Here is a 288,358-nt window from a genome sequence, read left to right as displayed (position 1 = left end):
ATTTTCCCTATATTACTAAGCAATTGCAAGAGTACTGAAAAAAAAATTTATTCTCTGCAAATTGAACTAAATTTTAAAAAAAGTAAAGTTGAAGTAAAATCTTATTTTTTATATAGAAACCCCTTATATCTGAGCTTTTTTTAGGAGATAGGACCGTTTGATCAACGTTTTGAATGCGTCAGGACGTCAGGTATATAGATTTCGATCATTATACAACAGGCAAATTGATTTCAGGGTTTCGACTGTTCTTAGATTTTCTTTATCGCACACGTTCACCAATATAAAAGAAAAATTATTTATACACAGCGTAACATATTTACACTTTCCCTTTTCTTCATTTCTTTTTGAATTTCCACTTGCATAATTTAGAAATACATTTTATATTCATTATCGAACCCTTTAAATTCTCCTTCTATCTACATTTTTAAGAATTTATTTGACTAAAGTTTCCTATAACCATTGCTTACCTAATATCAGCGCCGGATCAACCATATATGCAAAGTAAGCATACGCAAGCAACACCGGAAAACCGAGTCACGATCTGCAATGTTTATTGTCTATTGTTCATTGCTTTGAAAACGGGAGGGCGTACTTTTTGGAAATCGCGTGGGGTACTGAACAAATCAGAACCTGGCCTGCTTAAAGTTGTGCATTATAATACCTTAGTTTGTTTTCCAAATAAAATAAGTGTTGGTTTTCTTAGAGCTTCATTTTACCATCTAAATATAAAAAAAGCATCTGAAATAAAATTGTCTTTGAAGTGAAAATTTTAGGTTGAACCATTAGAAAATTTACAATCTAAAATCGATAACGTATGACTTAAATATTCTAATCCAATGTCTAAATTGTATCGCTGCTGTACTAGCATAATTTTTCTTATTAATTATTTTAGCATACTGCAAAATATATAGAATATATACATATACAATTGCTATAAGAAGTTTTGCTATTATAGTTTGGTCTTAATTTTGATTCGCCTATTGTAACCAACATGAACTTTTACATGAGTAACAAAGAACAACGAATTTCTCAAAACGCTTTCTTTAATAGAATATGAGCTATACAATTTGGAGTTTTTAAAGGGATTTTTAATTTACTGAACCTTGGGTATAAAGCAAATCTACTAAGTTATTCTACTTCTTAAACCCCAATACCATCACGTAACATTTCTTAAAATAAAAATTCTTTTAAAAACCATAACGCAGATAAGTTAAACTCAAAAGCAAATTCAGATAATCCAACATAAGATAACAAAAATTAAATTTTTTTAAAGTCTACAACCAAGAAAAAATTTTTTCTTGGAAAATAAAAAATCATGCCTTATCTTTACACAATTTTCTAATAATAAATGCAAAAAAGAAACAAAATTTTCTCAGCTTCTCGCACCTACAACAATTCAAAATTTTTTGTTTCCTTTTTTTTTGTTGCTGTTTTTCCCCTGGTTTCAAAAGAAAACTTCAAATATTAATTATCTTATATCCTTATCCATAACAATGGCAGATAGAAAAACCAAAAAGTTTTTTAACTTTTGGTTCTTATCAAATTCCCTGTTAGTTACCGTCAATGTTCACCCACCATACAGTTATGAGTCTGAATAATTTCCTATATATACGCAGAAAAACAAAAATTGCAAAAGAAAAAAATAAAACCAGAACACGTAAATAAGAAGCACCATCGTCGTATTCTCTTTAAATTATTCATTGATGCTGGAAATGTCGTTTTGAATATAATGCTTAGAGAGATGTAGGTACACGTAATTTAACTTTCAAAGTATCAAACAGGTGTAAGGATAATATATGGAGACGCTAAAAACAGAAAAGGAAAACCAAAAAAATACGAAAAGTAGATACTTGTATTTGGCAAAAAAAAAAATCACAAATTTTATTCTCATAGGTCCTTGAAAAATACAATTTAAGCGAAAAGATAGATATCAAAAGGCAGGCATCAGAATAGTGCTATGAAACAGACAAACAATAAAAGAACATAATATTATATAGAAAGTCAAAACTCTGTTTCACCGGATAAATAACATTTGTCACGTATAAATTTAATTATATCATGTTGCAAAATAATCCGGTGATAAATGTACGTGCGTTCATATACAGTCCTTAAAATAGAACGAATGAATGTGTTTTTGTTATCCTTTCTATGACGTTTCAACCAGATAAAAAATCTATACCCTATATACATTTTCGCATTCTATAAGTGTAAGAGTGTCCATGTGTATTGAATGTAAAATTCATTACGTAATGGCTTTTGGTAAGGTAGGTAAAGAACACAAATTTTATAAATAATTTAATTTGAAGGCCAGTTTTCGCATGGATAATAAGACCTTTATATCTTTGTTAATAAATTTTCTTAATTTTTATTTTTTCATTTTGTCAGTTACTAAAACGATTTCATGTTTAAAGGACAGACGGATATTTAAGATAGAATATTGTATATCCCTTTTATTACATAGGGAAAAGCAATTATGCTATATTTAGATGAAAAATGTTTATAGAAATCAGAGGTTTTTCGTCTTTTTGTAAAAAATTACTGAAATTTGTAGAAAAAATATTGTTTAATGGGATTTATTCTATCACTGCTTTAATAATCAACAAAATTTTCTCTTTGAATTTTATATTTTGACTGGCTATTGCTTTTGGTAAAGAGTTAACTGTTTCAAAAAATTCTCCTTCAAATTAAAGCGATATTAAAGCAAGTAATTGCTGCATATTGGAGTAAACTTAAAATAACTTGGTTTATAGCCATTCAATTACTTTGGTACACTAAAGGACAATTGCAACAGCTGTGTGGCCGCTCAATATAAACGATCACCAAATCATAATGCTTCAAACATCAAAGTTCTAATATTTTTCTAAGAAGAATTAAAATTTTCATTTAACTCCATAAAATTTAGAACCTCCTCATTTTCCATTTTTTTAAGCAATTTTTAGGAAAATGTAAAAATTCACAATATCAGCCCATTTGTCTGTCAAGTAGCTCTTTATTAGAAGCTTATTCCTCTAGGACAAGTTAGAAGTCTGAAGCTTAAACAGCTTTTAGACATTAATAGATGATTTATTTCATTCATTAGACGAAAATTCCAAAGTTTACCAAATTTTTCATATATTTCAAGCATTGCAATATTTTTAGCTTAAATCCTATAAAAGACTCAATTAATACCATAAAAGTACTGATAGTTACATTGAAAAATTATTAAAAAAGTGAATTACCAAATTTATATTATTGTTATATAAAATAAATATTAGTATATTACAATTGAACTCGTATATTATAATGTACACACAATTTCAAATATTCAAAATTCCAATTAAAAGCAATAACTCAAATCGGATAATATAATAAATTTCTGAAATAAGGAGAATGGATATAGTTGATGTGTCAACTCTAAGATACCTGTACGAATAAATTATTTTAAAGGTCGAAGATAATTGAACAACCTTCTGCTTTTTACATGTCTAGTACTATTTTATTTACATATATGATAATTACCACATAAATCCATACAATCTACAAGTTTTACTGAGCTATAATGCCAAACAACTTTTGGAATTGTATGGCAGAGCTATCAAGCGCTAATGAAATTTCATTTCACCATATTTGACCTTGCCAAATTTCAGTAGTGTAGGTTGAACAGTTTTCAAGATATTGACAAATAACCTTTGAAGTTGTGTGGCAGCTATCCGAACCAGTACCTCATATCCAGTAGATCATATCCAATTTAAATAAGGTTTTGGAATTTACTATAGTAAATTATTTATGAAAATTTGGTGAGCCTAACTCAATTAGTTTTTAAGTAATCGTTGGAACGAATGGACGGGTAGTCGAACAGAGATGATTAAATCGACTCAGAATTCGACGCTGATCAAACTGTAACGTTAAGAAATAATGATCTGACATATACTTGTGTTCATATCTCAGACCATTATTTCTTAACGTTACAAACGGCAAGACAAATTTATTATATCAGTGCGAACGTATGTTCGAATAAAGTTGAATTATTATTTATCTCGTAAATAAATTAAATATTTCGTGGAAACATTGTAAAATTCCACTATGATAAAACCGTGAATAAAAAATTTAAAACTAAATTAAAATTTTCCAGGAAATTTGATTATTGAAAAAAATGCTTTAATTTTTGAATAATTATTAATAAAATTCTTGGTAATATTCATCAAAAATTGCAATTGATGTAGCATAAAGTAATTTAGCGTTTTAAAATATTAAAATTGCTTTTTAAAATATTAAAAAGCAGATCGAGTTCACACGAAATAAATCCAACTACAATAAAAATAGATAAGCTAGAGAAAGTTTTTAAAAGGCTTCTTGGGGTTTGAATTTACGCAAACATTATTGATTCAAGTTATAATATAATTTAGTTACTAATATTCAACGTATTACAAGAAAATAAATAACGCGCTATGAATTTTCGTATATGGCTCATTATTGCCCTTTAATTAGTTCTAAAATTTTACTTATAAACTTTATTACTAAACTTATTAAACTTAACTTATTAAGTTCAGCTATTGACAATTTTCTTTATAACTTAAAATTTTTTATTTTTCCTTAATATATATGAAGTTAGAATATGCAAAATACGCCCAATATGCAAGTACGCCCTTTTATATGCAAAATTTTAATATTCTAATATTATCACTTCCTTCCTAATCAATACGATCCCAAGTTTGATTTCAATTCTTTAAATTTAAGTATATTTTATTTGCTTTATTAAACTTTAAGTAAATACAAAACTACCGTTCCAGTATATGATAGAACTGTATGCGAAATTCCAACCATTTTCAACTTGAAATAATTTTTTCAACAAATTTTTTTTATAAATTGGAATAAATCACGAAAAAAAAACCTTTTTTCCTTAAAAAAAAATGTTCGTATTTACTTCCTGTAAATATACGAAATATTTTGTATGAAGAGCATTTTTAGGTCAAGGATAAGGAAAATTCAACTGCTTCACTGTATTTTTTTTTTTTAAATGGGGAAAATAAAAAATGAAAATTTAAATAAATAAATAGTTCACTACATACATAGCTACATAATTAAAGATAATAAAACACAATCTCATAGCAAATTAAATTTAACTGAAGTATTTATAAAAGCATTTTTATTTTTAAATAATGTTGTAAAAAAAAAAAATTCTGACTCAAATATTTACTTTAATTTTCAATTTTTTTTTTTAAACTTGTTAGCCTGCATAATATTACTTTTGATAAACCTTAAATTGCATTTCAAAAGCCTCTTAATTTGTAAATAATTTGTAAAGAAAAAAAATGCATTTAAATTGTACTTTGAGAAAAATTTAATAAAAAAAGAAAATCTGAGAAGTTTTATCCTTAAAATATTGAAAAATTAAATAATCATTGAAAAGAATGGGTGCGAGAAAGTGTAGCAAGATCAAGTATTCAACACAGTATTCAAAATGTAGTGTAAAATTTAAATAATGCAAAGTATTTTCAAGGTTTTCAAAGTTGCAAAGAATTTTCAATGAATATTTTGGAAAATGAACATTAATCTTGGTATGAATGTTATTAATAGTCTTCAAAATAGAGAGTGTTATTTGTATGGATAAGTTAAATTATATACATTGACTTCACATTTGCAAATTAAAAAGTTTAATTTGAAGTTTTCTTATATCACTGAAATGAAGTAAAAACTGAAGATAAAATCAAATTAGTGTTTACACTCCAAGTATATCTATGTTCCAGACTGGAGATTTCAATTAGGGAATCAAACCTGATTAAGAGAATAATTTTCCCAGGAAAAACATAGCCATTTGCCACTTATTGTATTGTACATCTTCTATCCACTCTCCACAGTATCCAGGATTTCTGAATGCTAAAGAAACTCAATCCGAAACAATGGCATCGTCGGACAGCCAGCACCATATTTTCCAATTTATTGTCATTTTCATTAATATTCTTAGATAATTATTATTTTTGTTTCATAGTTTGCTTAAATTAAAATATTTTATCTCGATGCTGTTACAAACAAAAAATAAATAAATTTAAAAAAATTTGTGAAAAGCACCTTATAATTTTCTTGTGTTGGGTAAGGTTTTGGTACCGAGTGTATTCATTGTCATATTCCGTATTTTAAAATATTAAAATTTCAAAGAAGGGTCACAATATTTTAAAACGAAAACTGCTTATATTAAATGCCGCTAATATTGAAAAGTATTGAAGATGAACTACATACTTAAAATCACATTTTATAGAACAACTGAAATTTAAAATAAAGAAAATTATAAGCCCTACACATTGTGAATCTTTCAAAAAATCACTACTGTTAAAATGAGGGGATCTCGAATAATGTAATTCATATAGTTTTACTGTTAGAAAATATTAGTTCCTGAAACAAAGAACTAAAAAAGTCCTTATTAATTTAAATTTATTTATTTCCTTAATAGTTTTTATGGGTAAATTCAAAAATTCGGTTTAATAATATTAAAATTTTTATTTCTTTTCTAAAAACGGAACCAAATTACAAGAACCACAAAATATATATACATGTATATATATAGAATTAACCATAAATATACAATAATATCCAAATTCAATATAATCAATTGACCCAATTAAAAACCTATAAATTTAACAATTCTTAAACACAAACATACATACATGCATAGGTATGTACTTATTAAGTCCGACATTGTATGAATCAATTGATTTTTTGTTGTTTTTATTAAATATTTATTGCATAAATAAACAAATATTTTTATTAATAGTTTACGTAATAAATAAATAAAAACATTTATATTAAGAAATATTTTGTAAATTTTGTATTGTAATCACAAACAGATTACAAATTAATAAATTATGATTTCAATAAATGCAAAAATCGTAAATAGCATTTAACGAGTATTTATATACACGTTTATAATACTGGAAATTTCAAGGGCTAAATTTTTGAATAAGGTTGAATTTAGCTCGCAATTATCTATTTATAAAGCTCGTAGTATTAAAATTTAGAGAAAAGTATTCAAGTAATTGGGCCACTATTCTGATTTTAGCTATTCAAGATCTCACAATGGCTGCCATACAACTTCAAAATTAATTTTACCATATATGAGAAATTAAAGTTTTGCAATACTTAAATTTTTAATGAACGAATTTTTTATTATCGGTTACAGTTGCACTTACAATAGCTACTAAAATCCAAAAGCAATTTTGGATTAAATCGAAAATTTTAAAGATTAAGGCATAATCAGATTAAGATTAATAATAAAGCTTACATTCGACTGAAATATTAACAATAACCATATAGAAAACATTCAAATACATAGCGTATTCGTATCATAGAGTTGACATGATCAAGCCTATTTTTACTCGTTTTGTTTTATAAAAAACAACACTTTATAGTATTTTAAAATAAAAATAAAGAATTAATTGATTTTGTGTTATATATAAAGTATTACAATAAATTTCTTGCAATTATTGTGCTATCAATAAATTTTAATTAGATTGTATAATAGTACATAGAATTTTAATGTATGGGCATTAAATAATTTTGTTTCCCCATTATAATGTAATAATGATAAGTTCTCCATCCTTTAATTTTAGTTAAATTCTTATAATTTATTTATGTAATAAATTCATAGAGAAAATTTTCAATTTTATAGCAAAGTTTTGTTATATATTTTTAAAATTAAGAAAAATTAATAATTTATGGGTATTATTCTGCATTTAAAATATATTCCATTTAAGAAAATTTGCAGCATTACCTATATAATATTGTTTGAACGGAAAATTTTGAAGTTTTGGATTTTGTAATTTGAGCTTGTATATTGTTACCCAACATCGTCTTTAATTCTAACAAATAGCTACAGAAGAGTTTATTTTTTTCGAAATGGGATAAACTAAACATAAATAATCACAACATGATGTAGATAGATAAAGTAAGTACATCATTAATATCCGTCAAACTCACCGTGAACAATCTTTTGCCAAATTAAGAACAACTAAAAATAATAAATTGTTGACTGTGATAATTATCTAAGCCCATTTCTGATAAAAGTTTTTAGCGGATCCTAATTAAAATTAATTGATCTTATCTGCTCATTTAATTTTAAACAGAATCAACTAAATCAAATCCCGTTACAATAAATTTATTGTTTTCGTTTTACAATTTAATCATCAGCATATTGCCAACCAAACTGATTACTTATTTTAGTTTTCAATAACGCCGAATGTATGGCAACAAAGCCTTTTCTATTGGCAATACTGAACTTTAGATGCTCTTCATATTATTGAAAGATTGACAATGAAAATTTGATTTGCCTAAAAGTATGCAATATTTTATTTTTTATCATTAATTTTAGATTAGATTATCACATCGCTCTTATTATGAAAATATCAATTTTAATTATTAATAATAACAATTTACTTTATATATAAAAAAAATTAATGTTTTTTAATAAAAAAGTAAAAAAAAAAATATTCTTAGAACAAAAAATTTTACCGTTTTATCCTTTCGTCTTTCACCCCAAAAGTGATCAATAAACAAACATTTGTGCATCGTATTTTTGTTATTATGTTATCAATATTGCCATTTTGTAATCGAAAAACAAACACAAAATCATTTTATTCGTTTTGTTCAACAATTTAAAGTGTAATGGAGCACTTTGTAAGTGATTTTAAAAACAAAAAAGAAAAAATATTAAAAAAAATCAGACACATGCACGAATGTATAGAGGTGCCATTACAAAATATTGCTTAGATTTTCAATAAAATATATTTGTAAATTTACTTAAACACAACCTTATACACAGTTGTTCTTTGCTCATTTATTTATTCACCTTGTTCTTTTGTTTTCTACTTCAATATTGTATAAAAAACAAAAAAGGAAACATAAATCCCTAAAATTCCTTTTATTTATATTTCATACAATGTATTTGTGTTTTTTTTTATTATTTATATTTTCTTGTCTGATCAACCGGAAAGATTAAAAATAAGAGTATAAAACATAATATAGAAAAGAAAATTTTGGATTTTATTTTATAAGAATATTGTGTTAACAGGAGGAAAATTTTTTATTTTATAGATGGTTCAATTGAAATTATCTTCAACGAAAAAGTTTATCGTTCTCCAAAAGGATATTATGTATTATGTTTCTAAAATATATCCATATATTATATTTGATATATTCGAGTACAACACCAGGAAACATAAAAATAATAGGAACTCAGAAAATGCAGAAGGAAAGCAACCACATTTTATTTTCAAATTTATTGGTGTAATAAAAAACATTAAAAATTTTATTCTTTTTAAGACTTCGAAAGCAAAGATACAAATAAAATTTATTTACAATTCGTATATTACAATATAAAATAGATATTATATATAAAGTTAAGGATTAAAAGCAGAAAATTTCCAAAAAAATTTTTGTTTTCAAATAAACAATTCAATTTTATTGCATAATAAAAATGGCCATCGCCTCTGTTCTAGTAAAAATAGATATACGATTAAACCAATAATATGAATAATTTTTAATACAATTTTATATTGTGATAATATAAAGTAGGATTGCAGAGCTTCCAATTTATTCAACTGGTAACTACTAGTTTATTTGAAAATAATGCTATTATAGCTTTATACTTTTGCTAAGAGTTTGAATGGTCTATTCTGCATAAGCTTATTTTAATAGTACGCTAGACTAGAAGTACTCATATAAAAGTTATTGTAATTGTTTACCAATTATTTATTAATTATGACATATTAGTATTCTGATACATAGCTCAATTATAGTAAAACTAAAGTGGATCAGATAATGTTATTAAACTACGAGCAACAAACACAATAGCTGAAATATATAATTTAACATACCAGCACTAAAGTAATACAAAAATTTATAGAACTCTTTGTAAGTATTCAAATTTAAATATGAAAACCTATCAATAATTGTTACTAATCAAATACATAAAAAAGAATTGAACCTGTAATTTATTTTTACAATTAAAAAATTTATTTTTAACAAGTAATCGTCCACATTTATTTATCATTTGTAATACCTACCGAATCCGACCCATTAATTTACAAAATTATTGAAAAATTTTTATATTTATGAAGTTAAACAATGTGGTTAATTTTGTTACGCGTAATTTAACACAAATTCTCTTTACAATCAATTTAAAATTATAGAGTAATCGACATAATTTGACTTTTAAATAAAAAGAAAATATTTTTAAAGAATATAAATAAAAATTTTACAATGTACATACCTTAATTTTACTGTTGAACTTTACATTTATTATAAATATAAAATGGTTTCTTGCATAATTAAGAAAATATAATTACTTTTACAAAAATTACTGGAAAAAACGAACAAATTAATTACCTATGTCAAATAAATTGCGCCAAATTTCATTAAATTAAAGCTCATAGAGCACAATGGCATGAATTAGAGGTATTTTTTACTTAATTGGTTCTACATTCATTGTAACAATAAGAATCAATACATTGTATGAAAAAATTTTAAGATAAACTGGCTGTGTTTGCCATCAATTTTATAGTGGATTTTACACAGGACATGTTTTTCTTAATCATTATTTCATATATTTTAATTGCAGGCACAGTATGAAATTTCAACCTAGTAATCATCGTAACATTAACTTTAACTAAACATCGTAAAGCATTTTAAATTAAAATTTGATCACATTTAATATGGAAACCAAATAGAATGTTTGAAATTACTCATAACTTTAGCTAAAGTGATAAAAAGTAATAAAAAAAATTCCACTATAGTCAGATTCTAGTTAATGAATAAGTAATCAATTCTCCACTATATATAAATTAAAATTTACTTATTTAATATTAAAAGCATAAAAAAATATTACAGCTGTTTGTATTTCCAAAATTTAGCCACTATGGCACTCTAACTTTATTTCATTAAATTTTCACTTAAGATCGATTCTTAAGTTCCTTATAGTTTCAAACTACCTTCCTATTCTTTATTCACTATTTTAAAGAAAACTTACAATATAAATTGAATATTTAATGTGTTAAACCCATTTTTCCTGTAAAATTTTCTTTTTATCTGTTTAATCCCAAATGATTATCGATAAAAACACTTAATAATATTAGATACGGAATTGGAGAACAACAAAACCTATAATATGTAGCATTAAATTAGAATATTTTAATTTATAAACTCTTCGACTACAGTTGCCCGGAGAATTTTACAAGAAAATCTAAAAGTTTTATTTGTTTTTTAATGCAAAGAACCAAAAGAAAAATTATAAAATTATTTTCAATTTCAATAAATTTTCACATAAAACTTATTTGTGATTTAAAAGGATGCCAATTTTTATGTAAAACAGTTTTGATAGCATTTTACAAAATTTTAGCAACGAAATTCAAAGAAAAAAATAAATTTTCCATTACTTGCGAATGTTACGAGCTTAAATAATGAGTAGAATGATTATAGTATGAATTGATTTCTTCAATTCGGTTCATCAAATTTAAAAATGTTTGTACTTTACGTTTGCTATAATGAAAGGCGCAGATTTTAAAGAGAGGAAAATTATGAACGTTTTTATAATTCTAATACAGTTTTGTGTAAACGGAGACGGGCATATGAGAATGATCATCTGTCTGATTACAAAAACTAAGAGCTTAAACAGCGTCTCCAAAAAAAAACAAAACTTTAAAAGCAAGAAATTTTATAAAACTTTCAAAATTATTAAAAAATCGTAATCTACAGGATTCACTCCTAAAAATACATATGTTCTTTAATTTACTGCAATGCAAACCAACCCAAAAGACTCTTACTTGGTTTTTTCTTTTCCTTTTCTCTACATAAATTTTTCCTTGTTTCTTTAGAAATTCTCTTGACATTTCCACAAAAATGAAGTTGAACACAAAAAAAAATTTCATCCGTCATTCATCATTTTTAAAAATGCTGGATATAAGAAAAGAAAACTTGAATAATTTAAGATTCTGTAATATCCTTGAAAAATTTCTCAAATACGCAAAACTATATAACATTTGCACGTATATGTCTGTGTTGAAAATAATTTTACCTTCAAAGGAAATTTTAAGTTTTATTTAAACTTCAAACAGAATAGGATTTTTTTTTTGTTAAAATGAAAGTTGGAAAATTAAATACACTTTATAAGGTAAATTTAGTTGATCATGAATATTAATGGGTACATAAAACATACGTTATGTATTTAGTGTATCAGCAACATACACACACATAATGCTGTGAATTTTATACAAAAAATATAATAGGAACCACTAATGTTCAAGTAAAATAGTTTTAATATTACAAAATAAAAAGAGAAATAAGAAATGAAATGGGAAAACAATTTTTATTAAAAAAAATTAAATTTTACAGAAAATTTTATATAAAACTTGGGATTGATAAACTTTTGGTTTTACTGTACTAACAAATTTTTAAAATCATTACAATGTTTTCAGTTGGTGCTTTTTACAAAAAGAGTTCTATTTCGAGCAAATGTACTAATAATAGAATTTATATTAAGAAATCTACTTAAAATACAAATATGCTCGTCGCTTTTCTACAATGTAGATATTTGTCAAAATAACACCGAATTACTGAACTGTAACACTCCTACTTTTAATATTGAAGAATAAAAACAAAATTTTACCCTTAACCGGCCTCTTAAATTTGTTTACCGTATATTAGTTTCTGTATCGTAAAGATTTGCTATTGCCGTTTAACAAAATCAGATAATTATTGAAAGTTTAGTTATACAGCCCTTCTAAATCATCACATGTTCTCAAAGAATCTGTCAATATATCGTATTTTTTTTGTAATATCTAAGTTTTATTACAAGCTAAATGTCATTGGAATCTGTAAACCGTTTATTTAGTATTGTATAAAAAAAATAGTTTATGAAATTTATTAAGACACCATGCAAGAGTTGAAGTTGCAATATGCTCCCTAAGCTCTTAAATATTTCAAACGTCTTGTACGTTAACCATAAAGCAAAAATCATCACGCTAAAATCTTTCTTTTCAATAATTTTCCTTTTCATGTAAAATTAGTATTACATCAATTTTTTGTTTGACTTCTTATATCAAATTTCTACAACAACTAGATGCCATCACGCTTTTAAATAAATATAAACATTATATTTTAAAAATATTTTAAAGAAAATCAGAAACTTATTAGGTCACAGATGTTATACATTGCGAATTATAACAACTAAAAATTTACAATTTTTTTTTTAATATCCAAGGGTATATTGTATAAGTTTGAATTGTGTTATATAATTTTTGTTGGGTTAAAATTTTACATGATAATGTTCTTATTATTATACTATTATTAGTCTTTAAGGGGGCATTTATGCAAATTTTTCTCTAAAAATTCTCGGTATAACATTTATTTTCTCTGAATATTTTAATCTTTTAGTTTTATTTCCCATTTCAAATGTTATATACGTAAAAGGGTTCATGTTACAAAATATAATTTAATCGAATATAATACAAGTAGTAAATTGAAATACATCCAAGACCTTTTATTGAATATATAGTTTTTGCATTTTCATTTTAATGGATACATTTATTATATACAAGATTTGATATAGGAATATAATATTAGATTATACAAAATGTTTAGAATTAAATAGGAAAATTTAAATAGGAAGAACAAGAATTTCTAATCATAATATTTAGATTTTCATAATATGAAGGGATAAGAAAATATTGAATTGACTTTTTCCACAATTACTTACATAATAACAGAAATAAATATACGCATAATAAAATAGTTATTTGAATAATCGGTAAAATACAATTACATATACCGAATATTTTCAATGAACTCATCGAATTTATTAGATTTCAAGTGACAAAAATTTTTGAAATATTTATAATTTCCTTTCATATGGCAATTACTTGAACCGGTCAAACCATTTCGCTAAAACTTCATGAGTATGTCTAATCTATAATGTCTAATCAACACGACTGTCAATTTTTATGAATCTAATTTCATTATTTTTCCAAATATTTAAAATTATCATTTAGATATTGCAGGACAGCTACCCGAACTAGTGCAATCGTTCCATTATAATGTTCAAAATATATGTAGAATGTAATATTCACTTACAAAATATGATTTTAATACCTATATAAGTTTTTGAAACATTTAAAATAACATGTTTGAGTTGCATGGCAGCTACCCGAACCCATGGTCCAATTAAAATAGTAGCCATCCTTAGCTTAAAAGAAGCAATTTGCGGAAGTCTTGTGATAATTGCATTACGACTCTTTCTGGTGACTACAAACTCCTTACCAAAGTTATTACATCCTTGACGAATGTACAGTTTATAAAAATGAAAAAATTTATTACTATCTTATTAAAATTAACTTAAAATAATGGGAAAAACATATTCTTAATTTTTAATAATTATTTGTTCCCAAATACCCCGAAAATTGCCAAAATTATTTTCTAATTGCGAGCACCATTCCAATTCAGTAAAATCTAATTAAAATAAAACATAAACAAAATTTTAAGTAAACTTCAAATCAATTACGTATTTTTACCGAAAAAATTTAATAACTATGGGCATAATTATAAGTGAAAAGTAAAATTCTAATGAAAAAACCTCTTCAAACTACTTAACGAACTTCATTTTTTATACTTTTGGTTAAAAATATACACAATTTGAATAAAAATATGCTTCATTAGAAGCATGCATTTCGAGAAGCTGCTCTAGTGGCAACACCTTGTGTACAAAAGATTTTTTAGGTCGCACTGCATTATTACCCCAAAAATTTCAATCTACAATCTGTATGTGTACATATTTTGTAATTTCTGCTCATTTTTCAATATGAAAAACCCAAAAGTATTATTCATAATCTCATTTCCCAAGATTAAATCAAAAAAAAAAATATATATCAATATCGATAAGTACGATAAAGTTTGTAAGATTTATAAAAATGCATTTCATACACTCTTCACATTAATAATCACAGTAAGTTGCATTCAATAAACACTCAAACTTGTTTATATAGTTGAACTTAATACACAATAAGCTTTATGATATTGAAAGCAGTATTTTTTTTTTGTAAACGTAATAACGAGTAATATAAATCGCTATTGATATATTAGCTATGTAGTTTTGTAAGACGGTATTAAAAATCAGCGTGCGCAATTGAAAAGCTTGGGATTTCCCAGAAAAAGCTTAAGATAAATAAATTAACACCTAAGTTTTGCCTTGTTTCGAATATTGCGAAAATTAAATCAAATGTATAAAATGTGAATAAATACTTAGTATATATAGATTAATTACTATAGGGGCACATTATTATAATGATCGATATATGTATACGAGTATACATTACAAACTCATACACACACACATATATGAAAATGCAAATAAGTTCGAATGCAATTGTTATTTAAGCAAGTTCTAGTTCAAGGTCTAATCTTACATTTTAATATAGTAATTTAAATATAAAATTTACAAGTTTTATAATTTATTTAATTTTATAATATATAGTAAATAGCCATTCATACCAGTTTTATATATATACTATTGGTAATGTTGAGAGATCTCTTTATTTAATAAAATTTTGTAGGTAAACTTGTTTTGTATGAATGTAGTTTAGGTAAGTAAATAAATATAATTCTATGTGATAATCATTTCTTTCAATAACAAACAAGTTTAATGCTTAAATTCAGCACCGTAAATAATAAACAGCTAAAATGTTGAACAGCTAAAACTTTTTTGAAAGCTTTCTGTATAAATGTTTTATGAATTGTTGCTATTGCTATTAAATTAAATGTTCAAAAAACATTACGTATGATTCACCTTCATGCAAAAACTTTTAAGTAAAAAATTATTATAGTTAAATGTAATAATGATTATTTAGTATATAAGTGAATTTCAAAAAGTGCACATTCAATTAAAATTTTTCAAAAAAATTTAAGAAAACTTTAAAAACATGGCGGTTATGTCTCTCATAAAAATCATATATTTCTTGTCCGCTCTATTTCTAATTACGGTAATTTTATAAAACTAAAAAAAAATTCATTAAATTGTTTAAATTTTCAAAAATAAAAAAATGTGCTTCTTTTTAGATTAAAGCAGAATCAGAAGCAACAACAACATCCGAAAACAACAATGATAAGGAAATAACAAACTTTAATAAAGAAAAATTATCAAAATTTTTCTATTTATTACGGCAACACCAAAGTGATATTGATCAAACATTTCAATCATTTGTTGATGTTTTAAAACGTGATGATGATTGGACTATAAGAGATAGTAATCGTCAACCAATCGAAAATGAAAAATGTAATAAAGCAATTGAAATTGAACGTCGGAAATTTGGAACATTTTTACAAGAACATAACAATGATTTTGAAAAATGTGTTGATCAATTGGTAACATCATATATGAATGATATTTCAAATGCAAATTTACATGAATTATCACAAGAAACATATAAGTGCGTATCAATAACACGAGTACAGAGTTTTTGGAAAGAATATTCAAAATTACAAAAAAATGCTGAAAAAATATGTAAACCGACTTAAAATTTAGAAATAGTTGAAAAAATATTACAGCTAGTAGCTAATAAGGTTGTAAATTTAAATTTTAAATTTTAGAAAATAAGAAAAATAAAATTTTAATACCAAAATTTTTTACGGTACAAAATAAAATAGCAAATTTTAAGTATGTCACAAAAATGATTTTGAAATTTGAAAATTTTTGCTTAAAATCAAAAGTCAAACATAGACTAATAGCTGTGTGATATTAAGGGCCTGATCGTCTATCTCACTATTTTACTCCGCAAGTGAGAAGAAAATGATTAAATATTATATATTTGTATGTAATTTTCGAGTGAGAAGAGTAATAGGGTATTGCTCACCTCGTTTTTTCCTTAAATGCATACAATATTTATTTACTTTGTTTTTGAAAGTGAATACGTTCAGTCGCTAGTTTGAGAAGAAAAAAAAGCGAGATACGCGATTATGATGTAAAAATTATCTTATTCGTTACATGTGTGCCAAAACAATGAATGCGATTTTTCCTAAATTTTGAGTTAAGGATACCAAATTATTTTCTTTTTCTTAAAATTATACCAGAACCATAGAAGTCTCCCCCAACTACAAAACCGTTATTTTACATGTTACAAACTAACAATTTTTAACATTTAAAAAAAAAAAAACGCTGAGCCAAAATAATTAAGATCTACTTTTCTCAAAAAAAGAAATTTGTACGTACATTCATTGTTTTGGCAAAAAACTAAAGAACTTGCGAAAGTGAAATCAAGTGAATTTTATTAAAGTTCGTTTCGAAAATGCGCTTGGTGCTTATTGTACGTATATAATAAATTTATTTTCATATCAAAATTGTTAATTAACTGAAACTTTCAAAAATAAATTTTTATTCTTATAATTTACACATTTTAACATTAGCAGTAACTTGCTATTTAATTTATGCTGGTCTTTATTGCAATAAGAACAAAGGACAATTTTGAAAATGTGCAAGTTGTACGGGTATATATTAGAAACTTCATTTCCGACTCTCTGATTAACAAAACAATTCACGGTTATTATTGATTAATTGCCTATTTACAACAGGAAATTTAAAATATTATCAAGCCTATTATTTCAGCACAGCATTAATGTAAATAACAAAAAAGCACAAAGAATCAAAAACACGAAGGATGAAATAATTTTTATTAGCAACATTTTTTGATGCTATATATACATAAATCAAATCAAATTGTTTTAAAGCGAAATACTCGAACATACTAGAGGTTTTTATTAGCAATGCATACTACAAGTAATACTTATTCGTATAAAGATAAAAAATTCAAGTGTTACCTCGTTCGCTTTGGTATAACAGTTATCTACATTTAATAGTAAAATAATTAACTTATTCGCTATACAAATTAAGTATACCTTTTATTATTAATAAGACTTTATATAAATAAATAAACGAAGGTAAGAGGATATAATCAATCGTAAAAACATTGGGTACTTTCAGTTGCGTTTTATTTTATTGTTTGTCTGACTCTTACAAAATAAATTGGTAAATTCTATTTCATAATGCGAGTGTAATTAAAATTTTTCAATGCATTCATTAATCTACATATTCCATTTTAATCTAAATTAGTATGTGTATAAAAAATTCAGATTTTATTTCAATTTTCTTACACATTCCAAAGGTATTATTATTACGTAAAGGGCATAATAACTCTTATGCTTTAATAAACTAAACCATACACATTGCTATTATGCCAAAAAAAAATGTAAGTAAACCATTTTAATAATATTTTACTTATTTTCTTTTTTCATTTATTTTGTGTATAACCGAACAAAATTTAAAGATAAGCCTTTTTACGTATGTATGTATATACACTAGATATACGTGTATAGTATAAGTATACTTTTCAAAAGTAAATATTAATTAGTTGGTTTTATACTCGGATATAAGAAAGGAGTATATACGAAATTAGAAAGGTATTTTAAATTTCTATCTCCATTTTTTTAATTCTGAAAGTAGTAAGCACTGCGGAAAATCATAAAATGGTTAAATTCGCGTCTGTTTTCCGTTTTTGTTTATACAACAGCAAAAGATCTTCTGTTAAAAAAAATCGACAGTATTGTAGCACTTTTTTCTGCTTTTATATTAATAACATAATTAGCATAGAGAACTCATTATTCGGAGAGCAGAGAAACATAATTGAAATAATATCAGCATTTTTGTTAGTAGCGCTGCTCAAGTTTCTATTGTACTATAGTTTTAATTAATAAGAGCTTTCGCAGTTAAATGTTGGAAAGAGAAACTGAATCAGTGGGAACGAAATTCTTAAAGATTTTTACAATAAAGTACAAACCAATGGCAATTATTGGATTGCCTCTAAAATTGCATCATCTATATTTTCTTTACGTATTATAAATATTTTTGTAGCATATCTATACCAATAATTTTCGGAATTGGAGTGACACCTTTTATAATTATTATGTTAATTATGTTAAATCCTGTTTGACATGTATTAATTATACTCGAAATAAATAAACTATGAGTTTGTGAAAGTGAATTTTTTAAATTTTGTTCGAGGTTTTTATCAATACCGTTATTAAGGTACAAAATTCTTAGCGTCCCTTTCATAAGCTGTAATTTTGAGGATTGATTTTGCAAATAACGCTACAAAAACGCAACTATCATGTAAGATGAGTAAGATTCATTCAATTTCAAGTATACGTTTCTACTAAACTATTAATTGTAATTCATACTACAGCTAATAACAAGATCGAAATTCGTTACATACCTCTCTGTATAATCAGAGTATCTTACAGTCACATTGTATTACTTGTGATATCCTTAATAAGGCTTTTCTTTTATATTACAGTTAAATATTAATATAAAATTTAAGAAGAATATAAATATATGAGATCTAGTAGTTATTTAAAATATATTTATGTACACACATAATTTATATAATATCGTAAATAATACGTATAGGTACTCTTACAATTTTAATTGTATACGGACGTATACACATGTATACATGAATATAATAACGCAAAGAAAAGTAAATAAAATGAGGTAAGTAAATCCTTTTGGGTCAAGGTTATTTTTATAAAAATTTTATTTTCTTGTACATACATATATAATATTTTGTATTATGTACTATGGCTATATTAAAAAGAAGAGAAACCAATGAAATTTAGATTTCATGCAAATAAAATATAAATTAAAGATAAAAAAGAAAAAATATACTAATTTACTAAATCAAGGGTTAGGTAATTAAAGATTTTTTTTTTCTGAACCAGTTTTCTGAAAGAAAATATTTCTTGGTTAATTCCTTAAAGTTAAATTTTTAATGCGACTTTCATTTTGGATGGTATATAGGTAACCATTAAGAAAATTTAAAAATAAAATTAATTTGACTTCATTTTCTTTTCTTGCTTCTTTATTTTCTTTGGTTTATTTTTCACCTTTAATTATTATTATTCTTATTTTTATTATAAAGCCGTAATATACTCGGTTATATTATAATCCGTAAAAAACTGAAAAGATTAGGATAATTATTTAGATATTTTCTGTGTAGATAACGAATTTGGTTTTTGTGGATTAACATTTTTGGATTACATTAAGCAAAAAAAAAATAAAAGGAGTAAAGGTAATTATTATTATTTTGTGATGAATAATAAATAAGGTAATTTGGGTCAAAAATCATTTGTTATATACGAACACACAAAGAAGAGAATAAAAATAAATGCCAAAAATATTCTAAATCATGTAGAATTATCGCGCGGTAATATTTGTTAGGAAAAACCAAAGAACACGCCATGTAAAATGGAAAAGTTATAAATCTTATAGGCGTAGAAAAAATATTTGAATTTTCTTTTTTCCCAAAATAATATTTTGTATGTAATTTCGAATATATTCAATTAAAATATTATTATGTAATTAATTAGAAATTTTAAATGAAAATAAAAAAAATATTAGAGAATAACATGAAATGTAATTATTTAACGGGTGAAAAATAAAAAGTAAGTAGTGTGTTAATACTTGTGTTTTACAATTATCATTGAAAGCACATTTATTAATTAACAATTAATAATTTTGAAAAAAAAAATATTAATTATTCAGTAGATTGCGACCACAAGCATAAAACTTATTTAAAATAAGTCGGTTTGCAAAATAACAAATTTTCAAATATAAAATAAACAAAGTACGTAAATTTTAAGAATGATCTAGAATAATATTATTGTTACTATAAATAAAATATAAAGGCCTTTAATAAGGTAAACGGAGCCTGTAATGCCTAAGTAAAATATTTTAATTTATAGCGCACTAATTAGGACATTGGGACTTCTGGCGATGCGACTGTTGGCGATGGGACCACTGGCGATATAATTAATTAATTTATTTTCGATATATTAATTGTAAACTTACCTGGGGCTTTAGGGATTCTTTTAGAATTTCCTTAAAAACACACCCAAATCAGCTGAAAATGATGAGTTTGCAGCGCTTTCCACACGTATCAAATGGTACTTTAACAAGTGCGTTTTCAGAAATTTGACATTTGCACTTCGTTTTTTCCAGCACATCTTTAACTTCTTTTCGTAACATGCGCCACACAAAACAGATGTGTCCCCCTTGTCCCAAAATATTTCCACAACTCAGACTTCCTGTGATGCCTTTCGTATAGATTACGAACTAAAAATACATGTTAAATAAATTAAAATATAATTGAACATAAAAAAAGTAAAGAAAAATAATCACGTTTTTGGAGCTGGAATTTCCAGGTGACGTCATTCTGGAGGGAATAAAAAAAAATAAAATTCAATTAGATTTCAATTTAAAATAAAAATAAATTTACTAATTTTTTTCTAATATTTCTTTTTGACATGCTTTACCAAAATTAAACACATATCGAAGGCTTATAGAGAAAACGCTTATATTTACATTTTAATATTGATTCTAAACTACCTGGGGCCAGGCTAAACTTGTCTGGGAGAGATTCTGAAAAAATTTTAATAGCAAACAAATCGTAAATTATTTTATAACATTTCTTCTCATTGTATTAATGTAGAAATACAGTGACTCTTTTAAATTTTTTGAAAAAAATATCAATTTTAAAAACTTTGGAATATAAGAATTCCAAACTTTTAAAGGATCTTTTATGTAACCTTCCAAATACTCTGGAGCAGTTGGGATTAATTTGTAAACGGAAAGATGATGTATACATTCGTATATAGAAGCCTGTTATAGTCGTATAAAAGCTATACATTAAAATACTAACGATTTGATACTCATTTTCGATACACAAAATTGGAAGCAATCTATTCCAAAATAAATGTGAGCACAATTATTTCATTTAATTACTTATTTATATAGGCTTTTTTTATGCTCTGGAGATACGTTTATGTGGGATTATATTCTTGAAAGAGGAACGTAACAAAAAGCTTAAGCATATACTTTTCATCTACACTGAGAAGTTTGCTTTAAATTTTAAAGTATTAAATCATTTAACTAAAATTTATTTTGAATAAAATTTTTATTTAAATAAATTTTTTAAAAATAGTGGGTCTAATGATATAACAAATGAAATTAATTCAGAAAAGATCTATTCCACTATACAATGGAACTTCTGTAGATTATTAAAATTTCAGTTAGAATTTTATTACAAATTTATGTGCTTATTAAATATGTAAGTATATTTCTTCAGTTTTCATCATTTTATTAAAAGAAGAATAATAAAATATTAGACCTTAAAAAAATTATTAAATTTTTTCCCTTTGTATTACACAAAAGATTTATAGTAATTTAAGGATAGGAGAGAAAAAGTTATTTCTCTTAAATTTCTATCATCTTTTTTAAATTGAATAATTCAAGTTTACAGCATTAATAAAAAAAAATTTTTTTTGGAACAATACTTGGGTCAAGTAATTAAGAAAAATATTTTTAAAGATGGTGTTAGAGATTTTTTGATGATATCTTTAAAAAAAACTTCAGAACAGAAAGAAACAATAAAAGAATTATAATTACATTTTTTTCCTTTTTTAACATTGCAGGTGTTCTTTTCTTAACATTATTTGTACAGAGGTCGTAGTTAAAAATTAGTAAAGAATAAGAAACAGTAACAACGTTAACATAAGGAAACAAAAAACTCCAAACTATGAGATCTTTTGAAGATACAAAATAATAATAAATGCGATGCTCTAATGAGCTTTTCAGTTAGATCAATTTTTATTATAATTCCAAAAAAAGTGCGACTCAACAACTCTAAAACATATTTAAAATAAGAATATCTGTAAGGGACTGCAAAAGAAAAGCTTAAACTTCCATATATCTGTTGATGTTAATGAAGACTAAAGGAAGAAATTACGTTTTGTACTTTTTTCAAATCCTATGACTTATTTTTAACTAACCTGCAAGAAAAAAAACAAAATAGAGTAAAATTTGATTTAATTTTTATGTTGATATGTAATAATATACACTGACAAACTAGAACTTTATTAATACGGTAGTCAGGCCTTACAATGATGCCGTACTATTTATTTAAATAATCCTTCAAACAATTTCAAAATCTTTCAAAATACCAATCTTGGGCAAGTAGATATTATTCGTGCAAATTGATTAAACTTCCTGCATCTCGAGAACAGTTAAAATTTGACCTCTATTTCCAAACAAAACTTGTACTCAATTTGGATTTCCTAAACAATGGTATATTTTAAAACGCTGATTACTGAATCATCCTAGACATCTGAAAAAAAATATTATCACTAGTCAAATACTATATATACTCGCATTTTAGAAATTCAATGTGTACAGAAACTGAAAATAAAGGAAAATTAAGAACGGAAGAATTATTAAACTTATTGGTAGCCGCAAATAAGAAATAGAGGAACCTGTGTAAGACAGCCACATATTTTTTTTTCTTTATGTTAAATGAAAAACAAAAAGTCATCGAAATGCTTGAATAGCAAAATTTCATTTTACTCTTCTCATATCTTTCAAAAGTTAAGATTTTTTGATTGCCTCTAGATTTCTTAATCAAATTAGAAAATATTATTAATTTCAATATTATATGCATTGTGCATGTACAGGTATATCGCAAATTGTAATTGAAAATTGTGCACCTAATCAAATTAAAAGACCAAAAGCAGTAGGGATCGTCCTTTTCTTACCCAAACTCAACTATCCGGTTTTTTTCTGTTGATATAACCATTAAATACTTTTTTCGATTTGGTATTATGAACATACATAATACATACTTAAACAATATCTCACATTTTCATTCCATTGATTAATATCAAACGCCCAAAATTTTTATTTTTTTTTTTTTGCTTATATATTTGCTTACTTCCGGCAATCAAATAAAAATGAAAATGTGAAAAAGAAACCACAAATTTTAGTACACAAACAAAAAAAAAATAATAAAGAGAATAAGAAACAAAAATTAAAGGTTATGTTTTGAGATCGTAGAAATAAAAATAAACAAGGATATTTTTAGGTCAAATTATCCTTCAATATTAATCATAAAGTGATAAAATCGTCCTTGTTATATTTTGTGCTTTACATTATTCTCTCTTAACTTGTTATTTATTATTTAAGTTTTATTTTTCTTTTACTTTTTTTATTTTGTGTGAAATTAGCCTTAGAAATGAATAAATTTTACATTAAAATTTTATTCTTTTTATTTTATCATCAACTACTTTAATATAATTTTGTAATTTTACAAGAATATTTTTGCAAATGTTGCCTATGATTAGAGTTTTCATTTTTAATTTCAAAATAATTGAATTCTTTTAAATTTATTATCAGTTCCACAAGTATATTTTATGGCACTGATATGAAGAAAGTTATGATATTCTAGTATTTAGTAAATTCTAAGATATTTTGAATCGGGAACTGTTTATAAATTTGGAAGACTCTTAATAACGATGCAATTTTTATGAAATTAATAAAATAAAATTCTAAGCGAATAAATTTTTAGTAATAATTTTAGTAGATTTCGCTATTCTAAATTTTAATTCTAAAAAGTTATTCTAAAATTTATAAGAATATACTTTTTCTTTAATGTGTTTATTATTAATCTTTTGTTGAATCCAATAAATAGAATTTTAAATTTTGTTGTAATTCAATTTTAATAATTTCAAAATTAAAGATTTAAAATAAATTCTGTGTATACACTCTTGACCTTGTTTACAAAAAATTTGGTTTATAATTACACTTTTAGTCCGAAGAATTGCCGTAATTTAATACAACAAATTGATGCAGAAGACTACAATGTGCACGGACTAAACTCTAAGAATGCAATATTGTCCTTCTAATGCAGATTTCTGTAGAATAAAAATTAAATTTTTAAAAAAATATTGTCATATGCTAATAAAATTAATTGAACTGCAATACTACTACAACTATGTATGTACATTACTTGTAAACTATACAAGGTGTTTCGTATAAGTTGGCAAATAATTTCGTATGCGATTATTTGATCAATTTCACATTTAATACGTTTTACTGGCAAAACTATGAGAAATAGAGGGAAATGATAAATATTGAGTAACTTTTAGCTTTCACTGTAACGGATCAGCAAAAATAAAAAGAAGAAAAATAATAACACAAATTTTCGAGAAATTTCAAGTTTTAAAAAAAAATTTCAAAAAAAAAAATTCTGACTTTGGTGAACTTTATCTCGAAGACTATGACTGAAATCATATTTGTTGTAAGACTAAAAATAAAGGGCCATCAATCACCTATAAAACAAATTACCGATGTTTACCCTATATTGCATGGTTCAGATGTTATAAGAATTTTCTTATATGCAGGGAAAATCTGGTATCTTTTTTTAACAACAGGCTGTAGCTCGGAAACGTGTATATACGCACCCCCCCCCCCCCCCCCCCCCGCAAATTCCCTATCACGTATTCGATTTTTTGCTGGAAATTGACATCATTTGCCACCTCATGCGAAACACTTTGTATATGTATATCTGCAATGCTATAGACATTTTTCTTCTTACCTTACATCAAAAAAATTAAAACGTAACATTTTATGTAGCTATAAGGTATATACATTTTTACATATGTACATGCAATATATAGACAAAAGATTTAATTAATACATTGTAAGATTTAATCAATTACAAATATTAAAGCATATATCGTATTATTTACATAAGAATTGACACACAGGTGAAAAGGATAACTTGTCAATTTAAATTATTGTCTATAACTTTGTAGTACATGGTGTATTGTGTATGCAATTTTTCAAAATTAAAATCAATAAATTTATTTTAAAATTTTTAAAACTATGCATGAAATATTCCAAATATTTTATAATTTATTATGAGAACACACATAAGTTATTCAATTACATACCAGTATAGATTTAAGGCAGAAAAAAAAAATATTTTTTATTTAGTTTAAGGTTAAGTTGAAAGGTAATTAGTTGAGGTTATGTGTATATAATCTAAAATATCCTTATAAAATCTTCAAGTATTGTGTCATTTATATTGTGTACGCCTGTAGTGTGTACATATTTGGTTTTTATATAATATGCACGTAAATTATATGGTATGTTATTCTTTTAATTAAGAACAGAATATTTTTATAAAAAATTTTTTAGGTTATTTGAATAAATTATACAAATATAAACCGCATCAATTTGCATATTTTTGTATGTATGTACGAGTATATGTAAAAATAATCTTAAAAGGAAAAATATTTTATCAATAAAATTTTTTTGTGGCATATATAAAATATATTTTATACCCGTACGAACGTATGTTCGAAGGTTATACTAAATTTGCCTTACCGTTTGTAAGGTTGAAAAATAACGGTCCTAGATATAGACTCAAGTGTATGTTTTTGATCAGCATCGAATTTTGAGTTGATTTAGCTTTGTCTGTCCGTCCGTCCGTCCCAACGATAACTCAAAATTGAGCTAAGTTCACCAAATTTTCACAAATGATTTATTGTAGTAAGTGCCGGAGCTCTATTTAAATTGGACATGATCGGGGTACCGGTTCGGGTAGCTGCCATACAACTTCAAAATTTGTTTGGCTATATCTGAGAAACTATAAAAGCTGCAATATTGATACACAAGCGAATATATTAGTAGGACCGATGTGCTTGAAAAAATTAGTTAAAATATCTTGGCTCTTTCTGGTAGCTGCCGTACAACTTCAATAGTATTTTGGCTCGCACAGTATTTTGAAAATCACAGTACTGAAATTTTGCATAAATTAATACGGCAACATGAAGTCATTGTATGTTCCATAGTCAGTTATTGCTTATTTATTCGCCCATAGGATAACCAATTCGTACGGGTATCACAGAGTTGACAAGGTCAACTCTATTTTTTCTCGTTCATTTTAAAGAATAACATAAAATAATATAGAAAAAGAATTTAAATATTCTGAATTTTGAATTATAAAAACTGAATTTATTAACATATAAAAATAACATTTCGGATAAAATAATTCCATGGATTTGATCCATAGATATGTACATGATTACGTATATGATGGTTGCTCTGGTTTAGTGCACTAAGTGATGTACATAAATATAACTGAGGATTAAAATAAGAAGCATTAAAATAGTTAAATTTCCAGTTTGTTCTCACAAATCACATTAGAGAATTGAAAACCGCCCATTACTTTCGTGCACGTACAGTACATTCAAAGCCATGTTTTTAAAAAAAAACCATGAAACAAAAATCTGTGTTTGGCATTATTAAATCTTAAAATGACGCAAATAATTCGCGAACTAAAAAAATGTTTTTTTTTTTTAATTTTTACTAAATTCAGAAACTTTTAAACATTTACAAAAGAAATTTAATATTTTTTAAGAAAGAATTTTCAACTCAAATAACATCAAAAGTTTTCTTTAATTAAAATTCTAAAAATAAATTAATCTTGAGTCTATATTTTGTACCTTCATCAAATTTCAAAAAATTCAGTATTTAACAATTTTAAATTTTAATTAAAAAATTTATTATTAAAGATAAATCAACTCATCTTGCAATTTAAAAAAAATAAGGTTTCAAATATAAAGTTTTTTTAGGAAAAATTTATCAAAATATCAAAAAAATTAAAATTATAAAAAAAACCCTTTAATCTGAATTTAATCAACTATTTTCTTAGTATACTGTACATGATTTTAATTTTAAACAAATTTAAAAATTTTTTATCTTAGAGAAATGTCTACGTAACAATTTCCAGCATATTTTATCTATATATTTGAGTAAAATAAAGAGCAGGGTTTCGTTTTTATTGTAAATGATACGAATGAGCTGCTTAAATTTCAATATTAATAGAATACTACCACTTATTAAGCTATAGCTGAGAATATTTAATTTATTTGTTAGGTCTTATAAAATCTAATTATGTTCAAGTTATAATCAGTTTAATGTCGCATAGTGTATGCTGCTAAATAATGTCACTATGATCACTTTATTAAATCATTCAATGAGTTCATTTATTAAAAATATTTTAATTGAATTTAAAAATTTTTCAAATTACTTTTTTAAATACTTATTTATCATTTTTCTTTTTATTATATTTAATATTTTATTTTTGGAAGGGTAATTTCATTTATCTATAGATTTATGATATTTAAAAAGAAAATACAAAAAATTTTCTCTACAATTTCGAAATTACAATTTCACTATTGTGTTGATTGGAAGATTAAAGATTATGTGAAGCTTAAAATATTAGCATAATCGAAAGCTTAAGAAATACAGAAATAGCAACTGAAATAATAATAAAGAAATGAAAATAATGAAAATTTGAAAATGGAAATTTTCTTGTATCCTATTTTCATTTCGATTTTTTTAATATTCTAAGACTTGCTATTGATTTTTGTATCTCCAATAAAAAAAAATAGATTTTATTCTTAAAATTTTCAACCAAATTAACTTTTAAGCTTAATCCGTACTCAATTTTTTTATAGACACATATAAAGTCAGACAAAGACTTTCAATATAAAATGGTTTATCACGTTAGAAATTTGTTTGAGTCAATTACTCTGTTTAGGAATTGAATACTTTCATATTGTTTATTGGAGAAGATTGGATTATTCTATGCTACTTTCATAAACTATACGACTAATTTTTGATTATTTTTGAGAAGTGGAAGAAAATTCTTATAGCAAATATGAATTCATTTCCCTTTATTGTTGGAGGAACTCAAAATCAAACTCGAACAGAAAAATTCAAAACTTGAAAATTGATAACATACCCTCTCTTTAATTCATGATAGGCTGGAATTCATAATGTATATATGAGGACTATAATATATCTCTAGATAAACTTCTCGCTTGGATTGAGAAATTTTTAATTGAAATTTTTTGATAAAATTTGATGAATTTTTTAAAAAATTATGAAAATTAGTGTGTCTGACATACTAATTGTTAGGCAAAATAACTTGTAATTATATGATAACTTTAATAGGTTCGCTATAATTTTTTATTGTATGTTTTTAATTGACAATATTGTTCTTAACAAAATTCTTGAAGAAAATTTTATAGAAACCAATCATAACAATATTATAATCGAATTCTCTCAAACAGAATTGCCTATCTATCTAAATTAATTTAATTATAATATAGCAAAATTTTAGATCTGCCCCTAACTTATAGTAAATTCACAATTTCATAGTTCACAATCTCACCTTGTCATCCTATTATTGTAAGAGTTTATTGGAAATTTTTAAATCATTGAGATTTATAGGAAATTTTCTAAATATAACAGTATTTTATGCTATTAAATTAATATTCCAAATGGAAAAAATATATGAAAGTTTATGTTAAACCGATTTATTACACAAAAAGAAATACATTAAATTCATTGTTTCACTTTCTGAACACCCAAATTCTAATAATTTAAAATTATTCAAATAAATTTACCAAAATATGCGTAAATAAAACTGATAATATTTTATGATCTAATAATAAAATGTTAAAATCGTGTTCGAAATTCGCAATTCAAAACATTTAATTCAAAAATTTTAACTTTATTTTAAGAACTTTTGCTATATTATGTGTATGAAAAACCAAATAAACCAAAAATTTTTCGCAAAAATTCTTTTGTTAAAATAAAATAAAAGGGCATATTGTTCCAATTTCTTTTATACGATAAAGTCATTTCAAAATATTGTATATGTACGAACTTGATGCCACTGGATATTTTTTATACTTTAACAAATACAATATTGACCTTTATTTTTAGAAAATTCATCTATATTCACTGTGAAAATCGACTGTTATATTTTTTGAATCAAAATGATATAAAAGTGTCTATATAAACTATTTTAAATTCTTTGACATATTTTAGAATTGAGTAGAAGTATAAAAAAACGAAAGAAGCACACAAAACCATTTATTGAATTGAAAATTTCAAAATGATTCAGAGTCTATATTGTACTAAATTGAATGAATACCTTTAAGCGATTCGGTTTCTAAATATTCCAAAGTGAAATTTTAGAATGCTACACGCATACGTAAAAATTTTTCATATATATATACTTAATATTGAATTTTAGTGTAGTCAATAAACTTGCAAAACCAAACAATGATTTTTATTTGAAATTTTTTTTTCTTTAACCAAATTATTTATTCGGCTATTTTTACGTATAGATTGTATTTGTTTTTTTATGAACGATTGTCATAGGTTTTTTATGATTCAGATGGGGGATGGGAATTTAAAGTATACAAGTTTGTAGTTAAAGAGAAATGAAAGTTCAATTTTAAAGCATGAAATATATGATAAAATTATTTAAAATTTTGTTATAATTAGAGTCTTTAAAAAGAGAAAGGTCAGACTATTTGTACATAATTTTAGAACGGCTTTTGAAAAAAATCTTGGATTATTATTTTCTCTAAATTTAGTATAACATTTAGGCTCATAACATTTAAATTCATCTTAAAATTGAATTATCCAGACAGCTTTATGTTGATCAAGTATAAATTTAACACCCATAAGCAAGAGAAGACATTCTTGTGAATTTCAAGCACTTAAGAATTAAAAAAAAACAAATAAATGTGGAAATTGTGTATGAAAACCACAAATTGATTTACAAAATATGAAAATATTACGATACATCGAAATTCCATTCGTTTCATAAAAATTATATTCTCATATTAATTTTAAGGAAATATGCCTACGTACTAGCAATATTACATAATTCGTTATAAAAAAAAATTAAAGAAAAAATTTCTTTATATAACACCGAAGAGTACAAGAAACTTGCTCGATACAAAGTCCGAGTTTTAAAAAAGAAAATATTTTCTGATTTCGAAATAGTTTTAAATCTTATAACTCCGTCATGACTCCTAATTAAATATCACAATAATGTTTAAATTAAATTTTCCCAATAAAAATTCAAAAAATTTAGATAATTATGTGATAGAACTTGGCAAATTTATAAAGAGTTCGGGGTTGTTCGAATGAGAGGCGGAAAAGGAGAGAACTGGCCGTGCCATAACGGGCTTATATGGAGCATACATGCTCTTTGCGCTAAAATAACCTAACCTAACCTAGATAATTATTAAAATAAATACAAATCAAAAACTTTACAAAACCAATTTTCATCATACTAGTTAAAAATCATTTAAAAATTTAATTATTGAAAGTAAAAGTTTGTTTTATCCTGCAATACAGCAAGAAACGAATCAAAAAGGCTAATGCTCTTTTGAAAAACAAATATTCTAAACATATTTCGGTTTACTTATTAAAATCTTTTTAGTTATAAGAACCGCCAACAGCTAAACAGCATTTGATATATTTTTGTTTGTTTAAATTAAATGCCATTTTTTTTAACTGAGAAAAACTAAATGGAAAAATGACACAATTGTTATACAAATTAAAAAAAAATTAAGCAGGAAATGCACTTAAAATTTCTCTTTGTTTAAATAATAAGCTTTGTAAGAAAAATAATCCTCTTGCCTTTTATATTTTTTATAATAAATTAAAATATAAAATAAAATGCAAAATATGGTTCATTTAAAAAAATAGTAGATAAGGTACAGGAATGAATCAGTTTAATTCATACCGTAAAATATAATTAAAATTTTAAATAATATTTACGAAAACTTAAAATTTGTGATTGCAAAATAGGACAACTTTTGATAAAATTCGAACTTACGTCGAAGTTATGTTTGATGTTCGCCTCATCTGTAATTGAATAGAATTGAAGAAGCTATCATTATACTTTATGAACACATAAGGCTTATTAGGCTTATTTACTCGTTTAATGCATTGTATTGAGCGTATGCACAGCATTTATTTTGTGCTTCTCACACCTTATCTCTTAAATAAATTTTATTTTTATAGGAAACAGAGTGCGAGAAGCATAAAAGAGGTGTTTTGCATACGCTCAGAGCATACACGTGTATGCTCTTGTATTATTGTTGTATCACACACACATCAAACTACGAACGGAACACAATAAACTTCAACTTATTCAAATTCAAAACTCTAAAATCACCTTATAATAAAAATTTTTAATTTCAAAATTAAGTTCATAATATTGTTTGTGTAGAAATGTAAAAAAAAAACCTTAATGAATCTAAAGAATTTTTTTTTATTATTGTGTTATTTTGTAATTCTATGGCTTCTTATTGTGTTTATTAACCTAGTAAATATCCTTAAAACAATAATATAATTGTAATGTAAGCAGATATCAAAAGGAATCTTATGTATCACCATCTCTACAAAAATGAATTTTAATAGCTATAATGTAAAAAAATATCACTGTTAAAACAAAAATATTATTACTCTACTAACACAATTTTTACTATGAACACAAAATAACAAACAATAAAAAGTGACAAGAAAAAATAATGAAAATACAAAACAGTAGAATTAACAAGTTGTTTTAAGAATGGATAATTTCACTATAACAATGTTACTGTTACAAAAATAAAAATGTTACAAAAGAGGATCTGTTGTTGTTTAAAGGATCTGTATAAAACAAAAAAGCACAAAAATAAAAAGAAATAGAAAATAATTGTATAAAAGAAGGAAAAGAGAATTATTAATGAATAGAAATTCTATAATGAGATTCAGTGCACGTTGTCGCTTCAAGTCTTATTGCCCTTTTTCTTTTCTGCTTTCTGTTTTCTATTTTTTTTTTTTTCAACTGACTTTAGCGATTTTAAATGTCACCACTATACAATGTACTTTAATTATTGTAATAAACTATACAATTACACACAAGAATACATTAGTATAAAAAACATATGAGTATGTATGAGTGTGTATACATTAGAATAAAACAATATCATAGTTAAGTTGTGTTCATACAGTGTCTATATACATTGGGACAATATATTCATTTGTAAAAAAATGTTGGTAGAATATGTTGATGAGGTTAATGAAATTGCGAATTAAAAAATATTTTCCGTCTTAACAGTAATTAAAATTCTAAAAATAATTTATTTTTTTCAACCTTTTGAATAATATTTTTTGAGTTCAAAAGCTTTTTAATTTACGAGTATAGAAGCTAAAATTAAAAATAATAATTAGTTCACCTCGTGAAGTTTTCAAATAATTCAAATTTAAGGAAAACAATGCTTATAAATTTGATTGATTATTAAAGTAAACCTAAAACTATTCATGGAGCTTAGTACTATTAATTTTTTTAATTTAAAGTTTTTGAATTCGTGTAAGTATTTTTGTCAAGGTAAAATTAGTACTACATAAATGCATAAGGTGTCTGAGATACAATTGTACTCCTGAAGCATCCAAGTGGTTTTTTCCTTTCTTAAGCCCTTCTTCTCAAATCAAGAGGTTTCAAAGTTAGTTAGGGGCATACTTTTAACTCAGACTCATTACTTTTAACTCAGACTGTACGACAGGCAGCTTATAAAATTTTCCTTTTACCCGTTTATCATTAATGTCAATGCCTTTTTTAGTTTTAGAGACATTAAGCTCAAATTCAAATTTTTTTTAAGAATTTTTTCTAAAAAATTCAAATACTTATAATTAGATGTCACTAGCTCATCGGCTTTTTTATGGTTAGTTGTGTTAGGTATTCTGTGTTATTGATTTTTATGCTGCATAATGTGCCAAAAATCTCAAGAAGAACATCTCTATCAAGCGAAGGCTTGATGTTAGCAGTGAAAAAATAAATAAAACAAAGTACGTATTTTCAAAACAAAACTAAGCACGATATTCCTGAAATTTTTGGAAAAATCCTAAATTTATACATAGAAATAATTTAATTTTAATATTAATAAAAAATTCTCTATGCAAGTGCTATGTATCTCCTATGTGATTGGCTTTCAATTTCTCTGTTATACAATAAGAATATTATTGTCAAAGTTTTGATCATAAAGAGTTATTTATTGGATAACGGAATTATTATGCACACATTATATTATTTTGAGGAGTAAGCAAATCATATATTAATTATCAAATGCAATTTTGAATAAACGTATATATATACTATCCTATATATCATAAGATTTTAAAATTGATGGATCAGCTTAGGCTTATATTATTGAATATATTTTAAAGATAAATTACTGAATTAAATTTGACAATTTATATGTTATTATGTATGTATGTATTATGGAGTTTTAGTATCATTATTCTAAAATGAAACAAAATTTAAATAGCATATAATATTAAAATGGAGTTCAAATATTTTATTCTTAATTCTAAACCGCATTCATAATAAAGTTCACAGTTAATTAATTAAATTACTTTTTATATATAAAAGATTTTTATACTTTTAACAAATATGCATATTAAATCTAAGTATATATATATAATATGAGTATATGAGCACGTACACTGCACGTAACTAGAATTTTAAGTTGATATTCCTATTTTCTGCACATCTTATGTAAATTTAGGTTGTATACACAACAATTTGTATATATGTATATAATAGTAAAGCATTAGATGCTCACATTAACTTGCATTATTGTCATAATAAAAAATAAAACAGTATCAAAATATATACACGTGTGTGTCCCTACATATTCACAGTTAATTTTAACATTGCGTCTTCATAATTTTATAAAACTCACAATTACTTAACATAAATAAAATATAAAATATTCGCTTTCATTTTTATGCTTATATTGTGTTGTTCTAAAAAAAAAACACGTCTTCTTGCTTTTGATTTCTTTTTATTTGTTTTTGAAAGGATCACTGCAAAATATGAATAATAAATATGTGTAATATGTCAACATTATTATGTCATATATCTGATATCCTTACACACATATTTAATTCTGAAATACATATTCATACATACATACATACATTATTATTAAAACTCTTTTTGATTATACACAAGTTTTCTTTTGTTTACCAGAAAAGAAAAAAATATATAGGCTAATAAAATCATACAAAATGTCATTGTGTTAGAATATGAATGTGCTATATATTAAAAAAAAAAAATAAAAAAAAAAAATCCAAAAAAATATAAACATAAGAATTTAAAAAGGAAAACAAAAATTTGGATGTGGTCAACACATAATCGGGCGCATTGAGTAGCTTTAATTGTAATTTTAATCTGGTTCTATTAGTTGAACTAGAATGTCTTTCAAATCCTTAATTCCTTATATAAAAATTTAAATAAAGTAGCACCCTTATATCCTTTGTGTTATAAGTATTGGTATAGGTAATCTTTCTGTAATATAACAGTTACAGTTATAACAGTTATAAATATTTAAATTTGGTTCTTAGCATAAGCATTCGCTTTCTGTAGTCTGAATTTCATGAAAAGTTTATTATTTACTAGAAAACAGGGTTAATAGATTGGAAATATAGCAAGCCTAGACCATAAATAATTTTTCAACTTTTAATTCCTCAAATCAAAGCTTAAGTAAAGGAAGAAATTTCTATAAATTTTTTTTTTTTCGAAAATTCGAAAAATTTCATAAGAAATTGTTCAGGACAAAAAAAGCTAAACAAAAAAAGGGAACAAATTGGAATTTTTCAAAAATTAAAAAATTATGTCCTTACTACAATCACATTAGCAGTTTATTTTTAAGCCTTTTCAAAAACTGTTTGTTTGAGGCTTCTACCTTTTTTGTAAAGGAAATTGTAGGTAGAAAAAACTTAACCTTGTTTAAATTTTCTGAAATTTTTTTTTAAAATTCCATGCATTTTCGAAACCGTAATGATTACATGGCACCAACACGGGACAAAAGTCTTACCCATTTTTGATCCTCTAACTGATGGTTTGCAAATTCTTGCTCGCCTTTTTGAATCACTTGAAAAATTAGACAATTATCCTGTAGTAAAGTCTAGTTGTTAAAATTTGATATTTATCACAAAAGTTGATTGATTCACCTAATCTCCAAAGTAAACTCAAATCTAATATCTCATGCGTAAAAATTGCTTCACTCAAAATTAAGATTCACGACTTGGCTAGATACATAAACAGGTATGTCAACACAAGGAAGTGCGTGTCCTTAAATATTTGTCAATGAAATTTGATGCCATCACAATACCTCTCATATAGTATACAATGCAATAATTGTAAAGAAGGAAATGTAGAACAAAAGTGTAATTCAAGTCACCACAAAGGGAATTTCTCTATGTTTGAATAAAAAAAAAAAAATAATTATAATTTATATAAGTATACTACACGCTTTTGTGTGTGTACCTAATAATGTCTAGTCAGCGGTTAAATTATAATTATATAAAAGATTATAGTGTATATTGCTTATATTATTGTGTATGAAAAATGTATATAACGTATAACAAAAGAAAATGTTATTATAATGTTGGCACTGACCTCAATTTATTACCATAACTACACATTTTATAGTTTTAATTTTATTATTTTATAAGTACAAATAAGTTTTATGCAAATATACGAAGAACGCTAGTGCTTTTACAAATAAAAATAAAGGTGATTCAAGGTTATATTTTTTATTCCTTTATAATCGTAAAATCTTAATTAAATTTGAAGGATTTATAATTCTTAACACTTAATTCTTAATTTAAAATTTCTTAAGATTATTTTACTCGCCTTTGATAGAAAGGAAATCGATTAAATTAACTCGAATATAAAATGGAACAGGGGGAAAATCTTAATACTCATTTAATTTTATTTTAATTGTAATTGTGACACTTACACTATAGCGATGCTTTAGTTTTCAGACTTTTATAAAGAGGCTCTTCGCATCCTCCGCCTCATATAACAATAATATAAAGGTTTTAGAAGGCATTTAATGTAAATTAGCAAATACTAAAAAATTGTTCTTTAGAAATATTACTGGCATAATGAATTTTCCTTGCAAATACGATAGGATTAAAAGTATATTGTTCGAAGCATATAAGCATATTATTTTTACACAAATGTATAAAATTGCTCATAATGGTAAGAATAAATTCTAAATGCGTGAACAATGTATTGCAGTTAGTGTTCTTGTTATTGTCTTCAAGTTTACTATTTGTGCAGTATTACTCATTCCCGGTTAAATTTTTTTTAATATTAACATGTTGCTAAAGTCAAAATTTAATGTAATTAATATTCAATTTTAAATTAAAATTTATCATGATCAACTTTAGTCTAATTTTTATGATAAAATTCATAATTATGTCCAAAAAGGTATGATTCTTCGGATAAATATATTTAGTTATTAATTCGGCATAAAAAAAGAATAAAAAATACTGATATTCAATAAATATTAAATTATATGAATTTTTAATATCAAATTTGAATATGAACCTTAATATAACAAGACAACAAAATTTGATATAAATGAATATTTCTACCAAAATAAGTTATTATTACATGCGACACAGTGCAACACATTAATTGACCTATTTATAAATATATAGTTCCACTGCTTTTAAAGTTGTTCTTAAGAAATGCAAAATATTGTGTTGAACTTTGATATTTGAGCTCAGTATGAATATTATAATGCTTAATATTTATATATACGATTATAAATTAATGTAATTGTAGAATAAAATTTTGTCATTATATTCAATTTGTTTTAAAATAGAATAATAAATGTAAGGGACATTTTACATGTATATCCCATGTAAGTAAATTTCTAAATAAAAAATACCCTGATATGATTAATACACGCAATCTTTATATACAAAATTTCGCTAGTACTTTCCGGAATGATATTAGAGTAAATATGAAATGTGTACATAGAAAATTTATTTCAAATATGATAAATCTATAAATAAATCTAATATATACAAATATGAAATGTTTTACACATAATACATACATAAAATACTTATTATATCATTGTTATTTACGTATGTATATACAGTAGAAATCTGCTCGAGTGAACATAATAAAAACACAGGCTGTTCGTTCTATTGAACCTGTTCACTGTATTAAATGTCAAATAAATTAAACTAAAAAATAGTTTTTAAAGCTTTATTGTTTCGAAAAGTATTCAGTTACTTTTTTTTGAATTTTTTTTTTATTTGAAATTTTTAAAACAATATTTTTTCTTGTGTGACTTGGTCGGTTAACAAGATATCGTTGTCTGCAGCCCATTGTATAGTCTTATTTAGCGGTTCAAGGGCTTCATAATCAGAAATTTTTGCTTCAACTGTTTCTATCACATTTTCGGTTAAATTAGTAACCGAATTTGGCTTTTTAACTTCAGTTTTCTGCTATTAATCGCGCACACGGTTGATTTAGCTATACCAAATTTCTTAGATAATGTTGTAACACTTACTCCTGACTCTAAAGATTTTATAATTTTAATTTTTTCATTTAAATTCAAATGTTTTCTTTTAATATTTGTTTTCGGCATTTTAAAAAAAACTTGAACACTTTTATTTTATCGAAATTACACTTTAATTGAATGCCATTACCTAACACAATGTATGACTTATATGTTAAATAAACAAAATAATGCTCTCTTTTGTAATTCAACTTGAAAAATCCCGTTACAATGAGAAAAATAAAAAGAATAATATAAAAAAAAAAAACAGTTTTGTAAAATTTGTTCACTATACTGGGCACTTATAAAAATTTTTGTTCACAGTGTAAGGCAGTCAATGCTAAAATTTTCGTGTTCACTCGACTGGGAAGTTCATAAAGTCGGGCGTTCACTAGAGCAGATTTCTACTGTATATCCAAAAAGGACCTTATATTCTTATCATTTTGATTTAATAAAATTATACGAAAATTTTCAAAAATAAATTATGCAGAAAATCTTATAAATAAGACATTTTCCACTTACTTTAGCATACACACCAATTTCAATTTAGCTAAAATATATATATATTTTTTTTTGGTATTTTTGATAGGAAGGGGGAATTTATTAAAAAGTTTATAAAAAATCAAAAAAAAATTTAAAATAGAATAGAAATTGTATAATTCAACTAAGTCTATTGTATACAAAGATTTGTTAAAAATATTTTCTGATTTTTAGTCAAATAATTAGTATAAAAATAATTTTAAATTTTGAAATTTAAAACATTTGAAAATAATATTGTATTCATAAATTTTAATAAAAATTTAATAAGAAAAACTTTGTTATTCTTAAAATCTGTTAGTACTACGGAATTGAACATATGAACTAATTTAACTTCAAACTAGAGCTGTAAAATTGATGTTTTGTATTTTATTAAATTTTAACAGCAAAAATTAAATTGTAAATGAATAAAATTAGATGCTCATGTAATTTTTGAAAAATCTTCCATACCCCTATAGATATGCAATTTTTTCACAATAATTTCAATTTGTAACTTGATCAAAAATATTTTATTGATATACAAATATATTTAAATTTTTAAGATTTATATTGAAATATTAGAAAATATCTCAAATCACTATTCCATATAGCAAACTTTGGTGGGTTACGAGCAAATATGTACAATGTGAGTATGAGTATTGGCCACTCGAGTTTCTTACATTACCTATTTATGTACATATAAATGAAATAAAATTCAAATAAAGCAAAAATGTGATATTTGCTGACATCATTTGACATTTATAGACATTTAATGAAATCTTTCAAATTATTGTAAATTTGCGTTTCCTCACTTTTTTTTTTTTGCAAATTAGAAAATTATCACAAACTTTTAGGTTTTGTTCTCTTATTGTCTTATATATTTCTGACATTACTGATAGTTTATTTTGACAAATAATAAATTTGTATGAAATTTATGTTCCTAGATCTATTATCGATGATTGAGTTTTTAAAATTTTAAGTCGCAATCGAATATTTTTTTTGTCTTGCAAGTAGAATGATGGGCTGCAGTTTGAAGTCGAATGGGCAGCGTGGACAGCTCTTTGCCGACGGTTCCCATACATTATCTTTTGAATAATAATAATATTGTTATTACATTGAAAATATTTAAAGTAATCCTTTCCATAAAAATGACCCTATACAACTATTCAACTATTTGCAAAACAAAAATTCAAAATTTTCTCTAAAATTGTAGAATCAAAAGGTGTTTATTAAAATTTCTTTAATTCGATGTCCCAAAATTTTATTACTCGGAATATTGAATTTAACAAATTACAAGAGTTCCTCCTACATTACATAAGTATAACAACAATATAATATTTTGCTGAAAATATAATTATGCCATACTGGAGGCAATTAAAAAAAATCAATAAATGCCACTTATCATTCAAAAAAAAAAAAATAGTAAAATCAATTTTGATAAATTGAAAAGTGTCACAAAATATATTTTTGTTTTTTTTTAATAACCAATCACTTTGACACCTTTCATTGCATAAACAACAACTTTGTTACAAGGCTCTTAATATTCTGTATGTAGGTGGATTTATCAAGGCTACAAATTTTGTGTTTTTTTTTTTTTGTTTTTACTTTAGCTTTTTGTATATACGAATAAATTTTAAAGTTAATTTTATTTACTCCTGTAAATAGTCCTGGAAAAGAATATATTTCAAGTCCTTGAATATAATATAGAGAGAAAGAATATAAAAAATTGTTATTATGATTAAAAATATACTTGAAATTTTTATTTTATACACTGCCGTCTTTAATATAATTTTAAGGCAATTTATTCAACACATATAAAATATTTCATATTATAACAATAAAATATGCTTACTTTAAGATCTAGAATAATATTTATAGGAGAGCTACTACCATTTTTAAGGTAGATATACACCATTTACCACACTCTATTATAAATTTTTGTAAGCATATACATTATGTATTTTATTATATTGTTTACCACATAAGGTTAATGTAATACAACACAATTTATTTTAATACGTTTATATACAAAAGCTTAATATATTATGTATATAACATAATACTTATGTATATAATATACGAAATTTGTAAATATATTTGTAGGTATTATGTACATAAATATATACTTGAAGCTTTTATATAATTTATACACCAATTTTTGTTTTTGTTTTCTTAAAATTTATTGTTACGATTATTTATTTGTCAAAAAGAAAATCTAAGACAAAACAAAAGAACAATATAAATTTCTTGTTGATAGCTTAGAAAAAATATTATTCCTTTATATGTTATAGATTCCTTATATATACATACAAACAAAACTGTAACAAAATATACCCTATAGATATACTTAAATTAGTGTATTCAATGGCAAAATCTTACATAAGATCCATTACATAAACCTATTCATATATATTTCAATGTAAATAATGAATACATCTGAATCCTTAAATTCCAGACAAAAATTTAGATTTTTAGAAATAAATTTCAATATATACTGCAAAAATTAATGTTTTGCAGGTTAAAACAGGAAGTCAAAACAATGTTGTAAAATTTGTGTTGATAAAGTGGGGAAAATTGGGAATTTTATATTATTCTACCATTTATAGTTTCTTAACCATTTTACAAATGGTTAACAAACACAGACTAAACTCAAAAGTTAGAAAGATTAAAACCTTCACGTTTTTCTTAAGTTCATTATGATTGTCTTTTCTATTCACCGCAATTTAAGCATTCTTAGTAATATTAATAAAAACCCAAAATTAAATCCATACAGTAACTTAATTTTTAAGACATATTCTTGATACATAAGAATTCTTGATACTACAACGATAATAAACAATTAATTATCATAACATTTAATTGACAAAATGTAAACAATATATTCTGTCGTATTCTACAATTTTTCTTTCTTTCTTGTTATACTAAAAAGTGTAAATTGAATATTTTCTCTTAAATGAGAAAAAATTCATTGTATATCATAATTTTCGGATTAGTCACTACTCACAGCATATTCATCTATAGCATATAACTGAAATGAATAAAATTCATTCATCTACAATTCATCTCATCTTCAACTTCACTATATATTACTGAATTACCATTGACAGCTTTATTATTTATCTCACAGATATAGCATTATAATGAGTCGTTAACTCTAAATTGAAGAATAAGAAAGAAGAATTCTTAACTATATCGAAATATATCTGCTTTATAGGTAATATATAACTATTACGCTATGGCATATTTTACGTATATAGTATAATATTATGTATACCATATATTCATGTAACAAATTCTTATATAAATGGAGGAAATTGAAAGAGAAGAATAAAATTTTTCCAATTCTCTTAAATTTAAATAAAGATTTTACAATATCATCATAGTGAATCTCTCTGTACCTGTTGAATAATTATTATGTGCAGTTGAAAGAGAAAATAATGTGTATATGTACAACAATTCTCAAATATTTCACATTTAAAATTATTCTCTTCTATACGTTTTACAAATTTTCTCTTATATTTTTAAACTCTTAATTTTAAATATTCTGTTTTAAGATAATATATTACAGGAATATAACAAAATAACTAATGATCATAAAATACCAAAAAACAATCTAACAATCTCACTAGCTCTTAACAATACAAACAAAATTTCATGAATTTTCAAAACAAAACTGATGTTTGAACACAAATTGAAAGCGTTAGAAAATTTCAATTAAAAAAGATAAAGCTAATTTGCTTGATAAAAGGAATAATGAACGCAATAGTAACGAAAAACAGATGTACTTATATGCTGGCACAGTTCATTTAATTTTAATTATAATTAGTCTAATTTCCAAAGATCTATTATCAACTTTTAGGAAATCTGAAAGCCGTACAATTCTGATCCATGCATTTCTTAAATTCTGAACGAAACCAAATTTTTATGTTCCCAAAAAACTAACTTCAATTTTTAAGTTTTGATTTAAAAAAAAAAGGATACTACTTCTAATAAATTTCGCTAATATGCCTTTATTATTAACAAATGTTGTAACTAAGTACCGAATTTCTGCCTGGAGATTCCACCCGAAAAGGAGAACTTGGGCATGCCTCTAAGAACCCTAGGGCTGCTGCTGCGCAACGCGGTAGTGGAGCGCACCAACCTTAGATGGGCTAATGGATCAACGTGAAACGCGACAAGGAATTTGTGGCCAAAGCTGGATTTACGTCGCACAAGGGATCTGATCTCTCTCAGAAGGGAGGATATCAGTGCTGTGGTGGGGAAGAGATCCCGCGGTACCACAACGGGCCTAATTGGCCTATGTGTACCCTTAGGGGAGCCGCGACAAATTAACCTAACCTAACCTAAATACCGAATTTTAAGATTGTTAAAAAGAATACTTGTTAAAAATAAATTATTATATAAACAAAATAAATATATTTAGTTAAGATGAAGCTATTAATAACTTAAAAATTTTCGGAATTTTAGCAATATTACCAACTTCTTCTCAGTTACATTACGTTTATAGATGTAATTATAATTTTATTAAAAAATCAAAAAAAAATTTTATATGAAACTTCTTATTTTCAACTATCATTAATTAAGTTCCCGAATTGCATAAAAGTTTTTTTTTTCTTTATTGGACATTTATTTAATATTTGTCTAATAGAATAACGCAATTTTTAAGATACATATCGAGGATGGAACGCAAAGGTAAGCTAAATACAATATTAAAAATTTTACAGGGAAGCGTTTTGAAAGTTGGCAAATTTGCGAAAAGAAACCAGTTAATTAGAATAACAATATATAATTTAATCTTAATTCTTTGTTTTTTCATATTATTCTATTAAAATTACTTTTTGATTTCAAATAAGTTTTTTTAATAAAATTTGAGATTTAGCAAAAAAGGTTATACACTAACACCAACTGATGCACTCAGCAAATTTGAATTTCATAATATATTAATTTTTATAATATAAAAAGGTTAACAAAAAACTTACCTTTTTTTTGCTTCATCGACCTTGCACTATTTCAACCAAATCGATTTCCCAAACTAATATACGTCCGGCAAGCACACAAAGAGAACCATTAGAAATTAAAATTAGCGCATTTTGAAAAATTTGTAACTTAGCATATCTTCGTACTTCACCATCTATATATCTGAAAATAGTAGAAATTTATTATTTTTTTTAATTAAACTTCTAAAACTAAAATAAATGCATTTTTGTTTATCAAAGATATTAATTTCAAACTAAAAATTAATTCTATCTGAAATTTTATGTTATGAAGTTCAGGATAAATTTTTATTATTGCATAAAATAAAAAACTTAAATTAATTAAGTAACATTTTAATAAAATATAAATCTCAAATATTTTAAAATATAAATTAAATTGAGTGACTTAAACTCTATATATGTACACATTAATGTCTCTATATGAATGTATGAATGTATGTACCAAATATTTTTACTATTCTTTATAAAATACCTTTATTCTTTAACATTCGAATGAAGGTATTTAAAAGAAATAACAAAAAATTCGGGTAGCAAGTTGCAATCAACCAGTAAATTATCTTCTTCCTAAATTAAAAATTATTCAAACAGATAGTCAAATACATGCAAAAAAAGAAAAGAGAAAACTATGGAAAATTTAAATTTAGAAAAACCAATGAAGAAAATAAACTCTTCTAAAACTTTATGAAAAAATTTTTTTACATACAACAAAAAGTTCAAATAATATTCAAGATTTTTGTATCGCATTTTTAGTTTTTCTTTTTAATTTCAAATTTTCTTCCTCTTTAGTTCTATTTTTTTTCTTTTAGTACACAAAAGTTTCTTCGATTTCAAAATAATTTTCAAAAACATTTCTACAACTTCATTCTCTTATAATATGCTATAGTTATTTTAAGTAAGATCTAAAAGATCTTTGGAAAATTCATATTATTTTATGATATTTTAAGAAAAAGAAAAATTTCCAAGTAAATGAATTTTTTTTCTTGTTACAAATTGTACGTATACTTTATAAGTGAATAAATGAATATAAATTGCTTAAATTATTTCTTAAGAGATGGTGACTACTTTAACTTATTAAACTTTTTAAAATTAAAACTATAACTATGGTTATTTTATGCTGTATGAACTTTATTAAACATTTTTTTATACTTATATTATAGCTAGTAGAATAAAATATAAGTTTAAAACAGATTTTTCTTGTAAATTAATAATAAATACAAGATATTTTTATATTATTATATAACATTGTATATATTAAAATGTTGTATGTAAATATGTAAAGGAATGAATAAAAAAAAGTGGTAATGGTGAAAAAGTTTTATTGTTCTTGAATTTTCTTAGAAGAAATTGAAAAAAAAAGAGAAACTTTATAACATAATTTAATACTTAAACATTTTTATCTAATTAAATTAACATCGAAATTAAATTATAATTTACTTTTAAACAATATAAGTTATTTCGAAAATAAGATTCTAAAAATAAATAAACACAAAAAATTAATGAAACTAACTTAAAAGTTAAGATTTTGTAGTGGTCTTGTTTTAATTAAAAATAATTTTAGTAGCGATTCTTTTAAAAAACTTTATGTATAAGAATTTGTTAAGAGCAATGACCCTTTTTCAAAGACTGAAATAAACTGAAGAAGAAAAGAGGAGTAAAAAGTTCAGTAAATTGAAATTAGTAGAGGGACGGATTCTAGAGAATCCAAATTATATGAATATTAAATAGATATAACTAATTAAAAATATGTTTATTAAGGAATCAATTTCATATTTTCAATTGATCCATCGACCATCGGGAGCGGTTTCCTTTGAAGTATGTAAAATATTTTATTTATATTATATATCCGGAATTGATTGGAGCTCTAAAAAACAATATTGAATGTATAGTTTCGTATAATATTTCAGCCAAAATGTTCACAGAATAAAATTACTCACTATTGGACACTTGGAATTAATCACCTAAAAATATATATTAAAAATTAATATGATGCAATTTTAAAATTTTTTCGAATTTAACTATAAATCTGTTGCCATCAAAATTACCATATTGAAATTAAATTAATATTTTGAATTTCTAAAAGTAAAAAATTAAGAGTGGTTAATTTTTATACATAATGTTCTATAAATAATTTAGCATATTACATATACATATACAAACAAATAGTTACATTTCATATATTTACATTTCTATTTTTAACATACACACTAATTCGAATTTTCAAAATTCCACTCAAATTAAATTTTTTTCAAAAGCTTTTTTGAATAAATTTAATAATGAAATTAAAATTTTATAAAACCTTAAATTCTAAAATTTAAAAGATAATTTAGAGTCTCATATTAGTACAAAATTTTATCTAATATCCGTTTTTAATTTATAAACAATAAATGATTGCCCAAATCATCACAAAGATAAACAATTATTCAATTCATTTTATTAAAACAATATTAATAAAATAATTCAATAAACTTATATTTCCGAAAATTTCAACGGAACAAGTAATAAAATTTAGATTTCTAATAAAATGTTATAATATTGAATTAAGCCAAAATTATTAAATTTATAAGAAATCAATTTGACATCGTAAAACAAATTATGGGGAAATACTCTTAATAGTTACATATAAATTTTACAGATAAAAAAATTTTGCAAAAAGAAACTTAAAGCCGAACAAGTTTTTAAAGACTTTTCCCTTTTTTTTAATTAAGCTTTTCAGTGTATAATTTTGAAGCCTTTGAAAAATTTTTCTAATTGCTTTTAAGTTTAATCGAAATCACTTTATTTCAAAACTTCGCTTTTTTTAGACCCTGGGACGAATCTAATAAATGATTTATATACATATGTAATTATTTTACAATAAATTTCATATATAATTTCATACGTACTTATAACAATTAACCTTTTCTTAAATCCAATCCCTTTTCCTTCCTTTAAATTATAGCAACAATAACATGTTATATTGGGACTATAAAAAAAAAATATACACGATTTTATACCTTAAGGGCAGGACTTAATTTATCAAAAAATTTGTTGACACTGTTGAATCTTACGCAATAAAAATTTTTAATAGAAAATTTTCCAACTTTTCTTTTAACTCATTAAAGCAAAAAAACTCTCTTCTTCCTTTTTTTTGCAAACGAGACAAGTAAAATTTGTAGAACAGGAACATAAAAAAAAAGATGGTTGTATTTGATTAGGGTTATGAGAACTTGGAAAACTTGCAATTTTGTTTTATGAACGAATGGGTATAGAATTTTACAAAATAGAATAGAAAATTTTTTATTATTTTTTAAATGGAAGCGAGAGAATTAAAACGAGAATGTATAAAAAAAAAACTTTTCCGACTTGAATTGCCTTAATTTTTATATAAAAAAAAATCAACATTAAAAAATTATTTACTGCTTTTAAAAAGTTTTCACAAGAAATTATTTTACAAGCACGGTTCTTTATTTTGTTTTTTAATTTGTTGATTTTATCACATGTACATTCTATTATGGAAAATGTATGTTAGGACCGAAAATTACTTATGTGCATTCCCGAATGTTTTTCTTCTTACAAAAAAAAAAATATTTTTTATTGCTCATCTTGTCAAGGGAGATTACACGTTTATCTTCCTTTTTTTTGTTTTTTTCTCTTCCATCAACTGAAGAATTAATTTTAAATTTTGTTAGAACACAAAATTTTGCTTGAAGTATATTTTAAACATTTTAAGGTCTCTATAAAATTTATATATTTTCACATACATGTGTAGATATAATATTTAGTTCGATTGAAAGTTATTTTTAAAAAGTAGGAGAAAAGAATTAGATGTCTTTTCTAGAATTTTTCATAAACTATAGGTGAATTTGGAAAATTTATAAAAATTTTTATGAAAAATTTTCAATCATGTATATAATAATATATCAATATCCATGTATATAATATAAAGTTCGGAGATTGACTAAAAACGGTTTAAATAATGATTTTTTATACTATAACAATAGGAATTGGATTCAACCTAGGAACTTCTTTTTAGTTAATTTGATTTTATTCGGCAACTTAAGTTACTATACTATAAATACAATGCATTCCTACACTTTAACATACTCCTTTTCTTTAATATAAAAACGAAAAGTTTGTGTTGCAAGAGCTTGTTTCAAAAAAATTTAATCAACTGCAAAAACTTCTAGCCCGATCACAAAAATTTCATAGAAAAAACCAAAACTATAAAATGAAGAACAATATTTGTCGGTCTACTCAAATGATTATCATAATAATTTTCATTTTTTTTTTAATGAACTCTCACTGATATGAAAAATAAAGTTCTTAACTTTCTAATTTTATCAGTAATTATCTATTTATCTAAATATTGTTTCCTCTATAGTGAAACTAATTCAAATAACTTGTTATACTTTTTATGTTATATCATTCTATATTAACATTAACATGTTAGTTGGATTTACTACACTTAAAACTCATTTTCATTACGTCAAAATAAAAAGAACTTTAGACTTTTTTTTAAACCAGGCATTTCAGATAAAAAATATCAACTTGTGTATAACAAATAAATTTCGTTTTCATGAATAGTTCAATTTTTTTTTTTGTAATCAAGTGCAAAGTTTTTCGAACAAGTTCTAATGAAATAATTATTTCTCTAGATTAAAATTTTTACATACATAATCCTTTCCACTTATAGCTCCTTAAAATCATTGTGAACACAAATTTTCGACAATTTACTGCATACAAGCCATATGTAATTAGAAAATTCAGGAATCATCTTGCGGAATCGTAGAAAAATGTGATAATTTCAAACAAACTTGAAAAGTAACCGTTATCTTAAACTGGTTTTTCGCTAGTTAACTGTGCAAATTTCCAAAAATTTTCAATTTTTCTTAATTTACTTTCTTGAAACTAAAACTTTATTGACATGGTACAAATGCAAAAATGTAACAGCAAATCATCCTCCCTTCGAAAACTAAGCTTTTATATTTTATTTGTGTTAATTGTGTTAAAATCGAATTGAATGTTTTCATTATTAAAACTTCTTCTTGCTTTAAATTTCCTCCTCAGCATATTATGCAATATGATTTTGATATTTCCATTGAACTTTTATTTTAATTTACATCATTTATTCCTAGAATTATATGTATGTAAATATGTATTAGTTTTTAGCTTAAATATTTAAAAAAAAGGTACATACTATCAAAAGAAAAAAGACTTTGGCTTCATTCATTAAATTTTTTCAATAATGTGCGATTACATTTAAATGTGACTTTTTAGTCAGAAATCAGCGGAAAATTTCATAATCGAAAGAAGTAAACAATATGAAAAACATTTTTATGCGATGATTAAATCTGTCTACTCTAGTTTACTCTACAAGTATTTTAAAGTTTTACAACACAAATAAAGTAAAAACTAAAGCTCGTCAAAAAGAAAATTTCCATTTCAAAATAGCTGATTCTTCAGAATATTAATTAATCTATTTCAAATTTTTGCTATTTAAGAACAACAAAATCAGTTCGAGAAAGTGTCACAATAATAAGATCATTGCCAATTAATAATTTTTACAGTTTTTAATTTCTTTTTCACTTCTCACTTTCATTTACGCATCAAAGAAATAGTTTTTGTAAAACATCTTCGTATGAACCGTGATTTGTGAACTTCATTTCTGTTAGCTTTGTATTGCTAATTCTATTATTTTCTAGTAATCTTAAAACCCATAAAACTATCATCACTTAACACTTTTCGGTATCCAATATCTTTATTATTCAATATTTTTTTTGAAAAAGCTTTCGCATATAATAAACTCCAAATTCAATACCAATTTTAAATATTCTTAAAAGCAATTAACACATTTGAAAAACTTTTAATCTTTACTTTGCAAGCAAAAATTAATGCTAAAAAACAGGAAAAGCTTTTAAGCAACATTACTTTATATTCCATTGAATGGAAAGCAAAATTGATTAGTTCTCAATTTCACTTCAAACTGTTCGGTCTACACTCTCTGCTCATAATATATTAAAATATTATTTTGAGAACAGCAAAACAAAATAACGCAAATAATTATGTTATTTTATATTGTAATTTCATGTTTACTATTAACTTGGATTAATCCAAAGGTAAACACAAAATAAAAAAAACTTGTTTTAAATTAATTTTAATTGTAATTTCAAATCAAATAATTATTCTTGTTCTTTTAAATTTTTTTTTTAGGTGAATGGTGAATCCGATTATTTACCAACACCAGAAGAATTACAAAAATTTCAAAATAAAGATGGATTACCATTATTTTTGGATATTTTGAGACAACATCAACGTGATGCTGATCAAACATTACAATCGTTTACTGATGTTTTAAAACGTGATTCTGATTGGATCTTGAGAGGTTCTAATAATGAACCAATAAAAAGTGAAGCATGTACTAAAGCTGTTGATGGTGAACGTCGTAAATTCGGTATCTTTATTAATGACCATCTAAACGATTTTGAAAAATGTGTTGATGCATTTGTTGAATCATACGAAAAAGAAATTTTTACTGCTGATATAAATAAAATTTCAGCAGAAGCCGCTAAATGTATATCATTGACAAGAATGAATGTCTTCTGGAATCAATATAGGACATTACTCGAAAATGCAAAATCGATTTGCCTATAATATAAGGAATTTTAAAAGTGAATTTTTCTTTTTGATTTTGAACAAATATTTAAAAATATTTAAAATGTAATTAAGTGTATGTAAATATAAAACATTTTATGACCTTTTTATAAGACAGAAACTGAAAGCATAGCATTTAAAAATATGTGCATAACTACTGTACTACATAACATTAAAAATAAAATATTTTTTTATTATTATAAAAACTAATATGAAACAAGTGTTTACTGTAATATTAACTACAAGCTCTTAAACTGCAAATTTTAATAAGCATATAATTGTAACAAAATTTAATAAACGAGTATTATTTAGAGTAACTTACGCAGTGTTTTAGCTATATCAATTCGCAATTGAAAACACTTTAAATTACTACATTTTAAAGCCTAAATAATAACTATAAATTTTTTAAATGTTGTATTTACAAGCTTCAGTTTTGCTACAAAAATTAATGTCTAATAACATACTATGTAAATACGGCAGTGTTTTTGGAAACTAAACTCTTAACTTATTAATAAATGTCCAGCTCAATTTGAAAACTAAGAATCTTACCAAAAATTTGAGATCCCAATATATTTTTGCTGAAAATATTTAACCGTCCAGTTTATGATGAACTCATAGATCCGCATACATTTTTTTATACATATTAGAAATTCTTATAGTTCAATACATTTTTATACCTGAAGGATATGATTCAAATTTGATTTAAATATGGAAGTTTAATTTAATACGTATACATCATATAATGTCGTTGTGTTATTAGTTAGTTGTCGTTGTGTTTTAAAGAATGAATCAATGGCCCATATTAAATATATTTACTTCAACCAAATTTTACTCAATTCGTTCTGTAAATTTATTTTACATAACTTGAGTAGCAAATCCAAATTAAGTTTGAAATGCAGGCTTAAAAGTTCTGTAATCTTATTTAGCATTTTAATCCTAGTTTCCAGACAATAATTAAGAAACTTTCAGCATAAAGATATTTGTTTGCAAAATATGTATATATTTTTTAATATATCACTTTTTCCGAAATTTCTTTATATATGTATCAAACTTCCTGCAAATGAAATAGTAAATTAAAATGAATATGTTTACAAGAAGCTTAATAATATAATTAATTCAAAAATCGCAAGTTTGCTTTGCTAATTCAAAATTACCAGAAACTGATACATTTATTTTGTTAGAATTTGTATTAAAAAAAACTTATTTTCATACAGACTGTAGAATGTGTATGCCATTCCAGTTTTACCTTTCTTTTACCTACATTTATTTTGCAATATTTTACTTTTAATCATTTTGTACATTAAGTGCACACATGCGTTTCCAATAATCAGTTTTTTTATTTTTTCTTTATTTTTAAATGGATCTGAAAAAGTGATTTGATATTTTTTAAATTTCGTTTTAAAATGATGACATAAAACTCAAGTTCAAAGCAAAACAAAATACAAAAAGTGGAAGAAAAAACAGAAAACAAGTCTGAAATGATGCACCAGATTTTAATTTTATTTATACTTATTTTTTCTACCTATATACAAGCTTGTTAAATACAAATTTATAAATGATCGTTTTATGCCGTATATACGAGTACCAGAATTTCATTTTTATCAATTCTTTTTTGTTAGTAAACAGGTGAATAAGATGACCAATTTTATATGCGATCTTGTGTTTATTTGTACTTTTCAATAAGAGTAAACAAAATATAGAAGAAAAACAATTTCATTGATTTTATTCACATTACGTTTCTGTACTGATTCACATGTATGAATTAGAGATAATGAACAGTTTTTACAAAACTTCAATAGAATGTTTGGTTTTTTTTATTTTCGGAAATGAAGCTTTTGAAATACAAAGTATCATAAGGTTATCTCGATGCTAGTTATTCAAATTTTTCATTAAAATTATACAATTATTTGTTTTACTTTCACAATTCGGAAATATTAGGTTGTATTTTATATATTTTATTTATTATTTAAATAATGCTACATGTTCATTAATTCAATTACTACATATGAATAATGTATTTATATTTTATTTTATGTTGAAGCAGTTGGATTAGGAAAAAATACTTACTACATAAATATAAGAAATTGTTAAGATAAAGATTTTAAAATCATAATTCTCGTTTACTCTTTTTCAGTTCAAATTAAATATTGTTAGAGAAATTGAGCGTCCATCTATCTACTTACATATTTTAAAATTTGATTTCTACGAAACTTAAAGTAAATGATCTTATATGTTGCATTAACGAAGACAAATTATATAGATAAGTAAAGATATCATCCAAAAATACTTAAGCTACTATAACTTTAAAATTTTTTAGATTTCGAATTACATAAATAAATTTATGATACAAATGATATGAAATATTGGAATTTTAATTAAAGTTTTTCTGTTTAATCATCCATATTGACTTATTCATTATTTAAAAATAATTCTTATTCTATTTATAGAAAAGCTCAATAGTATTTTTGTAAGGATTGAAATATAATGGTTATTTTGTTAAATAACTAGTTTTTTTTTAAATTGGAGCTGTTGCTGTTGTTCTACTGAAAATATGTATATACAAATATGCTGCAGTTTCTTTAAACGATCTTCCTATTAGTATTCAAATCACAAAACTATTTGCACTTAATATATCATTACATGTCATTCATACCCAATCATGTAGTTAATTTAAACAGTGTAGAATGGAAAGAAATTTCATTAGTATTCCTAAGTTAATGGATAAACAATTATCAGATGTACGAGTGTAACAATGTATTTCATGTCTAAATACATTCCGAATTAAAGATAATTAATAAAGTGTCTTAAACGTTTAAATACTGATATACATACTTATTGTGTGATACCTTTTTAATCAAGTTTTTCCACTTCTAATGATGACACAGCTCATAAAGACTCACAATTTACAATCTATAGAAATATGATTTTTTTCATATTCTATTTATAATTTACATCCAATCGGACAAATTCATCTAAAAAGAAAATTTAAAATTTTGGAATTGGTATACATAATGCTACAATAGGTAGATATCTACATATTGTATACATACATGTCACATCATAATTAAATGCATACTATTTATTACCTAAATATCTCCAGTAATACTTGTACCATTAAATACATATGTACTTTCATTAAGCGTTCCAATCATATTTAAATTACATCTTACATTGTTGTAACAAAATTATATTGGCGCAATTATCTGATATGTGATTATTTTTGATTAATTTCAGTAGCTTAGAACATCAAAATTAATTTAACGTACAGTTCATTTTGAATAAGCGTTGTAAAACTTCGAATTTTATTGGTTGAAATACACAAATTTTATAATTTTTATAATATTATAATTTGTTTTCAATTATTAGAATCTTAAAACTTCAAGGATGTTTTGATTTAAATTTAAAAAATAAAATTATAATTTATTTTAAATACAATACGATAATAACCAAACAACGTTTTTTTGCAAACTTTCTTCAACGTTTGAGGCGTTTCTTATTAAATAGATTTTGACAATTGATCGTAAAAGTTTTGTTGTTTGACAGTTAAAACTTTTACGATCGTTTAACAATTAGCGGCATCTGTTGAGTAAAAGAAGATACGGTATTGTAGAATTTTACTGCTATTACTATTTTTTATTTTTAAATTTAAAAATTACATAACAGCATGCATAGTTTAAGACGTTATGTTCGAATGATAATGATCAATGTGGGTTATTCTGAAAGCTATTATTCAGATTACATATAATAGAATTATTACATCTTGAAAATATAAAAATTATTATCATAAACACAAACCAAATCCTAAAATTACTTATGGCTACAATAGAGTTTTCAAAATTTTTATAATAAATAAAGCTTTTTAGGAGATAATATACCTTTTTGAAGGATAAATTGACATTTTGAACGAGTGTTAGTCGTTAGGTGCTTGTTACACATCCGATACGTACACGATTATACTTCTTATCTATTACAAATCTGAGCCTGATGATGTATCTATTACAAATCTGATGTGTAATCGAAGAGATAAAATCTGATGAAAAACATAAAACATATCTGATTGTCATTAGCTTTTCTGGCAGATTTTTAAAAATAACTGAATGGAAAATGAATTTTAAAAAAGTTTTGCCATGATCAGTTTATAAATTACAAATATTTAAAACATATCCGTCAAAAGTTGGACGTAAAAGTATAAATAGAAATAAATACTAATAGTGAGTAAATACTGATCAGATTTTATCATAAACTTCATAGATTTAGTCTGTGCCTGATGTGTAAGTGATCCTTATGTTTAGAAGAGTCTGCCAGAAAGTTGTAGAAATATTGAATGAGCAACGACAATACGTAAAGTTGATTAATTTTTTGACATTCCTGTGAAATTAATTTACTATATAAAGTGTTTTTGCGTGACTTCAACGATGTAATTCCGGTACCGAGATATGGTTAATTTACATAAATATTATATTTAAAATTGAATATAAGTTACTCGAACTTATATCTTAATAGTGTCCAAAATAAACATTTTGGTAAGTATAATAAATTAATATGTGTAGTATGTAGTAAAAATTTTATAAATGCATATTGTATAAATTGAACTATGTATTTTAAATCAGTTATCTGACACGGTGCAAAAAACAAAAAAAAATCTTTTTTGGAAATTTTGTAAAAAAAACATTAATTAAATCTTCCATAGATGTCAACATATTAGATTTCAAATGCATTGTAATGTGATCAGTCAAAAATAAAAATGACGCGGCGTTAATCTCTTATTAAGTTGCGCTAGCGTTGTTGTATGCGCAGTTGCATTCTGAAAAAAGAATCAAAGAATCGACATTACTGATTAAATAAATTGCAGAACAGGAATTACAGAAGTTAATACATATTTTTGAATTATTGAAATTATTCAACAAAATTGAACACGATGTCCTTAAATGCATTAATGAAGTACAAAAAGACATAAAAAATAAAAAAACATTTAAAATATAAAATTTTTCTAAATCAACACAGCTTTGTATTTTAAATTTGAAATTTGTTAATAATTTTCATTTTATAATTTTTTTTCTCATACAAAATTATACAAGAACTTTTTAAAATGAAAGTAAAATAATTATGTATGCAGACTAGTGACCTGGGATCTAGAGAATAGGACTATGCAATAACAGAACCATTGCTTTCTATAATTTAAATAGATTTTTCCAAATTGAAAAGAAATTAAGGATTTCAATACATATTACAATGTAAAATTTAATTCGTTAATATTGTGGAAAGAATTGTTCAATATATGAAAATGCCTATATATAATATGAAAATGCAAAAATCGCATCTGTTAACGAATACAGTTAATTTTCAAAAGGAAAATCTAATTTCAGCCCATTTGCAAAGGATAATTTTTTGTCTCATCAAACTGAAGGCATTCCAGTACACATTAGGTTCAATTGACAATTATATTTATTAAAAAGTGGAAGAAGAAAAGAATTTTCAAAAAAAATATAATTTCGTCATTCTCAATTGGAAATTTCTCATACTCAGGTATGTACATACATATGTACAATAAAATTTTTTAATTGAAAATCTTTCTTTACTTATAATTAAGAAGCGTTCTAAAATTTAAAGTTGAAATTAATTACTTTTATGAAAAGCCAATTATTCCTAGTATAAATTAGCTTACACAGTCACTCTTGGTATTACGTTTTGAAAACCAGTTGGAATAAGGGATATGTGTAAATTTAGATCTAAATGTAGCTTTATATCAGTTGTAGATACCTGTTAGGTAATTCCTCCTAGACAATATTAAAGTAAAATTTGTGTATGCAGCAAATATTGATTTTTACATTCTCAAACCCTCTGTCAAAATATAATTGAAACACCTTTTAATTCTAAATACTTTTTATACCCTGCAACTTCGTGAAGGGTATATATTCACTTTGGCGAATATTGAGCGGTATGGACATGTGCATATATGTATCTTGCTTAGCATTAAATTCTGGAAAGTAAAGACATGCCCGTCCGATGGCACGATAAGTTTAAAACGAATAAAGCAAATACCATCAACCTTTCACAAGTTGTTTTTTTATACTAAAGATGGACAAAGGGTTCGGATAAGTGTCATATAATTCAAAGAGGTTATTTTAATATTTTAAAAATTAATGAAGGTATCAATATAAAATTTTTCGGTTTGCACCGAGTGAAACGTTTTTACTTGCTTATATTCGGTTTTCTTTCTTTTGAAACATGTTTTTTTAAACCATGATTAAAAAATTTGGTTCGTTTTCTGCATTAACAACAGTAGGTAAACAAGAAATTTTTCAATTAGAAAAGTTTTATCCGAATTTTGTTTGATGTTAAATGTTTTATTAGAAATTCTCGACAGCACAAATATTCTATTAGAATTATTTGGCGATACGACAAAAGTTTCATTAAAACTTCTGAAATTAAAATTTTCCTTCTTGTTAATATTCATTTCGAGAATCACTTAAAATCACTATTTCTTTCTTGACTCTTAAGAATTAAAGCTGCCAATTAAATATCTCAAAGGATAGCTTTATCATAAATTTGATGAATAAATTAACGCTTACAAGACGAAAAAAATCATTTAAATTTTATTACAATTTTGTACAATTTTGAAAACATTAAAAGTAAAAGTGTCACCAGACAATATTGCTAATAAGTTTTTGAACCTTTTAAATAATTTTTTACATTCTTTTTAAAAAATTGGTGTATAGCTTTGCAGGCTGCTCAGTTAATGGATGATTGCTAAAAAAAATAAATGCTACAAAACTTTGAGACACAAAAATATTATTTTCTTATAGTTTTATAATTTTTTTTCAAGTCCATTTTTTTTATTTCTGCTAAATCTTACTCTTTAATAAATCAAATTCTTTACAATTTTTAAACTTAATTATTTTATTAAAAAAAAAACATTCAATTTAGATTATTTTCTTAAATTTTTTTTTACACTTAAGCTAAACATAATAATCGTTTCCACAATGGAGGTTTTGGTGGCAAGTGATTCGGTAGTAAAGCATCCCAAATGGCAGCATCGAAAACGTCTTTAATTTTATCCTAAAATAATTAAAAATAGAAAAATTAATAAGAGAAATATAATTAAATTTATTTTAGGTAATAAATTGTTAAAGGTACACTTATAGGCTGTAATTATGTGATAGCTTCTTTTGAAAACTTTGGCTAGAATTAAAATGTTTCTGAGCTGAATGAATGCTTTAAAGTTTAATTTCTTTTATATAATCTTAATATAAAATATCTAATGAAAAACTTTTTAAAATGATAAAATTTTCATAAAATTTTTAGAGAAATTAAGTTATTAATGAAAATCACCGACCAGTATAGGCTTAGACGATATCTAAGCCTATACAAAAAATTGGTTTTACGATTATTCAAAAGTTATTTAGTATTTAATCTCATTACATTTTCAAAAAATGCTTTATTTTAATATTATATTAAAAATTTAAGAAACTACATGATCTTTATCAAAATCTGTAGGTTCTCAATTTGTTTTTAATTTTATAACATTAATAAAAAAAACCTATAAAATAATTAAGTATTTGCTCTTATGCCACAGGATTGTCTACTCTAATATTTATTCTGACCACACTGTAAATAAATAAACCAAAAAATATTCTACTTATATCCTAAAAGCTTATATAAATAGACACATTTCAAATAATTATTGACAGACTAATATTATTATATGTGAAGTTTTATTAAAAAAAATATTAAATCCCAGTAGGTAATAACAAATAAAATGAAATAAATGAATATAGGGATTCCATATAACATGTTACGTACATATGTATGTAATTTTAGTGTATTATTCAATTATAGTATGTATACTAACCTGAGTTAAAGATGATGTTTCTATATACTTGGAACCAATTGAAGTAGCAAAATCACAAGCATCCGTAAATGAAATCGGTTTTTCTCCTTGAGTCTATTTTTGATTTTATTGTAGATTGCCATGAAAATAATAAATAAAGTAAGAAGGAAAAGAAAAAAAAATTAATATTTACTTTATATATGTATGCTTGTATGTTTGTAGAAATAGAGATTACATAAAAATGAAGTTTAATGGAAAAGTTTAAATAAAGTTATCAATTGGGAAAGAAATGTGAGTACAAATGTAAGGATATAAAATATAAGAAACTAGACATCCATTATCAGTTAAGTAGAAAAATATAAATCTTCTTAATTCTGAAAGCTTTCAAAGATTTTATATACTTTTTTTTTTATTTTTAATAAAAATTAAGTTTTAGATTTAATACATACTCGTAATATGTGTAAGGATTCATATTACATACGATTGTACATGAATACATTTGTACATGCATATATACCTGTAATTTATTTAAGACATGAATATCACTTCTTAAATCTGCTTGTGTTCCAACTAATATTAAAGCTGCTTTTGATTTTGAAAATTTTGGTGCCCATTTTATTTTTATTGAATTAAATGTATCCGGTTTAACAACAGAAAAACATAATAAAAAAACATCACTATCTGGATAACATAATTCCCTTAAAGGATCTAATGTATCTTGACCAGCTGTATCACATAGACAAACATCAACGGGATTATCATTGACCATAACTTCAGCTAAAAAAAAAAAAATAAATGAATCATACATTAGATACATACATATAAGTTTATTAGCAATTTTGTTTTCTTAAATTTTTGTTGTAAATTCATAATATACATAATATTATTTAGTTTATAATAATATAAAATGTAATTATCAATTCGATACAACATATTAAGTAGATAATTTTAGAAAATATTTAAAATTAAATGGAATAGAAATTAAGAACAAAGGACATATTTCTGTAATTGTGAGTTGTTAGCTGACTTTGTTTAGCTTTAAAGTTCTAAACGTAAGAAAACTCATTTACGAAATTAAGATTTATTTATTTATGAAAGTTGCCTTCTAAATGAACCAGTTCATTTCGTTAGTTCCAAATATTAATATTTGAATTGATTTATATTCATAGATTTATATTTAAGAGCGAACACATGCAAATGTACGGTCGCATGCAATTAAGCAATCAAACAGTTTGTTCATCAATTTTTTACAAACTGATTGCAATTTTTATTTTAAGCATTCGATTTGAATTGACACAATAATTTAGTTGGTTAGATGTACGATAAAATTAAAAATTTCATGTCTATTTGAGCCCTTAAGTGATAAAATTCCATTTAAATTGGGGGTAGTAACTATGAGTCTGTGAACCACTCATATTCAAAATTAATATGCGTGTAATTGAGCCACATTGAAACAACCTAATTAAGTAATATTTTATATATTTATAATTTTACAGAATCTGTGTAAGATAGAGGTGTACATAGCTATTTCGCCCATTATTATTATTTTTAAAATAATTTCATATAATTTAAGTCTGGAGAAAACAAAATTTCCGACCTTAAAATTTTAGAAAGATTTAAGCAACCTTAATAATTCGCAAATAAATGCGGACGATAAATAGAAAACGATAAAATGCGGACATTTAAATAGATTTTTCAATGTCAGTAGAAGTTTAGATGCTGAAATTTTGCATATTTCTATAAACAGAATAAAAAAAATCATGTTGTTGGCATCGCAAATAATTTTACAAAATATTTTGTATGCACAATTCTTATTTAATTTTAATTTTGTACTTTTTCTGACCGTAAATATTATTTTTTTTTTAGCACTTTGTTTTTCTTTTGTTCCAAATCACAAGAGCTTGAAGTTTATTTAAAATTTTAAGTCTATTAATGTTTCATTTAATTTTTCTAAAAAAGAATTGTAGGTACATACTAACAAATGAAACTAAAATACCAACATAAATATCATATTATTCTATTTTCTATATCCGTGGGTATACCATACAAAGAAAAGTTTTAAATTACAAAGCAAAAACTCTTTTGTTCTATATAAATTATTTTCAAGAACATAGAATTTTTAGATATAAAATATAAAATATAGAAACAAAAGGTAAAAAATCTTATTCTAACCTTGGAAATTATTTGTTCTTCTACTATAATATTGTATCTTATTTCCACCTAAGTGTATTCTATTATTCCATATTTTTAATGTGACCATTAATATCATTTAAAAACGAATCCTTGCTTAATTTAAAAGTAGTTAAATTTTAACATTTTAATTAAATATGTGTAAATTTACATTGTAATAGAAATTTACAATGTTTTTTATTAATGTATGGACTTGTAATTTAACATACGAATAATATTGTAACACGAAAACTATAATTGAAAGGAAAAAATAAAAAATAAATATAAATACAAACAAAATTATGATGATATAGGGTTACAATATAATAGTCACTTAAAAGTTGTTGTGAAAATAAGAAATCAAAAGTATATTGTGGGTTTGTTTAAGAATTTAAGAATGAACTATTCAATTTATCTTCAAAATAAAACTAAAATTTAGCTACATCTCTTGAAAAGGTTTTTTTTTTTGAATTCCAATTAGCAATTTATTCATCTAATAAGAGAAAATGGTTGAGAAAAATACAATGTAGATAAAAATATTTCTTTTTCAATGCTCCTTCAGTAATTTTAATTAGAATACAATTTTGAAACAAAGAATGAAATTAATTGCACAGCAATTCAAGAATATTGTGTACATTTTAAAATTTTAATATTGTATTCAAATGAAAATAAGAAGTAAGAAGATTAAAATGTAAAAAATTTGATAAATCGGATAATACAATCTAATTTCCAAAACTCAAACATTTTACAAGTCAAAAATGAATTTAGCACAGAAAATAGTTTAAATAAAATGAATGAAATTCTATTTATTAACAAGAGAGAATTTTCGATAATTGGACTTGCACTTAAAATTCCAACTTAAATATTAAAAAATTTTTTAAACCTCTATACTGTAATTTCTGAAGTTTTTTAAAATAATTCTTAAACCATTTTGGGATTCAAAATTATTCGCCTGCAAATCTTAGTGGTATAAGTTATATTCAATATTAATATTTTTAATCAAATCAATTTAATATGATGTGCATTTCTAAATTGTTGAAAATATTTAGTCAATTCTATGTGGACAAATATAACAGATCGCATTTTGCATTTCTTAAATGATATTTTCCACAAATACTCATTTACCTAATTTATTGTTGTTATTCCTGAGTATTTCAATTCAACAAATATTACAAGTTTTTTTGAGATTAGATGTAAAAATTTACAAAATTAAGGAAAATTAATAAAACAAAAATTAAAAAGTGTTAATAGAAAATGAAAAAGTGTTAATAGAATTAAAAAATTTCTATTACTCGTAACACTCAATATGTGAGATAAATAAAATTTGTTAAATCCACTAATATTGGAGCAATGTTTGTATATTCTATATATGTATATTTACATACATCTGAAAAAAAATTAAAATTATGAAATTTTGAAATTTCAAGGAAGAGCATACCATAAATTATAGGATTAAATTTTATTCTTGTAATAACTAAAACTCCATTTTTACAGATTCGTGAGTTTGGCATTGTAGGGACGAATACCTGCCTTTATTTTGGTACGCAATACTAAACTATAACAAAATTATTGGATTTGAGAGAAATAATTTTTTATTTATCCATATATTTAAATGTAATGTTTAAATGTTAATGTAAAGGTTTATTTATGTAAGTGTATTTACTTAAGTAAATACGCATAAAAAAAAATAAGGAATATTTCCATAATTTGTTTTTCATACATCATTAAGTCTCTTAAAATATTAGACCTTCTTCTCAATAAAAAAAAAAATTGAATATTTTGAATATAAAATTTTATTTTCTTCATATTATATTCAAAAACCATAAAAAAGGTAAACCTGTTCGAGTTGGTAAATTTTTTCAAGTGTTTATTTTTTTATTATATAAGCAGAAAAGACACAAAATTTTTGGAAAAATTGAGTTTTTCCAGAAAATATATAATATATATTACGGTAAAAGAATTTTTTGAAGTGAAATTTTCAAAATATTTTTCCTAGTAATTTCTTTTTTAATAAATATTACGGGTTTTCTTAAAATATTATAAATTTATTGATATAAAAATAGAAAAAATATTTAAAATTATTTACAAAAATACCAAATGTTTAATACTTATACTTAAATATTATATAAAGTTATTTGGACGGTTTTTCGCACATTTTGAAATTTATATAGTAGACAAGCTATTGATATGTGTAGGGTGATTCCATACAGTATTATCGTTGTTCTTTTGAACAAATGAATTACTTTACTAAAATAATATTTATAAATATTTTAATAATTAGTTTTCAGAGAATGAACATAAAACTAAATATTTTAAATACTTTAAATTAAATTTATTAATTTTCTTTTGTATTTTAGGTTGAGAATGCGAATACATTTGCGGCTCATATGTTGAGAATATATCGTATCACTTAAGAGCATATAGAACACTTTACACATTACATATACATTTGAAGGTTTAAGATAAGGTTGCAATTAAAGGTTAAAGATACAAACTTGAATTATTTACTCGTATTTAGATATTTAAAATTAGACTAGCAATTTGATACTAAAAATTATCAATGTTAAATCAGTGTTAGTTAACAAAAATTAAATTTATTTGAATATTTCCTCCATTATTAGATTTTCTACAAATTGCTTGTATTTCCGTTCTTTATTCCTTCTTAAGACTTTTCATCCAAAATTTAAAAAATATTTGAGTGTAAACTGATTCATATCTAAAAATGGAATATTCGATTAATATTTTTTTTTTATAAAAATTAAATTTTTTAATCAATTATTTTCTATTTATATCCAACATATGAAATTTCAATAACAAAATTTTCTACATTTGACCAAATCTCCTAAACAATTTATCTTAATACATAATATAATTTTGAAAATAATTTCTGTTATCAAGAAAATTACATTTTAATTTAATTTGCTATTTGCACAGCTGATTGCAATTCGATACGCCATAGTATTACAATTTATAACAATCTATAATTGCATCAATGATAAATGTTTATGCAAAATATAAATTATGGGGTGTTATATATTTTATTTTTTTCATTCTACCCATAACCACCGGTTTAAACTCAAAGAACCATTAAAATTTTGTGCTATACAATCGATAGTGCATTATGCATCACTTATTGAAATCCATATTCTCAAATAAAATCCTTATTTTTCTCTTCTTCAACCATATTTTTTTCGTAAAAGTTTTCTTTTCGTACAAGGATGCAAAATGTAATATTAAATAATGATTACAGAAAATAACCTTTTTTTAGTGCTATAGATATAAACGCTATAAAAATTTTGTAAATTGATGATAGAGAGCTCGTATTACTTTTAAAGTCCTTTGGGTTGTATAAACTTATTCATACAAAAACAACAAGAAAGCACTTAGTAGGTAATGTTGTTATTGAATCCTTAATTTCATTTGTAGTTATGCATATTTCTGGTTTCATTGTTTCTGTGTTTATCTGATAATGTATCAGTCTAAACGGGAGATATAAACAAAAAAGCGTTCATGGAAATTGAAAAAAAAAAAAAAAATATTTCGAAAAATGTTCCAATTATTCACCTGAAATACATAATATATAGAATTTAAAAATTTTTATTTTAAGTATTGAAATTTTATGGGTTTAACTATGAAATTTTAGGAATACTTCTGCAAATTTCTAATAGTCTATGTTTTTATAAATCACCAGTAGAGTAAAAATATCAAATTAGTGTAATAATCCAATATGATATTTCGGTTAAGTCCTACAAAACAATAATAAATTTTTAGACACAACATTTTTAGTCACAATTCTAGAAAAATCAAGATATTCAATATGGTAAAATTTTTTGGACTTACAATTTTCATGGTAAATATACATGATAAGCGGTAAAATGTATGTTGAAAGACGTTACAATATTTACTATACAATTTACTTCATCAAAGAATAAGATGCCATTTTAATTATTACATCTAGGTATTATACTAGTTAGATAAGCGATTTTATTTTAAAAAAAATTGATTAGTGTGGGAACTTACGGCAACCTCGTGATTTCAGCAGGAAACGGAAAAAATAATTTTTAACTAAATTTTAATAGATTTTTTTTATTAAAATCAACATTGTTGTATTAAAATTTCCGAATATCATACTGTATGGCATCCCAAAGCGTTCAAAATCAATTCTATTTTCGTTTTCATATCATTTCCAAATTTTCAAAAAAAAAAAAAAATTAATATTCAATAAGAATAAAAAAAAAGTTAACTTAATATCTCATATACGGATACCTAGTAGGTTTCCTTCGAGTATTTATTCAGTTATTCATGCTTTAGCTCCCCTCCAAAACACTTATATGACTATATAAACATATATACATATGCACAAATTGTTACTGTTACTATAATTCTACAATGCAATATCGTCTACATTGAAAATTATATCTATGAAATGTAGGTAAAAAAGAACTTTAGTAAAGTAAAATTCTCATGACAGCAATTTCTATTTAAAAGAAAAATAAAGGAAAAAAAAATTACTCCATAGTAAATTTTAATAAATGCATGTATGTGTGTATGTACATATATAAAAATGCATAACGTAAAACTGCAAGTGAATAAGATAGAAGAAGAAAATTGCAAAAGATCTTAAATATAATTTTAGAGTTTGACTGAAATTTTAAACTGAAAATCAAATACTTTTATAATTTTCGAGAAAATATTCTGACAGATTAAGTTATTGGGATAGAAAAAATTTAACATTTATTTTTTAAAACTTTAGCAAATTAATTTTTTTTTTCTCTCTTTAAAATATTCACGCTAAAATTTATTTCAACTAACAGAATTATTTTTTATATAGTTGCATAAACTTCAATTACTTTTTAATCAAATAGTTGAAATTGGAAGGAAATTCTGATTTGATTATTTTAAATGGAATTAAAAACATTCTATTCAAATCTTATACTGGATACGAAACCAAATTTTTATATTATATGAGATAGAAAATGATTTTTTGCCTAATTAAATTTGATCTTAGATTCATGGAATAGGAAATTCCGAATGACTTGAAGGATCCTTAGATAGATTCTATTAAGCACGACTTTTATAAAGTTGATTTTAAACAAAGTTGCAGAACTGTTACAAAACATTTTATTCATTCTAAATGAGTTTTTGGGTTTGTTGTCCACTATAATTTATTAAGTTAAAGGATTTATTTGGAATTTTTTTAAAATTTCTTTCATTTTTTTCTTCTTTAAAATTTCTCTTCTGATGTTTAAATACTCTCATAATTTTTCTTAAATTCTCTTACCCAAAAGAAATAATTCTATTAATCTTTTTTGTAAAACATTGTAAAAAAAATTGAAATTAATAATTTAATTTTAGCTTAGCTTTGCTTTATTCTTGGCACACAGTAAATGTTATAATAAGACTCCAAAATAGCAAAGACGTTGGTCTTCCTCAAAAATGTTAATGAGGAAAAAGGCAGCGTTTTCAAACGCTGGCAATCTGTATTACAGTCTTGTTCCAAATTGCTTGATCCCTATACATATTCTCACTGAAAAGAACTTCTATTGAAAATAAACCGTCGCACATTTCCTTGTAAATTGGGAGACATCTATCTTTCTAAAATGATGAATCCAAAGGGTTCTTTTAGAGATTCACGATGTTTCGTAAGAGAATATCTCCTTTCCGCGTTCTTTTTCCCTTTTTCATTTTGATTTCTTATTTTTTTGTGTTTTTTAATTTTAAAAAATATTTCACTTTCTGCTATTTTTATACTGTTTTTAATAGAAAGTATAAACGAAATGAAAATGTGTAATAATAAAAGTTAGAACATTTATTAAAATTTATATTTCTTATTCAATTTATGAGTTGTAATTGCTGAGTTTCGTAATAACACAGTATTACAACAAATTTTTAAGTCATGGAAACTTTAAATTATTTATTTGGTATAACATTAAATAACTATGTACTATAATTCAGCAATTACCACATACTCGTACATATGAACTGTATTATTTCAGTTTGAATACAGGAATATTTAAACTCTTAATGTCTAAATACTCTTAATATCAAATTTCATTAATTAATTCTAACAATTAAGTGCAGTTCAGTAAATATATTATTACTTGATTTTTCATTGACCAGGATTTTCTACAAATACCAAATACCTACAATTTAGTCTAAAGAAATTTTCCTTAGGATATGCGGTTATATTATAAATTTTATAATATTTTCAATTTTATATTCTTTATTATTCAAATTATTTAAACCATATGAATTTTTTATGTAAGTACGTACCTACACTGCACCTGTGTTTGGTATAGAAAATGCATTTCTATTCAATTCATGATTTGATGCAAATGAATTCTCAAGAATTTTTTTTTTTTCGTTTTTAAGATGTCTGCTCCAATTTTTTTGTTTTAATATGTAATAAGAAAACATGTGAGCAACTATAAACTAATTTATTTTCAATGGAATATGTATAGAAATTGCAAATAATAATAAAAATATTCCTTCAAATGGTTTATAGGGAGTTGAATATTGTTTTTATAAATATAGTAATTTTTTTTTAAATAACTCACAAAATATACCATACTCAATAACTTAATGACGAAATTAAGACCAGTTATTTAAAAATATTATAGAATGTACACAATATTACAAATGTATTACAAATTAAATTACTTAGTATAGTTTCGAAAATACTTTTTAATTCATTTTATGAAACCGATTCGCAGTTATTTTTGTAAATTTCAATATATAGTAATTTTAGGAGATTAACAACTATTACATTGTTCCAATGTAGTCTATCAGATCTTATCTATAGTTTATTTAAAAAAATTGTTGTTGCGCATTCGCCTCATACAAGAAAGAAACACTATATACAAGCACTATAAACTGTATAAAAGCACTGTAAAAGCACTTTACTGTATAAAATTAATTGTTGCACTATGTACAAACACTATGCAAATAATAACGCACTGTATAAAAATATGGTTGAAATGTCAAATTAAAACTCAATTTCCAGAATTTTGCGATATATTAAGGTAAGAGAAAGCTAAAATTTTACATCATTTCCAATGTTAATGTCTTTTTATACTTGTAGAAAGAAGACTTAAATTTTGAGTCCATTTGATTTCAAAATTTAAAAGACTTACATAAAATTAGTTACTCTAGAGTTTCAAAACCATATTTTCATAAACGTAAACCTACACTTAAAGCCCTAGTAGTTCCGATCTATAAGCAAAGGCTTATACTTATACTAGGGCTTTACTAGGGGATCGGAACACTAGCTACACAAAAACATTTTATCTACTACCTCAATATCTATACAAAGAAATGGTATACAAAATAGTGAATTCAGTATATAAGAATACCATGTATAAGTACACTAAGTAAATAACAAAAATTTTCCATATAGTACCATAACTCTTTCCAAAATTTGTTAAATAACTGCATAATATGTACATATACATATGTAAACGATCGGTAGAAAACATGTAATAAAACTAAATATTGAGGAATTCTTACACTTGTGTCATTTATTGAACACAATTACCCAACATAATGTTTTCATATAAAATTTTATTAGCTCAAATTACCATGTAAAGCAACTAAGTTTTCAACAATATCTTTGCAAAATATTCAATATAGGAATTTATTGCAAACAAAGTTATTATTGATTCAATTTCAATATTACTTCCACTTTCATCATCCGTAATTTTCATATTCATATATACATAAGTACGTTATGTACAAACATTCTACCCGTTAAAACTGTTATAAACCGAATGATTCATAAAATTATAGTACAGTGCTTATACTCAATTTTGTATTTTATGAATTAATTTTACCTATACAACAACAAAAAATCAATAATTTAACTGATTTGTTATTAGTTTATTATATTATGTAAAATACACAATATACTTACTGTTATAAGTTGTACACAAGGAATACTAAAGGAACAAACAAAAGTTTTTATGCGTATTTCTTAAGTGGCAAATCAATTCTTCATGTTTTACATAGCAAAATGCTTAATTTTTATTTATTTTTTTTTTTTTTTTGGAATAAGTATTGAATAATAATTTTTATATTTTGATTTTTTCTGATTTTTATGAATAAAAATATTCTTAATATTAGAATATTTACTCTTTATAAAATGTATTTGACCAGAATTTTAATAATCTCGGTATACACAGAGATGTTATATCGTAGTTTCTCAAAAATTGTTGACTTTCTGAAAATTTGTAATCGTAAAGAAATCTGATATGAACAGATTAATATGTGAATATTTTATTTATATTCTATGAAAGGTAGGAAGTAAACTTTAAGTTTATCTAGCTAAAAAAATGTAAATTTGGTTCTTAATAAAATAAATTTTCGGTGAATAAATTTCCCTGTAAATTTCCCTAATCAGAACCCAAATATTCACAAGTTCAGAAATTGTGAAATATCAGCAAACTATCAATTAGCTCCTACAAATATAGTAAAAATGTAAGATTAACTCTTAGTGACAGTTCGGTTTCGGAGCTCTGATGTTCCCGAACAACTTACCGATTCCTTTGTTTAACTAACAAGAGTTTAAAAATGTAAATTATAATGAATGGTTATTTTTTTCTGTATATAAGTAAAAGCTCACTTACTGATAACTGAGTATCAGTACGTCTTTCCGCAAAAAGTTGTCTGTTTTGTCGAAGACGGAATTCATATATTTGTTTGGAAAATTTGTTTAGTGTTTTATCAATGATCAAAAATGTTATATCAACTTGTGTAATAGGTCTAGTTCTTGAGACCTGAGATGTCCCAAATCGATCAACGTTAAATTTGATCAACATTCAAAAAACATTGCACTACGTTCACTATCACATTGAAGTGTTTATTTATTCTGCACAACATACATTGCTGCACAACATTTATTCTGCTCTATTTCGTGTTAATTTAATCTACACAACATACAATACGATATGTTTGACAGAGAATATGAGGTAATATAAAATGTAATAAGACATTTTATATAGTAAACATCAATAATCATAAATTCAAAGTTGTACCTGATTGATTACTAAACACAGTAAAATTAATTTGTTTGCTAGAATTAAATAGAATGCATTACTTTAACAAAATTTTTGAGAATATCCGAATTGTTTTTATTTAAAGGTGTTACGTCAAGTTGGAAAACATTATGTATGTATGTATGTATAAAGAAAATATATTTATGTATATATCCACATAAAAATTATATATAAATATTAGAAAATATTCAAAATCATATCCTGTCACTTAACATGAAAATTTTTTTTGCTAATTCATATTTTGAATTCTTAAATAACTAAATCTTTAATATTTTTTATGTAAAATAGAAAAGTAATAAAAAATTACAATAAAACAAAATAATAATAATAACAATAAAATTCCTTTTAAACGGATATAAAATAAAAATATTTATTAATCAATAGTCAAATCACGCATTTTCCTCAGATTTCATTCCATTTCTGAATAAAAAAACAAAAAAAAAAACAAATAAAGTGCCTATTAAAATATTCTTAAAAAAAATTTACATTCTATTTTATTATAATCTGTATACATAAAATATAAAATCAATCGAATTAGCGAAAACTGATTTAAAATCAATTTATAATAAAAGAGAAAATTTTTATTAGAAAATTATTTATTCTAAAAATATAAATAATAATTATCATAGTTTGAATATTTTAATTTTAAACAGGCTCCATAAATGATTGCCGCAAGTTTACATACATTATAAAAATATTTTAAAATAAAAAGAAAATTAATAAGAAAATTTCAAGTATGGTGGTCTCTATCGGAAAATTGCATCATTATGATAATATAAACGTCAAAATTTTGTCATGTGTACATTATGTCATATATTAACAAATTCAAAATTTTTTTATAGTATTCTAATGAAAAAGAACAAATTAGCTTAATTTTAGTTTCAGAATTAAGCACAGTATAAAAATTTGGATGACAGAAAATCTTTTAAATATTTAAAGAATTTTAGGTTAAATATTTGATACTAGTAGAACATTCAAGACAGTAGAACATTCAAAATTTTGCTCAAATTATTAGTTTAATATTAGATGTGTGTGAGCATAATATTAAACGTAATATAAATCCAATATGAGTACTATTTTTCATACCTAAATATTGTAGTTCATTACACAGAGTGCAATAATATTGTAATTTTGTACGTCAGAGCACTTTGGTAAGAAATATTTTAACAATTTTTTCAATTTGAACGTTTCAAATTGAATTAATTGATGCATTTATTGCCAAAAAAAAGGTCAATAGAAAACTTATATAACAGCAAAATTGCAATATTATGTATTTGCGTCTGTCTTTAACTTTTAATAATAAAATATTAAGAATAATATTGATATTATAATATCGATGTTACATGGTCGTCACTGTACGAGTAGTATAACAATTTCATTTTCATTTTTAATCTAATTTACATTTTCTCCGAAAGTCGATAGTTACGGACACTACTAAAAATAATAATTTAAAAAAAGAAATTTAAACAAAGACAAAACCAAAAGAAAAATGTGAATAAACAAAGTTTTAATGTTAGATTGCATAACTTTAGGCAAAAATAACAAACAAAAACTTTCATTTGCATTTTTTCAATACAGAAAATACAAGAATATAAAAACAAAAACATGCTGATGACATCCCTATCTAAATTTCACTTTAATATATATACATACTATATACACGTATTATTCTTATACTCGTAAATATGTACATATACACACATTCATATAAAAGTTGAAATAATCATAGATTGAGATTCCTTTTAAATTAGCTTTCTGTCAAAATAAATTTAATTTATAATTTTTTTTTAAAGATTTTTCATTTTTATGCATATTTTTTTACGTTACTCAATATTATAATAGTTTAATATACAATATGGCCCAGATATTTTTTCTGATTTTCTACTATTTCTGTTTAAATCAGAAAAGTAAGAAATTTTTCTGATTTTAAAACCCCTACTGCTATTTAAGATATTTTCTCAGTACTTAACGTAAGAAATTTTTTTTGATTTTGTTTGAAACTGTCTGAATTTTTTGGTGTTTTCTTAGGAATATCAACACAGTACTTACAATAAAATTAAATCCAACTCATGTGTTTCATTAATTCGAGAGTCTTAAAGAAATCTATAATTGAAAATTTCGAATCGAACGTATTTTAAGCTTATTAGGCATTTCAAATACCTAATCTTCTAAAGCTTATTTTTTAAGTTATTTTTAAGAAAACATGTTGTTTAATACACGTTTTAACACAGACCTTTATACCGCAATTTTATTAAACCTAATTAATAATACTTTTACTGAAAGCCTTCACTCATAACAGCAATAATCAAATAAAATTGCTATATGTACATGAAATTGTGGCAATGTAAGCTCCTGTAATCTTAGCACTTATCATTTACATATTTCATTTTTTATATGAGGAAATATATGTATAATATTATATGTATCTATAGACACACACACACAAACATTTACAACTGAATATTTTTACAATTCATTTTATTTTTACAATTCATTTTATTTTTAAAATGTTATCTAAAAAAGGCTAATATAAAATTTAAAAATAAAAAAAGAGTAAAAAGTAAAAGAAAATTTTTTTCTCTTTTTTTTTATGTATTATTTATTAACTTACCATTATATATATCTGAGGCAGTTGGGACATGTTCTGCAATAAATCGATTTTCTAAATATGAAACAATAAGATTTGTTTTACCAACAGCTCCATCTCCAACAAGGACACATTTGATATTCGGTTGATATTTTTCTTTTCCTTGTTTTTTATTCTTATTGTCGTTGTCGTCGTCTAGTTTTTTGTTGATATTTTGAAATTCAAGTAAAAATCGAGAAGAAAAAGAAAATTGGAAAAATTTTACTATTTTTTTTTTATTTTTTTTTTTATGAAGAATCTCTATTTTTTTTTTTGTTTATTGCTTTTTAAAATTTTTATATAAGTTAAAAAGTTTAAATAGAATTTATTGTCAATAAAAATAAAATACATAAAAATTTAATCCAGTTGAAAATGCAATATTATATTAAAAAAAAAAACAAAAAGCAAAAAATAATAAAAAAAAAGAATTAAAAGGAAACGTATAAAAGAAAAAAAAACGATACGTGATAGGATGACAAAATTATTTGTGCTTTTCAACACACAATGTATATAAAAAAAAATTGAAGCTTGTTGATTTCACATTATTGGAAACTCATAAATAGAATTTTCAATGAATTCGTAATAAGGACAACGACTACAGATTTGTGTTTTTTTTTGTTTTTTTCACATTTGTTGTCATCTTTTTATATACAAATGTCATTATTTATTAACGCATTTACCTGTATGATCACGTTTCGATAATTTCCTTCGACATTTAACTAAAAATTTTGATTCTTTATCGCCCTCTTTTGAACTGGAACTAGTATCACTGTTCGTCTAAAAATATACAAAAAAAAAATAATAAGAAAAATTATTTTTACATTTATTATTTATAGGAATTTTTTTTTTAGAAAAAGTAAATCGTATGATTTAACATAGTCAACTTTTATAAATTTAAAACGCCCTTTTAACTTTTTAATATTTAATAAAATTTTAATTTTTATTTTTATAAAAGCTATAAGTCAAAGTTTAGTCTAACATACAGAACCTAGCACATTTTTTGCATTAAAGTAAGCCCTGCTTGATTTATGGGAATTAAATTACAAAATGTTCACACTTTCATATATCAAATATTCAAAATGTTGCAATACTACAGAGTTGTGTAAAAAACTTATTCATTTTGAATAATTTACATAATTTCTAACTTCATTAAATTGCATTTTGATTAAATTTTTTAAATTGTAATTTTTTTTTCGGCAACTTGTGTTCGTGTCAAAAACATTTTTAGTATTTCGAAAACTAAAATGAAAAGTTTAGATGATATCGCCTATATTTATTTAAATTTTTAAGCAGTATTATTAAAAATTAAAATTTATGAAAACTTTTTATTACAACATAGCACGTAGTTGTGACTTAAACTTTAAGTTTGAAAGTTGTACGTCAGAAATTTGAACTATGAAACTGAGAAATAATAAATTCATCTTATGACCGCAGAATTACCAATGAAAGATTATGATTGTTCATCATATACTAAACTTTTTACAAAAACGAGAAAGAAAGCAAGTAAAAATCTACAATAAAATTAGTACAATTTTTGTTTTTTTGATTCTTTTTTTTGAATATATTCTTTTGAAGACAGGAGAGAAGAATAAATATTTTGTTCTTACATAAGATTTTCGAATTTGTCAGAAGGATAGGTTTTTAGGGGCCGCTTTAGACATGATAGGATAAAGGGTGGGAGGGCAAAATGGATTAAGTTTTTGGGTCGCGATGCATTGCCACAACATGCCATATAATTTAATTTAAATTTACACATGAAACTTAAAATTTTAAATTTTTTTATATTTTTGAGAAATTTCAGAAATTTTAAATTCAGAAACAAATTTCTAACAACCCTAAGCTAAATTACTATTGTCGTATAAAACACATAATTCAAGTGAAATGTTTCTTTGTGAATATCATTCTCCGACCCGAGTTAATTAACAACTTATAAAAGTACCTTTTTCTTAAAATCTTTTAATAGAGTACTTACTATTATAAAAAATTATTGATTTCCCAATACTTAATTTCAATATTTTGAAAAATACTGAAAACTCTCAACACTTATAGAAATATATAAGTGATTCACGCAATATAGAAATTCTTCTCAAATTATACCCACCCCCCACCATATTTTTAACCAGAATTATAAGAATGTCAGGAATTTATTAAAATACTGGAAAAATTTATATGTATAACAAAACATAATTTAATTTTTTGATAGGGTAAAATTATGTAGAATTTTTCGACTATATTTGTGTACGCAAATTATTTAAAAAATTATTGAAATTCTTATATGTTGTAAGAAATTTTTTATTCTGTTTTTTTTTTTGTGTCTTTTAAATAACATGAAAATTGCGATTTTATTCAAATTAAAATTTTTTTAGTAATGCCTTAAGTAATTTACAGAAAAAGAATTTAAATAAAATAAAAATGGTCTTTTTGTTTCGCCACTTTTCAAAGAAAATGCCAACACAAGAGTGATTAGAAAAACAAAAGAGCAGAAAAAAAACATGTCATAGAAGGATTTTTGAAATATTTTTGATCCTTTTTCATATATGTACGAATAACAATAGTACAAGTTTATTAAAGTTGGCTGGATTTTATTAAATCAAAGAATAGAAGAATTTTTTGTCATATCAGCACAATAGAAAATCACTATAATCATTCGTATGTTTGGTGATATAAAGGATATTTTTTGTTCTTGTTATTGTTTTTATTTGTCTTGGGTAATCAGTAGTTTTATAAGAAAATTTAAATGGATATTTTTGCTTTTGTTGTATTCAAAAACTCTGTTTTTTTTTTGTTTGTAATTTTTTATGGTTCTTGTTATCTAATCTTAATGTTTCTGTCAAAAAAGGATTTCACTAGCCCTCAATATCAAAAGTAATAACAAAAATTGTTACTTTTTTTTTATATTAGTAAAGTGAAAAGAAAAAAAAAATTTATTTTTTTTTTGGTTAAATTTTGGTTTCTTTTTGTTGTGGTTCATTTTTACCACATTGTTGTGTACAGTAATTCACATATACGAGTATAACCTTTAGGCTTGAGTTTATAGAACTCTCAATTTCTTTCATATTATATTCATTCTTTCTTCATTTTTTTTTCTTTATTTGAGATTACAAAGATAACCAACTTCTTGGTAAGTTTTTATATTTTGTAAGTAAGCATACATAAAATTTTGTGCATTTACATATAAATATGCGTTTGTATAGTGGGTCCTTATGAAGATTCTTCAGTTTGGTATTAGCATAATGTAACATCAATTGCAATCAGATATATGTATATATGTTAAAATTTTAAGTCGGTTCTTTTAAAAATATGAAAAGTATGACAAGCTTTTATAATTGTTGTATAATAGAACAACTTTCTATAGAAAATTCTTATTAAATTTGGAATTTCTAAACAAATTGAAAGATTCTTAAGAAAATTTATAATTTCTATTCTTATTTAGAATAAATCTTTAAAATATCCTTTGGACACTTCTTTAAAATTTTACGTAGATTAAAAGTTCTAGTTAATGAATATTGCGATATGTATGTAGTTTAGTTCTTAGTGTAGCTTAACTTTTCGAAGAAATTTTTTGACAGGCTTGTTAGTAAGAAATTTGGACAAACAGCTTAAATATTCAATTTCAAGAAAATCTGGTGATTATTTCCTTGTAAATATTTTGAGTATGCCAAGTTATAAATTTTCCAGTTGCGTTATTTATTCTTCGATTTAAGTTTTTACTTAAAATTTTTAAGATTTTAAATAATTTTAATCCAAGATTAATAAGTCGTTAGATAATTTTAAATCTAGATTTACAAATTTCCTAGATCTTTGAACATTTATTTTACAACATTTGTTTCCCAGAAGTTGCTGGCCTTAAACGCCTATTTCTAAACATAATTTTTACTAATTCTCGATTCGATACCGAAAAAAATCAAAAAATATTTAATGTAATATTTTAATAAACAACAGTTTGAATTTATACATTTTGATGTTGAGAACTGTAGATCATTAATAAAACACAAAATGTGTCATATTTTTGCCTGTTGTACCACGATTTTAGGCTCCAAGTACCATTGTTTTGAAATTCAATTTATGGCAGTCCTACTCGAATGGACTATTTATTTATTTGAACGTCTAGGTATAAAATATCTTTGGTTCTTTAATTTTAATAAATACCTAGTTGATTCTAGGTATTAAATTATCTTTGGTTCTTTAACAGAAAAATCTAAGAATCTAATCGGTTAAACCAAGAATTATACTTCTTAACATTTCATATTTCTTCTTAGTTTGCTGCGGAATGTTGTATTAGAATAACTTAAGTTCTTCAGTATAGTGAAAACATATACATACATATATATATAGAACCATAAAAGGATATCAAAAACTTACAAACCTATACACACTTATTCATTACATCCTTTTAGGTTGATTCTCATATACATATACCTATTTATTATTATTTTAATAATATCAAAGCAAGAAACAAAGATTCCTTTTAAATAAGATTTAAAAGGATAACATTTATACAAGTTGTAATACATAATATTGTTTAATATTATAAACTTTAGAGAATTTTCTTATCAACAGAATTTATCAACAAGGAATTTTTTTTATTTTTTAGTTTGATATTAAGTCCTTGTTGTTTTGAAAGGCAAAGAAAAAGGAACTTTTTCCTTCTTATACCATAGTTTTTTTTTCTCTCTATATATATATCTAAAAAATTTGCGTAAATATGTGTATTATGTAAATGCCATTCAAATTAAATGTATATACATATGTAGAATATATTATTTGGAAACGTTGAAATTCCATATGTTCAAAAATCTACCATATATCAAATCCTTTTCTGCCTGTATATATACAAAATATATAGAGAGGGTGAAGAACTTAAAAGAAATCCTCTTAGAACACATGTATAACTATTTTATGTTTGTTTTGATTGAAAAGGGTAAATTTTGTGTAGTTTGTAACTGTTTTTTTTTCTTATTTTCAATGAGTATAACATATGTCGCATCACAAGGAAAAGGCTATCATAAATATACTTTGAAATAAAAAACTAAAATCAATTTAAATAAAACGTGATTGATCTAATTTTTGAAAACAGGATTTGGCTTTACTTTTAGAACCAAGGCTACATAAGTTTCAGCAATGGTCTAAAACAAATTATGAACTGAACCGATGACATTCAAATGTTAACGTTCACATATTACAAATTACAACGAAACGTCGAATCATTCACAGAATTTACCAACACAATCAATTTACCTATAACTTCATGAAAATTTACGGTATTAGGACAAGAATGTTATGCTATTTCTATAACTTTTATTTTTTTTTGAGTTTGGTGAACAATTTTAAAATTCTTTGAACGAAAATAAATTGTATGCGAAGTCGGGGTCAAGAAGTTGCTGAAATCAACAAAAATTGTCAGCATAAGATATTTAACAATCGCATTCCGTACATGTTCTGTTACTTTGAACATATTATCCAATTGAATTTTTTTTAAAGATATAATAGTATTGTTTTAGGGGTACAATATTGTAATTTAGTATATGACATCTATATGTAAATATGGATAATATATTAAAAGTTTTCTAACACATATGCTACATTAACATTTCTGCTATCAATCTGTATATATGTACACCAAATCTGTATATGTATATATAAATGTAATATATACAATTTGGTATATGAATAATCGTTTAGTTAAATTAATACATGTTGAGCTTATGCCTTTCAACCTTTTATAAATACATCATTCTTATTTATACATGTAGTTATATAAATTTTTTTTTTTCGGGAGAATATTACAATATCTTTTACTAAATTTATATACAAGTAGATATGGATGTAGGTAGTATAAGTAGCACAATAATAATATATCTTTGTTAAGATAATAATATGATGAAATACTTTATGGCAGATTAAATTACAAAAAACAGAAAAAGAAAAAATAAGTAAGCAAACAAAAATGTCAGGAATTCATTTAAATACATTAAATTTTTTTTTTCTGGTTGTAAACTGTAAAATGTATTTGATTAAAAATAATATTTAATAATCATTTAGGAACATCCCATTTAAATTTAAGGACTAAATATAAGGAGAAAAGGTACTTATCTAAATTTATGACATATTTTTTTTTCAGAAAATGTTTTACAACAATTTACCTAATAACTTAATTTAATTGGTAAAAAAAAGGAAGTACATTTGTTAGTGATTTTATATTTTTGTTATTTTTAGTTTTCAAGAAAAAAATTTTTAAAGTTAAAGTAAGCGATTTAATGTAATGAAATTGATCCTATTTGCATAACATTATCACGTTATTTTCAACCTTAACAATGGCTTTGAGTAAGGAATTACTATGTACCGAAGGAGGAGGGTATTGCAGGTTCGAAATAATTTTACATTAACAAGCTGGCGAGAATGGTTTTTTAAAGGACCAGTCAAAATACCTGCATAATACATTTCACACAATTAATTATAGTAACTCGACATTATCATGAATTTTAGCAGGTCCCTCACAAATGAATCTGTCAAATAATCCAAAACTATCCTCTTGCACATTAAATGCGATGTCAAATTTCTTAGTCATCTTACTTAAGAAATTATTACATCAAAGTACGGTCCGTAACATTAACATGTATTCCTTTTAAAACTCACAAGGACGCCATCACATAAAACGACAAGTCCCTCACTATATGCGATTTTACAATGTTAGAACTGAGTATAGTAATCGCCATGTTAGTAATCTTTCTTTCTACTGGAAATTCCTGGATATCGCTAGAACTGCACCTGCAGCTAGAACTGAAATACACTATTGTAACAAGACAACGCTCTATTCAGTTAATAACCTAGCTAGTTAATAAAACAGTCAAAATTTAAAATTTATTTTTACTATATACTTCAATAAATAATACAATTCAATAAATAATCAAAATTTAGTTCATTTTAGTGTAACAGGAATATAATTTAGTTAGAATATTTTGTATGGAGCTAATTCTAGACATGCAATGCCTTATTAATACGAATTATAATTATAATAATTTTCTCAACTGAAAATTTGTAAACATTAGTGTGCAACATTAAAAATATTTTAATTAATTACGAATTTGTAAGGTAATTAATAATGAATTTTTTCGTATAGAATTTATTCACATATTATTATATACAGTTGAATAAATATTAATTTTGTAAATAATTTTGGTTATGATACGAGTACATTAGAATTTTGAATTCATTCTATTCAGTTCATTTTGTAGCAGAACCTTAAAATATTTGTTTTACGCGAAATTATGAAATATTTGTATATTACATTATATGTTTTCTTCAAGTTATTTTGAAAATAATATTTTCAACATAAAATACTACAATATAAATAATATTATACAGCCAATATATAGTACAGGAAGAGAAAACCACAAAATTTCAACGAGTAAAACATATAACATATTATCGTAAAATATCAATACAGGTAAATGTTAATTAGATATGAGTATGAAATTGAACATAGCTATTAACTATTCTATAAATATGCTTCTAGGATATAGGGCAAATACTACGTACATTAAACACGTTTAAGGAAATTACAAAGGGGGTGAAATTAAAATATAGTTTAAGTATTAAATAATTACGTAAAAGAAAATATTGATAGAAAAATCTCTTATTTTTGACGAATACAATTTGCATTGCATACCGTAATTGAAAATTCATTCATAATACATTAAATATTAGTCCGAGATATTAATTTTCATAATTTAAAACATTTCAGAGAATATTTAATTAATGAATTCAAAATTTTAGTTGAAATTTCTTGAAGATAGTTTTAATTTATAAATTAAAAATTCAAAATTCACCAAAAACAATTTGGCATTTGGCGCGGAATTTTATTAATTATTCGACAATGAGCGTGTTTGCAATAAAATTTATCCTATGTTTTCTTTACAATTTTAAATCAAGATTCTTCATTAGTTTTTAGTATAATTTATATGTGTCATATATATATAGTGATGCACGTATGTTTCGTTAGAGCACATTAATTTTTAAAATTAAATTTTCAGTCGAAATGGAATTCTATTCTAGAAGAAATTTTTTTTAATTATACAGTAATTTTTCCATTTAGTAAGCAAAATATCTGTCAGGAATTGAAAATATTTTTTTTGTATTCTGGAATTTTTTAGAAAGAGATTTCTATACGTAATATAAATTCATGAACATACACAAAAAAGTACACAAAATGTGCAGTGAATTATTAAAATACAAAATGATATTGAAGTGCAAGAATTAGTAAAAAATGCACGAAATAGTAAAAGCATATAGTTTCTAAAAATTCGTGAAATTAAGAAGAGCTTTAATTTTTGATATCCTTGGAAATAATTTCTAATTATTTTGTATTTTTTGCAAAAATTTGACATTTTATTTGAAAAATTAAAAATTGTTCTAATTTTTATTGAAATATATTTTTATTTTAAAATTAAATAAAGTAAATAATTTAAAATTTCAAGAAATCCTTTAATAAGTATTTTCGAATATTCTCTGCTAATTTAAATTGAGATTACAATGCATCCCAATAGTCTACGCTGTGTATAACTTTGCAATGAATTCGAAAATTCAGCACTGCTAAAAGTTGTGCTCTTTAACTCAATTCACAAATTATGGAAATTTAAAAAATTCTATGTATACGAATATAGAAAAATTAAATTGCATACTGAATTTTCGAAAGTGATCATTCGATAAATAGAAACAATTTAATTTAAACACGACTGAGCGAAAGTTTAGTTTATTATGTGAGAAGGAAACTCACATAATAAACTAATTCAAGAATACACAGAGACAAGATATTATTCATACGCTCTTTTCGAAATTTAGGAATATTTATACGCTCTTTTAAATTTAGGAAAATTTAGGAATATTATTAAATATTATATATATTGTAAAATGCTCAAATGTCCCGGCTTTGAAGAATCCCCGAAATCCATTTTAAAATAAAAATTTTTCGCCCATCCGGTATGAGATTGGGATGAAAAGCGCCCTGAATTTTCATTTTTTTTTTATTATATTATCAGCAAATACTGGCCAAATTTACATTAGCAAATTTGAGTATTGAAAAATCAATTAATAAATGTGAAATACAACAAAGTTACAATGCTGTATAATCAAGTCTATTGAAAACCTTTGAAATCCCAAAGTAATTTCAATCCACATATGCAAAAATCTACTATTTAATTTTACAAATAGGCGAAAACGAGCAAAAAACCATTTAGCACTCTTAATTTTTAATGAAGTTAAACTACTTTAGTAGCTATTAAAAAAATATTGTAATAACCAATCCAAAAATAAATTTAAAAATTTCCCATAGCATACTTTTAGGATCAATATGACAACATGCATATCTTCTTTTCCTAAATACATAATTTGACTCATATGTTCAATTATAAAACTTAATTATTATAATTAAATAGAGAATAAAAAATTATTGAGAAAAAATTCTGTTATCAAATTTAATAATTGAAAAAAAAAAGTTTAAAACAATTTTAATTAAGAACTTTGCAATTATTGATAAAAAAAAACCTCAGAAAATTTTTTAAAAATATTCAAAGAAAAAAAAATTGAATTTATTCATAATATCTGAAAATTATATCCTTTTTTTCTTTAATATCCTTTTTCTTTAACATATGCTTAGCATTAGATTTATTAATTCAAAGCGGATATGCAATATGTAAAAACACATCCTTTTATAGAAAAATATAAAAAAAAAATAAATACCTATAAATAAAAATTAATAAAAATAAATAAAAACAAAAAAATTATTTTTAAAAGGAACCTATTGAACTCAAAAAGAGAAAAAAGGTAAAAACAAATAAATATAATTATTATCCTTAAATTCTATAAAGTATTAAATTAGAAATGAATTTAAGATCCTTTTATTGATTTAATTTTTTATCATTTTCATTTTTTCTGTTTTCTTTGGTATTTTTATTTCATTTGATTTTACGAATTAAATTTACATAAATGGGTTCAGAAAATTTTTTCTTGTAATAAAAAAAGGATAATAAATTCAGAAGAATTTGAATTTTTTTAATATTTTAAATAATAATAATTATTATACTGTACAGTTTAACCAAAATTTAAAAATCACGCAATCAAGACTTAAAAAATTCCACTGTCTGTATAAATGGCCTATTCGAAGGTTCCAATTTCGAGCAGATTTTTCGTGAATTTCCGCCACTATATCAACTAAACGTGTTTAATATTCAAGTTATTTATTGCCTTATTGTTGGTTGATATGAAGAAGAGTATTCAAGTTGACTAGATTTGCGATAAATTTATTGCGTAAAAACGCAGCGGTATAAACACAAAAAAAAAACCAAATAATAAATGCAATTAAAAGCTCAAATGGTCATCAGAAAACTAAAAAGCCAATTTAATTGTATTTTCTTAAAACCTATTGGCTACCTAGAGAAAAGTTTTATTTCGGTATGGGTCATTTATAAAGCATATAATTTGCAAATATTTTAAAACCTTAAGTGAAAATATTTTATAAAATTTGAAAGGTTTATAAAAATCGTAAAAAAAAATATAGAGAGACTAAAAATTATGACTCTACTGTACAATTTATATAGAGAAAATAAATTTAATATCATCAATTCTATTAAATGATATTATACATACATATACATAGTATAACAGTAGGTATCTAAACATGTACATACACAATATAAAATCAAAATATTTACATAAGAAAATTTAATATTGATCCCAGTTTTCATAATAAAGATTACATAATATATAAAATAAATTCTCATTTTATTAAATATAAGATTTGATTTAATAATCTTATAAAAAAAAATATTTAAGTAAACTATATAAAATTCGATTTTTGCTATATTTTTTAATTGAAATATATTTTTTAATTCTAAAATTTAATATTTTTTTCTTCATATTTAAATATTATCCTATTATAAAGTGAGATCCTTTTGTTCTTATTCATTCTGGATTCTTATACAATTTAGTAGCATATATTAATTTTTTTTTTAAAATCTTTTTATATTAAATATGAATAACGAAACGATTTTTCATTCTAGAAAATTCAAACTTTTCAAAATTTAATGCACTCATTAATATTTGTGTAATAATTAATTTTCTTTCAGGTATTGTTGGCGTTTTCTTTTAGATTCCCATAATACAAAAAAGAAGAAATTAACTTTTTGTATAAAAATTTAATAAAATAATTGAATAATTTTCATCTAAAATATTTCTCTATAGTGATGGATTGGCATATACCAGCGAAGAGATCTTTTTTGCAAAGGATAACCTTGACGGGGTTGCAGGCTTTTTCTGGTTTGTGATTAATCGGGTTTTTCAAACATTTATTCCCAAACCATATTACAGTGCCGATATGACTTTTAACCGCAGCTGCAATATTATGCCACCTAAAGAAATAACAAAAGTTTTTTAAAAATTCATTTTTTAAAAGGCTATGGTATTTGGGTTCTATAAATTTTGTTGTACACATGTTAGCTAGCCTATTGTACTACTGTTCCAATGATTACTTAAAAGTACCGTTATATCTGACACAGCTAAGTTTATATTCTACTTCAGTCAAAATAAAGACAATTTTCCTTACCTTCATATCTAATTATGCTGTTGGTCTATTTTATTTTTCTTACTAAGAAACCCATTGTGTAAGTCTAAGCACCGGTATATCTCTACCTGTGTACACTCTATGTACTTTTTAGCACTTTTCCAAAAAATTTTTGAAAAAAAGTGCTTATTAGTTTCACTCTGTCCGTCCGTCCGTCCGTCCGTTCGTCTGTCCGTCCGTCCGTCCGTCTGTCCGTGTGTCTGTTTACAAAACTTCTACTCCCTTGAAGATAGAAAGCTGAAATTTTGTACGTACATAAGAGTTTTACTAGAAACTTATTTTCGTAGAACAAAATTTTTATCTATCTCCCCCCCTTTAGAAATTATACCCCCCCGAAACCCTAAAAATGCCATTTTTAGCACTTTTCCAAAAAAAATTTGAAAAAAAGTGCTTATTAGTTTCACTCTGTCCGTCCGTCCGTCCGTCCGTCTGTCCGTGTGTCTGTTTACAAAACTTCTACACCCTTGAAGATAGAAAGCTGAAATTTTTTAAGTACATAGATCTTTACTAGAAACTTATTTCCGTAGAACAAAATTTTTACCTATCTCCCCCCCTCTAGAAGTTATACCCCCCCAAAACCTTAAAAATGGCCATTTTTAACTATTTGTTGCAATGAAACCATAAGCATTTTTGAAATTTTGCAAACGCATAAAGGCAGCGGCTTGCTTTCCCTAGCGCAATATACTATAGCTAAACTTTAAAAAAACAAAATGGCCGTTCAAATTTACCGTTATCTAAAGTCTTTTTTTTCCAAATTTTTGATTTCGTTTTTATTCTAGACCCCAGCCTGTAGAAGCTTGAAATTTTAGGGGCTTATACACATTAACAAATAGTTCATTTCGTTAGAAGAAAATTTTTTTCCATCTCCACCCCCTCTCAAGTTATCGCCTCTTGAAATTTGTAAAATTTGAATTTTTGGCGCCTTATATTTCCAAAACCGCAAACGTTTTCAAATTTCTATAAACATAAAAAGCTAGCGGTAAATTCCGTAACATTAAAAAATATAATTATTTTTCTTAACTCACACAATTAACCCTTAAAATCGAGCATTATGTTAACCCCTCTTTATATTAATTTTTGCTTTATTTCAAAGATTGCATGAATGCATCATCCTAAATATATGCAATCCTAGAAATAGTTAAATATGAATGAAAATAATTTTAATAGTGTGATAGGTATACATAGACTGTATTTAAAAGCAGAATTTTCACTTGTTGAAGGGAAAAGTGCTACAATACAAACCATTGGTTTGACCCAACTTTATTTAACTATTTAGTGCAATGAAACCATAAGGATTTTTCAAGTTTTGCAAACGCAGAAAGGCAGTGGCTTCTTCCCCTAGCGGGGTATACTAAAGGTTAACTTTAGAAAAACAAAATGGCCGCTCAAATTTACCGTTATCTAAAGTCCGTTTTTTCCAAATTTTTGATATCGTTTACTTTCTAGACCCCAACCTGTAGAAGCTTGAAATTTTATGGGCTTTTGGACATTAACAAATAGTTCATTTCGTTGGAAGAAAATTTTTTTCCATCTCCTTCCCCTCTCAAGTTATTGCCTCTTGAAATTTGTAAAATTTGAATTTTTGACACCTTATATTTCCGAAACCGCAAGCTTTTTCAAATTTCTATAAACACAAAAAGCTAGCGGTAAATTCCGTGACATTAAAAAATATAATTATTTTTCTTAACTCACATAATTAAACCTTAAAATCGTGCATTATGTTAACCCCACTTTATATTAATTTTTGCTTTATTTCAAAGACTGCATAAATCGTTGATCCTAAATATATGCAATCCTAGAAAGAGTTTTGTATATGAATGAAAATAATTTTTAGAATGTGTGATAGTTATACATAGACTGTATTTAAAAGCAGAATTTTCACTTGCTGAAGGGAAAAGTGCTACAATACAAACCATTGGTTTGACCCAACTTTATTTACATTAATTTCAAAACTAAGTGAGGTAAATTGACCCAAAACTTTAATAGAATATAGATAAAACAGTAAAGAAAATCCGAAACTGTTATATAAAATAAATAATTATCAGCTCGACTTAGATAGGTTTTGCTTGTAACCAAATAATCATACAATGTTGTAGGACAATATTATTTTATTAATTAACAATACTCGTATTGTGCACAAGTTTTTTAAAAAAGAAAATTTTAAATAAAAAATATACATATAAGAGATCGAATATGTAAGGAGCCTCTATCGAAAAGCGAATTCACAAAAAAATGAATTTGATATTTCAATTATTATATATGGCCGGTTAAAGTGACATTTTATCCCTAGGATCATAATATTTTCATTATACAAGTACAACCTACAAAATTATTCAGAAAAAATTTAAGTTTTATTAAAATTTTTTAATGTTTTCTACTCTTACTTACTTGATTAAATGCTACCGTTTTATCTTTTTTGTTTTTATTAAAAAAATTTCTTCTATTTGATGAATTTATCACAGTATTATTATTTCTAATATTATTTGTTGTTGTTGTTGTTGGTGTAGTTGATGTTGTTGTAATTGTTGAATTTTTATAATTAAAATTAGTTTTATCATGAACACCAAATATAAATGGTCCACTATTTTCATAATTATTAATGTCATCATAATTATTATCATTTATTGTATTATTATCATTATTATCATTATTATATTTTTTAATATTATTACCAATATTTTGAAAATTTGATTGAAAATTATTTGTATTATTAAAATTATGATGTAATATTCTTGATGATGAAAATTGATTTTCATATTGATGTTGTTCTTGTTGTTGGTATTGATTTTGTTTATGCTGTCTCCTATTATTTATATTCCAATTATTATTATATTGTTCTGTTATTCTATTTGATATTGGTAATGTTTGATTATCATTATTTAATGATGGAAAAAAATTATCTTCATCACATGCTGATGGTGGATATGGTTTTGGTAATGATTCTAATTGATTTTGTTGCTGTTGTTGTTGATTATGATTAAGATTTTGATAGTTTATATCATTATTGAATATTGTATTTATTGATGATATACCTAAATTATTAATACCGTTATTTGTTATTGTTGTTGTTGTTGTAATATCATCAGAAAAACGAAAATTATTTATTGTATTTCCATTTGAGTTATTAATTGCTGTTGTTGTTGTTGCTGTTCCTGTTATTGTCGGTGATGGTGGTGGACTACCATATGGATAACCGATATGTGTATTTATATTTCTATTAAATTGTTGTGACATAATATCATCGAAATCATTAAAACCATGATGCAATTTTGTATTACCATTATTACTATTAATTGAATTATTATCATTAAAATTAATAATTTTCTTTTTTAATAGTAATTGCGGTTTTCTTTCCATTAATAATGGACGTGTTGATTTATTAAATGGATGATCCCGTCGTGATGTTATCATGTTTGTTGAATACGATGGTATCGATGGTAGAAAGGATGTAATTTTAACCGTCATTTATATAAAATTTAATTTGGTTTCCTTTTTTTGTTTTAAAAAACGAAAATTTAATTAATAAAAAATTGAAAAATTATTTTTTGCAATACATATACTTATGTATGCATGTATGTATGTATGTATGTATAAATGTATATACTGAAATATTTCTTCTTTTTTTCCTTCCGAAATTAATTTGAATGCTCCACAAATGTCGTGTTCTTTATATTGAAAATGAAAAGAAAATCTTAATCTTCTCTGTGCTTCTTGTTTTTTCTGTTTTTAAATTTTTGACTTCTGATTATCCAATATGGTTTCCAAAAGTCGATGAATCGTTATTGCCTTGTGTGTTTGTTACTTTATTAATCTGTAATGAAAAAGAAAAATATGAGGAGAAATTATTTTTTAATGACTATTTCTTAAAACTTCACTTGGCATCTTGTATAATAGGAGTAAGAAGAAAAAAATAATAATACGCTTAATATAATTTGTGTCATTAATCAATGCACGGGACTCCACTGTCCAATTGGTATTGAACAGCAGAAAAATTCAATAAATAAGAAAAAACAAGAAAAATGATTTATGATTTTAAATTATGGTGAATTCATTTTTGCAGTTCGTATCTTTTTTTTACATAAAAAAAGTCAATATTTTCTTTTAATTTTTGTTTGGTTAAAATAATTGCACCTGGAGGAAAAATATAACACTACACAAATTAAAACAAAAAAAACCAAAACAAGTTAAAACGTTTCAGTCGGTCTTAACCGATTGAGTTGTATACCCTACAGGCCTGCACCATCGCAATATGGTTAAAAAAAATAATTTGTGAAGTATTTTTAAAGTTTTTGAATTACGTTGTAAAGTATTATATGGCATCAACTCGAATTTATCAAACCATTCCATTGAAACTATTACAATATATCTGAGCTATATTAAACACACAAGTACTATTTTTTCAATAGAATTTAGAATAACATTTTGTATTGTACGACAGCTACCCGAACCCGTTGCTTGAATTACTTTAATTAAAATAGTGGTCGCTATAGTGTAAAAAAAAAACAATTTTGGTCACAAAGAGTTCGGTGACCTTTGCTTTTCTTGTTTTTGAACTGTAGCGCGATTGGAAGGGCGAATATGTCTAAATTAATGCAGATTTTTACACTGAGTAAGAATAACCATATTATACTGCTGTCGCCTCCCCTTAAATGATTTCAAACTCAATTCCAAAATTAAAATATTCATTTCACTATGTTATCGGGTATAAAAACCGGAATTGAAATATTTTTTCTTATTTTTATTTGGTTTTTTTTTCATTTACATCGAAAAATTCAATGTTAATTTGTACATAATAAATATGAAATATTAAAACATTATAACTGAGCTCGGTGGGTAATAAATTCAATTCCGTTCATACATTTTAGGAAAATTGCAACTGAATTAGGAAAATTGTAAACTGAACGGAATTCAATATTTAAATAAAATTTTTTAATTTGAATTCTTTAACCTAATTTAAAATTTAATACAAATTTTAATTTTAACTCAAAATAGAATCGAAAAGTGGAATAGATTTTAAAACATAAAATCATATTCCTAACTTAATCCCATAGTATTAGGGCACAAAAATTTAAAATCGGACATATATAATTTTACTTCCGAAACGATGATTTGTGAAATTAAATGGGGTGTCATATAACAATCCATAGTTAGACTTATATAGATGTATCAGTGCTACTTTTCCACTTTAAATAATCAAAATTACTATCATTTCGGAGCGACTAAAAATAATTAATTAAGAAGATTTTCATTCAACATTACAAATATCTACATATTTAAAACTGACCGCACAACATTTTCAAAAATCCATTAAAAATCTAATATGGCAACAAAATTTTCTTGAATTATAAAATTAACAAAATAAATAAAATAATTTAGAAAACCAATTAAAATATGAATTAATCATAAACTCTTGTTTATATTTTATAATTGTATGCCACTGTTATCATTATATTATACAAAGCATTCATACTAGAAAATTTTATAGTAATATTCATTCGACTTGAGATTAAAAACTATTATTTTTCTCATTTTGTAATTTTATAATTTAATTCATTCGAAATTTAGAAAATGTTGAATGAAAGAAAATTAATTCAACATCATGTACATAAATAATAATCAACCAATTGAATCAAAAATGTTCTATATCCATACATGAATGAGTTCAATTTCAGTCTTATATAATAATGAACTCATGCATACCAAGAAATCTGTATATACTTGTTAAAGTTATAATGCTTATATCCATATTTTCATTCTATATTATTAGTAAGAGCTCTTATATTCATATAGGCAACTAAGTAGTCGGAATCGGTAATGCAATGAATGCAAATAAACAAGTTTTCAGCATGCAACATAAACCGATAACTCATATATTTCTTACACTGTGGTATTGTAGCCTTATTGGTCATAATTTTCCTTAAGAAAAAAATAACTAATTTTATATACAATCTTACATATAAGCATTTTTCTTATATTTATTTCTTTACAACTTCTTACTTTTATTATATATACAGTTTTTGATAAAAATGCATTTGGAATTCTTGAAAAAAAAATCAAATATTGAATTATAGTTAAAGTATAAAATATTCTAAGTCTACAACACTTTGATTTCTTTTCAAGCCAAATATGTTATATATAAAATATAAGATGTAATCACCAAAGCCATATATAGGTATAAAAACATTTTCCAAGAAGGTAATAAGTTAGCATAAATGCTATAATTTTATTTTTCATATCAGTTTTTCTACTTTGTTTCTTTTCTTTAATTTCAAGCTCTTAAATTGTTATATATAGGTTGATGACTCGTAATTAATTCAACATAATATAAAAAATATTTTACCAGAATGCTTTAAAAAAAAAATTATATTTTAATTTATGTATGAAAAATAAGTTTGAAAGAAAGTTAATGTTTTCTAAAGGAGCACATTTTTTATTAAAAATAATCGAAAAATTTTCTAATGGTAGCTAACAATACTAGCGAGTTTTGAAATCACCTTTAATAAAATCACTGCAATAAAATCCAAAATTAAATATACAATAACAATTCAGTGTTAAACTAAAATAATTTTTTTTACCCATTTCCGAACACAATTTTGATTTCTTGACATTGAATTTTAAATTTTCAGTCAGTTGTCAATTTTATACACCGAAATTCAAGGTAAAAAGTGGTAAATTAGAGTTATGCCAATGTAAATCTTAAGTAGCATGTAGGATTTATTGTCAATATTTTGTAAACAGCATCCAAAATTTTTTGAATGTCACAATTTGTTTTTCTCTGCGTTTCGCAAATCCAGTTAGAATTATTTTTTCTTCAGTGTACTCGTACCAATGTTGACTCGGATAAAATTAAACAAAAAATTGCTTAAAAAACTAATTCAAAAAACAATTCTTCGATGCTATTTAATGGTCTGTACGAGTACGCTTTGGAAAGAATGGGTTAATACACATGGAGTGTTTATTTAAAATTTGCATTTTCAAGTGATTTTCACTTACATCGATTTTATATTTTTACACTTGCCAACGTTTTGAAATATTGCATTATGTTTCTCATATTCAAAATTTTCTTCTAATTCGAAAATTTTTCAAAATTCCAATATGGTTCGAGTTAAAAATGTATTACAGTGTTCACAAAATAATAAAATAGTTTAGTTTTTTATAATTTAATGTCACCATTACGTAGTCTCAATTTACAGTCTGTTTATGATGAATAATTTCAATTAAATAAAAGTAGTTAACCGATTGAATCAAATAAATAGTTTTGTAAATTTTTTTTAGAATAAATAAAATATCCTGTTACCTAACTTTAAATTTTTATAGAATCTCAACTGACAGACTAAACGAGACTTGTGAGCGCATTTTATAAAAATAATATTATTGAAAAAATGCGAGGAAAAAAGAAAAAACACAATGTAATTATCAATCTTAAATTTTCAACCATTAATTACGAAAATATATTAGTAGACTTATATTAAATATTTTTGTAGAAATTTATGCATTTATAATTTTATAATGAGGTATGTACAAAGGACCAAACGCATCAGGCTTCATGCAATGCATTTTTAAAATTGTGTCAAATTTTAAATTAAAATAATATTTTTAAGACCTAAAAACCGTACGTGTTTCACCTTGTAAAACCAAAATTAAACTATGAGTTCAAAATAACAATTATTTTACAGTTATTTGATTGTAACTATCCCATGTTGATCCCCTGTATCCGGGTAAAAATTTACAACTGTTTCAAATTAATTGTTTTAATATATCTGTTATACACATACTACACAAACATGCTCAAAATCATAGAAAAAAAACTTTTATACTTTAATCTACAAATTTCTTTATGGTACACGACGCGGCACCTTATTTTCATATTATTATTTTGACTTTTAATAAATATATTTGTATGCAGCATTCCTTTGTCTTATATTTAAAGTTTCTCCATAACAATGATAATTTGATTAATTAAAGGCAACCATCATGATTAAAAATCAATTTACATCAAAAATTTTACATTTATTGACAAATGACATAAACTGTCATCAAATTATCATATTTAGAAAATTTGACATTGACAGCTAATGACACATGTTTTCTTCCATAGTATCTTTTTTATTAATATTTTTAAAATCAAAACGATTTTAAAGAAATACTTAAATTAATATATCAAAACTAGAAAATTATCTATTTAACACTAAAATACAAAACCGTTACAGTTTGCCTAAAGTGGTTTTTGCGTAGACAACTTTCATTAAAAGAACAAAAAGAGAAGATACAAACAAAAAAAAAATTTTTAAAGAAATTGTTGCATCTTTAATCACTTATGCTCACGTAGTTTCGCGGTCACACCAGGAAACAAACATTTACTAAGAATGAGGGGAAATGTTTTCTTTCTACGTTTTTTTTCTAGTAATTTTTAGTTAACTGGCTTAATGGTATAGTAGAGACTAGAAAACGTGTATTTGTACACAAACACACATACCTACATGTATATAAGCTTGGGTGTGTTCACATCACTTTATTTAGTATATGAAATTTCTGTGTATTTGTTTATTTTTTTTAACTCGATTTTCTTTTAACTTTCATGATTTTTAAAATGCAAAAAAAGAAAATCGCTTAAAAAGTCATAAAAAAATAAGAAAACAAAACTTAAAAGAAAAATTAAATAAAAACAAAATAAAATCAAAGTGATTGAAAAAAATCACATTTTTCTAAATAAAAGAAGAGTCGAAGACTTTTTCTTAATTAACGAAAATCGATTTTTCAGTCAAGTTAGTGAATGTGCTAAAGCTATTGTGTTTTTCAACATAATTTGATATTTAATTCAAAATTCATTCGGTAGTACGTAGAACAATTGACGTTAACGTAAGAGTTAAAATATAAATAATATTTTTGAGTTTCAAGTGTTCCATTTTTCTAAACCAATGTTGTATTCCAAAATTTCTTTATTTTAGTCAATGAATATTTCATTAATAAATTTGTAAAACCCTTAAGCTTTATAAATTTGCTTTCTAAAATTAATTTAAGTATTTAAAATAATATTTGAATTACAAGAAAAACTAGTTACATTAAGAACATACATATGTATGTACATCGAAGATTCATAAGGAAAACGCTCTGTTCCATATTTTACAAATTTTGAAATAATTCATTTGGAAACTGTTTGAATTAAAATTGAAAAATATTTTAATTTCAAAATCTTGCAGTCAAAGTCCCTTATAAAATAAAGTTCTCTAATAATTGGAAAATATTTAAAAAAATTTTTTTTTTTGTATAAGCCCTCGAATATGTTTTTAACATCTTTTCACTACAAAATGCTGCGAGCATTCATAATTTTTTGAAAAATTGATTGTGATATAAAATTGCTATACTATAATCAATTCATTTTATTATAATGGATTTTTTTTTTAAATGACATTCATTAATTCGTTTGACATGAAGCGAACTACCGGTTTTAATGTAAATAAAATCTCGGTAAAACTAGTAATTGTAACTCGTTTATAAGTGGCAAATCGGACTGCGTTTTGTATAGATTCTGCCAGGATGACGAAGAGATGACCAGACATATTCTGTTTAGTTGTCCTGCTCTAGATGTCAAGAGGTCAAGATTATTTGAGCGGGGCTTTTTCAGAGTTGGGGAGCTTATAGTCAACTCCCTTAGCGATATTTCCGGGTATTTACTTGGAATCAGGATAGTTTAAGTGGGATATGGGAGAGCTACAATAAACCATGGTCAGAGAGGAAGATTCTATCTCCCGTGTCTATATCTCGCTTCAACAATCTGCAATCTATTAAATATTTTATATTTAAGCTATGTCATTTGATTCAATTTCTAATAATAATTTGATTTAATTTCAAATAATTTCTAATAATATTTTCGGGATTAAAAAAACATGACTTACAATAAATAAAATTGATCAGATCCAAACACTTATTTTAGAATTAAAAATAGACTTAACTAATTCATTGAAATGCTTTGCTTTCTCTAAGATTTAATGTGCCCTTTTCTTGTGCATACAGATTAAGAATAGGATAATAAACTTATGTATAAACAAACGACAAACAGACGAAAGCAAAATTAAATAATGAAAAATTTATTTTAGATGTTATTTTCTATAGTCTCTTAATTTTGTGAACTAAAAAATTATAAAAAAATAAATAAAATTCAACTTTTTTATGTATTGGACTTTGAATGTGCTTTTGAAAAGAAAAGGTTTTTCTTTTTTTTTATAATTGCGCATTTTATGAATTGTGATAATTAAATTTAATTTATTTTCAATTTTTAAAGTTTTTAAATTTTTTTTCTTTTAATAAAATAGAGAAATTTTGAGTTTTTTTTTTTATTTTTTACAATAAAACCTTAATGACTTTAACAATGTTTTCTTTTCTATTTGTGGGTAAAAAAAAAAATTTTATAATACGGGATAAATGCGTGTTTTTTGCGGTACTTTTTTCTTTATAAATGTTCAATAATCTTATTTACATATTTTACATATGTGATGTGTTTTATGTGTAAAAACAGAAAAACAAAAAAAAATTTTTTAGGTCAAATGTAACATAAAAAAGTGGTTACTACTGTCGACAGTTCTACAATGCCTCGCTCTGTCTCTTTAACGAAATATTTCAACATTTTGTAAATAAAAACCATTATTACAAGCTTTGTAACATTTTATAAACGCTTTTAAATAATAGAAAAAAAGTTGAAGATTATTTTATGATGTCATGCTTTCAATTGTAAGTGCATTGTAATTGTATATTTAATGTAAAATATTACAATGCATGTATAATTAACGATGATTTTTGTAAATTTTTGAATACAATAATTTTTAAAATTAAAATGCTATACATAGAATTGTAATTATTGAAATCAATATTAAATATTTGATTGAAATCTTATTAAATATGAGTTTTAACTTTTATATTATTATATAGGAAATTATTGTTGAACAAAATCGAATGTCATATTACATTTCAATTGTAAACTCAATATATGATCTGGTAAAAGATAATTTTAATATTATTGATTGGAATTCCAATAAGATTTTCTAGAATTTTAGAATTTGATATTCAGATTTCGAGTGTCTACCTATAACAAAATTGCTTCAAAAAGCAAACTAGAAAAGTATTTACACTACATGCACTAAATACCAAACCAAATGGTGCAATAAAAATTTTAAATTTTGTACTATAAAATTGATAGGCTTTATAATAATATTTTAGGATAACATTTTAAAAAGAATCCCATATACTCGTAACTATCAATTATAATTCGAAATTTCCAAAAAATTTTCTATATTTTGTAATTTGTACAAATTTCAAAATTGAAAATATGTCCTTTTTTTGTTAAACCATATTCAAAATGTATTATTTTTTAATGAAAATTACAATTCTGAAATTTAAAATTTAATCCAACATTGAGATGAATTTTTAATTTTCATTTTTAATTAAGATTTAAGAAGCAATTTAAATTTTTAATTTAACATCATTTTACATATTTAACTTACACATATTCTTACAAAAAAAAAATACTCCTGCATAATACTGCATAAAAATTATTTCCTGGCAAATTTTATGTTTATATATACACACACAGATTGTTACTAATGTTGCAAACATATTGAAATTCAAATTTATGAGAAAATCTCAGACATCATAATATATTATTAAATATGTACTCAACTCTAAGAAAAATTCTCAAAAGTTGGTTTAAAATATTTCAAAGGAAAATTGCTGTATTAAACAGTTCGTTTCTAACAAGAGCTTAAGTAATAGTTCATGCTTAAACTTTTCATGAATCAAAATCGACATTTTTCATATAAAATATGTAAAAAATATTGTATTTTTCTTATAAAACTTAAAAATATCTGAATATTTTAAAGAAGAACGTGAAAATTTTAATATTTCTCGTACAGACCGTAGAACACTTCGTATTTCTCATATAAAACGTAAAAAATTCTAGATAATTTTCATACAAAACGGAAAAAAACTCTTAATTTTTATGTATAAAACATAATGTTCTGCATTCTATACAAAATTTACACATAGCCATTTAGATTGTAGATTGCAAAGAAAGGGTAACAGAGCACCCCAACCAGAAAAGAATACAGCCATTTAATAAAACATGGAAATTTTCATGAATATTCTACATAGATTTTTGCATATTCACATTTTGTACGCAACGAACTCATGAGGAAAGATAGAGTTTAATTCTGAAATTTATAAAACGAATATAATTACCCTGTTAACCCTTTACAGCTCAAACTTATTAAGTCTATCTATTAAACGTATTAAGTCTATTAAATTGCAAATTCTTATTAAGTCCAATTAGTCAAATTCATAACAACATAAAAAATTTTGAGAAATTCTGTATTTTAGGAAAAAAATTTGCATATTATTACACACATGTAGTTAATATAGGGGCAACAATAAGGCGAATTCATTTAAAATTACTTTTTTTTTCGAATTTACATACCCTATAATTTTACATGTCTTTCTCATTTAACTCATTTCTCAAAATAAGAGCATTCAATTATTTTATTTTCTTTTTTTTTCTTATTTTTTGCAAAATTAAGGGATTAGTTTATTTTTTCGTTTTTTTTCTCTTCTAAATTAAGGATAGTATAAATTTGCATAAAATTTTAATAGTAAGAGAAGAACAGAAAAAAATAAAACAAATAACATGTTATAGGCACAGAGAACAAAGGATAAAAAAAAATCGACAGGTGCAAATGTTTTCAGTCGTAAAATTCAAATTGATTTTCTTTCCTTTTCTTTTACCCTATCATCTTTATCATAATTCGATACGTTCTCACATTTATTTTTTAGAGTTATTGTTAGCATTTTTTTGGGGGGATTTTTCTTTTTTTTTGCTTTCTATTTATTTTGTGTACTTTTGATACTTATAAAATTACTTTATATTTCACCTGCAATGCTGGTTTTTTGAGTTCAAAAGCTATTCTTATTTCTCCTTTTCCTCTTGAAGTCTTGCTCATTCATCAAATTTTTTTTTCTTTTCGATCTTCAATGTCTTTTTCCTGTTTTCGATTTTGTTTTTTTTTTTACCGGTTTTATTATAAGAAACAATAAAAGAAAAGAAAAAAGGATACTGGGTTAAGAAACCCTCCTTATAGGCAAGATATTATTTAAATCAAAGTATTGGAAAAGAAAATTACTGCTGCTGCTGCTGCTATTATTATATGACGAAAGGAAATACGACGTACGTGTATTCTTGTGAGTGCAATATTTAAGCAAAAAAAATATGCAAAAAAAAAAGTAAGCAGCATTAAAAACTAAAAAGAATTTTTATGTAAGACTTTGCTTCAAAAATACGATACGAGATGAAAAAAAGAAAAAAAAAAACTTAAATTTCCTTTTTATTCAAAATTACAAAACGAAATTGTTGCAAGGTAACATTAAAGGATCAATCAAAAGTGAGCGGATGAAGAATGGAAAAAAATCATTTCAATAAACAAAGCAAAATGCTTCTTTTTTAATCAATAGATCAAAGAATATGAAAGAAAATATTTTAAAAATTCAAAATCATTTTATGATTACTTAAAAATACAATAAGAATGATGGAAAGGCATTCACTTTTTTTTTGTAATCTTTTTAACATAATGACGAATTTTGAGTTTATGACATATTAGAATTATGAATGTAAAATTCAGTAACAAATTATGTTAAAGCAGGCAATGATTACTCAAAAATATAGGGCTGGATTTGAACGTCGCAATTCCTATATTCGGTTAGAGCGAATTTCTATTAGAAATCTTAAACTGAATTGTATAATGCTCGCCTTCTCTATAATTCCACAGATTATACCAGAAATGAACCGATGACTAGAATGTTGCGTTGTGTTAACTGTATTTCTTTTGTATTTGATCATAATTTGATTAGTAAGGGTACCCTTAGATTTAGACTTTTGTGTAATTTAAATTTATTGTAATATTCTCTTTTCTTGATAGTTTTTGCTGGTAATCTTTTAATTTTTTTTTTGTATTTGCGCTCAGGATTTTATTTTAATTACCTTTCTTCCCATACTTCTATTTAACCAACATCATCCAATCCTTTTCCCTCCCTTTCCTGTAAAAATAATGACGCTTATTGCTTGTTAAATAATAGTTGCATAGTTGCGGCTGATAACAATTATTTTAGAATTTTCAGATATTCTTAATGAAGAAGATTATACACACAAAAACTAAATTTCAAATAGTCATATCACAACCATTTCAACACATGAATTTCTGACAGTATAGGATTTTAAATATTTGACTCAGAATATAATTATTAACATAAGAAGAAGAGAACTATGAGCCCCGAAAACTTTTGATCCTAAGACGATTAAATAGCATTAATTAAACTACAAAATACGAAATAAAGGAATGGTATAATATTTGTGATTACATAACCTGAATTCTACAATTTTAATTTATTATTTTACAATTTAAAGATCATTAAAATTCTTAATTTAGAACGCATAGTGCGATATAAAACTTATTATACATTTGAAATATAAATTAATGTTATGCATTTGAAATGCTTAGGTCTACAAGAAATTTAAAAATTCAAATAAATTATTTGTATTTAAAAAAATTAAAAACTTTAATAATTTTTTATTAATACTAGGATAAAAATATCAAACACAAATTCAAATAATTGTTTACCAAAACATTCAACTTTATAACAACAATTCAGTCATCATTATTATTTTAATATGATGAAAACAGTTGTGTAAACACTCACACAAATAATATGAAAATTTGTCGATTGAAATGTTATAACATTTTATCTTAAATTGTACAATATATTGACAGGTAATAAAATTGAAATTTTATTATTACACTGACAAAAATTATATTTTGATAATTCTGAAAATATAACAATTCTCTGTATACATAACATTATATAAAAGTATAATGACTTCTATTATATTTTAGTTGAAATTAAATTCCAGATGGCAAATAATTCATTTTAAATATTTTTATTTGGTAATTCTTAATAAGGTTTGATGTTAAAAACCAGTGTATATATTTGATTTATTGCATTATTTTTAAAGAAAATTTGTTATATACGAGTACTATTATATGAAATGTCATACACTATTGTATTTAACAATCATCAATTTATCACATCACATCACATCATTTTATAAATTTTGTATACCCACTCAATGAACTCATATTTCAAATTATTAGTCGCAATTTTATGATATAAAAAAAATTTTTTTATTAAAATTATATTTATTAATTTTTATTATTATTATTTGCCTTTATTATTTTCCTGTGCTTATATATACCTAATTTAAATTCATATATGTCATCATAATTGTGGTGACTTAACTCAAAAACGTCCTAATATATTAAACACAAAAAATATATATTTAATTTAAAATGCAATAGGGCTGTCAAATAATACTAAAATAACTTTAAATCTAAAAAGTAATCAAGTATAATGAGAAATAAAACGCTATACTGAATCAAAACATTCGATAGGTACCTAGTAATAATAATAATGAAAATATTTTGTTCTTTTATTAAATGTTAGAGTGAGTAAAGCTATTGGTAATAAAATATTGTGTAAATAGTTTAAAAAAAACCACAAGAAAATAATATTATTATTATATTTTTCATTATTAATTTATTTACATATATTCAGAAATTTATTTAAGTGTAAATAATAATTGTTTACGTAATAATGAACTTTTAAAACGTTTAATATTGCTAGAATAGAATAATGGTAATTTTAAACCATTAACTGTTTTTTTTTTTTAATTTTTTTTATATAAAAAATGAAATTACAATTAAATAAATCACCTATTCTGTAGAGGAGAAAAAAATTCTTAAATAATTATAGAAAATTATTGTTATACAAAAATAATCATAATAATAATGATATTAATTTAGCAATTACGAAAGCATTTTCACAACACACGCAATCAAATTAATAAATATAATAAAAAGCTAATTCCAATTTTGAAAAAAATCTGTAATAGCTAAGCCAAGTTTGAATATATTATTTTCACATGTTATTTGTACACATATATATATATATATTTGTGAATATGAAGTATATATATCAAAATAATAATGATTTTAGAACTAGAAGTAATTTTAGTTCACATTTCTAAATAGAAAAAGTTGTATTTTTTCCAAATTAAGTAATTAAAGCACATTCGAACAAAATTAATACTTTTTGTTTTCAATATGACAATTACATTGGAGTTGATTTTGTGTCATTGGAGTTTCTGAAAATGAATATGAGCAATTCCACATAAAGAGATGCCGGTCCCATCGCTTATTATAGGTCTCATTTGCTATTCACAAATTTTATACGGGTTGTAAATTTACGTGGAGGCATATTTCAAGAAATTAATTTCTATGTTAATATTGAATAGTCCCCTCAATATTAAAAACCTCTTGCAGAAATTATTGTAGCATTACTAAAAAAATCTGGTTTACCCCGAATTGTACTATTTCAATTAAAAAAATAGTAATAAAGAGATTTGATTTCTAACCATCTTTAATTTATTAACTGATAACAATTATTTTTCTTTTATATTCTCGTAAAGCACACTTATTTTGAGCCTATAAATATGCAATTTATTTTTTGAATGAATTTCATGTTGTAATCGAAAATTATTATGACATTCATTAGGTATTTGAGTTTTTGTTTGTATTGTGGCAAAATATATCATTATCTCACTTTCTCAATCAAATTTAACATTTTCCCAATCAGATCCCTTATTTTTTCAATTGAATTCCTCAACATTTATTAAAATACCATATACGATAACCTTTTCGTACAAACTAAAATTCTACATAGCAAAATTATTGAAATATTAATAAATTTATTACGAGTACTATAAAAATTTTAGTTTAAAGTCACTCCTAAAATGACTGATTTCCCACTTATTAATTAATATTAAAGGTAAGAGCTTTAAAAAAAAATATTTCAATTATTAACGCACTATTTATATTTGAGTAGTTTATATTTTCGCCATTTTTCAAAACATTAATTATCACCAATTTATTTCTTAATTAAAATAAAATATTAACTGGTTAATATTTGGTAGTTAAGCTACTATAGGTTATAAAATTTTATATGACCACTGTTTGAAACTTTAATATTCATAGATCACAAAAATCAAATCAATTACAATTTTATTACATCATTGATTTCATTTTTGCGAGGTAATTATCGTATGTTATGATTATGTAATAGTGTATATTGCATAATATTTTGTGTACTGACTAAAAGTAATTAGTAAATTTTTACGTGTATATAAATTACTTCATAAATCAATATACTTGTAAGTGTAGAATATACATATAAAAAAAATATATGTAAAACAGTTATGCAACATGTAATAGGTTAATTAATTTACATTTATAATAATAACAATAAATTGTAATTTTGTTTATTTACACAGAGAGAAAAAAACAACAATATATTAAGGTTAAAATTAAATTTTAACACCTATACATGTACGCTTATTGCAACGCAATAATTTTCATTTAAATGAAAATAATATTTTTGACATAAGGATGGAGGATGAAAGCTAAGAGGATTTACTTAATATCTACATTTAATATTCTTAAATATATTAGTATACGTAAGATTACTATGTATGAGTACTTATGTAACTGTATATTTATACAAATTTATGCCATGTCATTCTCATGTTCAATTTAAGAAACGGAAATTTTTCTTTCTTCATATAAATATCTAAATAAATAAATGAAAATAAGCGTAATAACAAAATATTCCCGACATTATACAGATAATAATAATACACGTATACACTTTTTGATTTTTCCTCATATTTTGAATTCCTCTTACCCTACTCTTCTTCCTATAATGTTTTATTGTTTCTATAATTCTATAATGTTTTATTGTTTGAATTTACCTTACACTATGAAAAAAATATTCTTTATTTTGATTTTGTATTTAATATAGTTTTCACTCTATATTCTTACCATCTATAATACATCAATATTGTTGCCTTGATAATGTAAGAAACCATTGAAAGGTTCCCCTTTTTTATTAAGTTCCGAGATTTTTATAAATATATTCTATCTTTTATTCGTAGGTATGTTTGTTTAAAACGAAGATCAATGATTACTTTTCTAAGGTTTCAGTACATCAAGACGTTTTTTTTTTCTGTTATTTTTATTTTCCCTCAACATTCTTCTTCAGTCTTTATTCTTTTTCCTTAATTTTTCTTCTTCTATTCTTTTTTGAATTTGATTTTTTTTTCTTTGGTATTTTTCATTCTTTGATTCATTCTTTTGTTATTTACTTCTATATTATATACACAACATCATTTTATATACTTAGAATAAAAAGGAGGAAAGAACGAAAAAAATTGAAATCAACAGATGATAATAAAGATACACCATAAAATGAGGATGATTCATCGAGTATCGAATAAGCATAACAAGAAAACAATAAAATCAGTAAAAAAAGAAAAACAAAATTTCGATAGTAATAAACTTTTTTTGTAACCCTTACGTTTGATGTTTGCTGTTAGTATAATTGTCTTACGTGCATATTTTTATCTATACATACATTAATACATTATAAAAAAAAAGAAACCTAAGCTGAACCAACTGAACTGTAATGATGCTTGATGGACTTTATACCTTCGATTTTTTTATTTTTTATTCTTTTTTGTATTTTATCATTGTTGTTATTTTTTTTTATCATTATTTTTTTATAGTTTGAGGTCTGACGGTTTTGATACGAGTCTCATAAAAAACTTGTAGCCTAGATTAGTTCCTCAGATATCTTAAATATTAGGTTACCTAATTTATGTAAACCTCTTAAACACTGAACATAAAAAGCTGAATTTGGTAGTGATTGTATTGACAAAATAAGAAACTACATTTATGGCTTCATTATGCATATTTTTTTTGGTCTTTTCATACTTTCATTTGATATTTCTTGCTTATTTTTAAACATTTCATAGTTAGAAAGTTCTGACGTAAGAATCACATTAAACTCCAGATATTGCCACCTCTTTTAATTGGATTTAATTCTAAATTACGTATAGCAGACACTTCCTTTGTTTAATTTCATGCTGCACTTGTGGAAATTTAAAAAGTTAAAAATATGGAGAAAATAACTGTTACTCATGTAGACAAACGTATGAAAGTGATCTTGTTTCAAGAAGATAAATATTTTTATCTGTTTTATAATCGATTAAACTTTTTAAAATCATTAAAATTATTTTGGAAAAATCACAAAAAAATTGTTTTAAACATGCTAAAAACTACTCTGCTATCTGCCTTTATTTCTAAACAACTCAAATTATATTACTGACAAATTGAAGTAAGCGTTGGAGCAGCAAAGCTGTTCCATCTTTCAACCAAAATATCATAAAAGTCAAGAACTTCATAATCACACTTATTCAATTAATATATGTGTCATGACGATAACACTACTAAACGATATTCCAGTGTTCATCAGGTATTTCCAATATCAATTTGAGAAGAGCTCGTATAATGATTGTACCTATGTTCACTTGAAAAGAAGCAAACGCAAAATATGATGGTCAGTAAATTTGACTATAATATGTTGGAAAAAAAAAAAAAAAAAAACTGGTTCTCAACATTTTTATGTATCAAAGTGTGTATGTATGTATGTATATACCGAATGCACGTGTATACTCAAAATGTATTATATACATTACGAACAAAACAAACTATTTATATAAAAATACACAATCGCCATACATAAATGCATATATATATATATATATATATATATGTATATAAATATATAGATATACAGCAGAGTTATATAAAATATTTGTAAAGTACTGAAAAATTTCTACATGAACACATTAAACTGTGCATCATAGTCTCATAGAGACGACGGTCACAAAAAAAGCATTGTATTTTCTTTTAATTTTTGCCGAGATGGGCATTTTATAATGGTTGGTATTTTTTTTTGTGTTTTTGTTTTTAACGATGGTACTCGTTTTTTTTTGTTATATTTTACCTTCCTCAGGTATTTTTATAAATAACACAAAAATATCTCTTATATATACCTGCAAATATAAATTCATAGCAACATAATGTGAGCACGTCTGAATACACTTCAAACACATGAGTGTTTTTATGTGGAGACTTTATCCAACTTCACTATTAAAGTACTTAAAAATATCTTTTTTTTTTCTCTTTACTCTCTTACTTGTATTACTTCACGTTTATTGTGTAATTTTCTAATAAAAATAATTTTAGTATTTTTGAAGACCTGGATGAAATTCCTGGAAATTTAATTCAAACCTGAAAAATGAGAAAAAACAAAATTCGAATAAAATATCGAAGGAGAAAAAAAATCAGCAATTTAACTTGACCAGGAATTTCAGAAATTTTTTTTTTATATAAAAAACAGAAAATTCAGGGTGTATCTGTAATAATAAATTAGGATGAGATTTAAAATGAGTACATAGTAGTATATAGTTATAGTTGTATATAGTTGTGTACAGACAGAAACAGAATTTATTTGTACTTATGTGTACATAGAGACGGTATACAAAATAACATTATTTGCTATTGTTCTCATTGTTATTGTTAGTACCTTTACATATTTTTGAGGCTTTGTTTTCTTCTGTATACACAAATAAAATTACAACCATATTAAATTGCTAGATGTTTTTTTATTTTTAATAAAATTTTTATATAAAAGTTGGTATTTTTTAACAAAATTTGATGAAAGCACATTTTTTCTTTTTTAAAGTTAATTTAGTAAAATTGTCATCAAGAACTCTCAAGTAGTCAATTACTTACCATAGTGGTATATTTTCTACTCCAAAAATAAGGTGCTTTGCATCAAATTAGGCTAGTCTTATTATTAAAATTTCAGAAAAAAAGAGTTCAAATGAGCTAGCTTGTTGCAATATTTGCAGATATTTTTCGTTAGGTCTCTTTAAAATAACCACAATTTTTTTGTAGACTGTAGAGTGAAAAACACATTTCCTTAATGAAATTATTAATTTTTTTTTCTAATGCAGTAGGGCATTTTAAAAATTTCGAAGAAATGTTTTGATTGTTTTTAATATTATACAGAAACAAGAAACAAATGATTAGTTGGTTTAGAAAAATTTCGGAGATTAGAGTTTATTTAATGAAATAGGAACTGTTATAAAAATAATACAAGAATGAGCCCTAAAATTTTTTTAAATTTAATTGTCCAAAGATTGAATTGTAGATTTCTGGAAATACAAATATTAATATTTACAATTTGGTTTTTGATAAAGTACTTAGATGGTTAAGAAAGTAATTGAAAAACAGATTAAAAATTTCAAGTCTCATTCGAGGAAACTACGGCAAAATTATCAAATTTTGATTCAATATTATCAAAATTCAGTGCTGCTAACTACAGAATTAATTTTTTATCTAATTTACATTATAGTTAATCATTCCCTAATTTTAAATGAAAAAAACACCCCAGTTAGCAATTTGAGCCAAAATAATCTGAAAACTTTTAGAATAAAATAGAATAACGAGATAAGGGGGAAATTGTTACTGGCAATGTAAAATTGTTATCAAATTAACAACTTTAGCCATTAAATTTATATTGCTCTTCCATTTAGAAATTGAACACAACCTTAATCTCATAGAATATAACTTATCACATTTCCTACATTTAAAAAGAAAGTGCAACTACGGAGCTTGTAATATAAAAAAAAATTAATTTAAAAAATTCTTACAAAATTTACTTAAAAAAGTACAAAAATGTTAAAAAATATTTTCTTTTACATCGAAATAACAATCAGTTCAATTTCCTTGATTCGATGAAAAGTGTGTGTGTGTGTTTTTATGCAAGCAATCAACCAACCGCATTACTATAATTTTTAAAGTGCTTTTTCTGTTTCAATTTTCCTCTTATTTTTTTTTTCATTTGTTATTTTATGAGCTCGTGTATTTTTGTATAAGTATGCAGACATTTTCGCGATTGTTATTAAATTTAATCACATTGCATTGAATTCAATTCGATTTGATATTACATTTTTTCGGTTTAACTTTATAAGCGGCGCATTTTAGGAAATAATTTCCTATATTACAATAAAATGAATCGGCATAAAGTCCACATACATAAAGATACCAACGTAAATATATACAACAGCACTTAGTTGATATGCACATATTTTCGAAAAAAAAAGAAAGAATTTTATAATTTTTATCCATTATTTTCTTCCATTCCCATCTCTTTTTTCACTTTTTCTACATCGCATGTACCAACGAAAAAATAGCTAACAAGTACATGATAATATAATCATTGCATAGCATACAAATCAGGTGTGGTCAGCACATAACCGACCGCAATATGTATTGTCTAGTGAGTAAAAGTGTTACAGAAAATATCAAAATGCGTTTTAATCACTTCTTTCCAATTTTTGGACAGTAATTGTAAGCTTTTAGTTAACATACCCAGAAAATTTGGCATTTAGTTTTTCCAGTTAGCTTCGGTAACAATATGAAAATATGAAAAGATATGAAAATAATAAGCCGTAGATATGAAAATAATAATAAAATTGGGCCCTAATTCAGTTTCCGAGCCGTGATCTTTCCAAAAAATTAATAGGTTCATAATTTTAACATTCCAAATTTAAATATTTAATTTCAAGGAAATTGCTTGATTGTTTCTCTTTATATGCGAAAAAATGTAAAATTGACCCGGAAAAAGTTGTAATCCCCGAGGCCTAATATAAACTTACTAAATTTCACCAAAATCGGTTCAACCGAACTTGAAATAGTTTATTTACGCCTACCCTACCATGGAGAAGTGCGTTCCCATTGAAAATCTGACATCCGAAATTATGTGCCATCACATCACCTCCCTTATTATATGCAATGCGGTCAGTTAACATGCTATTATAAAAGCTATAAGATATAGGATGAATAGGAAATTTAAGTTAAAAATGTAAATTTTAAAATAAAATCCTAGCTTTTTGCATTAAAATTATTTTTTTTTTGTACGCCGACCTCAAGGGAATTTATGTTATGTTGCACCGAAAAAAAAAACGTTAAAATATAGGCAAAACACAGAAGATTAAATTAAAGTGATTTTTGATAATTTGAAACCACATTAAAGTATGTAAAGTGAAGTAAAACAATTGGCAATGGTTAAACATTAATAGGCTTACTTTTGATAATAAGGAACCTTATATTTACAACATTAAAACACAAAAAAAAAAATTTTCATTTTTTCCATTCTTCAATAGTCAAACTAGAAAGAGATTATTTCATTTTATATAGGTACACATAGTCTGCACTACATTCATTCGATATAGGATATTTTGAGTTCAATTAGTTGGAAAATTTTTAAACCTGATCGAAAGTGTATAAGTGAAGAAAACAAAATTAAATTTTAAGCCGATTTATTAGAACTTACAAATACCTAACGAATATAATAATTATGTAGGTATGTATGTACTCGTATACATGAGCTTGCATTCAGTAATTTGTGAATTGCTCGCGATTATACCATTCAATATTGTTATTATTGTTAAAGCAAGAAAAACAAATGAGACAATGGGTGGGAAATTAACAAAGAATTTACGATGAATACTTGGCTTAATTTCAAAATTTTTAAAATGCTAAGTATTTGCATTTACTATATGCTATTTGTGCTATTTATGCATACACGTTTTTATTGATAAAAGATTTTTTGATAAATTTTTAATTAGTTATAAATGGAAGAGAAAAATATTAACAATTTAATTTTGAAAAAAATATTGACTTCCTCTTGTATTGAAATTTAGCATAATTCTTGGGGAACAAGTAGATATTATAAAAATTAACCGTATATGTTTGTATGTATTTAAAATTGTAAGTCGTATCGACATTTTCCATTTAAAAACAAAAGTTTTTTATATTTATACAGAAAACAAAAATCCCCGAGGTCTTAATAAGAAGAAAAATAGAAAATATATGCAAATGTGATACAATTAAAGTGAAAGCATTCACGAAATAAAAGATAAGATCATTTTCATTATATTTATGTAGGTATAAGGTATTGTTAAAACCATAAAACAACAAAACGTGTGTAAAAATTCAAAAATCAAATTTTAAAATCAAATTCACATCTTATGAATGCATTTTAATATGCAAAGAAAATGATTAAATAGAGAAAAAAATTATTCTATAAAATGCAAAAAAAAAAAAGTGCAATTGAAACATTTAAAAAACCATTAAATGTCAATGAATTTATCAAGTAAAATAAGAAAATTAGACACTTTGAACTGAATTATTATTTTTGTTCTGTAATTTAAATTTCAAATTTTCCTATGTTTTAAACTCGGATACTTGCGCATGAACAAAGGAAATGTGAAAGTTTACAATATTATAGACGTTAACATAACATTGGAATTCGAATAGTTTTCTAATTTTTCGGCAAATAGTTCTTCCAGAAAGGTATATTAAAAATATCTCAATAAAGGCATTTTTCAAAACCCCTCCTTTTTCTGTCCCACGAAGTTATAGCCAGCAAAGTCGTGAAAATGCCTTTGAATAGATTTTGAGAAAATCCTGTAATCAAACCAAAATCTATTCAAAAATTCTGTATACTCAGAAAACTCAGAAGTTATTCTTTCAATTATATAATAACTATAAACCCATATATCAGGCTGTCAAATTAATCCTTCAAGCTAATCATTATCTCAAACCGTGTTTTTGTATACATTTTTATAGAAATTATTCTCTTGTAAGACTATTTTTCCAAGTATCTGTGACTTCAATAATCACGACGTAAATTTTACAAAGTATCAAATTCCAAAAAGTTTAGTAAAAGCTCTTGACATTATACACTTTTCCTAAATCCGTTTCATACGTAGTGGAGACGGTAAAATAAAAGTAAATCGGGTATCGAAAAAATCGAGCACGCTTTTCTTATATACCTTGTCAAATAAATGTTGCCAGAAATAACTGATAAAATAAACTGGCATATATTTTTAGCAATAAAGTTCTAGTTATCAATTTTTTTTTCCTAAAATGCAGCATAAAAATTCTATGTTTTTAACGATTTTTAAAATCTTTATCGAATTTGTATAAAATCAAAAATGTAAGTTACCATCCCCTAACCTGAAAGAAAATGGTTTTATAAAACTTGTGTAAAAGAAAAAAATTTGCAATAGTAACCATCCCCTTATGATGCGCTTACAATTACTCTTACGTTTTAAGTAAACCAAATATTAGCAATTCAAAAGTTTTTTGATAGTATTAATTTTACTTTTTAATAAATTTTTGTTCTAGGATTTCGCCTACATTTATGCAATATTACTTGGAAATGAAAGAAATTAAAAGGAAGATTACAAGAAGTATAGATCATTTTACCTATTATGAGTTTAATTGGCTAAGCGTATATGAATGTATATACATATTTAGTATACTACATTGAGTTTTATTCCACAATTCACTGAAATAATTTAACATATAACAAGGTATTTAAAAATTTAAAACCAAAAAATTTAAAAGAGCATAATTTTTATGTTTACCGTTGTTATTTTGAATAATCAGTTAATAATTAATTCACTTTAATAATTTTTCATTAAACTTCCTGTAAAAAAATTTTTACACCACTTACATATATACATAATGTATGTATGTATATATGTATATGAAACACCCATTAATTGTTTTATTATTTATTTTATTTTATATTTTTATTTTTGTGTATATTATGCCATCAGACATTTTTAATTATCACATTACATTATTAATTTTTTATTCAATTATTCATTTTGTATACAGGCATATAAACCTTATATGCATTTAATATAAATGCGTTATGATTTTTATACAAAAAACAAAAAAAATTTTTATCGTATAGTATGTATGTATATAGAAACACATGTATAGGCACATGTCTTTCAACATAACAATAACAACAATTGTAATATTGAAGTATTTGAGGAATAATAATCAGGAAGCTGGATTTATTTCAAACTATTCATAAATGCATATTTTATACAATAAAAAATATGCGCATTGTTCACAAAAAAAAATAAGAACTTTTTATGCAATGTACTCGTACTTATAATATAAATTGGAACGAAGTGTGCAAATGAATTGATAATTTTCATTCTAAAATTTTATATGCACCTACACAGTTCACTCTTTTTGAATTTTTAATGAATATACAATAAAAATGTACAAAGGTTGTATAAAATACATTTCGCTCATTTGCAGCAACAATGACATAAATCAAAAAATATGATTCCTTGAATTATTCACCCAGATATAAGCAATTAAAACGGGTCTTTTTTCTCCACTAACGCCATTTCTCTATAGTTTGAAAATTGTTATTTACAATCAATTATAAAATAATTCTATAATGAAAAAAACTTATCTATGTATATTGACTCCAAAACTTCAAAATTCGAAACTGCATTTTCTCAAATGCATAAATTTTGAGTTATGCCAGTGTTACAGCACTAGTTTGATGTGAAAAATAATATTTTTTTCTCATGATTTGTTATGGAATTTCTTTAAGAAGCTCGTTCAATTTTATGCAATTTAATTTTTTTTTTTTATTCAAATAGTTTATTCATATATGTATTATTAAATTGAATTTATATTGAGAAAATAAAAAACTGAATATTTATAAGAATTGAATTAAAATAAATTTACAATATGTGGGATTAAGAAAAAAGGAAAGATTCTGTTATAAGTAGCGGGCCTCCCTTATATAATCTCTATATAATTAAATTTAAATTTTAACATTGCTGAACAAAATATAGAAATATTTATAGAAATAGAATATTTATGAAAATAAAATTAAAAGTGTACTATTAAGAATGCGCTAATAAATTTACATAGAATTTTCTTTAAAAAATTTCATAGCATGTTATAATGACATTTTTACAATAAGTAGCTTTAAGAAGTTGTTAAATTTAATTAAAAATTCATAATATTTGTCACACTATAAGTAATTGGCGTCCATTATATTTCTACAGAAGAGAATTAAGCTAAAGTTATAATTTTTAAAATATGTTAAAAAATTTTTGGATTTTTTGTTAAAATTGTAGGCTATAACTGTATATATTACCCTATTGGAATATAAATTTCGAAATTTCATCAAATGAAGGTTCGTAACCAGTAGGAAGAAAATATAAGAAATTTTCAAAGAGCCTACAAGGAAACCTCCCAATTATACCCCAGGGGTATTGCAGTGAATTTGATTTAAAAGTGCTACCATTGAAAACTTAAAATTAAATATGTAAAAGCTTAAGTTTCATAATGTAGTAATACAGTTTTTAAATTTATCATTTCAGAAAATTATATGAAGGCTGAATTTAGTTTTTCATAACTGGAGCAGATGGAGTTCAAAGGTTATACAAGTGAAAAATTGAAGTTGAGTTACGTATTATGCGTTTTCAGGTATTAAACTCTTAAAAATATGAAATGAATATAATTTTTTGCATAATTATAAAAATTTGACTCTATTTTATTACAGGGAAAGTTCGTCCAAAGAAGACTGTCAGAACTCTTGCCAATATTTTTTTAAAACAACCGTGTCCCCTCCCTTCATTTTATCTCTACAAATCGTTTTTGATATATTTTTTATGATATAAAATTAAATGAGCTTTATTTTGTCTATTTATAGACATACTATTGAACTAAATCGATTTCTGCTATAGAAGTGGGTATTAACTATTAAGCAAGCAAAGACAAAATTTAACAACAAACGCTTTAACTTTTTTATCGATCTTCTTTTATAATAGTAAACCGTTTTTAAAAGCAGCTGTAAAATAAATTTAGTATGGCATGAAAAAAAACACTAAACTAAATATTGTTCTCATATTTTTCGAAAGTAGCACATAACTGTGTTTAAATTGAATTATTCAGGTCAATTGACAGTTGTTTCAATCTTATTTTGTAATCGAGTTACATATGAACAGTGTTAATATTTCAAATAACATATTTAACAAACCATTTTTAAATATAGGTTATTACTCTAGCAAACCCAAATTTGCTAGAGTTACATGTTTATTTTTAATACTATAGCACTATGCTATAGAAACCATACAAAAAATTGTTTTTAAAACTAGATAAAAATTGTTACACAATTTTTATCTAGTTTAGAATTTTAATTTTAACTACCATTTAGAATCTATAATTTAAGATTAAAATTAACTACCATTTGATTTTTATTACAGTAAATATCACGGTTGATTTATTCAAATAATTATAGTAGTAAAAAAATCATTTCAACTAAAAACACAGGGTTACTAATTGCAAATTACAGAATTTTATGGAAACATTCGCAAAATTGCAAACCAGGAATAATATCATTGCCGCATGCAAATGCCAACACCAAACAAAGGACATAGATCAACGTCTCTCCTTTTCTTGTGAAGGCAGCCACCACATACAACTCTTGCATATCCATCCATCCTTCTCGAGTGTTCGACAATATATTAAAGCCTAGATTTTATCTAGGCAAGGAAGAATTGAACAACTGTTTTTAAAATTATGGAATGTTCTATTTATTAATTTCGGTTCTTACAGGAATTTTTTTTTCCTAAATTCCCGGTACATCTTTTTTCATTGAAATGAAAAAATATGACAAAATCACATTGGGAACTATAATATATGTAAAAGCTATTTCAATGATTCTGATTTGCATTTGAGTTCAAGTTTAGCTATAACTAAATTTTCTATCAGTAAATTCTCTTAAATATTTACATAACAAAACTTCTAATTAAAACGAATGTGTGAGGCATTTTAAAAATTAATTTCATTCATAATTTATATTTATATGTATATAGGGGTTAGTACTTCAAACAAAGAACCTTAAATATACAAAAAATATACAAAAAAAATAAATTAATTTTGTAGCAAATTCTTCTATAACATAAATTTAAAACAAAAGTTGCAATTAATAAAATAATGGAAAGCTTCCGAGTGCCCCAGTTAATGCACAATACACATATATCGAAAAAAAAATAAAATATTTAAAAAACAAAAAAAAAATCGGAACAATGTGAAAGCCAATTAAGTTCTTTAAATTCATGTGTGCACTTACCGTGACAACAAAAAAAAAATGTTATTTATACGCTATGGCAAAAGTTTTGTTTCACTGTACGATTACGGTCGTATGTCATTTATGTATATTGTATACACAAAAACTGAACCTTGAACATGCAGATCAGTTTTGTTTTAGTTTTTTTCAAATGTCATAAAGCAGAGAACAATTTTTTTTGAATTATTTAATTTTAAGGAATATTAAATATTTTTAAATTCTCCTGGCATTTTCAAAGAATTAATTATAATGCCATGCAAAGTAATTAAATTAGATTAGAAAGTTTAAAATAGTCATTAAAAGGATGAACTCGAAATCACTTTTTAGCACATTATATGAGGCACTAAGCATATAAGTGGCATATCCAACTTTTTTGCAAAAATGAGTTATTATGTTCAATACAGCTGCAATGGCCTAAAGAATTATTCTTTATTTTCAAAATATTTAGTTTACTTCTCTTTTCACTCTATTTTGACATGAGTTTGCTTTTATATTTTAAAAATTTTCTTAGAAATTAAATATTTAAATATTTCAATTGCAATTTACTCGAAATGTCATTTGTGAATGTAGGCCACTAATGTCCTAAGCGCCTCATATATTCTCAATCAGACACGTCCAATGTTTAATTATAAAAAGCTAGTAAACCAGAGAAAAAATCAAGAAGCGTAAAGTCGCCAATCGTTGCAGCTAATTAACTAGTTTAAAAGCTGAAATTGATTGTACACCAAGGCTCTTAGGGTTTTTTTTAATTAATATTTTTTCGAAAACATTAATAAGCTTCACGGGCTTCATTCTACTAATATGGTGTAAAAGTAAACTATCATGAGGAAAATCTCATGTTTCAGTTCTTATCTGAAACGAATCATATATGTACTGTTCAAAATAAAAACTAAACTGTCAAAAATGAAAAAACTAAACAACCAAGTATTCACCAATGGTAATCACCCTGCGCTGCAATAATCACAGATAATCTCCGAGAAAATTACGCTAATATCACTCCCATTTTGTTTTGTTTTTATCAAAAGGTTGCAATTTAAATTTACCTTATTTACCTTAAAAAAATGTAATATATAGTTTCCTCTTTTATGATTAATAATTTATGATTGTTTCACATTGCAATGAGAAATAACCTACAAAAACAAAACAAAAAAATATCACCTTTATATAATAAAAGCGTACAGGTGAGAAGTTCTCTTTTTCCTCACATTTTGTTTTTGTTTTTTTCTTTTTTCCATTTTTACATAATCTCATGAAAAATTTATGTAAATTTTTGTATTTTACCTAATTTTTTTGTTTTTAATGCTACCAAGAATAATTCCCAATTAAAATAATATTTTCTGATAAATTCTAATTAACATCTTTTTAGTGCTCTGCATAGTTTTTATTCCGCGGATACACATTCCATTACAACGTTAATAAATTGAATTAATAATATACAATAATTTTTTTTTTTTTAATGAGTAAGTTGTTAAAAATTACGGTATTTTTTCCATTGTTCATGTGATAAAAAACGGGAATAAATATAGTTGATCGTGTCAACTCTGTAATGCCCGTACGAATAAATAATTTTACATGTTAAAGATAATTGACCACGCAGTTTCTTACATCTTCTTGCTGTCTAGTGTAATTTTATACGTATGTGATAGTTACCATATAAAGTCATACAGTCTAAAAGAGTTTTACTGAAAATCATGGACACATCAGCAAATTCGTTTGTTTAAAATATTAGCTTTGCAGGTTCAGCAGTTTCTGAGATATGAACAAACCGTTCATAAAGTTGTATGGTAGCTACCACAAATAATCGAGAAATTTCAACAACTTTTATCAAACACAATAGTCCTTATAGCGAAAATAGCGAAATTTCAATACTATAGCTTTTATAATTTCTGAAGTAGAGGCAAATAAAGTTTGTATTTTAGCTACCCGAAATAGTACTTCGATCATATCCATTTGTGAAAATTTGTAAAACTTACGTTCGAGTTATCGTTAGGACAAATGGACAGACGAAAAGATATGGGACAGACGGACATTTATGTCTATATCTCAAACCATTAAAATTTCTTAGTGTTGCAAACGGTAAGGTAAATTTATTATACCCTTCCAATATATTTTCATACCGGTATAAAAATATTGTAATGTGCAGCATATTCCAAAAATTGGATACCCTTCTGCGTCCTCCATCTTAACTAGTAATTTTAAATTTTTAATTTAATTATACACTCAAAATATAAATCATTTGATCGTTGATTTTTTCTCTGTTTTGAGTTGTACACTAAATTGGAGTAATTTTAGAACAAAATTGAAAAGAAATAGGTGTGGAATTGAGAAACAAAAATTTTTCTTGATTTCTTTAAATCGCACAATTTTTAAACTTAAAATTTTATAGATAATGGCAGAATAACGTTATACGATTTTGAAAAATCAATAATTATTATGTGTTTTCAATTCTATTGGGATTAATTGAAGTTGTTAAAAAAGTTCAAAAAGTTGATTTGTATACAAACAAAATCAAATTTTAATGATTGATTTAAGCAACACCATATTTAATTAAGTACATTGCATAAAAATTTTTTGAAATCATAATGGATATAGGTTGAACATAATTTCATAAATTTTTTACAATGTTGATTTAAGCAATTTTACATTTTCATAAATAAAATTCTTTTTTGCTTTAAGAGACTAGTTGTGCTTTTTTAAATTAAATCTATATACATACTATTTTCCCACAACATCTACCAATTAAATTTAAAACAATAATTTTAATATTACAAAACAAATTTATTATCCTTACATTTTTAATGACGAATAGCATATTAGTATCTATACACTTCTAAACAAATTTAATACATAAGAAAATTAAATCAATTTATATAAACTTTTTTTTGTACTCATTTTAGTCGGAACATCTCATAATAAGTAATATGCGGGATGCAGAAGGTTCAATAAAATCAATTTGAGTCCAGTTTATAATAACATAGCAAACAACAAGTCACCGACTCTTCATAACAACTATCAAGTCTATGCGCCGTGAAATGGTGCTGGTGACCAACATCAACTGAAAAACGGCGTTACAACAACAACAAAACGAGCCACCAAAAGTTTCAATAAAGCTTTATCGATTGAAATTACAACGCTTTTACTGCTTTAAATGCTTAAAATACTTTACGTTTTCAATTAAACAAATTTCACCCATTTTCACAAACAATTTAAGAATTGAAGGGAACATAAGAATTTCTTGTATATTGGTTATAAATGTGTAGCAGTTTGATCACAGACCAAATACTTCAAATATCAGATTTTTATATAGCTAGGCCAAAAATACTTTTTTAGCATTTATCAGTAAAAGGACACATTATCACAGTCACAAAATTTTTATTAACACTCATTATCGGTAAAAGAAAGGAGAAAACTGAAAAGTACACAATTCAGAACTCATTGCTGAATTCGAATGTTGATTGAAATACATAAGTAGTTAAAATATAGGAAGATCTTCACTTATGTACATTGGATGAATGTAAATTCGAAAATATTTTGCTTCTATGATAGTTGTGGTTAAAGCAATAATTTTTTTTTGATTTTACAAATTTTTCAAATTTTACTTATAGCTTATGCCATTTATTTCAAAAAATCTTTAGAATATTCTATGCACACATGGACACAAAATTTTGTACAAATTTCACATTAAAATTCTAATGATATAGATTTTTAAATTTATACTGAATTTCTCTGGAATTCACGATTCTAAAATTAATATTTTATTTTATAAAAGCTTAAGAATATTACAAAAAAAAATGAAGAAAATATGGCATACGTGAACATTAGTAACATGTCGGAGAACACAAAAAACGTGTAATCACACCACAAGAATTCCGATTACAATTAAAATAACATCTATTTGAACATTTTACTACATATTAAGATAACAAATTTCTCTATATTCAATAATACCGCAAAATAATGAAAAAAAAGCAGAATAAGAATGAAATTTAAGATTAACAAAAATTTACAAATACCTTAAAATAACCACAAGTACATTTTATTTTAAATGGCTTGTTAGAAATGCACGTGCAAAAACTGTTTTATTACATAACAAACTTGGAAACGTTTTGAATAATTTTTTTTTGAAACAATTGGTTTTTGTCTTTTAAAATTTCATATACGCTCAGTCTAAGACAATTACGAGCGTTCAATCTAAGACAATTATTGCACATTATTGCGCATACAAATCTATTTACAGAAATGAAATATAAGATTTGCAGTTGCATAATTATTGTTAAAATTATAGAATAAAAAAAAATATTGTTTTTTTTCTTAAACATTATAAAAGTAGTTAAAAACTTCATTTTAATTTAACACAATAACACTATTGAAATGCGCAAAAGAATCATTAAAAAAAATAAAATAAATTGTTTTTTTTTTTTTTCTAAATGACCAAATAATTTAGCGTTTTACTACTTACAGTAGACATGTTGTCTATTAAAGTTGCTTGCTTAAAAATTAAACTGGTAGTTTTTTTTTTAAATAACAAAATATTTTACTATGTAACTGCATTTATTACACACATAAAAATACAAGTTGTCCAGAGTTCATTGCCTTTTATAGGATATTACTCCAGTCATGTTAAAAGAATTTTTCTCCTTCTATAGGAAAAATTATTTAAAAATTCGAAAATAATATTTTTTTATTGATATTGCTTGCAGTGTCTAATTTAAATATTGAATACAGGTTGTTACCGAGGACTAAACTGCTATAAAAGAGGCTCTAAATTCCGCATGTAATTTTTAATTTCAGTTTGATAGCTTCATAATACAAAAGTTTGAGTACTGTAATCCAAAATCAGAATGATAATGCATATTCATAGTAATTAACGGTTTAGATATTACAAAATGCAAAAATCCAAATTTGATTCTACAATAATTCAACATTTAACTCAAAAATTTAAAAAACGCAATTTAATTAAATAAAATTCATTTTTGTGATTCAATTATTTTTCATGTATTTGTAAATATTTTGGCTGAAAATTTCAATTTTCTAGTCTAGAAATTAGAAATTGTAAAATCGATTCCTTATGTTCTTATTTTGACGAAGACATTGAGTATACGTTACATTTATATAAAATTACTAAATTTACAATATTTAAAATATAAATAATTTAAAATATAATAATTTTAAAATATTTACTTTTATATTTTGTTTACAAAATGAAAGATCACATGAACTAATTGAAGTGATTTAAATACTATTTGACTATTCTTCCATTAGAATAAATTGCTATTGATTAATTCTAGCAATAATATTTTTGTTAAATTCTATCAATAGCGAAATATTTAATTGCATTACCTATGACTATTCAATTATATTTTTCTATTATGTGTAGAGTAGATTGTATATGATAGTCGGCAGGGATATTGTACACTAGTTTTATATATAGTCAAATATTTTGGACAAATTGTAAAAGAAATCATAAAATTGGGATTTGAGGAAAAGACTATGCACAGTTAATTATTAAAAGCTTAGCTTTTATTTTTTAAAAAGCTGCCGATTTTAAAATTAGATTAACATTGAGAAAAATAATATATCACATTCAATGAAATTACTATGTATTCTAAAATATTAATCATCTTTTTCCCAGTGAGCCAACAAATCTAGGATACTCTATTGTCAATGTGTAATATACATAAATGGATTAATATAGGTATACATATATGGTAAATAGTGTAATTTGATTTTTCAAATTTTAAAAGCATTTTTCCTTTAACGTAAAAACCTGTTTTTGTTTTTGTTTAAAAACAAAAAAAAAACAATTCAATGCATTAACGTTTATGAGACATAAAATATTGCGATAGCATATATGCATTAAAAAGTTCAAGTATGTGCATTACAAAATAGTAACGTGCACTATACGAACACATTCATATACACACATAATTTCATACATACATTCAATATAAATGTGTTATAACTACATTTTGCTCATTTAAATAAAAAAAAAAATATTAAAATGTTTTATTGGTGTAATAAATTACAACATTTTTTTTATATTTTTTAATGTTTTTTAATTTTAATTTTCCACAAAAAAAAAAAAAATTATTTGTGATTTTTTTTTAACCAATTAAAAGGTTGCCTTTTAAAAATTTGTTATGCATTTTTGTAGTTAAAAAAATTAAAAAAAAATTTTTTTTTTTTTTTGAAAAATTGTTGATATTAATAAAATGCAAATTAGAATACGATTAAATAAAATTATGAATTTTTTATAATTGAAAAAGCTATGAAATAACGTTATTTTTTCTATACAAAATTTCAAAAAACAAAAAATTTATAATTTAATATGAAATTTAAAATAAATAGTTACCAGATAAAGAAAACATAAAAATTGAGAATATAAATTCCAAATATATTATGCTCGACGCTAAGGGCTTTGAGTTACAATCACCGCCTTTAGTAATAAATTAAAATTTAATTTTATATATTACAAACCTAATCAATATGCACTCCTTATAACACCCAAAATTTTTTTAATAATGGTACATATTAATTGAAAACAGTTCCCCCAATTTTCCGCTACATTTTCAATACGAAATCATAGACGAATCATAGACAATGTTTACGAAAATACTTAATTTTTCAAAGTTCATAAGATTGATTTTCCCAAAATTGATTTAATTTTTTTAGTCCGCCACATGTACAAAATATACGAATTTCTGATTAACATTCTAGTTAATATATTTTTGCCTTCGAAACAAGGCTTTTGATTTAAAAGCTGTCGCCTAACAAATAGGCTCTTTAAATTTACTCTTAAATTATTTCCTTAATTTTAAAATTTTTGTTATTTTTTCATTAAAAAAGTACTTTGACGTATGGTGACTTCAATATTCTTTCAAGATCTTTTCAAAATAAAATGCTTTCCGTAAATATTTTCCAACACAACATTAACGAACAAAAGTTTTAAGAGCTATTAAAAACCTCTTCAACGGCTCTTGACCATCCTCAATTCATTTTATTTTAGAGTCAAGCTCGAAAAGCACAAACATAAATGGACTGACGTATGTATATGTATGCATGTTCTTTACAAAATTTTCAAAAATCTCAATGACGAACGCATAAAATTTATCGTATACATGTTATCTCGTATGTGCTATTTCTACACATTGTCTACTTCGAATAAAGTGAATTCTTCAGTTGCAAAACATTTCATTTCTCATACTTATATTATGTATATGTACATAGTTATGTATGTATGTATTACTTAAACAAATTTCCCATATAAGAAAACACCAATATTAAATTATTACTGTAAACGTCAATCAAATAGCGTAACCCCACTTAAAAATAAAAAAAAAAGCAAATCATAATTTTAATTTTTATATTTGCGAATAATTTGGATTGCGAATTTTTTAAAATCTCATTGTGCATTAAAAAAAAATGTGTAAACTAGTTTCATCTTTTTTTCTTCTTTCATTGTGAGTTTCTTTTCGCGTTCTACAAATTATATTTACGTGATTACGCAAAACATTCGTCTTATACTTTCAAGTACAAAAGTAAAGTAAGAGAAACAAATTTATAAAACTTAAATTAAAAAATTATAGCAATTTTGGCAAAAAAGTGCAAATTATAATTACCGAAAAAAAAAAGAGAATTAAACCTGCTTCACAATTATAAATTAACAACAAAAAATTGGCTGGAATCGCAATAATTAAAAAATTTTTAAATAAAGGCCCTCAAGACATAATCATTTTAATTTCTGTGCTCATCTACTTCGACTAATCAATGAATTTTGATTAGGTAATTTCAACGAGTCCCTAATTGTTGACTTATTTTAAAAAATTTGGGCTATACTATAAGGTAAAACAAATTATGAACACTTTTTTTCTTATAAACTCTTAAAAATGGAAGAGATTTTTATATTTTTCCATAGTGTTCAGTTACTATTAATTAAATTATTACCGTAACTCAAAAATTTTCATATTTTAAAATGAAACAAGTTGAATTTGACATTGAATTTACTTTTATTGTAAATTTTAATTTATGTGATTACTAATCTTTCTACACATTTCAATCTACATCATACACGATCACTCCATACAATTTTTTCTTTCTCTTATAAGCTAATTTTATTTATATTGTATTATAAATTTTAAAGTTTTTTTGTAATACTAAAAAATAATGACTCAACTTGTCGAATTTATTTGTCCTTCTTCTAAATAATTGAAAAACGCATAAAGAAATACCGAATTTCTATCATTTGTACGGAATAATTCAGCTCAACAAATCGTATTTTATTTAGATCAACTGCAAGTTAAAAACGATTCAATCAAATTATTAACCCTTACATTCCTTTATCATATTTCCTTAATGTTATGACCACCCCATAGCAGATAAATTTTACACTATTGAAAGTTTTATTTTATGTTTATTTTTGCAACAAAACTTTTAAATTTGTTAGCAGAGAGTTGAAAACTAGTCACACTGTATTTTTTCGACAAATTCCCACAATATCCACAGTTTACGCTACTTAAAGCATTTCATTTGTTTATTTAATATTTTTTTGTTTATATCTGGGATTTATGTATATACAACGAACGTCATAATTGGTGTTCATGAAATGGGGTTACAAAAAAACTTTTAAAAATAAACTTGAACAACATGCATATTTGCGATCACTTTTTTATAATGCAAAATATTTGCAGCGACTTCATGACTGCGTCATGGAACATCTCTATTTTTCAATACCTTATTTCAGAAAAAAACCCGCTAGGTTTTGTGATTTGGAAAAGATTGAGTGCCATTTCATTAAATATCACATAATTGACATGATCAACTCTATTCATTCTTATTTTTTTATTAAAAAAGTGTTTACAATTTTTTTTTCCAATTTTTTTTGATGAAACGCTTACTTTTAATTTAGGTTTTGATTTGCTTTTACATATTTTCATTATTTTTGAACTTTATACTCTGTACAAAAATTATTTTTAAAAATATTTTCTGACTTTGAAGTGGCGCCTAATAACAAAAAAATATAAAAGAAAAAATTAAAAATTTTTTACCTTAGGGCATTAAAAATTTAAAAATGCTAAGTAAATCTTGAATGTGCTTTTTTTTTGTGTTACTCATCTTTTTGATCAACAAAATCTCACTGATCCCCATGTTTATTCGTCGCGGTTTTGTTTTTTTTTTTGTATCTATTTGCTTTTTCCATATTATTATTACGTCTTTGCGAGTTTTTTTTCATTTTTTTTTTTGCACGATGTTATGTAAACGATTAAATTCGCAAAAATAACCTATGTAGATCAAATTACCTTCTTTTTTTTTCATTTCCATTTTTCAGTTTTCATATTTTTTTTTGTCATTATTACCGTGTCTAAAATAATAAATAAGGGTTGTGTTTCAAACAATGTAATTGAAGAGGTTTAAATTAGTTTCATGTTGAGTTTTAGCCTACTTTTATCCTAACCTTGAAATCATGTAATAAATTTGTACATCTTAGATGAATGTATGTAGATATGGTAACAATGGAATGATTTTGATGAAAAAAAATTTAAAAAATGAAAAATGAATAGAAATTTTGATGATTTCGATTTGAAAACGCGGTGACAATACAAAATATTTTTTTTTTTTGCCAAAAATATGATTAATTATTTTAAAAATGTTTATTGAAATTTAGTATACTTTGTACATATAGAAAAAGAGTGAAATTTTCGTACTGTTTTCTATCTATTTTAATCAGATGAATTTGATGGAATGATTTCGATAAATAAAAAACACATGAAATTGCATGTGTATGATAATTAAATAATTTCGAACTAAAATTGATTTCTCAACGTAGTGTGCCATCAACATTTCTAGCTTGTATTGTTATATAATTTATTATTTGAATTAATTCGAATGAAGATTTTGTGATATTTTCAAATTATGCTTTATATCTTTATCATAATTTTTGATTTGAAATAGTTTAACAATGATTGAAATGTATGAATTAATAAATCAAGAGTTTTAAGTCATGCAACAAAAAAAATGTAATTCAATTTATGTAATTAATTACTCAAGTCTTCTTATAAGATCGACATTAAAAGTTATTTACATTGAAATGTTAACACTAATTGTTGAAAATTTATTACTCTCTTATGAATTATTAGATTAAGATTAAATAAATCAGATCACGGTCTGATGTATTAACCGAATTGAAGAATGTTAACATTAGCAGTAACCTTTTAAGTTTGCATATATATAAATTCTAAATTATAATGATTTGTAAATAATTCTTTACCTTAATTTATAGCCTCTCATTCATATTAAGTAATATAATCCATAATTTCTAATCAAGATAATGTTAATGTTAAGTTTTTGCCTCCAATTGAATTTTTAATGGATTTTTGTGCATGGTTAAATTTAGTAATATTAAAGTATATTTACCTGAAAATAAATAAAATATAAAATTGTAATTAATTTTCACAGTTGCAAAAAAAAAGTTATTTAAATAAATTATAAATAATTGATTTGATAAAAAGCTAGGCTTTACATCTTTTTGCATGTAGATGCAACTAGTATATAATATTTTTATTCGCATATTTAAATAAGCCAAGTTACGTATTTGGCTTTAAAATATTTTCGGAAATATAATATATTCTCTTATCAACATTACAATATAAACTAGTTTCAACCTAGAAAAATTAAAAAATTACAGCGCTCAAAAGTATGCAATTTTGTGTGATTTAAAGATTTTCAATTTTTTGGAATATTAACAATTATATAGCTCTAGATATTTTCAAATTATTTTGAAATAAGCCAAAAATATTATTCTATTTAAAACTGAAATACCTATTTCGACTTTGCTTTTCGAGAATGTCAGAATTCATTTATTATCTCTAATTTCTCATTTTTTATTCAAATGTGCAAATATGTAAGTATGTACATATCTGAAAATTTTGAACCCTTTATATACGATATCTCAATTTTCATTAACGTCAGATACTTAAAAATCCGTATAGTATACATAGTACTGTAAAATGTTTTTTTTTTATATAAATGCCTTTTAAGATAACCGATTTATTAAGTGTTTGAGTAGTGCGACAAAAAATCTGTAATTAATATTGATGCAATTTTGCAATGAAGGCAAACAACATTATAAAAATGTAAAAAAAACTTTAAATGAATTAGACTTTTTTTGTAATTAGCTCACTATGTGGCTTACAAATTTTCCAAAAAGAATTACCACTATATTTGGTTACTAATTCGTTGATCACAATTCAATTTAACTATACATAAAATATTTTTAATAGATTTATTGTGACATCATCAAATAATATACAGGTGTTATTACCATTTCCGTTCCATTGAGCATTATTTTAATCTACAGCAAGCCTGCGTTAGAACCCTGATTTTTATTTTATTCAATTTTTATTTTATTTTTCTGCATTCAGTAGCAATTTATGTAGGAATAACATTTCATTTACAATGTTTTGAAACCAAAAAAAAAAAATGTAAAAAATTATTTTAATCGATTTTTTATTTTTTTCTTATTTAATTTTTTTATAAGAAAATTTTATTATAATTATTTGTGCATATAGTTATGTCAGGTTATTCTTATTTCAAAAATATTTCCATTCAACAATTTTATTTAATTTTTTTTTTCTCTTTATATAATTCTTTAAATTAGTTCCGACATAACATGAATACTGCCGACATTATAATGAAAAACAGAAAAAAAATTATTTAAAGCAATATAAAATTGTAATTACATTGATATTAGAGAAGGTATATGTATACTAAATGTTACCAAGTATGGGTATAACAGCAGAATAATGAATTTTCTATATATTAAACGCCCAAATAATAATTGTATACGAATGAATTAACGTATATATCAGTTAAAATTGTGCTAAAATTTTGCATTAATAAACAGTGATTCCAATAAATTTTAAGACAAAGGTTGAATTTCTTTGTTTAAAATTTCTACTATCAGAAGTCATGGAAAATTGAATACCTGAAAAAAAATTGCAAATTAGATTCTTTTAAATAATTTATAAAATGGTGAAGCGGAATATAAATTACAAACGCTAGAAAATAGTTAAAAAAAAATAGTGAGAACGCAAGCTTGTTGTTAACAAAAAGTTGTTGTTGTTGTTTTTAAATCATTGAATTGTTCCGAATATTTGAGCAATTATAATTAAATTTACATAATATATTTCGAAAGCGCCGGATCCATCATATATGCAAAATAAGTATTTGCAATATCCACTGAAAACTTACAAAAAAAAATCAAATTTGAAAGAATAAAAATTGCTTCCAATTTTTCTCTAATAGATTTTTTCCAAAAATTTTTTTCTTTCTATACAAATATTAAAAGAAAACAAAACGAAGTGCTCAAAATTTAATTCAAGGCTTTAATTTTATGATTAGTTTTGTATTTAGCTTGATAAACTTTCAAGAAATTGATTTGCAAGCATGAGGGTGCATTTCTTTGAGAAAACCGCGTTAGACACCGAATAAATCAGAACCTGACCTGGATTTCTATAAACTACTCAAACATATCATTAGAATTTCTTTTTAAAGAGTCGTTACAACTATTATACACACTGTATATACATTAATATTCATAAAAATGTTATACAAAGTATATACATTATGTAAATTGCAAATAATGTATTTATAACTAAAAATTTTATTTAAGCAAGTTAAATGTTTTAAAGTAGTAAAGAATTAAATTACAAAATGCAGAAATTGAAAATCGTATAACAGAGGCAATACAGCTATGCAATTATTGTACAAACTTGGTAAATTTTTGTTTTTGTTTTGTACATGAAATCGTACTAAAAAGTGTTGGAACTTTAATTGTATCGTATACATTTTTGTTGTTGTTAAATAAATTCAAAACAATTTCAAGTTCTTCAATGCTCTCAGATATTATTTGAAAAAGGTAAAATTAAAATATTTTTGGCGCATCAAGTGGAAAATATAAAAAAAAAAAACAACAACAAAGTTGCTTTTTTTTGTTGGAGTAAATCTCAAATAAAAGTGAAACTTTTCATTATAAAAAAAATTCAATTAAAATCAATTAAATAACGGAACAAAAGAGCATAATATTATAATGAATGACACTTAAAAATTAAAATCTTTATTTATTTTACATTGTCTATGTGTGCACGCTAATTAACATGAATTTTTGAACAATAAAATTAATTAAAATAATTATAATTATAGCATTAAAAATGTTTACTTTATAAATTTTTTTTTGTAATTACATTTTTAAATTACCTATATACTAGTAATAAATAATTAAAGTGTAATTGACAATCTACATAAGAGTAGCAAAAATTTAATTAAAAATATTTTTGTTTACATTTTTAATTAAAATCTCTAAAGTTAGTATGTAATTGAATTTAAGGGATCGTTTACACATTTATTAAAATTGCATACAATTTTGACAGACAGATAAATTTAAATATGTAAGGGAAGACATAAACACCGATTCGAAACCAAGTTTAATTGTTCGAACAAACTTTGATTATAATAATAATTTTTCATTTTAGTTTTTTGCCTCTATGGATTTTGTTCAATGAGTTAAACAAATCTCAAGAATTTTCTTGGTCAGATGTAAACATATATAAACTAAGCGAATTTAATCGGAAAATTATAAATTTAATAGTAAAGCTAAATAAGATTCATTGAATTTGAAGGAGAAACAGTTTCTCACATTTCGAATGTCACATAATTCAAGTTACATTTCTGTTATGAATGGAAGCTGTTAAAAATTAATTTATCGAATAAAATAAAAATTATTAAGAAATCTAATTTTTCACAAAATAACCAACAATGTCACTTTTACGCAATGATTGAAATTTTTCACATTAAATAATTTTATGGTTATCATGAACCAATTAATGTCAACTAATGTCAAATTAAATGTATTCACGCATATTACTTGGTGTATTATATATAAATAGTAATCAGTAAATATATTTGTGTTTAAAATTATAAACATTCTTAAAAATTTTATAGTTTTACTCAAAGGCTTCATAAGAAAAATTTGTCATGAACAGATAACTTGTTGATAACACTTGGCAATACTTTTTAATTTTAATAGTTCTTTCAGGCTAGAACTATATACATATATTATGTATGTATGTAAAATAGTCAAAATATATGCATACGATATTGAATTAAAGAATCGAACTAGTTAAATCCAACTAAATGAGAAATTTTTGATATTTATACGTCAACGTTGGTATGAATTCACGAAAGCTTGAAATACTCGTAATATTAGATACAGGAGATGAATATGCCCTGCATGCATGTAAACACATACATACGTGTATATAACTATATATATATATATAAATATATATATATATATATATATATATATATATATATATATATTTATATATATGTATACATTTAATTTTTGCGATATGCAGAAAATCTGAATTTACATAACGTTATTTTCATATTTTTATTTTTTGGTTTTTTGATATTTTAATGCTTTTGGCATATTTTGACAGAAAAAATTATCTTCATTGGGCAATTTTTTTTTGTAAATTCTTACTACCAAATTATATGCGAAGTGCTGTACCAAAAAAAGAAGGGAACAAGTAAAAAATGTGTAATATTGCTTAAGGTTCCGTTTCAATGATTTGTTGATATTTTAATTTTTAAAGATTTTTATATAAGTTTTGGTATATTTTTAGCAAAAAAACTATGGTAAAGTATGAAGTTTTTTAGTAAATCCATTTTATTTGTCATTTTAAATTTTAGAATTGTAGTTTTAACATTTTTGTCACGGTACGGTAAAGAGTTCATTTTATTCTTAAATAATTAGCGTGCCAGCCCTCATAATCGAAAAATTAGCGTTCTAAATCAAATTTTAGTTATAATTTTGAAAAGAATCCAAAGACAGAGAAATCATTACAATTAAAACTTAGTTCTACAAAGCAAAGACTTAAAATATATGGCCAAATTTCGACAGGAATAGTTTTTAAATCTTTTAAAATTAAAATTTAAAAGAGCAAAAAATATAGCTCTAATTCATAACTTTACTTTGATCTCGATTTTTCGTATGACAAAACCACTTACTTTCAAACGAAATTTTTTTCATGTAAAAATGGCAGGAATTTAAAAAAAAAAGTAAGAATCAAAATTGTGAAATGAAATGGGCTTTTATCTTTCCCTTTATTAAGTTACATTACTTGTAGTTTTTCTTTTGATTACCCGATTATTTTTTTTTACCATTTTGTTTTTTAAGTGAAGTTTTTCCCCATTTTTCCTTGTTGCCTTTTTTATTTGCGATTAATTTTTTTTTTATATTTTTTTTATATTCTCATTTTTTTTTGTGTGTATGTTGTCGTTTGTTGTTTTTCAAACTCTCTTTTACATTTTCATTTTTTGCCGCCACACCGCCTGGGCGGTTGTTGTCGAAACAATTAAATTGTAATCAAGTTGTACAGCTGTTGTGATGGTTAATTTAACAATTTTAGCAGTTTCGGAAAGCCTCAGCATGAATTTCATGTAATTTTTCCTATTTTTTTTTTTCTGTTTTTATTAATATTATATTATTGGTTGTTACTTTTGTTGTTCTTGCGGAAAATTAAGGGATATTTTTTTTTTGTTTTTCTACAACATTTTGATTGAGGAGACAGGATATTAGTATAAAACTAATAAGATTGTTAAAGCTGGTAAAGATTTCAATTTTATTAAATGGATAAAGATTGTACAGATATATAAGGAATGTATATGTATATGTAGGTACTTGTGTTAAATTGTTGCTGTTTGAAAGAATGTATAATTTGAAAGAAATTGGTTTTTGGGATAAGAAGAAAATCAAGTGGTGATTAACAGGAAAAAAGTAAGAAAAATAAAAGAAATTTGTACAGCTAACAAGAATAATAAAATTTGATTGCAAAATTGCTTAAAAGGAATATTATTATGTAAGTACATACAACGGCAACTTGTTGCATTCAATACACACACCCAACTACATACGTATACATATACGTACATATAAGGTATTAATTTTGATTTTGAAAATTTATTAATCGGTTCTTCTTTGTCTACATTCAACATGAAAAATACACATCGAATACCATTGAATTTTATAATTATTTAGTGTAATTTTTACAAGAATGTTAATTAGAAAATATTTTTTTGTATGTATACGTAGGTAATCTCAAATTGTTTATCGATGTGATAAAATAATCTTGTAGCAAATCGAATAAATTTTAATCATGAAATACATGAAATGAAATTCAAGTACATGAAATGAATTTCTATTCGCCCCAAATAAATTAATTGGAGAAAAATTTTTACAAAAATTTTAATTTATTTTGTTATTACCGTACTATATCGTAATTTGGGACATTAAACATAAAAAGATTTAACTCAAACGGAGAACCAGTTTAAAACAATTAACGACTGTGAGTACCATTTAGTAATCTGAGACATTTTGTTGGAAAAATGATTAATTTTACAAAAATACTATGGCATGCATGAAGTACTCGTATATTATCTTGAATATTACAGTTTAATCTTGACATAATAGAAAATTTGTGCAATTTTACAAATTAGAGATTTTCAGCAGCAGTTCGATAAAATAACAACATTAAAATTAATAAAAAGAAATAAAAGAATAGTCACTAATCAATTAAAGAGAAACAGAATACTCAAATTCTATATTGCAAGAAATCGCAGAAAGATAGAGAGAGAACGGAAGAAATAGAGAAATTCAATTCATTTATCAAATTATCATCAGATTATATAAATTACATGTTTCATCTTAAATGAATGCAATGATTATTTTTCATAATTCATTTACAGTCATATTTCCATTTATTGCTCATTAATTCTCAAAATTTTTTTTTTTAACATTACCGGAATGAAAACTTAACATTAATGCCCGCTCTCTCTCTCTCTCACTCTTTTACAATCCATTTTTCTTAATTTATATACGACTTGTAGGTATCTATACTCTTCTTCCAATTCCAAGAAAATAAAAAATATAAATAAGAATGAATGAATGTCCCCAGCTGTTTCCAATTACAATTTCTTCACTATTTTATAAGTCATATTTCATTTACTATCATTATATTATTTTAATTTTTCCATTATAAAAATAAAAATAAAAAACGAAAAAGTTATTCAAGAATTATTACATGAAAAACATTGATTTCAAATTAGATATGACTATATTCGGTCTTTTTAAGTTTTCCGAATTTGAAAGAAAAATTTATATTTATTTTATTCATTTTATTTTTATTTTTGTTTTTCATTTTGAATCGAATGCGCTATCACATTTTTAATCATTCCAATACATACAAAGAGGGGAGTTCAAAATAAAAAAAAATATAAGAGAAAAAAAAAACAGAAAAATTATTATAAAAGATAAGGAAACCTGTTACGCTATATAAATTCAGAAAAAAATAAATTGCCATAGAAGAAAATTTATCTTCATTTTAAAGATTTTGGGTATTTCTATTATTAAATTGAAGTGATTATTAAAAATATTGTATATCTGTGGAAGTTACAAAATAAAAATAATTTTTATTTTAGAAATAAGTAGTTAGGATATTTTCTTGCTTGTTTATCTTTCATCTGCTAGGAGAGGCATCTAACTGGGTGAGTAATAAAAATCGAAAAATGTTACCGTAATTAATTAAGAATCGAAAGAATTACTATTGTGAATTCCGTTTATAACCTCAAATTTTAACATAAAAACACAATCGCAGAATAAAGCTTTTTCTAAAAACAGCAACCTCCTTTTCTGAAAACTTTCCGAAAATTTTTTCATTAGACCAAGATACTAATTGCGAATACAGGCAACCGTGGTCTCCCACAAAATTAAGAACATATAACAGTATCCCAGTCAAATAAAGAATATTGTTATCTACACAACTTTTATAAAATGATCACCAACTGTATCTAAAATATTCCGTGATACATGTACATATATATAAAAAATGCTTTCAAAATTTAAAAAAATTTAAGAAATCTTATACCTGTTATAATATTTTAGTTATATCAAGTACTAAACTAAAGCATTCAATGTACACATATGTACATATGTGTGCATACTCGTATATATGCATATATTTGTTAGAATGTGTTATTTATAAAAACCTTCAACCGATTTTAAAATTGTGTCATAAAAATATGAAGTACACATAGTTTTTATTGTGCAAAATCTGCACTTTATAATTGAACGAAAAAGTACAAAAACAAACTACATATACGAAAAAATTAAATTTGTCATTCATTGTAGTTTGTTGTGTAGTTGTAACACTGCAATAATTTTAAACTTTTACTGCATTAAAATATAAATATAATATAAACAAGTAAAAACGTTTCAGTCGGTATAAACCGATTGAATTATACCCTGCACCCTTCGTTGTTGTATGGCAATTACTCAAACCTGTGAAATCATTCTATAGAAACTTCACGCATATGTCTGACCTATAACTGGACACACAACTGCCAAGTTTCATGAATCTGACTTTATTATTTTTCCAAATATTTAAAATAAGCTTTTGGGCTTGTATGGGAGCCACTCGAACCTGTCAAGCGATTCCACCAAAACTTCAGAAATATCTTTGACCTATAATTGGACACACGACTGCCAAGTTTCATGAATCTGACTTGATTATTTTGCCGAATATAAAAAATTTGCTTTTGGAGTTGTATGGCAGCCACTCGAACCGGTGCAGCTATCCCATTAAAATTTTTAGAGCATATGTAGAATATAATTGGACACATGTATACAAAATTTTGTATTTGTACCTTTATTAGTTTTTGAAAAATTTAAAATAAACTCTTTGAGTTGTATGGTAGCTACCCGAACCTGTCAAGCAATTCCACTAAAACTTCGCAAATATATCTGATCTATAATTGGACACACAACTGCCAAGTTTCATGAATCTAACTCTTTTATTTTTCCAAATATTTAAAATAAGCTTTTGGACTTGTATGGGAGCTACTGGAACCTGTCAAGCAATTCCACCAAAACTTCAGAAATATCTTTGACCTATAATTGGACACACGACTGCCAAGTCTCATGAATCTGACTTAGTTATTCTTCCAAATATTTAAAATTAGCTTCTGGAGTTGTATGGCAGGTACCCGAACCTGTCAAGCAATTCCACTAAAACTTCATAAATATATCTGACCTATAATTGGACACATGACTGCCAAGTTTCATGAATCTGACTTTATTATTTTGCCGAATATAAAAAATTTGCTTTTGGAGTTGTATGGCAGCCACCCGAACCGGTGCAGCTATTCCATTAAAATTTTTAGAGCATATGTAGAATATAATTGGACACATGTATACAAAATCTTATATTTGTACCTTTATTAGTTTTTGAAATATTTAAAATAAACTCTTTGAGTTGTATGGCAGCTACCCGAACCCGTTGTCCGAATTGGTCCAATAACAATAGGGTTCGTCCTTGGCACAAAAGAAGCAACTTGTGAAAGTTTGGTGTCGATTGCATTATTCGTTTTTGAGTTATCGTGCGATCGGACGGACGGACGGACGGACGGACGGACGGACGGACGGACGGACGGACGGACGGACGGACGGACATGTCTAAATCGACGCAGAATTTTACGCTGAGCAAGAATATATATATATGTCCATACCGCAGATGACTCCTTCAAGTAGTTACAAACTCCATACCAAAGTTAATATACCCTTCACGAAGTGCAGGGTATAAAAATACTTAAGTACATATTTTATTCATTTTGTAGTGAAGCATGATTTTTTTTATTCGGTTTATGTAAATATTATTTTTAAACAAACAAAAATCATTCAAAAATATTTTTTGAATAATTTAAAAAGTACCTTGAACTTGTAAATCAATACTTTTCAATATTAAGAAGTATAGAATAACTTGTAAATCATAATTTATTCTTTGATTCATTTATTTAAAAAAAAAAAACAAACTACTTTTAGTCTTGTTACCTATCGCTTTTTCTACCTATTTTATAATTTCAACAAAAAAAAAAACTAAATATTCATTAGATCAACAAAATCTGTTGCAGAGGTCACGGTCTTTTTCATTGTTAATGTAAAAATATATAATAATAAAGAGAGTAATACGTAAGAATAATGTAGTGATTATTCTGTTATACATGTATTATAAAATACATAGAAAAAATTACAATAGCCTTTAACTATAAATTTAAGAATAAAATAGAATAAATATTAATTTTGTTTTTTTTAGTTTTTGAAAAATCTCTTTTCATTCTTTATAAATTACTATTCAAAATTATTAAAATACTTACTTACTTACTGTGTATAACTACCCAGTTGATTAACTTAAATATTAGATTATTCTTCAACATGAAGAGTAAAAAAAATGTAAAAAAAAACAATGAAAAGAGGTGATTTTTAATGAATGGCGACTGATGACTTTATTATAACATTTATTATTTTCCTCTTATTTGATATTTTCTTTTAAGTTTTATTTAACATTTACCTATTAATATAAGAGCGCTTTAAACCTACAGGCAACAATATTTTTGTATATAAGAAATTTATCGTTTCGTTTGTTATACTGAAAAAAAAAATATAAATATAAATAATATGTGTTATACAGACAAACAATTTAAGGCAAAAGGAATTCTGGTACTCCTACATTAATTGCGTTTGAAATAATTAAATTGAGTTTGAATTAATTAAAGCTAATAGGAGCTTGCAAATTTAAAACTAATTCCATTTACTTGTTCAAACTACTCTTGAGTACTTATGCATAATTTGTAAATGGATCGGCTTTTTTTCTGTATACGAGTAAACATAACCATAATTCTTTTGGTGTAATAGTTTTTTTTATCATATCACCTAGTTTCTTTTTTTTTATTGTTCAAGTGTCAGTTTAATAAAAAAAACGATATTTCAAATATAAAAACTAAATACCAAAATAACTCCGAAAAACCAAAATCCATCTTCTGAAGATTAGAAATACCATTTCCAACTCGCAGAAAAAACTAACGTAACTGCACAGATCTTTAACGCATTTGCCATCCTACAAACAGCAATACAAGAACCTACTTGCATGTTACTGCTATTATTTTGTAAAAAATACACAAAAAAAATATAATTATAACGCTACAAGAAAAAATTGAAAAACTATGGAGTTGTTGTCGTTTTCATATTAATCACTCCAGAATAGCCAAGAGTCCATTATTGCACACTTACTAAAAATATAAAATATAACATAAATTTTCTCTCTAAAGTCTTAAACTTAAATAACGTAACCACGACTTAATTGATAAATATCAAAATTATTTTAAACTGAACTCAATTTCTGTGTATTTTTATATCCTAAAGTAGACCTTCTTAACGATACGTATATAAATAAATTGGTTCGTTAACATCTTGTTTACTTCCTTGATTTTTAAAATTTTTCTAAGAATTTTCTCTTTTTTTTTTTTTAATTTTATAGAAATAGAAACGCCATATTTTTGGTTTGCGACCTAAGAAGAGTTTATTTTATACTACAGATTTCTTGTACGTTAAAAATAAACAAACATTACAAACTGAAAAAAAAAAAAGTTACTATGAAATGAGGAAAACCACTTTAAAAAGCCGGTTATAAAAATAAAAACAAAAAAAATATAACCTTTTTTTTACCATAAATTTTTGTGTTTTAATATTTTTCGATTTCTTCAACTTTTCCATTACTCAATGTGTGTGTACCCATAAAAAAAGTAAACAAAACTTAAAAAATTTTTATGTAAAACTCTTAAACGACGTCTCTATTCCATAATTTTTTTTTTAATTTTTAATTTTTTTTTCATATTTACATTGCACTCTTGTCGCATAAAATCAAAAAACTGAGAGAAAAAAAATTTTTTTATTAATATTTCAAAATTGGTAAAGAAAAATTATTATGAAAGTTTTGTTTTCTTTTTGATTTTAAAAAGGGTGTCCCAATTTTACGTTGATTACAAAATTTTCGAATTCAAGCACAATTCAACTTTTTAATAAAATGATTCATTATACATTGGGAACAAATTAAGTTAAAATATTATTGAACTGTCAAATTATTTGCTTAAAGTTTAATTTTGTAAAGAACCAAAACCTATCCAATGAAAAAGTCAAACAGGGAACACGTGATCAAATACAAATAAAACAATTATACACAAAAACAGTTCCAATTCAAAATTTTTAAAGTCCAATTCTATAAAACCGAAAAATTTAAAAAAAAGAAAAACAACTTTACCCTTTTGGTCCTTGTTGACATTTGATGGTTTTCAAATTAGAATATTGTCAGAAACTAACATAGGAATTTTGTTTACTACATGAAATTTTTAAATTAGAATGAAGCACTCTTTACACATTCATTTAATATTGTATTCAAATTTATTCGAAAACAGTGACCTTAAAAAACATATTTCATAAGAATTACTTTAAATGTAATATGGTGTCAAAGAATGTATATTTATAAAGAATCGCAAAAGTCTAAAAAGAACATTTTTTTTCATCTCTACTTTGTGACAACGATTAGCTATTCACCTCAACATAATGTGGTGTGTTGAATTATTTTTATTTTAACTGAAATTCTCATTTATATATGTATGCTGGTGAATACACAATGGTGTAAACTTTAATAAGTCCATAATGTGTATAAAATAATGCTTTGCTAAAAATTAGTTGTTCTTATACATCTAAAGCTATGCAATTTCTTTATGGGTGAATAATTCTATATATGTATGTGTGCATATGTTTATTTACTTAGAATTGAAACGAAGTTCAAAAGAAATGTTCACTTTTTTGTTGAAACTCAATGTTGATCAGGTGCATTTTTTGATAAATTTTTATGAAATATATTAATCTATTTTGAATTTTTTAATCTATTGAATTGTTGAATTTATTAATCTATTTGAAATAAATTTGGTGCTTAATACTCATATATTCGTAATTTTTTAATATAATTCAAACTTATTTCTAACATTTTTAATTTTTTGAAACTACTTATAAATTAACTGTGATTGAACTATTTATAAAATATACAGATATAGTGCTTTATTTAAGTTTTCTTTACTTTCTTAATTAAGCTAATTTTTCTAATTTAATATAAATCAAGTGTATATCTTATATAATATTTCTAAGTCTTTTCAATTTCTAAAACTATTAAACTTATTTTAACTACTTAAAATAAGAGATTAGATATAGTGCTTGAAATATAATTTTTCTATATCTTTGCAACTTCTTAAATCAATATAATATTCTAAAAATTCGCTAACATAAATATACAAAATGGATAAAAATAAGATTTCAATTAGAGATAGTAGTACCTGTGCTAGTGATACTTGTTGTGTTACTGGCTGCAGTAGCAAAATGAATGTTGCTGAAGGTATACATTTATACAAATTTCCAAAAAATGAAAATATAATTCATAAGTGGTACCACAATTTGCAAATAAACTTAAATATAATTTCAAAATCAAAAAGCTTCTAGATGGTGTTATCCCGACAAATTTTCTTGGTCATAAAAAGGATATTCAATTATTTATACCATCTAAATTAAATACTTGTAAGAAGAGAATACAAAGGAAATGTGTTGTACCTAACTGTAAAATGTCAACACAGAAAAAACCTTTATTTAGTTTCCCTACAAATGCCGAGTTGAGACAAAAGTGGATTGATCTTTTTCATTTGCAAAACAATAATTGCACAAAATATTTATATGCTTGTCAAGATCATTTTGAGACTCAAAATATTGGGAAAAAAAATCTTAGAAAAAATGTCATATCTGACTTAAATAACTGAAATTTCTTTTATACTAAAAATCTTCTCTTCTAAAATACTTTAGAAGAATTTTCAGATCAAAAAGGAAATTATATTTTGTTAATGCTTATTAAATATGTATGTATATATGTATGTACATATGTATGCATGTGCGTACCTAAAAAAAAATAAAAATTCTTGAAAAATAAATATGAACAATTATTATTACATTAAATAATATAAAAAACTATTTAAATTAACTCATGTAACCAAAATCAATTTTTAATTTTGCAAAAAAGTACCATTATTTTTGTTATTCAAGCCATACATATTACCTACTTTTGTTTTAAATATCATATTGGATCAAGAAAAAGAACTTAAAAAATTTTCAAATACATATGTAAATAGTTTTCTACTAATTGCTAAATTATTATTGAATACACATATTGAATTTGAATACAAAAAAAGTGTGTGTTGATTTAATATTGAAGAATTATGATGCAGTTCGTATGTGTTTGTAAGTATATATATTAATATTTTATTTATTGTCAATTCTTAATTTTATTCTTAATTCTGAATTCATTTGAACGTATATGTTCACAACAGTAATAATAAAATTCATATATGGTATACATACGAGTATACATATGTACGAGTATGTATGCATATTATTAGATCATTCAACAAACACTTTGTTAAACCGAACTACACCATATTACACATAACAAAATTTGTTATTGCTTTTTCACGTTCCTTATTCCAAAACAAATTTTTTTGTTTTTTTTTCTTTTTAAGCTCAAACACACCACATTATGTTGAGGTGAATAGCTAATCGTTGTCACAAAGTAGAGATGAAAAAAAATGTTCTTTTTAGACTTTTGCGATTCTTTATAAATATACATTCTTTGATGGTGTATAATAAAATCTATATCTGCACATACAGAGTGTAACTTTATAATACTTAATTTAATGGCAGAGTTTATTAACATGAAGATGAAGTTTCTGCTTGAACATCAAATCTCTAAATTAAATAGTGTTTGTGATAGTTGTTATGAATAGACATTATGAATTAATTTATAATAAAATAAGTAAAGAGTGGGTAATCTAATTGGTAATCTAGAAATTTTAAGAGAGAGGAGCTTTTTTTTTTTAAAGTTTCAGTGTTATTTTGTTATTGTTTCTAATAACATAATTTTTTATACCCTGCACCTTCTGCATCTATTTACCCAGGTTCGTCTGACCGCTGTCACGATAACTCAAAAACCAATAATGCAATCGGCATCAAACTTTCGGAAGTTGTTTCTTTTCTGACAAGGGCGGCTGCTGGATTGTAATTGGACCAATTCGGACAACAGGTTCGGGTAGCTGCCATACAACTTAGAACGTTTTTTTTTCAATATTTTAAAAACTAATAAGAATAATAATATCAAATTTTGCAAAGATGTGTGCAAATTACACTTTACATAAGTTCTGAAAATTTTAATGGAATAGCTGCACTGGTTTATATTTTGCATTTTCACTACTTACTGGAGGCTACAGTTGGAGGACGCAACATAGACCCAGGAATTGTTAAAATGCTTTTATTTTCACTACAAAAACTTGAGGAGCACCATCACTATTAGTTTGGCCAACATTTATTGAGTAAAAATCTAAAATTTTTAATAAATTTTTCAAGTCAATTTAAATTTTTAATTTATTTCCTAAATTTTATTAGCAAATACTATATTTTTATTACCGTAAACATCCTGTATTAATGATAAATCATCAATATTATCATAACATAAGTGTCTTTAAAAACAGTATGAAAAGAAAATCTAAAATAGGTTAAAATCACTGTTATTATATTTTATGATTAATAACTATACATGTACAAGTTTATATCCTTATTGCTCTTTTAAACAGGTTTGCAACATTATTTATTCTCTTATAATATTATTTATTATTATATGACAGAGGTCATGTACCAAAAGGCTAACCTATCTATTATTAAAAAGTACCTACATACATAATAAATGAAATTATAGGTTTCGAAAATTTAGTTTAGTTCATTTGTATTTTTTGAATGTATAATTTAAATATTGATATTTTGCTCAAAGGATAAATTATACACATATATTATGGACATGTACGTGAATCATTTGAAGATTAAGATAAAAGGTGAGCATGTAAAAAATATTTTATACTATAAAAGTTCAATACAAATTAATAAACCTATATATAGGAAAATTAAAGTAATTTATTATTTTCGGTATATGTTGAAGGAAAATATTACTACTTTACTACTTTTTATTAAAATTGGCAGATTGAATGAAACTATAGAAATATTGAATAATGCGGTTTAGAAATACGAGTATTCAACAATTTTGAGTCAAAAAATATTAAAATAAACACTCGAAATGTAGTTGAATATAAACAAATTTGCGTCAATTACAAACATGAAGTTAGCTAATACCCGTATACTAAAAAACAATAAATAAAACATGACTCGTATATTCTGTATTTAATAACCGAAAGATTTTCAGCTGTACTCCACACAAACATTAACAACTTTAACGTAATTAAAAAATATTTTTTTTGAAATTCAAGTTCTAATTTAAATAAAATGTTTTTGCTATACATTGAAACTAAAACACCGATAACAGAAAACTCGCTTTATTTATTTTAATTTTTAAAAGAAAAAGCAACAAGCGTCAAGAAAAGCAAGTTATATAAAAAAAAAACACATGCATGTTTACATTCATATCCAGCATATTGAAAACTTTTTAAACCATAAAATGTTGAATAGTACAATTAATAGCTTTAATTTTCAGAAATTTCCAAAAAATATTTAGTTTTAGAACGAAAAAAGTAAATAAAATGATGATTTTCTTTTTAAAATTTCTCACTTTTTCAATTCAGCTTTTTCAATATTAAGAAATATTTTCAGTGTCAATACAAATATTAGACACACATTTTATGAATCTACATAGATAGTAACAATTTAAACTCATTTAATTAGGTGTTGCTTGAATTCTGATGAATATTTTTGTAGCTTCATTTAAATATTTTTGGATTTGTGTCATGATCCATAAAATTTCCAGTTTAAATTCTGATTTTAAAACTAAAACTATAATAAATTCGTATCAAATAATTATTTAGAAGAACATCATTCAAGAGACAATGGTGTCAACTTACTTATCATATTAATGTGTCAAATATATAGCATACCTTTAGGATGAGCAAATTAAAAACATTTGTAAAAATTACATGGATTATACAGTAATTTTACGTAATTTTTACGTAATATTTATTTAATTTCGGATAAGGCTTTTACAGAATTTTTTTTTGTCAAAAATATTAGGCGTTGAACTATAAAATTTTGGCTAACACAGGAAAAAGAAAATGTAAATCAAATTTAATAAATTCTAACGAAATAAATAATTTTTGAGTATAGGTGCTTATAAAACTAACTACTAATTTCAGATTGCTTCAGCTTATCGAATTGGAATTTCTTGCAACAATTTATCTGTTCTGGATATTTCGAGCATCTATCTCTACTATATATTATATATCAATTTTTAAATTACCAAATTTTACAATGTATACATAAATAATAATATAAATTTTGTATTCTTTTGTAAAATTTGTACTTCTTAGGTTTATGAATTCAATGAATAAGCAAATCCAATTACACTAAATAATTCTTTGGACCATAAACTGTTTACTACTTCGTTTCAACAACACTAATTCACTAATTAATTCACTATTTCTTAACTTACATACATTTAAAGTACTAAAATTAAACAAAATTTTCTATTATACCATAACCATATTTTATTCCAAAAATTTTAATTATACTTAATAATTCAGTACGATTTCAAGCTGTGAATACCATCCATATATAGTAAAGAGAAACCAATTTTCATACACAGAAGGAACAAATAATTACAATTATAGAAATTCCACTGTGATATTTATAAATTTTTTGATCTTTGTATCCTAATGTGTATAACTATATAGAGAAGTTTTCAATTCAAGATTCTTTTCAAAGAAATCAAACTTTTTAACGAAAATCTAAAATCATATTTAAATTTTTTTTTATTATATCCAGGTATAAAGCACCTGTACAACATAGCATTTTGAACTGTGTGTGAGTCATGAATTTTTTTTTTTGTATACTTTTGATGTGGTTATGAACAAAAAAAGAAAAAATTATTCAGAATTACCTTTATAATAATATCAATAAATAAAATTATATGATAGCAAGGTGAAGGCAAGGTGTTTTCTTTGTGAAATTAAAAAAAAAATTGTATTTCTTGCTTTTTTCATAATTACGTAATTTAATAGTGTTTAAATGAAATTATCTTAGCATACGTTATAATTTAACATACACTCACTCACACATAAAGAAACTATATACATACTGGGGTCTCTAAACTAAAAGTATAATGTGAAAGTTATCAATATTTTATACATATGTAAGCATATAAAATACACATTTAAACACTTTAAAAGTGTGTTATTCTGTTATATTGCCGATAAGGCAAAATCGCGATAAAAAAATTTTTTTATCGCTTTAAAGTCTTTTATTTTGTGATATTTTCTTTTGTTATAATTTTTTTTTTATTTTACCTTTTTTAGAAAAAAATTTATTAAGTAACTAAAATCGTGTTTAATCAAATATAATATTAGATAAGTACACATATACGTACATAAATACACACTTTAAAGTTCTTATAACTTAAACGTTATCAATGGGAAAATTTCTTGTTTTATTAACCAATATTTGTTATATTCCGGTAATATAATTGTTAATTGGTTATGCAATGTCCTAAAATTGTATACTAATTCATAGGAATTATAATTGATCGTATAAGTCTAATACTATAAAAAATTAGTATTTGCTTATTTATCTTATATGTAATTATGTACTTGTACAAATAGTGCAAAAATCAGCTGAAACGTATTAATTGGATTTAGAACACAATTGAACTTGAATTATTTAAAAATTATTTGTATGTAGTAGCTGAAAACACTGAGGAAATTTGTGACTATTTAAAGAGCTTCTAGGCCAAAGAAAATTTAGGTAATTTTCTTATGAAAATTCTCAAAGCAAAAATGGTGAATGGTGTTTTTTAAGAGTGTTTTTTAAGAGTACTTCAAAATTTATTTAATCTCGAATTTTGAATATGTAAATGTGTAAATTTCATTTCTTGACGGTATTCGTCACAAAAGTACGATAAAATCAGGCAGAATATCATGATTCCGTTATGCGTATAAATATCCGAACACGAACAATTGGAAAGACAAATGATATTAAGGGGTTTAAGATACTAGCTTACATCTGTATGTCGAGGGATGTGACGATCCACTTAAGTGCGGCGCTAATAAAGGTGGCCTAAACGTTTAAAAATGCCATTATAGCAACTCTAGCTGACCTTTTTAAGAATCTATAAGAATTAAGAACGAACGAAACTGCAATAATCAGAGGTGACTGGAATTGTGTTATGCAAAAAATTGAGCTTCTTACCGTCAACAATTGGCTTGAATTCAATAAGGGGAATCGATATTTCAGCAATTTTGAATTGAAAAAATTAATTTTAAGAAGATAATATTAAAATTTAGATAAATATATTTTAGTTTACAAATTTTCTTTTGTTATTTTAATACAATTTGACTCTTATTATGTTTCTATTAAAAAAAAATTCGCAAAATTTTCATTCATTTCAATAATATTTTTGTTTTATTTTTCTTTTCCTGTCATATTTGTCAAGTGCCTCATAACTCGTACGTCTTTTAAATAAAATTTTTTTTTTTTTTACAAAACCATCATTATTTAAAACTTAATTTCTTTGTCATTCACATATCGTCAATCATAGAAAAAAAAATTTAACAATTTATTTATTAGATTTCTGTTATAATTGTAATGATTTGCAAATTTAGAGTTGACGAACTTTAACTTTGCAAATTAAATATTCTTTTGTACAAAGCTGTCAAAATGATAGGCAAGGATTTTGTTAAGAAAAACAAAAATCAATTTAAATGAATAAAAATGAATTTTATACTTAATTTACCTCAAAGTATACTTAAATAAAAATTGCAAAATAATGACACCCTCTTTTTAATCAATAGATTGGTCTATTGTCATGCAAATTTAGATTTCATATGAATTGACAGAAATTTTAATATTAAAGAAATACAGGGATTTCCTTATCATAAGTACTTATATTTTGTATAATGATTACATAAGCGTCTAATGAATATTTGCATGGACTTGTGTACAATATGGAAAATTAATGAAAATGAAAACGTATTGTACTCAATTGAATCTTAATCATTCAAATTCATTATGCTAATATAGATGCTAGATAATAATAGTCTGAATTAAAGTACACACACAGGCACAATGCTAACACGCACTAACTCATGATCGAAATCGTCTAATATTGAAGAATTTTTAAATTAAAAAAATCAAATAACATTGGATATGCATTGTATGTATGTATGTGTATTTTATCGTAAAATTTTACTCTTCTAACAACTGAACAAAAAATTTATACATACTTCAACTACATTTTACACATCGATTTTGAACCATCCTACAGTTTTATTTATGTATAGGAGATTCGCATACATATAGAGAAAAAATTGTACGTAATTGAAGTATAAAATTAGGCAAAATATTTTTACATTTTAACGTCAAAATAAAGAAATACGCATAAATTTAAAACCATTTGATATTTTATTTCTCGTGTAGTAATTTGATATTTTTATTTTAAATAATAAAAAATAAAATGATGTACTTTATTATAGAAAACGAAATGAATAACACAACGTTCAATATTAAAAGTGCGTTGTTAACAATTATTTGAACGTATAGTAGATAATTTTAAATTGTACGAGCATATTGATATGAAAAATGAAAATATATAAGCATTTTAAGCTTAAACTTGTTCTCATATTTCTTCGATATCAATAACACTAGTTTGTCAAAATTATTCTATATAAACTATATGCCCAAATGATTCACCTATACTAAGATAAAACCGAAATTATAGCATATTAAGCATTAATTTTAAAAATTACTTAATTAATATGTGAAATACGAGTATTAATCAGAAATTAAAAAATCGAACAAAAAAACAGTTTATTTATAGCTATAAATCACAAATCTTGGTGGTTTTGAGGAAAACAAAGCATGTTAAGAACTCCAAACAGAAAAAACTCCATTTTTAAATAAATTAAATTCAAAATCTAAATTTAATTTTCGAATTACGTTTCTATCCAAAACTTTCGGACTAAATAACACAGTAAACCAGGTTAAAAATTATTGTTTAATAAAAGATGCAGTAATCAAATTTTAATGTTCAAAGTACCGTAACCTAATTTTGACACAGTGTAAAGCATATGGATTCAATACTGAAAAATTAAAATTTCAAGACCTACATTTACGAGTACGTCAAATTTTACCAAGGCTTTTGTTATTATTTTTGTTATCGATCAATGGCATTACTGTTGGAAATATTTTAAACACAATAATTAGGTAAACTGCACTATACCATCACTTCCAGTTAATTTTCCTAGTAAATAATATGGTAAATAATATAAGAATACATAAGATTTATTTAATTTACCGAAATACAAAAAAACAAGATTAGCTGACTAAAATTTTTAAATTTGAACATCACAAGTTACAAAGATTAATATGATGAACTTTTATATTACTCCTTATAACAAGTTAAAACAAGACTATACAAAGTAGTATTTTTTTTTGTATAAAATCACTAAATTATCATAATATACAAATTGTTTTCACAACTATTAAAATAATAAATTTTCTGTTTTAACATATTTTAAGGATCAGTATATTATGATGGAAGCTGATTTTAAATCATAATCTAAAGATCGTGGGAGAATGAATTTTGTTTTACTTCTATAATACATAAATTCCAAATAAATTCGTGATAATTATATATGTAGTGAACTTATAAAATACACATAATTTAAAATTCCAATTAATTTTAAGAAAATAAGAAATAAATTAAGATTTATGTTTTATATCGATTACTTCTTGTATCGATTATTCTTATTATATGCATTCAAAATTAAATTGTACAACGATAGAATAAAGTTTTCAATTATTTAAGATTTAAGTTTATTGCAACTACTGATACCCGAGAATAATCAACTATTCAACATTTTTGTTAAAAATATTTTCCTGTTTTTTTTTTTTACATGCTTGTAAGTAGAGTACGAGTATATAAAAAAAATTACATGCAATTACTTCTATAGATAAAAAAGTGCTTAATAAAATTTTCAATATTGAATAATGCCTATATACTGACTGTGATCGATAACTATAATAGTATATAATGAAAAGAGAATATTTTTGTACAAATAATAATATGCCTGTATGTGTATATCAATATAGGATGAAACACGTATATATATCTAAATAATAGGGTATACCGTACATGAACTCATAATTGGAATTTAAAATTATCTATATACATATATTATATATATTGCTATATGTGTACAAACTCTTTACCCATATCTATCTATTATTGAATTCTAAAAAACTAGATTTTCACTGTGATAAACTGTTTACACAATTGCATTGCATATGCAAGTATTTGCGTACAGTGAAGCTTAAATAAAAGTGAAGTCAAAAATATTCCAAAAAATTATTTGTAATAGGTAGAGGCATGTAGTGATACAAATCAGAAACAGATCCAGATTTTTTTGTTGAATTCACAAAGGGATCTGGCGATGAGGAATATGATGAGACTAGAATGCGAATTTGTCAAAAGTATAGAGGATTTTGTAATGAGAGTTTAATTTAAAATGTTCTCAATATGCTGTACAATGCTTGAATTTATGTAAAAAAATGGCAAATAAATGAATTTGTCATACAAATTAATGCTGAATTTGTTAGCACAATTTCACAATTTGAAAACTCTCACTACAATATAATGGGCCCTTAAAACTCGTTTTTTCAGTTCTTCAAATGTAAATGATCGACAAATGCCCAGTTTGAGTATAAAACCCAAAAAATATTTTTCCAAAACAGTTGATTTTTGGTATACATACTTCCCGAAAAAAAACCTCAAAATAAGTGACTATTAGTTTCGATTTTAAGATTTCAATCAAACCAAAGTTAGTTTTTTTGGAGTTAGACTGTATATCGTATACAATTACATATATTATGCTTTCCTATAAAAGAATATAATATTTTCAAGTCAATATACTATAGTTTTATTACTTGAACCACAGTAGGTCTACTTATATATTCCTATTATTTTATATCACATAGCGCAATTATATATAAATTAATATTTTTAAAGGTTCAATTCATTCATTTACCAACAAGTATTCGCGATTTTAAGAATGAACTGCAGCTACAGATAACATCTGAAAAAAAAAAATTAAACGAGTTTTCATTTTTCTTTTATATTTTTTGCTTCTAAATAAAAATTAAGAAAAAAAAAAGATTTTAGAGCAAAGAAAAATATTACTTGAAAAATCTAATTTTTGTTAGAAAAGAAAAACTCTGATCAACAAACATAGGCAAATAACAAAGAAACCATGTTAGAAAAACAACAAAAAGCAAACCTCAAAGATTGAATTACAAACAAGTACCAATGATCTACATTTCCTGACAGGCTGTAGCAAAATGATTGACTTGGTGACATAAATAATAAAAAAGAAGAAAAAAAAAGAGAAAAAAATTGGACACATTGAATATAACGGCAACAACAAGAGGAACAACAATAATAATAAAAAAAATTTCATTTTGAAATATTGGAATTAAAATTGCATATTAGAAACGCTTGAAGCTTTTAATTTTATAAAAAATTAATTACGTACCTACATATATGATATTTTTTAAAATTGAAAATGGTTATTAACTTGTACTTCTGCATTCTTTTGTGATTATGAAGCACTAATGCAGCAAATTCCTCTAACATGCTAATACAAACACTTTTTCCGTGATAATTGAAATTTACTATGCGCATATATGAAGAATTGAGAGACTCACTCTGTGGCTTACTTTCTCAATCACGGAATGGGAAAAAATCTGTACAAGCATCTTTTGCTCAAATAAGTAAGAAATTTAATTCGAGGTATATGAGTTAAATTCAATTTAATTTATTTTCAGATATAATTTACACTCAGTGTTACCTTGTCTCTTGTATAACCGAAATACAGTATTAGTTTTAAATAAGAGATTTGAATTGAAATAAAAAATTTAAAATTCAAGATTCGCTCAAACACCTTAACTAAAATACTTTCTTTGAGAGTATAAATTACGAGCATACTTTCAGAATATTCGTAATTTATACTGTTGATACACAAACACAAAAACCTCTTTTTAATTGTGTTGATAACAAGAAACCTATTCTATTATTATTGAAAAACAATAACTAAATGCAATATTTTATTACATCAATATTATTTTCAAAAACAAAAAAAATTCAATTCTAGGGAATTAGAAACATTGTTAAACGAAATTGTAACCAAAAATATATACGAAAAAAACTTAAACTCAAAAAGGATATTATTAAAAAGATATAAGGATAACAAAAAAACAAAGTATTTCTTAAAAAGAATTTTAAACTGAAGAAAAAAAAAATTATCAAGTCATGCTATTCTAGAAGAGTAAGAGATGTAACAGATGGTTTGAAAAGCAAAGAAACAAAAAACCAATTTTGTTTTTTGTTTCACTACAACATTCTAAGAAAATTTAAGGAAAAAAAAGGATAATCTTCGTCTCTTTGTTTTCTATTAAAAAAAAATAAAAAAAAAAAACAAAAACCAATTGAATTTCAATTTTTTTTTCATCATTAATTTTTTATATTAGAAGCAAAAACTACACGAAAAAAAAAACAATTGAAAAGAAGGATGCACGTAATAACAGCCGGCATTTTATACAATTCAGTACACAAATACTTAATATGATTATTTTTTTTATATTTTCATCTAAAAAAGGATAACAAAATATCCTTATATTGAAAAAACAAAAAAAAAACTATTACATTGTATGATATTATGTGAAAGGAGTATGAGATCAACAGTTAATAGTCATTTTAAAATGAAAATTTTCTCATATAAAATTATTATTGGTGACCCGATATTAAGAATGGAGAAGGAACTAAAAAAAACATTTATACATGCATTGCATGTACTATACCCTATTTTGATCAGCCTTATGGGATTGTTTTTTGTCTTTAGAACAAACAATGATTTCATATAGAAAACTCTGTTTCTCTTCCTGCCCCTATTTTCAAAAATATATTATGTTACCATACTATGTGTGCTCTTATTCAATAGAACATTTACTTACTTACTCAACATTTACTTATTCAATATAACAAACAAATTTGAAAATAGTAATTTACAATAGGTAAATAGTGATTAATTTTTCATTAATAATCTTGTGTTTCGTTTATTATTATTAAGATGGTCGTCGTTCATTGTTTGTTTGTAGGTCAGGGAATTAGATACATAGTATCTTGTTCAACAAGTTACAAAAAAAATATCTGCAACGTTAAGCTTGGCATTCAAAAAAAAATTTTTCAAGTTTTTAATTTTCATAATCATCTCTGTGGTATTATTTAATATAATAGTAATCACTATGACAATTATAATAAAAAGTATAAGAAAGAAAAACCTTGGCATTGGTTTCTATAAAATAAACAAAAAGAAAAAAATTCAATGATATTCAAAACATTTTAGAAAAAATTAAAAAACAGATTTGTGATGTTTATTTTAGAGTTGCTTTGAATTTATTGTTTAAAAAAACTCAGTTTTCTTCGGATTCTTCTAAAATTTTAAGATAAAAATAAAACCTTACAATTGATTTAACTTGATTTGACAGAATTTTTATTTTGTACTTTTCTATGACAAACTTTTCATACTCGCAACTTTTACAAATTATTCAGCCGAGTGAAATATAGTTGCACCATCATATACTAAGTAAAGTTATAATTCACATCTTCATAGTGGTTCTTTAAAATGCACCAATTGCACTTAGGTGATAATATAAATTAATGAAGCAGAAAATATGAAAACATAAACTGTTCTGAGCAAACAAACAAAAATAATTCTTATAATTATAATAAAATTCAAGGAATGTATTTACTTAAATATAATTATGTATTAGACAAAGTATTGTACGTCACTTAATTGCATTTTACTTCATTTTAAAAAATATTTACCAATTATTATTGAAACTCATACTTCATTATTACTTGAAACTTCTAAAATGGTATTAAAATACGTTCCCAATTGCCATCAACTACCACCATGGAAAATGTTACATTTTCGAAATTCGATATTTTCGTTTTGAAAATATTTCAAGTACCCAAAATGAATTTCAAAGGCAGGATTATAAAATTCACTATAATTTATTTAATATTAAAGTGAAAGGTTTTCTTTAATTATTATTTCTGAATAACTTTATTATTATAATATGCTAATTAAAAATATTGAAAAATTTAGATTAATAATTGAGAATCCATATAAAAATTATTTTACAATATTTTAATCACCTGTTTGACTTTCACCTTTAAATAATTACCTTTATTTTATATATTTCAAATTAATTCAAAAATAATAACAATAATAATATTTACACATAATTGTAATTTCTATCAAATTCAATATAATTACACTGAAAAAAAAACTGGCATAATGTATATGTTTTACACATAACTGTACATACATACATAATTTTATATAATCAATGTTTCATTTGTTTCAAAAATAATATTTACTTCTGCATTTTACGAGCAATCCGCCTCGCGAATATTATATGCAATTTTTTTTTTAATAATTTTCACACAATTCAAATGAAAATTTTAATTGTAGACTTCTCATTTTAAAATTTCATCTTAATTTATTTACACTATAATTAAAATAATTTTTTTTTCGTAGATGCTATCATTAATGTGTTTACATACATATGTGTATGTATAGTTATAAATTAAATTTAATCTGTACATTTTAATCTTAACAAACAATTAAATTTCACTTTCAATCTTTTAATTTTTTTTTTCATATTTAATAAAATAGAAATTGGAATACATGTATGAAAATTACAGTTATGTGAAACATGAATGTATGTATGTACTAAAATCTTGATATACGGCCAGCAATACATTCAAAATTATATACTTGTAACATGTATAATACATAAAAAAATGACATTACAGTAATTATAATTTAAATAAAATTGTTATACCTTATAATTTAATAAATTGTTATACTAATATCAAGATGTTAAAACCGGAAATTATTTAAATACTCTAGTAGCTCGGGTACAACTCACATAACTAGATTATTCTGGCAGTGCATTCTTAACGAAAAAAAGAGATAACAATGCGGCTATTGGCATATTTGGTGGCTATTGGTAATGAAAAGAGGGAATATATTGTTAGGTAGAATGAACACGGGAATAAGTATTAGATCCTCAAACGTCTACCATTACTGGAGCGAATTGAAATCAGATTGGCTACAGAAAGCAAGTAGGAGGTATACCGGTTATTCTCTTAGCGATATTATAATGAAATTCGAAAGAAATTTGATTCCAAAAACCGTACGGGTATTCTGAAGCAACTGTTTTGATACAAATATCGTCTACTTGATGAAACAGTGCCTAGCGTATAACAGACATACTTATATTGTTTCCGATTTAAGATATTAATATCTTATGTTATTGCATGTCCCATTTCAGTTTAAAAAACCAAATTTATAAGGATTCCTTAAATACAAATTAAACTACATATATGTATGTAATTATTGATTTACAATTAATTGAAAAATATGTAAACATGTTTATCCATATAATAAAAATGTAAAAAAAAATACTATTTTTCAGAGACAAACCTTAAAAAAAAATTATTTGAAATTTTAAACAATTCAAAAGAATTTTGCACCTATAACTGCACAATATGTATACAAATTTATATTATACATGTGTGGTTACCCTATATCAGAAGGATTTTTGATAAAAGTAAGATACTGTACAATGTACAGTTCTAATCACTTCCACCCAAGCTAATCTATTACAACTGTGTCATTGCAATCATAAAAAACTTTATTACTTAGATATTTTATGGACAAGAGTTTTTATTAATTAAAAACAAGTAAAAACGTTTCAGTCGGTATGAACCGATTGAATTATACCCTGCATCTTTCATTGTTGTATAGCAATTACTCAAACCTGTGAAACCATTCTATAGAAACTTCACGGATATGTCTGATCTATAACTGAACACACAACTACCAAGTTTCGTGAATCTGACTTTATTATTTTTCCAAATATTTAAAATTAGCTTTTGGAGTTGTATGGCAGGTACCCGAACCTGCCAAGCAATTCCACTAAAACTTCGCTAATATATCTGATCTATAATTGGACACACAACTGCCAAGTTTCATGAATCTAACTTTATTACTTTTCCAAATATTTAAAATAAGCTTTTGGACTTGTATGGGAGCCACTCGAACCTGTCAAGCAATTCCACCAAAACTTCAGAAATATCTTTGACCTATAATTGGACACACAACTGCCAAGTTTCATGAATCTGTCTTTATTACTTTTCCAAATATTTAAAATAAGCTTTTGGATTTGTATGGGAGCCACTCGAACCTGTCAAGCAATTCCACCAAAACTTCAGAAATATTTTTGACCTATAATTGGACACACAACTGCCAAGTTTCATGAATCTGTCTTTATTACTTTTCCAAATATTTAAAATAAGCTTTTGGACTTGTATGGGAGCCACTCGAACCTGTCAAACAATTCCACCAAAACTTCAGAAATATCTTTGACCTATAATTGGACACACAACTGCCAAGTTTCATTAATCTGACTTTATTATTCTTCCAAATATTTAAAATAAGCTTTTAGACTTGTATGGGAGCTACTCGAACCTGTCAAGCAATTCCATCAAAACTTCAGAAATATATTTGACCTATAATTGGACACACGACTGCCAAGTTTCATGAATCTGACTTTATTATTTTGCCGAATATTTAAAATTAGCTTCTGGAGTTGTATGGCAGGTACCCGAACCTGTCAAGCAATTCCATCAAAACTTCAGAAATATATTTGACCTATAATTGGACACACGACTGCCAAGTTTCATGAATCTGACTTTATTATTTTGCCGAATATAAAAAATTTGCTTTTGGAGTTGTATGGCAGCCACCCGAACCGGTGCAGCTATCTCATTAAAATTTTTAGAGCATATGTAGAATATAATTGGACACATGTATACAAAATTTTATATTTGTACCTTTATTAGTTTTTGAAATAATTAAAATAAACTCTTTGAGTTGTATGGCAGCTACCCGAACCCGTTGTCCGAATTGGTCCAATAACAATAGGGTTCGTCCTTGGCGCAAAAGAAGCAACTTGTGAAAGTTTGGTGTCGATTGCATTATTCGTTTTTGAGTTATCGTGCGATCGGACGGACGGACGGACGGACGGACGGACGGACGGACGGACGGACGGACGGACGGACGGACGGACGGACGGACATGTCTAAATCAACGCAGAATTTTACGCTGAGCAAGAATATATATATATGTCCATACCCCAGATGACTCCTTCAAGTAGTTACAAACTCCATACCAAAGTTAATATACCCTTCACGAAGTGCAGGGTATAATAATTAGGTTCAGTTTTTATTGGGATGTGTTCTTTTTAACTGTATGTAACACTAAAAAAATGTATTTTCTTTCAAAAATTATGTTATACACGATTGTTGGAAATTATTTAAATATCGCGATTTTCAAATTTCATTTCCATTTAAAAATATAGCCATCTATCAATTAAATTGCGAATCTAACGTTTTCGTTTTCAAACCGCTTTAAATGTCATACGCTTAAAGTGTTATACGCTTAAAGTGTTATACCCTTAAAAATGTATACAGTCCTAATATACTCTCAAAATAAACTTATCGAATTATGTTAAAAATAAAGAAATTCAAATGTAGACATATAATACGAGTAGAGGCGAAATTTTTATTCGTTCACCGTTTACATGATACAGATATAGAAATATTATATAACATGTGTATGAGCATTAAAGAGATAAGTTGGTACAGAAGATGTTATTCCAACAAAATTTCATGCCAATTTAACCAAATTAAAAGGCTAATTAAAACTGCTGTCAATTAAAATCAATTATATAAAATGTGTTCTTTTACATCGAACAATTTAAAAACTAACAAGGAAAGGATAATGTGTTATACTTCATTAAATTATTAATTTTTATAAATTTATATTTTATGTTAATTTTGTATTTAAATTTCGGAATGAATTTATATAAACCAATGCATGTTAAAATATAAATGCTTCAAAATTTCAATGACTTTGTTATATTTTATATGTAAAAACAAAAAGCAGGTGGAAGGCAGAACTTTTTTAGGTTTTAAGTGTACAAGTAACATTCTTCGTCATAATTTTATAATAACAATTAAAGCATAAACTTGAACTATAAAGCGAAAATAACATTTTAAGTTTAAAAAGCGTAATAACATTTTAAATTTTATTTTCTGAATTATAAAAAATACATGTGTACCTTTCTCATTTTGATTGTTATTATTATTGGAATAACAAAGTATCACAAAGTGAAAAAGAAATTGAAAATTGCGACTATAAAACGGAAACAGTGGTAAAAAGATGGTAATAAATGGTAGTTTTGCTTCATTGAATGCTATAAAATTTTATTTTCAATAATTTTAGTGGGTTTCTTCTCTTTCTTTTTGGTTATTTCCTTTTATTAAAACTAAATTTTTTATATAGAAAATGCTTGTAAAATGGCCAAGTACAAATCGAAATTATAATAAAAAAAAATTATTCTTAAGAAATTTTAGGTTTGGTATGAAATTTTTTATTAAGATTTTAGCAAATTATTGTCATGTTTTTTGTATGAATTTTATATGTATATTGAATACGTGAATTTTGTAAATATCTAATGATATAGGTTTGTACGTAATATGCATGGAAATGAAAAAGTTTTAAGAAATTTTCATATTTCCGCGTGCGTTTAGTACGGCAGAGCTTGGACCAAAAAAGATCGGAAAATAAACCTATCGAATTTAGTTGGAAGAAAAAGATTCTTTTCGTTCCTTTGCGCAAATTATACTGTGGTTGTGTTTATGATAACATTGAGACATTATGATAACTTGTAATATTGTCATACAAACTGTATTATGCTTTTAAGAATTAAATTTTGACTTTTAATCTTAATTTAAATTACAAAAAATTCATGTCAACTTTTATACCATAATCTGTTAATTTATATGTATAACAGTTGTACGGTTCTTGATCCCCGATTCAAGAAAATTGCTTAATTCAATTTAAGTACAAATTTCTGAATGGAATTTAAAAATCTATATAAAATTACAATACTCCTATATGAAACTCAAGTTATTTTGAATATTTTTCGAAAAATATTTTGTTTTTAAGTAAAACAAAAATATTTATTCGAACATCAAAAACATACAACAAATTTATTTAACGTTAATTAAAAGTTCAAAATAAGAAAAGAAAAAATATTCCGTTGAATTTCATTAAAATCCAAAGCAAATATTTAAAAAAACAACTTTATTACACCACAATAAAACACCAAAATAACGTCTATATTAATAAGCCGTTTCACCTTTGGATTACAAAGAAAAAAAATTAAAATTTAAATTACTTATTGATAAATAAAAAGGTGGGTAACTACGTACCTGTGTATAAGTATATTGCGCGAGATACATTTAAATAATAATGACTAATTAATGAAATTTAAGCAACAATAAACATAGCTGTATAAATAAACGTAAAAAAGAGACGACTATTTCCTGAAAACACATGTGGTGACTTTAAAAATTTATTGAACAAATAAACAAAATTAATGCGTACAAAGTTGAACTTACGTAATTTCTTTGATTATACGTATTAATTATCATTTATACATAGGAAAAGGAAGAGCAGCACAATTTTAAGTGAAATTGAGTTCTTGAAGTTCCTAAAAAAATTTGCTCACCACGATCCTGTTAGATTTTCCTTATCGAATATATATAAAATGTATGTACGAATATATATAAAAATATATGTATTCGTATATATATAATGTAAGTATATATATTCGAATATATATAAAATATTTACGTAAGAGTAAAGCTGGATTCATTGGTTCGTCGTTTTTGAGCTGATCTATTTATAGTCGATTTATAGTCGAAAGCTGATCGTTTTTTTTTGTTATGATGCATTTATTACTTTTTGACAAAAATTATACGTAATTGTAATAGTTCAGTATATGTAATGACATTTTAAAAAAACTTCCGCACTAAAGTGGAAATTGATTCAACTTTTTGAGAGAGAGAAAAAAAGTTGTACTTAAAATAAAAAGAATGTCAAAAATCCAAATTTTCAAATAAAATACATCAGCTCGCCGTTTAAGTGACGAACCAATGAATCCAGTTTAACATGCATTAACTGTTCGAAAAATATTTAATTTCTCAAAGAGCGCCGTTTATAGTCAGTTATTAACATAAATTTGGAAAATTTTGTGCAAATGAAGACAATATAGAATTCAAAAATACTAGAAATCCAAATTTCACTATCAATTTCGACTTATCGAAAAAGTCAGTTTCTTTGTGCCTAAAAGAAGTTCTCTCTAAAAGTTAATCAAATACGTAGCAGTAACAAGTGATTAACAGTACGAGTATATGACCAGTATTAAAACTGTTCCGATTTTGAAACATACTGTTTTCATTTTAAAGAACAGTTTTCGCATTTTCAATTTTTTTATTCTTCTTTCTAATATTTACTACGTCTGTTTTCAAAATTCTGATATATAAATTATATATATATAAAAATATTCCTATTCTTAAGTTTAATATTATGAAAAATTTTAAATTACGTATAGTAATTGAAGCAATTTGGTATTGAAAACTTTCGAACTGAAAGCACGTTCATAAGAAAATCAAATATTTTAGGATAACCCCCTAGGAAAAAAAAAAAGGCGTTTCATCATAATTTATAATGTTCACAATAGATTCCCCTTGCGCTTTATTTTTAGCAGGAATAAATTTTACACCCAATAGTTCCTAACAATTTTTAAAATATAGAGCAATAAAAACTCAATAAAAACTAATTTAAAATGTCTCAAAATAACCATTAGACACCCGCCCTTTTATATACAATTAGCAAGTATTCTTCAACAATTCAATTCAATAACTTCATAGGTTTCAATATCTATAAATAAATTTTTAAGACAATTTCGAGATTGCTTTCAAATATTTTGACAATTACAATTACATTAATTACACTTAAAAATTTCCCTATAATAGTTTCAATTAACCCTAAAATTCTTTCACCTTTACAGTATACATATTGTATTAGTACAAAGCTTGGATTTTTAAATTGAATTTAACCTAATTTAATATCATTTTATTGTAACTAAAATACTATATATACAATATATTTAAAATATTATAAAAAATTAAAATTAATGAACTGTTTCAAAATGATTGCAAGAAACGTAATGTTATTAAACAATATATGAAGAGGAAATAAAATATCAAAAATGTAAAAAAAATGTTAAAAAATTACACGCTTTTAGAAATAAACATTCAATAAACAACTCCTTAATCTGGAGTAAGAATTATATGTATATAAAAGACCCTACATACTTTACACATAAAATTGTAATACATATCCATTATTATTTATTATTATAAAGCATTCCGGTGTTTTATTACGCCCCCTAAATTCGAAAATATATTTTATATACCATTGAGTAAAATCATATTGTAGGAGAATTTTTTCTTATTTTTGTTTGTTGAAATTTCCATACATAGGAACACTGTCATGGACTTATGGGTGTCGTTTATAGTTTGTCATCCATGAAGCGTAAAGTTTTACATCTACTGAAATTGTTTTTTTTTTAGTGTCTACATTTTTTTTTCTGCCCCCAAAACACGAAACATAAGTACATTTAAAGAAATAGTATATAAAATAATTTTTTCATATTTTCTTTTTCATTGAAAAATTACATAACAAAAAAAAAATTAAAAATGTTTAGAAATAAAAGTTACAAACACATAAATTTTTTCCAAAACATTAAATTATAAAGTCAGAAACAAAATATAGATTTTACCATTTATGGCATATTTTCCGCATTTGAATAACTCAAATGCAAATTAATTTTTGTAATACACATGAAATTTAAATTGCTATCAATTAATTTTTGATTTTTCCATATACGCAGCTTTTTCCATGTAGTTCTTACAAAAAAAAAAATATTTCATTTTTAGTGACATAGTAAAATAATAGTAATGGTCTAAAAGTAGTCCACCAATTCCAATAATAAACTACGCACTTACATTTGATCCAAATTTTAATGCTGCACCTTATTAGTTCTGATTCTTTAACAGAACTCATATGGCGTAACTCAAGGAAACTTCATTTTGGAATTCAAAGTAAATAAAGATAATATTTGGTTAACTTCAGTTTCAGCAAACAAAATCAGATTTGCTTGTAAAGTGGAACATTAACCACAAAATTACTATGTGATTTCGACTTTCTTTAATAACTTTTAGAGTGCCGTGGAATTCATACACTATACCTTTTAAATTCAAAATTTAGCTTCTACATCATCTACTGTGAAGCTTTTTAAACGCAATTTTGGGATGAGAATAGTTTATTTATTTCAAATCAATTTTAAATATTGATGTTTAACAATTTTTGTGAGTAATTTTTTTTTTACGTAAACAAAATTTAAAGCAAATTAGTACTTGTGCGACCTACATCTATTCCATATACATTTTCAACAAAAAATACGTAGAACGAGCAAAATGAAAAGTTTACGCACTGTTGTGCTTTTCACAAATTCTATTATAAATTGCATAAAATTTTCCAGTCTGCTTAACATTTTTCACCTTTTCTTTTCTTTTTTTAAACTCGCATTTACGTTTAACGTGATTATTATAAAATAATTTTAAATTAAGGTCCATTTTAATTTATTTTTGCATTATTATACTTACATATATGTATGTGGGTACATAAAAATGTATTAAATAAATTAATTAATTGCAAATAATTGTATGTAATTATTTATATAGCATAAATCTATATACATATTAAACTTGAGCAAATGTTCATGGCGTGTGTATGTAAATGGAATTACAAATTAATTTATTTTTTCTGCAAATGTGTGGAACTTTGTTAACTTGTTTTAATTATTTTTATGTGCATATTCAATCTGATTTTAAGAGCATCAACTATTGAAATTTTCTATAAGAATTAAGACGTAATTTGGTTTTGATAAAAGATATACCATAAAATGAATATAGGAAACAGTTAGAGATGCACACGCAAAACTGTAATAATTTTTAATAATTTCACTCCTAAATAGTGTACATAAGAGTGTTATTCTTACTCTTAACGGTATTAAATTTGTTTTGCCCTTAATTAAAAATTACACAGGAAAAAAAAATTGTAATAAATAGATTTGGCTTTTGAAGTTTACTAAAAACAATAGAGATTTTCAGTACATATCAGCGTTCCCACTTGGATACAATTGTATCCATTTGGATACATTTTTGCTTTAAAATTTAGCTTGGATACAAAGATACTCAAATCTGCTAAAATGTCGAAATTGGATACATTTTAAAATTTTGCTGAAATATGGATACATTTCTTTCTCGAACACTAAATAAATGTTAGAAAACTTTTAAAGTGCTGTAACTTTTATGTGCATTATCTTCCAAAAAATGTTATTTGCTGACTAAATAAAATTTGCCCGTTTTCGTACTGAATCGTTTTTGCCGCGTAGTTCAACAGCTACAGAACATATATTTTCTGACCTTAAATTTTAAAATGTAATATAAATTGCGTGTGATTTCTAAAAGAATTTACTATAAATAACGAAACTCACATTGTTGAATAAAGCAAATTACTATTATTTATGAGTTTATTGGTATAAAATAAGACGATTTAGTATAATAATTCTTCTTTAGGAGGCTGGATACATTTTGGATACATTTTTTTCTCGAAATTGGATACATTTTGTTTTTATTGAGTGGGAACACTGGTACATATGATTTAACACAGCGCTACTTCTACCAATTTTACAATATTGCTGACATAGTAGCAACGTGTATGAACAAACTATATTATCAACATTTGTTTATAAACATAAATATATAGTAGAATTTTCACGATATACTGCATTTATGAAAATGCCTAATATTGTAAAAAACAAAGCACAAACTTTTTGAAAGTTTTTATATCGTTTCGTTACCGCGATGGAGTAGCATTCGTTTTACTAAATACTGGTAAGGAATTTCATAGAGTACCGTTAGATAAATTGTGCAAAAATTTGCGATATTACTTTATAAATTTTTGGGAACAGTTTACATGAAACGATTTTTTTTTCGTAGCCTTCAAACTAATTACCGAATGAAAGGGTTAATTAATATTCTCATTATAAATCAATCTAAAAATTTTAATTTTTCTTCCAAAAACTGTTCAAACCATTACCAATAAGCAAATCAAATATAAACGTTTATGCATACACAAAATATAATGAATTATAACGCCTAATAACATTTTTATTACATGTAGGTAAATTTTATATTAAATTACCAATAAAATAGCCAATTCTTATTACAAATATTTGTATAAAAATAACCATTTTCATTGCTCAATTAATTAATGACTTTATTATAATTATTATTAACCATTTTTATTACATGAGTATGTGTAGGCATCTACATAAAATTTACATATTATATTCGTATACCTATATATAGGGAAAAGAAACATTAATTCAGTGTACTACTTAAATGAGTCATTATTTTTATATTAAAGTACTTAAATTCATTATAATACCTTTTTATATAAATACGATAAAGAAAAAAAAAATATTTAATATTATATTTTATTAAATGCATAATGTTTGTTCCGCATTTGATCGGAAGTATAGGTATATAAATATGCAAAAATTATACTCGCCGTAACAATTACATTATGTATACAAATATAATAATTTGTGATTTTTTCCTGATTTTTATTATAATATCTCGAAGTATGTACAAGAATTCTTTAATATTTGTATATTATTACCTTGAATTTACCTTATAATTTTATAGTAGACGTGTTTCTTTGCTCCTAATAATATACAAATGTATATAATATAATATACATATAATAGTGTACACTAGAAATGGACATGGAATTTTAAATAAAAATATTATGTTCACCCACGTTTTCAGTATATTATGCTTTTTAACATTGTATTTATAGTTCTAAAAACAAATAAGATGTGTGTATTGAATTAATAATTATTATATATGTATGTATGTATGTATGTGGACCTATTCTTTTTTCTCTGTTTATTTAAAATAATAAGTAAAAAAAATATTTTGTGAGCACATTAAATTTCAAAATAAGCTGTCATACGCATACCTGAAATGAATTTATAACTTTTATTATTTTATGGGATATTTTTTGGATCTTAAGTTAAATCGCAATTTTGAAAAAATTTTTATTATAAGTGAATTTTGATTGAGGCTTAAACAACATAACAAAAATTAAATTCAAATTTTTTCTAAAATGACCTTTTTTCCTATTTTGTATATTAGAGATTTTGTTGTGATTGTAATCGTGTCATTTAAAGTTTTATTTAATGGAATTTAATTATAGTTAAATACCTTTAATTTATAATAAATATGATTAACATTTTTTTTTACCGGCATAAAGAATTTTATACATACATATATAGAAAATATACCTACAGCGAAAAAAAGGCACCGAAATTTCTAAGTAGTAAAGCAAATATTCAAAAAAACATGTACGTAAAAAAATTTTCAATTATAGATTAAGGTGTGTGTGTTATAATTGACGGTGACGGCAATTTCATTAATGTTCTTTTTTTGCTAAAAAAAAAATTTTTCTTTTTGAAGGTGAGGTATGGCTGGTACGTATACGCTTTGATATCTTAAGTATTATCAGAAAAAAAAAATTGGTTTTTATTGAATATCTTTATTGCAAAAATTTTTTATTTATCATTTTTATTTAGAAACGATATCAAATAAAAAAAAATTTGGATTTTAACCTTTTTTGTTTCGCGGGTGAAATTTAATTTCTATGTATAAATAACTAATATTATAGTAAGATGACACTGGGTATATTATTCCAATGCCTCCTTCTTCTACATATATATGAGTGCTTATCAGTTAATTTAGTGTTTGAAGTTTGCGCTTTAGAAAGTTAATAGTACGAACTTTCGCATATTTTCTTAATTTCAAAATATTTTATACTTAAAGTAATTCAAAATAATTTTGATCAACGAGAATTGATTAATTTGAAATTAACCCATTAGGTCTAGAAAATCAGATTTTTTTTGACAATAACGATATACTTATGTAGTTAACAAAAAATGTTCTTTTCATTTAAATTCTCAGAATTGATAGTAATAATTTTTAAATGGGTTAAGTTTAAAATAGAAGCAGTATTTCAGTAAGAATTGAATTTTAATTTTAGTAAAATTTATATGTGAATAAAATAAAAGCATTAAGACCTCGTTTTGTGAATTAAAATTAACTTAAAACTGCCTAAAAGAAGTTGTAATTTCTAATTGGCGGAAATTAAAAGAAATAGACTGCTTAGTAAATTTCTTCGAATGTCTGTGTTTCAAATGAATTTCGAATGTTATTTATTTTATTAAAAAGTAATTATCGTGATTTGGTTATGGTTGCTACTGTTTAGAAAGTGATTTCAAATCATCTTAATCATTAGAAGAGACTGTCGCTGCAAAAGATATTTATGGTAAAGGCAATAAATTTTTAAAAACTTCATTCTTATCAATTTAATTTCTAAAAAACACAAACCGAACAACTTCAAATTCGTATAAGAATAATCCGCATAAAAAGAGACCTTACAGTACACATAAACATTTTTCAAAGGTTTAAAATAAACAATTTTTTTAATATTAATAATCAAAAACTAAAATATAAATTAAGAAGAGAAAAATATTATAACCTTACCCATGTAATTATAAAACATTATTGATTTTGTAAGCATGCTTGCAATTATCTCAATTATTTTAATTGCAATGGAAATTCGAAAAAAAGTTCAATTTCTCCAACCAAGTCATTGTACAAAATTAATTTAATCCAAATAATTTGATAATAAGATAAATCTTGTTACATTCTCCATCTCCCATTTTCTCTGTAACGACGTAAAGAGAACTCCTCTGCTTACTTTAATAATAGCCTTGTATAATAGTATTTGTATTTAAACTCTTTCTTGCTCGTTATCATAAGTACATGCAATATTAATAAAACTATGTAAAATAACTTTATATTTGATTGTACATTTATTTTTTTAAAGATTCAGAAGCAAGGAGCAATATAATTATTTTTACATAAATTTAAAAAGAAATATTTAAAAATTTTTGTATAATAAATAATTGACATTAAAAATCAAGATTTTCACTAAAAATCATTACTGAAGTCGTATATAATGAGCATAAAAAATCAATCAGTAATAATAATTATTAATGTCAGTGTGTAAGTAAACTAAACTTGGCCAATTTCTGCATGGGGCATACTATAAGAAGTTCTTTAATATTAATTACGAAATAAACGAATACTTATGGTAGGAAAAACAGGTAGATAAAAATTTACAAGAAAGAAAAAAAACTTAAATTACACCCTAAGAGGTTCACTTATCAACACATTTATATACATATACAATTTACATACATATACACATGAAAGATTTTATCAGTTAACAAAAAAAACTTAAAATTTCGAAAATTTTCTTTCTTTTCATAAAAAAAAACCAAGATCGATAATTCAACCGACCAAATTGTATATAGGAATATAGATGATTTCGTGACATCGACATGATAACGATGCTCATGTGCACACCATACCTACCTACCTACCTCGCAATATAGGTAATGTGTGAGTATCATATCTGAAGTGCATTCATCAACTTTTTCCATTATAATATTGTTAAATACATGTACATATATGTATATACCGAATGTAATAATAATTTTTGTCATCTTCTACCTGACTTACTTACATTACACTATCCATATGTAATGTAGGTTTCAATGATTATAATTATAGTAAGTATTGTTGTACTTCACTTGTAAATTTTTAAAAATATTTAATATGGTATACAGAAGAAATTCGACACCAGTCACTCTATAATATGACTGCATCTGAACATTAAGGTTATGTATAGACTATAAAACTCAGGTACGTATATATAGACTATTTTACATCATGTGCGTTTTCTCATTAAAAATAGCATTTTTTGGTGTGTGTTGCTGCCAGATTTATTATTGAATTCATTTATTTCCGTTGTTATAATAATATTATATGGAACATGGTATTGGACATGCAGGGATTTAGGTACATTGGTACCTATAATACCAATTTGTTTAAATATCAGTTAAAGATGCAGTCATCATTAAAATACCTAAATTTTAAAATGTATATGTGAATTGTGTTGTTTACTTTTCGTTACGGAACCTTTTTTATTATTTTTTCTTCTGCTTCTCTTTCCTTTCATAAATGGTCTATTTTTATTGTTCTTTAGATTTTGATCCCATATTTTTAAAAATTTTATTTTTTGATTTTTAAAAATTTTCGTTTAAAATTTTTCTTTTCTCTTCTTTTCATCTTTATTGTATGAAAATTGTCTTAAAGAAAAATTGCAGCTGCTGCTGTTGCTGCTGCCTGCTATTCAGATGCTATTCGTCGAATCAATTTCATTAAGATTTTTGATGTTTTCTTTTTTATTGTAGATTTTTTAAGACACAATGATGCAGGTATTTTGTTTTCTGTTTTTTTTTTTTTGGGTTATAAAAATTGCTTTAATTTTTTTTTTGATTTTGTAAAGGTGAAAAAAAGAAATAAAAATCACAGAGAATAGTTATGATTTTTTTTTGTTTTGTTAACAAACTTGTTTGAAATTTTTATTTAAGCCGAAAAAGAAAATTATCAAAAAAAAAAAAATTTAAAATTTTAAATTAAATTTATTGATGATTTTTTTTTTCAAAGTTACAAATTACATAAACGGCAATGTAGCATAATGAAATTTAAAGTAATAAGAAGGTTGATCTATAAAATTTCGCTCTGATCCACAAAATCACTGTATTATTTTTGGGTCTGGCTATATTAATACACAAATTACAAAATATGTCGGATTTGCTCGAATTTGTACATTAGAACAATATGCTCAATTCATAGCTCATATCGTGGAATCAAGAGCAATTAACGATTTTCAATAAGACTTTCCTTGAATGGCATAAAACTAACTTAAAATTTCAGTATTCTTTCAACTTATTATGAAATGACCAGTAGAAATAAATGTCCAACAAGTGTTGGTGATTCTAACTAACGAATATTAATATCAAATTTTTTCAAGAACTGCGTTCAAAGTTCAAGAACTTCGTAATTCTTTTTGAAATATAAAAACAAAACAGTGCAAAAGAACAGCTTTTTAAATAACGCTCGCCAACATGTTTGATTAAAGGCTATTTTCAATCACACTTAAATAGAAATTGTGGAAGTTTACCAAATTTTTTTGTTTTAAAAATTATGCTCAATCAAACCTAAATATTAGTTTGAATAGAACATGTTTGATTCAAGAACATTTTTAATCCTATTTAAGAGGCATTTTTGTTTGATTCAAAATGTTTAATAATGTTTGATTTTCAAGCAAATTTTAAAAAAATGTTAGACTAAGTACAATACTGAATCTTACAATAAAATTTCCTTATTTCAAATGCACAGCCTTTATAATTAAATCTAGCTTCAGTTTAATAAATATATTTGTAATAATCCAATTAATTTATGTAGTAGTTGCAAGTAACAATATTTCTAAAATTATGTCAAATTAACAAGTGATTTTAAAAACTCACAAAAAAATTTCTTATTATTTTTGGATTGCATCCCATTTTTATACTCGTATGTATAAAAAATATCTTATTTCATCATTATTGAATGTTGGAATATGGTCACTTTGCAACGCATACATTAATGCTTATTATAAATTCAAAAACCCAGTTTTCTTTTTTACAATCAACCTTTTAAATTTAATTCGATTTTATTAATTAAATTTATTGGAAAGGAAAATTTAAAAATTAATAAAACTTAGCGTGACTTCTAAAACTAACTATTAAATTTTCTTGAAACCTATAATGTATTATTTATTTTAATATATGTACATATATAATAAAATTAGTCTACTAATGTTATTATAAATAATGTAAGCAATAAAATTTATTTAAGAAAAATCTTTTATACAATTATCATAACAGTATATATACTTGAATTTCATTTAACATTTTGATGACGGACAGAAAATCAACATTTTTGAATATAGGGGTACAATTTTTTAATAGTAATATTATAACATACTATGTTAAGAACTTTCTTAACCCATTTGATCCCAATGTGCCAGTGTTTGCAGGCATACACTTTTTATCTGCAATGTAATTTATCTTTTTAGTTATACAATCCCAACCATAAAATTTTGTCAATATCAAGAAAACTGTGAAAATATTCTTGATATCATAAAATTGAGCAACCCTATAAGTTAACGATTTCAGCAACACATTGTTAATACACAATTCGATTTGAGTTGTAACTGCTTTAATATGAATAAAGAATTCATATTTCATTCTTGTTTTTGTTGCACAGAAATGTCCTGTTTATTAAAAAAAATTAAATAGGAAACCTTCATAAAAATTGTTTGAATTATACAATCGCAAAATTGGTTTAAGAATCAATTCTTTTTATTGCTTCATATGCACATAAATACTAAATTTATTGTGAATTTTATACCCTATATTTTTTCCATTACCTATTAATATTATTAGTTAACCTTTATCAAAATATTCTCACCTTATTTACTATACAAATTCCATTATAACCATATGCTATACGTTAATTGTATATCCTGAGTTGCAATCACATTGTTATTATTTATTAAGGTCATATACACAATAATTTCAAAAAAAAAAGCAACTAAAACAATAAATATGACAAAACAATATAACCTTAAACTATATATTCAAGGTCTATGTACCTATACTTACAAAAAAAATTATTTCATTTATAATATAATAAAATTACATAAATTTTTTACAAAAATTTGTAATATAATTACAATCATAAACACATTCATATTATTTTCATATTATACTAAATGGCACAGGAATAAGTTAATTTTATAAAAGGAAATTTATAAGATTTACAATACATGCAATATAATAAATATAACAAACAATTAACCGGGCATTATATAATTATGTAAGTTATGAAAATCTATATTTACATTGCTATATTTACATTGCACCAGATTGTAATTTACACTATAGGCATTCATGTATATTCCCTGTAGTATGTGTGTCAATCAGGATGTGTGTATATATTAATGATATTGTGAATATTATACAAGTATATGTATAGCTATGTAATGTACTTTGCACAATTACATGAATTTTCATAATATGAAAAATTATATTGTTGTCACAATAAAACGCACATTCAAATCAAAAAAAAATTTTTTTTGAATTGAATAAAAACATAATTTTTCTCCCTATTTTTTTCTTTCCTTTTAATTTTTAAAATAAAATTTTCCCAGCCTTTTACGGAACTTAATATATTTTCAGAGGACTTTACACATTTGACATGTAGACCAGTTAACCGTGATAATAAAAACTGTTAAACCATGTAAGCGTATACTATATATAATAATATGTTTTTAACAATGTAATACACAATATACATATGTAAGTGTACTACAAGTATATACCATATACAAAAAATTATTTTTCCCACGATAATTTTGAATTTTTTCTGGTCACCATTTGATTATTTTGAAGTTAAATAAAGTGATTGTCTTTAACAATAGTAGGTTTTTTTTTTAATTCTTAACACTTTTCCGACCGCCAATTTATTTTGTAATTGATTAAGGAGTAAGGGATTCAATTTAATTTTTAATTGTTTATAAAGTAGTAACCGATTGTGACAGAAATCTAAATGAATACCAAGAAAAGTAAGCCTTTTTTCTAAAGCGAACATGAGTAAGTTTAAGTTATTGCTAGCATTTTATGTCACCCTGGGTGGTTGCGCGTAAATTGAAATAGATAATGCACGATTTAATTCGTCGCCGGTCAGCAAACTTTCGGAAAGAAAAGGCGCGTCTCGTCACCCGGTTAGCAAAGTGTTAAATATCTTTAAAACGAATTCGTTGTAACTGAAAAATTTCGTTGTGCTTTCTTTTTTTTATTTTATACGATTTTCTATTGTAAGTTGATATTTTTTTTTTTGGTTTTGCAATCGCGGTTCAATAATTTTTCTAAAACATAATTTACATTTTATTTTTTAAAAATTTTGTTTTTTGGTTTTTTTTAACACTTTTCTTTGATTTATTTTCGGCATTTTTCATAGTGTTTCCACTAGATTTCTTTTCTTTCTATTGATTCGGTGTTTTTTTGCAAAAAAAAATTTTTTTTTGCATTTTTAACACTTTCAATTCGATATGAATCTGTAATATTTTAAATTTTTTATTGTTATAAAAAAAAACTCGTATAAATAATAATCGTTATCTTGTAATATAAGTTACTTGCTTATAATAGTTAGCTAAAACAAGAAAAAATACGTATACATTGAATTTTGAATTTTTGGTTGGATAACCATGAAAATGTAATGCAAGAGTTCATAGTGTTGTGCCAAAATTAATGTTTTATTTATTGTAACATTTCATTTTATATAAGTGAAAGAATCTGTAAAATAACTTGAGCATTTCAAGCATAAAAATTGAATTTTTTGTTCGTTTTTTCATTTACTTAATTCGCAAAAATGAATTAAAAGCAAAGTATTGGAAGAGTTGATCATACAAACTCTGTGAAATACTAATGCAACAGCTGGCAGCAATTGTATGGTGAATTCTAAGTGAACTTTCTTTTTTAATATATGAACAAGCTTTTAAGATAGTTTTGGTATAATTTGATTGTAGCGGTTTTGACTTTACACAACACATGGTTTTATATTTTTCATCTTCATTGCTTAACGTTACAAACGTAATGATAAATTTATAATACCGTATATACAATATATCAAATTAGTTCGCACCGATATAAATAAGTAGACTATAAAATGAGCATAGAAAAGTAAAATGAAAAATTTTTTACTGCAAGGGAATTGTTTGTTTTTTTTTAACAAGTTTTCATACTTATTTTTTCAAGTTTTCAAGTGTTGATGTTTTTAAGTATGTAAATTTGAATTTACTATCAGCACAAATTTTTATCACTTAAGTGTTTCGTTATTCAATATATGTGATAGTCAAATAATCTAAATGGTATTCAATTGCTAAAGAAATTTTAAAAGAAAAAAGTAAAATTATTTAAAGCAGCTGACAATAGGATATCGGAATACAAAGAAAATTTGCAAGAGGTCATCGAATAAAAACCCAGAATAATAAACTTCATTTTAGAACGCTTTCTAATTAATTTGAACAAATGCTATGGCATTTCGAATTTTGAAAATAATATTAATTCTCTTGTAAAATATTTTTTTTAACAATTCGTTTCTTTTCCATTAAGCTAATTATTTATCAATTTGAACATTAAGATTTTTAAATTTTGCCCTATCCAACACAATTTCATGCTCATGCATTTTCGAAAATACAAATATTGTTTAAGTTCATACTTTACAGGAAACTGTACGATTTCAAGTCATAAAATATTGACACGTTCAAAGGAGCACTTGTGACAGTTTAATTAAAATTACACATACATTATGCAATCTCTAAGGCCCTAAGTATTGGTTCTACTATACAATAAATCCTAAAATATGCAATTTCAATCAATCTGCTAGGATATGTTATTTCTTTTTTATACGCGTACGAACGTATGTTCGAAGGGTATACTAAATTTGCCTTACCGTTTGTAACGCTAAGAAATAACGGTGTTAGATATAGACTCAAGTGTATGTTTTTGATCAGCGTCAAATTCTGAGTTGATTTAGCTTTGTCTGTCCGTCCGTCCGTCCGTCCGTCCGTCCGTCCGTCCGAACGATAACTCAAAAACTAATTGAGCTAAGTTCACCAAATTTTCACAAATGATTTATTGTAGTAAGTGCCAGAACCCTATTTAAATTGGACATGATCGGGGTACCGGTTCGGGTAGCTGCCATACAACTTCAAAATTTATTTGGCCATATCTCAGAAACTATAAAAGTTATGGTATTGAAATTTCACACAAACGAATATATTAGTAGGGCCAATATGCCATATAAAAGTCGTTGAAATTACTTGGCTCCTTCTGGTACGTGCCATACAACTTCAAAAATTATTTGGCTATATTTCAGAAACTATTAAAGCTATGGTATTGAAATTTCATAAAAACGAATATATTAATAGGGCCAATGTGTCACATAAAAGTAGTTGAAATTACTTGGCTCCTTCTGGTACCTGCCATACAACTTCAAAAGTTATTTGACTATATTTCAGAAACTATAAAAGCTGTGATATTGAGATTTCACACAAGTGAATATATTAGTAGGGCCGATGTGCTTAATAAAATTCGCTAAAATTTCTTGGCTCTTTCTGGTAGCTGCCATACAACATCAATAGTAGTTTGGCACAACCAGTATTTTGAATAACACATAGTACTGAAATTTTGCATAAATTAATATGGTAATACGGCAACTTAAAGTCATAGTCTGCCCCATAGTTAGTTACGGCACATTAGTTATTCGCACATAGGATAACAAATTCGTACGGGTATCACAGAGTTGACAAGGTCAACTCTATTTTTTTTCTCGTTTTTTTAAAAATTAATTGAAAAAATAATTATCTTTTCATAATTTAAAAACAAAAAAGATAGCAAAAAAAGAAAATTTTTAAATAGCACTAAATAATGAAAAGTTTTTAATCTATAGAAAATTGCTATTCTCATAGAACAATAACCCGAATGGGGTTGTTACATGGGAAATTCATTAAAAAAAAATAATAACTTCAAGTCAATAAAATCAAGTATAAAACAATTATGTGCTACGCCTATATGTATATAACTTCTGTTATAAGGTCTGACATATGTATAGATAGATTTTAATAAATAGAAACGTATAGGCTAATTAATAAATTCAAATATAGTAAGTTAAAATTTTGTTAACCGGCCACTATAGGATCTATACAAAATTTTCAAATGCAAGAACTAAATATTTTTTCAAAAAATTTAATTTCACTTTTTGTGAAAATTTTTATTAATTGCCTATTTAATATCAATAAATTTCCTAGTTTACTTTTATATTTAATTCTCAGTTTTGCTATACAATTGTAAAATTTTGCTTCGCATACGTTTCATAGCTCATAACGTATACATGTGTAAAAAACGGGCTTTTATTTGAAATAAGTTTATTATATTGAACATGTCTAACATGCAAGTATATAGTAGACCATAATTTCAAAATAGTTTTATACGAGTTTGTAAATATATCGGGCATAACATTCTACCATAATATATGTCATTCATGACCACCAGTAGTGATTTTCCAAAATATCATAACCAAAATATGAATTGAAACACATACGAGTTCCCCGCTCCTCCTTCCCCTCCCTGTCTTTCTCATCCATCCCCCCCCTTCTGGTCCATCTCCTTATACATCCGCTCTTCTGCTTCACGCTCTTCCTCTTATTCCTCTCGGCCTTATCATGTTAACCTGTAATTTCAGCATTAGATCAAATAAATAGCAAAAATACGTATTTCCATTAGATTTAAAAAACCCTCTTTTCCCAAAGCTATAAATTAAAAACATTATCCCGAATTGAATTTAAATGTGTCTGTAATTTGACGTTTTCGTTAAATTTTTAATGATGCATTGCACATTTTTAGAAATTTCGAATTAATCAAATTTGACTTCATTACACAGGCATTACAAACTTTTCTCTCAGTTGTGAGTACTTTTTTAATATACCAAAATTTATTCTACAACTAAATTATATACAACATATGTATATGTACATCTTTTGTATGTATGCAAGAAGCAATTAAATTTTAAAAATGTATAAATTAGTAACTAACATACTAACTAACTACAACTAACTAACTAACTATAGTTATAGTAACAAAAAATTTAAAAAAAAATGAGTTTACTATTCAATCGCTCTATTAACTGAAAACAATGAAAATAATCGACATTTACAATCAATCAAGCCTCATTTTAGTAACTTTTTTTTTATTGTGCACTATTACTTATTATGTACAATGTATAGAAAATGAGTACGTACATAAATAGAAAATACTACTCGTAAATATTCATATATGAAAAGTATTTTGTAAAAAGTGCAAAATTGATTGATTACTTAATTTGTATTGTTGTACATTGTTGTAACGTGTGTCCTAGATTTTATCCAAGTATTTTTCGTATTTTTAATATTTTTAGTATATATGAATTTAGGTATATAGGAAAAAGTGTGTGTTAGATTAAAGGTAGAGATAAACCTTAATTATTTATTATTTTCGAGTTTATAGTATCTATATTTGGAGAAATACTTTATTGTGTAGACGGGACTTTATCTATACGGTAATTTAATGAAATATTCAATCTACATATGTGTGTATAGATTTTGAATTTGTATACTAATAGTGTTCTTTGTGTTGTTATAATTAAAAAAAAAATATTACAATTTTTTATGAGAAATTTTTATTGTCTTTCTTTTTAATTAGTCTTCTTTTATACATTTTCACCTACATATATTTAAGAAATATGTGAATTGTACGCATACATTATTAAAGTATATTTTCTACAATAATTTCTATTTTAGAAAATTTACTTCTATATTTTGCTACGATTTTATATAAATAGTTCATTGATTTATGATTTTCATAAAAATCAATTCATGTCATTAAAATTTTTAAAATTTATAATTTTAATTAACAAGTTCTTTGACAGATTTTGTGATTCTAGTAAATAGTTCAAATTAAAAATTAATATTATAATCGCAATAATACGTAAATGCGGGTACCTACATAAGTATTGCGTCTACACAATTTTCTATACTTGGTGTAAATATTATTAACAGAAATCTGTGAAATTTATGACATGGGAACTGTTTATTTATACGATATCATGTAAACAACAATTAAATAATAACGAATCATAAACAAATTAATTAGCGCAGTATTTAAATGATAATTACGATTATGATAATATTATAATAAAGTATACGCACACAAATTATCGAAAAAAAAATGACAAAGTACGTATAAGTACACCCTAATCCCTTAATAACTGTAATTTTCAGAAATTGATACTTGAATTGATACAATTGGTATCAAGAACAACTTACAAGAAATTGAAATTGTAAAATGCAATACATTTAATTCCAAAACCATTGAAGAATTCTCAGTAATTAATTATTTTGTAATATTCTCATAAATTCTTTCAAGCATCTATCTTTACTCATGAAACAAGTTTTTGTTTATTGGATTGAAAAAATGTTAAATTTACAATATATTTCTGATTTATTAGACTTTTACAAATGTTCAGAAACTTCACACTTAAATATATTAATAAATTTTGATTAAATGAATATAATTGGTAACGTATTAAGGGTTCATAGATACAGATTATATAATATAGGTTATATAATTTCCTCTGGTTCTACTCGTATTGTATTTAAATGAAACCAAAATTGTGTTATTTAATTGCTATTCTCAGTTGTAACTAAAACAAATTCTACTGATGTATGAACCAAAATAAATCCAATAACCATAATTTTGTATTTAACCACAAATCCAGTCTGACTAAACCTAAAATTTGAACCATAACCGATACGATTCTCAAATAAATATGAAATTTTCTTCTTAATTTTATTTAAATAAGTAAAAAGAAAAATTTCTTTAAACAAAACGAAATTTTTTACCAAAAAAAAAAATTGTTTTTTAAACCAAAAATTTTTTTTTTTTTTAATTTAACAATTTTTTCCTTACAAAATTGTTCTTTTATACAATGATCTTTTCTATTACATCATTTATCAAATTTTTTTTAAAAAACATTCAAGAAAGTAAGAAATAAGGAATTTTCAAGATTGTAAGGTTAACACTTTAACAATACGGAATCTTTTTTTTTCTCTAATATCAACAACCAACAAAAAATAAAATTTTTTTGACAAACTAATCAAATGAAATATGACATCCTACAACGTATTCCATTATTAAATAAGTATTTATGAAAAAAAAATATGGTTAGCAGCAAGAAAACGAAAATGTTTTTTTCTTTTCTTTGGTATTTACTTATACTAATTTGTTTTTCTGTGTTGATTTTCACTTAACAATTTCTTAATAATTAAATTAGCGAAAAAAAAATTTATTTTTTTTTCCCAAAAAATTCTTACACAAAAAGTATTCATCAACATCTTTTAAAAAATTCAATCTAAATTTCATGTAATTCTCATTGATTTGTTGGGAATGGTTTTTTTTTTTTTACATTTTTACCTACTCATGGTACATATTAAACTCTTTTTCACAAATAAAAAGTGAAAATATAAAATAATAATAAAGGAAATAGCACCTGGACCTTATTGTATCCCATTGTATACCAAAAAAAAAAAAACAAAAAACCAGAATAAAAAAACGCCAAAAACCAGTCAGACATTATTCTTTAAATTTTAAGATTTTAAAATTTCACACCCCTAAAAGAATATGTAATTATTTTAAATACAAAAAATTAGGGTAGAAAAGATTAAGAATAGAAACGTACGAAAGGAATTCAAGCTAAAATTACACATTTTTAGAAGATTTTTTTATTTGGAGTTGCAATAGAACAGTTTCTATTCTCAGACTGGAAAAAATTAAATCCAAGCACATTCCTATTCTTAAATAATTTTAAAATGCTCGAAAAAAATTATGTTTTAATTCGGAAAAATAGCAATATATTAAAAAGAAAACACGACTTTTTCAAGAAAATTGGTGGTACCAGTTATTAAGATAAGTTTTGTTTAAACGTATAGAACTTTCAAAACATAACACGCATGAAGCGTATTAACACTTAAAAATAATAAAAATTGATGTTTATGTAAATCTCAATAGATGGCTTTATAATTTTACATTGAAAATGTCAAAACTTGGGTATTTAAATTTAAGAATCATTTTTTATTCCAGTATAATAGAATTTGTACTTAAAAAAAACTTCCATTTAAAATTTATTTCTAGACCCAGCCATCCCATTAAGCCATTTTAAGCATTATATACAATTGAACACATACTTATAATATTTTTATTTAAAAAGTTTTATTGTAAATAAAAAAACAACTCAGAAAAGCAGCATATTTTACGGCTACGACATTTGAATCAAATTAGGATGTTAAAATCAATTGAAATATGCTTGCATTGTAAAGAAAAAATGTGTTCATAATGGAACCATTTTATCAAAAATTTATTAAAAATTTAAAATACGGCAGTTTTATTTTAGGGATGCAACTTTATACATTACAATACATTAATGTAAATGTCATTCATCAAATACGTATAGAGAACATACTCATATTTAACCATATGTTGGCATTCCAAATAAATTGGTATTCGGTTTTTATACAAAGATGAATATTAGTAAGGCAAATAATAAGTAATCGATCTTTAAAAAAAACTGTTAGTGACGTTTATGCTTAGTTTATTTAGCATAATTGTTAGCATAATTTCACATATACATAAATTATATACATATACGTTTTGATTTTTAATTATCTTATTAAATTTTACATACTTCTTTTCTTATTCTTATTGTGAGAACTTAGCTAGTTTTTAACGTATGGGTATTTAGTATGCAAACGTAAATCAGCAATTCATTATTATGTTTGTACCTATATAGCAGAAATTTTGATTTGATATTGGATCATTATGCTCTATAATTTTTAGAAAGACATTTTCTATATACATATGTACTTACACACTTAAAAAATATTAGAAATATAAATGAAATTATATTGCATTTCAGCTTGTTATACAAATAGAAATTCAAATCAATTCAAAAAAATTCCAGCCAATTTATTTTTTTTTAAATCCTTTTTAACAAAAATTTATAATAATTTTTATAACATATGGTTATTGAAAAATACGAGCACGTATAAATAACTAAAAAAAAATTTTTTGTAGTTCATTCCGGTTGAATTTAAACCTAGCTATACACAATATACCAATCACGATATTATATATGTACATAGTTAAGCATGAAAATTTCTAGCATACTCTTACTGCATTCAACACCAATAATTTATGTTTAAAACCTCGTCTATATGATACATAAATACATAATGTAAATACCTCATATGTGTGATACAGGACTTAAGAATTTGAAATATTTATTTAAAAAGTGTAGATTAGAAAAATAAAAAAATTGAATTAAGGTATTTTTAAATCTGGAATAATATAAGTAAAAGTTGTAAATTTAAGGTGAGCCTTGTATAAGCGCGTACCAATTATACCAAATATCTTAACATTTTGTTTCATTTTTTTTTAAGAAATAATTTCATGTAAATTTATTAATATAATTTATGTATAAAAATTTGAAAATGTAAAATTAAAAAATAGTTAATTTAAAAGAAACCAAATACACTTTATCTCTAATTAAGAAAATGCACATACTTTTAATATTTATGACTCTTCGTGTCTACGATAATTTATTCATGAGCAAAACTATAGCCTAGAAGCCTATTTCTCTAATTGAAAAAGAATTTTTTTCTTTATTTTTAATAAAATTATTTGCGTATTTCGAAAATTCGAAAACAAATTAGAGAATAATGCGAATGAAGAATTGCCATTGACATGTGTTTTTTACAATACAAAATAATTGTTTTTTTTTAAACCTTCTTTCCTTGCTGCAAACTTGTTAAGCATAACCGGAATTACAGTATATTGTATTTACTGAAAACGTTAATTTGACAGAAGAAAAATATTATGTATTTGACATAATTCAAATTCACAGTTAGAATGTAAAATATCGATTTAAATGGACACTGTCATAAAACAGTGTGAGTGAATTTTTACCAGCAAAGCAATTAGTCTAGTGAAATTGTTATGGGAAATGTATTCAAACCCATTGTTTTTACCATACTGGGTTTATGAAACTCAATTGAAAACTACATTATGCGGTCTAATTTTATTCTATCTCAATTTCGTACCCAATCGAACATTACATTATGCTACTATATCAAAATCGCTCATTTTCTCCTTAATTTGGTGAGTTAAACTGGAAGCCTCAGCAAATTTTAATATATGTAAATATATAACTACATTTTCCGAAACTTACGAACAATAAAATTGAGTTACATAATAAATTTAACGAAAAGTTTTCATGTAACCAGTTAAATAGCACAATTAATTTCATTTCAAACATTATAAACGAACATTCAATTGCTAAATTACATATATTTCGAAAAACTAAGCGTAATGAATAAAAAAAATTAATTCATTTAATCAATTATTTCCACATAATTTAGCACAAATTTTTTTTATAAAATTATTATTAAAAATTTCTAGCGATTATACATACCTACATACATATAAATTTATAACACAGATATTTTGACATTATACGATACAATAGATAGAGCTTTTTCAAATCTATTTTATATAATTCATATAAAAATATTAAAAGCTACAATAAAAGATAAACAAAATGCACAAATTTTAATTTATAATTTGATAAGATCGTTTTATAACACAAAATGTACATGTAATTTTTATCGTTTTTACTATCATTTTGCATGTTTTTATTCCAAGGTAAAATTATTTTGCTCGTTTATTAACCTTGTCGTCTCTCTATTTATTTGCCTATGTATATTATGTGTATGTACATGCGTATACTGTATTCGATTATCCAAATTTTTAATACAACATCAATACGTGATTAGTTGAATGCATTTGAATTTGAATTTTTTTATGAGTTCATTGATAGAGTTATGTACGTGTATATATAGTAAATTAAAAATAAAAACAATAAACTTAACTCACATTTAACGTTTAGTTTCATAACGTTTTTCATAGTAAATTTAATATTCTACTATAATAAATATTTTCATCAAATTGAAAACAAAGTATAATGGAAAAAAGTTAAATAAGTTTCCGTCATCCAAACAAATTGATTAATGCATAACATACATTTAAACTAAGAAAAAATATTATTGAGTATGTACTTACATATATAACTCATAAATAACAATAACACAACCTTAAACCGGTTCATGCAATTTACTTTAATTGTGCATTAGAAGAATCTTACTTGCTCAGTCAAAATATTTTTGCAATTATCAAAAAAATATTCACACGAAATGTACACGAATTATACCGAAGTGTAAATACGAAAACATTGACTTAATTAAGCAAGTTTTTTATTGATATGTACAAATTATGTACATACATAAGTATTACTTGTAAAAAAAAACAGAGTTTCAAAACTCTTCAAATAGCTTTTTTAACTTTAAAAATTTAAAGTTTTTTTTAAGTCGTATTTGAAAAAAGACCGTGTGTTTTGATATTTGAATAAAATTTTAAATTAATTGCACTCCCAGAGTTTACAAACGCACCTATTTTTTTTTCTTAGAGACTCTCTACTTTCTTCGTCGAATTGGCAATGGTCCTAAAAAGTACGAAATACAATTCGATAAAATTTGTTCGGAAAAAAGACGGGTAAGCGTTATTTCGCCAGAGTTGTAAATTTTACAATATAGGAGTCAGCTCATATTAAAATTTTCGAATTTTATAACAATAATTTATTTTTCTATACCTGATCTCTTTAGCCACAAGGAAATTGTAATTTCTCAAACTTTTCAATTTATTTTACATAATTACTACAGAGATTACATGTAGGAAAGCTAATTTAAACCCAGCAGCCTAATATACTAAAAACTAAAAAGAGAGACGTAAACGGTACATCAAATTTTATCCTAATCAAACAGTTTTTTGGTAACTCTTTCAGTCTAAAATGTACAAATAGCGATCAAAGCTGAAAATTAACTTTTTTAGGAAAAAAGAAATAGGAATTTTTCAAAATTACGAGTACAATAGACCCCACTTTAGGTCTTATTTAGGTCAATATTTTTTTTATTGGATTCCGCATATACTACATTCTTGTTTATATTGTATTTGTTATAGGTTACCTTCCTCAGCTTATTTAGTGTGATGCTAAAAATGTACCCGAATCTCAAATTTAAAATGAAAAGATTCTCTCTCTTTAACATCCAAACATATAATTGATCTCATAAATAATTGTCAAATTACAACTACAGATTTTAATTGAATCCCCAAAATAAATTGTTTATAGTAAGCATCGTACTAAATTCAATCAGTCATTGTCTGAATTAAAAACAACCACTCCTTTAAGAAATTTTACAAATTTCATATAAAATTTAATATGCCGCTTAATATATGTACTTATGTATGTGCAAATTTAAAAGCATAACAAATCTCTAGAAAAAGAAAAAAAAAAATAACCAACGTGATCAAAAATTTACTGCTTTTAGTGTGAATGCTGCACATAGGTTTGTTTTTATGTGCAAACGCGTCAAATAATTTAATTTATCTATAAACTGGTATGAGTACAAAAATATTATAAATAAATATTGCCAAACAAATGAAAATGACAACTAAAAATTAAATGACAATGATAAATAGCAAATATTTTTCTCATTTTTTTTTTTATTTTTTTTTTTGTTGCATATGTACGAGTATTAATTTTTTGTTATTTTCTTATTAAAAAACTGAGTCAACTTTTCATCTCAAACTTAAAAATTTTCAATAAATATTTCCTTCTTCTTATTATTCCAAATAATTTAAAAAACAAATGTCAAGTACCACCAACACTCATTTTAATAATTTGATATTAAAATAAACACATACAAACATACATTCATGTATGGATGTTTCAACGTATATGCACATAAAATCTAAGGTAATTGTTAAAACCGAACTTAAATATTTTATCATTATTTATACTTTTGATTTCAGGTACATCCATACATAATAAATATGTACTTTTGGGATGACAACTTCAAAGCGGCCAAAAGAAATAACAGAAAACAAAAATAAATCGTAATAAGTCCAAAATAATCAAAGTTTATGTGTATATACTACAAAACACACTGATCATAATTAGCGCCCTCCCTTTAAACTTTTCATTAACAAATGGACTCCCTTCTCATAAATCAAAAGCGAAGCGAAACCAGTTAAACAAGCATGTGAAAAAGAACCAAAAATAAACTGCCTAATAAGATTTTTATTAAACAATAGGTTAACGATTAGAATAGTCTCTATGAAAAATCGCTTAATTCTTATTTAGCCATAATTTTTTTTTTCATTAAAGCTATTCCTATCCCTCAACAAGACAGAAACGAAATTAATCTCTACAATGCGCCTTAAAAATAAAATTATTGCATTAAAACATTCAAAACAAAAATATTCCCAACGTTAAAGTGAAAAATCAGACCATTGATTGAATGAAGAATTTGGGCCTTTTTATGAGTACAATAAATTTACTAAGAGTCTATTGTATATACTATTTTTTATTGCAATTATTCAAAATTAAAGAAGTTTATATTAACATGTTTTTCGATAAATCATTCGAAACAGTACATCTTTATATATTTTCAAGCATTTGCGATATAGATACTATAAAACATTTAAGAAGTTAACGAAGAGCTTTAATATTTTCGAATAATATTTTTGTGAATCAGATTATTAGTTTTTAACAAATGCCCTATAGACATTTGTATGAAACATTTTTGTTTACAAAATATTTACTTATGTTTATGTATCAGTTGTACAATTTATTATTGATGCATTAAATTTATAACTTTTTAACATAATAAATTATATTATATTAGCCGTGTACTAGCACAATACACTATGAGGGAGATTACAATATGATTAACATATACTTAGTTCAGTTTGCTTTTACTTGATATTGTCACATGCAGAAATGCAATATTTTTCCTATACATGTAAGTAATATTGTTTGCCATGTGCAAAAACCTTTATTTTACCACAATTAGTTCAACACAACTAGCACGTTAATGTGCCATCTATCACACAACCTAGATAGATAAATCGTGCCGAGAAAAAGAGAGTTGCGATCTGAAACTTTTTTTGAATTCATAAAGATTTGATCTTTAATTTTGAAATTAAACAAAACTTAGAGACAAAATATGAATTTTGAAATAGATATTATTGGTCTTTAATGAAAAACTAATGTAAAGAGCCTAATGTAAAGAGAACAAAATCGCTTCGCTTATATTAATAAATTATTTTAGATTAAATGAAAATTATCATTTAAATAAAAATTACCACAATTTTAAATTTATTTTACAAATCATATCTAACAAGTTCATAATATTAATTTAATATTATTCCAGAAATTTAATTTTAAAATATCGAAATATTATACATTTTACATTTAATTTCTATAATTATGAAAATATTTCAACAAAATGTACAATTGATTTAAATTGTAATAATCAAAATATTAAAATACAAATAAACAATAATAAACCCACCTGTTGTAAATGAAATTTAAAGACTGGATCGTGTTTAATATTTTAAAAATTAATTATCAATATATTAATTGAATTAAAATTATTAAAAAATAAAAACTAAAAAGAAATCTTTCCAGTTTTTAATAAAATTTTTATTATTTTTTTATTACATCAATTTCGAATTTGAATTCAAAAAGGAAATTATATTAATTAAATTAGTAATTGTATTATCATTTTATCACTATATACAAATTAAAAAATTATGAAAGTCGAATGAAATTTTGTTAAAATAATTTTCTATTAGTATACATATAATATGTATGTATAAATATGCATGTTAATTGTCAATAACAAATTAAACGTACGTAAATAATATTGTGTAATTATTAATTTTTATTCATAATTTCATAATAAGTATAAGGAATACTTATTATAATTATATTTCAAATCAAAATAATAATTATTATACCACTGCACAAAATTAATATAAACTCGGAAATTTATAATTTTATGAAGTTTATCAAAAAAAACAAAATCTTATTATTTATTTAATTTAATAAAATATAATTCGTATTCTTCCTTTTTTATAATTTTTATAAAAAAGAAAATAAATTTTAATATTTTTATTTTATTTTTTGCAACAATTAACTTTATATTCAAAGTATAACAGAATTGTATTTTTTTTTTTAATTATATAAATATTGTATACATATACATTTACAATATTTATTTATGTAAATCGCTTTTTTATACAATATCATAATATCTATAATACAACTGCAATAATAAATGTATGTAGGTATTATATTTTATGTTGTGTGTACACGATCATTTTATTATGAATACCGAGAATTTAAATACACTCTTTGAGCTTTGTACAACTTAGAGCGACATCTACATATAGTAATATAACCAAAGTAGATCAAATATGATTTTTTATTTTGTTTTTCGTTTTATTATTGAAAAAACGCGATATCAATGCACAAAAAAATTATTTTATTATTCAATTAAATTTTTAGTAACAAAAACATGATTTTAATAAATTTGGCTATAAACCATTTAAATTTTTACAATTATTATTTATTTATTATATTTAAAATTATTAAAGAAAAAACAATTTTTATAATTTCAAAGAAAAATTCGTATATTAAACAAAATTATTAAAACACGACAAATTTTTATAACAATATTGAAACGGATACCGAAAATAAAAAAGAAAAACCGATCTACAAATCACCGTCGATTGCCGTTTGTATTAAACGACCGATAAACTCAAACTGATGAACGATGAATGTAGAAAAAAAAAATATTACAGGTGAGAGAGAATTTAATGTAAAGGTATTTTTAATTTTATTGTTGCTTTTTTTATCATGAAAGTATTGTAAATGTATGAGTTTTGTGCATGTATAACTTTTATTTTTTACTCAATGCAATTTTTTAAAGGCTATAAAGTAGCTTACATCGGCGCAAAATGACATTTATATAAGGTAAAAGAAAATAAATTTAATGAAAAGAAAAGAGACGACCATATTAGAAAATAAATACCTATTAGATAAGAAAAAGAAACAAAAAAAATATCAGTTAGATCTACTTTTCGTTTTCACCTATAACTTTACTCAAATGATGTTTCAATAAAAATATGGGTAATGATGTAGTTGCCAGAGTAACTATAAAAAATGAATATTACTTTTGTAAAGTATGTAGAGAAGAGATACACAATTTAATTTAGTGATATTACAATTAATTGAGTGATATAATAATGTTAATGTATAGTACAATCAATTTGATTTTTTTACAAAGTTTTGAATTTGAGATACTCAATTAGTTAACTACCAACAGAAAAAATTACAATAAATTGTTTCTCTACATAGTTTTTTATAAATTCCACAAAAATAACTGCGCTATGAATTCAGTAGCAAATTTTTTAAAATATTGAATATTCGAAAATTAATTTCTGTATTCTAGAAAAATATTTATTTCTTTAATTTTGCAAATTATAAATAAATTAAAAAAAGAACTCAGTGCAATTCGAGAGCCGTATCATTTGATATTTTAATCAATTTTGAATACTTTTTTAGGTCTTTCCAATCTGGTAAATTTAAAATTTTTACTTTGAATATCGAGAAGTGTGCATATTAAAGTGTGACAGTTTATGAAATATTAATTCCCTGCCTATATTATACATTTTTAAACTTTAAAGCAGCCGACGAAATTAATCTTATGATTGAATATTTTCTTGCACTTCTTTAATTTCATATGTATGCTAGAGTAATTTATTTATCAACCCCTCAAATGGATATTTATTATCAGCTTTAAATATGTTCTTATTTTACTGTATTATTTTATATATTTTATAATTATTACAAAAAATAGAAGTTCAGGCAGAGCCTGAAACCTTGGGCCTTATAAAATTTTAAAATATATATTTCGAATAATAAAAATGCAAAATAAACATCGAAGATTTAAATCTGAATATTCTTTTAATAATGAATAGAATGTAAGTACGCATTGAATGTTTTACTAAAAAATATAAAGTTGTAAAAATATGAATTATAAATATTTTAATAACGACAATTAAGTCTTACCAATATATTTTATAAATACTATTAATTAACTTAACATTAACAAATTGTAAATACAAACTTACCGCTTTTAATAATCATCGAATTGTAAGGTGTTTTATATACTTAAAATTGTATCTTTGTCACACTTCTATTCTAAAATTAAAAAAGAAAGTTTTATATTAAGATAAAATTAGATTTGCTTAATTGTTATACTTACTACTTTTCCTTTCTGTATTCATGAATGTATTTTTTTTTTTAATTCCTTATTTTAAAATGATCAAGAAGTAACTTCCAAAATATTTCCACATTGATTTACAATTAATTAATAGTTTAGCTTTCTCGATTAATGTTAATACATTTATTTTCGGTTTGCAAATAAATATTAATCTTTTCATTGTAGTTTCAATTGTGTAGTCTTGAAAAAATGAAACTTTTAAATATCAATTATAATTATTCTTCAAAACTAAATATTAACATCAAGCTAGTAGGTTTATCGATTATACATAGTTTAATATTAGTATTTAATAACACAGATGACAATAATATAAAACAGATGAATATTGCAAATTTTGTTTAGGACTCAGAACTGAAAAAATATAGAGCCCGCCATAAGCTTTTGAGTAATGTAAACAACAGAACCCATTAAATGTAAGTTATTCAAAACTTATGAATACTAGCCAAACGAGTGTGCTTTTGTTTGCTATTTTATATGTAAAGTAAGATTTCAGATACCAATCTTACATACTTAGTACATCCATATACATACTTATGTTCATATATACATACGTCATATATATTATACACAGTCTTATTATACAACCGATAGAGGTGGTGAAGGCATTTGCAATATTAAAGCCATGGAAACCTCATTAAGAGTTAGGTGCTAGCACATAACTATGTACAGGTTACCAAACCTAATTATTAGGACAAGTTTAGAGAAAAACTAATCAGAACTATTGGTAACCAACGAAGCTGCTTCCACAGATATAGTTTTCTAATAATTTTTTTCCCAATGTTTTTGGTGGTAGGTGAATGCATGTATGTATATACGTAATATGTACAAGAATGTATGTATGTACATACGTATGAATATTACCTGATATTTCTCACTTTTCCAAATTAGACTGACTATGATATTTCTGTATCAGTTTCCTTCTTCAAATTCAATACAATTATTTCAAAAGATTGTCAAATCAACATTATTATTTTCCAAGGTTTAAGGTCCCGCAGTTTTCCTAATCTATGCTCAATTAACCTGTGAAATTCAATAATTTTATAATTTACAAAGAAAAATTAATGCCAAACTGACGCTATTTCTCCCGTTATTTTCATACTTCAATTCAAAATATAATAGAGATGTGGATGTGCGTTGAGCATTATGTATCGAAGGGAAACATATTATACTTTGTTTGACAGCGTCTTTGATACACACAACTTTTAATTAAGCAAATGAAACATTATAAACTTACATCACCTTTCTTTCTTTATTAACGAACATAATGAAAAACCAGCTGATTGTCAGGAAATAAATTTTTACGGGGTAAATTTTTAATTTTGTCACGTGAAGGGAAAATTATTGACATTTTGAAATGAAGTTGAAACTTCAAACATTTTACACAATAAGACCTTGTTTGATAAAATAATGCGTTGAGTTTATTGTTTATTAAAGTTCATTACTTTTTTAATCAAAGTAAATTAACAGACGATCACACATCAGACTTCCATAAGAATTTAATCAAACGAGGCAAAATCCGTAAAAAATGCTAGTTGCTGTAAATTTTGAAACGTTACTCTTGTTATTACAAGTTGTTATGTATTCAATACAGATGAAGTTGGACTGATATTTGGTTTGGTTTTTAGTTGACACTGGTCATCACAGTCCGTCGGCTCCATAAACTCAATAGTCTTAATGACATTTCTTTGATTTGCCGGTGTACACTCCCCTAACATATTCCTCCATCAATTTTAAAATTGAAAGACTACTGTATTCAATATAGTCTTCTTCAAATTTTATCAAATCGAAAATAAAAAAATATTCACGGTTTTTTTGTTTTTTCTGTTAGTAATTTAGTGTGGTATTTTTACATAAAATAAAAACCGAAATGTTGCAATAAAAATACATACTATGTAAATTGCCGAGGGCAACTGTTTTAGCAAAAAATTAATTTTTATCAATAGTTTTCACTATTGGTTGATAGAGGACTAATCATCAAAAATTATATGTACATAGTTTATACTAAATTTCATAGATGGCATTATACAAAAGTTTTATAGATAAAAAAAGAACAGTTTAATTAAAGTCCAAATAAGTTGGTACATCATTGCCAAACACGTTGACTACTCCTGGTACTAAACCATCAAGCTATATTCTTTAGTGTTTCCGAACATAGATATATTTTTATTGATTTTCCAAAGTTTAGACAATACTACAACAACTTTATGAATGTTGCACCCGTCAAAATTTTCTTACTTATAATATTTAAAACATTATTATCGGACTATTATTAATACACACGGATTACAGCGAAACAAACAAATTCGTGTCCTTAACATAGTTTTTGCAATTATTTACAAATTTTTACAAGAAAACGCTTTACATTGTGCGGAAATTGCTGTTTATTTTTGTTGAAATTGCTGCGGGAATTGTGAAATTTATTTTTACTGAAAATTGTGCCAGCTCTTTGAAGTAAACTGGCAATGTTGACAATTTTGCTTTGGCCAATGTAAAAGTAATTTTGTTAGATTTCTAAACTCTTCCTTAGAAGACAGTTAAAACGTCAACGTCAATGTTTCTGTACTTTTTTATTTGTAGACTGTAGTATCATTTTTTTCCGAACTTAACCGGTTTCATATTTACGGATTGGTTTCGGTATTTTTTATTTTGTTATTAAAATATTTTGTGAATAAAATTTAAAAAGAATTTATTTTTATTAATTTTTTGCTTTTGGATATATTTTTAGGAAAAATTGAATTATAAAAATGAGTATCACAGCCAGAGCTTTACATTATGTCTTCAAAGTTGGGGATAGAGCAAAAAATGCCCACTTCTTTAGGACCATTTTAGGAATGCAGGTAAATTTTCTATATTTTGTTTAAGTTGCAATTCTTTTAACGGGTGGTTCACATAGAGAATTATCGAAGTGGAAAATCGAAAACTCTAGGAGCTAAAATGATAAAATAGTTAAAGTGATTTTTTTCCAAATATTTAAAAACAAATTATAAAGTTAATAGATTGTATATCCTGTAAAATTTCTTGAACGATTGCATACTCGTATTGTGGAAAAGTATATTTGTCTTTTTTCGCTTCTGAATTAAATATCAAAAAATACTTTCACGGTGAATATTTCTTTAAATTTCAATAATATTTCTACGACCAAGTTGTTTGATTAGAAAAGATTATGATTCATATTACTTAACAAATATTTAATTCAATTCGTTCAGTCAAGTTCTTATTTAATTAAAAATATTACCTTCAATTCGTTCAATTGAATTTTTCAAACAATTGCAATAGATAATTAGATGCTTGAATGAGCCAGTACGAATTAATTATAGGTAGAGATAAGTTGTTGGTAGCTATATAATGTAGATATATGTAAGTATAGGTACCTCCATACCTACCTACTTAAAATTTAATAAGCTTTTAATTAGTTTACTTTGTATTCTAATTTGAAAGTTTACTTGATATTAATTTTATGGTGTAGGAATCTATATTTGGAAAATGCTATCTACTTAGACGATCATTTTTAAGTTTTTATAATGATTCGTTAAAAACTTGTAATACATATATATTGTTTCTGCAATAAAATTTGATCTTTAAAAATTTTTTATAACATGCATACAATTTTTTCTGTTTTCAGGTATTAAGACATGAGGAGTTTAAAGAAGGATGTGATGCTCAATGTAACGGGTAAGAAGATTTAAATGTGAAATTTTCTTAACTTAATGTACCTATCGACCTACCTTTGAACATAATAAAATAATTCAGGTTTTTTCAACTTCAAAATAATAAATTTTATTTATTTTATAGTCCTTACGATAATCGCTGGAGCAAAACAATGATTGGATACGGACCAGAATCATCTCATTTTGTTATTGAATTAACTTACAATTATGGAGTTAAATCCTATGAATTAGGTAAATATTTCTAGTTCTAATTTAGAAACGAGGTAAATTTTATAAATTTACGGTTTTATTTAATTTTAAATTTTTTTTAGGAAATGATTTTGGAGGAATCACAATACAATCAAAAGAAGTACTCCAAAGAGCTGAAGAAAATAATTATCCAGTGAATAATGAAAATAATAAAAAAGTTTTAATATCACCGGATGGTTACAAATTTTTTATAGTTGATGAACCTCAACCAAAAAATAAAGATCCTGTATTACATGTTACATTACACTCATCTAATCTTATACACTCAAGAGAATATTGGCATGATATATTAAATATGAAAATTTTAAAAGAAGAAGATAAATCAATTTTATTAAGTTATGGTGAAAATCAAGCTGGACTTAATATTAAAGAAATATCTGATCCGTTAAATAGGGCTAAAGCATATGGAAGAATTGCTTTTGCGGTGGCATATGATCTTCAACCGAAAATTGATGAAATTATAAAATCAAAAAATAAAACTATTTTGACTCCATTGATTACATTAGATACACCAGGTAAAGCTACAGTACGTGTTATCATTTTAGCTGATCCTGACGGTCATGAAATATGTTTTGTTGATGATGAGGGTTTCTCAGAGTTGTCAAAAGTTGATCCAGATAGTAATAAATCTTTAGATAAATATATTGGAAAAGATCCATTTCAAGATAAAGAATAATTTGAAAATGTGATAAAATAAATTAATGACTTTTTTATACTGGTGGAGGGCTTTGTATTTACATACATATGTACATAATCATTATATAATAATTTTTTGAAATAATTTTTAAATATGTTAAATATGCCGACGTATAATATATACAAATTAAAATTATTAATGTTATAAAAAACAATTTGGATATTATTTTAAAATATTACTAAAATTTTTATAAATTTTAAATTTCAGGTACATGAATCTAAAAATGTGTATTGCATTGGAAAACAAAACTTATTTAATTTTAAAAAACAAATTCCACTTGCATCAAATGTGTGCAAAATCTTCCAAAGCATAACATTTTTTTGTAAAATATATAATTAAATGAAATCATACTTTGAATCCCAAACTAAGGTTTTAAAAGGTTGAAAATTTTTATGTTAATTTTTACTTGTTCCTATTTCCTATTCAAAGTGAGATTCGTATCATGTTAGAGATTATACAATAATCTCTTCAGAAGTTGAAGTACTAAAATTGTAATAAAACATTTAAATTTTTAATATAAATTTATTTCAAAATTTATTTTTGTACACAATTTTATTAAAAATATTCAAAAATGAGCCATTTTGGAATTTATATACTTTTTTTCATATAATATACATAAGTACAGAATTCTATCGCAGTGATTGTTTCATCATAAATGAAATAATTTAATTTTTTATTTTTATTCAAAATTTTAAATTTATCCGAATTCTGTTTAATTAAAATTACATTATATAACATATAATATATATATTATATGTACATAACTATATTATAATACTATAATAAAATTTATTTATTAAGGCAAAATTTAAAAATGTTGAGGCAACAAACGTTTCTACTACTCTATTAACTTGATTCAAGCTATTCTATACATTCATATAACTCATACTCAATAAAGCTTTAAACTGGACAAATACATAGATTTTAACATAAATAAGCAATATTATATCAAAAATAAAAGAATGAATTGAATTTTTTTACTTCTAATTAACAAAATTAATGTAATTCTTTTAATTTTGGTTTTAAACGACACGAATTACCAAGCCACCAATTTTCAATATCTCCATATATTTGTTTTCTATTAATACGATTTGGTTGATTTAAAAACGTACATAATTGGCAAAAACCAGTATTATGATTTATTTCAACTTTATAGTGTTTTTTCCACCAAAAATATTTAATATATTCAGATGGATTTTTATCTAAATACAGTAAATAATCAGCTAAATCTTTTATTGTATCAAAATGTTCAGCATTTATATAAGATTTTGGTGGAGCAAAACGCATGTAATCTGCACCACCAAAAACCACAGGTACAATTTTTCTCTTTAAGGCATTATATAATTTTTCAGTTACATAATCGATGCAAAGAGAATTTTCAAAAGAAAAATAAAATTTATAATTTTCATCTAATAGTTTATCGCAAATTGGTGATCCTCTTGGGCATCTAAAATGAAAAATAAAACAATTACATATATGAAAAATTCAAAATTTTTAAAAGTTTATAGATGTAATCATCTAAAAAAAGGCAGTTCCTAACATATATTTAATATAAATTTTACTTGCAACTTACGTTAAATTTCCACATTTTCCATAAATATCAATTGTCATGTATTTTTGTAATTCATAAGCCAATTTAATTCTATTTGCTAAAACATTACAACGTGAAACAAACCATGCACCGATTTTATTTTTATTTTCAACTAATTTTATTAATTCATTATATTCATTAGAACTGTTGTTTATATTATCTGGTTCTCTCCATGATGGCATATAATTTGGTGCTATTACAATATTACTTTGAATATCTTTAATACCATTATAAGGCCATAATATATCAGAATCTAATCTATATGACATTGTTAAATTAAAAAAATCATAATCTGTTTTTAAATTATGTTTTGTTTCAGCTGGAGATTCTTGTATCGCAAATACATATAATTGATCTGGTGAACGTTCTAATGGTGTCGGTTGAATAATTGGAAATATTTCTGCACCATGAAATAATATTGCATCATAATCAATTATTGAATTTAAATGATCACGATTTGATGTTATAATACAATTTGTTTTTGGACATTTTTGTTTTATGAAATAATTATGATCAACGGTTTCATTTGGTAGACCCCAATTTGGTACTGCGAAAAATTTTGTCCATAATAATATAACATGTTGATCCTTAGTATAGGTTTTTGGTTGATAATTTGATAAAATTTTATATTGATTTAGTATCGCACTATTATATAAAATATAATATAATAAAAAGAATACAATTAAAACTAATATTATTATAATGGGCACTGTACGCTGCATTGATTGTCAGAAAGTTCTACGTTTCAATTTTATTGATAGCATTACTCTATTATAAGATTAACTCTTAAATAGTTATCTGAAAAAAAAAAAGAATAAATAGAAGTTAAAAATTAATTTTAAATTCAAATTATTTAATTAATTAATTAATTAAAATTTGTTTTATTATTAATTACAAAATTATGCAGTAAGATTTGTGCTTTGAGTAAAAATCGTTCAGTTCTTAAGTTGAACTTTGTTGTGAGATTTTTTTCAAGTTTACAATTATATACATATTTTATTTATTTATGTGAAATAAATGGAATTGGAAATTGAATCGAAAAAAAGTGATCAAATTTCTTCAAAGTACATACTTACATACATTATGTAATTATTATGGTCTTTAATTGCTACAATAGTTATTTTTGGAATTTTGATTTTGAATTCAATTTATTATCTGCTCTTCATTTATTAATTTTGTTTGTTTTTAATAACGAAATGTGCATCATCAATAATAAAAAAATTTGAAAGAAATTTGCTCAAATAAATCCTCTAAAACCGAAATTATTTTTTTTAAGTATCTAATGTTTTCCGCAGCAATAAAATCAAAACTTGTTGTTGTAGCGCGTGCATCTTAAAAACCTTAACATGCAGTTGTAGTTTTAAAATAAGCAGCAAAAATAGTACCGGACTATCAAATACATTATTTGACAGCAAGTGCAGTACTTTATTGTCAAAAATAGGACACATTTAGTACTAAGTTAGTATTGAATTATCAAAAACGTAATTTTATTAATATATTTTTGCTGATCATTAACATCTAAATTCAAAATATTATTGATAACAAATTCGTTTATGGGGCATGTACATAATAGCAATTGCAAACCTTATCTAATTTTATAGAATTTTAAAAAACTGTTATAATGTAAACGAAAACATAAAGTTTAATTAATTTGATGTAAGTAAATTGTGAATTTTTTACATTTTAACTATGTACATATAAATTTTTCTTAACACTAAATGTAAATATAACAGCAGTGTAAACAATATACGAAATGGGTGTCTAACCCAACTAATTAATATATGTATATGCTTATACTGTTGCCTATTGTGATAATTAATTTGATAATAATAATATTATTAGCATAATAGTAATTATTATCAATTACTAGCGATCAATTACATGGTAGTTCTGAGCGAAAATTTGTACACATTATTTTTATTTAAATATTTTTATTAAAAAAAAAACATTGAAATATAATACTGTATGACACTTATTGTAATTATCAAATAATTACACATTTGCAAGGACATTATTATATAGTAATTAATTACATATGTACATACATTTGTATTACAGAAAAATATTCTCTCTGATATAGTTCTACGTACAAACTTTTAAAATTTTTTTTTATAATCAATCGTACTTTTAAAAGCCACTATCCATTAAAATGAATAAAATATTAATTTTATAATGACAAAATGCGTTACTAATGTCCTTTTTTTATAACTTTAAATTGTTGAAAGTATATTAACTCGATTATAGCTTTAAAGACAAACACTTAAAACCTACTCTATCATGATAATAATAATTATTACTGTTCACTTCTTTTTTATATACAGTGTCGCACAGTGACTATGTAAATAACTATAATAATAGTAAAAATTGATAACTATCATGTATAGTTGAATGAAATATGTAAGTACATTGGTATAAGTGGTAAAAATCGCGTGTTATATAAGTATGTACGTGCATATGAATATGATTAAGTAACTTAATAGTTTTCAATATAATTTTTTATTAGATTAATAATAAAAATTATAATGTATGAATAAAATAGAAATTGAATTTTAAATAAAACTAAAAATACATATAATATTAATGTAAATAATATGAGCATGATTATTAATATTAAATTATTATGAATAAGTATACATACATATGTAGATAAATCTGTATATAAAAATATGTAATTAATTTGATGAACGTTTATTATTGAAGAAAATCATGTAAGAATGTATAAGTAGTTAAAAAAAAATTTGATGTTGTCAGTAAATAGTCGATCGCATTTCAATGTGTGTGCCTTCTAAGCTATTTAAATTTCAATTATGAAATATGTATACATAGTAACCTTTTGGATAAGATACCTAGAAAAATGTAACTTTGGTTCTTGATAGAAATTCACTTTTTGGGATCCGATTTTAATTAAAAGTTTATCAGTTAATTTCATTTAAAATCAGAAAAGAAATATTAAATCAAGAAATTTTGTTAATTAGTTCAATAAATACTATGCAATTAAAAAAGTAAATAATATGATCCTTATAGTAAAAGTTCAGATACTATGCACAAATTTTTCTCTTACGTTTCACAATCATGAATGAAATTTGACATGTGAAATTTAATTCTATCACAATGCCTTCCTTATTAAACTCATTACACTTGTTAAAGGGAATATTTTTTTTGTCTTTTATATAAGTAAATAGTAATGTTAACATTATTGTGTAAATATTAGGCGCCATAAAATACATACATACATACATAAATATTTTATTATTTGCTGATTTTATGATATCATTGGCGGCACATTTTTAATTATAAAAAGTGACCATTAGTATTTAGTTTTTAATTGGAATAAGGATTATTGTAAAATATTAGGACATTAAAGTTGTGTTTTTGTCTATTCACTTGTCCACTTTCAAAATTTATTCCCACTATAGATTTGAAATACGAAGGCATAGAGAAAATAAGGTTCAATATGCATATATTATTGAAATCAAAATCCATTTACGTTAGTACAATTGTGTTACGTAAATATTTAAAACTTAATGTTACATAAAATTTTTGTACTCATTTTAGATTAATTATGCTTTGAATAAACAAGATCCTGTTACTTTATAAGTTACTATACGAATTATATACCTATTTATTTTTGAATAGAAATTAATAATAATGGTCACTATATTTTATGATAACAAAAAAGCTTTATTTTTCTTAAGCTTTTCTAATGAAATATTTCTTATCCTTTTTGAAATACTTTTAGTATGAAGTCATCACTAATATTAATAAGTTGAAGAAATTTTGAAGGGAAAGCGGTACATGATACAATTTTATTTATAAATTTGAAATTCATTCATGTTAATTCAAATTTTATAATAAAAATTATCTATGTAAATTAACACTTACATATATACATACATACATATGTCTTACATTTAAAAATTTTATTGCATGCATGTTATGTTATACTTTTTTAATTTTATTGGGTTTAAAATGAGCAGCTTATCACTAAAGTTATCATTTCAATTTTAAGATTAGGTTGTCATAAAGAAGTACAATACTTAAATGGTAAAAAATCCAAAATTTTATTTTGAAATTTAATTTTATTAGAAAAAAATAGGTTTTTATAAGACTATATTGGACGTGATTGTGTGTATATCTTCCCACTTTACCCACCAAGTAAGAAGAAAGTGAATAACAATGTAATTTTCGAATGAGAAGAATTTCTCCGTATTATGCGCGTACCTATATCTTGTTTTTTCTAAAATGTATACAAAATTTAGGGCCTGATCGTCTATCTCGCTATTTTACCCACGAAGTGAGAAGAAAGTGAATAACAATGTAATTTTCGAGTGAGAAGAATAATTCTTTATTGCGTATGTCGTTTGTTTCTAAATCTATGCATACAAAATTTATTCACTTTTTTTTTGAAAGTGAGACGTTATGTCGAATTAAAAAATTAGCAATCTTATTGGAAAAGTAAATTATCCATTAGAAAATACCGAGAATTCTGATTCGAAAGTAAATAAAAAGTGCATAAAAAAGCGAGATACATGATCAGGCTGTTAATCATTATTTCCTCATTTGAAGGTGAGATATTATTCGAAAATATGAGAAAAAATCCAATTGATTCCAATGAGTATTCTTATTGGAAAAAATAAATGTATATTAGAAAAAAAGGGGATGAAAAAGTGAAAAGGGGAGGTACTTATACGATTAGGCTGTATCATTTATTAAGATGATTTAACTAAAATATTTCACTATTTTGGAACTTGAACGAAATTTCTCGTTTCAAGTAAGCTGTGGGAACATTTATTGCAATTAATTTTGTTTTATATTTTAATTTAATATTTTTATTACTCATTCATGTCACAATACGACACAAACATCTTATTGAGTTAAATAGTTCTTTTGAGGCGTGGTAATAATTTTAACCGCTTTCATTATTTATGTTTGATTTTTGACCGCACATATTCATTTGTAAACATTGGAGCAATAATAAATTAATGGCTATAACTAATTTAGCGATTTTCTTACAAAATCAATTTCAAATGAATGTGAGTAAGGCAATTGAAAAAGCTTTTCTCACGCCTATTCAATTTTAAAAGCGTCATGAAATTTTGTTTTGAATTTTTTTTTATTTAACTCAAATTTGCTTAAAAAGGATAACAAAAAATACATGTATGTGTTATATGTAATATATACATAAGCTAACCTATATTTAAACAATATTTTGTAAACAATTAATGAAAGCGTATTAGTCGCCATCAATCTAAAATAATCTATAAATATATTTTTTTTTTCAATTATTTTTGTTATTATACCATTTCCTAATAGCCATTCTTAATGGTTAAAGCACTACAGTACAGGGTAGTATATTTTTGATATGCGTTCATAATCGTGCTTCTATGAGTAGTTTTAAATTATAACCACCAGGTGAAAATACAAATTGTAATCGAAAATAACGAATATTTGCATACATATGTAAGAAGAGTTAATTTACGTTGTTTTCATAACAATAATTATTGAGTAAATTACTGTTATTAATTAATTACCACAACACTAGATTTTAAATGTTTGCAAGTAAAATTTTGTGTAAGCATCCAATATATGATGCTCTTGGATCAATTACAGTTAAGAGCGAGATTTTTTTTTGATAATTTATAAAAATTTTGTGTTATATTTTAATGTATGTATAACATTATTATTTATTCATACACACAACTTATGTAAGTATATGGCAAATTAACCACCAAATTTATATATGTAAGTGACTCATTCATGATCATGTTACATTATTTGTGTGCTTTTATAATATTCTCAAATTTAAAACAAAGAACAGATAAATAAAATTTTCTTAAATTCCAAGCTTTTTAAATCACCACATTACAAATACAATATTATTTTTTAAATTATGTAGACAAATGTTCGACTTAGAATAAAAACTATTATACTTATATATGCAAGTTACAATCATCGGTACACCGACGATATTTTTCTTATTATTAAAAATGAATAATTAAATCAATATAAATAATTATTATTTAATTTCATAATTTCTTGGAAATTGTGCATTATAATTAAATATGTAGAAGTTTTGATTATTCCAAATTCCATATTATTCCAGCTTTTTAATAATTTACTATAATAACAACTAAATTATTGCTAGCTGCATATTAATTGTATGTTTAACTACATATTTTATAGATCTTGTGACCTATACTCAATGTTATATTTAAACTTGATTATATTTTTAGTTACAATTACACAGATAAATTTAATCATTTGCTAAAAAAATCTTAGTTGAACAATGTACAACGAGTTGATCTATGGATTAATTGGGAATAATTCGTATGTGAATTGAATGGAACGCTGTTCTTTAAATGGAAATTTTGTTATATGGTGGTAAAAAATAATTTATAAATATTAAGATTGTATAGATTTCTCGTTAATTTTCTATATGAAAATTTGAAGCTATGTACTGAAATAAATATGTTTAACTTTACTCTTCCCTATAATCAATTACTTATTTGTATATATGTCAATCAAAAATTAACAATTATAATTGAAATTGATGTACTTAGATTAAAAATGCAAAAATGAGATTAACAAGAAATTTTGAGGAAATCGGGCTTGTCATTTTCAAACAGGGAGGGATGGTTTTTGAAATTTTTTAAAGATACACAAATTTATTGGACATTTATTTTTAAATATACATTCTTACCAATCTCAAAAATGAATTTTTATCTTTGATTTACATGGCAACCCTGCCTTATACATAAAGTGTTATACGTTTAGAGAGTTATAATGCTGTTAAATCAACGGTACTTATAAATTACAGATTTGATGTTTTAGTTTACGAATCTATTTATTTACAAAATATTAATTTTAATTAATTTCAAACCTTTCGAATTTTAATTGATTGAAATTAATATCATGTGATATAAGTACTCATTTTCTAGACAGTGGTCCTTCGTTGCACCTTAATGTTTTTTATATATAATGCACATTCATTTACAAAATATAAAAACTGATAAGAAAACTAAGAATTCGGATACCAAAATTTCGGATACTTAAAGATTCGAATAGAAATTCGGATAGAGAAGATACTACTTTTCTATTGTAGTGGTTTACTGTATATGCACACATTTAATAAACTTATATTATACATACTCGTACATGTGTATATATGAATATCTATGTATTTAGATTTTATTAAAGTTATCATGTATACAATCACTGTACTTAGTACACAAGTGCAAAAGTTACAAATTCATGCAAATTTTCGAATTAATTTTCGAACTTAAAAGTTATTTATCTAATCTTATTAAGACTTATAAGTATGTACATAATTTGGGTAAATTATGTTATACAAAAGTCGTATAATAGTGATGTTGGCATTGCAGAGTATTGGTTAAGAATGAAGCTTTTAAATTATTTAAATTTTGTCTGACAGAACTAAAACTATACTTGGAACAACAAACTGAAGAAAATAATTTTAAATATTTTTGGTTGTATGTACGTGCATATGCACATAATTTATTTAAATACAAGAAAAATTATCAGATTGGTCTCAATTGAGATTTTTTTAATTTCTTTTGACAAAAGAATTATAAAATCCTTATTCTTGGTATTATTTTTTTTGTACTTCATTCTTGTATTAAATTTAAATTTGATTATTTAATTTTAAGAAACTTTTGATTATCTTTAACTTGAAAAAAATCTTCTGGGTTTTTGACAATTTACATCAATAATAATAATATTTCTGACAGAATTTTTTGAGGAACGCGAAGACTGTAAGTGTTCATCTGAACGAATTCAAATACATTTAAATGTATATAAACTGTTTCCTGGGATTATTGTAAGTCATGAAGTTGTATAAAAAACGTGAGCGTTAAGGAAAGTGGTATATGGAAAGCGTATTGTTGTACCTTAAAAATTTGAAGAAATTTAAAAAATTTTTTTACTATTTATTCATTTTATTTGTGTAGCTGTATAATACATATAATATATACATACATATATTTATTTATATACCAGTCCAATTACTATATTGTTATATTATTTAAATGGAATGTATAAAAAAAATAATTAACTAATTTTTGCAACTCATTTATTCACTGATAACGTTAAAAATGTAATAAAAAAAGTTCTTTCTAATATTTTTCATTATTCGTAAATATTTAGGAATAATGAAGCTCTAATTCAAGTATGAATATATTACAATAAAAGTCACGTGTATGTGCGAGAAATTTTTCGCGGAAAACAAGTTACTTTATATTAATTATAGAAATTTTACTTATAGAAATTCGATAGGCAGGTATACTTGTACAACACTTGATAAAATTCTATTTTCCGAATTATGTCATCGCTATTATTGTTTATAATCGGGCTCCGTCCATATATTTACAATAATCTAATTCTGTTATACACAATATTTAAAAATTAGGTTTTAATTAATTTTTAACACAATTTTCTCTAATTTCATTACTGTTTTTCTGAATGTATTAAAATCTCAAATTTTTAATTTTTTATAAATGTACTTATTATTTTTTAAAATAATTAATTTTCGTTTTTATTTACTTTAAATTTATTACCGTTAAAAAATATTCCATTAAAAATTTATATTGAAAAAAATAAACCGAAATAAACTTGTTACAATCCGAATGGTTACAAGTGTACTAAATATAAGAATTTTTTTTATTTTTAAGCCTTCAATGTGAAATTTTTTATGATATATTATTATACAAATACACACACACAGATTTCATACCGTTTATTTTTTGTTTATGAACGTTAATACACACACATACACAAATAATTATATAGGCATTGTCATAAGTAAAGATTATAGACTTGGACATTATTGTTGTTCTCAATTTTTTTTGTTAAATTGAAAATAAAAACAAGTAAAAACGTTTCAGTCGGTATAAACCGATTGAATAATACCCTGCACCTTTCGTTATTGTGTAGCAATTACTCGAACCTGTGAAGTCATTCTATAGAAACTTCACGGATATGTCTGACCTATAATTGGACATCCGACTGCCAAGTTTCATGAATCTGACTTTATAATTTTTCCAAATATTTAAAATTAGCTTTTGGAGTTGTATGGCAAGTACCTGAATCTGTCAAACAATTCCATCAAAACTTCACAAATATATCTGATCTACAATCGGACACACAACTGCCAAGTATCATGAATCTGACTTTATTATTTTTCCAAATATTTAAAATATGCTTTTGGAGTTGTTTGGCAAGTCCCCAAACCTGTCAAGCAATTCCACTAAAACTTCACAAATATATATGATTTATAATCGGACACACAACTGCCAAGTTTCATGGATCTGACTTTATTATTTTTCCAAATATTAAGAATAAGCTTTAAGACTTGTATGGGAGCTACTCGAACCTGTCAAGCAATCCCATTAAAACTTTAGAAATATGTCTGACCTATAATTGGACACACAACTGCCAAGTTTCATCAATCTGACTTTATTATTTTTCCAAATATTTAAAATTAGCTTCTGGAGTTGTATGGCAGGTACCCGAACCTGTCAAGCAATTCCTCTAAAACTTCACAAATATATCTGATCTATAATCGGACATCCAACTGCCAAGTTTCATGAATCTGACTTTATTATTTTTCCAAATATTTAAAATTAGCTTCTGGAGTTGTATGGCAGGAACCCGAACCTGTAAAGCAATTCCTCTAAAACTTCAGAAGTATATTTGACCTATAATTGGACACATGACTGCCAAGTTTCATGAATCTGACTTTATTATTTTGCCGAATATAAAAAATTTGCTGTTGGAGTTGTATGCCAGCCACCCGAACCGGTGCAGCTATCCCATTATAATTTTTAGAGCATGTGTAGAATATAATTGGACACATGTATACAAAGTTTTATATTTATAGCTTTATTAGTTTTTGAAATATTTAAAATAAACTCTTTGAGTTGTATGGCAGCTACCCGAACCCGTTGTCCGAATTAGTCCAATAACAATAGGGCTCGTCCTTGGCACAAAAGAAAAAACTTGTGAAAGTTTGGTGTCGATTGCATTATTCGTTTTTGAGTTATCGTGCGAACGGACGGACGGACGGACGGACGGACGGACAGACGGACATGTCTAAATCGACGCAGAATTTTACGCTGAGCAAGAATATATATATATGTCCATACCGCAGATGACTCCTTCAAGTAGTTACAAACTCCATACCAAAGTTAATATACCCTTCACGAAGTGCAGGGTATAATGAATAAAATGAAATTTTCCTCCTTATTAATTACACACATTTAAGATTTCATAACATTTCTACTATCAGACATAAGTGTAACATTTCTATTGTTAAGTAGGTATACAATTTAAAGTTGTTTTGATAGAAATTTTAAGATATTTTACATTTTAGTAATTGCAATTCGAAATCTAAATTGACTTACAAAATGAGATTGTGTTGTAGATGTTTGATTTAACATTTTAAAAAATATCATTGAGAAACAATGATTTTTGTATCTGTATCTGTTATATTATGTAAGTACGGCGTAACTATAAAATTTTTGCAATATATCTACCTATTATTCTATGGATAATCTATTACAATCATTATAAAATAATAACCTCCATATATAGGTGGTATTGTAATAAATTGAGAAATAATTGCAAAAAACTACTTAAAATCATGTTTTTGGTACACTTGTAATAAATTGTATATAGTCTTGAATATAGAATAGAAGAATATGTAAAAGTAACTTTACCGTACGATTTACCATTGCGTTTAAACAATGATCAATAAAGCATATAACATATATATATATATATATATATATATATATATACATATATTATATATATACATGCATGTATTCAAATGATTGAGAAGATCGTTCCATTGCGAAAACCAAGTATATATATAGGGTCGATCAACAGTCGATCAATAATATAGTCAGTCGAAATGATAGTTTACTTATAGTCTTGGAAATTTGACGCTAAGCTGACATCTCCCGTATTGTATGCAATATTAGCCATAACAAATGAAAGAGTGAAGTATATTGTCCTCGCTGACTCACGACATGCAAAGTGCCTTTATACTTTGCATATCATAAATTCAATAATATTTTGAAAATTTTGAAAAAAAAAAAATACATTTTTATATATTTTTTTTTAATTCAACATACGAAATACCTATACGTGTATAACCGCAATATTTTATTTATACCATTTATATTACTCATACTTTAACTATTTTTATGATTATACTCACGTTACGTTACAAGTAAATAATGGTAAAGACAACGATTAATGAATATCAAAGTAAAAAATTGAGTAATAATCCAAATTTTTAAAAATTGTACAATGAATTTTGAACAAAAAAAAATTTGGTAATATGAATTAAGTTCTTGGATCTTAAATCTACATTTTGTTTTCAATAAATTATTTACAATGTTAAAACTAAGGCCCGTCTGCGCCTTCGCCTGATCGAATTAATTAATAGATAAATCAGTTGAACACATTTAGAATATACACATAACAACATTATACTAATGATCTATTTATATACATACATAATCAGTTTTATATGTTTATATAGCAAGAACTTATTGCATTTGATCGAGCAAGAAGATTTGCATTTGATTGAGTTCTGAAATCTTCAAGAACTAAATTTTGTGAAAGGCCGAAGTTCGACTTGTTAATGAATTAACTAAGATTGAAAAATTATGATAACAATAACAATTTGAAAATGAATAATCACTTTAGTTAAGTATAAGGTTATATGTGCGACAAATAATATACATATATGTATACAAATATTTATGTTGTATTCATACATATATTATAAGAATTTATAGAGAACCGGTGCGTGAGATTTATATTTTATTATTTTCTTATCAAAATTCTATTATTTTTTTTTAGTTCTTTCAAAACTAATCACACATTTCGAATTTTACAATATTGAGCTCTTTTTGACTTAAAGTAAATTCAACTAAGCATATACCTAATTAGTTTTAGTTTTGTTATGATCGGAAATATTGAGATATGTTCAAATAAGCCTGACTCTTAGAAATACAGGGTACTTCTTAAGTCCTTATTATGATAATGAAGCGAACGAAATTTTGGTCCAATATGAGTTTTTGGTATTATGATTAGCATATTGACCACAATTTTAGGCGAGTGACCTGTCAAATCTGTCGAATGAAAATTATGTGTGACAAGCTTGGCGAATCAAGCCAAAAATCAAAATAATACATAAGTGCTTTTTTTATTGGATATTATAGCATTTATAGTGATATAATGGAAAAATCTAAACTATCTGTAAAGTAAGTTTTATAAAATTCTACAAATTATTGTAAAAAATATTGATTGTTTAATATTAGTTTAAGTGTGGAAAAAACCAACCAAAAAAATTCGAGCATTTAATTACATTAATGGAGAACAATCCCTACATTACTAGAGCAAAAACAAAAAAAGCAAAAACAATGAACATATGTGTGCCGTTAATCTTATTATTTTCGGTAGGTATTTTGATGTCTTGCGGTAGCATCATTTTGGGTATGGCGCATGAAAGCATTCGCCGTTCACAATTTAAAATGTCATTCAATTCGCCTAGTCCATTCAACTCTCCTTCGACTTCAATTCGCTTCGCCGATTATAATAAGGGTATTAGATATAGAAATATAGGTACATATATAAATATGCGATTATGATATAACCATAATAAATAAAAATTTGACATTTCGTTTAATTGCTATTAACCAAATTCACATTCAGTCCCTCATTTTGAGTAATTACCTCTTCTTTTCATTTATATACATAGATATATCGGGAATATGAAATAAAGTTGTTGCTGTTCTTTTTCATTTTGGTTTTCTAACAATAAAATTTTGTTTACAATGAATGATTTGGAAAATTTCTTATTGAAAGTTATAACTTCATATACAGTGTGATTCAGAAAGGTATACAAAAATATATGCCATTGTTTAGAGGATCGAAAACGGGTAAAACTTTTGTTCCAGAATGGGTGGCAAATCTCAAGGGTTTCCGAGTTCCAGGGATTTTAACCAATTTTCATGAAATTCTTACTTATCCAAGTTTTTTTTTTGATTATAACATCCTTTTTGAAAAAGATAAGAACTTCTAACAAACAGTTTCTGAAACTAGGCCTTTCAGAAGAGTTTAAAATAGACATACTATTTGATTTTGTATTTTATGTACCTTCGGAATACCAAACGTTCGAACTTTACGGAAAATCAAATTTTTCACTTGTTCTATTTTGGAGTTTTTCTTAGCTAGATAATTTCGTAAAAATGTTTTACAGCTGCTTAAACTTTAATTTAAGTCCGCAACATTAAAAATATTTTTATGGTACAGAAAATATAGTACAAAAACCATTTCTATGTCAAGATTTCAAAGGCCCTATTTTTCACTATTTTTGATTTTTATTGAATATAAGCACTGTAATTATCAGCTGTTATTAATTTTTGACGACAAGAGTCACTCTCAAAGACAGTGTACATATTTTAAATCTGATATCATAAATCTGAATTTTAAAGTTTTTATTGAAATGTGACATATAATAATAAAATTGAAACGAAATTTTATACAAATTTTTAAATTAAAAAAAAAAAAAATTGATTTTAAAAAATTTTAAATTTTTGAAAAGAAAAACTGGAACTTTCATTTTGAAAAAACAAAAAAAAAATCTAGTAATCAAAAAATTTTTTTCGAAACTTTTCTTGGTAAAGAAAATTGATTTATTTTTAATTTTCGCCAAATTTTATAAGAAATGGTACCTATATGGTTTGAAATTTTTAAATGCATTTTTCTCAGATTGGGTGCAATTTAAAAATTTAGAAAAATAATTTTTAGAATCTAGACACCATTGGGCATCTGAAGTTATTAAAATTATTCAGCTGCAGCGAATTTTTGAAGACATGCCATATAAATTTTGACATTTATTTTAATAGAAAAATATTTTTTTTTAATAGGAAAATTTAATTTGTATTTATATTTGTGTTTAATAAAGTTTGTGATATTTACATTATGAATGGAATTAATTAATTTTAAATAAATTTCTAAAAAAAACTAAAATTGCTGTATGGTTGATCCAAAAAAAGTTGGTTAAAATCCCTTGAATTCAGAAACCCTTGAGATTTGGTACCCAGTACGGAACAAAAGTTTTACCCATTTTCGATCCTCTAATCAATGGCATATGGTGTTGTATACATCTTGTAGAATCACCCTGTATAGTATTGTGTCATAAGTATATACATACATACTCATTTATGTACGAGTATATATGTACATTGTGTTTAATAGGTGTGTGCTGGTAAATTTCGTCATTTAAATGAAATTAAATGTTTTTACATGTTTTATTTAAAGCTATTAAAAATAAATATTGTACAATAGATTGTATTGGGATATTTTAAAATAATTTTCCTACTATTCATGTAATTTTGTTAATAATAAATAATTTAATTAAAAAAAAATGTTATACACATATATGTATGTACATGACATATTCTTATTCATGACGTGCGTGTACATATGTACAAATACTCGTATGTACATATTCTTGTATTGTGTTTTATGTATGGAGAAATTTTTATTACCGTACGGAAATAACACTCATTGCTAAAACTTCAAATCGCGATTACAAATCTATTGTTAAGTTCACAAATTTATACATATATATGTATGTATATTGTATAATATAATATGTTACAAAATTATGTCAGTACGTATATTTCGATTTTATGCTTATGATAACATCACGTGTATGTTAATATAAATATTTTGTATATACATAGTAGATTGTTCATGCTTGCATATTATACATTTAGGTTAACCAATTTTCAAGGTTAATATAGTTTGTTATAAGAACGTATAAATACGGGTAGAAGAAGGTGAATGTTAGAGAAACCATTTAAATTTATTTTTATACTATACTTGATTGATATGGTTGCTTTTGTTCAGAATTTATAACAATTTGAACTATAAATATTATATTAGTTTATAGAAAAATATATGGTGTATTTATAAATGTTTATTTAAAACTGATATTAAAATATTTACGCGAATCTTTATTATGTATGTATGTCTGTATGTATGTATACAAATGACAAAATTATTTTCGCCACACTATTAGATTTGTGTATACCGCTATGCATTACCAAATTGAAGCGGTTAACAATGAAACTAAGTGGTTTACAAGCAAGCAGACAAAAATTTTTTTTGGGTAAAAATAGCCGTATTACCTATTACAAGGGTTAATTTTAGTATTATGTTGCCCTAATAAATTTTGATTATATATTGGAAAATTTTAATTAAATAATATAATTCAATACGTAAATAATGTCACATATCGTCATACCCTTATTTATATAACCTGTAATTTAAAAATTATAGTAATCTGGCATTATCGCAAAATTTAACTTCTGAGTTGTAAATTACTGAAGTAGCAGAGCATAGTTTTGAAATTTCTCGCACTTACATACTTAACACCATTTTCATTGATTATCATATAAGAGCAATATTTTCAATAAATTAACATTAACAAAAATATTAAGTTATCCGTGTTCATGTAAACAGCAATGTTGCGCCAGTGAAAATTAAAAAAATCGTTTTATACGAGTAAAGTTTTGTTATGAACAGTTTAAAATTTATATAAGATTTTATTCAATAAATTTTATAATATTGTATGCATAGTTAAGATTTTACTTTTTAAGAATTGCTTAAAATATTAAAGCTTTGTCAAATGATGCACGTTCGTACAAAATAAATTAAAGTTAACAGCAAGGAAGAAGAAATTCTTAATTGATGTTTTTTTTTTATTTTAACAAATAAAATATTTCAGTCTTCTTTGAAGTTGAATTTGAAGTATCACAAGGTTATGCTCTCAAATGTGAATTGTTAGAACACTATGACATTTCTATGACACCTAAGCTTTTTCGTAATGCCTTATACCTATGGATATCATATATTATAAGTGTATGTACTTCTGTATACATAATAAATACAACAAAAAATGTATAACCAAAAAGTATTATAAGAATGTAAAAAATAACATAACCGCAAGACAAAAATAAAAAAAACTTATAATCTAAACATTGGAAATTGATAGCAGAAAAAATGATGTGATCAGCAATTATTAATTTATTTCAATGTATGAATTTAGTTCTTCGTACATTGGTTAACTTTCTGCAAACAGATTTCTTTTATCGGAAACTTTGTCGGTTGCTTTCGTTGACAAACAGAACTGAAAAACATATTAAATTTCAAGGAATTTCACTTATTTAAGATAAATATTGTCAAAAATGCCCCTAGTAAAATTTCGGTTTTTCAGAACGGATATTCTCAACAAATTCGCTGGTTTATTGCTTCAGAATTTTAATTTGCAAAGAAATAAAAATTTGGCCTATATAGTAAAAGTTGAGTGACTCCCAGCTAAGAAAAATTGAAATTGACAACCAGATTTTTTTCTTTAGGCAAATAGACAGACGGGAAGGTAGCCAGACGGCCAGACAGGCACAATTGTTGCGTAAACATGATAAACTGTTTACTAGATCCAAATAAGCGTATATTATTTTTTTAAGATTTAGCAAACAATTTTTTAAATGTGCAACACATGGTTATTTAGTTTCAATATATTTAAAATTATTTTTAAAAAATTTAATGATTTAAATTTTTTAAAATTCGTTCTTTGGACCAGATAATGTCCAATGGCTGTGATATTTTACGAGATTCTGCAATATTTTCGTTATATGAAAGCGTCTGTGCGAACAACTTAAGCAAATAAAGTTTACTTTAATATTTTTCATCAAAAATGATCTGATTATATTGATACGGAAAAGTTTTTGCCTGTTCTTCATTTTATCGCATATTAGCATATAACGTTATTTTTTCATTATATTTAAAACTTAATAATAATTTTTAGCCTTATCACCGTTTGCATGTATGCCAATGTGTTATTTATGTTTCAAGTCAGCATAAGCAATGATTTGTTCAGATAAATATTATTTGATTATATGAGAATGGCTAATGTATTTTCAGTTCATTAATTATTTATTAAATGTGAATGTAGTAAATAACTGTGGAAAATTATTAAGGTCATATTTGGAGCTGTTATTCCCAAAAATATAGGATATTCAAATTTTGTAATAATACTTTACATTTTACAACATCGGTTTGGATTGTAAAGATTAATTTAGATAAGAGATTAATTTAGATTTTTTTTAATAATTTTTCATTGCTTTAATCAGTGTAAAATCACACCACAATATTGCTTAATGTGATTTAAAATGAACATACAAATTTAATGGTAAATAGATTTTAAAATTTTAATGCAGATAACATTACTACACACATATAAATTCATAATATACTTGAAACCTATATCGGCAAACTCAGTTATTGGTCTTGTATTATGTCCTAGGTGTCAATATTCAAAATTTCATTTTCCCATAATACTATATTGGAAATACTTAGGATTCCAATATGAAGAATTGTATATAATACGTTAGTTACACTATTTACTAAATTGATTACAACATATTATTCTTTCACATAGGTATATACATATTATATTTGTATATGATACACAGACATACTCTCCCATGTTAAATAAAAATAATTTCTAAATAATTATGGAAGCTCCTCATACTTTTCTATAAATAATTTTTGATAACTGTATAGAATAGCATTCTTTATTTGCAAATTATTAAAATTTATAAATTTTAGTATCTACCTACTTTATTTTTAAAATCTCATAGAACAAAAATATAGCTATTGGCAAAATTTTGTTTTCATCATGTTATACTTATTATAACAATATTATAGCTTTTTCAAAAGAACAACGTATAGTGTATATGGGTGCATGTATTTAAAAATTTTTATTACTACAGTATGTATTTGTGTATAATGTACTTGAAATAGTAAACGATTTTGGATATAAAAAATTTAAAGAAAAATTTACTGAATGAGATCATACAGTAAGCGTCATAGATTTTGGTATACTATATGAAATCAATTTGTATTGTAATGATGGTAGTAAAGATAATTAAAAATTTGTTATACGTATGGCGTCTGCTTGAAAAGTAATAAAAGCTATTATTTTTTGGGAATTACAACTCCAAAATATGACCTGAAATATTCAAAGCTATTTATCCACCGTGCTATTTTTTTGAACTTTTTTTTTCATTTTATTTCAGCAAAGCTTTTCACAGGAATTTGTTATCATTTTTAGAATTTGTTCACAGTCTATGAGCTTATTATGGCTGATATTGTTTGCATTTGCACTGTGTTATATCCTAACCCACTCCTTTGTTTATATGAAAAGAATAACTTTTACATAAATCATAAAGTAAGGGCGTACAAAATATGAACCTCACTTTATATACACATTTAATTAAGTATATACTTACTACTTATTCACTGTATTTAATGAATTGATCTTTTATTTCTCAATATTTAATACAATTTTATATTACATACATATATACATACATATGTATGTACATACATCAAATAAAATGTAATCAACGAAATATTATTACCACTTATTTGTTATTTTAAAAATAAACTTGTAAAAATCATACATCAAAAAATATTTTACTTATCCCCGGTCTCTCACATACCTCATAATTTTGCGATGCAACTTCTAAATTAATTACAAACTTGTCTTTTTTTTGGTAATTATAAAACAAAATTTTTACAAACTGAATAATTTACAAGGTTAATATTAAAATTAAGTAAATTAATTATTTTTGAAAAACAAACAAGCAAAACAAAAAAAATATAAGAATACAATCAGCGAATATAGAGCCAAATTTAACCGGAACTATAAAAACAACCACTTTAAACCGTTCTATTCAATTCATTTGGCGGTACTAAAAGAATAACAAAATAAATGGGCAAAGAAAAAATTTCTGATTTTGTTTTTATAATACAAACACAACACAAAACACAAATTAACAGAAAATTTTTGGTGGCAAAAAGTAGAAAGAAAAAAGAAAAAGAATGAAGGCGAATATTTATTTGACTCTCTTATATGTACAAGTTGTACCACCATTCTTAAATTAAAACAACAATTTTTGAACAAAACACGCGTTCAAAATAGCATAATTTTATATAAAAGCTCTAAACCATGTCAGCCCTTATGAGATAGTACGACAGTAATAACGAGCTAATAATACTTACATATATTTAAACACCTTTTTATAAGTTGTACGAGTAATACAAAATTAAATTATATTGATATTCACAGAGCCCATTCTTTATATTTCTCGTCAAAATTTCAATGGTTATTCATTATTCATAAATTGCCCATTTTTGGCATAAAACAATTTCTGCAAAAACAAAATTTAGTTTAGATTAGATGAAAGTTCGGTTAAGAGTTATTTCAGTCAATAATTAAGAACCAAAAAATGTGCTTAACTGCGGCAAAATTTGAACACTGTTCTCGCCTTTTTTTGAGTTTTTTTAAGTTCAATTTTGCGATAAACCATCTTATGGCACATTTTCTATTGACAGGAAAGAAAAGAAGCAGAAATATTTTGAAAATTTAACTTGCAAAAATCTAATTGGCAACGAACCGCATAAATTGCACACCTTGTCTGTATAATTTATTCGAATTTTGGCTTCTTTGTTTTGTTTTTATTTAACAAAAATTATAAAACAAAAATTTTTTTTAAGTCTGATGTCTAATATAAAAAGTTGAAAATATATTTACAAACCTACATATGCTAGTATTACGTTTCAAACCCATATATACCCGTATGTATGTAAGATTGTGCCGAAAAATATCCAAAAACAAGAAAAATTAATTTTTTTTCTGATATTATTTTTTTTCTTTTTCTTATTGTTTTTTTATTAGAGAATAATTTTTAAAGAGAATTCTGGTGATATTGTGCTTGTTTATGCCATATGCATTGCAATCTATGGCGACTATAGCAGGGCGGGCAATAGGATAAAAAATTAATAATAATTATTGACCTTTTTTGAATTTTGATAGTTTTGTCAATTTTATTAAAATCGCATAAATCTGGTGTTGCCATTCATATTATAATTGCAGTAGATATTTCATTATTGTTTCACAGAAAAAAACGCAACTACTTCTGGAATAAACGAATAAAGGAATGAAAATCTACAGTACATTCTTACAGTATCTTTATTAAAAAATTAGAGCTTGCACAAAAACAAGTATCCAGTACGTCTGGCAGTACAATTAGAATGGAAGTTGGCTTTTTTAAATTAATAATCTTATGTACTGCAATGCAATTTTGAATAGCAATTTCAAAGTCCAAAATGAGGTTAATTAACGGTGGCCTCATTGAGCTCATTAAGGGTAAAGTTTTTATCATGTGAGTTTTAAGTGAGATCAATTTTTTTTGAATCAAGTACATATGGTAAGAATACTAGATAATTTTAATAACAAAAACTAATCTTCCGAAAGAGTTCGTCCTTTCAAGAACTTCAAAGTGCTTGTGGAAAATTAGTTTTCATGAAATAAAGTCCATTTATACAGTCCATAGAAATATTTTAATAATCATGCGTATAATCTGTCGAAAAAGTATGTAATCTTAAAGAAATATTAAAAATTGTAAAGAAAATCATTTTACTATTTGCTATTTTTTCTCAAATTGTTTGACTAAACAAGTCATTTTAAATTTTTCATTTTGTTGTCATGAAATTCAACCGAAACCATTGTTATTCAAGTGTAAAATAAAATACATACATACATACATATTAATTTTTCACACGAAAATTTTGTTGTTCGTTTTCAATGTCATTTATTGTTTACTAAAATATTTGGCTAGAAAAAATTTGAAAAATAACACAAAAGCTGCAAGTATTAGAAAAAATTTTTACATTAAAGGCATAAATAATTAAGATGTGATTTGTTTTCGGTGGTCCTAATAATACACTTATAGGAACATCTATATTGCTTTCATCTATTGGCTTCATTGTTGTGTGTATTACAATAACTTTATATGTAAGTTCAAGAGCTTTTAATCTTATTCAACCTTTTATAAAAACTCCAAATTTGATTTATGTTTTACAAAAATACTTTTTAGGCACGCACATTTTTTTTCTAATTACCTACAACAATAAATTCATTTTATTCATTGTTGCGAATGTATATGAAACACAAAGTAAAAGTATGTTGTATAAGAAAATGGGGATGTTGGTGTAGGTGTATAATGATTTTAAGTTCATTTAACCTCTATATAATAAACCTGGATTTAATAATTTTATGGCACGTGAGTAATTCAATGACTAAGACTCTTAGACTTTAGAATTCTGTGTTAAGAAGGAAAAAGTGGGAATTCCATTAACTATAAAGAGTTATGTTAATTTTAAAAATCAGTTAATTTGTAAAATACGAACATTTATTAAAGAGATGAGAACGTACATATATGTATGTATAATTTTTGTAGATTTGAGGGTTTAAATCGAAAATTTGTACAGATACATAGTCAAAATAAAATAATAAAATTTTCTATTTTAAAATATCAAATATAGCTATAGGTAAAATATTGTATTTTAATTTTTATATTAATAATGCCTACATTTTCGCCGGAAAAATATTTACTTTTATAATACAAGTAAAATGTAAATTTTGCATACATTTAGGCGATGAAATATTTGCATTCTATTGTATACATACAACAATATATCTATATTTTGAAATTTCTTAAATTTGAAATTAATTTATTTAAAATCAGTAGGAAATATTAACAAAAATTTATTTTTAGTTTGAATAATTTTGTCATTTTAATTGTGTAATTAAAAACTTTTAGGTTTAAATATACTTATAAATAAACCTTACAAGCTTTATACAGATTTCATTGTATACGCAATATATTGTGAACACATTAAATTTCACATATCGAGTTTCAGCGAGTGAGAAATCTAAAAATCCCATTTTTAACGGAATGCCGGCCACCCTATCTGCTGATCTACTTTAGTTTCTCACTGTGTAATAAATAGATTAAGTTCTTGGACTAATCAGGTACCTTAATTAAATAATATATGGTATAATAACTAAGAGATTCTCTTTAAATTTTATATTTCAATTAGACTCACGTCTGGGGATTGATGTAACAATCTCTTCATAGAAATTATTTAAAAGTAATACTAACCTCTACGAAGTCTCTCGCTCTTTATTTTTCTAGAATTTTACTCAATAATGAAAATAATGAATTTGAAAATTTAAAATAGCTTTGAACAAACGTTTTCACATTTTCGTATAGATATTTTTCGCAAATTTAATACAAGCTGGTGGCATACTTATGTTTGTACAGGTACAGTACACGTACATATTATTGTTTGAGGTTATGTGCTGTTTAGATAAATTTTTTGTTATAATATTTTACAAAAAATTATACTTATGTATATAAAAATTGATTCTAATATCTATAAGTGCATTTTAATTAAGTAGCAAAGTGGCAAGAAAATAATATTTTTATTAATGATTTTTTCCACTTCTTTAACACTTACGTACATGAATACACTAACTATATACACTGAATATACTTACCTGTTTGTAGTAGAAGTGCACTTCATTAACAATGAAATTTGTATAATATGATTTTTTTATTGATTGATGATGTTTCTATACAAAAATGATAAAGCCTAATTAGGTTCAATAAAGAATAATGTGTAATAAAAGTGAAAGATTAAAGTGATAAGAAAATGAACGAGTCACAATAATGATTGATTAATTTTATGGCACATAAAAACTGTTTAATTTTTTTATAGTTTGTAGGATAGAAGTGATGTAGGATTTTTCAAAATAAGAGTATGTAATGAATGGCCAATTTACCTATAATTTAAATAATTTGAAACCTGTCGCAATAAACTTTAACTTTTAACAGATTTTATAACACATGCGATACTAAACTGTACAAGCCAATCAAAATAATAGCAATTATTTGGGGTTTTATTGGAAATTATCGGAACCTATACGTATTTCTTGGCAAATTTCTGAAACATAATTAAAAATTGTAAATTTGGTGATTTAACTACGTTTTTTTGTTAAGTACTAAAATTATTGCTAAGTACCATAATTGTGGGAGGAAATTATGCTTAGAATTCTCTTCTTTAGAAGATTATTGGGGTCTTTTTATATAACAAATTATATTGGAATTAAAAAATGGAAATAGGAAATGTTGTATTTAATAATCGAATAATAGAAGTGCTTCAGAAAATATCTTAGAGAGTATTTAAAAAAAAATAAATAGAGAGTAATTTGGATTCCCAAAACTCTACATTTCATAATTTTAAAACTATTTTAATAATAATTTAAACATGAATACCTTAATAATTTTATTAAATTTCAAAGAAGAAGATGTTAAGAGAAAAACTGAAATTTTTAATCTTAATAGATACGAACAACAATTTCACCTCAAATATTGGATTTATTATAGAAAATATCTTAGAGAAAGCGGGTTAAATTGAATAATAATTATAGGAGAGTAAAAACCTGTTTATAAGTAGTAGCAAATGTGCAAATTTTGGGTGGTCTAAAAAACGAGTCCGACTGTACTGATAAATGCCTAATAAAATTACAAGTAAGTTAAAAAAATTTATATTCTGTGATTTACCAATTTATTTCTATTACCATAATATTATTTTATCAAAATATTTTCAATATACGAGATTATAATAAGTAACTATTAAATTGTTCAATTAAATTCAATAAATTTTATTTAACAATTTAATAGACGACAATTTTCATTCAAAGAAATATTTGGAAATCTTCAACTATGAGCACTTACACATGTAATAATTTAACTATTTACTTTATAAATAAAAAATGAGCAATTAATAACATTTTACTAACTTGTTAGTAAAATATGCTTTATGTATAAGTTGGCATGTACAACTTAAAGATAATTATCCTACATATGTGTAGTCATAAAAATATGTATATAATAATTACAGTATGTTAAAATAAGACTACTTTACTTTCGTTAATAAAGGGGCATGTAATAAATGAGTATACATAATATATTTTGACAGCTCAAAACTGTAATATTAAAAATTTATATTTGTAGATAATTAATGAAAATTGTTTATAATTAAAGGTAATTGTCGGTAATTCTGATAAGTGCGATGGAAATGTAATCTTTCATTTTTGACACAATATTTATTTTTGTTTAACTTATGTTATAATATTGCTAAAAACTTTTTCAAGGTTAATGATATTGTACTCGTGATAATTATATTAAATAATTCTATAAAATGATTAATTAGTTAAATTGCTCAAAAATATTCTCTTATAATCAGGACATTTTACTCGGCTGTTATCAAAATGGTGACGTATATAATTAACATTCTGTTATGCAAAAAATTTTTTATTTATTCCAAAAATATTGCTATATTGTTCAAGTGTGGCTGTTTCTAATAGTTCATTTCTAATTGTTTAATAAACTTGCAATGTCTATATATTATTATGACAACTAAGTTCTAAAAACACGGAAAAAACTTAACGTTTATTAGTTTGATAGAAAATTACAATTACAAATTGAAGCTACTAAAAAATACGTCATAATTTTACATTTTAATAAGGCTGTGTTCTATATTAATTTTTTCAATATACTTTTGCCAAAATAAAATTATTTAAGTTGTAACAAATACATGCAGTCTTTTTTTTAAACTTAGAAATTAAAAAGTCAAATTATGAATTTTTATTTCATTTATGGAATAGTTTATCTTAAAAGTGACGTAAGTCCATTTCAATTAAAAATTAGATATTGCTCCGTTTGGATTTAAAGCAACTCCTCCGTTTGGATTTTTCTTACCCGACAACAAAAGTTTTAATTCCAGCTATTGACATTATTACTTTGGAAATAAAATTGTTTTGAAATTCCAAATGGACTTAGGTTACTTTCAAATTAAACAAAACATAGTTTGTCATACCAAATTGAACAATTGATTTAAAATATTTAATCAGAACGTCTTATATCAATCAATAAGTCAGAAAATATAGATAAAATAAATTTGAATATTAAAACAAAAATTTACAACTAAAATTACAACTACACCCAGCTATTTATTATCAGGTTAACACATTCAACAATGTATAAGACAATATATTTTATGAATTGTGGCATTTTATTCAGTATCGGATTTGTTATTAAATCACAATTAAGAATTAATTACTGACAATATTTACTTATGCTGCTATATTCGATAAAAAATTGGTTTTAATATACATTGCTATCTCATCGAAAATAATCGTAATTTGTGGGATCTATGGGTAAAGAAACAATATTTTCTTATTCATATCTCAATTCCAAATTTCATACGATTTTTTCCTAATATTTTTGGAAATTTCTTAAAAATTTATGATTTTATATTTATTAATAGTACAGTAAAATTATATAGCTTTAATTAAAATATGACAATTACAATCATATAAAGAGATTGTTATATTAAGTAAGTGAGTGTATGGATACTTTAATCTTACCATTTCAATTTCCATTGAGCTCATTTCAAACTAGCCATAATGTATGAAAAATTTATTTAAAATTCATTTGGCAAAATTTAGTTATACATATGCAGTAGTTTTTAAAATATATACAAATCTTATAAATTAAATTATATAATTATTATACATTAAGTATTTAAATATTAAATAAAAATACAAAAAATAAATTTCGTGTACATTTTATTTAGCTTTAATATACGATTTACATGTTAAAATTTAGAAAACATAAAGAAAAATAATTTTTGATTTTATTTATTCATTTTTTAAAAAATTTAAATTTTATAAAGCTCTACAGCTTATATTTATATTTAAAAAAGGAAGGAGAAAATTTAGGTCAAAATTAAATTTAATAAGAACACGAAATGGAATCACAATAAATGTAAATTTTTTTTTTTTTTTAAATACACCCAAAGATTATACAATTTTTCTTTCAACATTACATGCAAATATTTAAATAATAATAAATTATATAATTATTTTATTTTCTTTTAATGCATAAATTCTTAAAATATAATTTGATTGCAGTTCCAATAGCCACAAATTTTATTTTTACCTTGAAATTATTAAAATTATATAAATAATATGCAAGTATGTAACTAAAACTGTTACTATATGTTTTTTATATATTATATACTTACCTCTTTTTCAGTATAACAGTGAAATATTGCTATTAAAATACCTTGTGCACCTTCAATTAAATACATGCTTATATAATAAAAATGCAATAATTCACAACTTTCTGAATATGGATGAACGACCATAAAAAGGAATGGTATACCGAATAATGGTAAACATAAAAGGCTAACTTTGACTGTACGCCTAAAAATAAAAATTTAATTATCAATTACAAAACAACTTACATGTGTATTTTTTGGGAACAAATTTTAATGATAATTAAGAAGAAAAATCCAAATATGATCTCTGAAGTCGGTTTTCGTATATATTGAAAAATTGTGATTTTTAACTTATCTAGTTTTGAATAATTTTGAATTTTTTACAGATAATAAACACAAAAGGGGCTGTCCGTTTTGGCGTATTATTTTGCTACTCCATAAGATATGGATGAGACATACCAAAACTAAATTATAAAACTCATTTGAATTATTTGGAATTTAGAAGGCATAAGTGAGAATTTCAAAGAACAGTATTAGGCGCAATTAATTTAAATCTATAATTTCAGCTGTTGATTTGAAAAACTTCTTTAGATGAAATTTTGATTAAGAAAGTGTTATGTTTATCTAAAGTTTACCTTAAATTCTATTTAAGTTTTAAATTTAAAAAAGTTCGTAGATAGTATTTGATGATACTTTAATAAAAATTCAACCATCTGCCAAGGTATTCTGGAATTGTGGAGTGATTTAGATCAAGGAATGTTAAACTTTTTTTTGGGAAACATTTAACACCTTATGTAGGGATTTGCACATTTACAAGTTTGAAATAAAATCATATAGTTCTTATGATATACTTTATAAAATATACTCACAAATTTGGTTGTAGTTCACCTTCTCTACTTTTAAATGCACTCCATAATGTCCATACAATATGTATTAATAATAATAAATTTATAATAAGCATTATTAATCTTGGTATATTTATAAGCCAACTTAACATTGTACCATCAGTTACTTGCCAACAATTATCATCATTATATAGAACCATTGCAATTGCCCAACCAAATACAAATATTGATGATAGAAATATTCCACAAAATTGTAATGTTATTAATTGTGTATCACCAATACGTCGAAATTTAAATGGATTTGTTAATAATTGATGTAAATATATTGCTTGAAATAACATAAATGTAAAAACAAAATTTCCACTTAATTTTTCTAAAAATGTTAAAAGTTTACATGGCCATCTATTATTTGACATTACTGTATTATGTTCTGGTGTTGTTAATTCATCATATATTATAATTATTTTAACTAAAAGTAATAAAATATTATGTAAAATAATTGATAATATTAAATTTCGTATCATTTTTAATTTTGGTGCTTTTAAATCACGAAAAATTAATAAAATAAATGCAGCTGGAACACAAAATATTGCTGATGTTGCTAATGTTCCTAAATTCCATTTAAGACGAAATAAGAATGTTGGTGTAACATCACATGTTGCATAATTTGTATGTGCTTGCCATGTTCCATTCTCAAAACATAATTTATGACAAAAATCTAAAATATAAATAAAAAGTAAAAAAATTATTAGAGGAACGAAGATACTTCTTAAATACTACATACGATGACATCGAGGTGGTTGATTTGTATACGCATATTGTGAACAAACTTTTGTATTTACAGTTCCAGCTTTTGTAGATTCAAAACAAGTCCATCCATCCCATGTCCCTTTACATTTGTCTTTATATAATTAAATGAAAGAGAAAGAGAATTAAACCAGTCTTATAAACAAAAATATTGCAAAACAGTTGTTACCACTTTCTTCATTTTCATTAAACATTACATTGTGACAACATTTTTCTGCATCTTTACTACAACTAATCCATTTTTCAACACTATCTTTCCATTTGAAACTTTTACTTATGAGTAAATCAATTTCAACATGACTATAATGAAATGGAACACATTTCATTTCAGTTTTTATTCCTGGAACTTCAAATATTTTCGATTCTTGTATAACTGGACAAGTTATTGCCATTACAGGTGTATTATTAACAAAAATATCTGGTCTATTATAAATATAACATCCCCAGCATGCATGATATGCAAAAATTTTTGGTGGTAGATTTTCTAATGAACGATAATTACATGTTTTTAATGCCAAAACAACAATTTTTGCTGAACCGGATATAATGTAAACCTATAATTAGACAGAAGAAAAAAATGAATTATGATTAAATTAAAAATTAACAATATTTTTAAATTGGAAATCTTACTAAAAATGTTATTTGACAGCATTTAATTAAAGAATAAATCCATTTCCTCATATTCAAGTGCTATGAGGATTAAAAACCTCTTTAAACTTTAAAATATAAAATCAATTTTATTATTGTTAATTTGATTTCACTTTTAAAGATATTATCAGAATTTAACAAAACCAAATTATCTAATCAGGGACTTTAGTGTTTATCTATAATTTTGCTGATTATTTACTAAAACATAAGTTTTAATTTCTATTTGTGTTAACATTTGTAAATTTGGGAACTTTTAATCTGTGTGTAAACAAAAGGTGTATTGTTGTACACGTCAGTGCTGCTCAACGACACCTTGTTATTGTCAAATATTTTATCATAAGAACTGACGATTTTCAAAACAAGCAAATAAATTTTTACAAAGTACTAAGATTGAAATTAATGAAATCAAAGGTAAATACGTTATAAGTTAGTTTGTTATATTTTACAGACCATATCTCGGAAACAACAATATTATTATTAGAGTATTAAAATTTTTCCTAAATGTGTTTGGTAGCTTCGAAAAAAAAAATGAATATTCTATCAAATTGTTTACAAAAGTTGTATAACAATTCTTTTCAAACAACCCTTAGAAAACATTTCAATGGGGAGTATATAGAGTTGACTACTTGTGCTAGTTTTAAAATTAAAAAATATTATCCAACATATTATCTTTTTTTTATGAGATTCTAGTATTACATAACAAATAACCTTTTCCTGGCACTCAAACATCCGTAAATTGCACAGCCCTGGTATAATATATATAAAATTTTATGTTCTATAAAACTTTAATAATAAAATTTTTCATAAAATGGCAATTCAATATACGGTATACATATATTGTACATACAATTACCGTAATAATATTTATTTTGAAATTTTATTAACAATTTTATGGTATATATTACCTTTTGAAAATTGAATCTACAGGTCTTAGTTATTTACACAGTTATTATTACTCATAATTTTTAAATACACATATTTTCATTCATACATACAAAGATATAGAATATGTACTTAATTTTTGAAAATTAAACATTGCAAAAAAAGCTTTAATAAGAATGTTTCAATTTTATTTACCATAATATTGTCTGTGCATTGTCTATAAATACATATGTATACGAATACACCTATTCCGGTTTAAGAGAAAAAAAAAACTTTGTTCATTGCAAAGAAAAACGGTTTTCAGAGAGTCGCTTTGTTAATAAGTTTTTCGGTTTAAAATCCAATTTTTAATATTTCAAGCCAAAAAATTACATTTTACGGGTTCTGGGAGACTATACAATATCTAGAGGGAAGAGATTTCTTCTACGGACAGAAATTTCTAGTAAAAATTTATTTACATATAAAATTTCAGCTTTTTATCTTAAAGGGTGTATTAATTTTGTAAACTGACACACGAATGGGCAATGTAAAACTAATAGTAAATGTCGCGCCATCAAAAAATATAATGATTTATTCTTAACTTATGCAATTGAGCACCCTTGAATTCGGCCATTATGTTGATGTCTTTTTCAATTTTTGTTTTTGTTTCATCCTAAATGTATACAATCTTTGAAATATGAATCGAAGTAATTTAAAATGCAATACACTCATCCCATGCTTAACGGAAGCTCGTTATACGAAATTTCGTTTTTACGGAATTCAAAAATTAAACCAAAATCCCTTTTTACAGAAAAAATTTTACATTTTAAAAAATTTGATTTACGGAAAATTTTTAAAATGCACTATATTTTTTTCCTTATTGTATCCTGCTATATTTTTTGCAAATTAACAAGAAATATTATATGTATCTATATAAGTTTAGGTATCGTAATGTAAGAAAAAAGATTCGATTTATGGCATTTCGATTTACGGATAATATTTCCGGAACATATTAGTTTCGTAAAGCGAGGGATGAGTGTAGATGGTTTTTAAGAGTATTTTCACTTATTGAAGGGAAAAATGTTACTTTATAAAACATTGGTTTGATCCAACTTTCCTTTTTTTTAGTCATAATTATATTCAAGGAATTATTTTCGTTTTATTTTCGTGAAAATTTTTAAAAATTTACATATTAAATTAGTTTAAACAATTTTACATTACATATTTATGATGCATAATAATATAAAAATTAATCAATTTGGCAACACTGTATTACTATAAAATTTCTAATATGTGTATTAACGGTTAATATATATGTATATATATATAGGTATACAAATATATTCAAAATAACAGTCAAAATGCTATTCACATTATAGGGTTTAGTGAATTTATTCGCAATAGATAACATAACCTATATATGTATTAAAATAAGTATGTATGTTATAAAAATGTCAATAAACTAAATATTCACCACTTTGTTTTTATGGTGAATATAATTATGAAATAAAAGTGGAATTATACGAGTATATTTGTATTTTATTTTTACAGCGCATAATCGAATTTTCTTTTTTGAATCAACATTGCACATGACTTAAAAATGTCATTGAAAAATTTATTTAAGAAATAATATGATAGTAGGAGGATAAAGGTCCATTTTCGAATTTTTTTTTGTTTTGTTTTTAAAATGTTTTATGTATGTGTTTGTAACTATATACGTAGTTATATGACGTCAAATTAAATGTCATTATTTTATTCTCACTAAATTCTTCTCCTTCAAAGTTGTATATTTTACTTGTGGATTCATATTATTTTTTTTTCATAAAAAATTACAACAAAATATTTTTTTGAAATGGTAAATTCAATGTAAAATAAAAAAAAGATATTTAATTGAAATTTTAAGAAGTAAAAGAAAATTACAAAAATAATTGTTCTAAAATTGTGTGCCAAAGGGCAAAATTTTAAAGTTTTCTTAATTGAATTCTGTTGAATCCTTGAAAAAAGTGAAAATTTCATTTTAATTTAAAATTAATATAAAAGGTTTTGGTGTTATTTAGTGATAATAATGTTAAATAAGCTAAACAATCATTTACAAATAACAATATTTGAGTTTTAATTTAAAAAAATTAAGAAGTAAGAAACTAAATTCATATAATTTTATGTAATTATGTATGTGTAACAAGAAAATTATTTCACAATTGTAGAAAAAGTTCACAATATTGTAGAATAGTTATTTTCTATTAAATTTTCTTCTTGGAAACAGAAGTTGATCACGTTATTAAAGGAATATCGTTGCAAAATATTTTTGTAGCATAATGTCCTGTAATCATAAAACAAACCAGGTTTAATAATTAATTACAGTGATTAAATATTGTCATTTTAAACACAATATATTGGCGGATAAAAAAACGATGAAAATAGATACATAAAATAAATATGAGAATATGACGTTAATCGATATATGTACATATGTATATCTATATCGAGCTTATAGGTGCCTATGTTAATCTGACTATGTATAATCATCCATACACGTTATATGTATACATATATGTATTTCGAACTTCGAAAAAAAATTTACATATTTAAAACGAGAATAAGAAGAGGATGTAATTTTTTTGACATTTATATAAATTGATTTTGCGTATTCTTTAAATATTTGCAATACAACAGTTAAACATCAGAATGACAATTGTAAAATTGTTAGCCACTATAAAAGAAATTTGAGCAGGTTATTCAAAAACGACAAGAATTTGAAAGTATAGTAGTAATTTTTTGAATAGGTTCGTACTCGTATTTTTTTTGAAATGTTGAAAATCATATGCAGAAAAGCGAAATATATGTGAAAAAAGCGTATGCCAATGGCGATTAGTGTTGTTTTTAACTTAAGAATATTTTAGAAAATTATTTGTGTTCAACACTTAATTTAGCAAATAACCAATATAATACAAAATTTGTAAACAGAAAAAAATAATAAAACTGTGAAAAATTATACAGAAAAGTACTTTTGTCAATTTCTTTACAAACCTAAAACTATCTTTGCACACTGGCACTAAATCATAAAATAAAAGTGAAAGCACATATCACTTTTGAATTTCAAAATTTTAGTGTTGCAAAATTTAAATTGAAAATGAATTTTTTTTTTTTGGAATATCGCCATAACATAATTTTTTTTTCGGTCTTTTTTGTTTTTAAAAATTTTTCAGCACATTTCATATGAATGACTCACGGTTTCATATATAGTGATTCATTTTGAAATGTATGACAAATTTATGTTGTTTTTTTTTTCAATATTTTGCTGTTGAACACGTTACAATTTTACACTAAAGCCTAGCAACCAAATCTACATACATACATATCCCATACTATTATTTTTAAAATATTTAAAATGTTCGTATACAATTCACTAGGTTTTTAATGAATTAAAAATATTTTATAGTTTATGAATATTTTCTTTTTAAATCAAAATTTCGAGTTATGAAAGGAGAATCAATTTTGACACATCAATTACAAATATTTGCATAATTATTAAAAAAAAAAATTCGAATTTCGAAATTTCGAAATAATTTTATTGTGTAGTTCGACGACGTAATAAATTTTAAACGAACCAGAAGATATTTGAACGTTACCAAAGCACATAAAGGGTACAAAAAAAAGGCGAAAAATATAAGGAAAAAAAAATTTTTCTTTCAATTTTAAAAATAATTTTTAACAAGTTTTAAAATAGAAAAAAATCATTGAAAATAGTTTAAAACGCGAGTTTAATCGTTTTTTAATAAAAAAATAATAAAATAAAGCAATTTATTTTAAAGAAATAAGTAAGAGACGTAAGTTTTTTTTTGGGATTAAAATTGACAAGAAAAAAAAAACTTGATCTGAATTAAAACTGAGATTTTCTTAAAGAAAATTTCTTTTCTAATGAAAGGTAGATGAAAAAATCAATTTTTTTTCATTTTTTTTTTGACTGCCTCTTCAAATTTTGTATTAATTTTTTTCTACAATATTTGAGAGTCTTGTAATTGAAAAATTTAGAAAAATTTTAAATGTTATTTAATGTTAATGTTTTAGTAATTTAATTAATTTATTTTGTATGCTAACATTTTCGATGTCAAATTTACGAAAATATTGAAGAGAAAATAATTTTTATGTCTTTTATTTTTTTGCAGTAAGAAAAAAATTACAAAAATTTTTTGTAATCGATTTTTCCATGAAATTTTTTTACATTTGACATTTTGTGTATAATGATGTTAGGCGGTGGTGAAAAATAGAATTTTTTTTTTGACTTATATGAATATTATATGTAATTTGTAATATGTGTGACAAATAATATTTGAACGAAAAGTAAAATAAAGTAAAAAGTAAAAAAAAAGGAAAAACAAAAAAAAAAAAAAAACAATTAAAAAAAAAAGAGAAAAAAAATGAAAAATGGTTAAAAAATAGAAAACAAGAAAAAAAAAAAATAACAAAATAGAAGAAAAATTTTTTAAGAGCACTTCCACAGATTTGTGTCAAATTGATATTAAGGCTATTGTTAAATGTTTGTAACAAGAGAGTTATAAAATATTTGTTTTTAAAATTTAAAGACCAATTTTATATATGTATATATAAATTTAAATTATATTATATGCATATATATATATATATATGTGTATATATAATATATATGTATAAAATATTAAAAAAAGGATAATAAATCGATATATTTACCGCATTCTATATACAAACATTCAATATAAAATAATATTGATTTTATAGGATATGAATAAAAAATTTGATATAAATACAGATTATACACACTAACATATATATATATATAAAAGAAAATCGGTTAATCGGGTGAGTAAATACCGTTTTGTATTGTGTTCTGGGGTTAATTTCCTTATTTATATTATAAAAGAAATTGATTTAACCCAATATAAATTTGTTTTTTTCATTTATTATAATACATATATAAAAATGTAATAATTTATATACATACTTATATACTTTATTGAATGATCTCTAAACCAAATATTATTTACCTTTTAATTTCTTAATATTATAAACACGTAAATATATGTAATATAAATAATATTAATAAAGTAAATACTTTGGATAATTTCTTAAAAAAATTATTTTTTTAAAGGTAATATTTTAAATTTATGAAAATCATGTGGTTTATTATAAATATAGCACATTATTGAAAATATTATGTGATACTGATATTATTTATATTTATATATGAATATGTTATATTTTTAGAGCTTAAATAAACCATATTTAAAAGCAAAGTATTTAAGAAATAGTGTATATCGCTTATTATCTATTGTATTACTTTACATCCAGCGTATATTATTTTAAATACATTGAAATATATGTATGTATGTGCTCTTTTAAAAATTTAATTAATTTTAATTTTGTATATATATATATATGTATATATATAGTAATAGTTTTTCTGCATTTATGTGTAGTCCCAGTCCAAATATTTAGAATCCCCACTCCTTGCTATATAATATTAATTTATTATTCCCAAAGTTTTCTTAGTTCGAGAAATAGATTTCTTATTTTAATTCTTATTCCCTTTTATAGTTGTTTTAATTTGCTAATCTTACTTTTAGTATATTTTCATCCAAAATGATTATCTGTATTTGTGTATTCTAAGTGAATATCTTAATTACGATATAAAACTGTTGAAAATTGAACGATTTTTTTCTGTACTTTGGCACTGTAATTTTTTAGAAAAAATCGGTGAATTTTTTTTTTTTATATTAATTAATATTGTTTTTGCTAAAAAAATTATAGATGAATGATAAAAAATTAAAAGATGACCAGAGGTGTTACCTATCTAAATTGTTAAATTTTTAGAAAATGGAAGCCAATATCTTTTTAGGTAATATGATTGAGAAGGCGATAATGTTTAATATTTTAAAACTATGAATTGTTATTATCTAGGCGATTTTTTTTTCATAATAATTATTGTAGCAAAGCGTTCTCTTGATATTTTCTTATAATTATGAAATTTTCATGTTAAATTCTTTTAAAACATTTTTAAATACTCGCAATAAAATATGGACGTACTCGAATAATTTAGTAAGGTAATGATCATTTAATAAGGTAATATAAAGCATTTTATTTAAAAAATTTTGAAATTTAATTATAGTTTTCCGGAATTCTCGTCGTATCTAAAACAAATGCTATAATACATTGATCGAAATAAATTTTTATATGTATATAATATCTTTTTATTTTTGCTGACAATAGAAAATAGAAAAGAAAATAAATTTGTAGTGAAATTAGTGTATAATTATAAAATATAAAAGATTCGAAGTGCGTATTCGAACGTATTGTAATTGTAGCTTTAAGAGTATATATTATTTTCTAGACCTGTGAATATTCGGAAGAGACTTATAAATGTAAAATTTAATTTAGCTAGAATAAATAAAATTTTATTTAACATCTAAACATGTTTAAGCTTGCATACCCAATCCTTTTTTTTATGTTATATATAGAGATTATTATTTAGAACATTATTTTAGCTATTATAAAAAAAATATTTTGTATTTTAGACCGACATCGATGTCTCGTACACTAGATAATGCTTAAGCTACCAAAAGGTTTAAAAAAGAAAAAAAAGAAGTCCAAAAAAGATCAAGAACTTTTCACAGAAGAAGAACTAGAACAATATAAACGTGAACAAAAACTTAAGCAACAACAACTTGAACAGGGGCAACCAAATCAAGATAATTCTTCTGAAACAGGTGCAACAGCTGCAACTTCTGATACTGAACAAAAAACTGTAGAAGAACAATCAACAACTGCTGGCGCAGCGGCAGCTCCGGTACAGGAAAAAAAAACCGGTGAAGAAGACGAGGAGTGGTCAAAATTCAAAGCACTAACAGCTGGTGTAGATACTATCTTACATAAAACACAAGACGAATTAGATCGTATTAAATCAACATCGTTTTATCAAAGAGTTCCCACTGAAGTTGAAAAGAAAAGACTTGAAGAAGAAGAAGCAAAAGCACGTGAGGCACAACGCCTAGAAGAGGAACGTAAGAAAAAAGAAGAAGAAGAAGCAAATAGAGATAAGCTAGCTGAAGCAGTTGTTGAACTTTCTGAATCAGAAGAAGAATCTGAAGAAGTTGATGATATATTTGAAACCGGTTATATTGATGCTATAACAAGTGGTGAAGTTCAATTAGCTGTTGTTCCTGATTTACCTGAATTTGAGGATCTTGGTCCAGATCCTTTCGATACATCATATGCGGATACAGTAATTGTTGGTCCCCAAGTATCAAAAACAGGTAAAAAGTTAGTTGCACTAGGATCAGCTGTTGAAGTCTTAACAGGAAGGGTTGACAGCGCTCAAGCTGTTGCCCTAAGTGGGGCGAAAAAGAAACCTCGAAGAGGAATTACAAATTTGTTACTTGAAAGTGAAGAGGAAGTAGCAAATTTACCAGAGGAATTATCTGTAACACCGGAGCCACCAAAAACATTATTAGATGACTTCGAAGATGAAATTCCAGATATTCCTATCGATCTAAGTGTTTCATTACATTTAATTCCGGCAAATAAAAAACAAGAAGAAAGCGAAGAAGTTGCAAAAGAGGATTCTCCTAAAGAAGAAACTAATAAACTACCTGATGATATATTATCAGAATTTGATGTATTAAAAAAAGACGAAGATGACGAATTTGCTGAATTAGCTGCAGAATCGTTAACTAAAAAGGAAGAAATTAAAGTTATTACTCAACCACAACCAATACAATTTGCGTCGACTTTAGAAGGAGATTGGGCTGAATTTGAATTAACCGAAGAAGAGAAAGCACAACATAAAGGTAAAAATACATATAATTAAATTAAATTAGCTTTTTTAAAAAATGTTTAATTGTAGCCAAACCTCCAAGGCCGCCAAGGCCACCAACTGGTCCCTCCGGGGCAGGTGATATTCCATCAGGAGTAGAAGAATTAAGTGACGACGAATTCAATGTTCCAGAGGACGACCCATTTGATACTGCTTTTGTTGAACAAGTTATAGTTAATAAAGAAGAAGAGGACGACGATTTCGATTTTGATCCAAGAGCCGGCGAAGAGGCCGCAGAAGTAATAAAAGTCACAAAAGAAGATTTGTTCGCTAATTTATCGGGAAAAAAACCATCAGATAGTTTAGTTCCTGCTGTAAGAAAAGATTTGTTAGGTGGAAGTAATACAGATTTAGCTCAAACACCTATTGCTCCTGCTCAAGAAAGTATAGACGTAGAAGACGAAGATTTTGATCCATTTGATACATCGGCAGTAGTAAAACTAGTACAACCAAAAGAAACTGAATTAAAAATTTTAGAGAAAGATCTTCTATCAGATTCTAAACTCAAAAATTCATTAAGTGATCCTGAATTTGATCCTCGTGCTGAAGAAATAAAAGAAGAAATAAAACCACAGGTTGTAGTTCCTCCTGCAGATTTTGATCCAGCTAGAAGAAAATCTTCTTTAACTTTGAATATACAATCAAAATCAGTTGGGTTCTTAGTTCCAAGTAACGATCTTCTAGCGGTAAATAGTGAGGGGGGAAAAATACAAAAGCCGTTGACACCTTATTATGCACCACCGGAAGCTATTGCTGAAAAAGAGTTAGAAGATCCTTTTGATACATCTTTTGTACCAAGTACTGTGCCAACAGATATTGAACTTAAACATTTAGAAAAGGATTTGTTAACCAGTTCTAAATTAAAACACAGTTTATCAGATCCAGATTTTGACCCCAGAGCCGACGATATTAAAGAACAACCAAAGCCAGCTTCAGATTTATTAGCAGTTGAGGAAAATCTAAATATTAAGGTTTTGACTCCAAAATTAGAAGATAAAACCTTTTTCGGAACAGAAACAGATTCTGGTGATCCATTTGATACCTCGATTGCATCTAACATTCAACCAGGAAGAACAGAACTCAAACTTTTGGAAGACGAACTTTTGCCTCCAACTACCCCAGAAATTACTACAGGAGTTCTTGATACGTTAACAGACGCACAAGAGCTGGGGTTAGGGGATAAAGTTTTAACACCGCAGTTAACAACACCACCATCAGACGGCATTGAAGAAATCGATCCTTTTGATACATCTTTTGCAGTAAATCTAGGGCCAGGTCAAGTTGAAATAAAGCTGATTGAAAGCGAACTAATTGAGAAAAAATATTAGTTTTCCAACTAATTATAAATTTTGAAGCTTACACTATACAAATTTAATATAAACTTACCAAAAAACTAATTAGAAAAAAACATGGCTAATCCTTTTTTGATGGATGATGATCCGCTGGATTCCGGGGACAGTGCACCTAATCCATTTTTGCTAGATGACACACAACAAGAAGAAACAGATTATGATAATTCATTTCAAGGTACAAATCCATTCGCCTTTGGTGATGATGCTGATGACGATTTGCAAATATCAGAAAAACCCGAATCTATGTCAAATATATTTGATGTAGATGACACTAATACAAATGATGCCGCAATGAGCTTTTTTGATACGACTATACAAGAAGACGAGACCAATATTTCCTCTAGAAAACAAAGTGAAGATCAAACTAATTTAATAGAAGATGTTCCAGTCAAGAAAATTCCACCTTCGAGGCCCACTCCACCATCTCAAACCACTCAAGATTTAATTTGTGCGGTAGCAGATCAGCTAGATGAAGCAAGCTCGACTATGTTAGATAGAATTCCTGTAACAAGAACACCTAGTCCAGTTTCGATGAGAGATCTCGTTTCACCTAGTCCAACACCTGATTTATTTGATGTTACAGACGATCAAAATAATGATTTCTTAGGCGAAACTATTGATAATCCTTTCGGTATTGGCATGCAGCCAACTTTACCAAACAATTCTGCTAAAACGCAACCAGCACGACCACCTCCTCCAAGGCCTGGAGCACCTCCAAGACCACCTGCACCTTCTGTTATGGGTGGACCAGGTCCTGTTCAAGCTACTCCAGTTCAAAATAATGAAAAGGATCTATTTGATATGTTTGGAACAAGTACGGCTGCACCACCAAAACCACCACCTCCAAAATCAAAAGAAGATATCTTAAGTCTTTTCGATAAAGGATCAAAACCCCCCATACCTCCAAAACCAGATCTTTTAAGTGATGATTTAGTGTTAGATAATGGACAGGAAGAGAAGAATGATATTTTAGCTCAAGAAGGAAATGGAGCGGAGGAGTCCGCTGTGGACTCAACCGATATTTTAAGTATACAAGAAGAGCAGTCTGAAAAAGGAGTAGTACAACAAACACAAGAAGAACCCGATGCGATATTTTCCAGTACGGTCACTGAGCCGGAAGTTGTAGCAAAAGTTGATGAGGCCGAGGAAGAGTCAAATGAAATTGCATTAAATGAACCTACAATGGATTCTATAGCAGCAGTTCAACCGATTATTCGTGCTCCGACTCCCGATATTGAAATAACGACGGTTGGTGATCGCCCTGGATCAGATGAAGAGGATGAGTTTATTCCACATGGTATAGGTAAGATCTTATAAATACATTTAAAATTTATGATAACTACTTATGTAAGATTTAAACAAAATAGTAAGACCACATAAGGAAGTTGAAGTGGAACTAGAAAGTGATCAAAAAAATGTTGAGTCTTCAGATTATAGTCCGCCAACTGAGTCAAATATTACAACACAAGCTATACCAGATTCACCAAATGATAATGTGAATAATATTCAGGAATCAGAACAAATGGACACAACTTTAGATTTTGCACCTGCTAGCGGTAGTGCTTCTGCTAATCCTTTTGCCAGCCCAGAAGATGAAAATCCTTTAGAATATACTCAAACTACTGGTGTGACTAACATATTTGCTGTTGAAGAATCTGTTATGAACTCTAATATAAATGCATATTCCACTGAAATGAATATAAATCAGGAGCACCAAAACAATATTTTTGCAGCACCTCCAGTGGCGCGACCACCACCTCCAACTGTGCCACAAAGACCAGCGTTACCGCCAACAAATATTTTTGCAGAGCCTGATGAGTTTGATGCTTTTGCAGCAAAATTTGACTCTGCTAAAAAAGAAAAAGGTGGACTTTTAGATGGATTTGGAATTTCAATTCAATCAGGACCAGCTGTGGATGACGGTTTGATATAAAGGTATTTATATTAAACATAAATTTTAAAATTTATATTTTCAGCTTGGGGTTCAACTAATGCTTTTGGAACTGAGTCTTCCGATGCGGGCTTTGGTGCTGATGACACTGGCTTTGATTCTTGGGCTCCCGAACCTTCTTATAATAGAAGGGATTCAGTTGATTCTACAGAAGAGAAAGATTTCAATGTTGTTATTAGACCTAAAGATATTTCGGCATCAAGCGGTCTCGCACCGGCCTTGGCACCACCTCCTCGAACGTCGCAAAATAACTCTATTTATTCTGGAGACTCATCACCCAGGGTTGTAAATCCATTTGAGCAGGCCGAATTAAGTGGAGACATGACACATAAACGCACTGATTCTCAAGAAACACCACCAACACCACTGTTCGATGAAGATATTTCACAGCCACTCGAAGATTTTCCAAGACTCAATTACACGGGTTCTGGATGGGAAATGCACCTTAGGCAACCTAATAAAAAAAAAATTACAGGGCAAAGATTTTGGAAAAAAATTTATACAAAACTTGTTTATCAGGGAGATGTACCAGTTGTTCAGTTATTCAATCAAGCAACAGATAAAAGCCCGTTTCAAGAACTACCATTGCAACCTTCATATTCGGTTTCAGAAATAGCAGCACAACAGTTTGACCAGTTTGGAAAAATATTCACGTTGAAATTACAGTACATATTTTATAAGGAACGCCCAGGAGTACGACCTGGTCAAATAACTAAAGCGGAAAGAATAACAAATAAGTTAAGTCAGTTTGCTCAATATGCTATAGCTGGTGATTATGCAGGCGTGAAAGAATTTGGTAGTGACTTAAAGAAATTGGGTCTACCAGTTGAACATGCACCTCAGTCATCACAATTAGCGAAGCTTGGTACTATGACTTACGAAGATTTAAAGCAATTTTCAATCTTGGTCGAAGAAGCGTTGTTTAAATTGTCGGCTCATCGTGACAGAGCTTTAACTTATAAAATGGAAGAAGTACAGGTAACGGCTGTCGATGAAATTTATGTGGAGCAAGATTCCGATGGTCACGTGCATAAACAAATCGCGCGGGTTCGCTTATTTTTCTTGGCTTTTTTGTCAGGTATTTAACGGTACTCAAAAAAAGACATATTAATATTATTCTATAAAAAAATTTAAGGTATGCCTACAATTGAATTGGGCTTGAATGATATGTGGCGGCAAGGAAAGGAAGTTGTTGGAAGACACGATATTATACCAGTTGTTACTGAAGAATGGATTAGACTCGAAGGCGTGGAATTTCATAATGTCGTGCAACAAGACGAGTATGAAAGAAGTCGGACTATTAAGTAAAAGAAATATATAAATTATATTTTGATTTTTAATTAATTCTAAATGCAAATTTCCTTTCAAGATTTCAACCACCTGATGCTTGTTATATTGAATTGATGAGATTTCGAGTGCGACCACCTAAAAATAGGGAATTACCCTTACAACTGAAAGCTTCCTGGTGTGTTACTGGAAACCGTGTCGAATTAAAAGCGGACATTCTTGTTCCAGGTTTTACATCAAAAAAACTTGGACAGATACCATGCGAAGACGTTTCCATAAGATTTCCTATTCCAGAATGCTGGATTTATCTATTTAGAGTTGAAAAACATTTTAGGTGAATTGTTTACGATGTTTTATATTAAATTTTTTTTTCTTGTGTGTGATGTCGACTTATATAAGGATGTCTATTTCAACTTCGTACTTAATTTTGTTTTAGGTATGGGTCAGTTAAATCAGCTCATAGACGAACGGGCAAAATTAAAGGAATAGAAAGAATTTTGGGTACTGTTGAAACTTTACAAGAATCTTTGATTGAAGTAACATCTGGGCAAGCAAAATATGAGCATCATCATAGGGCTATAGTTTGGCGTTGTCCAAGATTGCCTAAAGAGGGTCAAGGTAAAAATTCTATTTCGAATAATCAAATTTAAGAAATTTAATTAATTTCGGTTTTATTTTGAATAGGCGCTTATACAACCCATCAAATGGTTTGTCGAATGGCTCTCACTTCCTATGATCAAATACCAGAGCAATTAGCACCATATGCTTATGTAGAGTTCACAATGCCTGCAACACAGGTATCTCATACTACAGTTAGATCAGTTAGTGTTCAAGATTCTGATAGTGATGAGCCACCAGAGAAATATGTTAGATATTTAGCGAGGCATGAATACAGGTATGTTATGATTATTATTAAATATTATATTTTCTTTGAATATTAAATGTAGAAATTGAGAAATTTTCAAAAAATCCTATTAATACGAGTACTATGACATACAATTTCTGTTATATTAGAATTAAAGAAATATTCATTTGTTTCTTGTGCTTGTAAACCCGTACGTAATTGTATACAATAGTTCAGAAGAATAATTGTTAAGTATATTAAATCCATTCAAATATTTAAATATTTTAGGGTTGGAATTGAGACTACACAGGGTGAAACTGTTAATGCTTACTTAGCAGCTACAAAACCAATAAAAGAAGAGCCTGCAACAACACCTGTATCGCATTCACCGGCGTTACCAAGTGATTCAGATTCAGATTCTAATTAAAATTAAAATTGTTATACTTTAATTCTAAGAGCGAACAACAACAAAAAAACAAAATACATAATATATGAAATATTGAACTGCAATAATTTTATTACTTTCGTTATAAATACATGCATATAAACCTACTATATCTGTATTATTAAGCTGCGTCAAAATTAATAAAGAAAATGTAATGAAAAAAAATATTAATTTAAATAAATTGTACTTTAATATTGTTTTCAATAATTTTTTAATCTAAAATTAAAAAATTTAAATTTAATTAAAATAATTAAATGGTATAATAATTAATTGTTTTTTTTTTTTAATTTTATATAACTTTCATTCGTTACACAACAAAATTTATAGAACATTCATTTATTATTCATATTACTTTTAATTATAAAAAATGCGCATATATTAGAGCAAAATTTAATGAATTTTTTAAAATTATCAAAAAAAAAGGAAAATTAAGTCATATAAAATTATTATATATTTATGTGCTGTGTATATTTAGTATTTAACAAAATGGTTGTTTTAGAACCATTTTAAATGTAAAAAATCATATAGAATTTTCGCGACAATTAAAATTAAAACGAGTATTAAATAAAAAAAAAAAAAAAATATAAAAAAAAAAAATTATGTAAAAATTCATTTTAAAATTATTGTTCAGGTTATTTTAAAATATTTTAAAACATCGAATATTTTAATTTTCTCTAATTATTTGCTAATTCACAATACATATTTTATTTTGATTTAAAATGATAATTCACAAAATTTATTTTTATTTAAATTTGGAATTTTTTGCAATATTGCGTTTCCTCAATGTAAGTTTATTGTTACCAATTTTAATAATAAAATACGATTTTTAAAATGTATGCAGTGTAATATTAAAAAACAAAATATTTATTTTAATTATTTTAATATTTTAAATTTTTTGACAATAAATAAGTATTAAAATAAATTGAAAATTACGGGACAAAAGAAGAACATAAAATAAAACAGAGGCGCGTAGAGAGATAAATTTGATACGTAAAATATTAATAAAAATAAATAAATAGAGCGATTAAATGAGAAAATCATTTAAATCAAAAATATTTTTCATTTGATTTTATGTATGTATTCATTTAAAGTAATTGTAATATATATATATATATATATATGTATAAACATATGTCTAAATTTTAGTCATAAAATTTATTTTATTATTTTATGTTTAGACTCAATATTTAGAATTGAATTTTTACTCAAAATATTAATAGCAATTAATATTTCAGGCTCTTTTTGAATATATAGAAATAAATAAATTCAGGTTTTCTTTCAATTGAAAATTAATAATTGATCAAAGCTAATGATCATTAAAATTTTGTAACATTTTATTTCAATAATTCTAAAAATTATTCTATTTTTAATTATTTCAAGGTTAATAACTTTATAACTAATATTTTTTTTTAATTTTTGGGCAATCCTTTAATTTTTAACATCCTTACACTTTAACTAAAGTAAAATATAAAATTATAATTGAAAATAAAATTATAAAATAACCATAAAAATAATGAATGAATCCTACAATAATAAACAATAACAAAATTATAGAACAAACTTATAAATTAAATAAATAAAATTGTTAAATTCATTAAAAATAAAATCATATTCATATATATATATATATATTGTATATATACACTTGTATATATATAAACATATATAAATTTGTAGTTAAAAATCAATAAGAATGAAATTAAAACTAGACATACAAGATAATTAATTATTAAGAAAAAATCCTCCACAAAAAATTAAACAAACCAAAAAAACCAAAAAAAAAACCAAATTGCACATTTTCCACAATATTCTATACCTTTAATATAAAAATATGTAAATTAATTTAAAAAAAAAAATACAATATTAAATAAGAATAATCCTAATAGGAAAAATAAAAATAAAGTTATAATTAATTATTTAATTTTTAAATCAGAAATTTATAAATAAATTCCACAGCATTAATATATTAAAGAAAATATTGTTAAAAGTTTATTTGTTAAAGTTATATTTTTTATTAATAATAAATTATTATTGATTTGTTGAAGGACGGAAAAAATAATATGTTAAAAAAATAAAATAAAATATAAGTAAAATCGAAATCAGAATAATAAAAGAATTGCAATATTAGTATTGATAAAATAAGAAAAACAAAAACAAATTATTAAATTAAAATTGTTAAAATTTTTTAACAAATATACAAAAATTAAATTTATAATTATTAAAATCAATAAAAATTCATTTATTTTCTTCTTTTTTCGTATATTAACAATTCATTCTTATTGGAAATATTCAAAATATTGTAATTGTGTTATAATTTTTTATAATACACATATAATTTCATTGGTATTTAATTGGAAATATTGTGAATTGATCAAAAAATATAAATACATTGAAAAAATGTATATATAATATTGTGAATATATTTAAAATTCAAATCACTTTAATAATTTACAAATTTTGTTGGAAGCATAATTAAAATAAGAAATAAATTTTCAGAGTACTCCGCGAAAGTTTTTTAGTATTTCACATTGAGGTTACAAATTTCTTTTTGCGTGAACATAAAATATGAGAAAATAAAAAAAAAGTAATAGTAATGTAAACTTTGTTATTCATTTAAGTAAAAATTTTATAAATAATTAGAATTTTTTTATAAATTCTAATAATTTCGAAAATAAAATATAATTTTAATTATATATGTATTAATAAACACAATTTTAAGTAGATGCTTTTTAAATAATTACTAAATTTTTCAATATTTATAAATTTTCAATAGAAAAACAATATTTTAGTATAATACACTGATGGTAATCTTAAACTATTTTAATAATATTTTTTAAATGATTTTTTACAATATTTTATTATACACAATATAAGAACAATGAATGTTATTTGTATTTAATCATTGCATAATTTCACGTAAAAATAAATTAAAAAATTAAATGTTCACAATATTATTTTTTGTATAAAAATTGTATAATTATATAGCGTAAATTTTCATTTAAGAAGATTACTGTAATTAAAATATTTTAGAATAAATAGCAGTGTTACCGTTTTAATGCTAAATGACAAATAATTTTAGAAATTGTGGAATATTACATAATTTTTAACTATTGGAACTATTTTTTTTAATGCATTTGTTACACTATTGATATGGAAATTAAATGGATATTTTTTTAAAAAAAATTACTAAATGCAATATTATGGCAAGAAATTGGTTCAACATAACGGTTATCCAGATGTAAACTATAGCAACATTAAATGGAACCGTAAATTGCTATGAAATTCTTTTTTAAATATAGAGTTTTTTTCTTTTGAATTTCGGAACGTATACTTAGCAATAGGCTGCAACAACAACTTAATACGATATAATAGAAAGTGGTATTAAAAGCATTGTGGAAGTTTTCATGCTTTATTTTCATGATGAGCTATTATATGTGGCTCAGTTCAATCATTTTGACATTAATTCAGATTTTCAACATATGAAGGCGATTAGCAATTAATGGCTATTAAAATATCCATCTGAATTGGTATTCCATGAACCACATGGATTTAATTATTATTGATTGAACCTCTATATCGATATTGTTATTTTTAGCTAAGGAAAAAAAAATTCTAAAATATTTCTTATTGCAAATGAAATTCTCGAATGAAAATTTTACCATTAAAATATTCAAAAATTAGCATTCATTTAATGTATATATAAATTATATCTGATCATTATTCACAATAAAATTTTACATATTTTACGAATACCTATGTATGTGTAGAATGTAGACCAATAACATTATTTTATAGAAATAATATAATTTCTTTGTTATAGTCCCTTACATATTATTTAATTTCAAATTATTTACTTAATATTTAAGTACATTATACATTAAAAATAAATTTAAATTCAATTAATTAATGTAATTAATATTATTCAAAATATATCAACATGACATGTGTATATGTATGTGTAATAAACTAAAAAAAGAATAAACAATATATTAGATAAATTTTCATTTTTAATGCAAAAATCTAAATGTTGTGTATACTTTATATATATGTTTTATTAGTATATATGTAAATACATGTTATACAATAAAAAAGCAACAAAAATTTTAACAGCAAAAAAAAAACACCCAAAATCCCGGTAAGCATTTTATGATAATAACAATAATAATATTATGCCACTATGTAATTTATAATTTTGATCTATGTATGTAATTTTATATATGTATATATAGTTATGTATTTTAATTATACATACATACTTATATATAAAATTAAAAAAAAAATTGTTTGTTTTTATAATTAAAAATATGAAAATGCAATGTATAAATATAAAAATTACAAAATTTTATTGTTTCGTGAAAAAAAAAATTAAAAAATAATTAAAAAAAATAATATTAATTAAAAATATTATGTATTAATTGATTAGTAAAATAAAAAAATAATTGAATTCATATATAGAAAATATTTAAAAAAATAATGCTTTCATTTAATTATAAAAAATTGTATTAAATTTAAAAACAAAATGAAGACTTAAAAATTATAAAAAAAAAATTATCAAAATAAATTTTGTAATATAAGTGTGCGTTTATGTTATAAATTAATTATTTTTCATTATTATAATAAAATAATTAATAATTTTATTTATTTTTAATATTATTAATATTAGTAATCTTAATTTTTAATAAATTTTATTTAAAAATTTTAATTGAAAATAATTTTATTTTGTCATAGATTTTCATAAAAATAAAACATTCCTATTATATTATATACAAATTTATATAAATTATATATTTTATTTATTAAGTTTTATTAATTAATTATGTATAGTAATTATTGTTTTTCTCATTTGTGTTAACAAATTTTGTTCTTTAATTAAAAAACAAAACCAAAAAACTTTTAACTGTAATTAAATTTTTTTTTTATTAATATTATAAAGCTTTGTACCAATTTACATTAAAAAAAAAATTTAAAAATAAATTTTTAAATACAAAAAATATAATTTCATATTATAATGCAAATACAAAAAAAAAATTAAACAATAAATTCAAAATGTTATTATTAAAAAAAAACCAAAAAAAAAAAACCATTATTAAATAAAATAAAAATTTTAATTTAAATTAATTTTAAGTTTAAAAAAAAATTGATATATATACAATTTATGTATGAATATTATAAACTATATATTATTATATATAAATATATTATATATACAATAAAAAAAAGAGAACTAAATTTAACAAAAATAAATAATAAAATAGAATTTAATGTAGCCCACAACAAAAAAGAAAAAAAGAAGAACAAGAAAAGAAATTAATTAAATTAAATAAGATAAATAAATAAAAAAAAATACTCGTAGCATAATAATGATTTAAATGTATATAATAAATATTACAATCCTATACATATATATAAATTTGATAAAAAAAACAACAAAAGCTATAAAGAAAGAATAATAAATATTAAGTAAAAAAAAAAAAAAGAAAACAATATTTAGAATGAAATATCAGGTAATTTTACGCGGAAATTGAAATATTTATTTAAAAATTAATACATATATATATAATGTATAATATTTAAGATAAGTATTTATATAACAATATATAATAAACATATATACATAATATATATACATAAAATTTTTATTTAATACATTTAGTTCCATATAATGCAGCAAAGCATTGTATTTAAATTCAATACAAAAATTTATTTATTATTAAGCTGAATTAATTTTATGTTTAATTTCAGCAATTTATTTCAATATGCTGAATTAGATTCAAAAATTTTATTTTTACAATATAATATGAAACTCAAAGATCTACTGAAAAGAAGAAAAAAAAAATAATCATTAAAGTATTGTAAATATAAAATGCAGGCTTATTCACGATGCTATGAGATTATGAATACCAAAAAAAATTCGGCTTTAGTAATCTAATTGAAAATTTCAAATGACCATAAGATACAATGACAACATACGACTCAATTTCTGATCACGTATTATCGTTTTAAATTATATTATAATTATCAGCTGGACAATTGAAATCAAGTGACAGCATTTTGTCAATAAGCCTTTAAATTAAAAATTTTCTATTTCATTTGTATATAAATGTGTACATATATAATATATATGTGTATATAAAAGAATCGTAATACAAAATTATTTTATTTTCTTTGTCATTCTACTTATAAAAAATAGTAAACAAAAACAAAAAATTAAAATAAAACATCAATTAATAAAAAATCATACATGTAGGTGAAACACATTAAATGCAGTGAAAAAGTAAAAGAAAGTTATACATTTGCATATAAATTCATTATTTACTGATAATAATAATAATAATGATATATATTAATAATAGATTATTATTATTATACAAATATGAATAAAAATGTAGGTTTATATACTTCAACTGATTGAATATTATATATAATATAATAATAAAAGTATGTTAAGTATACAGCATTATATATATAATATATATATATATATATATATATATATATATATATATATATATATATATATATATATATATATGTATACATATATTGCATGATATATATTATATTATATATGTAGATATATATACATATATAAGTTAAGAAATTATCGTTCAATTTCTTGTAAAAAAATATTTTCGTGGACTAATGTCCGTTTTATTGAGTTAATGTGTTTAATTGTAATAACAAAACTTAACTGCCCTTAATTACTAATTTTGAACATATTTATAGTAAATAATTGATTATTAAGCAAAATATTACATTTATAAAGTTAAAGCTAAATTATAAAGTTAAAAATGCTTATTAGGCATTTATTGTGGGAATTATAAAAATAGAGTTTTCACAGGTAAATGGCTAAACAATATTCTCATGAAAATTATGCTGACCTCAGCGTCTGATGTTATGCGCGTGTATCATAATGTCTTAACTCTTCCCTCCTTTAAGATCCGCGTCCACGTGGATCAGAAGCTCAATTTTACTGGTTGGAGTTTTGATTCCAGTTCTCCTAGTTCTGACGTTTTTAGAGAGATGTTAATTTTTTTCCGGTTTTGGTATTTGTAGATAGCTGCTGCTAGTAAAATGGCGATGATAATTAAGGTAAATGCGGCATTGAATGTTATGCTAACTGCTGAAGTTGTAGTGAGCTCGCTCAGTTGTTTGACGTTACCCAAGTGCAAATTATGCAGATAATCGAGGTTGAGTTTCATTTTTCCTGAGGAATGGTTGTCGCTCATTATAGGTGGCAAAATGATTTGAGACGATTGGAATTCTTTGTTGGTATAGGTCTCGTTTTTAATTTGGATTGTTTCATTGTAAAATTCTATGACGAAGTTACCGTTTAGGTTTTTTGTTTTGTTGTTAGCTTTGACTGCTCCGTTGAAATTATTGAGAAATATCGTATTTTCATTGATTACTTCGACTGATTCCCTTCTGTTGAACTCGTACTCGCAAGTATTGTTGCTGTTTCTCAGAATTTGGGTGATGCAGTGGTCATCATGTAATTCTTCTATTTGATCCATTTTGCAGATAAAGGTGTTTTTATACTTATTACACTCGTTGCTAATGCCAAAAATTTGTTTGAGGTTTGTTAGTAGACTTTTGTAGGTTAGATGCAACTGCTTATTATTTTTAGTGGTGGCTCTGATTTTAATATAGTTATATTCGACACCGCTGGTTTTGGGTAGTGATAATATGTAGAGTAGAGTCATGTTTTTGACTACTACTGTTGGTGTAGCGTACTCAATTGCATCAATAACATTGAAATATGGTAATGTTTGCATTTCAGAAATCAATTGGTTGATTTCCTCTTTATTTAATAAGTTGGTGTTCACTATTTTCCCTTTGGCTAATTGGACTGCTCTTACGATTTCTTTTATTTCTTCCTTTATCGTATTAATTTGGTTGAAAAGCGTTTGGTAATTAGCTTCTTTTGAATTTTCATCGAACCTTTGAATAATTCTATTATATTGCATCAGAATATGCTTTGTTGTATTTGTTAGAACTTGATTTATATGATATTGCTCATTATTGTTCCGGATCAAATTGTTATTGCTTCTAAGTATTTCATCCCAATCGGTTGCATCAGGGTTACCTGCTAACCATTTCCAGGCGCTGCCAATCCAATTTATCGATCGTTTTCTTATGGCGGAGTGTTCCGTCAGCTCTTTAATCAAATCTTCGGCTTGTTGAATTTGGAAGGTGAGTTGCGTTTTGGTGAACTTGCTGAAATTTAACTGGTTTGCTTCTACTTTTGATCTCTGTAGCACGTCCTCGTAATTGGTGAGGTCGATCCTGTGAACTAATTTTAGATTTCCATTTAATATTCGTCCCACGCCTTCCTTTATAGTCATGATAGGTGACTTGAACTCATATATTTGTAAAGCTGTTGAAACCCTAAATAATAGGCTGAAAAGAAAAAAATGTTTTGTTAGTTGGGAGAATTCTTTATGTGTGCCTTGTGAATTCTTCTTCCGCTTTCGGTTGTGACTGTAACATTGTTATTCCTAGCTATTATTTCCTTTTTATAAAGAGGTTTGTTCTTGCTCTTTATTTGTTTATCGGCAACGAAGATAGCTTTTCCAGGCTCATATGATTTAGGTTGTTTCCTTTTATTCTTTTCTCTATTTATTTTGTCCTTTTGGCTTTTACGAATTCTTTCAGCGAGATCTTCATGAACCTTGTCTTGAAAGTTGGTTAGATTTTGGTAATTGATTCGTTGCGTTCTTCCATAAAAAATGTCTGATGGTTTCTTTCCTGTAACGGAGTGAATGCTGTTGTTGTAGCGATCGACGGCAATGTTAATTATTTCTTTAAATGGTAAATTCCGATGTTCCTGTTGTAGGCATCTGGATATTTCCTCTATTGTTGAGTGGACTCGCTCTACAGCACCATTTGCTTCGCTTCTTTGCGTTGGAGTGAGGTATACCTCGATTCCCAATGTCCTCAAATAATCGACTATAACAGGGCTTGAAAAGCTAGGTTCTCTATCCATTACTATCATTCGAGGTACTGTGTAGTAATGTACAATTTTCACCAATTTTTGTCGTAAGTGCAAGGCTGATCTGTTTCTTATTTTGAAGAATTTTGCAAATTTACTGAATTTATCGATACAAGTGATGAATTTTTCCTTATTTATTTGTATGAGATCTATGTGAAGGATTTCAGATGGATAGGTGGGTACAGGTGTTTCTGATAGCCATGGATTGTTGGGATGGCGGTCATATTTACTGGTGTTACATGTTTCACATTCGGATGTGTATTTCTTAATGAGGCTAGCCATTTGCGGAAAGTAGTATTTCTCCATTATTTGTTCCTTATTTTCCTTCCAGTTCCTGTGTGCTCGTTTGTGTTCATGGCTGATGATTTGGTACTTATTCTCCTCATTGTTGATATCCTGCACGATTCGTTGTGTTATGCGAATTTTGTATCCTTGCAGATGGTTCTTATATAAGTCCTGCAGCAACTGAATTCGATTTTCGGGTATTTTAATGCCATTGATGATTGAAGGTGATAGTGTTCTCTTTAATGCTTCTAATAGACTCGTATTGTTGATATCTTGAAGACCAATATAATGGCGGTGGTAATTTGGATGAGGATTTTCATAGGCAGAAGGTATTGGTCCTTGTGAAACGATGATCTGATTTTTGAACACGTTAAGCGGAGCTTCGCAATGTGGTATTAAGTCGCTGCTGTCCTCTTCCGCGCTGTGCACTGTTACTGTAGTTTCTGTGTTGTTGAGTTCTTGTTTTAGTCTTGAAAGTGCATCGGCAACCTTGTTAGTGACCCCCGGTTTGTATATTAACTCGTAGTTGTATTCCTCTATTCGTGATTTCCATCTCTTAAGCTTGGCGTTGTTGTTTCTGTTGCCTAGGCTGAACGTTAAAGGTTGGTGGTCTGTTAAAATCTTTACCTTTTTTGCTCCATAGAGGTAACACCTGAACTTGTCTAGAGCCCAGACTATTGCTAATAGTTCTCGCTCGTTGGTTGCGTATGCTTCTTCTGTCTTGTTGAGCGCTCGTGACGCATATGATATCGGACGATCTTTGCCTATGTCGCCTTGCGACAGCACTGCACCAAGTGCTATATTCGAAGCGTCGGTCGTTAGGATAAAAGGTTGCTCAAAATCGGGGAATACTAATAACTCTGTTGATGATAAGGCCTGTTTCAACTCCTTGAATGCTCTGAGTTCTTCTTCGTTGAATGTGATGGCTATTTTCCTTGATTGATTAGCCCTTACTTGGGCATTTTTACCTCGAGTAAGGTTGGTAAGTGGTTTAGCTAATTGTGAGAAATCCCTGATAAACCTTCTGTAATATGATGCTAACCCCAGGAAGCCTTTTAACTCCTTCAAATTTTCTGGAATCTTCATTTTTTGTATTGCTGCGATTTTTTCAGGATCTGTTTTTATGCCTTCACTTGTGATAATGAAGCCTAAAAATTTCGTTTCTGCCCTCATAAATTCAGTTTTATCTAAATTCACTTTCAAATTGGCCTTCTCTAGTGTGTCGAAAATTTTCTCAACGTTTCTCAGATGTTCGTCCTCAGTCTTTCCTCCGAATATTATTATATCATCGATGTAAACGTAGCATATTTTCCCAATATATTCTTTTAATACGTCATCGATCATTCTCTGGAAGATCGAGGGTGCATTTTTGAGCCCAAAGGGTAGGCGCAAAAATTCAAATTTACCGTTCAAAGTGGAGAAGGCGGTTTTCATTATATCTTCGTCCTTCATCTTGATCTGGTGGAAGCCGGAAGTTAGGTCTATCGTGGTGTAATATTTAGAGCTTCCTAAACTCGCTATTGTTTGAGTAATATCCGGTATTGGATATGCGTCGGATATGGTAACAGCGTTGAGTCTTTTGAAATCTACGACCATTCTGTACTTTCTTGTTCCTGTGGAGTCCCTTTTCTTTTCGACGACCCAAATTGGTGCGTTGTATGGACTTTTTGAAGGCCTGATGATTCCGTTCTCTAAAAGACTCTGGATTTGGTTGTTCACCTCGTTCCTCATGTTTACTGGGTATGGGTAAATTTTTGAATAGATTGGTTCGCTAGTCGACGTTTTAATTTCTGCTCGAACTTGAGTGTCGATAGTTTCTTGATCGTTGAGAGGACCGAAGAGTTTCTGGTACTTGCTAAGAAGACTGATGACCTTGTTCCTGGATTCTTGGTTTAGATGATCCATCCTTGTTTCGATATTGTTTACTTGGATCGATTTTTTGCCTCTTAGCGGTATCGTGATGTTCGGCGATATTTTCAGCGTGTTTTCTTTGCGATCGATGATTGCCTCCAGTTGTTTTAAAGTATCGTCGCCGATGATCCCATCGAAGGACTTTAGTCCTGGTAGTAGGAAGAAGTCTAATTTTGTGTTGTTACCGTACGGTTTAAAAAGTCTCGCACTGACTTTTTGTGTAATAGTAATATCTCCTCCAGCTGATCGTATTGTAAATGGGCGTACTGTCGGCCTTGGTCTCTTGGCGTGTTCTGGCTTTATGAAGTTTTTGTTTGCCCCCGTGTCTACAAGAAACTTGAGCATTTTATTGTCGGCTGTGTTGTATACTATGTATGGAATGCTCGAGAGGCTGGGAGTATAAAATTTAATTCGTCTTCTTCTTCGCATTCTGATCCCTCTGATTCGTGCTCGTAATTTGCTCTTAATTGTTCTTCGTATTGTTCTGCGTCTTCAGAAGTTTCCAAGTTATAAAATCTCTGCTGCTTGCGATTCAGGTAACTTGTGTCGCTTGGTCTTTTGAAATTTTGACTGGGCCGGTTTGTATAGTCCACCTGTTTGGTTTGTACCGAATGATCCACTTCCATCGGGACAGGCGGTTTCGGTTGGCTTGGTCTGGCTGGTGCCTCTTCGTTCGTTCCCCTGAATGCGTATCTATTACCGTTGTATGGCTGCTGGTAGTAAGTGCTTATTGGCTGTGGTTGGTTAAATGACGGTTTTTTCCTTGAAAGAGCATTGATTGGAGCTACCACTCTATTGGTTGAGCCCTTATTGTGTATTGGTATGCTACGTACGCTGGCATTCTGGATTTCGAGGCAAGAAGAATACGCCTCTGGTAAGGATTGAGGTCGCTGAATGATGAGCATTCTTGATAGATCTCCGTTTAGCCCTCTTATGAACACATCTAGGGCAGTGTTCCGATACGTTTCGCTTAGTGCTTGTAATGTGTCGATAGTATAATTTTCGGTTTTAATTTTATTGATTATTAGCGACAGCTGATGATTGACGTTGGCGTAGAATTCGTCAATTGTGAGGTTCTTCTGAGTTAGATTGGACAGTTGGTGTACCAGTGTCCTGACATCTCGTTTATCAGCATAATGAAGGGATAAACATGCCTTTATTTCATCCCAACTGTTGTCGAAAATATTGTGCGATATTAGAGCACCATTCGCATTGCCTCGAATCTTCTGGCGAATGTTTTGTAGTATTGCTCTATATATGGGTTTGTGCTTTACGATTGCGTAATCTGCCAGTATGCTCTCGACGCTATGAACCCATGATACGTACTGCGTCGGGTTTCCATCGAACACTTGCAGTTCCTTTACTGCGTCTGGCAATTTACAAATGTCTTTTAGGTCCTGCTCTGTCTTTGGCCCTACTGGTCCTGACGAGGAGGGTTGTGGCGTTGATTTGCTCGAATTTTCTAATGATTCTATTTTTATTTGCAATGCTTTGATCATGTTGAGTTGAGCGTTAATAGCCCCAGTCATCTCTCTCATTGCATTTTGTATTTCTTCGATTTTTTCCTCCATATTTAATATTATTGTATTTTATTTATTTTATTTTATTATTTTTTTTATTTTTGTAAATAATGCTTCGCTACTTTTTAGCTTAAAAAATGTTTGTCACTCGTAAAGGTTTAATGAAGAATTCTTATTCTTGTGTTTTGTTGTACTCACGTTATGAGTAGAATGCTTCGCATTGGGTTCTTTGGATACTTCGTAGTGGTCCTTTTTAGCTTAGAGCGTTGATAATTGCGGTAAGCCTACTGCGGTACGATTGGTATCACTTTTATATGGTCTGCAACTAACTCGTTATGTTCCCACGGTGATAACGTTCTTGTAGTTCCAGGTCCCTGCTACTCGGGCGCCAGTTAAGAAATTATCGTTCAATTTCTTGTAAAAAAATATTTTCGTGGACTAATGTCCGTTTTATTGAGTTAATGTGTTTAATTGTAATAACAAAACTTAACTGCCCTTAATTACTAATTTTGAACATATTTATAGTAAATAATTGATTATTAAGCAAAATATTACATTTATAAAGTTAAAGCTAAATTATAAAGTTAAAAATGCTTATTAGGCATTTATTGTGGGAATTATAAAAATAGAGTTTTCACAGGTAAATGGCTAAACAATATTCTCATGAAAATTATGCTGACCTCAGCGTCTGATGTTATGCGCGTGTATCATAATGTCTTAACTTATATATATATATATATATATATATATATATATAATATATATTATATATACATAATGTGTATTGAAAAAAGATATATAGAGAAAAAAAAACAAAAAAAAAACAAAATTAATATAAACTTATTAAAAATAGTTAAAAAATTTAAGCCATTAAAAAAACCAAAAAAAAAGGAAATCAAGAAATAAATTAAAATTAAATATACACACTTATTATATGTAAAGATTATTATATATATACGTATATATATATTGATATATGTATATATATTGATATATGTATATATATCATATATAAATATATATATATATATACATAAAATAAAAAAAAACTAAAAAAAAAACTGAAAATTAATATAAATATATAGTTAATTTGAAAAATGTTAATTATAATTGGTTTTATTTAATATAATTGAAACCTCTATGAATCCATATACAGTGTGTCTTATTTTTAATTGCGTTATTATATACCAATTCATTGACGCTCATGAGTAAATAAAATATGGAGGACATGTTCGCAACACAACAGATTCCAAGGTACAGGAACTTTTCACTCTTTCAAGTATTAAGTATAATTTCGTTTCTACTATGTCAGATAGACGCATAATTAGCCAGAAAATTATTGTTTCCCTATTTAGTATTACATAAATTACTTAATTTAGGAACAAACCAATAGTTTACAAAGCGATGTTTTTTTTCAAACAATTGAAAAAAATTTGTTTTTGCTTTTGTTACATTTAATTTGTATGTGTAATTTCAATGAAACACGATATTTAAAAATTTACAATAAACCATTTAATTTCTCGGGAAAATTATATTAACGTAAAAGAAAATTTTGCAAAGGAAATGGCATGACTAAGAACCAAATTTGCACTTTTCTAAGTACATTAACTGAATATTGTACTAGCTTTCATAAAATTTAAAATTTGTGTTTAAAAAAAATATTCCATGATCTAATGCAACATTTTAACAATGCGGTTATGTGATGTTAATTTCACATTTTAATTAAACGGTTTTCTTAATAAAGTATCGCCATTGCATACTTTTAGGATGATTACAAAAATTGGATTAATATAAACATTAATATAATGGCCGAATTAGACGGATAAGACATTTTCCTAGACACTTGAATTTTTTTTTTGCTTCTATAGAAATTAAGATGGTACGTATACATATAGGAATATAGTTTCAAAAAAGATGGAATGGGGAATTTTTAAAGGCATCATATAAGAGGAAGGGGTGGAAAAATATTTTATAATAAACTACTAAATAGTATATATATATTTTGTTCAGAATTTGAGAATTCTATTTAAGAAAAAGTCATTTGACTCAATGTGAACATATTTGAAGTAATGCTTAACTGCAACGGTCACTATAAGTAGAGAACATTTGTTTAAACCTTGCCTAGCCAGAAGAATTATGTCATTTTCTTTCTTCGAAAGTAAAAAAAAATCAATACACTAGGTTTTCAAAAAGTGGAATTCTTAGAACTTTGACAGGCTACGGTATTTGGAGGATGTAGAGTAAGTTTTGTAAATAGATAAAAGAGCAAAAGAAAAGACGAATTATAGAGTGAAACAAACAAGTATATTTTTTTCTAATTTCATTAAAAGTATGATTAAAGTCCCTTTGACTTTAGGGTTTAAATTTCAGGTTTAAGTGTTTAAGAATATTTTTTCTGAAAATACCGTATTTCCAGTCGAGATTTCATAATATTCTTGAAAAATATCGATAACTAATTTTATTTATTATAATACACTACTAACTGGCATATAAATTTTATGAAAATAAAATTTAATGTAAACTCTATTTTATTTCTTCTTAAATTTATGTAAAGAAGTACTTTAACAAAATTGACAACAAGAAAAAAAATTTCGTATAAAAAGCATTCCGCTTGAATTAACTGAAAACAAAAGAAAAAGAACAGCGAGCAATAAGATATTTATAAAATCCGACAAAGATATTGAGAAAATCTGAGAAAGCACATTTCCTATATATATAAAATTTTGAATTCTAAAAAAATAGTTTCAAAATTGAATGTAAGACCACAATAAGTCAGGAATGGCTACGGTGGCTTGGGGAGTTCTTCTGCCCCACTCGGTTAGCTTAAATTTTCACGTAAATTTTCACAAAATTTTGAAAAATTTGTGAGCCCAATATTGTCGAGAAACGTCATATTGCTTTATGATAATCACAAAATCTAAGAGGTTTTCCAATATTTGAAAAACTTGAAGTTGGCGGTTACAATTAATCTCTCAGTTGGATTCCCAAAATTTTGTGTCTAGGACTCAATGTCCACAGTTATGGTTCAAAATAGGATATACAAAATTTTGAGTTGCGAGCAGATTTTGATTAGTCGTAAATAAAACAAGTAATCAATTTGACTAAAATGGATTTTCATAAAATTTTAAAAAATTTAAATGATTCCTCATTGGATACTCAACCAATCCAGAATGTTTCAATATAAATTGTAAATATGGGCAGTGGTTTGTACTCTTTGACTAATAATAAAGTTTTTGCTCTATGAATTCTTCAAAATTCCTTGAAAGTTTTTGTTTCTTCCCTCATATCCGTTTGCTTTATAGTCAGTCACTTGTCAATTCTTGCCTTGTGAACTTAGAAATGCGTGATTTACTAGTTAAATTGCAACAATTCATTCATTTAAAATTTAATTAAAAAACAAAAGTAAGACGAACAAAACACATGAAGCAAGAATATTTTTTTTTGTTCCTTCTCTATACATTGTAATCTATTTGTATATATGTATGTACACAATGTGACAATAAAGAAACTAAAAATAATTTCTAAGTTGTTGCAAAAGTTTATTGAAAGTTTATTATGGTATACTAGTGGTCTCTAAGGATCATTTTATTATTTTCTTCCTTTAATATTTATTGATATTGACTTGTCGATTGAATATTTTTTATTTTTTTGTTTTTATTAATTTTGCTTTTTCGCCAACATATGCATACCACTTTTATATAAGTATGTGCATATACTTATTTTTAATATAATTATGTTAAATTTATATATACATATACCTAAATAGCAAAACGAATTGGTTGTATTTGAGTTTAAAAAGTTTTTGAATTTTTTCCTTTCTTTTATGTTTTTTGTATTTATTTATTGTAATGCCAATAATAAAACACAATTCAAGATTGTTTAGTAAAGACGAAAATTAATATTTTATATAACAGCATGCTTAACATTAGAATCTATGCAAAAGTTTTTATTTATATTTATAAGTTATTGAAGTACTTACTGTAAAAGCAATGAGTATAAGGATTGCACTTGTGCAATATTACTTTAATATGTGCTTTAGAATTAGTGCAATATTATGCTTTAAAAGATCGGATTAGAACGCATTTAACAGGTGAATTAATGTTATGAAAGACCTAAAATACCTGTTCAAAGAAGAATATTATATTCTACCATCCTATGCCTCCTCCGAGAATGGCTGAAAAAATTTTGTTTATGTGCCGATATGTTACATTATAAAGAGTTGCAGATGCTTGCAGTATAATATAAAATTTAAATAATTCGATCCAAAATTACGGTAACTTAATTTTTGGGCCGACTTCGCAACTCACAATACTTTTGGAGGCTAATTTATTATACCATTTTTTTTATATTAGTTTGGAAAACAATAACTGGAGCATTGAGTGTTATACACAGAATTTTATTGATTAATTTCTTTAGTTAATCTGGAGCTTTAAATTTAATTAGATTTGTTAATATTTCAGGATTACTAACCCGAAACCATTGTGATTTAATTGTTTACATGTGTTTTTTAAGTACGAAATTATACGTTTTACATAATCTAGTTTGGCCATATTGCTCTAGTTATACTAATTGGAATACTAGTTCAAATACAATGTAATTTGCTATCACACTTAAACATTTCTGTTTAAAAAAAAAATTAATCTCTTCTATGTACTTAAAGTATTTCAAGTTAAGGTCGATATTAATGGATTTAAAGACTTCAAATTATTCAAATTAATAAAAAGTGGGTTATAATTAAGGAAATTTTTTGTATTATAAATACTTCGTGCTATAGGAAATTCCTTTTGATGACAAACACAAAAATATTCAAAGAAGAAAATTAATTCAAAATTTTCATGTAAGATGAATGTTTGTAAAAAATGTTTTTATTTTAATATTTCCCTAGTATAATTCTCAATTATTAAAAAATATTTCGAAATCACCTGGAAATTTAATATTTCGAAAACTTAACCATGATAGTTTAAATGCTTCTAATGTGCATGATTCCTGCAATTTAATTTTAGAATAATTAATTTAATTAAGAAAAAGTGTTAAAACTAATGTTCGCATAGGTAAAATTTACTACCTTTAAATAATTTATAGTAAAAATAATCATTAAATAACTGTATAGACTTATTTATATTCTATTCATTCATCAAAGTGATATAAAAGAAAAACTAAAGTAACAGTAACTATACATACCAGTTTCAATATCCTGTTGATTCTTTTAACTTAATATCGTATATTTCTAAGAATAAATTAGAGATATTAAATCTTAACGAATAAAATTAAATAGACTAAAGTGGTAGGAAATTTTTACAGTCTTTATAGTTACCTATTTAACCGCATTTTATAGACAAAAATCAACTAACCTCAAAAAATATATAAAAATCATATTATTATAGTTGCGTATTTATATATATATATAGTTGGTTATGATATAGAAAAGAAAATAAAGGCTATAAGTTGTTAATGGTATTAAAATTGTAAAAATAATAAAAAAAAAATTATCTAAAAGAAAACAAAAATTCTATGTATGTACATAATTTTCACATTCTATTTGATTTCAGTATAATTTTCAATGCTTTTATATAATATAATTTCAATAAACTTTAGTATTGTTATTTTTAGCATATTCAGAGAAAAATTTGGAAGAAAATGGATTTATTAGTTCAACCCTATTCGACCGTATTTTCCGTTCGTCCGTCTGTGCGTCTCTTCAAATACCCTTTACAACAATTAAGATAGAAAATTGCAATTGTATATAAAAAGATTTTTGCTGCAAAACCTATATTTCTAGAAGAAAGTTTTTTTTTTCATCTAGCCATCGTTTTGAGTTTCCATCCCTGAAAATTAACAAAAAATTTGATTTTCAGCATCTAACTTCTTTAAAATGTTATAAGCTTTATTGAATATTCATAATCAAAATAGAGCCCGCGATATTGAATTATCAAAATAGGAGCCCGTGTCTGGAAAATGAATACTTTCCGCCACTAGAATACGAAAGTTTTCAAAAAAAATATTTCGTTCTTTTGGGATATTGTTCAGGTTTTGGGAATTCGACCTTTATTATATAGGTCAATTTTATATTTTTGATCATTTTTAAGAAATTTTCATTTTCCTGGGTATGTTAACCAAAAGCTTAATAGCGTTCTTAAAATTTGTAAGATTAGTGTTCGAACGCTATTCTCATTATTTTTTATTTCATCTAAAAAAAAATCCTTATTATGTGCTGCTGGCATCAGGATATTTTTAGTTTAGTGTCCACCCTGAAGACATCAAATTATTTATAAGTGTTTTTAGGAGGAAATGTGCTACTTAACTTTACGATTAATTTTTTTTGAATTTACTTGCTTTTGTTTTTTGATTCAATAAATTTTATTACAATTTTCTCTTGTTCTTTGTTGCTGTTTTTTGTATAATATATTTTCAATATCCTTTTAACTTCATAAATTAAAAAAAGGGGGAGATGGGGACAAAAATATAAATGCAACGATTTATATTGTTATACACTTGCCTTTATATACGTACATATATTTAAGAAGTCTTTTGTTTTGAACACAAAATATATGCATTTCGAATAAAAATTGTCGATTTGAAAAGTTGTACTCAATTGTTTTTTTTTTTTTGTTTTTGCTTTTGATTTTCTGCTCCTTTTAATAGTCGCAACTGAATATATTTTAGAATTAATTTATCGTAAAAACCGAATAAACTTATTACAATAATTTCTCTTCTTCCACTTACATACAATTTATACCTATATGTTTTTTTTTTATATTTACACAATTTTCATATAGAATTTATGTACTTTTAAACATACATACATACAGACAATGGAAAAAAGCAGGACACTCCATTAATTTTTTTGAATTGTAATTTGTATTGGTCTATAAAATATAATCAAAATTGAAAATAATGGTAATGGATTTTGATAATTTGTAATTGAATGTTATTTAGTTTAAGAAAAAAAAATAAAAATGAGTGAATTTAGAATTTAGTATACAATATTTTTTGTATGTAGAACGAATGACGCGACATTTTGATATTTTAAAATAATTTATTAAATTTATAATAACTAGTTTCAAAGTACTTTCTTTGGCATAATATTATTCTAATGCCATAAAATACAATAAGTCCAATATTCAATGGTTCTCATGATCATATACACAAGCAAAGAAAGTTTTGTACAAAATCTTGGAAATAAATGTCTTATACTATGCGTATAATTTTAGATATTTGCAATATATACCATTGTGAAAACTTAGAAATGATTTTAAATAATACTTCTGAATAAAAATAACATTGTTGAATCACAACAGTGGTTTGTAAAGTAGCACATTTTCAACGCTTAGTTAAGGTCATTGAAATATTTAATTACATTTTCAAATAAAATGACATTAAATTATTTGATTTTATAAAATCAAATCATTTAATGTCATTTAGACCTGTTTTTAAAAAAATGAGTTGGCTTGAAGATTTTATATTATTGACTTAAGAGTCTTAGATTGACTAATTTAAGATCATCATACAGTTTACCTTCTGTATAAGGAAGACATGTTAGAAATTTGTAAAAAATCAGTTTTAGATATTAGTTTTGGTTCCAAACTATTAGAGGCAAGCCATTTTTCTGCGTTGAAATGGGCAAATGTAATTTGAAGGGAGGTGCTAATGGGCAAATTGCAAGTAAAAATTTTCTTCTAAAGAAATAGCTGATTTTCCAGAATGATTCATTTGTATAGAAAAATATCAGCTTCAAAAGACGTAGGATTTTTCTTATCCTTTCTAGGTTTCTTTTTCTAAATGACCTTTAAGATAAGATAATTTCGAAAATATTTTCTTAAAAAATATTGTCGAACAAGAAAAGTGATAATATAAGGCTCTCACCCGACAAACTTTTTATAACATTCTAAAAACAACAGATTGTGCACTATTTATTATAGGTAGTATTTTATTACTTATTTTTTATGCCCTACATCTTAGGTAGGAATTAACTTAAATATAGAGTTTGTAACCACTTGAAGGAGTCGTTTGCGGTATAAACGGTTTATATTTAGTTTTGCTCACCGTAAATTTCTACGTTGATATAATGATGTTCATCCGTCCGATCGTAATAACGTAAAAAGGAAACACCAACAAACTTTCAGAAAATATTGTTTTTTTTTCTGTTATATGGATTTGTACTATTGTAATACAGCAAATTCGAACAACTGTTTCGGGTAGTTGTCATACAAATCAAAGAAGTGATTTTAAATATTTCAAAATCTAATGAAAATATTAATATGTAATTAAATTTGGGTTTAATTACATTTTAAAGAACGACTGCACTAGTGCTGCAAGCTGCCATAGATTCCCACTAAGGAAATTTTAAATATTAAAATAATAAAGCTTATTGCATGAAATTCTGCAGTCATGTATCTAATTACAGTTTAGCTCTTTCCTTAAAGTTTTTTTTCATAACCGTTTTACAGGATCGCAAAGCTACCGTCAGGCTGAGTATCACTTATTCGGTGCCGCAAGCAGTTTTCAAAAAGTGTGCCTCTCCGCTTTCGAAGGCGCTCATTGCATATGCTTACTTTGCTTATATGTTAGATCCGGTGCTGGTTGTTATACAGCAGTTAAAGATAATTTTTTATATAATAAATTTTCAAAACTAGTATTTATAGTCAGATTATGAGAAATAGGGTATAATTCAATCAGTTCAGATCGACTGAAACGTTTTTATTTGCTTTTTGTCTCATATTGTTGAATTAAATAAATTTTAATATCAAATTTTTCATTTAAATGAGATTGTAATTTCTCAATAATCCTTAATGTAATTGGTGGAGGAATAGGATGTATAGGATGTCTTTAAAAGAGAAGCAATATCAATGTATAGCAATAAATTTACATTTTTAAACTCGTATCTCATATAATACACAAAATTCAATTTATATTCATTTTTGATTAACTTCCAAAAACAAAAAAAAAAAAATAACTTTATTAATATTAAACAGATTTTCACATATACATACATATATATTACATACAAACAATGTAATATTGAATTTTGTTTTAAAATCTTCTGTTCTTCTGTTGTTTTTTTATCCTGAATCCTTATGTTTTCTTTTATATTTCATTATTATCCCCATTTATTTTCGTGGGAAATATTTTTCGATGCGTGTGTTGTATATTTATGTATCATATACATATTTATATAATATTATAATATTTCCATATTATTTCGAAGAAAATATGTAAATGTATAAAAAATAAGAGAAGAGCACAATGTCTTTATAAAATTAAAACGATTAAATCGATTTAGTTTAAAACTCAATATAAAACCATAAAAAATTTCTATTGAACTAAAGTTATTTTTTTCGGTGATATTTCGTTTTTTTTTTAATGTTGTAAAATATTCTCAAAATATTTACTTACACAAAATATACAAAATTATGTATACATACGTACATACATACATGCTTACGTAAATATAATTGTAAATAAAATTACATAAAAAATCAATTTCCTGCGAATTGTGTAGATATTTTACTTGTAAGATTGTTGGTACAGAAGTAAAACGTTGATATTCTACAAATGCACATAGATTGAAAGAAGGGTCTCTCAAAAAGTCATCTCATTGGTACCGAATTTATTGCGAAAATCTCATGAATAATAAAATATATGAAAGGATTGAATATGAAATAAGTAAGCTTTTAAAATGAGCTTACCAAATTCAATCTTACTTTTCGAAATTGAAGCTTTAAACAGAAGAAGGACGAAAAATGGAGAATATCCTCAATTATTTTTTCGCTCGTCTTGACCACTGACTCTTGCACATTTTTTATATCCTCATGGATGAATATTGGGATCATCTATTCTTTGGAAAATATCAACACTTTTCACAATTCTTTTATTACTTATATATTCACGAGAATTTGACGGTTAAATTTACTTCCTTATTGAAGATGCAATACAGATGCTTTACATTTTCTCATTTCGAAAAATATTGCCATTTAAAAGAAATCTTAACAATTTAATAAAAGATTAATAGATAAGAGCGGTTAGTGAGCTTCAAATAAAAAATCTTTTATGGTTAGCAAATAACCGAGCATTTTAACAAAATTATAACTATTAATATTTAACTGAAGATTTGCAGGAGTGTGAGAAATTTTGTTGTTAAACAACAATATAGAAAGGCAATTTTTCTACTATAATTACTTTTTTTCCATTAATTTCATATTAACAAAACGTCTTGTCATGGATTGCATCACTAACCTAAAGAAGAGAATTTATTAAGGTATTCTGAAATGATTTAAAAAGTAACACAATGCAGGAACAGGACCCAATTGAAATCAATGAAAAACACCAGGTTAAATGTAAATTATAGATTATTTCAATCTGCTGTTATTATTAATTAGTCAAGATTATTATACAGGGATTCATTCCACATAAGAAATCTAAAATATACGAAAAACTTAGTAATTTTCAGAATTTAACTATAAATTGTTTAAGCAAATTTTATTATCATCAGACGAACTGCTTAGGCCAAGCGTGAACTATTATCCAAACTAACATTGAATGAAATAACAAAAACAATCATCATTTAGACGCACGCAATGAGGCTATTACATTGCCAACCAAAATACTCGTAGTTACCATTTAATGAGGAAGGAAAAAAGAAATGGTGAAGAGTATCTAAGGATTAAGGAGTTAAGGTTTCTTAGTGTAAATTCTTTTGTTATGGGTTTTCTTTACTTCTTAATAAATTTTTATTAAGTGATATAGAAATTATTGAATAACTCTTTTATAAATTATCAAAAATTGTACAATAATCCTTTCACTATACCTATGTCATAAGATTTATTTCAGCGCATACATATAAGTAGGTTCTATATAAGAACACACATTATAATATGAACGCAATATCAAAATTCAACAAAAGGATTCTAAAAAGAGAATCAAACCACATCGGAAATAACGTTGTCAAAAATTTGAAATACTTTACTTAGAATTCTCGACAAACTTGCCGTTATTTTTACATTTTAAATTTTTTTTATTTTTTTTTCTTATTTTGATATACATATTCAGTATATGTATGTACATATGTATTTAGTAAGCACATGTACATATTTACGTATGTGTTGTTTAATTTCTAAGGAAATTTTTTTTTTGCAAAACGATAAAAGCAAATAAAGAAAAAGGAGTTTTGTTTTCTGTTTGTAGTATTCATCCTTCCGGAATTTTCCACAGAAAATTGAACAAAAACGGAGAAAAAACATGGAAAAACAAAACAAAAATAGCTGAAAACTCAGTAAAATTTCATATTGTTAAATACAAAATTTTCAATATTTTTTTATTTATAGACACATTGTGTATGTCAGCATGTACATAAAGTATAGTTTACTTTTGAAATATTGTAGAAAAGATTTTATGTAAGATTTTGAATTATAAGGGTTGCCAATTGCCTACTAAAGTCTTACTTTGGAAATGTTTTGAAATGTTTTGAAGACAGATGTAACAATCGGAGAATATTGTTAGAATACTGCAGTTAGTAAACACATATGAACTCTATTACACAGGAAAGAGAGAGTAAAACAGTTAAACAATCGAGAAGATACAAATTAAATTTTAATATTGTTTATTACCCAGGAGAATTCACCAAATGAAAATGAAAATTATTAAAATGAAATAGAACAAAAGGACTACGAAATAATTTCAACACTATTTATACACATTGGTTCTAAATTGAATTCACCGTTGAATGTTAGATTAGAAATTTAAGTAGAGAGTTCTTCCGTATTATGGTATTTGGTCCCATATCAATTATCATATAGAATTTCACAAACTCATTTAAAAAAATAGATATTGAAAATCTCATATAATTCATCTAGTTAAGAAAATTTCTTTCGTTTTTGAAATTATCCGATTTTGAATTTATCCGAAATTATTCTTCTTTATTTGGAATTAATATTGAGTTCAAATATGAATATTTAATTTTGTCTCAAATTCAATTTTATGTCTAAATATTCCTATAGTTTTATGTAATGATATTTTCGGATTTTAATTTTAAAACTCTTCCACCTTTAATTACAATCGGTTGGAAACTCAAAACAAATGAAAATTAATTTATTATAGATATATGTTACTCTATAAATCCGAAAACTTTAATAAGTTTTAAGATTTACGTACATTATATAATTTATAGTAACGACAACAAGTAATAGAAAAGTTTTAAAAATAAAAATTTTAAAAAATATCGACGATATTAATCAGGATTTTGTAATGAAAATTTAAGTATAAAACTTTGTAGTATTTATTTTTCTTTAAAAAAAAAAAAACTACTATTATAAATTTAAGACATGTACATATTGTGTGTATAACAAAATTCTATTAAATTTTTAATGAAATTCATTTCGTATATGAAATTTTGTTGATTTAATATCAAATTAAAATTAAGTTTTGTTTTTCTTAAAATAAGAAAATCATTACCTTTATAGTTTTCGTGTATAAATTTTAAAAACTTGTTTAACTTGTTAAACATTTATGATTTAGAAAATAGATGAAAATTTAGTAAGATGTCGTAATACTAAATACAGAATTTGCATTTATACCATACCATAAATTTTAATTGAATTTCTGCTGTCGTAAGGTAACAATAATTTTGTCAATGAATTCTTCATTCTGAAATTTTTATAAATCGTTTAATTTTTTTACGACAAGCTATGGTTGAAAAATTGGCAAAACATTTTTTTTTTGTTCATATACCTATAAATCTGAGTATTTTATAAGAATATTTGTATTCTTGGCAGCTTTTTGGCTTTTTGTTAGTTAAACATATAAGATTTATATATAACTAACAATTATGAGCTGAAGGGGTTCAATAGTCATTAAACAAAAAAATAATTTTCAAGTAATAAAACGTCTTACTTTTACAACAGTATTTAACATCAAAGACACATTATTGATATTTCGATTTACCCAATTAACTATTTTGACCATTTTTCATTTGTATACATTGAATGTAATATATGAATTTAGTTTAGACATAGATTTAGAACAGTGAAATATATAACAGAAACTTGAACTTAAATTAATTTACAAATATTATTGAGTTTTAAACTTTCTCCCACATGGAAGAGCTATCCAAGTAAAAATTCGGAATTATACGCAAAAATTTGAAAATGTTTTATTCATAATAAGATTTCGAAATTTGATAGTGACGGTATTATTTTTTTTTTTGGAAAGATTAAAATTTACACGAACTTTTAATAAAGGTGTTGAATGAAAGAAAACCAGTGAATAACACCAATAATTCAAGGTTAATTTTCTTTTTTTTCTTTCTTTCTTTTTCATCGCAAACTCATAAAATTTACACAAATATTCAATAATATTTATTAATAAATGAATGCGAGCGTATGTCGCAATGGTTATGGAACCCAAATATGAAAGGAAGCTTTTAGATTAAACTGGTGTATGCATTCATTTCGTTTAGGAAATATTATCATGCTTAAAATTCATTGGTTTTTAGTTTTTTGTATAAAAAATTATAAACTGGTAAAATCTTTTCCTTTAATGTCATATTTTTTTACAAATAATTTATTTTTAATAAAAATAGTATTAACAAATATTTATAATTAATAAAAAGAAACAAATTAAAATTCTAGGGTTCTCGGCACTTCAAATTATAAAAGGTATGTGGACAATGAGACTATTTGGAGTATAATTTTGGCTTCAATGCAAACATATAAACTTATAGACTAAAGAATCCGTGGGCCTCTTTATTACATTAAAAATCTTAAATATATTTTCCGGCTGCCTCTAGAATTGAAATTTTTTGTCTAATTTAAACTGCCTAACTGGAGCGCATGCTCGGTATATAAATAACAACTATGATTCTAAAGCGAAGATTAGGTGTATGAATAACAAGTGACGTAGGAGTTTGAAAAGCACAAGAGGAAAGAAAAATCGAAAGAAAATTATGTAGTTTCACTAGCCATCTTTTAGAAAAGGGAGATAACAATTTTATCATAATTGAGGATTACATGGATTGGATCTAATCATACTGATTTCCGTTATCACAAGAACGAGCACGTTTTTGCATTACAAATTTTACGATAATTGCTTTAAATAGATCACAGATTATGTTGCCATCTTTAAAACAGAGCTCACTATTTTTCTTAATGCTGTTTGCATTAAGAAAAAAGCTGTTTCGATGGAAAAAGCTTTTAATCAAAAGAACAATTATTTTCAATTAATCGTGAGGATTTACAAAATACTGTTGAATTTTACACCATTTCGTATAAAAGTATTTAGCCAAGCTTAATCTAGTTCTTCTTTCCTTCAAAATTACTTAACTTATTCAGCGACACAATTTTTCACTTTCAAATTGATGAAATTTTCCTTTAAATATTTTATAAATGATTGAATCGTTTTCGTCTTTTGTTAACTTCTATGCGGTTACAATTTGTATTATAAACGCATTCAATATTTTGCAATTTGTTTGAAGCAACTTCCGTGATTAAAGAATTTTCGACAAGTAAGGAAATAAGTATATTGAATATAAAAATAACAACAAAACCAAGTGGAATGGTGTACAGAATTTTGAACAATACGAAAGTTTAGTTAACGTCAAATCACAATATCTCAAAATATTCAATTGATTTTAAAAAGAATCTTATCAATTTAATCTTTATTCATGTAGAACATACATTGAAATTATTACATAATACTCTGATAATACCATTATAGCATGTGTTATTTAAAAAATAACAATGTGTGTGTGTGGTACAATCAAAGAGTGGGTAATCATTAGATAAGAGAAAATTTTGTCATCATAATTTTTGATAAAAGAAACTTATTTGTATGTGCGTATGTATTAGGGTTTTTCTAATTAAATTGACAAAGACTTAATATAAATCGGGAATTTATGAAGCTTTATGATTTTATTATTGATTCTTGTATAACAGAATATTGAGAAAATATTTTGTTTTTGACTTATTCAAACCAGATTTTCCTTATAGAATTTTTTAATAAAAAATGAAAGGATTTCCGCGTCAATTTGTATTTGAAGTATTGTAAGAATTAACATTTTTTTTATGAGTATGTTGTAAGATGAAAAAGATTATATTAGAAATTGCCGGTAAAAATGTTTTGATAAAAATTCAAGTGTTAAGTTAATTAAGCCTTATGTAAAGCCTTAAGTAAAGTTAATCTTGTAAGACCTTTAAAATACAGGTTTATCCTCAGCTTAAAATTATTTAATTGATGATCCGTGAATTTATACAAATTTATTCAAAAAATTCTGCAGAAATTTTTAATCTTTTTCTTAAAAATTTTTTTTTATAATTAATCTCATAATTGCACGATTTTCTTATCCTTACTGTTTATATACATATATGACAAAATCTATGACCTGAGTCTGATGAAAGTTGTATATGTAAACACAGTTCGACATCAGGTCAGTCTTTGCCTGACGACAAATTATATAAATTACTCTATTCGGATCAGATTTACCCTCAGATTTTTCAAAAGTAAAATAGCCAATTTTTCGTAGGAGTTTGGAAAAGCGATCAGCTGATTTTTATTTTTTCTTATAATTTTCATAGCAATATTATTAAATTTTTATGTAAAGTTTGAGTTCTATTGAAATAATTACAGCCTGACATGTTATCTAGATTTTATCGTAGATTTAATAGCAGATATTGAATATAAAAGGAATAGCGAGACGTTTACATTCAACAATTATTCTCTTTTCAAATTCTTATTGATTAAATTTTCAATACTGGGTAAATAATCAGAAGGCGAACATGTTTTCACTAATATTGCAGAATTCTTAAAATTTATTTAATTTTAAAAAAATTGCTTTGTATTTAAAATTACAAATTTTACTAAAAACTCTTCAATTCAAAGTTGATTTTTTTTTGTCTCATAAAATTTAAATAGATTTTCATCTTGAATAAAATCATTTTAAATATGAAGTGTTTATTCTCATAATAATTTAAATTAAATATCTATTTTATATTACTAAATTTTGCATAAATTTTTTGGTTAATTTTTCCATAAATTTTAAAATTTATATTTTGCTTATTTAAGAAATTACTTTTAAGATTTAAGTTTATTCGATATCATTTAAAGAGTTGGAATAACATTTTATAAAATTGAAGTAAATGTAATGACAAAAATTAAATTTAAATGTATTTATATTGAAATCGAAGGTCCTTAGAATAATAATGTATATGAGGTGTGCAAAATTGAAAATATTTTTAATTTTAATACATACTAGATTTTCTCTAAAATGTTTAAAGTTTCATTACTACTGTCTAAGTATCATTAGCAGGGGCTTTCAGAAAAAATGCGAGGCCTGGATAACTGATATTTAGAGGTCGTGAAATGCATGAATTAGATTATTGCACAAAGGCTTTACATCCGAATAATAACAAAAGAACGTGCTATTTTATAATTAATGTTTATAGTTCATTTGGTTAGATCTGAAACATTGTTGACAAAAGGTTTTAGTAATCCAACTGTTTTTCGTGGTGAATTATTTCATTGTGACTTACGTACAAATGAAAATATTTAACATTCTCTTCATTGAAGTTTAGTAAATATTTGATTGAAGACATATCTCTCAAATTGAAGTTTAAAATATTGAGTTGTGGATTTGAGGTTCCACAGATAGTGTGGCCCAGGTAAATGCCCCTCTAATAGAGCCTGATCATTAGTATAAGTAAATTAACATAAATTTTAGTATATCAGTTATTAACATGAATTTTTGGCATATAATTCTAGCACTTTTAAGATTTTACCTCTTGCAATAATAATCAGGGTGTCTCAATTTTCGATTTTAATAACTTTTAAAAGTTATGAATATGATTTAATGAGTAATTTTTATATTTAGTGTGTACGTACAAGAAATGTAATTTTTCTGGTAATTTTTTATATATAACATATATTATTCTGATTTTAAACCAAATTGCTTCAAAGCTTCAATGCCAATATCAAAATAAATTATTGGCAAAGTACATTTGTTAGTTGGAAAAGTAGAATATGTTTATTGGAAATTTCATTTCAGTTCACGTCTGTGAATATCTTTAATATAAATTATAGAAAATATTCATTGTTTCTCAAATATTCCTATATGTAATTCTAAGAGGAAAATTTTGTAATTCCTTAATGAAAAATCTTCCAATGAAATTTCTATTTCATAGTCTTTTAGCATTCTAATTTCTATAATTCGCAATTATAATTTAATTCTTCAAATGTTGTCAGATTATCGTTAAATTAGAATAATACTTGCTTGGTACCATCGATATTTTCTTGTATTTTTCTAAAGATTTTAATATTTTTATTTGCTTATTTGTTTCTTATGTTTTTCCAAAACTTTAGAAAGATTTTTTTTTTTTGAAATTTTCGCTATTTTCTGGTAGTAGAACGATAAAGTCATTTTTAACATTAGAATAAGTTTTTCATATATACACTTTATTTTTTTTTTATTATTATTATTTTACTAAAGAATTTTCTTTCCAAATAATCATTTGCTTCTGTTCTTCTTTTGTTTTTTGTTTTTTGTGCGGACTAAGCGTGTTATAAATAATCTTTTTATAATATTAAAACGTTTATGAAATAAACTTAAATTAAATATTACATGAAAACTGTCATGTTGTGATTTTGATTCTTTTCTTTTGTTTTTTTGGTTCCTTTGGTTCCTTTGGTTATGATTTTTGCTTATCAATCGCTTAAAAAAGTTTTTAGTCCTTAATATTTCCATAATTTCAATACATATATAAAAATTCTAATTTAAGATTCATAGATATTATTTATATTTATCTATGTATTTGTGTATGTGTATGTATATAATATATAAATAAGTTAATTTTTAAAAATATTATACATAAGTATAAAATGTAAAACTTTATAATCTTTTCATGTGATAGCTACTATTCATAATCATAACTTATTATAATTTATTGACAGAAATTCAAAAGTTCACCTTAAAAGTTTTGATTTAGAAGCAATGAAAGAAAGAAGTGGAAGTAGAAGAAGAAGAACAAGTAAAAGAAGTGAAAGAAGCCCATAAGCTAAAAACCGAAAAAGAAAATGTGGGGAAAATTCTAAATTAAGTTTTACTATTTGGATAAAATAGAAGATTGTGTGATGCGGTCATAAAAGAGAATTTTTTTTTTTTGGTTTTTTTTTGGGAAAATTATAAAAAAAAGTCCAATAATAAAGTAAAAATTGTATAAAAGTTGAATGAACGGCAAAAATAATACAACGATCAAGAATATTTTTTTTTGTGGAAAAACAAAAAAAAAAAATTTTCCTTTATTTTTTTTATATTTATGATACGCGTATTATTCCTTCTGTCTTAATATTCTGCGACGCTTAAAGGGATACTTTCATTTTTTTTTAAAAGTTTTATCTTTTATATGCGTACTTAAGAAAATAGAAAAAGATTCGAATTTTTTTCTTGGTTTCATTTGGTAATTTTTTAAGTCAAAAAATATGTTTTTTGGTTTATGCTTTATAGAAATGATTGTTACTCATTTATCGGGATAATTTTTGTAAATATAAGACTGAAATCTGAGATTTTGTCCTTTACCAAAAAAAAAAAATTTTTATGTTAATTGTTATGTTTTATGTGTTAGCTATCTAAGATAGTGAGTGGTCTAAGGCTATCCACTAAAATTACAATGATGATCTGAATTGATATAATGCAGGAATATTCAGGATTTTTCAAAACAAGTAGATTGTAAGTAGAAAAACAATCAAAATATTTTGTATTAAAATTGTTGTTGCAGCATTCAGTATTTTAGTTAACTGCAAAATAAATAAAAATGTTCATTTACAAATCGCATTGCATACGATAAGGAGGGTATCGAGTTTTCGATAGAAACGGTGATTTTGATGAAATCCTATTTATATTATTGTATATGTTATCTCTATTTCGGTTATGTCACGGATTAATCAGGGGATTTACGGATTAATCAGGGCTCGCGAACTGGCCACTTCTGCGGACCAATTTTACATTTTTGCCGAAATGTAAAGTTGAAATTCCACATTTAAATTTGGGTTGTTAAAAAAATGAGTCTGTAAATTTTTTTGTAAAGATCAGGACTCGGAAACTGAATCATGAGCAGATTTTATTGTTTTTTTTCGTATTTACGGATCAAATTGATGGAATTTCTTGATATTTGGTATTTGAGTTCTGGTTGCTACCCAAACTAACTGGTGAGTTTTTTAGGGAATTTCGATGGCATTAAGTAAGACTCTACTAAAAACCAAATTAAAATTTTTCCAGAAGTGTTAACTAAATCCATACTAGTGTCCTTAAAATTGTAAACAAATGTTTAAAACGCATTCTTATAGTCTTCTGTAACACTTTAGCTAAATTACGCAGTTGTACTCATTGTGGTCGATTATGTGCTGATCATATCAGATTTTCTTATAATTTCGTTATCATGAAGTCGTCACCATCATCAATACTTTAGGAGTTTTGTGAAAAAACTCATAATTTCGAAAAAAAATTACTATAATTTTATAGGAAAAATACCAGTTATTAAATTTCAACTCCGCGTCTTCTTGTCATGTGAAATAAAAAAATAATATATTGAAACTTGCCTTAAAATATTTCAAATTTTTTTGAAAGTAGGACAAGTTTATTAGGGAGTTAAAAAAATTTAGTCGTAAAAATACATGTTCGGAACAAGAAGTGAAAAAAAATTGAGTTTTTTCGAAATAACAATGCTTGTCGTTTCTTGTGATCAAGAAGAAATTTGAAACAACTGAAGAATCTAAAAGTGAATTTCTTAAACTACTCAATTGTAGATAAACACAACTAAGCAGAGTTTCTTTTGTAGAAGAAGATTTAAGAAGAGTAATGAGATAAAATCAGGAAATTAAATAATAAGAACTTTGTACCACCTGCTTTATAGAAAAATTCCAAATAATTCCGAAAGTATTAACTAAAATATCAACTAGAATTTATTTTAAAATTTTCGATTACTTACGATTTTATTCATTTTTCAAAACTAATTTCTTAAGGAGAGGAAGGCATAGATATTGGGGTATTAGAACATTTCGATATGGGTAAGTAGACATTTGAATTTTTTCAATATTTTTTCAATATTTCAACTGTTTATCTTAAAGTCAGTTGTGGTCGTCTAAATTCAAGCAGATGCAATCGAAGTATTCTCGAAATTATTTCATTAAATAAAATTGTTGCTGTTTCTTCTAAATTTAATTTTTTTTTTAATTTTTTAAATATTAATATAATTTATTAAAAAAATTACAAAGAAAATATGAGAGAGAAAATGAGTAAAAAATTTTAATCTACTGTGTACTTTTCATTAAACAAATAAGTATATAAGTTCTTTAACTAATGTGTACATAAAAAATATTTACATAGATATTATATGTAGATAAGAATTGTTAAAATTTAATTAAATTTGAATGAAATTAAATACATATGGGGTAGGAATACTCGTATTTTTATTCTTTATGTTCACCGCTAAGAAGACGTTAAGAAAAATTCATATAAATCTTCAAGGGAAATTTATGGAAATGTACAAAAATCAGTAAAGTATGATGCTTAAAATAAATGAGTACTCAAAAATATGTTATTTTTTTTAATGACAGTAAAAAACTTTTAAGTGACTTAATAATTTCATTAATATTTACTCGCGAATATGTAAATAGAAATGAAACACATTTACAAATGTTCGTTTGTATGAGCACATTTTCTTCTAATTTGTTCGTTGTTCTTTATTTTTTGTTTGTTTGTTTTATTTTTTTTTTTTTTCCAAAAGTTTTAGTTGATTTTTTTTTTTTTTGAAAAAAATCTTTTTTATCTTGTTCCATCATAATAATTACATGCTTGTCTTTAAATTACCTACATTCGTATATAAAAAATATAGTTAAACCTGTGTATTATAGGTAATTGCTAAATTTATATGGTAGGTGATAATATTTTATATTTTTTGGAATTAATTGAAAATTATCGCATTTTCTGGTGTCCTATTGCAACTTTATTGAGAAAATTGGGTGATTGTATGAAGTTTTTTTTTAATTTTTAATGTTTCTTAAGTTTTAATGTTTTTGGATTAAGTCAATTAAATTTTTATAATATCGTTATTAAAATACAATTTAATAACCGTGTTGCATTCAAGAACATTTATGTGCTTTCAAAATAATGACAGTTTTCTACATCTGTTTCTGGGCGATATTATTTTACAACTTGGTTTAACATGAGAATCTTGTATTAGAGATTTGATGTAAAAAGTTTTAAATGAAAGTGTTGCAACCACAAGTTTTACTCAATTCATAAAATAATAGTCAGCGGTCATAAAAATATTATAAAAATATGACCATTTCATCAAATTGGGTACATTCATTAAATTTTAGGCAATTCACTTTCAAGAAAGTCTTCTGTTTTTTCCTTTACATTCCGTTTTTTTGTTTTCTGTTCCTTTTATCAGTTTTTTTCTATCTCACCTTTAAAAAGTTTACTAATTAATTTCTTCCAGTTTTAATCTTATTCTATTTACATGCCCCAAAAAGTATGCAATTTTTTTTATTTACAGTTTATCACAAAAATTTTTAGTTAATTTCATTTTTTTTTTATTAATTATCCTTTTCAGTGTTATTTGTTTATTCCAATTAATACAACATTTCCAGATTCTTTTCAAAAATTACCAAAATATTAATCATTAAATTTTTGCCTCTTTTTAAGTAATTTTGAATAAAGAATTACGTTGAAGTAAATGTGTGTACGTACTCTTTTCAATTTCTGCTTTAATTAAGCCTGCGTATAATTGTTAGTGTGTGTTTGGAATATCATACGTTTAAAAAAATCATATACCCTCAAAAGAAGCAAAAGAAACTGAAAACCACTTCTTCGAAACGTTATGTTAAAGTTAATGCAGTCAGACCTTTATCATAATACACAAAATTAAAATTAATTTAATTTTTCAAAATTGTAAATGAGCTCTCACGGAACTTAAAATTTTCTTTAAAACAATTTCTTGTTTGAATTCTAATTTGAATTCCTAAGAATTTTACACTCATAAACGTTTTTTCTTAAATATTTTCATTCTTATTTCACTCAATCACGGTTATGCAATCACTTAAGTACATATACAAAATAATAATATGAAAAAAATTTTATGTAATTCCGTGTGGGCATAATAAATAAAAATAATTTTTCCCGGATTATTTGACTAAAGGATGACAATGAATGTATAGGAGATGATAAAAATAAGAAAAAGAAGAAATAATAAAATAAATTTTGAAAATTATTAAAACAAAAAGACAATATTATGTACATACGAGTACAAACTCTCCTATTACGTATGCATTTATACACATTTAATTAGTAAATGATCTTAGTATACTAATTCTGTTATATTATATGACATGTATATCATTATATACATATACATTTTATATATAAATTTAAGTTAATTGGGTGAGTAAACTTCAAACCCATTATTTACTATAAGAAAAAGTTATACTCAAGGGGTATAGATGGTTATACGTTGAAAAGTATAAAGAGAATATAAAGGAAAACATAACTTAAGAAATTCTTTATTTTGTATTTTTTTTTGTTTTTCTTTTAACTTATATGTTTTTCTTTGTTATTATAACACGATATACATATTTATATGAACGTATAATATCGTAAATATATCGAATTCATTATACATGACATGTATGAATTTCAGTACCTTTAATTTGAAAACATTTTAAGTCGATTTACAGTAAAACTGAAAGTCGGGTTGCATCTAGCTTAATCAAGCTGAATTTTTCGAAAATTGTCATTTTTTAATGTACACTTCTTACACTATCTTACCAAATCATGCAATTATTTTGATATATCGAATTAAATTTCTAAAAAAAAAAAAAATACATGAAATTTGTATATTTCCGACCAAAATTTTGAAAAATCTCACTACAAAATTCTAAAATAGAATTTTTAAATTTTAAAATTATATTTTACGAATACATGGTATATTTACGTTCATTTTATATAGTGGTTAAAAGAGTGAGATATATCTAGAACGAGTTTCACGTTCTTTCGTTTATATTTCATTTCATATACAAAAATTTTAGAATTAGAGCAGTATAAAGCAATTTTATGTTAAAATATATATGTGAAAATTAATTAAGTATTGTTACTGATTTCATTTAGCTTAATATAAACTTGTGCCCAAGAACTCGATCTCAAAATAAGCGAACTTCTAATCCCATAATAGTTTGTTCTTAATATAATCACATTGTATTTGTAAAAGAATTAAAAAATGTACCTTAATTGCAGGATACGTGAAAATATTTCAGAAAATCTATAGTTTTATAAATTTGTCTTAAGAACATTACCAGTTTGATTGTGAATTATGTGTTCGGAAAAACGTGGGTAATCCAAATTTGTTTTAAGAAAGATGTAACGTTTAAGGTAGATGAGATTTATCAATATTTTGTTTAAATTAATTGTAAATTTTTCAATAATTCAATAATTTTGGTTCATAGAACATTTTAATTTTAAGATTACAGTAAATTAAGCAATTCATTATGCTAATAAGTTTATAAATTTTTTTTTTTCGTCTTTTGAAATTTATCTCTAAAGAATTTTCCATATATATATATGATGCAAGTATAGAAGTAAAAGTGTATAGAAGAAATTTTAATATGAAAGAATAAAGTTAATAAAATTTTCACGAGAAAATTTATAAAAACTTTTTTTTTATGTCATGAAAATTATACTCTTTGAATGTACATACAAGATTCTTCATGAATTCATAAAATTCAACTTAAATTAAGAAAATATCATTTTGTTTTTTGATTACTTTATATATTTTGATTTTTATATATACATACATACATATACGTATGTAATGTTATAAATGTGCATTTTCATGTTTTGTTTTAAATTATAAAATTATATAATATTATTTAAATTTTTATTTGAATAAAGAAAATTATTATTTTATAGTTATGTTTTTTGACATTTATTTTTAAAAATGCGATAAAAATAATTTAATAATAATTATTTACATTTTTTTTTTCCTGTTAAATTAAACTGGTTTTTATTAATAAATGTGGAATAATTTAATTGCATTTTTAAATTAATAGATTAACATTTGCATAAAATTTTACTTTATATTTTTTTTTGGAAATTTTAATAGCTGTTAGGAAAATTGGAAATAATAATGAGAATAAGTTGGAATAAGAAATGAATTTATTCTAAAAGTAGAATGCTTGTATTAAACGACATGGAATCATACTGAAAATAATTGCATATGTTGAGGCGAAAATTAATAATTATAATCTCCATTTCAAAAGAAATAAAACCTTCAAATAAAAGGGTTTTGTAAGTTTCTATTAAAGGCTTTAAACTGAGGAGTTCCTTGATTATATATATGCATCTTATATACTTTTGGAATGACTGACATAAAGGACTGGCGAAGAATTCCAATTTTTTTAAATTTTTATTTTTTTATATTGTTATTATTATTAATATTACAAAGCTACATGTTTTATATTAAAGCCAATCCTGTAAAGAGTTGGTATACAATATTACATATAAACATTTTATTTTTTACACCAAAGCTTCTCGTCTCATGATGCTTTTCAGTTTCAGCGGTATCTAAAAACAATTTTCAAAATATCACATTTATACATTCATTTATTTTTGTAATACTAGCTTTCTAATAATGTGTTTAATATCAGATCAAATATTTGATGGGCACATTCTCATCTCATTCTTAACGCATTCCACGTTTATTATTTTTTATGTCTTTTCAGTCTCGCAAATTCCAGCCGAATTATGTTACATTAAATACTTTTTAGGTCTTGTAATTTACAATAATTATCATGATCCTGTTTGGAAGTAAATTAAATATTTATTGTGATAAATTTTTCATGAAAATTGGGAGTTGAATTTAAATTTGAATTAAAAATTTAATTCATTGTGAACTTCAAAAAAAAAGATCACAATTCTATTGTAAAAATATGTAAAAAAGTAAATTTAATATAATCAAATCAAATATGTTTTGAAAATTTAATATGTGACCACATTTCGGAAGACAAGCGGCACTTCTCTTAAGAAACATGGCTTTAGGTATTTGAAAATGGGTAGTATTTGCTTTTTCAAAGAGTTGTCATAGTTCAAAATATGTTGTTAAATTTCTACTTTCTTAAAACATCCTCAGTTGCTTATAATCTTCATTTCAAGAGCAATAAGACCTTGAAATAAAAGGTTCTTTAATGATTTTATTAGAGACCTTAAACTGAGGAGCCCCTTAAATGGCGAAAAATTCGAATTATTTAAAATTTCAATTTTTTTCATAAAAAATTATTGGATAGTGGAAACTTTTATTAAAGACATTTTAATCTACAGAAAACCATCTGCAGATATAGTTTAGAATTTGTTTGATAAAAATTTGATTACAATTTGTAAATTTTTAAATTTAATCCTGTATTGTAAGAAAATGGAACACTTTTTTATTAGCTGGTAATTAAATTACATAATTATTTTTTTTTATTTGAAAGGCATCCTTAATTGAGTTATTTTAATGCTAATGAATTTTCTTTCTCAATATATAAGTTTCCTTTTATACAAAAACACCTGGATACACGAATTTTAAATTCGATATTCTCATATATTAAATAATTAACTATTTCAAACACTTTGTACTACTTTAAATTTTCAATTACTGTTTTTCTTTTTGTAGAAAATTCACTCGTTACTTTTATTAATTCTTTATCGATATTGTAATTAATTTATTATTTATGTAAAAACATGGTAGAAATTCGTTATATATTTCTTAATATAATGTAAAAGTTTAATTAAAGACTTTCTTTTTGGTAAAAAATTAAGTAAGTACAGAAAGAAACTTTCGTTTCCCTAATTTTTAATGCAATTATTTTCCATTCTTTGTGTTTCTCGTTTTATAAAAAGTTGTAACTATTAAATTAGCTTCATTGTAGTTTAATTAACATGAAATTATTTTAAAATATGAATGAATTTTTCTTTGATCTGGTATCGAATAGAAAAAATATGAAATTCGTAACTGTTAATGTAACTTATGATTTTATGTTGGTTACTCGTACCTTATTGCACTAGGGTCTGTTCTTCTAGATGGAAATTTTTTCCATGGGCTATTTTTGAACTATTTATTTTATCACAACCACAAAAATTTTTTAAATTTTGCAGACGCAATTAGAGAGCGAGTGGTTCAATATAACAATATTGCAATTCAAATTATCCGTCCTTCCAAGTTACGCCACATTTAAAAGACCAAGAAATTACTATAAGTTCAATTTTCGGCAGTTTATACAGAGTGATTCAGAAAGTTATACAATAACATATACTATTGGTTAGAAGATGAAGAATGGAGTAAAACTTTTATTCCTGGACTGGGTGTCAAATTTTACGAAATTTTTACTTATTCAAGATTTTTGGATTATAACTTCCTTTCTGAAAAAGATAAGAAATTCTAACAGGCAGTTTCAGAAGGGCCTAATAAATGACTTAAAATATACATGCTGCTTGATTCTGTATTTTATGTACCTTCAGAATATCAAGCTTTTGAACTTTAGGGAAAATAAAACTTTTTCCTTGTTTTAATTTTTCAGTTTTTTCTAATTAGAATAATTTTGTAAGAAGTTTTTTAAAGCCTTGAAATTTTTTCTTATAGAATTTTTCTCAGCTGTTTAAACGTTAAGTTCTAAAACATTAAAAAAATGTTTATGATACAGAAGATATAGCAAAAAAATCACAAATATTTCGAGCCACAAATTTAATTGGAATCTTACCAGACGTTGATAAAACTAACATTAAATTCAATTTGATATTCCTTTATTAAAAAATTTGGAAAGATAAGAATTTCTTATTCAAAAATTTTACAAATTTCTCACAATAAACACAAAAATTTTTTATAAATTCACCCGATTCGGCAAACATTTATGTTTTTCTACATGGAAAACCTCTTTAGTTGCATCAGTCGTTCTCCAATTTTAGTTTTTGTAGAATTTTTTTTGAAATTTATTAATCCCATTAAATTATTTATTTATTATTTATTAGCTTAATAATGTTAATTCCATATCATTTACAAACTCCCTTTTGTTGAAAAAATTTAAATTTTCCTATTAAAAAAATTTTTTTTCTATTAAAATAAATGTCAAAATTTATATGGCATCTGTTTTAAAATTCGCTCCAGCTGGATAATTTTAATAACTTCAGATGCCCAATGGTGTCTAGATTCCGAAAATTATTTTTCCAAATTTTTAAATTGCACCCAATCTGAGAAAAATGCATTTAAAAATCTCAAACCATATAGGTACCATTTCTTATAAAAATTGGCAAAAATTAAAAACTATCAATTTTCCTTACCAAGAAAAGTTTCGAAAAAATTTTTTTGATTACTAGATTTTTTTTTTGATTTTCTTAATACAAAATTCTAGTTTTTCTCTTCAAAAATTTCAAATTTTTTAAATTCAATTTTTCTTTTTGAAATTAAAATTTTGTATAAAATTTCGTTTCAATTTTGTTATTATTTTTTACATTTCAATAAAAACATTAAAATTTAGATTTTGTAAAAAAATAACGACTTTTAAAAATGTCAATTGTTTTTTCGAGTGACTCTCGTAATCCGAAATTAGTAATAGCTGATAATTACAGCGCTTAAAATCCTTACCTTTAAGGGTCTTTAAAATCTTGACATAGAAATTTTTTAATGTTTGAGGACTTAAATTAAAGCTTAAGTAGCTGGGAAAAATTCTATAAAAAGAAATTTCAAGGTTTTAAGAATTTCTTGCGAAATAATCTAGCTAGAAAAACTGAAAAAAATCAAGGGAAAAATTTTATTTTTTTTAAAGGTCGAATGCTTGGTATTCCGAAGGTACGTAAAATACAGAATCAAGCAGCAGTTCTATTTCAAGTCCTTTACTAAGCCTTTCTGAAACTGTTTGTTTAAACTTCTTTCATTTTCAACACCGAAGTTATAAAAAAAACCTGGATAAGTAAAAATTTCGTGAAAATTCATTAAAATCCCTGGAACTCAGAAACCCTTGAGATTTGGCACCAAGTCTGGACGATCTTCTAACCAATGGTGTATATTGATGTTTAACTTTCAGAATCACCCTGTATATATATTTCCAAAATAACAAGTTTTTTCACTTTTAACTTTTATTTCTTCCCCTAAAAGTATGCAATATTTTGTATTTTATAAAATATTTTTTGTAGATTACGGAGAATAATTTAAGATGATTGTTTTTTAAGAATCGTATTTGTTCAAGATAAGAGAATGGTTTTTTTCAAACGAGTGGTGTAATTAATGGTAGCTATAAAAATAAAATATACAATTTGAATAAAATTTTGTGTACAAAAATTTTGATTTAAAAATGAATGCAAATATACAATCAATCTCAAATCTTAAATTTTATTTAAAAAAAAAAAAATGTCTGCCTTTAAACTGAAATTTCCAAAAATTAACTATAAATACGTAATAACATCCTTACAATTTGAAATCTAGCTATAATACAAAAATTTATTTTAAAGAAATCTATAATAAAAAAATTTATAATTTAATAGGTCCCATGATTATTTTCTCCTTATTTCCAATGAACAAAAATGATTATTTTATTTCCTTATAAATATTTTATATTATATAATAGTATTATTTATATAATTTTAAACGGCAACACCACTTTATGACAATTTAATTTCCTCTACGACAGAAACAATTCCAGAAAACAAAAAAAAAAAGAAAGGATAAAAAATAAAAAATCCAGGTAAGAAAAAAGTTAAGAAGACATCGTCGTCTTGTCTTAAATGAATTTTTTTTTTATTGTAAATCAATAAAAATGTAGAGAAAAAACACAGATTTTCGTATATTTTTCATTTTTTATTGTTATAAACTTTGATATTCATGTTATTCTGAAATCGTTACAATCTACAAAAAAATACTTATGTTATATAAGTGGTAAAGGCAATAATCTTTTTTAAGTTCCTGGTACGAATATCAATCATTTCCTATTCAAAGGTATATATTCTATGTATAGGTACACGTACCTCTATATATGTATAAGAATATAATAAAAATGTAGATGAAGGGAGCAACGACAGTGACATACAAATAACTAGAGAATTAAATTTAGAAAGACATATTCATGTTGTTGGTGCTGCTATAAATGCTATAAATTTTATTTCGATGGGATAAATTTGATTTTCTATTCGATTTACATTCGATAGAACAATTTACCAAATAATTGTAACTTACAAAATTTTATCTGAAATAAGAAGGTTTGACTAATTTTATAATGTTATATTTAATTCGATATTTGACAATTAACTTAACTTTCTCCGATTATTTTAATATTTTCAAATATAACACTTTTGTTAACTTCTCTATATTAATTGCTTTAAAACACTAAAATTTAATCTAGATCTAGTAAGATTACACTTAATTTAAGTCCTAGAATATTTGGGGTTAATGTATTCAATTAAAAATTCGAGGATTTTAAAAACAAATTTTTATATTTGAAATTTGTGTAATTTTTAATTTTATTAGGTGTTCACTTAAGGAGAACAAAGAAGATGTTTAATATTTTGTTTCGAACCACATTCCAATCAAAGCGAACCACAATAGTAGAATTATAAAATAAGGGAAACAGATGTCAACAAAAGATACAAGGAACAAAAAGATAAGAACAAAAAGAAAGGTTAATATAAAAGTTGAATTAAAAATCTTGTATATTCCAGGAACATATGAAATAAGAACGTACGTAAAACTGAATTACACACTTTTAAAAGCTGACAAATTTGGCTGACAACAGCGAAAATTTAATTTGTATACCTAATTTATCAATAACTAAATTTATCAGTTTACTATAATAGGCATCAGAAAATTAGAATCAATTCTCCAAGTAAAACTTTGTAGGAATTTACTATATTAGATACTGCCTTGGGTCCTATATTACTGTATAGGAATTGATTTTATGTGATAATAACATTTTTCCGATCAAGCTCCATGGCTTCGTTAAAATTAAATTAATTACAAACTAAATAATTAGTCGAATTGAATTGCAAAAAATTCTTAAAATAGGACAAACTCATTTCCTATATGATTACAAGATTATCCCATTCTTTATTTAATTTATACCTATTTGTACAGTCGAATCCTTATATAAGGAAAAGACTTAAAAGCAAATTTGTATTTTAGTGTAACAAAATCGATTTCATACACTTTTCTAATTTTATTTTGTTGGTAATTTACACGCTTATAAAACACATCGGTGACAAGTAAAGTAACCTGCAAATTCTGACATTATAGTTTCCATAAACAAAATCGTCAACGGAAAATTCCATTTGTACTTACATGTCTTTGGAGTTTTTGTCAAGCTACGTATATGATGAGTGGAAAACTGACTTAGAAAATTTGTGCTTTTAGCTGAGAAAATCCTGAATAAGCAATGAAAATCGTGCAATTTTGTAATGTGCGTCTCGACTGTTGATCTGTATATAACGGGTTATAAAATATATTTTTTGATTTGAAACTTTTTAAATCATTTGAAATTTGGATAGAGATTCAACCATTTTATATTCATCACTGATAGCGATTTTTTTTTTTCGTTCCATTCTTCTTTTATGAATGTGTGTTCGGCTGGATTTTATTTCATGCTTAACAAATTTTTATATTTTTTATTATTTGTTTTTCTTTTCCATTCTTATATAGCTTGGAATATATTTGGGAATCATTCACATATGCCGGAACGTGCAAACATATGTACATTTTTTTTTTATATTATTATGTTTGTATTATTTAGAATGTTAAAACATTTAGTATCTTGTCACATAAGGTGCACGTTTTTTTTTTGTTTCCACAAGATATAGAAAATAACATCCTAAATTTTTGTATAAATTTTCCTCAATTGTAACATACGCAATCAAAAAACAAAAGAAAAAAAGAGAAGAGAAGAAAAAAGAGAAACGAAAATTGGGAAAGGTTTTTTTTTTTTTCGTTTTTCTGTGTCACAATTCATTTTTCACCTTTTTTAAGGATTTTCCAACGGTATACATATTATGTATAAATTTAACTACTATGTCATATGCATGTAAGTGTATATGTACATTGTTTACAAGCATATTGAAGTGGTGATGACAAGGAGCTTAGATTTTAACGTTATTTTTAAGGTAATCGTCCTATTTTTCTAGGTTTTCAAATTTCTTGTTTTATTCCTTTTGAAACTTGTAAAATTTATTCTGTTATACAATATATTGTTCATGTATATAGACCACGTATATACATTTATAATAATAATAAGGGTTATTTTAAGACATCCGGTTATGGTTGCTTGCTTTCGGTTGAATTCATTTTATGTATGTTACATGTGCTTGTTTGTTTATGAGAGTGTGTCTCTTTATATATTTAAATTTACACCGTTAATATTATCATATATTATGTACATATGTACATATATATAGATTTATAGAAAAAGGGTTATTATTATTATTTTTTTTTATTTTTTATTTATAGTTCTGTAGGATTTTCAAGACAACGCCAAAATAAACGAATGTGAATAGAAATGAAAGGCTTATAAGTTTTTAAAAGGAAAATTCTTCTTTTTATTTTTTTGTGTTGTTGTTTTTTTTTATGTAAATAAATAGATGGCAATATTTTCATTTTAAGTTTTTGAAAAATAGAGATGAGAGATGGGATGAGGTTTTAAGAAAATTGTCCAACATATGTTTCACTGCTTATTGGCTTAGTTAAGTGTTGTGTTTTTGTTTTTGTATTTTTTTTTATAAGGGATTGGTTTTTTTATTCTTATTTATTGTTTGTCATTGTTATGCCTTTTATTATTTTAATAGCTACTTTAGAAAAATTTAACATAAATTTTGTTTTTATTTGGAAAAGAAAATTTGTGTTATGTGAAATTATGCGTTTGAAGGAAATTTTTAAAATTATTTTAATGAGTGATGTGAGGCTATTTACATGCATAGTCATATGTGTTGCTATAAATTTCAAAGAATTAAAAAAAATTCGTTTTCTACTTTGAATCTATGTAAAATCATTTAGCCACACTCTGTCAGTCGCATATTTTTACATGGCTTTGCAACTTGGAACAATTTATACAGGAGAAGAAATATTAAAATTTGGCATAAAGCATTATTCAAATTTTCATTTTAATTTTATTTCTCATGCGTCTAAAATATAAAGATTTTAAGGACTACTGTTTTGCTTAATATTTCATATAAAGAATATATAGTTTGTTAGAGTTCAAATTTCTAAATGTTAAATTACATTAAATCTCAACCAATAACAACTTTAATCTGCTCTCATTGCTGTTTTTCAAATGATATTTTTAGGGGACCTCAAATAATTCTTATTATATAATCCAAAATATCGTGGCTTGTCAGCCAGTGAAACAATAAAATCAATAATTGGTTAAAATATCACAAATTTTTTGTACCTCAGAACTTTTCTTTACTTTTAAAATTTTGCATCATAATTATGATTACTATTTTGCCAAAAATAAACTTTTCGAACTTGATTAGTCATAATTAAATGCTTGATTAAATTTTCACATAATTTAGAAATTAAACAATAAAGCATTAAATTACAAAAAAAACATCTTTAATTTTTTACATTTTCCACTGTAATTTTTTCCAAAATTCGAATGACTTCAGATTTAAAATCATCGCTTTTTAATTATATCTTTTATTTTATGTGAAAAATTCATTATAAAATTGCAAAACTTTCGCTAAAAATGAGTTCATTGAGTTTAAATTAAATTTTCTTAAAATTATTTCATAAATCTTCGAAATTGTAAAAAAAATTCAATAAATAATAATGGGACAAGCGAATGGTTTGTAAAGTAGAACTTTTTCCTTGCACAAGTGAAAATACTGTTTTTTAAGAACAATCCAGCTATATACCATAAATTATTAGAATTACTTTCATTTATATAAAATTGCATACATTTAGGATGAGAAAATGCTTCAATGCAAGAATTAATTGCATAAGTTAAGAAAAATAACTATATATTTTTTGATGACATAATATTTACGGTTAGCCTTCTGTATTTATAGAAAGAATTTGAAAAAGCTTACAGTTTCGGAAATATAACGTGCCAGAACTTCGAATTTTACAAATTTCAAGAGGGGATAACTTGAGATTGGGTGGATTTGGAAAAAAATTTTCTTCTAACGAAATATAATAAATTTATTAAATCTGTTTGAATTTCAGACTACTAAAACTCACCGAATGATATGGAAAAATTTCAAAAAAATCGAAGTTTAAAATAACTGTTAATTTTAGCAGCCATTTTGTCATTTTAATATTCAATTATACTGGGATGCAGTAGAAAAAGATAGCCACTACTTTTCCACGTTAGCAAAATTTGAAAAATGTTAAAGCGTTTTTTTTATATAAATAGCCTACTGGTAGTTGTACATCTTTGAGGGGCTATAAACGGGGAGACGTAGCGATAGGTAAAAATTTTGTTCTGCAGTAATAAGTTTCCAATAAAGATCTATTTGTGTATATAATATTTTAGCCTCCTATTTCCTAGGGTTAAGAATTTTTGTTAAAATTTCCACGGACGATTGAATGACAAAAATGGACTAAGCTCCTTTTTTCCAAAATTGTTTTGGAACATGATAAAAAGTTCGTATTGCATTTTAAAGAAAACGGTCCCAATAATAAAAATAGAAAAAGAAATTTTTTTTTCCTGATGAAAATTAAGGTAGAATAAAGAATAAAGGAAAATCCTTTTAATTCAAACAGTTAACGTACGTGTGTTTATTTTATAACACTCTGCTATACTAGTGATGATGGAAGAATACGTGCTATCATAATAATTTCACCAAAGCTATCATTGTGGGTATTTTTAACTATTCCTTATACTATATTATATTTTTTTTTTGCAATTTTAAGTAAATGAAAGGAACATGATCATGATTTTCATATGCATTAAATGCTTTTCTATTAAAAAGGAAAACCATTAAACTTATTGATTTCTAAATTTTTTTTGAAAAGCAAAAGAATTTGCAATATTTTTTTCTTTTGCGCTTATATACCTTAACTCTTTTCATATCCTTTTCAACCATTTTTTTTCTTTGACTTAGATTTTATTTAACTAAAAAATTACGAAAGAAATGGAAAAATTTTTAAGTAAAAATACAAGAGAAAAGTAGAATGGATAAAGTAAGAAAGGAAAATAAAATTGAAAATCGTTGTAGGAAAAATTATTTGAGTGTTTTTCTTATTTTTTTTTTTGAAATCGACCGAGTACAGAATGAAAAGCGATTATTAAACATAAAATAAAGACATTTTAATCAAAAATAACAAGATCAGCATTTTCATGTAATGCAAAAGGATTAAGGAAAAGAAATGAGATAAGAAAGAAAGTTTATGTATACGTATACAAGTATGAATATCTGTATGTGTGTATATGTGTGTAAATGCGAAATTTCTTTGTCTAGACTTTATGTTTAAAATTCTATATAGAAAAAAGTTTAAATGAGGGTGGGTATTAAAGCGGAATATCTTAATAGAATTTTTTTCTTCTATTCACCGTTTACGAATACGCTTATATTGTTGAAATGTGGTAGAATATGTAGAGATGTATGTATAGAGTTACCTATATTATTGTTGAAATGGTTTGTAGAACAAATCAAAATATTTTTCAAAGAAAATTTTATTATCCTTTGACATAATTGTTATAGCGCAAATATTATTATTATTATTTTATGGCAACATTATTGTATTTTGCTAAATTGTAAAAAAAAAACTGATTCGAACATATTGTATGTGCAATAGTAATCAAAATTAATTTAATTGCTGGGTTTGTCTATTTAAAATTCAAAAATTAAAATGATTATAATAGTATTCGGAGATGAGAACAAATTTGGAGTTTTATGTTGCGCATGCAAAATTTTTTTAATGATTGACATTTCAGGTGATTTAAAAAATTTAATATTGCATTATATGTTTGTATGTAGTAGAACTCACTTTATATTTGATATGCTAAGGTAACATGTGTAGAAAATTAAATTTTTTGGTATTCCAGATCGAATCTAATAAAATATGAGAATTTTATTTGAATGCCTTAAAAATAATATTTAAAGGAAAATTTTATATGCACCACTGGCAGTTTTAATTATTACTAAAAAATTAAATTTTTCAATATAATTAAAATTTTTTCAAATGCATTTAGTGATTTTCTATTTCTATTCATTAATTCTAAAATTGAAATATAATTTAACAAAAAATTCATGCAAAGGGAAAAGGTTCTGGTTCTAATATTAAAGAACAATCAAAGAAATAGGTAAAAATTTAAAAAAAATATTTTTGTTATTCAAATTATGAAAGCTAATTCCTTTATTTTTTTAGTAAAATATTTTAAACAATAAGTCTTGTACAATCATTTTTGGGCTATTTTTAAATAGCTAACACAAACAATTATTAAAACTAATTTTCCACAATTTTCCCTAACAGATATTAATTCCCCTAAAAGTAGGCAATATTAATACACTTTTAATAAAATGGGGAAAAAAAATATTTAGCTAGTAATTAGCTACACTTTTCCTAATACAAAGATGGCACGTTTGCTAACTAATAATTCGACTAGTCTGTTTGTAATGCTTAAAAGAAATTTTAAGTAAATTATTTGAAAGAATCTATAATATTTCATATTTGCTAATTAAATTACGAAAAAAAAGTGAAATTGTGTAAAAATGGTAAGTTTGGTAACCACAATACTAGTAGTTCGTCAACAGTATACACACCATTTTGTTATTTAAATGGTGTGTATGTCGTTGAATTTATTTTATGTATTGATTTTAGATAAAAAAATTAAATTGAACTATAAAAAACTCATCTAGATTCTGTGTAATTGTAATGGAAAACTTCTAGATTCAATATTATATTATTCAGATAATTTTATTGTATAGATTCAACAAAATTCAAATTAATTTTATTATAGATCAAACATTCGATTAGACTTTCATTTTCACAGAATTTCAGTTTCAATTAAGAGTAAACTAAAGGGAAAATTTAAAGATTATTGACAATGAACGTTCTTACACAATAAACGAAAACTTAAATTGGAAAATTTTATTATTTCAAATTTTATCTTGTATTGTAAGTTTAATAGTCACAAAATTTGTTTTTTGTTTTATTTCTTTCCAATCGTACAATAACAATTTTTCTTATATTTAATAATCAATTTTCCGAACCGATCTTTACTTTTTTTATATTTTTATAATATTATTATTAACGTTATTATCCGCTAATCAAGTTATTTGCAAGTACACACTTATACAATAATATTGTAAGATCAGATCCTTTTATACATAAATTGTACAATATTAAAAAATTAGATTATAATCCTTTGTCTTCTGATGATGGTGATGATGATGACTTTTATATATTTTTGATGAATTAGTTTAAGAAGATTTTCTCTTTTAAATTTTAGAATTATTATAAGGGTATTCCGGGAGTCTATAATACTATTTTAATATAATATTGAAAAATAGATTTTAGATAGAATAATTTGCTTCTTATATCACCGTGAAATAGTAGAGGATTTTAATAATCTACAATGGAAAAATAGAGGCAGAAAAAAAAAAACAAGAATACAATAAAATATTTCTTAACATAAAAATCTAATTTCAAGGAATTTACAAAAAAATAAAACAAAAAGAAAAAAAAATATATATTAAAAAAAATGAAAAGGATAAAGGATAACCTTTTTGGTAAAGAAAATGTTATTTTTCTCTACTTTTTTTTTCGTATTATATTTTCATAGTAACTTCAATTTTCCTAGGATTATTTCAAAATAATTTAAAGTTAATCTAGTAAATGTAAATATGCATGTATATAGAAATAATACAAGTGAAAACAAAAGCAAAATGAAAATTATAAAATAAAACAAAAAAAAACAAATGAAGGAAAACAATAAGTGGCATAGTAGTAGTCTACTGGTAGTGGCAATAGTAACAGGAATAGTACACTTTAAAAAGTAAAATAAGAAAAACAAGAAAAAGGATATCGAAGTGTTTTAAAGAAATAAAGGATATTTTTTATTTATTTATTTATTTTTTATATTTATTTTGTATTTTTATAAATAATTATGTGTGTAGTAAAAAAAAACAAATGTATGTGTAAATATAGCTTATATTCTTCTGTCATTTTGTTCTCTTTAAAAAGAAAAATAAAAGTAATAACAAACAAAATGGCATTATTTAAAATAAGAAAGAAAAACGAATCCTTAATGTATTTTATCATCCTTTAATTCTATGTAAATAAAAAATTGAATCCTAAGCTTTCCTTTTTCTTTTTGTTTTTCTTCTTCATTTCCTTTGGAATTCGATTTAACTATTTTAAGATTTATAAAAGCCAATAATGTTTTTCTTCAATAATAATATTATTATATAACATATTGATTCCTGTTGTTTGAATAGAAAAACAAGAGGAAAAAAAAAAACTGAGAGGGAAATGAAAATAGAAAATTATTCATAAGAAATTTATTCGTTTAATGGAAAAAAAAGCATTAGAATTCCAGTTTTGTTTTATTCTTAATATTAAATTGAAAACCTTTACCAATAATAATAACAAACAAACAAAACAAAAATAAAGAGAAACACAAAAAATCAAAATTGTATTAATAAAATAAAAAAGGATCCTTAAAGTGAATAAAAGCCACTTCCAGTCAATTGGATTGTCTTATCTTTTTGCAATTTTTCTTTGTTATTTTAAAATTTACAATAATAAAGTAAAACAAAAAAAAAAAGAGGAAAGTAAATAGAGAAAATATAAATAATTTTTTAATAAATAAAAAATTTTATCATTAATATTTCGAAATTCCAGAAAATAAGGACCTTAAAAATGAAATACGAGGGTATTTTGTTCAATTTATACAGGATTTTAAAAAACTCCTTTTGATAAGATGAATAAAAATTTTAATTCAAATATTTTAAACACTAATAATGAATATGAAAATTTTGCATATATTTAGGCGAACAATATTATTTTATTAAACGAAATTTGTAAAGAAATTTTATATTGCTCTCAGGAATTGAAAATCTAAGTAGATTAAATGATAATTTAAATATCTAAAAAATGAGAAACTGTTTAGAAATGGTTGATACGTGAAATTTCCTTCATAGGTCGTGATTGGTTTTATATATGAATTTTTGGATATCGAATAAAATTGATGTCACATTTCTAGAATTTACTGTGAATTTACTAGTCTAAAACACTTAAAAAGTGTACTCATCATCGCTTTAACAATATCCAAAAACTGGCATATTTTAAGATACAGCTGTTTGTATTCTTAAAAGTTGTTCATTTTTTGAAAAGGTTATTTTGTGAAATAGGCGGATGAAAATGGCAATAAATCAAAATAAAGCGATGTATTTTTTAACTTATCAAATTTGCAATTAAAAATAAGTGCCACAATTTCCTTTATTTAAAACTAGTACTAAAATTATTTAAATTAAAGAATAGTTTTAAGAAATTCAGAGCATGACTATTGCAATTAAAAAAAAATTCAATACAATATTTAACAACAATTTTGAATTTTCACCTATACCAACTATACGCTTATTCTGAAATATTGAAATTTTAATACTAAATATAAGAAATAAAAACAAATATTTTGAATAAATTCAAAACAAAAGGCAAATAAATTTAATTAAATAATATTTTCCATTTACGTTGAAATATTGAAATATGAATTTAAAATAATAATAATTCAAAAGGATACGAAAATAAATTTTCAATTCTGGAAAACTAAAAAAGGAAATCAACAAAATCTTATCAAAATTTTGCTTATTAATAATTCGGAATTGTCTAAACTACCGGTAAGGAAATTATTGTTGAATTGGTCGCTTAATATATAATAAACAAGAAATTATAAAAGGATAAATCATGTAGGAAGTTGTATATGTGTTTGTGTGTTAAGTTGGAATTGAATAGGAATGTCTGTGAATGTATCTCGAATGAATCTTGAACAAATAGTATTTCTTTATTGTAGAAGATTTTAAACACCTATAGAGAATAATTTTGTTGGAAACACATTATAAATTTTACTAAGGATATTAGATTTTATGAAAATTAATATTAAATGTATAATTATTTTAAAATTAAATATCCTTAAAATGAATAAGTGTTTTTAAGAATAAAATTTTCTAAAGATTTATTAAATTTTGAATGACTATAAGTGAGTATGTAAGAAAACTTATTCAGTAGTCATTTATGTTTATTAATAATTGTGGTTTGGGCAGTAATTTATTCTATATAATATTATGAAAATTTGTTAATATTTTGAAATAGTTGGTTGCAAACTAACTAATATTAGATCGACAATTTAATATATTTTTAGGATTAAAGATCAAATAGATATTATAATAGAAGAGGGCAAAGTATTATAATTTTCATGATATTTGAATTTAATTATTGTATAGACAATTTAATAATTTTACTAAAAATCAGGCTGATTCTAGTCTTTTAAAGTAGTGAGAATATTTCTCTTTAACATTTCAATTTCGAATATAAAATTCTACATATTGGAATAAAAATTCTATAATGTATAAAATAATTGACCACTAGTATTTGAAAGAAAATTATTTTATTTCTATCTATTTAAAAGATTTCAGTTAAATAGCATAAAATTATTAGAACGTGTTCTTGCATACTTTCTTAGGATGTAACCTTTTTGAACCATTTGTACATAGCTGTTCATATATATATAAAAATTTAAATGAAAACCATATTACTAAAATCATAATCATAATTTAAGATATTGAATTATTTTTTATGATTGTATGAATAAAGAAGTGATATGTGTGTATGACCTTTTATAATAAAACCATAAAAATATGAAATATTGAATATAATTTAAGGAAGTTTAGTTACATTAAGTTGGCAATTAAATATTGTCGGATTAATTGTAATAATGTGCTATTGTCTTCAATGTTTCATAAGAATTTTAATATTTATATGAATTGATTTTTTAAATCTTCTACGACTCAATTGCGAGTTGTGAGCTGAATTAGCCATCTCCATTTACGTATCTTTTTTTTTATCCTACTTCACTTCTGGGAGGAGCATAGGTGCATGATATCGTAGATAATCATGAATTAGTTTCCTGCATATCAGGGTAGGAGACGAGGCTTAGATGTCTTAGGGATATCTAAACAAATTGAGATAAAATATCCGATAGGGAAATAAGTACGCGTAGCGTTTATAAAATTTCGACAATTATGACATGTTGAAAACATGTTAAAACTGCAACAGATACTAAAATTGAAGAGTTTTGTATCTTAGGTCAACAATATATAAGAGGAAACAATTAAATTTTTATGAGTTCTTATGATAGTTATTAGTCTTATACTATACAACTTCATATTAAATTTTAAAATATCTCAGAAATTTCTTGGATTACAATACTGGAATTTTAACCGCATAAATTTATTATTAGAAAATTTTTCTCAAAAAATGTAGTCAAAATTTTAAAAGTCTCTATTTTAGCTGCCGAAAATTTTTATAAACAATTAAACTCATATCTTAATATAAAATTTTATACGCTAGTTTGCTAAAGTATTAAAATATGTATATAATTCATCTCTCAGTTGGTATCACAGAATTTTCATGCTTAATTTAATTTATTTTCCCTATGAAATTGGAATAGTTTAAACGATATTGTTTCAAACAATTCAGTTACATAGGGGAAAGAGGACTTAAAAAAAGGACTGTGGTAACTTATATTTTATTTTGTTACCCATAAATATGTTATAAACTCCAACTCTAATTTTATTCTCGCTTTTGAATGCAATTACATAGTTTCCATTACAGAATATTATACACAATATTTACAATAATAAAAAAAAATATTCAAATTTCAAATATACACAAAAGATCCTTGAATAACATGAAAAGCAAAATTTTATTTTATTCACTTTTATTTATTTTTTACTTCGGACAAAAGAATATTGAGACAGAGAGAGAGAGAAAGATAAAAGCAAAAAAAAAAAATGGAGAAAAAAAAAAAATTATAATATTGAAAATTCGGTAAATTAATAGCCTTAGGCTGTTAACAGACCCATTAGATGATGAAAATAAATTTGATTTAAAAAGAGAAAAAGGAATAAAATAAAATAAAATTACTTAATCATGAAATATAAATACGAGCATTGATTTGTTAGCCTATATTTTAAGCTTTTCTGCTCTTTCATTTGCTTCTGTATACGATTTTTAAGTTTCATATATACACATAGTCCTTTTTTCCTTGTATATAACAATATAATATTTATTAAATAATATGAAAATTTTAACATACACTGTTATAAATATTTTTGTTTTCGAATATAATGTACAGAAAATAAAAGAAGAAAGTATATTCAATAATAATAACCATTTATATCTATTTCATTAGGTTGATTATATAATCCTTTAATGTTGTGTTCCGAGTACATGAATATATTAATAAAGAGAATTTTATATATAGTTTGCATTATATGTATATGCGTGTTGAAATTTTCTTTTATCTAATATTAAAATATATTATGATATTGTAAGTAAGTTTTCGATTAATGAACCGAATATTTTATAATATGTCTAATAAATTAGATAAAATTTCGTATGTAGAATTTTATAATTTCTTAAGATTTTTTTTTTTACTTTTAAAAGGGATTAACTTCCAAAATAATTGTAATTTGTTAATGTTTAGTAAAATTTATACAATTTATTAAAAATTAATTAAAAATTATTGATTTGAATTTAATTTAAATTTAATATTATTGCATAATATATGGGCTTCATATCATGTATAATAATTAATTAATTCAAAGGATATAATTATTTTTTGAAACTTTGAAAATTTTACAATATATTATATAGTTGGAAATGCATTAATAAAAATATTTAATTAAATATAAATAAATAAATTAATAGTGTTAATAAGAAAAATAATAAATTTCTATAAAATAAATAAATTAAAATATTAATAATAAAAATCTTATTATATAAAAAAATGTTTTCATATAGTAATTACTTGGTTCATATAATATACAGGGTGCTTCGTATATAATTGCACTGAATGAAAACAATATTCATAGCTTAACAGGTTCCGTGCTAAATAAAGGTTTAAAACCTTTCTCGACTGTTAGTTTTTACTTTCTAAAATTTTAAAAATAACTCTGCTCCTTTTTCAGATGGATATTTTATCATTTCTCATGAATATCTTTTCAGATTTCGGAATGTTTTGTTTTTAAAAATATTAATTTTTTAGGTGAGGTAACATTGCATCTCTCACTAAATTTACCACAACTGACAATATGGTGAAATGAACTTTAATTTGGTATTCGAGTCATCAGTAATAGCTTATGAGTTATTGTGAAAGGGAAAGCACAGCAAATGTCTGACAGCAAATGTCTGAACAATTTGACACAACGGTGTTCCTCTTCTGTTGTTCTGTCTAAATTTTGAACAGCTTTCTTACTCAATACATGTTTAATTTACAACGAAGAGGAATAAATTTAAATCAAATTGTATTAAGTGGTCGTGGGTCATAAATCATAGAAAATGTATAAAAGTCAAAAAAGGTGTGTTTATTTTGCCTTAGAAAAATTACAGATGAATATCGGAATGAGTTACTGATAACAAAGCAAATGTTATTTTAAACCGGAATGCTTAAATTTTTAGATTTCTTTTATTTCTGCAACGTCAATTTGAGAAATTTCAAATTATCGCAGTTTGTATATATGTGGAAAATATTTCATTTTACTAAAGCAAAAAAAAATTTTTTGAGTCTCTCCTGCACAGTTACTAAATTTTCTCATAAACTTATGCAACTTTAAAATTTCTCCTAAATTTATGCAAAATCATATATTGCAAAAAGAGAATAATCTTAATACGATTTTCTTAATTAAATCTAAATCTATTAAGCTCTTGATTCAAATTTTTACACGACTATGTGCCATTTAGTAAGCTAGGGATTTCAAATACTACATGCAATTTTGAATGTGTTGGGAAAAAGGACTTCAATTTATAACACCAATTTAAAATAATCAAAGAATAACTGAAACATAGCACTAATTGATTAAATCAAGGAAATGGAAATGAACAAATTAATTGAAAATTATAGTTTGGTTCAGAATATTTATATTCGAATTGCCTTTGTCAGTATTCAAATTGAGTTGATTTGAAAACTTTGACATCCTTGTCACTTTTTTCATCATTACACTAATATTTTTCGATATAAATTTAAAGTATATGAAATCGTTAACCATAATTCAACATGAGAAGAATTGAAGGTGATTTCATATACGAAAATACTTTCATACTATCATAATGGATGTATAACAATTAATTACCATCAAACAATGTTTAGGCAAGTTCAAGTAAGATGAAAATAATTAATTTATGTTAAAAAATTTAAATATGTCCCAAAGGGTATATAAAATTTTTCCTTGTAATTTAACGTACAAATACACATTAGAATTTTAAATCCAACATGGTATTCAAAAATATTAAAAATATGGTCTTTACTTCAGAAACTCATTACAATATTTTTTAGGGATCAGTTTTATTGCATTCCCGATAAAATCTACAGTATTAGTTTTTTTGCCCTTCTTAAATCACATTAAAGTAAATCATACATTGAACATAAAATTGTGTATTGAATGCGTTCTCATATTGAATGATAAAATTTTGTAATAATTCAATGATGGTCTTTATGTCGACTCTAATTATATTTATGAGTTTGAAGACTTTGTGTGTTTTACACTGTATCCTTGTATCATTATAATTAGTATTGTAAGCGTATAACATATTGAATATAAATTTTATAAATTTGCATTGAAATATGTTG

At 24.7% G+C, this 288,358-nt stretch overlaps 7 protein-coding genes across 17 annotated transcripts; 4 read left to right on the top strand and 3 right to left on the bottom strand.

Annotated features, from left to right (window-relative positions):
- Nucleotides 1-49,595: 49,595 nt before the first annotated feature.
- LOC129619136 (uncharacterized) lies at nucleotides 49,596-50,412 on the top strand. Its single transcript, XM_055534227.1, has 2 exons — nucleotides 49,596-49,735; nucleotides 49,830-50,412. Exons 1-2 carry the CDS (start codon nucleotides 49,682-49,684, stop codon nucleotides 50,268-50,270), a joined length of 495 nt encoding a protein of 164 aa, XP_055390202.1. The 5' UTR covers nucleotides 49,596-49,681; the 3' UTR covers nucleotides 50,271-50,412.
- A 6,670-nt stretch (nucleotides 50,413-57,082) lies between these two features.
- LOC129618749 (putative uncharacterized protein DDB_G0282499) lies at nucleotides 57,083-180,029 on the bottom strand. The gene is made up of 7 exons (XM_055533712.1): nucleotides 179,870-180,029; nucleotides 85,952-87,374; nucleotides 72,627-72,723; nucleotides 71,932-72,102; nucleotides 58,619-58,878; nucleotides 58,123-58,215; nucleotides 57,083-57,329 (listed from the first exon to the last, which is right to left on the bottom strand). The coding sequence occupies exons 2-7, from the start codon at nucleotides 87,026-87,028 to the stop codon at nucleotides 57,225-57,227; spliced, it is 1,803 nt and encodes a 600-aa protein (XP_055389687.1). The 5' UTR covers nucleotides 87,029-87,374; nucleotides 179,870-180,029; the 3' UTR covers nucleotides 57,083-57,224.
- Nucleotides 180,030-185,180: 5,151 nt separating this feature from the next.
- Nucleotides 185,181-187,432, top strand: LOC129619004 (glyoxalase domain-containing protein 4). The gene is made up of 5 exons (XM_055534050.1): nucleotides 185,181-185,281; nucleotides 185,373-185,484; nucleotides 186,270-186,319; nucleotides 186,440-186,546; nucleotides 186,627-187,432. The coding sequence occupies exons 2-5, from the start codon at nucleotides 185,392-185,394 to the stop codon at nucleotides 187,238-187,240; spliced, it is 864 nt and encodes a 287-aa protein (XP_055390025.1). The 5' UTR covers nucleotides 185,181-185,281; nucleotides 185,373-185,391; the 3' UTR covers nucleotides 187,241-187,432.
- A 432-nt stretch (nucleotides 187,433-187,864) lies between these two features.
- LOC129618825 (alpha-(1,3)-fucosyltransferase C) lies at nucleotides 187,865-207,692 on the bottom strand. Of its 3 annotated transcripts, none has more exons than XM_055533838.1 (3): nucleotides 207,461-207,692; nucleotides 188,835-189,650; nucleotides 187,865-188,708 (listed from the first exon to the last, which is right to left on the bottom strand). In XM_055533838.1, exons 2-3 carry the CDS (start codon nucleotides 189,572-189,574, stop codon nucleotides 188,258-188,260), a joined length of 1,191 nt encoding a protein of 396 aa, XP_055389813.1. In that variant the 5' UTR covers nucleotides 189,575-189,650; nucleotides 207,461-207,692; the 3' UTR covers nucleotides 187,865-188,257. The 3 variants fall into 3 exon arrangements, with proteins under 3 accessions (XP_055389813.1, XP_055389812.1, XP_055389814.1); XM_055533837.1 differs by lacking the exon at nucleotides 207,461-207,692 and adding an exon at nucleotides 197,426-197,520; XM_055533839.1 differs by lacking the exon at nucleotides 207,461-207,692 and adding an exon at nucleotides 195,553-195,594.
- Nucleotides 207,693-214,005: 6,313 nt separating this feature from the next.
- LOC129618874 (corticotropin-releasing factor receptor 2-like) lies at nucleotides 214,006-219,902 on the bottom strand. The gene is made up of 6 exons (XM_055533898.1): nucleotides 219,891-219,902; nucleotides 216,756-217,140; nucleotides 216,564-216,680; nucleotides 215,804-216,497; nucleotides 214,959-215,139; nucleotides 214,006-214,083 (listed from the first exon to the last, which is right to left on the bottom strand). The coding sequence occupies exons 1-6, from the start codon at nucleotides 219,900-219,902 to the stop codon at nucleotides 214,006-214,008; spliced, it is 1,467 nt and encodes a 488-aa protein (XP_055389873.1).
- A 29-nt stretch (nucleotides 219,903-219,931) lies between these two features.
- LOC129619170 (protein stoned-A) lies at nucleotides 219,932-227,269 on the top strand. Of its 9 annotated transcripts, XM_055534279.1 has the most exons (5): nucleotides 221,702-221,922; nucleotides 222,262-222,632; nucleotides 222,851-222,931; nucleotides 224,644-225,915; nucleotides 225,972-227,269. In XM_055534279.1, exons 4-5 carry the CDS (start codon nucleotides 224,673-224,675, stop codon nucleotides 227,267-227,269), a joined length of 2,541 nt encoding a protein of 846 aa, XP_055390254.1. In that variant the 5' UTR covers nucleotides 221,702-221,922; nucleotides 222,262-222,632; nucleotides 222,851-222,931; nucleotides 224,644-224,672. The 9 variants fall into 9 exon arrangements, with proteins under 9 accessions (XP_055390261.1, XP_055390260.1, XP_055390254.1 ...); XM_055534282.1 differs by lacking the exon at nucleotides 222,262-222,632 and having other exon boundaries at nucleotides 221,702-221,913; XM_055534278.1 differs by having other exon boundaries at nucleotides 221,702-221,913; nucleotides 222,262-222,931.
- An 81-nt stretch (nucleotides 227,270-227,350) lies between these two features.
- On the top strand, nucleotides 227,351-235,738 carry LOC129619169 (protein stoned-B). The gene is made up of 8 exons (XM_055534277.1): nucleotides 227,351-228,596; nucleotides 228,661-229,215; nucleotides 229,270-230,322; nucleotides 230,380-230,548; nucleotides 230,614-230,865; nucleotides 230,968-231,149; nucleotides 231,216-231,426; nucleotides 231,664-235,738. The coding sequence occupies exons 1-8, from the start codon at nucleotides 227,351-227,353 to the stop codon at nucleotides 231,800-231,802; spliced, it is 3,807 nt and encodes a 1,268-aa protein (XP_055390252.1). The 3' UTR covers nucleotides 231,803-235,738.
- Nucleotides 235,739-288,358: the final 52,620 nt, after the last annotated feature.

Source organism: Condylostylus longicornis, unplaced genomic scaffold, assembly GCF_029603195.1.
Source record: "Condylostylus longicornis isolate FDR11 unplaced genomic scaffold, ASM2960319v2 ptg000010l, whole genome shotgun sequence".
Lineage (NCBI taxonomy): Eukaryota > Metazoa > Arthropoda > Insecta > Diptera > Dolichopodidae > Condylostylus > Condylostylus longicornis.
The sequence above is the reverse complement of the archived record's forward strand: the minus strand, read 5'-3'. Positions and strand labels throughout refer to the sequence as shown.

Coding starts and splice junctions, on each gene's coding strand:
- LOC129619136 (XM_055534227.1), top strand. CDS start 49,682: ATGTTATTTTATATTGTAATTTCATGTTTACTATTAACTTGGATTAAT. Junction 49,736..49,829: donor TAACTTGGATTAATCCAAAG/GTAAACACAAAA, acceptor TTTTTTTTTTAG/GTGAATGGTGAATCCGATTA.
- LOC129618749 (XM_055533712.1), bottom strand. CDS start 87,028: ATGACGGTTAAAATTACATCCTTTCTACCATCGATACCATCGTATTCA. Junction 72,103..72,626: donor ATCGAAACGTGATCATACAG/GTAAATGCGTTA, acceptor ACAAAAAACTAG/ACGACGACAACGACAATAAG. Junction 58,216..58,618: donor ATGTCTTAAATAAATTACAG/GTATATATGCAT, acceptor AATCAAAAATAG/ACTCAAGGAGAAAAACCGAT.
- LOC129619004 (XM_055534050.1), top strand. CDS start 185,392: ATGAGTATCACAGCCAGAGCTTTACATTATGTCTTCAAAGTTGGGGAT. Junction 185,485..186,269: donor GGACCATTTTAGGAATGCAG/GTAAATTTTCTA, acceptor TTCTGTTTTCAG/GTATTAAGACATGAGGAGTT. Junction 186,320..186,439: donor TGTGATGCTCAATGTAACGG/GTAAGAAGATTT, acceptor TTTATTTTATAG/TCCTTACGATAATCGCTGGA.
- LOC129618825 (XM_055533838.1), bottom strand. CDS start 189,574: ATGCAGCGTACAGTGCCCATTATAATAATATTAGTTTTAATTGTATTC. Junction 188,709..188,834: donor GGAAAATGTGGAAATTTAAC/GTAAGTTGCAAG, acceptor TTTTCATTTTAG/ATGCCCAAGAGGATCACCAA.
- LOC129618874 (XM_055533898.1), bottom strand. Junction 216,681..216,755: donor TAATGAAAATGAAGAAAGTG/GTAACAACTGTT, acceptor AATTATATAAAG/ACAAATGTAAAGGGACATGG. Junction 214,084..214,958: donor ACTGTTATACTGAAAAAGAG/GTAAGTATATAA, acceptor CTTTACCCATAG/ATCCCACAAATTACGATTAT.
- LOC129619170 (XM_055534286.1), top strand. CDS start 224,673: ATGCTTAAGCTACCAAAAGGTTTAAAAAAGAAAAAAAAGAAGTCCAAA. Junction 225,916..225,971: donor AGAGAAAGCACAACATAAAG/GTAAAAATACAT, acceptor GTTTAATTGTAG/CCAAACCTCCAAGGCCGCCA.
- LOC129619169 (XM_055534277.1), top strand. CDS start 227,351: ATGGCTAATCCTTTTTTGATGGATGATGATCCGCTGGATTCCGGGGAC. Junction 228,597..228,660: donor GTTTATTCCACATGGTATAG/GTAAGATCTTAT, acceptor TAAACAAAATAG/TAAGACCACATAAGGAAGTT. Junction 229,216..229,269: donor AGGACCAGCTGTGGATGACG/GTTTGATATAAA, acceptor TTATATTTTCAG/CTTGGGGTTCAACTAATGCT.